We start from the raw sequence: 273199 nt of genomic DNA, 5'->3' as shown, positions 1-273199 counted from the left end.
AGAGCCATAGCAACGCGGGATCCAAGCTGTGTCTGTGACCTACACCACAGCTCACAGCAACGCCAGATCCTGAACCCACTGAGGAAGGCCAGGGATCGAACCCACATCCTCATGGATACTCGTCAGGTTCGTTACTCAGTGAGCCATGACAGGAACTCCCTGGATCAATGATTTCTTCAGGGATCCATTGGTTGTTTAGTAGCATATTATTAAGCCTCCATGTGTTTGTTTCTTGCAGGGTTTTTTTCCGTATAGATTTCTAGTCCCATAACATGGTCAGAACAGATGCCTGATATGATTTCAATTTCCTTAAATCTGTCAAGACTTGTCATCACTATTCGCAACAGCCAAGACACGGAAGCAGCCTAAATGTCCATCAACAGATGAATGGATAAAGATGTGGGGTGTGTGTGTGTGTGTGTACAATACTACTCAGCTGTACAAATAAAATAATGCCATTTGCAGCAACATGGATGGACCTGGAGATTATCTTTTAAGTTAAGTGAGTCAGAAAGAGAAAGGTAAATACCATATGATATCCCTTATGTGTGGAATCTAAAATATGTCACAAATGAACTTATCTACAAAACAGAAACAGATTCACGGACATAAAGAACAGACCTGTGGTTGACAAGGGGGGGATTGGAGAGGGATGGACTGGGAGACTGGGGTTAACGGATGCAGACTAGTGTCTACAGGATGGAGAAACAACAAGGTCCTACCATGCAGCACAGGGGACTCTCTTCACTGTCCTGTGATGAACCATCACGGGAAGGAAATATGTGAAAGAATGTATGTGTGTGTAACTGAATCACTTTGCTTCATAGCAGAAATTCACACAACATTGTCAATCAACTCCAATAAAATAAAGAGTAGTTCATTATTTTTAAAAAATTGAAACTTGTTTTGTGGCCTAGCATATGATCTATCCTGGAGACTGTTCCATGCACAGTTGAAAAGAATGTGTATTTTTCTCTTTTGGGGATGGAGTGTTCTACATAGATCTGTTCAGTTCATCAGGTCAAATTGTCGTGTAGGGCCAGTGTTTCCTCACAGATTTTCTGTCTTGATGACCTGGATGTCTGAACGATCTGACACTGATGTAAGTGTGGTTTTGAAGTCCCTACTGTTACTGTGTTGCTGTCGGTCTCTCCTTTAGTAATTCGTTAACACTTGCCTTATGGATTTAGGTGTGCCCGTGCTCCTATGCAGAGTACATATGTAATTGCAATGGGTATATCTTTTTCTTGGATCGATCCCTTGATCAGCATGTAAAGTCCTTCTTTGTCTCTTATAATAGTCTCTGTTTTAAAGTCTATCTTGTCTGATAGAAATATTGCTAGCTCAGCTTTTTTTCATTTCCATTTTTTTGTTTGTTTGTTTTTGCTACACCCTATGGCATGTGGAAGTTCCTGGATCAGGGATCAAACCCAAGCCACAGCAGTGACAATGTCAGCTCCTTACCTGCTGAGCCAGGGAACCCCTTCATTTTCATTTGTGTGGAATGCCTTTTTCCATCCCCTTTCAGTCAGCGTGTGTCTCTAGATCCGAAATAAATCTCTTACGGGTATCATAGGTATGGGTCATGTTTTTTGTCCATTTGGCCACTCCGTGTCTTTTGATTGGAGCATTTACTGCATTTACATTTAAAGTAACTATTGATAGCTATGTACCTTTTATCATTTTTAATGTTTTGGGCTGTTATTTTAGTTTCTTTTTGTTCTGCTCTTCTTTTGCTCTCTTCCCTTGTGATTTGATGACTAGGTTATGTTTGGATTCCTTTCTCTCTCTCTCTCTCTTTTTTTTTTAATCTTTTTGCTTTTTAGGGCTGCACCCACAGCATGTGGAGGTTCCCAGGCTAGGGGTTGAATCAGAGCTGTAGCCGCCAGCCTACACCACAGCCACAGCAACGCAGGATCTGAGCCATGTCTGTGACCTACACCAGAGCTCACGGCAACACCAGATCCTTAACCCACTGAGTGAGGCCAGGGATCGAACCCGCAACCTCATGGTTCCTCGTCGGATTCACTTCTACTGAGCCACAACGGGAACTCCTCCATATTCCCTCTTTACGTTTGTTTGATCCTTACTGTTTAATTACACCGTGCTGGGGCCTGGTTCTCTTTGGGTTGATTCTGTTTGGGACTCTGTGCTTCATGGACCTGGACATCTATTTCTTTTCCCAGTTTAGGGAAGTTTTCAGCTCTTATGTCTTCAAATTTGTTCTCTGTCCCTTTCTCTCTCTCTCTCTTCTCCTTCTCAACCCCTATAATGTGAATGTTAGTTCACTTGATGCTGTCCCAGAGGTCTCTTAAATTATTCTCATTTCCTTCTTTTGTTTTTTTTTTTAGGGCCACACCCATGGCATATAGAGGTTCTCAGGCTAGTGGTCAAATTGGAGCTACAGCTGCCAGCCTACACCACAGCCATAGCAATGCAGGGTCTGAGCTGTGTCTGCAACCTGCACCATAGCTCACGGCACCAGATCCTTAACCCACTGAGCAAGGCCAGGGATCGAATCTGCAACCTCATGGTTCCTAGTCGGATTCGTTAACCACTGTGCCACGATAGGAACTTCTCATTTCTTTTTATTCTTGTTTCTGTTCGGCTTCAGTGATTTCCACTGTCATCTATCTTTCCACTCTGTTCTTCTGTGTCACCTAACCTGCCGAGTGCTTCCCGTGTACTTTGTATTTCAGTTATTTAGTCTCCATCTCTGGGTCTTTGTTTTTCTAACTCTTGGTTAACAGCGTCTGGCCTCTCCCTCGGCCCCTTTTTCTCCCAGCTTCTCTGAGCACCCTCACAGCCATTCCCTGGACTGTCTCCTGGGTTGCTTACCCCACTCACTTTGCTCTTCCTCTGAGGTGTGATCCTTTGGAGCGTGTCCCTCTGTCGCCTCATTTCACCTCATTTCCTGCTTTTATTGGTATGTATCTGGCAGGCTGGTTGCACTTCCAAACCTTGAAGACATGGCCTTTTTAGAGGCGTCCCACATGCCCGCACGGGCCCCACGTGGGCCTTGTGCTCCTTCCGCTGTGGTGGGCTGACTCCTATACGTGGGTCTCACACATGCGGTTGGCCGCTGGTCTGCTCGCTTGCCAGGCCTGCCTTGTGAGGAGGTTGCTGGGCACTGGTTGGCTGGCGGGATCACTGGGTGGCTGGCTGCAGAGCCCCAGGTGGTCCCAGGGCTAGTGCTGGCCCACCGGTGAGTGGGGCCAGGTTCCAGGGTGGATGGCTGCAGGGCTCTGGGGGTCCTAGAGCTGGCATAAGCTCACTGGTGAGTGGCACTGCTTCCTGACATGGCTGGCTCTGGGGCCTGGGGTGTCCCAAAACAGGGCTGACCTCTTGGTAAGTGAAGCCAGATGCCAGGGCAGGTGGCTGAGGGGCCCCACGTGTCTTGGAACTGATGTTGGCCTGCTGGTGGGTAGGCTGGGTCCTGACATGGCAGGGGCTCTGGTGGTCCTGGGCTGGTGTCAGCCCACTGGTGAGTGGAGTTGAGGCCCAGGCAGTCCTAGGACTAGTGCCAGCCCACTGGCGGGTGAAGCTAGATTCCTGGAATGGGTGTGCCGGCCCACTGGTGGGCAGGGCTGGTGCCAGGGAGTCTGGTGGCTGATGCCTGCCCACCGGTGGGTGAAGCTGGTCCTGGCCCTGGTGTGGGAGGCTGGGTACGGCGCTAACGGGCTCCAGGGAAGATTCCACGGTGGCCCTGCCAGCACCAGTGTCCAGGTGGTGGAACGAGCTCCCAGAACGAGTGTCCCCAGGGTACGCGCCCCGGGAGGCTGTTCGAGGTCAGCAGGTGCATCTGGCCCAGCCCCTGCCGGATGCCCACTGCTGCCCTGGGTCCTGGAGTGTGAGAGTCCGTGTGCCTAACAGTGGCGTCTCCACTTGCCCTAGCCCACTGGCCCGCCCGAGTGAGCCCTGCTGGCCTCAAAGCTGTGTGTTCTAGGGGCTCGTCTAGGGGCGAGCTGGACTCCAGGCTGGAGCCTGATGTGGGCTTCGGACCCCTCGCTCCCTGGGGAGACCCTCTGCCGCTATGACGACCCTCCCAGGGCGAGTTGCCCACCTGGGGCTGGGGTCTTGGCTACACCCCTCCCTCCCTCCCCTGCCTCGTCGTGGGCATTCTTTACATCGTCTGCTGGTCTTTTCTGCCAGGCTCTGTCTTGCTCATCAGTTGCTCTGTACTTGGTGCTGATTCCGGCGGGGGGAGGGGGGCCCGGGTCATCCTGCCCCGCTGTCTTGGCCACATTGTCACTGTTTGTTACTGATTTGGGCTGATCCATTTGGTCAGAGAACAAGCTTTGCAAGATTTTAGTTCTTTGAAATGTATCAGGAGTTCCTCTCATGGCTCAGCGGAAACGAATCTGAGTAGCATCCACGAGGAAGCAGGTTCCATCCCTGGCCTCACTCCATGGGTTAAGGATCCAGCGTTGCCATGAGCTGCGGAGAAGGTTGCAGAAGAAGCTCGGATTTGGTGTGGCTGTGGCTGTGGTGCAGGCCGGCAGCTGTCGCTCCAATTTGACTCCTCGTCTGGGAACCTCCATATGCCACAGGTGCAGCCCTAAAAAGACAAAAGACAGAAGGAAAAAGAAAGAAATGAAACGTGTTGAGTCCTACTTTGGGGCCAGTAGATGGGTTTTATAAATATTCTGCGAGGGGTTTAAAGGTTTACAGCTGCTGTTTATGTTCTAGGTACAGACGGGTTTTCGGGGTTCCGTCTGTGTTGGGCTGCTTACACGAATATGGCACCAGGGTCTGACTCTGTCTGCTTCGCCCTCAGTCCCCGAGGGGCGTGCGCGAGACTTTCCCACCAGGCGCTATGCTTTCGGCTCCTCCTCCCCACTCTGTTCATCTTCGCTTTGTCTGTTCCACGGATTTGATCCTGGTGGACCTTCCTGGGGAGCTGAACCTCTGGTTGTGACACGACCCGCTTCCTGCTGGTACTGCTGTTTGCCCGGAGAACTTTCATGTTTCTAGATACCTCCAGCGGCTTCCTATCTAGGGTTTCTCTACAGTGCGTCCTTTTCTGACTTTTAAAATGCAAGGCTTCTGTACGATGTTGTTTCAGAATTCGTTTTTAAATGTATACGGTTAGATGTTCGTTGTTATTGGTGGTGGTGTTTTGATCTACTTTGATCAGATTCTTTATCACCTAGACCGTGACCTGATTCTTTCTTCCTGTCAATTCTCTAAGGTGCTGAAGACAATGAAAATCCAGTTTTTCTAACTTTTTTGGATAGCCGATTGATTCCCAGCACAGGACTGCCGCCTGCTTCTTGACCAAGTGTCAGCACATCTCTCACCCTGCCTCGCACGCACGTCAGAGGGGGCTCCTGACCGCAGGCCGTGCGGTGTGTGCGGGGCCGGGGCCAGTCACCACTCCCCCTCCTCCCCGCCCGCTTCTGTCCCCTTCACACTGTCGCTTGTCCTACCTGCCTCGTCCTTGCAGACTCCTGTATTTAAAAACCTGAACCCGGAGCTCCTGTCATGGCTCCGTGGTAACAAACCCGACCAGGATCCATGAGGACGTGGGTTTGATCCCTGGCCTCGCTCAGTGGGTTAAGGATCCGGCGTTGCGGTGAGCTGTGGGGTCGGTCACAGACACGGCTTGGATCCCGAGTTGCTGTGGCTGTGGTGTAGGCCAGCAGTTGCAGCCCCGATGAGACTCCTAACCTTCGAACCTCCATATTCCAAGGGTGTGGCCCCAAAAAGACAAAACAAAACAGAAACCCTGAACCCTTGCGATGTCGTTTGAGGTTTTAAAGGGGGTCAGGGGCCACCTGTCTGGAACTGCCAGCTTTCACTGAACAGTCAAAGCGTCTGTGGTTTGATGGAATTGTCTTAGGTGGAGCTGCGTCTGTGATATTGGGCCTCTTACCAGTGTCACCCCCAGGGCATCAATTAAACGTTTGATATGTGATGTGATGAGCACGGGGCAGAACAGGCTGGACCACTTTGCAGGTGTCTTCTGAAGGCCTTTTGCGGGCCAGGGGACAAGTAGCTGTTCTCAAGGGGGAGGAATGCCGTCGGTATTTTTTTTTTTTTTTGTCTTTTTGCTATTTCTTTGGGCCGCTTCCATGGCATATGGAGGTTCCCAGGCTAGGGGTCTAATCGGAGCTGTAGCCACCGGCCTACGCCAGAGCCACAGCAACGCAGGATCCGAGCTGCGTCTGCAACCTACACCACAGCTCACGGCAACGCCGGATCGTTAACCCACTGAGCAAGGGCAGGGATTGAACCCGAGACCTCATGGTTCCTAGTCGGATTCGTTAACCACTGCGCCACGACGGGAACTCCCATGCCGTCGGTATTTTAAAAGATACCTTCGAAGCCAGCCTCTCGGGACTCGAGTGCACAGCTCCTTGCAGCATTAAAAAAATAAATGACTCACATCGACTTATTTACGACTTACTGAGGAAACATCATTAGGCTTTGAAACTATTTCCCAGTGAATCACCCTGGTGCAATCACTCAATTAAACAATGAAAAACTCAGTCTACAGTTTCAGCATCTCGTCCGTCATCGCAACACCAAGACCATGAGCCCCGGTGCCGAGGTCCACACGGCAAGCTCCCGGCATCCTCCCAGAACGCATCGAGGCGCAGTGAGCCTTCTGAAGGGTCTCGGGAACCGTGGCCCTGCATGTTCATGAGGTGGCAGGTGGCGCAAGCCGCTGTAACTGACGCGCTGCAACAAATCAGATGCTCCCTGCATGAGTGTGACAGCCGAGCACACCTGCAGAAGCACCCCCACGAGCAAGACCCGGAGCGGCCCCGCCACCCCTGCCTCCAGCCCGAAGAGCCCCCTGGCCTCCGCCTCGGTCACCACGCGTGCCGCTCCCTGGGCCCGCGTTTCAGGGCGTCACCTTGTGCTCTTTACAGCGCTGGCCTGTCACCTGCTGTCACCGTGGGGACCGTCGGGGGCTTCCGGGCGGGCTGTTCCGTGCGGTGCTGTGAACGGTCCTGTGCGTGTCTTCTCGGGACAGGGGCCTCAGGGGCTTCCGGGCCGCGGCGGGCATGCGGTAGGCACGCGGTGGGCACGCGGTGGCCTCGGGCTTTGGGCTCTTTCAAGAGAAGACGCGTGCGTCTTCTGAGCTGCCGCCGGCGCAGGAGCCTGCGTGAGTCTGAGGGTCCAGCGAGCGGACTGAGGCCCGGGCACCCTGCAACACGATGACCAGCAGCATCGGGTCGCATAATTAAGCATCGTGCTGTCGTCTGGTGGGAATTTTACAACCGGGGTTCCTGGCAGCTCTGAGGTCCGTGACCCCGTGATGCTGCCGCCCTCCCTGGGGGCGCCGGCCCCCCAGCCCAGAGTCGGCTGGGCCGTCGGTGGTAGGACCTAGGGTTTGGCGGCTTTGTTTGGGGGCGTCCTGCGAGGCATGCAGCGGTGCCACCTCGTGACCATGACCTGGTTTCCGAGGCACCGGTGCTGCGGCCCCACATCGCGCTCGGCAGCCGTTTGTCCGTGGCCTTTTGTTGTGTCTGTCCTAAAGTGTTTGTCCCTTTCCAGCCAGGGTTTGGACTTCCTGCCAATACTTAGAATTTCTTTTTGTTCCCTGGGGACAGGGCCTCGGTCCAATAAACACGCTGCAAGTATTTTTGTGTAGTCTGCGGCTTATCTCTTCATTTTCTTAATGTCCTTTTATGAGAGAAATCGTTAATTCTGATGAAATCCAATGTTCCAGTTCTTTGAAAACCTGTCACTTAGGTGTTATAACTCTTTCTGTAGCTGGTTTCCGCCTCCTGGGATGGAGGAAGCCGCCGGCCTGGTCCCTGAGGAGACACTTGTGGACGAAGCCCCCCCCGTGGACGATGGTAACTGATAGAGGCCTTGTCACCAATCACACGTTTCATTCAACAGCAGAGAAGGCAAATGATGTGCTTCCTAGTTGCCCTTTAGTCACCTTTTGTCAGAGAGGCTGCATCTTGGAAACCCCTGTTTTTTCTCAGGAAGGTAGCATCTCTTATCCTGCCTTTAGTGGGACGAGATGTTGCAGCCGAGACGTCTGAGAGTGACAAGTCTGAGGCCGCTTTTGTTTTCTGTTCCTGGAAGCTTTTATTTTATTTTATTTTATTTATTTATTTATTTGCCTTTTCTAGGGCCACTCCCACGGCACATGGAGGTTCCCAGGCTAGGGGTCGAATCGGAGCTGTAGCTGCCTTCCTACACCACAGCCACAGTCACAGCAATGCAGGATCCGAGCCACGTCTGTGACCTACAGCACAGCTCACAGCAACACCGGATCCTTAACCCACTGAGCAAGGGCAGGGACCGAACCTGCAACCTCATGGTTCCTAGTCGGATTCGTTAACCTCTGAGCCACGACAGGAACTCCCATCTTTTCCTGGAAGCTTTTAGATGTTAAAAAAAAAAAAAAACAACGGATGATCTGCCATTTCTGAGATCTGCCCTGATTTGGGCCGGAGCTGGACACCAGGCAGGACGCCAGGCAGGACACCAGGCAGGACACCAGGCTGGACACCAGGTGGGACCCCAGGCAGGATAGTCTGACCTGGAAACGCCTCCTCGCCCCCCGCCCCACCCAAGTGTTCTGCCGAGTCGGCCCCACACGTCTTCTGATGGTAGGTTGACTCCTAGAATTTCGCTTCAGTCATCCCGCTGAGGTTTAATGACAGAGCGAGCAGCCCAAGCCGTGCTGTTTGCCGTGTTTTCCTGCACGTCTGCAGTGAGTTCTAGGACAGTAATTCCCCGACTGTTTTGCCAGGGAACACCTCCTTTTTTTTTTTTTTTTTTGGCCACTCCTGTGACATGCAAAATTCCCCAGCCAGCGATCAAGCCCACATCATAGCAGTGACCTGAGCTACAGCAGTGACGGCACCAGACTCTTTACCTGCTGGGACACCAGGGAGCTCCCCCCTTACATGCCCAAAAAGTACTGACCCAAAGGGCTTTGGTGCTTATATCTTTCAGTGTTGACCATATTAAAGCGAAAGCTGGATCTCTCGTCGTGGTGCAGTGGAACAGAATCCAACTAGTTTCCATGAGGATGCAAGTTCGATCTCTGCCCTCACTCAGTGGGTTAAGGATCCAGCGTTGCCATGAGCTGTGGTGTAGGTTGCAGATGCAGCTCAGATCCCATGTTGCTGTGGCTGTGGGGTAGACTAGCGGCTACAGCTCCGATTCAACCCCTAGCCTGGGAACTTCCATATGCCAAGGGTGTAGCCCCAAAAAGCAAAAAATAAAAAAATAAAACTAAAGCTGAGGAGTTCCCACTGTGGCACAGCAGGTTAGGGATCTGGTATTGTCTCTGCAGGGGCTCAGGTTCAATCCCTGGCCCAGCACAGTGGGTTAAGGATCCAGAATGGCTGCAAACTGTGGCTCAGATTCAATCCCTGGCCAAAAAAAAAAAAAAAAAAAAAAAAACAAAAAAAAAACAAGTAAATTTGAAAAAAAGTTCGTGTTTGTTTACTCGCGACAGCAGTCACGAACCCATATGTGACATAAAGAGCCCGGGCTGAGAGAAGACAGCCAGACTTCACATCTGCACCTGTTGGTCTGTGCCAGTAACAGCTGCCGGGTGCCTCTGGGAGGTGCTATGCACTCGTGAGACAAAGAAGGAAGACGTGCAGTGCTTCACTGTTGTCATGGAGATAGTTTGTCCTTCCGACCCTGTGAAGAGCTTTAGGAGCCCCGCCGGGTGCCCTGGGCCAGGCGCTGAGGGCCACTGCTCCGAGACGCCGGCGCTGCCTGGCCAGCTTGAGCTTGGTCAGGGCTTATCCGAGAACTTCAGACTCGAATGTCTAGATCCGCTTTTAACTTTTAACTCTTTTTTAAATTTTAACTCTTGCTCAATTTCTAGAAAGAGATGAACTGGAGGATCCAGAGTTGGTGGTTGAGTCTCTCCCCGAGGAGGCGGAGAACAGGCCGGGCCCGGGAAGCACCTGGTAATTAACTTGGAGGGGGCTGGGGGGTGGGGGGGCAGAGCCTCAGCATCCTTGTCCTCGGGGGCGACTGGGATGAGGCACCAGCCGGGGCCCTTTCTCCTTCAGTCCAGGGTGGGAGCAGAACGCTGAGAAGAGGAAGCAGAAACCAGCCGCCCAAGACAGGATTCAGGCGTCAAGGCTGCGCAAGAACCTGCACCTCCTGGACAAGCTGCACGAGGAGAAAGACCTTTTCATTCAAAAAACTCGGTGAGCCGGTGGCCAGTGGGCGGCAGCCGAGAGCCCCAGGGGCTGGGTGGCCCCGACGGCTGGGCCTGCTCACGCCTTCTGGGCCTTCGTGGGCGCCCGGCCCTGCGGGGTTTCATCAGCAGTAACACCAGTGGAGCCAGTTCCCAGGCCACTGCCGAGGAGAATTTCAAACAGAAAAGTTGAACCTTGAGAGGAAAATTGCAGACATCGGGAAACTTTACCTTAAAACCTCGGGCTCCCCGGAGGAGCGGCGGCGCTGGGGAGCAGGCGGAGGTGCCGGAGAGGGAGGTGGAGGGCCTGGCTTCAGGGAGCCCCTCACCCCCGTTCTGGCTCCGGCTTTCAGGGAGGAGCTGCGAGCTTGCCGCCGGAGGATGGACCTCCTCACCGAGCAGCGGGAGAGCGTGGCCGCTGAGCTGGCCGCCGAGAGGGAGGCCGGCAATGTGTAGGCCGGGGCCGGGGCACTGGGCGGCCGGGGTGTGCGGCCGGCACGGGAACGGGGGGCACTGCCCACAAATGCTGCCCTGGGCGGGCAAGGAAGAGACCAGCCTCCCTCCGGTGTGGGAGACATACAGGCGAACGGGCACCGAGACCAGGGCCCGAGTCGGGGCGGGCACTTTGAAGCGGGTGGCAGGGGAGGCCTCCCTGAGGAGGTGACCGGCAGGCTGGGGCCTGAGTGACAGGCACGGCCACCACATGGTCATGGGGAAAGGGCAGAGGGAGATGCTCAGGAGGCCTCAGCGTGGGCTCAGCCACGAGGGTCTCTTGGTGGCTTTTCAGTCTCCTGGTGCTTCTAGGCACCAGGTGTGTGTGCCGGGTCCTTCCTGGGCCAAAAGCCCCCTGCCTGCTGTTCTGAGGGGCTGGGAACAGGGGACCAGCTCCCCGTCCCTCCAAGACTGACTGAGAGGCTGTCAGAGAGCAGGCGGGAGGGCGCGTGTGGGGTCAGCATGGGGCGGCCCATCCCAGGCGCCAGTTCAGACGGACCCTCTCTTGATGGAAAGTTAGGCGTGGGCATCGCTGAGCCGAGTGGGCTGTGAGGCGCCTTGGCCTGGAGGCACGCAGGGCTTTGTCCCCGTGCCCCCGAAGCCCTGACCGCCCCTCCCTCTCCAGGGCAGCCATGGGTCGCCTGGAGGCAGCATCCCGACGCCTGTGCCTGGAGCTGGAGAGGGAGAGGGACCTGCTGCCGAAGATCTCGGCTGTGCTGCAGGAGAACGAGTAGGTCTGGGCGGCCGAGCAGGGACGGGTTTGCAGATGCAGGGTTACCTCTGCAAAGGTGGGGAGTTCCCGCTGCAGCACACCAGGCTCGGCGGCCTGGCACAGTGGAGCACAGTGGGTTGAAGGATCCAGAGTTGCGGCAGCTGCAGCATAGGCCGCAACTGTTGAGACCTGATCCCGGGCCCGGGAGCCCCCTGGTGGTGCAGCCAGTGAAGGACTTGGCGTTGTCACTGCTCTGGTCCCGGCCTGGGAGCTTCCGCGTGCCCAGGGCACAGCCAGGGAAAAGAGAAACAACGGTAGCTGAGCTTGCCCCTTTGTAAGTGTTTTCCTCTTTCTCCGTGTTCGGGTTCTTAGGCGTCAGCGTCCTTGGCCTTTCTTCCTGCTCCTCAGTCCCTGTCAAGGGACCAGCAGGATTTCGAAGTGATCTGTACCATTTCTAGGCCGCCCTCTCCGGGCAGAGGTGGCTGCACGCTGTCCAGTGCTTGACACCGTGCTTGTGCCGGCAGCTCTGTCCGCCGCCGACCAGCTCCTGCCCGGGCGGCCGCCCTGCCTCTGGCAGATCACTGCATCCGCCACTGACTTTAAAAAAAGTCTGAATTTTTAAACAATTTCTAGTTCATGGAAGAGTTGCAAAAACAGTGCAAGGAACCCCCGTGTCCCCACGTCCCCATGTCCCCGTCACCCTGGAGCCACCTCACTCCCCGTGGAGTTGTCCAGCCTCGGGTTGGGACGCCCTCAGCCCTCCGCGGCTCTCGTGACCCTGTCTCTGGGGCCAGGAAAGGCCCCTCCCGTGGTGTTTGTGCGCTGCTTCCTCGGGACCGTGGCCTGGACGCCCCCGCCTGGTGCCCCCCAGCGAGGCACTCGGTGGCTGCCGGTCCCCTTTCCAGGGGTGGGGGCTTTGCTGACCCGACTGCGGTGGGGGCCGCGGGTGTCTCTCACACACCCGCATCCCTCTCACACCCCGGCCCCGAATGACTGATGCTCCCGCCTGAATCCGCCGTGGCAACGGCGGCCCAAGGGCGCTCTTCGAATCCGTCGCTCCTAAAACGTCCCACAGGACAGCGCTGTCGTCTATGCGATTGTTTAGGTACCGCGTGGACGCTCCGACTTCCGTCTCGCTCAGTGGGTTGTAACCGACTCCACCGCTGTTTTTCTGATGCTCCCGTCACCCCTAGTTTGGCCAGTGGGACCTCCCTCAGGCTGGGTCCTGCGTGCTTTTGCCACGTCCCTGTCATCGAGCCCATGGGCACAGCAACGTCGTCTGAGCCCGTTTCTTGTCCGCCCCGGCCCCGGAACCAGCCAGCTGTCTGGAGCCTTGGTTTCTTTGGGGGAGGAATGCTGGTTAGGAACATGGGCCGGATGCTCTGTGCACCCGTGGCTACTAGGGCCTTGCTGCTCCAGGCATCACCCAGACAGAGCTGGGACCGGGGGTGCACCCGTCTGTCCTGAAGCCAGAAGTTCACACCTTCTCCTTCCGGCAAAACCTCTCGCTTGTCTGGTTAGGACCTCACCTCTCGGACCGTCAGAAACCTGCTTCTCCTCATCCTCGATGTTTTCACTCATTTCTCCGTCCCTCCACGTACCAGTCTGCTGACGCTGCCAGGCTGCCCACAGCCCAGACCCCTCCCCTCGTGGCCCTGGCCCCACGAGCCCACCCGCCCACCCCTCTTCCTGCAGGTGTGGCTGCTGCCAGACTGCCCATTTCCTTTTTTGCTCGCTTGGCGCTCTCTCTCGCTCTCTGTTTTGGTTTTGGTTTTGGTTTTTTTGTTTTCTTTTTAGGGCCGTATATGCAGCATATGAAGGTTCCTAGGCTAGGGGTCAAATCAGAGCTGCAGCTGCCAGCCTACACCACAGCCACAGCAATGCGGGATATGAGCCCCGTCTGCGACCTACACCACAGCTCACGGCAACACCAGATCCTTAACCCACTGAGCCAGGCCAAGGATCAAACCCGCGTCATCACAGATACTAGTCGGATTCTTAACCCACTGAGCCATAAGGGGAACTTCCCATTTCCTGTTTAACGTGCATTTACATGCAAGAGAATGCACGTCACGTGGTCCCCGTGCGTCTCCTCTGCCAGCAGCCCCGCGTAGAGTGGAGCCTGTTACCCCGTGGGCCCAGCTTCTCCGCTCACACAAGCTTTCTGGCCCCTGGCCGACACTTTCCCCTCCACCCCTGTGGGCTCCCCAGTCCATTTGCTTCACTGCTGGGCAGGGCAGGGTCTCCGCCTGACCTCCCTTCCAAATCGTCCCCCCCCCCCCGGTGGGCGCGGTGACCCCTCTTTTCTCTGGGTCCAGCCATCAGCTTCAGCTCCCAGCTCAGGGGGTCCCTGCCGGGCAGAAAAGGGCCTTCTGCCCCTGCTCCCTTAGGAACAGGGCATCCCCAACAGCAGAGAAGCCACCCCTCCAGGCCTGCTGGTGTCCGCAGAGCTGCCCCTGCCAGCCCTCCCTCGGCCATGCCCACTAGAAGCCCGCCCTTGAAACAGATCCCAGCGGGGACTTGCTGCTCAAGGGCACCCCAGTCCGCAGCGATGTCAGCGGGGACCCCCAAGTGTGGGCTGAGCAGGGCAGGCCGCGCTGCTGGCGCACACTGTCCCCAAGGGCCTCCTCCAGGGGCACCTGGTACTGTTCCCACTGGAGGGCTGCTGGCGAGGCACCTGTGCTGGGGGCTTGGTCATCAGCCAAACAGAAGAAAACCGCCTTGGGAGCTGCTGTCCCGGCGGAAATGAGAGGCTGATGGAAGCAGAGCATGAAGCGTGTGGCGGCCGTCAGGATGGTCACCGCGTCCCAGGGCCAGGGCTTCCATGTCACCGGGAGGCAGCCCAGGCCCAGCAGAGCAGTAGGGACAGAGCGGGGGGGGGGGGGGGGTGCAGGCGCTGGATCCCGGGGTGGACGCGGTGGGGAGGGTGTGCCCCGGCCGCCAAGCCCTTTGCCGACTGAAGCAGAAGCGCCTCCTGTTTGCAAGGAGCACCATGTGGCACCTCGAGACCCAGGAGAGACAGCTGCAGGACGTCTGGAAGTCGGTGCGAGAGGAGGCTGCGGCCGCCAGGAGGTGCCTCCGGGAGCAGACGGCCAAGCAGCTGCGCCAGGAGACAGAGGCCGCGGGGAAGGCAGAGAGGAACCGGCTGCTGCGGGTCCGGTGGGTGCCAGCCCCGCCGCCCCCCAGCCTCGCCACGTCCTCCCCTTGCCCGCCCGCTCCCCAGCTAAACCCGCTCTCGCTGACCTTACTCCCCTGCCCCGGCCGCTCCCTCGGGGCCGGCCCCACCTGCCGAGGCCCGGGGCAGCCCTCCCGAGCACCTACGCTGAGGGTGCTCTCCCTGCTTCGCTCCCGCCGCCCCGCGTCCCGGCAGGAAATCCATGCACCTGCAGAGGGAGCTCGGACTGAGGCACCAGAAGCTGGTGGCGGACGCCCAGCAGAACCACCGCGTGGCCGTGAAGTTCCTCAAGGCCTCCCTGGGAAGGTGCGTCGACTCTCTCTCCTCCTGCCATCTGTGGGGGGCAGACCCGCCAGAGTGGGTCACTTGCCTTGTGTGGAAACCCTCTGGTATTTATCGCCGTGTCGTCCACCAAGGCCAGACGGGCGTCTCTGGTTTTGAGCCACTGCTGCTGCGTTCAGAAGGTGCCTCCGGTCTAGAGAACAGGTTTCGCGGGGTCCTGGCGCCTTCGGGGCCGCGCAGCTCCCTCCCACGCTAACGGCCACGGCTTAGCCATGTCCTTAGCGGGCCGGGCTCCTCCAGCCCCGTGGCTGCCCGTCCGCGTGACCAGGCTGCCCCTCCAGGGTCCGCGAGCGAGAGCGGAAGGCGGAGCTGGCGTCCCGCGAGCACGTGCAGAGGCGCATGGACGCGGTGCTGGCCTTGAAGAACAGCATTGCCGCCAGCCGGGTAGGCGCCCCGCTCGGAAGCCGCCCCGGACCCCTCCTGGCTCCCCACAGCCTCGGGAGCCGGTCCAGGCAGGATATCCATCCAGGCAGGACCCGCAGGCCACTGACCTGCCCTGCCCCGCCCTCTGGATCCCCCGCCCCTGGGCCAGCACTGGGGAGAGGGAGGGTGAGGCCCCAGGACCCGGGCGTGGCGAGGCCGCACGCCTGCGCCCTGGGCCTTCCTGGGCAAGGGACACCAGCTCCCGGCCCCAGGCCCAGGGGGCAGTTAGGCCAGGACTGGACTGGAGACAGCGGGGCTCTGCCCACAGGCGCTTGGGGGCATTAGGGCGGGGCAGGGGGCTCCTGCAGGTGCACTGCAGGCCTCTCCGGTGTGATCCCTCCCCCGCCCCGCAGGCTACAGTGTGGGTGCACCCGCTGATGCTGCAGCCTCCGTGTTCTCTGTGCCCAAGGAAACCCTCCGCCAGTTTCACGCCTGGGGCCGGGCCAAGGCGGAGCTGGCTGAACAGAAGGCCCAGGCCGAGAGGGAGGCCATTCTGGCCCACGGCGGGGACGCTTTCAAGCACCTTTGCCATCAGCGCCGGCGCCAGGAGCTGGAGGCGCAGAACCGGTGAGGGCGGGGCGGCAGCCGGGCGGTGGGAGTGTGTCTGTCGCGATCGGCAAGGCTGCCTCTCCCCGGGCCCCCCCATTCCCACCAAGCGCCCCCTTCACGCCTGCTGTCCAGCCCCGGCCCGCGGGGACCTCTCCCGGCCTCAGCGCCGGCCCTTGGCTCAGCCCCTGTGGGTGTGTGAGTCGTGCCAGTCCCTCCTGACACGCTCCTCCCACCCGGCGGCTGCAGGGGCCTGCGCTCATCCAACACAGCGCCTCGCCGTCTGGTCTCCCCCAAGCTGGAGCTCAGGGCTCAGCCCACAGCACACCCCGTCTTCCCTCAAGGCCCCCGGGCCTGCGAGGTCCCCCACACTGCTTCCCAGGTCCCCCACCGGAGGGGGCTCCCCAAGATGCAGGAGTCAGTTGACGCCTCTCCCGCCTCCCAGCCCCACACACAAGGGGCTTTGTCATCCTGGACCTGTCCCTGCCAAGGTTCCCTGTCATCATTGTTGGGATCTGCCCAGTGTGGCCTCCTGGTCCTGTCGCTGGGGCAGCACACCCATCAGGGGCCACAGTGCCCCAAGAGCACCAGCCCCCTGTGCCATCCCTCACCCTGTGCCATCCCACCCCGTGCCATCCCCCAGCCCCCTGTGCCATCCCCTCACCCTGGCCCCCCACCCTGGGCTGGGGATGGCTCTGCCCACCTCAGGTCCCTTCCTCAGGCCCGGCACACAGGGGCCACCAGCACGGAGCAGCAGGAACGAATGAGAGAATGGAGGATGAATGAGTGGCCAGCCCTGAGGTCACCTTGGTCTGTGCCCTGGCTGAGGTGCCCCCACCGGCCAGTCTGGAACACCCAGCAGGAGACTGACAGCTCATGGGGTCAAGGCTTACTGTAGGCACTGGGCTGGGCTGGGGATTCAAGTCCCTGGGTCTCTGGTCCGGCTGCCCTCCTGGGCCCCCTCTGTCTGCACCCACGTGAGCCCAGGCTCTCCGAGGACCAGCTTGCCCCACAGGAGCCCGGCTGACAGCGAGCCTCGTGCTCCTGGGACAGGGCTGGTGGGCCCAGCCCCGGGGTCCTGGGGGAAGCTGGCTCTCAGCGAGACGGCGTTTTCCCACAGTGCCTTCGAGCAGGAGCAGAAGCTCAGAAAGCAGGAGATCGTGAGCCGGATCTTGAAAGAGGAGGCTGGGGAGCACGCAAGAAAGAAGCAGGCACCCCCCAAAACCACAGGCCGGCCAAGCCTGCGGGACAAGACCTGGAGCCACCTGGCTGAGGTCTGCGACGGAAAGAGCACTGCGCCCCCCTCCTGCCCACCGCTGGTGAGTGAGCTGCTGCTCTAAACACGAGGCCAGGGGGCGGGCAGCCCAGCTAGGGCACAGAATCACCGCAGGCACCCGCCCGCTCCCAGGATGCCCCCTGCCCTGTGCCACGCATTCCTCACGAGTCTAGGAAGTGTGCACAGCCTCCCAGCGCTGTCTTGCCCTGGCCAGGCAACCCCAGCCCTGGTGTGCGTGTTCGAGGCTCGGGGGAAGTTCCCTGAGGGACTCCGGGCAGCCTCAGGCCTCTCCCAGTGACGGTGACGGCTCAGGTGCAAGCAGACAGGACCCGGGTGTCTGGCCCCTCATCCTCCTTGGGAGGCAGCCCCTGGGGTTGCCAGCAGGTGGGGAAGCCCACAGCCACACATCCCCTGGAGCAGGATTGGCTCAGGCCCCCTGACCTGTCCCCAGACATCAGAGCCAGGCGGTCTGGCTGGTCCCCCCTCTTGCCTCTTCACCCAGGAAACAGGCCTCTGTCCTCCTTCACTCACTCATCTCGCCGAGGGCCAGCTCTGTACACATCGCCCACCTAGGTGACCTGCTCACCTGTCCCTGAGGGTGTGGGGTAGAGACGTCGGGGCCTTGTCCCGAGCCCAGGACGCACCCCTTTCTGCCCCTGTGCGCCGGAACCTGAAAGCCCAGGTACTGGCTCTAGCCAAGACCCCAGGCTCCTTCGTTGGGGGCGCCTGCAGGGGCTCCACTCTGCCCGGGGTGCCCCGACCCCTGCTGTGCTGCGCAGATCCCTCACGCTGAGCCTCCGGGCAGCCCGCTTCTGCCACTTCGCCCCTTCCTCCCACTCCCACCTCTGGTCCCCTGCCCGGGGCCTCCCCGCCTCCCCAGGGCACCTGCCTTCTTCTCTCCGTGGGGCCTGCAGCATCGGATGCTCCATCCACGGCCTTCTTCCAGCCTGACCGCCCACAGGGAGGCCCCGTCTGGCCTGAGAGCAGCTCAGGGTCGGCGAAGGGGAGGGGGGCATCCAAGAACTCGAGTAGTTCGTGCACTCCTGGCTTGGGGAGGTCTCATGGTGTGTAAGATGCTTGTTTAAAACAGTGACAAACCATGCACTCTGGTCCCTGAGGGAAGAGCTGGAAGCCTCGGGCGGGCTGTCCGCCGGGCGGGGCCCCAGGCCTGGGCTCTCCTCTTCCCCGCGTGTGTGCCCCGTTTTCTGCATAAGCTGTCGTTCTCCCGTCCTGGCCCCCAGGAGGACAGTCTTCCATCCCCGCGAGCCACCGTGCTGGCGCCGGCCATCTCCAGCGAGTCCGTGCGGGTGGACCCCAGCAGCTCAGGCTGGCAGGAAGAGCCGCTGGTGAGGCCGGAGATCCCAGGGCTCTGGAGCCAAGAGGCCTCCCCGCACCAGGTACCCGCCCGAGGCCTCCGCCTGCCCCCGCCCTGCCCCCCCGCTCTCCAGGTCGCCGAGCTGATCAGGAAGCAGCTTCTTGTCCACTTGAGAAAGTGTTGCTTCCTGTAGAACTTTCCAAACATGTTCTCTTGGCGTGATTTAAAAATCTGGAACGCTCCCTCGGCCGTTCCGTCCCGGGCATCAGCTGGGGCCTGGCCAGCTCCGCCCAGGCCCGCGTTCCTCTTCTGCCAGCCTCGCGGAACCCCGCGGCCCCCGCACATCCTCCATGTGGCCTTGGTGGCTCTGGCTCTGGGCTGTTCTGTGCAGAGAAGGCCTCGCCCGCCTTGGGGGGCTCCGAGCCGCCACTGTCCCCGTGCCACCCCAGGTGCCCCAGGCAGATGCGGGCCGGAAGCCCGTGGGCGGGACGAAGACGGACCAGGACCTGCTGGCGCGCACGATCCGGTGCCTGCGCAGCGGGGCACCCCACAGGCAGGTGGCGTCCGGGCGCGAGTTCAGAGGGAGGCCCTTCAACAGCAAGCCCGAGCTCATCCACTTCAAGGTGGGCCTGGGGCGCAGCCGCCACTCGGGCCTCTGCTGGCCGGGTCTCTCGGGAGGGGCCTTTTAGCAGCCCCGGGGGCCGCCGGGCCGAGAGACGGGTGGCATCTCAGGCTCGTTAACCAGATGGGGTGGGGGCGGCTGGGATGTCGCACCTTCCCCGGCCCTTCAGAGGACCAGCCCCCGGACCTGCGCTGCTGGGGCCTCCCGCCTGCTGGTGCCCGGAGGCCGCTTCCTGCCCTGGGCACAGCAAGGACAAGACTAGAGCGTCCCATCCAGCCATCTCCCAGGCGGGACTGTCAGAGCCGCAAAGCCGCCGCCGGGAACGAAGCAGTAACTTTTCCTCCGGTTTGCGCAGGACTTTGACGTGGGCAGAGAGTACAAGAAGAAAGTCATCTTGACCAATGCCACCTATACCATCAACTACTGCAGGCTGGCGGGCGTGGAGGAGAGCCTGCGGGATTCCGTCCGCATCGAGTAGGCTGGGCCGGGTCGGCCGAGCCCCCTCCTCGGCCTTTTAACTTGAGCCTCACTTTGGGCCTGAAGCCCTCAGCTGGGGTCCTCGGGGAGGGGGGCCTCCCCTTTCCTGCGCTGAGCTTGTTCTGTCTCCCCAGCAAATGGTTTTCCCCACCGGTGTTTGGAGCTTGGCCGCTCTGGGCCTGTTCGGGGTGGAGATTAGCGCCGTCTCTGATCTCGGGCCTGAGGACTTGAACTCTGACTTCATGGTTTGACTCTGCTCCCACTTCCAGTTTCCTTCTCGGAGACACGCTGACGCCTGAGTTGGATCCTCTCGTTCTGTGGCTTCCTCTCTGGTCGCTGTCACCCTTTCTTCTTCCCTATTTTCTGTCTCCCTCGCTGTCTCGCAACAACCTTCACAGCGTCTTCTGCAGGGTCCCTCGCTCCTTCTGCTCCTGGGCATTTGCCTTTGCTGTTAAGACTGTCTTTTCTGGAGCTCCCTGGTGGTGCAGTGGGTTAGGGATCCGGCATTGCCACTGCGGCAGCTCTGGCCGCTGCCGTGGTGCGGGTTCCACCCCAGGGACGCAGCCCAGAAAAAAAAGTCTTTTCTCCTCTGCTGCTTCCTGGTTTCGGTCATCAGTTTGGAGGCCCACGGGGTCTCTGAGTTTCCAGCTCTGGGTGCTGGAGGTGCGTGGGGGCTGCAGCCCCAGGGCCCTGCCCCGTGCGCACAGGGGGACCTCCCTCAGGTGCCACAGCCTGGGCTCGGCCAGTCTCGGGGAGGTCGTGCCATCCCCTTCTCTCTTGCCTCAGAGGCTTGCGTGTTCACGGCCAATTTGTCCCATCTTCTGGGCCCGCAGGCAGTGTGCGGTTTCCTGGTGCTTTGCTAGTTCTTCTGCTGACCTGTCGGCAGAGGCTGGATTCGGGTGGTCCCGTTGCCTCCGGCACCTGAAGCCGGCTCCCCGAGCCGGAACAAGAGTGTCCTGTTGGCAGCATTTCCGCTCAACTCTTGAGGCTGTCACCCTCTGTGCTCTGCTTTCCCCCGCCGGGGCGGATGGGCGGGTAGGCGCTTCTCTGTCCGCCCGCGCTCTGCAGGCCGTCCAGCCCTCCTCGCCCCACTCTTGGGCCCTGCGTCTCCTCCTCAAGGTGTCTGGTGCGGCCTGACCTTCCTTAGACCTGCTCGGAGGTCACTGTGCTTCCCGAGCTGAGGGCTCAGTTTTGTGAGCGACGGTGGACATTTCTCGGCCTTGTCTCCTCAAATGCTGCCTCCCTGCTGGGCGCTCACCTCCTGTGTTGTCCTGCAGCTTCGATCCACCTGGTCCCATGTCTGCCGGCATGTCCTGCGAGGTGCTTGTCACCTTCAAGCCCGTGGTGAGTGTCGGTCTCCAAACCAAGCCGTGGAAGAGGGGTTTGCCTCACTGTCCTGAGAGGGCGGTGGTGGAATTCAGGTCTCTGCTGCCCCCGCAGGGCACCTCAGAAGGGGCCACACCCAGCCCCTGTTTGGCTGTTTTATTTCCAAAATGTATTTGAACCCCACTCAGCGCTGGGCTGAGCTACCCACTAGGAGCCCGCAGCCTGAATGGGGCTCGTGGAGCCTCCTGAGGTGGGCGCGAGACCCCCGCGGTGGCAGGGGTTCAGGCGTGGCCCATGTCACTGTGTCAGGTGTCACCGCGTCAAGTTGCAAACGGGCTGGGGGGTTGCTTTTTATTTTTTAGGTCAACAAAGATCTGGAGGGAAACATCTCATTTCTGGCTCAGACTGGCGGGTTCTCTGTGCCTCTGAAATGCTCCACCAGGAAGTGCTCGGTGAGTCAGGCCTGAGCAGGCCCCGGGGGTGGGTGGCCCGTGCTGAGAGCAGCCCCGATTGTGGGGCCCTCGGTGGGAGGAGACCCAGGGCTCACCTCAGAGGCGCTGGGTCTCCCTGATGCACTCATGGCGTATGGAGTTTCCCAGGCTAGGGGTCTAATGGCCCTGATGACGCCAGATCCGAACCACGTCTATGACCCACACCACAGCTCATGGCAATGCCGGATCCTTAACCCACTGAGGGAGGCCAGGGATCGAACCTGCAACCTCACGGTTCCTAGTCAGACTTGTTTCTGCTGTGCCACAGCAGGAACTCCCCCTCTGTTCTTTAATTTTTCAACCCTCTTCATCCATTTGCCCACCCCCACTTCTGGCATCCACAAATCTGGTTTTTGAATCTGTGAGTTTGGGGTTTTTAGGCTCCATGTATAAAGGTGACCATACAGTGTCTATCTTTTCTCTGCCTTATTCCACTTAGCATAACGTCCTCCACGTTATGGAGGCCAGGTTTCCTTTTCACGGCTGAGTAATATTCCATTCTATATGCACCACATCTTCTTTATCCATTCGTCCGTCAACAGGCACTTAAGCCGCTTCGTGTCTCAGCTGTAGTGAACAGGGGCGTGCGGACAGCTCTTCGGGAGACAGATTTCACGCCTTTGGGAAAATGCCCAGAAGGGGGCGTGCTGGGTCATGTTGTAATTCGGCTTCTGGTTTTTACAGGACTCGCCGTCCTGCTTTCCTTGGTGGCTGTGACAGCAGCATTCCCACCAACGCGGCACAAGAGTTCCCTCTCCTCCCCATCCTACCTGCCAACACCTGTTACTTGTTACTTCTTTTTCCTTCTTTCTTTCTTTCTTTCTTTCTTTTTTTTTTGGCTGGGCCATGGCAAGTGGAAGTTCCTGGGCCAGGGATGGAACCTGAGTCACAGTGATGACAACACCAGATCCTTACCGCTAGGCCACCAGGGACTCCAGCGCTTGTTACTTCTGTCTTCCTGCCAATAGCCATTCCAGCGGTGACAGGGGATCCCTCACGGTAGGTTCGACTGCATCGGCCTGATGACCCGTGGTGTTGAGCATCTTTTCACAAACCTCTTGGCCACCTGGGCGTCTTCTTTGGAAAAACGTCTCTTCAATTCCTCTGCCCATTTTAAAATCAGATTGTTTACTTTTTATTCAGTTGTATGAATTCTTTATATGTTTTGGATATTAACTCCTCATCAGATAGATGATTTGCAAATATTTCCTCCTATTCCATAGGTTGCCTTTTCATTTTGTTGGTAATTTCCTTGGCTGCACAGAATTGATTTTTTTTTTTTAACTTAAGAAAAATTGCAGGAGTTCCCGTTGTGGCTTAGTGGGTTAAGAACCTGACAGCTAGTATCCATGAGGACATGGATTCGATCGCTGTCCTTGCTCAGTGGGTTAAGGAGCCAGCATTACTAGAATCTGCAGTGTAGGTCACAGATGAGGCTGCTGCAGCTCTGATTTGACCCTTGGCCCAGAAACTTCCACATGCTGCAGGTGCAGCCCTAAAAAAAAAAAAAAAAAGAAAGAAAATTTCAAACTCCTGAAAAGCAGGAAGAATAGGACGCGGGTGCCTGTGCAGCCCTCATGGATGTGGTTGTCACCTGCATTTGCACACCTGCTCATCTAGCGTCTGTTTCCGCTGGCTGCTTCTGAGTGAAGGAGCAATACCGTGACACCCCACACCCATCCTTATAAAACTGCACATGTGTCCCAAAGAAATAAGGAAATTCTCCTACGGAAGCCACCCCAGCATCGTCTCTCCTGTCTGTGGTCACCACACGATGCCGTGTAACAAATGGTTCCTAGATTCAGCCGTGACCGCAGCTACACTCGTTTTGTCTCTCGGTCACGCGTGTGCAGCTGAGCGGTGGTTTGGCTGATCCAAGCTGGGCTCCAGCCTCCCCTGGAATCCTCGGGCACGTGTCGGGCCTTCTCTCGTGTCACGTCTGACAGGCCACGGGCAGAGCCCTCCGTCAGTGGGGCAGGGAGAGAGGCTCCCCCGTCTAGTGCAGCACTGACGGCCCGGCCAAAGAGGGGGTGCAGCCTCGAGAACCGCTGGTAACCCCATGCTAGTCGTTGAGCACACTCTCCCTTGTCGCCTGTCACGTGGTCCACACGCCAGTGTCCCCACCACCTTCTTGAGCGGGGATTTCTCCAGCTGGGATGCCGTGGAGCCTCGCATCGCGTTTGATGGTGTTATTATAAGTCTCTCTCTTTTCAGGCTGTAACTGTGGGGAAAACACCCACAGCAGCGAATGAACCAGATGAACCACTTTGAGGTGCACAGCTCAGGGCGTTAAATGCAGTCAGGTGGCTGTGCAGCCACCACCGCATCCATCTCAGGGCTCGTCCTTTTGCAAAACTGAAACGCTGTCCCCATTAAACACGAATTCCCTGCCTCCCCCAGCCCCTGGCAACCCCCTTCTGCTTTCTGTCTCTGCAAATTGGATGACTCTAAGTACCTTATGTAAGTGGGATCGCCCGGATTTTTCCTTTTGTGTCTGGCTCATTTCCCTGAGCACAGCGCCCTCGAGGTCCCCCCGCCTGTGGCCTGTGTCAGAACGTCCTTCCTTTTAAGGCTGATCCACGCAGAGGCGTTGCTGTCGTCTTCATTGCCCTGCAGCGCTTTCGTCTCTTATTTCCTGCACTGACGTCTAATTTTAGTGAGAGGTTTAGCCTCTCCTCTCCTTTTATATGTGTGTTCTTGATATTCCTTGTGGTTTTACCATGGGGCTGCATTTAACATCCTAAGTTGTAACAGGCTGGTTCGGATTCTATCAGCGTAACTTCAGTAGCTTATGAAAACTCTGCTCCTTTATAGCTTCGCCCCCACTTGGCTTAATTGTTGGTGTCACAGAATTACATTTGTTTAACTTCTGTGTCCAATAATAGAAACTAAAAATTTTGAACGCATTAGTCTTTTATGTTACATAAAAAACAAAATATGGAGTTAAAAACCAAAATTACAATAATGCTAGCTTTTAGACTAATAATTGCTTTCTAAAAAAATATATGAGTGTCTCAGAGTTCCCGTCATGGCTCAGCGGTAACGAATCTGACTGGTATTCATGAGGACGTGGGTTTGATCGTTGGCCTCGCTCAGTGAGTTAAGGATCTGGCATTGCTGTGAGCTGTCGTGTAGGTCGCAGACACGGCTTAGATCCCACGTTGCTGAGGCTGTGGTGTAGGCCGGCAGCTGCAGCTCCAATTCAGCCCCTGGTCTGGGCACCTCCATATGTTGCAGGTGCGGCCCTAAAAAGACACACACAAAAAAGTATGGGTGTCTTAAATCCAGCGGGAGGCACAGGATGCTAAAAGTACAGTTGTAACCACCGCTCCTGATAGCCGCTCTCATAACTGCCCGTTTCCCTCTGCTGAGACCTTCGTGTCCCCCTGAAGCTTCCAGTTACCGTCTGTCTGCTGCCCTTCATCTCACCTGCAGGCCACACCTGAGTGTGGCCTGCAGGCACCTCCAGTGCAGATGAAGTCTCGTGGCTCTTATTTATCTGGGAACATCTTGATGTCTTTCTCACTTTTGAGAAGTGCAGGTTTCCTTGTTTTGGGTTTTTTCTTTTCTGCATCGTGCAGCGGCTTGATGTGGCAGCAGCTTGATGCGGGAGCTCAGTTCCCAGACCAGGTGTTGAATATTCTCTCTGCCCTTGGTTCTCCTCCTCCCGGGGCGCCCAGGATGCGTGTATTGGTTCTCAGGGGCTGCGCCGCAGGCCCCAGGTGCTGATCCTGTTTCGTCAGGGCTTTTCCTTGGTTCCTCGGCCTCGATGATTCCCGTCGTTTCATCGTCAGGCTCGCTGACTGTCCCCTGTCCCCTGTCCTCGTGTCAGTTGCTGTACTTTTCTGTCCGGGATATTTTTGGTTTCTTTTCAGGTTTTCTGTCTCTTTGAGGATATTTCCATTTTGTTCACGTGTCATTGTCTAGACTTTCTTTACGTCCTCGTTTAGTTCTTGTGTTAAAGTCTTTGTCAAGTAGACCTGCAGTCAAGTTTCTTTGAGGGACTGTTTCTAGTGGTTTATTTTTTCCCTTCAATGAACGATGCTTTCTGGTTCTTTGTATGACCGTGGAACGCTGGATATTTGAATCTAATAATGTGGTAGCTCTGGAAATCAGATTTTCCCCTTCCCCAGGATTTGCTGTGTTTTGGTATTGTTTCTGTCTGGTTTTGGTTTTGGTTTTTCTTTTTCTTTTTAAAGGGTTGCACCTGTGGCATAGAAAGTTCCCAAACTAGGGGCTGAATCAGAGCTGCATCTGTGACCTGCGCCACAGCTTTCAGCAACACCGGATCCTTAACCCACTGAGAGAGACCAGGAATCAAACCTGCATCCTTGTGAACACTCGCTGGGCTCTTGACCTGCTGAGCCACGTCGGGAGCTCCCTGTTTGTGTTCGTTGTTGCCGTCAGCTCCCTGTGCTGAGCTTCGGCCTCAGATGTGCCCTCACCGCCTTCCCTGGTCTTTTCCGAGCCTTCCCCTGGGCTGCGTGGTCACGTTCTAGTTTTTCTGTATGTTCCTAGCCTTTATGTCTGGCTTATAAATAAGAAAAAGAGAAAGATGAAGGAGGGGAGGAAAAAAGTGTTCTGCTCCCTTCGGTCCCCTGGGGAAGGGGGAGGGGATGTGACAGTGGGGGAGGAGCCCCGATTACAGTAGTTCCGGCTTTAATTTCTTGAGGGACCACCCTGGTGTCTTGCACAGCCGCTGCACCCTTTTACATTCCCACCGACGGGACATGCCCCAGCTTCTCCACATCTTCACCCACTTGTCGCTTTCTGTTTTTTGACGGAAGTCGTCCTGATGGGTATGAGGTGATGTCTCATTGTAGTTTTGTGTTTCCCTAGTGCCTAGTGAGGGGGAGCATCTTTTCATGTGCTTGCTGGCCCTGTGTATGTCTTCTTTAGAGAAATGCCTCTTGAGTTCTTTGCCCATCTTTGTTGTTGTTGTTGTTGTTGTTGTTGCTATTTCTTGGGCCGCTCCCACGACATATGGAGGTTCCCAGGCTAGGGGTCCAATCGGAGCTGTAGCCACCGCCCTACACCAGAGCCATAGCAACGCGGGATCCAAGCCGCGTCTGCAACCTACACCACAGCTCATGGCAACGCCGGATCGTTAACCCACTGAGCAAGGGCAGGGACCAAACCCGCAACCTCATGGTTCCTAGTCGGATTCGTTAACCACTGTGCCACGACGGGAACTCCTCTTTGCCCATCTTGAATTTGGTTGTTGGTTGGGGGGGGTGGTGTGGCTATTGTTGAATTTTAGTAGTTCTCTGTGTATTCTGGATATTAACCCTTTATCAGACATATGATTTACAAATATTTTCTCCCATTTTGTGGGTTGTCATTTTGTTCTATAGAAAATGTCTTTTTTTTTTTTTTCTTTTTTGACTCCACCCGCAGTGCAGAAGTTCCAGGCCAGGGATTGAATCTGTGGCACAGCCATCACCAGAGCCACAGCAGTGACAACACCAGATCCTTAACCCGCTGCATCACAGGAGAATTCCCTCCATGATGTCCTTTGATGTAAAACCCTTTTCAGTTTCCGTGAGGTCCACTTTGTCCATTTTTCTTTTGTTGTCTGTGCCTTTGGTGTCGTATCTCAGAAATCACTGCCAAATCTTCAGTGCCATGAAGATTTTGTCCTTTGTTTTCTTCTAAGGATTTTATTGTTTCAGGTCTTCCATTTAGGTCCTTGACCCATTTTGTGTTAACTTTTGTATATGGTGTGAGGTAAGGGTCCAACTTCATTGTTTTGCATGTGGGTTTCCCAGCACCATTTGTTGAAAAGACTGTCTTTCCCCACATTGAATGGTCTTGTCCCCATTTTCAAAAATTATTTGACCATATATGCGAGGGTTTATTCTGGGCTGTCTACTGTACCCTATTGGTCCATTTGTCTGTTTTTATGCCAACACTACCCTCTTTTAATTACTGTAGCTTTGCAGTAAGTTTTGAAATCACAAAGAGAAATTTCTCCAGTTTTATTCTTCCTTTTCAAAATTGTTTTGGCTATTCTGGGTCCCTTGAGATTCTATATGGATATTAGAATGGATTTTTCTACTTTTGTAAAAAAAAAAAAAGTCATTTGAATTGTGATGGCGATTGCATTGAATCTGTAAATTACTCTGAGTAATTTGATTTCTTAACAATATTACGTCTTCTAATCCATGAATATGGGATATGTTTCCATTTTTTTTATATCATCTTTCAACAATGTTTTGTAGTTTTTAATTGTGCAAGTCTTTTCTCTCCTTGACTGAGATAACTCCAAAGAATTTAATTCTTTTGACGCCATCGTATATGGAACTGTTTTTGTCATTTCCTTTTAGATCCTTCATTGTTCATATACAGAAGTGCAACTGATTTTTATGTGTTGACTTTGTATCTTGCTGCTTCATGGAACTCCTTTGTCAGGTCTCACAGCTTTTTTGTGGCATTCTGAGAATTTTCTACTTGTAAGATTACATCATCTGCAAACAGTGATGATTTTACTTCTTCCTTTCCAATTTGGATGCTTTTTTTTCTTGGCTAGTTGCTCTGGCTAGAATTTCTAGTGCTGTGTTGTCTATAAGTGGTGAAAGCAAGCATCCTTGCCTTTTTCGTAATGACAAAAGCTTTCGGTATTTTACTGCTGAGTACTGTTTGCTGTGGGGTTTTCATATGTGGCTTTTATGATGAAGCGGTAGCATCCTTCTAGTCCTATTTTATTGATTGTTTTCATCATAAAAGGCTATTGAATTTGTCAGATGCTTTTTCTGCATCAATTGAAATAATCATGTGGGTTTTTTCCCCTTTATTTTGCTGATGTGATATATTGCATTGATTGATGTTTCTGCATTCAACCATCCTTGCATTCCAGGAAGAAATCTCAGTTGGTCATCACATATGACCCTTTTAATATGCTGCTAAATTCTGTTTGCTAATATTTTTGCATCAATATTTATAAAGGATATTTGTCTGTAGTTTTCTTTTTCATTTTCTTTTTCTTTAATGCTTGCACCCACAGCATATGGAATTTCCCAGGCTAGGGATGAATCTGGGCCTCAGCTTTGACCCATGCCACAGCTGCAGCAATACCAGACCCTTTAACCCACTGCACTGGGCCAGGGGCCAAACCCGCACCTCCACAGCGACCCAAGCCACTGCAGTCAGATGCTTAACCCACTTCCCCATGGCAGAAACTCCCTGTAATTTCCTTCTCTCTCTCTCTCTTTTTTTTCTCTTTTTTGGCCACCCCGAGGCCTGTGGAGTTCCTAGGCCAGGGATCAGATCCTGTACCGACACTTAACCTGTGGCCTAACATGTAGTCTACCCTGGAAGGTGTCCTGGGTGCACTTGAGAGTAATGCGGGTGCTGCCGATGGGCGGGGGCTCTGTGGACTTTAGGGCGCAGGAGTTAAGTGCACTGCGTCGGTGCCCCGCTTCCTTCTCTTCTGTCTGGTTGGTCTGTGGGTTATCGCCAGAGGAAGGGTGTAGAATCGTCTTTCTCCCTTCAATTCCATCTGTTTTTGCTTCACGGGTGTTGGGGATCTGCCACTGGGTTTATGATTGTTCTACCTTCCGGCTGTGTTGAGTCTTTTGTTAATACATAACCATGGATCTTTCAGTTATCCCTGAGCTGTGCCCTTTCCAGTCAATGAACAGCTCATGGAGCTGGAGTCCTGCAGTTCGCAGCCTTTTCAGACTGGCTCCTTCCCCTTGGCCTTCCGCATCTAAGGTTCCTGCATGTCCTTTGATGGCTTGATAGCTCATTTCTTTTTAGTGGACCTGACTTTTTAAAAACTGGACGCAGCTGCTCCCGAATGGTCGTGATCGATTCACGAACCTCTGATTCCTGGGATGTGATCCTGATTGCACAGAGGCCCTGCCTCTCCCCCGCGGAGCCACACCCTGAGCGCGGGGATGGGGCCAGAGCTCCGGGGCCCCCTCAGGGCTGCAGGGCCAGGGGCGGGGGGAACCTTCGTGCAAGCCTGGCGTGGTCACCCCGTCTCCTCGGGTCTTCCGGCAGCTGTCCCTTGACAAGCAGCTCATCGACTTCGGCAGCTACGTGGTGGGCGAGACTGCGTCCCGGACCATCACACTGACCAACGCCGGGGGGTTGGGCACCAGGTTCAAGTTCCTCCTGGCCTCAGAGTCCTGCGAGATGGACGCCTCCCATTCGATCCTGAAAAGAGTGAGTTGCAGGCTCTGCTCCCGGCAGCGCCCGGGCGTCTCCCACCCAAGACGCCATCCCGCGCGTGGAAATCGGCCACGACTCAGAGGAGCCTGTTGGCAGGGGCAGGGCGTCCTCCGGTCAGTCCCCGGAGAAGAGATGGGTCCCCATGAGGCACACCCAGGGGCCGCAGGACCCTGTCCCTGTCACACATGCGTTGGCCAGGTGCCCAGGCCCTGAACCCCAGCGTGGGGACAGCAAACCTGCCCGCCCTGCTCCATGCCCAGGGCGTGCGTTGGGTCTTCGCAGGAAGTTTGTGCTCCTATGCGGCCAAGCAAATGGGGGCAGCCTCAGAGCGACCTGGGTGGGGCCCATCCTTGGAGACAACCTCCCACACACCCAGGAGACCCTGGCTGGGGGTCACTTGGGGGTGAGGGCAGGAGTCAGAAACTTTGGCTTTTTGTCCAATTAGTTGAATCTTTCCCACGAGGAGCCCGAGTCTGTCTGTCCGCTGCATTAAGGGGTCTCAGCAAAGCCCTGGACAGGTCTCCCTGAGGAGCCTGGGCCGGCTGCTGCCGCAGAACTGGGGGTGGGCTGAGAACCGGCAGCAGAGCCACGGGGATGGCAGGTGAGGAGGGGGCTAGGGGGCTGGCCTTGGGGGGAGGACACGTCCCTCAGGACTGTCCACAGGCACTGGCCCTGTCTCCTGCTGGACGTCTGTCTGGCTGGACGGGCGCTCCATCGGGGCAGTGCCCTGTGTGGCCCCCTATGGCCCCTGCCTTGCACATGGCAAGCACCCGGTTGGTCTGCTGTGAGCTCCGGGAGAGGACAGGGGTCAGAGGCCTCCAGAAAGGGAGCCAGACCCGCAGGGGTCTGGGCTGGGCAAGGAGGGGGCCCGGGCACCCTGGAGGAGCCCCCAGCCCCTGGGGGAGTGGCTGCTGTGGCCTGGCGGCCCCACACAAAGAGATGGGGAGCCCCCAGCCCAAGTCAGGCCGGGCTTTCGTGTAGACCCTGCTGGGATGGGGTCTGGACAGTTGGCGGGAAAGGCAGATGGAAACTTCCAGTAAACGTGTCACCTTTTGTTTTTCAGAGCAGTCTCTTCACTTGCGAAGAGAAAAGGTTTTGTGATAAAGTCGCCACCAGTGTTTCTGAGCAGCGGATGGAAGGCAATGAGTCCTCCCTGCCCGAGGCGCCGAGCCAGAGGGAGTCCCAGGGGCTGGACGCCCGGAAGCAGGGGGAGGGCCGGCCCCCAGGTGAGCTGGGCCCGCCCGGCCCTGTGCCAGTGCCTGGCCGTGTGCCCAACCGTGTGCCTGTGCTGGGCCGGGCTGGGGGCAGGAGGGGGGCCCCCAGGGCCCAGCGACCCAGAGCTGCTCCAGGGCCCGCTGCCTCTGGCGATACTCTGATGCCCACGTGGTGCCAGAGGGCTGGGCAGAGCAGAAGTTGCCAGGGCTCTGGTTTAAGTAAATAAGAAAGTCGTCATACACCCTCATACGTTCAGACACGTCCTGGTTATGGAGCTACTGACGTTGGCGTTCAGTTAAGCTAATGGAAGACTTAAGGGACCGCCCCAGCTGCGGACCACTGGGCTGGCCACGGGGAGTTTGCTCTGGGCCCTTGCTGAGACGTTGAAGGAGCCTGCCCTCGGGATGCAGCTGCCGCTGAGGGAGGGAGAGAGGGAGGGAGAGAGGGAGGGAGGGGTCGGGGGCTCCCCCGATGGGAGGATGGAGGCGACACTCCCAGCTGGCTCATCCTCCGCCTCTCCTTGCCTCCGTGACTGTCCCATCCCCTGCGTCCCTGGAAACGGCTGGAGTCCCCCCCCCCCCTTTCTGTATAAGGTGCATCCCGCAAGGCATTTAGTTGCTCAGCCTCGCTGGCCACGCATGTGGACGGTGGGCGTTCTCCCTTTGTTCCTTTCTGAGCACGGCCAGTCACAAGGGTTTCGTGGCAGCCCTGCAAGATGGTGGTGTTTTAAATCTACAGGACTTTGGAGTTCTCGTCATGGCGCAGTGGTTAATGAATCCAACTAGGAACCATGAGGTCACGGGTTTGATCCCTGGCCTTGCTCAGTGGGTTAAGGATCCAGCGTTGCTGTGGCTATGGTGTAGGCCGGCAGCTACAGCTCCGTTTCGACCCCTAGCCTGGGAATCTCCATGTGCCACGGGAGCGGCCCTAGAAAAGGCAAAAAGACAAATAATAAAATAAAATAAAATAAATCTACAGGACTTAGCAGCCCTCTGGCCATGGCGGGTCCCTAGGAGATGCCTTCCCCCACCCCGCGTTAGGCTCCTGGGGCCTCATGCCAGGAGGTGGCCACAGGGGTGGGGTGGTGGCAGCAGGGCGAGGCACATCCATGGGAGCCCAGGCTGCAGTCCCAGCCTCCTGTGCAGGAGCCGGGCTGTTCGTGCATCAGGCCCACCCCCACCCAGGCCTGGAGCGAGTCCACGCTCTGCTCTGTCCCTCTCGTGCTTCTGGGAGCCTCTCCTTGCAGACCCAGGCCAGAGGCAGGGTGCAGGCCCTGGGGTGCCCTCCGGGGAAGGCCTTCACTGACCAGGAAGGGGTGGGCTGACAGAAGGAGGCGTCGTTGGGGTGAGCCGCACGTGCAGGGGTGCTGCGGTTGGGACCCCGAACAGCACAGGGTCTGGAAGGGAGGGACCCAGATGGCACCCTGGCTTCACGGCTCCTGGAGGACAGGTTGGGGTGTCCGAACCTCCCAGGATCCTGGGCCTGGCAGAGCTGCCCTGCCTGGCAGCCCTCACATCTGGAGCCCCTTCTCTTCCAGAATCGGAGACCGTGACCACACCTCCCAGCAAGGAACAGACGGAGTTCTGTCTGGGAGAGGTCAGCAGGGGCCCACCTTCCCCCGCAGCCTACCTGCCATCTGCCCAGAGCCAGACCACGCTAGCTGAGCTGTCAGCTGGCTCGGCCAGCCCCGTACCAAGCTGAGGCCGACGGGGGGGCCTCCTGAGCCGGGCTGGAGGGCCGAGGGGATGTGCACCTGTGCGCATGTGCTCCTGCAAAGGCCAGGTCATGGAGGAGAGCCAGTGCACACGCCGGTCTCGGGCTGGGCCCCGAGTCCCACCACCACTCACCCTCGCAGCCACCCAGCTGTGCCCCTGGGAGTCACCTTGACAGGAATTCAAGGCTGCCGGGCCCTGCCCGTCTCTCCCGTGCAGATGACAGAGGGGGAGATCGCCCCCTTCGGCTCCATCAGAGTGCCGGTCATCTTCACCCCCCTAGTCCCGGGGACAGCCCACAGCAGGGTTAAGGTCGTGTTTCAGAATCAGCAGTGCCCAACGGTGAGTATCCTGCTCCCTGGGCCCCGGGCCCCCAACTTCCACCTATCTCGCCCATGACGACCACGTGAGGCCACTGCCCCCACTGCCCATGCATGCATGCCTAGTTGGTGGCACACACAGCAGGCACCGTAGCCAACACGTGTGTACATGCACACATGTGTGTGCGCATACATGGGCACACACGTGCACACGATACACGCATGCTTATACATACGTGCTGTGTGTACGTGCTGTACACATATATGCCCGTGTATGCTCCGAGTACACATACATGCACACGCATGTCTGCACACATGGATGCACACTCATATACACACATGCATGAATGGGCACACACATGTATACACGTGCACACATGTACAAAGATACACTGTGTGCATGCTGTACATGTGCACACGTGCTCACGTAACAGATACACGCAGTACAGTCTGCACACATGCACACATTCATGCACATGTATGCACAGGGGCACGTGCACACATGTATACACAGTGTACATGCTGTATGTGTGCTCATTTGTGCACACACGTGTACACACTGCACCCACATGCATGCACACCCACATACACATACGTGCGCACATGGGCACCACGCGCACACAGCCTTTGCCTTTAATCACTAGAAATGTCTTAATTTCCCAGTGGTTAAATTTATCGTTCCTTTTGGCATCTTTATTTGTCAGTTTGTTGGTTGAATTACGCTCAGAGAAGAGGATCTGCAAACTCCTCTTAATCTTTAAAGGTGCCTTTGTGACCACAGGCTAGACGAGTTTTATAATGTAACTGAGTATTTCAGCCAGCCTGCTTACAGCCCTTCAGTACACTTGCTCCATGTTCCCACATCACGTGATTCATGCCCCCTGTGGTTTTTCCAAGTCACTTGCCAGTTCCTATCACACATCCTTTCTTACTGGGATGCTGTGTTCTTTTTTTTTTCAGTTTCGGGTGTTCACCATAATGACTTCAAAATTTCTATAGGTTATACTCCGTTTAAAGTTACTATAAATTAATGGCAGTATCTCCCTGTGCTGTACAGTATCTCCCTGTCACTTATCTATTTTTTTTTTGTCTTTTTGCCATTTCTTGGGCCGCTCCCGCGGCATATGGTTCCCAGGCTAGGGGTCTAATCGGAGCTGTAGCCATCGGCCTATGCCAGAGCCACAGCAGCGCGGGATCCGAGCAGCGTCTGCGACCTACACCACAGCTCACGGCAATGCCGGATCCTTAACCCACTGAGCAAGGCCAGGGATCGAACCCATGACCTCATGGTTCCTAGTTGGATTCGTTTCCACTGCGCCGCGACGGGAACTCCTCACTTATCTATTTTATACGTGAGAGTTTGTACCTCTCCATCCCCTCCCCCATCTGCCCCCCCTTCTCCCCACCAGTAACCACTAGTGTGGTCTGTGAGTCTGCCTCTGTTTCCTTATATACATGCAGTTGTCTTATTTTCTCGATTCTCCATACAAATGATGACATACAGTATTTGTCTTTGTCTGACTTATTTCACTAAGCATGGTACCCTCCAAGTCCATCCATGCTGCTTCGAATGGCAAAATTCCATTCTTTTGGGGTTCCCATCGTGGCTCAGTGGTCATAAACCTGACTAACAACACAAGATCCGAGCCACATCTACCACCTACACCACAGCTTATGGCCATGCCAGATCCTTAACCCACCAAGCGAGGCCAGGGATTGAACCTGCGTCCTCATGGGTGCTAGTCAGGTGGCACTGCGTTTGCACTGAGCCACGATGGAAACTCAAAAACTCCCTATTTATGAGTTTATTAATTATTTAATAACACGAAACAGATTAGTGTCTTTGTTTTCTTTGGATATATACCCAGAAGTGGAATTGCCGGACCGTCTGCTAGCTCTGTTTTTAGTTTTTACGGCATCTCCATACTGTCCCACAGCGGTTGCACCAGTTTGCGGTCCCACAGGCCACACCTGCTTTCCTCTGCTTCGCCTTCGCCTCAGGCCCCGTCCCCCACGCACACCCTTCCTCTGCGGTGACTCTGTGTCTTTTAAGGGGTGAGGCTCTGTCCACCCAGACTGACGCCGTCCGCCCCCAGTGGCGAATCCGCTCCGATCCCACGGCTCAGCATTGGCATACTTCGTTTTACCATTTCCTTTAGTTTTGTCTAGCGTTCGTTGTATGATACTGTTTCCTTTATTTCCTTTTTTATTAATATTAGGACCACACCCACAGCATGTGGAAATTCCCAGGCCAGGGATTGGATCCAAGCCACAGCTGGAACCTACACCACAGCTGCGGCAATGGCAGCTCCTGTGACTCACCGTGCCAGGCTGGGGCTTGAACCCACACCTCCACAGCCACCTGAGCTGCTGCAGTCAGATTCTTGACCCCCTGGCCCATAGCAGGAGCTCCGGTTCGTGGGTTTGATCAAGCTGCTCTTGTTCCTTTGCTCTCTGCTGTTTGGAAAATCTACTTTCCAGTCCATGAACAACGCCCTCCTTCCCACCCCTCGAACCCCACGGGAGTCTCATGTGCAGAGGAGGTACCCCCAGCAGGAGGCCTCGCCGCCAACCCTTCCTCACGGCAGAGCAGAAAGCTGTTGGGCCCTTTAACGTACCCCCTTCTTGGCCCTAACAGCTCGGTTTTCCTCAACTGCCAGTAGCATCACTAGGGCCGCCCGCCCTGCCCCACTCGCTAGGAGGTCTGACCTGACGCCGGGCTGGCGGCTGTCTCTGTCCAGGGGTGACCGTGGCGTGCGTTTGTGCTCCCCACAGCTCCCTCTGGTTGGGACTCTGCTCTGTTGCCCACATAGGAGTGGGTCTGCCAGGGCCGGGGATTCCGGAGGAATCGTCTTTTTTTTTTTTTTTTGGCTTTTTAGGGCCGCACCTGCAGCACATGGAGGTTCCCAGGCTAGGGGTCGAATTGGAGCTGCAGCCGCCGGCCTACACCACAGCCACAGAAATGCCAGATCCTTAACCCACTGAGCAAGGCCAGGGATCAAACCTGCAACCTCAAGGTTCCTAGTCGGATTCGTTTCCGCTGTGCCACGACGGGAACTCCTTGTGGACATATTCATGATGGCCATTCTGACTGGTGTGAGGTGGTATCTCATGGTAGTTTTGACTGCATTTCTCTAATAATCAGTGATGTTGAGCATTTTTTCATGTGCTTGTTGGCCATCTGTGTATCTTCCTTGGAGAAATGTCTATTCAGGTCTTTTGCCCATTTTTCAATTGGTTTGTTGGCTTTTTTGCTGTTGAGTTGTATAAGTTGTTTGTATATTTTAGAGATTAAGTCCTTGTCTGTTGCATCATTTGAAACTATTTTCTCCCATTCTGTAAGTTGTCTTTTTGGTTTTTTCATGGTTTCCTTTGCCATGCAAAAGCTTGTCCGTTTGATGAGGTCCCATTGGCCGTCATTTCTTTACAGCAGAATTCTTAAGGAACAGGCAAGATCCTGTGGTACCCCAGTGTAGTATAACACTCAGAGTGCCCACAACACCTGCGGCATCCCCCAGAGCCCCGTGGGACCTCCTACTGCCCGCAGGGACCCTGCAGCTGACAGACAGAGGGCCAGGACTGGGTGACCAAGAGCCCCTGGAGAGGACAGCCTGGCAGGGGCCGACTCAGGTCAAGGACATGCCAGCCCTGGCAGCCCTGTCAGTGAGTGGGGGCAGGGAGCACCCTTGACGGCCACCCCTTCCTCTGACCTCCCCCGACTGGAGTGGGGGCACAGAGCCCCCTTTATGGCTCTCGGCCTCCTGGGGTGCGAGGGCTCAGGACTCCCTGCCCTGCCTACTCTCCTGAGACCCCCCCCATCCCCCAGTCCAGGGTCTGAGGTGCTGCCCGCTGTCTCCTGGGAGGACACCCTTGGTGTCTGTGCCCTTCTTTCCTGTCCTGGCTGCACCCCCTGCAGAGGGGCCTTCCTTTGCCACCACCCCGTCCATGGCACGGCGGTCCGCCTGCAAGCCCAGATCTGTCTGCCACCGGCTGAGTCGCGCGGCATCCCGTCCGCGCCTCGCCTGGCCGGACAGTGGGGCTGCTGGCCCCGGCCTCCGTGCCCCTCTCGGCAGTGGGGCAGCCTCCGAGTAGGTGGCCGTGCTTCTCAGAGCCTCTCCTGACTCGCCAGCAGCTCCGTTTTGCTGGACAAACTTCCTGGTTTTTCTGTCTTGTCTCCGGCCCCGGAAGTGGGTTGTATGTTTCGTCAACCCCGTGGCCGAGCATCCGGCGGCCAGTGTGCTGTACGGTCACCGTAAGGGAAGCCCCGGCCCTGTCGTGTGGACCAGCAGTCACTGGCCCCGCCTGAGGGGCTGCTGCGCACAAACTCCCCTGCAGGACACCCATGAATCTCAGGGCCCCGGGACCCAGGCCTCAGAATTTGACTGCAGGAAGCCAATGCCAGCATCGGAGGTGGGGAGAAGCACCTCTCTCCTGGGCCTTCAAGAGCCCTGGGCTTGTTTGGATCAGCCGTGAAGATTTATGCCATGTGCACTCTCTGTGTGACACATGATTCTATAGTAAAAGGATTTTCTTAAACTGCTAAAAAATGTTGCTACTTATGACGCTGCACATTGGGTACCTGACAGTCCATTATATCATCCTATCTTTTTATGTTTAAAAATTGTTGGAGTTCCCTGGTGGCTCATGGGGTTAAGGACCTGACATTTTCACTGCTTTGGTTTGGGTTCGATCCCTAGCCCAGGAGCTTCTGCGTGCTCTGGGCATGCCCCCCCACCTCAATTTTCTGAAAGTCAAAAGGATTGCTTATTATCATATGATGTGAGAAGGGCCATGGATCCCCAAAACATGGCTAGTTTAATTATTAACCTTCTAGTACTTTTGAGCGTTATAGAGACCCTGCTACCGGGTTCTGCGTTTGCACTCAGCAGCGTCACCCGCTTCAGCTGGTGGAAGCGTGCTGTCGCATTTACTTGTTCAAGTTCAGTTGCATTTCAGAGTCGTCGGCGTTGCCGTTGACGTGCCCGTCTGGGTGCCGAAGCCCGACGTGGACCTGAAGATCTGCATGTATGACCGGCTGTACCAGGACTCCGTGCTCGTCCACACGCGGTGCGCCCGCTGGGGCCCCGGGGCCGCTGCAGCTGGGGCCGGAGGGTCAGGGTCTGGCAGAGGTGGGCCGACACCGGGCCGCTGGCTCTGAAGATGGAGGCAGGACCGCGGGCGGGCCAGGGGACAGACGCCTCTAAAGGCAGATGCTCCACGGAGCCCCCAGTCCCCAGCCCTGCCCAGAGTGGGGCTTTAGCCAGGAGACCAGGCCAGTTCTGCCCTCCGGAGCCCTGCGTCCGGTTGTCGCCCCTGCGCCCGCGGGGAGCTGTCCTGCAGCCCCGGGAGCCCCACCTGTGGCTGGCCCCCCCCCATTGCCCTGCACACCCAGGGCTCCCCCACCCCACCCCCCACACGCCCAGGCACGTGTGTGCACACGCACACACACGCACACACGTGCCCAGAGCAGAGACTGCAGGCGCGTCCGCTGAGGGACCGTGGCCGGAGCCCTGAGCAGCGTGTCCGTTCAGAGCTGCGCAGGGGCGTCCGGCACCACAGCGGTCATTTCTTTTTCACTCTTGTTAATTTTTCCCCAAGTTCAATTTGACGCAGAAAAGGAGGCAAATCGCGGGGTTGGAGCCTAATGGGTTTTCATTAACCAAACGCAGCCGGGCAGTGCAGGCTGCGACACCCAGGCCCGCTTCCAGCCCGTAGTGGGGGGCACGGCGGCCTGGGTGGGAGCTGGAGGGGCTCCGGCCACTCTACCTCGGGATGGGGGGCAGGGGGGCCTTTCTCAGACCCTCCCCCCAGCCACAGACTTGACGCCACCATCAGTCCCTTGTTTAATTTGCCAGTCTCATGGACACGGCCTAGCAAAGGAGTTAATTCCCAAAGACCTCCAGGGAGGAGCCCAGCTGGCACGGGAACAACACCAGGGCCTGAGGGGCCATCTGAGACCTGCTGGGTGACAGCGGGGGCAGAGGGCAAGTTGAGAGAGGGGAGAGCCCTTCCCGTGAGCCCCTTTCACTCCTCCCCACCCCCACCAAGGCCACCGGGTCCTTAGCGGCTGTGGGTCTCCTTACAGAGGGGCTCAGACTTCAGGGTCAGGCCCCACCGGCCATGAGACAGGCCAGGATCATCCAAGGCAGTTCAGGGGCGTCAGGAGACCCTGGAGGTTCTGGACCAGGGTCCTATGGTCCCCCCATCAGGGGCTGGGGAGGGGAGCGCCCGGGTGCTTGGCTTGGGGGCCGCCTGGGGTCAGGGCTGCCTGGGGGGCACTCTGGCCTCTGGCTGGGCCTGAGTTGAAAACAGGGTCAAAGGGTTGGGAGCTGCCATCAGTGACCAAGGCCAGGCTGTCTGGGCACCGCGCCTTCCACCCCGGGCCAGCGTCCTGCAGGGCTAGTGCTGGCGCGTGGGGTCCTGCCTCTCCTGGGGGGGGGTAGGAGGGCGGGACTCCGGGAGGGCCAGGGCCCACCCCAGGCCCCTGCACCCACGCCTACCCGGCAAGGGTCCTCCTGGAAAACACGTGGGTTTCTGAGAACCGACCGGAGCACGTTCTGCTTGCAGTGGTCTTGTCCGTGAGGGACCCCGTCCAGACCGCATCACCGGGCAGGGCTCCGAGGACCCAGCAGTGGAGGCGAGGGGGGCTCGGTGCGCCCCCAGTCCGCAGGGACTAAATGCATCCCTTGGTGCTGCAGGTCCAAAGCCGCCCTGCGCCTGAAGTTCGAGGTCTGCAAGGAGCTGAGGGGCCACGTGGAGCTCCTGCCCGAGACCGGCTACATCCAGGCCATGTCCTCCTTCTCGGTGCAGCTCAAGTTCCTGCCCAGGTGCGGGCGGGCGGGGCTGCTCCACGGGGTCCTGGGGCTCCTGGTGAGAACTGGGTGTCGGTTCCCGCTTGTCATGGCGCCTGTATTTCTTACACTGTGTGTAACTCGTAGCTCTTGGTGGACTTTTTTTTTTTTTTTTTTTTGCTTTTTGGGGCCACACCCACGGCATATGGAGGTTCCCAGGCTAGGGGTCCAATCGGAGCTTCAGCTGCCGGCCTAAACCACAGCCACAGCCATGCGGGATCCAAGCCTCGTCTGCGACCCACACCACAGCTCACAGCAACGCCAGATCCCTAACCCGCTGAGCCAGGCCAGGGATGGAACCCGCAACCTCATGGTTCCTAGTCGGATTCGTTTCCACTGCACCACAACGGGCACTCCCTTGCAGGATTTAAAGTCACCCTCGCAGTTTGGCTTTTTGTCATTTCGCAAATATCGAGAAGAAGAGGCCTTCAGATGTCTCCGGTCTCTTCCAGACACTCCCTCCCGGAGGACGCAGGGAAGTACTTTGACAAGGAAAGCTGCGTTCTGGAGGCCCCGATGACCATACGGGTGGCCGACCAGGTCTGTGTGGGCACTTCTGGGAACCCCGGGCACCTGGCCCAGGGCAGTGCCGGCAGAGGGCGGAGGGCAGGGCCCAGCCCTTGGAGCTGTCCTGGCTCCCAGTGCAGCAGGTCTGTCCCCTGCCTGAGCAGCCGCTGCACAGGGGAGATGCGGAGAGGATGTTTGGGGGTCAGAGAAAGGCCACTGGGGGCTGTCCCCAGGCACCCAGACCACATGCGTGCAGGGTCTGCCCCCACCCTCAGGCCAGGGCACCAGTGCACACGGCCCCCCCGGGCATGCAGTGCGGCCCCCACCCCCGGCCCCCTCCTGCACCCTGCCCTCGCTGCCCCCTCCAGCAGGGGCTGCAGGGCCGTGGATGTGCTATGACCAGAGGCTCAGGCCCGTGAAAGGTGCCCTGTCAGCCACCTGGTCACCGCAGGGCTGGGGCCTTTCTGGTTTGGGGAACGTTTGCATAAACTGGCTAGTGACCGTGTGCCCTCTGCGCTTCAGATCAGACCCGTGGGCTTTACCCTCCACGCCGTGGTCACCACCTCGGACCTGGAGCTCAGCCCCTCAGTGGTGGACTTTGGCTACTGCACCGTCTCGGAGGCCGTCAGGACCCAAGTCGGCCTCTGCAACCACTCCCTCCTGCCCCAGGGGTTCGGGTTCATCGGGCTCCCCAAGGTGCCTCGTGTGGTCAAGCGGGAGGCGCTGGGCACGGGGCTCACCCACCTCCGGACTCCACGCTCACCTTCAGGCACCTTGACCAGGTCTCCCTCCACTGCCCCGACCACCTCACCCCACCCCTCTCGCCCTCTCTGCCCACTGCACCCACAGGGTCCCTTCCTCCCAGAACCCCACCCGCCTGGCCGCCCCTCCCTCCCCCACCAAAGACCCCACCGAGCACTCGCAGGCACGCAAGCACACTCCCACGCACACGTGCCCACATGCAGACAAACACTTACACACGTGCTTACACACCCAGACATGCCCCACACACACACCCAGGCACACTCCCACACACAGGCTTGCATGCATGCAACATGTGCTCACACACCCAGACACACTCCCATACACACATGCTCACATGCAGGCAGACACACGCTCACACACCCAGACATGCCCACAAACAGATACCCAACTCACAGACATAGAGACCTACACTTTCACACCCAGACATACGTGTGCGCTCACATACACCCAGGCACACATGCACCCACCCCTCCCTCCCACAAGCACACTCAGCTGCTCGCATGATCGCATATGCAGAGACACGGGTTCACACGTGACACATGACATGCCAGCAGCCACACGCGTTTGTGCTTGCTCACGTGCTCTGCCGCACCCCAGCCACACGAACATCCACACCGTCCCCCGGCCCCTCAGCAGGTCAGTGGTTTCACGCCAGCCTCTTCCTCTCCGCCGGCCAGTGTGTGGACGTCCAGCCCAACGATGGGTTTGGGACGATCCTGCCGCTGGAAACCCTGCAGCTCGACGTGATCTTCCAGCCCATCAAGGCCAAGGAGTACAGCTTCGAGCTCGTCTGCAAGTCCGAGATCAACCGGTGAGCCCGGCAGGGCATGGAGCCTCTGTGGCCAGGCTGACCTCAGGGCTGGGCAGCACCGCCGGCCTCAGAAGCTCAGGCCGGTAGAGCTGCCGGGGCGGGGGGGGGGGGCGGGATCCGGCCGCCCTGCAGGCTGGAGCAGCGCACCCCCATGTGTGCACACGTGCCAGTGCACATGGGACAGCACGTGTGTAGTGTGTATGCGAGCGTGCACACCTTGCGTGTGTGAGTACATTGTGCACGTGTGTCTGTGTGCATGAGTGTGTGTATTACCCAGTATGAGTGTGTGTGTGAGTGCAGCGTGCTTGTGTGTCTGAGTGTGTGACCGTGCATGTGAGTGCATGTATGACCATGTATAAGAGTGCGTGTGTGAGTGCATTGTGCACATGTGTCTGCGTGCATGAGGGAGTGTGTGAGCATGTATGTAAGTGCATGTGTGAGCATGTGCACCTGTGTGTGTGTCAGTGCAGCATGCATGTGTGTCTGAGTGTGTGAGTGTGTGTGTGACTGTGTGTATGTGTGTGTGTGTGAGTGCATTGTGCACGCGTGCCTGTGGGCATGTGGGTGAGCATGTCCCTGGGGGGTGAGTATGCAGAGTCCTCTGCTCTCGGGGGAGGGGGCACAAGCCCCACTCAGCCTAACGCGCTGGAGTGTCCAGTCTCTCCCCCACAGCCACCTGAGATCAGGAGACAGAGGCTGGTGCATGGGGCTGGCGTGAGGCCACCCCTGCTGCCTGGGCTGATCAGCCTCCAGTGACAAGGAGCCCAGGCACTGCCCTCCCCCACCCCGTGGAGCCAACCCAGCAGCCCCCGCCCCATGCTTCCCTTCCTCTCCTTTCCTGGCCCCCACCCCACTTCCAGCCAAGTTGCCACTGGGTGCAGGCTTGGGGTCGGGCTGGCGGAGCCCTGGGGGACAGCCCCTTCTCACGCTGACCAAGCCTTCCTCTGGCCTGGGCAGTGGCCGAGGCAGGACCAGCAGGCCTGGGAGCAGCGTTGGCGGGGATGGGGGCAGGAGTGAGTTCATGGGTGGTGATTTGGGGGCTGGGGCAGAGTTAGGGGCCAGGGGGCGCCCTGGGGCACCAGACCCCACCGACCTGCGCAGCCCATCGCCCACACAGCCCGCCCCTCCCTCTGGTTGCTCATGACCCCCCAGTGGGCCAGGGGCCTTTCTGTGCCTTGTTCACAGCTCTCAGCTGCTAGAAATCAAGTCCCACAAGAGGAGGGTTCATATCTGCTAATTTAATCACTGAAGCAACCTCACCGCCCACACGGGCTCTGGCCTGTGATGGAAGCTCCTTAGATGTTCATTAGTTGTGTGTTTAGCCTTTTTCAAAAACTACCTACATATGAATTGAATGCCGTCTTGGAGGAGCAGAAGCAGCTCCAGCCATAAGGCCACGGAGTTAGAGCAGCTGGAGCAGAGCCCAGGGAACCAGCTCCGCTGGAGCCCAGCCCTGTCTCCAGAGCTCCAGCCTGAACCTTGGCCTCATCCTGACACCTCAGCTCCCATCACACAGCTAAGCTGGCTCCACCCTGAAAACAGGCCACCTGTGAGCCAGGGCGCCCACCCCCCACTCCCGCCCCGGCTCACGCTCTTCCCACTTCAGGGACGCCTGCCCTGCAGCCCACCTGCTGGAGGACAGGTCTCGGCATCCTCGAGCGAAGCCGCTCCAACCATTCACGTGCAGGTCTTCATGTGGCCCGAGGTGACATGGCCCCGGGGTGGATATCTGTGAGAGGGACTGCCAGGCAACGCGGAGAGTTTGCTTTGAACTCCCCGTCTCGCCATCCTGTATGTGCATTCCCGCTGCTGCACCCTCACGGGCGCCGGGCGCTGTCAGATTTGTTTCTTCGGGGGATGGAGAGACACCCCAAGGGGTAGGAACAGCCCTGGCTGCGGCGCGATGTGCGTCCCTGACACTGCTTCTCATGAGCCTACTTGCATCCACATTTTTTTTTTTTTTGGTGAAAAAAAGTGTGTTAAGGTCTTTGCCCCCTTTTAAAATTGGACTTCCTGTTGAGGTTTGAGAGCTTTTTCTTTTTTTTTTAATGATTTTTATTTTTTCCATCATAGCTGGTTTACCTTTTTCTTTTTTTTTCTTTTTTTTGGCCACCCCACAGCCTCTGGAGCTTCCAGGCCAGGGATCAGATCCAAGCCACAGTTGCGACCTACACTGCAGCTGCAGCAACACCAGATCCCCTAATCCACGGTGCGGGGCCGGGGATTGAACCTGCGTCCTGGTGCTGCAGCCATGCCGCCGATCCCGTTGTGCTGTAGCGGGAACGATCTTGAAGCTTTCGTATACTCTGATACATCTTTTTCTTGAACGTTTTCGCTAAGGCGTAGCTGATTTACAGTGTCCTGCTAATTCCTTCTGTACAGCAAAGTGGCTTAGACATACACACACAGATGTTCTTTTTTTGACTCTTCCATCATGGTCTTTCCCAGGAGCCGGGCTTTGCAGTTGCCCAGGGTGGACCCCAGGCGCTGCTGCTCATCCACTCTGCCTCCGGAAGTTTTCGGCGACTCCCCCAACTCCCCGCCCCCCCTCCTTGGCGACCACACGTTTGTCCTCCTCGTCCTTGGGTCAGTTTCTGTTTTGAAGGGTCCATTTGGCCGTATTTTAGACTCTGGCTATGAATGATACCCTGGGGCGTTTGTCTCTCTCTGTCCGACTGCTCTCCGTGTGGGAGTCTCTGGTCGCATCCACGTGACTGGCGGGTTGGCCTCCGCGCTGCCGCCCAGAATGAGTGTGTCTGTCCAAGTCCCTCCGGCTGCCGGATGCTCACAAATCTGGTTAAAACCCAGTACTTTCGCAAGAACGCGCTTCGTGTCGGCCGTTGTGGGTTGATTTGCCCGGTGCCTGGTGCCTTTCTCACCTTTTTGTATTTCGGGAACGTTTCCTTGAATTCTCGTCCCTAATATTTGCTTTCTTCGCGTCCTTGAGTTTTCCTCCTTGGAACCTCCTGTTATAAACATGATGGTTCCTCTCTGCTTCCGCATATGCCTCTTTCTCTTGAACCCTTTCCCTCACGATTTTTAGGCATTTCCACTTTATCCCTCTTCCTCAGTAGGACTTGTCTGCCGTGCTCCTTCCTCCGTGGCTCCTCCTGAGTCTTCGTTTCTGCATCTCTTGTATCTGTAATTCTTTCCTGAGTTATGATACCGCACTTCTAACTCCGTGGGAATCCAGCTTGTGTTGTTTTTTCGTATCTTGTACGACTTTCTGCCCTTTTCAGGTGTCTCATGGGCACGTCTCTGGCTCCTTCCGTTGTCTGTACGAATGTGGTGCTGCTCCTTATTTTCTCTTGTCTTTTCACAGCTGTGTTTGTGGTTGGTCTTGGTCCTTTCCCACCAAGCTTTGGGGCCCAGTGCACCTTCTCCCCTAACTTCGCGGCTCTGGAGCGCCCTCCTTAGGGCGGACGAGCTAAAAACAGGGTCGCCGGCTTCGGAAGGTCCACCCTTGCCCAGAACTCAAAGACGCAGCATCCTGTCCGCTCCCCACGGATTAGCGGCTCTTACGTTCTCACCGCGTCCGCCTCGGTCTCCCGTAGGTGCAGGGATAGGCTGTCTGTTGGCAGCAGTAGATGTCATGGTCACCGCCTCCCCAGAGCCACCCCCCGAATCGGCCCGGGTCCCTCCAAGTTGTGAGTGTCTTAGTTTCCCTCCCGCCTGTTGTATCCGTCACAGGTACACCCCTAACTCTACGTAAATGCAGGCGATTGGCCCTGTCGGCGCCCCAGCCTGGCCACTTCTGGGCTGTGGGATTTCAGTGGTAAAACCAGAGGAGCCCCAGGCGGACTGGGGAGCGTGGATGCCCCACATCAGTGGGTCAGACTCCACACTTTTATCTACATTGTGCTTCTGCTTTCCACCCCCAACTCCATGGTGATCCACGTGGATACGGCTGTGGATGTGATTGTGGATTTGTTCAGTGTGAGGGCTTGTCAACCACCAAAAGCGTCGCTGAGTGGGATGTTTCTAGTTCCCATGCATGTAAAGAAGAAAAGAGGAGTTCCCATTGCGCTCAGCAGGTTGAGAACCTGCAGATGCTGCTCAGATCCCATGCTTCTGTGGCCGTGGTAGAGGCCAGCCGCTGCAGCTCCGATCTGACCCCTAATCCAGGAAAGTCATTACGCAGCAGGTGTGGCCCTAAATAAAGGAGAAGAGAAGAGGCTGTAGATTACCCATCATCTAAGTTTCCATCTCAAGAACTGGGAGGAGAGCACAGTACACTAAACCCAAAGAAAGTAGAAGGAAAGAACATTTAAAAATCAGTGGAAATCGGTGAGACAGAAATCTAATATTCAGTGGAGAAAAACAACAAAACTTGAAGTCTTTTTTCTGGAAATTAGTAAATTAATTACTTCTGGCAAGACAAATGAAGATTAAAAAAGAGATAAAACACAAATTGCCAGAGTTCCGGTCGTGGCGCAGTGGTTAACGAATCTGACTAGGAACCATGAGGTTGCGGGTTCGAGCCCTGGCCTTGCTCAGGGAGTGGGTTAAGGATCCGGTGTTGCCATGAGCTGTGGTGTAGGTCGCAGATGCAGCTCAGATCCCAAGTTACTGTGGCTCTGGCGTAGGCCGGTGGCTACAGCTCCGATTGGACCCCTAGCCTGGGAACCTCCATATGCTGCGAGAGCGGCCCAAGAAATGCCAAAAAGACAAAAAAAAAAAAACCCACAAATTGCCAAAAAAAATCTCGGAGGGGAGAAGGGGCCACCCCTCCAGACCCCACCACCATCAGAAAGAGAAGAAAACGTTGTGAACACTTTCATGCCCGTCAGCGTGACGGTTTGCATGAAACAGACACATTCCTCAGAAAACCACAACTTTTACCGCAACAGACACAGAGAAAAACAGGTCGGAATAGTCAAATGACTACTAAGGAAATCAAATCAAAGCTTAAACCTTCCAGTTATAAGATAAACCAGTGCTAGAGGTGCAATGTACAACACAAATACAACTAACCCCACTCTGTGTCACACATGAAAGCTACTAAGATAGTCAAAGAGGTCTCAGCACAAAGAAAAATTTTTTTCTATTCCTTTAATTTTGTGAGATGATGGATGTTCACTAAACTTAGCATCTTTTCATGATGCGTGCGCATCAAATCGTTACGCTATACACCTTGAACTCATAGGTGCTGTTTGCCAATTGTATCTCAATAAAACTGGAAGGATATAAATTAATTAAAATTTAAGCAAAAAAATGTTTAAAATATGACCAAAGAAGAAATTAAAATGGGCACTATATATATATATATATATATATATATATATATATATAGCCGCATCTACAACCTACACCACAGCTCACGGCAACGCCAGATCCTTAACCCACTGAGCAAGGGCAGGGATTAAACCCGCAACCTCATGATTCCTAGTCGGATTCGTCAACCACTGCGCCACGACCAGAACTTCAGGCACTAGATATATTTTAAAAAGCAAAAATAGGAGTTCTTGCTGTGGCTCAGTGGGTTAAGAATCCAACTGCAGAAGTGTGGGTTCAATCCTCCGCCCACCGCAGCGGGTTACAGGATCTGGCACCACTGCAGCTGCAGCTTGGATTCACTCCCTGGCCCGGGAACTGCCACATGCTGTGGGTACAGCCATAAAAAAAATAAAAAATTAAAAAATAAACCAATGTTTAACAGCATATCCCACAACAAAAGATGCAGCCGTGCAGCAGCTCTGGCCCTGAGGCCAGCGGAAGGCATCCCCAGGCACTGAGCCTCAGGGTTTGGGAGGGAGAAATTTTTCCTTTTTTTGCTTTTTTACTTTTTAGGACACATACGGAAGTTCCCAGGCTAGGGGTTGAATCAGAGCTGTAACAGCTGCTGGGCCACACCAACACCACAGCAAGGCGGGATCCAAGCCGCATGACCTACACCACAGCCACAGCAACGCCGGATCCTTAACCCACTGAGCAAGGCCAGGGATCAAACCTGCGTCCTCATGGATGCCAGTCAAGTTCCTTTCCACTGTGCTACAATGGGAACTCCCGGAAGAAACATTTAAAGCCACACAGAGGGAAAAGCATTTTCTCAGCAAATGTGGCGCTGGGTGGCAGGGAACAGGAGGCCCAGCGCTTTCCGTGTCCTGGCTGAACCCACTGCTGTGAGATCCCCAGGTGACAGAGTCTGGCGAGTCTGGGACGTGGCGATGGGGACCCCTTTCCTCGTGGCACAATGGAGCAGGACCTGGTGAGCTGCAGGGGGGGTTCTTCAGAGCGACGTCAGAAGGCACACCGCCATAGGAGTGTTAGGAAGGGATTGGGGGTGCAAGGCGCCCACCCCAACCCCTGTCCGTGGTTCCTGGGTCAGCAGAGTGAGGCCACAGGCCACACAGGGACTACCTCTGATCAGGTCTTGCTTTGGGGTGGTTTTTGTTTTGTTTTGTTTGGGTTTTTTTTTTTTGCTTTTATGTCTTTTCAGGGCCACACCTGCGGCATATGGAGGTTCCCAGGCTAAGGGTCTAATCAGAGCTGTAGCCACCGGCCTACGCCAGAGCCACAGCAACTTGAGATCTGAGCCCTGTCTGCGACCTACTCCACAGCTCACGGTAACGCCAGATCGTTAACCCACTGAGCAAGGGCAGGGACCGAACCCGCAACCTCATGGTTCCTAGTCGGATTAGTTTCTGCTGCGCTACGATGGGAACTCCCTTGCTTTGTTTTTAATTTTTTTGGAATGTGGTTGATTTTCAATGTTGTGTGAGTTTCAGGCGGACAGCGCAGCGAATCGGCCAGGCCTGGGTGCGGATCCGCTCCTTCTCGGGTCCTTTTCCCGCCAATAGCGCCTTGCTGATTATTGGTCTTATGTGTAGTCGTGTGTTTGCGTCAATCCCAAACTCCCAATTTACCGCTTCCCCCGCATTTCCCCTCCGGCACCTGGAAGTGTGACTTTGAGACCTGCCCGTCTGTTTCTGTTCTATGAATACGTTCATTGGAGTCGTTTTCATCAGACTCCACATATGTGCTGCTGTATGGTGTTGGGCTTTGTCTGACTCACTTCACTCAGTGGGATCATCTCCAGGTCCATCCACGTTGCTGCACATGGCATGATTTCGTTCTTTTTATGGTTGAGTAATATCCCCCCCCCCATGGCTTCTTTAGCCAGCCTTCCGTGGTGGCTTCCGAGTCTTGGCTCTTGCAAAGATAGTTGCAGGGAGCACTGGGGTGCATGTATCTTTTTGAATGATGTTTTTCTCTGGATAGACGCCCAGGAGTGGGATTGCTGGGTCATCCTGCACCTCTGTTCTTAGTTTTTTAAGGAGCTTTCCTATTGTTTCTATGGTGGCCGCCCCAGTTTACGTCCCCACCAGCAGCGAAGGAGGGTCCCTTTTCTCCACACCCTCTGCAGCACAGGCTTTTGATGATGGCCACTCTGACTGGTGGGAGAAGATACCTCCTTGGAGTTTTGATTTGCATTTTTTCTAATGATGAGCGATGTTGGGGTCTTACTTTTTCTGTGTAACTGTCGACTGAGAAGAAACACACACAGTGTGAGGGCCGTGGGTTAAGTTTTATTTGGGACAAAATGAGGACTCTAACTTGGGAGGCAGCATTTCACTCTGAAAAACCGCTCCAAAGAGGTGTCGGGAGGAGGTCCCATTGTGGAGGAGCAGGAGCAAATCTGACTAGTATCCATGAGGACGCATGTTCGATCCCTGGCCTCGCTCAGGGGGTTAAGGATCCGGCGTTGCTGTGGCTGTGGTGTAGGCCGGCAGCTGCAGCTCGGATTCAACCCCCAGCCTGGGCACTCCCACAAGCCATGAGTGCAGCCCTAAAAAGCAAAAAAAAAAAAAAAAAAGAGGTGGTGGGGGGGTCAGTTTATATTGGATTTCGGTGAAGGGGGAGGTACTTGCCACCAGGCACTCAGTTTACAGACGATGTCTGCCAGTCACGAGGAGCAGACGTCGCCAGGAAGGATTTTAGTGCTTTTCTAGATAAGAGGAGATACAAGAATCGGACTCATAAAATCTCCTGAAAATATCTAACCCTCTGAAGGCCTGTTCTTCAGTTTTCCCAGAGCCCAGAGCGCCCCACTCCTGATCTCCGCCCTGAGCGCCCGTCGGGGAGAAGGGTTGAGGGTTGGCAGCCGCAGCGGCTCCTGCTTCAGCCCCTGTGGAGGCAGGTGGCCACGGGCGCTTCCACGGGCACCATGATCATGACATTTCGTGCATTTATGCCTTTTCAACCCCAATGACGTCTTCTCCCAGAAGGAATTTTTTTAGCACTCAGAGCCTCTGGTCACAAGACACAAAAGTATACAGGGAAATGTTTCAACATAAGAACACATTTTTGTTCCAGACAGGTCAGGACAGGGTACAGACTCACCTGGTGCAGCGTGGACATGCGTGTGATTAGATGGCGGGAAGGGCAGTGGATGGAGTGGCCAAAGAAGTGCGGCCGGTGACCTGCCGGAGTCTAAATACCAAAGCTCTTCTTTCTTTTTAAAGGGATGGTGGCAGGGATCAATGCACTATAACGTCCCGTGTTTATATTTAAAGGGTAACTTTTTCATTTTATTTATTTTATTTTGCTTTTTAGGGCCGCACCTGTGGCATATGGAGGTTCCCAGGCTAGGGGTCCAATTGGAGCTGCAGCTGCCCGCCTACACCACAGCCACAGCCACAGCAATGTCAGATCTGAGCCATGTCTGCAACCTACACCACAGCTCATGGCAGCGCCGGATCCTTAACCCACTGAGCGAGGCCAGGGATCGAACAAGCATCCTCATGGTTACTAGATGGGTTCATTTCCACTAAGCCACAATGGGAACTCCTAGTTCTATTTTTTGAAACATCAGTAAATATTTAAGGAAATAAGCCAGAAATTACCTCCTTTGCAACTGTTTATGCTTGTGATTAAAATTGTTAACCATTGGAAGTTCCCGTCGTGGCACAGTGGTTAACGAATCCAACTAGGAACCATGAGGTTGCGGGTTTGATCCCTGGCCTCGCTCAGTGGATTAAGGATCCAGCGCTGCCATGAGCTGTGGTGTAGGTCGCAGATGCGGCTCAGATCCCGCGTTACTGTGGCTGTGGTGTAGGCCGGCGGCTACAGCTCCAATTAGACCCCTAGCCTGGGAACCTCCATGTGCCACAGGTGTGGCCCTAAAAAGACCAAAAAAAAAAAAAAATTGTTAACCATCCACTGAAAATGCGCACAGGAGTGCAAGGTAGTTTCAAAATTTATTAAACCTCATTAATGAGGGAGTTCCCCCATGGTGCAATGGGTTAAGGATCTGGCATTGTCAGTGCAGTGGCTCAGGTCGCTGCTGGGACGCAGGTTCAAGCCCTGGCGCAGGAACTTCCGCACACTATGGGCACGGCCAAAAAAAAAATTCATCAGTGGAGTTGTAAGCAAAACCTGTGATGACTGCTGTCCAGGTCCTGGGCACTCTGCACACGGGGCCCCCGCCTCCACCCAGGCTGAGCCGTCCACTCGGGTCACTTCCAGGTGCTTCAAGCTGACGTGCCGGGCCGTGGGTGTCCGTCCGCCCCTGGAGCTGTCCCACCACCAGATCAAGTTCGCCGCCACCTCCTTGTACGACACATCTGTGGCCTCCCTGTATGTCATCAATTCCCACGTGAGCCTGAACTCCCTGACCCACTCGGTGCCACGCATCGGCTCAGAGGACGCCTCCCCGGTGGGGCCCACATCTTTCGAGTTCCTGCTGCCCCCAGATTTGCCCATCACCATCTCTCCCTTGGTGGGGACCGTGTGGCCAGGAAAGGTGGGTGTTGGCCCCTTGGGGGGGCTGGTTCGGGGCTTGGCCCCAGAGGCAAGGGGCCGTGGGCAGCTGACACCCAGGAAGCTGGCTGGGGGCTCAGGCTGTGTCGTGGGAGAGGGCCGTGCAGCCTAGGACCTCACAGCAAAGGGACACAGGGTGCTCACCACTGGTTAGGGGGTAAAGCATCCCCCACCTCGGCTTTTCCTGAGAGAGCAGAAGGAGCCTGGGGCTGGTGGCAGAGAGTGGTTTCAGCGTCCCCAGGGCACCACAGCCCCAAGGGGCCTAAGTCCTTACCTTTAAGAGTTGGTGGTGACAGCCACGGTGAGGCCCGTTGAGGGCACTGAGTGAGAATGGACACGAGAGTCCTGGGCCCTGGCAGGGTTTCAGGAAGTGCGGTTATTTAAAACACTTCGTGCTAAACTGAGCCAGTGTGGCTGAGTAAGTTTATCTGCAAGGGGGTTACTGCTGCCGTTCCCCCCTTCTCCCCGCTCCCCGCCTCTGTGCTCCCCGACCCATCCTCTGCCCCCCCCCCACCCCCGCACCCTGAGCACAGGGGAGACCTTGATGAGGGAGCCCTCTGTGGGACCTGGGTGGCCCCGTGGGATGGACCGTGATATGCAGGTGCTTTGCAGAGGCCGCTGCACCCTCGGTGAGCACAGGTTAGGGTGCAGGAGCTCACCCCGGACCTGAGGGGCTAAAAACCAACTTCTTTCCTCCCTGGAGCCTCCTGGGCAGTGGGCTGGGTCCCGGCCCATCTGGCGTCTCCGTCCCAGGCCGCTACCCCACGTGGGCTCGGTGATCACCCTGCAGCCCCCGCTCCCCGGGGAGTGGTCGGGAAGGGCCTTCCTGGAGATCTCGCTGAGCCGAAATCCCAAAGAACGAAGGGACGTGTCACGCGGGAGGTGTCAGAGGGCAGGCCCTGAAGGAGATCGGGGGTGGGGGCAGCAGGGTGCCCGCGAGCGGAGGGCCCCAGCAGGGTGGGTTCCCACTGTGCTCTGGCTTCTCTCGTCACAGCGGTACCTGATCCAGGTGGCCTTCCGGCCCGTGCTGCCCAGTGAGCTGATCCACCAGGAAGCCTTCCAGGCCCTGATCAAAGAAGCCGAAAGCAAATCCTCCGTACGTGGCGGGGAGCAGGGCCACGGGGCTGCCTGCTGCTTACACAAAGGCTTGGCAACAAACACCACCCGCCTCGAGACTCGGAGGCCAGGGGTGGGCAGCCCACCGCCCGGAGCCCTGGGCAGACTTTTCTGGAGTGCTCTATGCGTCATGCTGTTTCAGGAGCTTAACACTTGCTCTTGGCAGAGCTCCTCCGTCTTCTCTCTAGGCCAGTGGACACCCCTCTGCACACTGCTTAGGGGCGGGGCTTGCACTTACAGGGGCGTGGGGGGTGCTGCGAATCTTAGCAAGTACAGGCCGGACAGGGAGTGTGAACAGAGGTGGGAGGCCCAGGGCCCTGAGCGCTGCCCACCCACGCCTGCTCCCGGGGCCGTCAGGATCCCAGATCACCTCCCCAGTGCCCGGGTCTCTATCTTGAGCACCCGCTGTGGCAGCCCCCGCAGGAGGGAGAGGCACCTGGGGCGCGAGGCACCAGGGAAGAGGCCCCAGCTCTGACCAGCTCCTCGTGCTGGGGTTTCCCCGTGGGCGAAAGCAGACTCCGGAGTGGCCACCAGGCTCCCTGACCCCCGAAACCCACAACCAAGGATCCTGACCTGGGCGGCGCAAAGCCCCGGGTGAGCCCCCCAGCCAGCCTCTCCCCCGTGCAGTTCCGCAGGGACATGGCCACCCAGAAGAAGGACCAGCGGAGGCAGTCTGTCTCCATCCTGCAGCTGCAGAACCGAGATCGGTCATTCCGTTCCTCCTCCTCCCAGCCCCCCGAGCTGCAGAAGCAGGACCTCACATCCAGGTGGGCCCGAGAGAAGGCCGCCCACGGCTTCTAGCCCCACACAGAGACTTCCCCGACTGGAGCAGAGTTGTTCTGAGCCTGTGCCCAGAAGTCCAGGGCTGGTCTGGCTTCAGGCATAGCTGGAATCAGGAGCTACCTAGAGGCCCCTCAGGCTCTGCCTTCCAGGGCATCTGCTCACCTCCTTCCCCCGGACCCAGTGTCCCTGTGAGCAACCCCACTCTAAGGGCCGGGCAGACACTGAGCCCTGAGCCCCATGTTCCCCGCTCGGCAGCCCCAGCCTCCCCCTTGCAGAACGAGCTCTGATGGGCTCTAGTCACTTGCCAGCCCTGGACCCTCGCCTGTGGCCCCAGGAAAAAGGCTCTCTAGTTCAGTGCCTGACCAGGACCCCGGGGTCAGGGGAGGCCCCACGGGAACCCAGGCAGCTGAGAGAAAGCCAGCTGACAGAGGAAACTGGGACAGCCACAGCCTGGCCCGCGGCGCAGCCTCCAGGCCCCCATCCCCGCGCCCTGGCCCTGGGGTTCCCGGGCTGGGCAGGGCGGGCGGGTAAGTGCACTTGGGCCGCTCCTTTGCAGCTCCCAGGAGTACCAGGCTGCGCAGGCCGCCCTGACCAGGTCTTTCCCAGGGAAGTTTGACAAGTTTGTGATCCCCTGTGTTGTTGCCAGTGGTGACACCAAGGACAGGAAGGGGACGGAACCCCTGAGCTTCAGGTGCGGCGTTCTGGGCAGGGTGGGCACGGCCAGCCAAGAAGTCCCAGTCCCTACTCTGTGCCATCCCAGATCTGGGCGGGGCCCCCAAGGGTCCAGCCGGGAGGACAGGGCCACCCAGCCACCCACTCTGCCCTCAGCAGCCCCCCCCCGCCTGCCCCCAGTCCCCATAACACCCTGTACCTGGAGCTGTGGTGTCCGGCGGTGGCGCCATCCATCGTGGTGACGTCCGACAAAGGCAAGACCATCTCCAACTTCGGTGACGTCGCTGTAGGTGTGTCCCCATCGAGCGGGCCCAGCCCCCCACGCGAAACCCCCACCGGCACCAGGTGGGCTCCCACACCCCACCCCCAGGCCTGGGGCCATGACCCAACCCCTTTCAGGACACCACGGCCTAAAGAAGGTCTCCATCCAGAACATCTGCCCCGAGGATCTCCACGTATCCTTGTCCGTAGCTGGCCCGGGCGGCTCGCAGGGACCGCAGGGGTCTGGTGACAGGCTGCGGCCCGCCCTTGCCACCTCTCCTTGACGCCGGGCCCTCAGCTGGAGTACTCCGTGCTGAACCCCAGCGGCCCCTTTGTCCTGCTAAACCCCATCAGCAGGCTGCCCTCTGGCGAGACCCAGGTCCTGGAGCTGTCTTTCTCTCCCCGTGAGAGCTGCGTGGTGAGTGTCCTGCAGCCGTGGGGCTCCCCCAGCCTCCCACCCCGTACACCTGCCAGGCGCTCAGGCCCGTAGCCCAGCCAGCCGGACCCGGGAGCAGCTGGTCCTCCGGGCCCTCGCCTGCTGCTGGAAGGAGGGACCAGGATGCCCAGGCCGTCCCAGCCCCAGCGCAGCCCGACCCAGCGGCTCCCAAGACTGAGTTCCCCCACGTGGGCCTGACAGGTGCCTGCCCCAAGCTCAGGGACGTGGTCTCCACAGGCCCAGGAAACCCTGGACATCGTCACCAAGAGAGGCTCGCTGCACCTGACCCTCACGGGCACGGGCGTGGCGTCCGCGGTCACGTGCTCCATTGAAGGGGACGTGCTGCACATGGGTTACGTGATTGCCGGGGAATCTGTCTCCTCGGTCTTCAAGGTAAAGCACCCGCCGGGCCCAGGGTGCAGGCCGCTCCCCGCACCTCGGCCCCTTCCTGGGCCCCTCGCCGACTCCCTGGCCAGGCGGCCCTGCCCTTCCCTCCACGCCCGGCAGGAAGGCCGGCCTGGCCCTGGGTGCTGCTCTCCCGACAGCCGAGCCCAGGCAGGGTCTCCAGGAATGCCTTGTCCAGGGCAAGGGGTGCTCTCAGGGGGCGAGGGTGAGGGCGAGGTCCCAGTTTGGCTGGAGGCCAGCCTGAGCCTGCCCGGCTGGCCCCGTGACAGCCCTGACCCTTGCAGCTGCAGAACAGCTCCTCGCTGCCCATCAAGTTCTCAGTGCAGCTGGACAGTCTCTCCACCAGGACCAGGAACCAGCACCAGCTGCCGCAGTTCCTGGCCGCCCCGGCCCAGAGGACAGAGGTTGTGGGTGAGTCAGCAGGCAGGTGTGGCACCACTGCGGGGAGGAGCAGGACGAGGTGGGCAGACTGCGCGGGGCACTGCAGGGGCAACTGGACCTGCCAGGCCCGCCCGGCCCCCAGGTACCCAGAACCTCAGTGGCCAGAGCGTGTTCAGCGTGGTCCCAGTCGAGGGCGTCATGGACCCCGGCAGGGCCCAGGACTTCACCGTGACCTTCAGCCCGGACCACGAGAGCCTGTACTTCTCTGACCGGCTGCAGGTTGTGCTCTTCGAAAAGGTGCGGCCCCAGGAGCCCAGCCTGGACCCCCCAGCCCCACGCCCGCCCCCACTCGAGGCCTGGGGTGTCTGGGGGCTCCTCGTCGAGTTGGGGGTCACCGGGTAGAGACACCAGCATCCCGGGTCCCACAGGCCCGCCCCCCCAGCCCTGCCCCCAGCCAGACCCCACTGGCGGGGTCGCAGTCGGAGGCCGCTGTGCTCCCGTCCCCAGAAAATCTCCCGCCAGATCATCCTGAAGGGCGCGGCCCGCGAGCACATGATGTTCGTGGAGGGCGGAGACCCCCTGGACGTGCCCGTGGAGTCCCTGGCCGTGATCCCTGCCTTCGACCAGGAGCGCAGAGAGGGTGAGCCCTCGGAGGGGCTGGGAGACCCAACGGGGCAGGGCCGGCGGTAAGAGGGGCGCCCTTAGCCCCTGTGGGCCTGCAGGTAGGGTGGTATTCCCAGCCCATCTCCCACAGCCGGGTGGGGTGGGGGGAAGGCTGGAGGACGGGCCAGGGGACCAGCTCCACCCACGGTGCCTGCCTGACTCCCTGGGCCATCCGCCCGCCCACCGCTGGCGCCCCAGCCCCCAACCAGGCCCTCCCTCTTCAGAAGCTGAGGAGCTGAAGCCCATCCTGTTGACCCTGGCCTATGTCCAGCAGGACACAGACACACCCGCCCCCCCTGCCACCCGAGAACTGCAGGTGGGCTGCATCCGGACCACCCAGCTGTCCCCAAAGAAGGTGGGGACCTCCCTGGCCGGCCTGGCACCTCCGTATCCACCACTGCCTGGGCAGTCGGAACCCCTCCTGGTCCTGCCCTCAAGAGGTGGGGAGTGGGCAGCCTGCCGGGCAGAGCTGAGAGGGCAGGTGGCGGGGCGCGCTCGTCCCCAGACCACTGCCTTCTGGGAGCCGTGCCCGGCCCGCCAGCCTGCCGACAGCCCCAATGTCCACAGACGGCGGAGTTCAGCCTGGACGGCGTCGCGTCCCTGCAGCACAAGGGCTTCACCATCGAGCCCTCGAAGGGCTTCGTGGAGCGTGGCCAGACCAAGACCATCAGCGTCTCCTGGGTGCCCCCCATCGACTTTGACGTAGGTGCCTGGGCTGGTGGCCAGGGAGCTGTGCGAAGCCAGAGGCCTGGCGGGATGGGCACCGCCCCCCCCAGGGAGGGGTCACCGGGAGGGCCCGGGGCGGGTGAAGCGGGCCATGTAATGGCCAGAAAACGGATCTGCCTGCTGTGCCAGCTGCCTAGGGCACCCCTTCCCTCCTCTTCCTCCAGCCGGACCACCCACTCGTGGCGTCAGCGCTGCTGCAGCTCAGGGGGGACGTGAAGGAGACGCGCAAGATCCTCTTTCTCGCCCACGTGCTGACCGGTCCCTGAGGCCGCAGGAGCCCCTCCACAAAGCCCCCCCGTCCTCCTGCCCCCACCAAGCCTCCCCTGGCCTGTGGGCCCTATGACCCCATGGCCAGGGCACCCCAGCCCCACAAGTCTGGCCGCTTCTTGCTGCCCTGGGGCCAGGGGGCCAGGGGCCAAGAGCTCCCCCTTCCTGAGTGTGGATTTGGAACGAGCAACGCGGCCAGTCCTGAGCACGACCTACCCCTCACCTGAGCCCCTCGGCACCCCCGCCCCTCCCACACCCACCCAGCCTTTAGAGGCTGTGCTGGGGGTGGGGGATCTGCCCCCACAGACCTGTCAATAAAGCCTCTGAATCCAGGCCTGCAGTGTGGGCTGTGGTGAGCCGCGGGAGAGCACAGAGGGAGAGCTGGATGGAGCCCTGTCCCACCAAACAGTGACCTCGGCCTGGAAGATGAGGAGGCACCTCCTGAGCCCTGGGGGGGACAGCTGGCAGGGCCGAGCACTGGGGGTGAGGGCTGGAGTTGAGACTGGCCCACACTGGGAGAGGCCCAGCGAGCAGGGGGAAGGGGGCGGCAAAGCCCCTTAGGCCTCCCTGTAAGTTCCAGGATCCCTGAGAACCCCAAGCCTGCCCAGGTTGGCCCCTGTGTACCGCCCAGCACACCCACCTGCTGGCCCCAACCCCGTGCCAGCCACCGGCAGAGCACCTTGAGCCTTCCCTGGCAGGAGAGGACAAGGTGCGTCTGGGCCTTTCCTGGGCTCGGGCTTCGGGACATCGGCCTGGAGCCGCCTGCCATCATCCCCCTTCCTCAGGGCCCTCGGTGCCGGGAGGTCTATCACTCTCCTAACCTTGAGTCACGGACAGCAGCCACACAGAGCATTTTGCTGGTCCTTTCCTTTCCTAACCCTCACTGGGGGCTCTCTCACCAGAGGAGAAGAGAGGGCAGGGTCCTGCAGCCCGGGATGGGCCCCAGGAGGAAGTCCTGCCTGTGGCCCATGGCCCCTGCCTCCTCAGCAGGCAGGCCCGCAGGAGGGGCAGGCCGCTCTCCTCTAAACCCCAGCCTGGCAGTCACTGGCGGTCTCAGAGTTTTCATCACTGTGGCCCAGGGGGGCAACCCCTGGTCTGGGAACTGAGATCTCACATCAAGCGACTGCACGTACATAGCCCCAAATAAATAAATAAAAATAACCCTGGCCTGGCTCTCCTGCTAGCGCGCCCTGGTACTCCCTGGCCAAGGCCCTGCCATGCTGGCTGGACTTCTGCCCATCCTCCTCCGACCCGCTCCTGAGCTGGGCTCCAAGGCAGGAGGAGGACGAAGGATGGCCAGGAGCCAAGCTCAGCTGGCCTAGCTGAAGCAGGGTGGGCAGAAGGGGCCCTGGGGGCCCTGGCACAGCCCAGAGGTGCAGGACAGCTTCAGGCAGAGACAGGAGCAGGTACCTGGCAGATCCAGGCATGAGAAGAGATCCAGGCATCTCCACTGGGGAGATGAGAGCGCCAAGCAGACAGACACGCCGGGGTAGCTTCTCCCACGCCCCCAGAACAGGCAGACCACTCTGCACCTCCCTCAGCCCGACCACCGGGTGATGGAGAAAAGGGCAGAGGGCGGCGAGCGCCCCAGCGTCTTGACCTCTGTTAGCCTTCACCTGGAACCCTGGGGTGTGGGCCACGTGTGTTCTGCCCCCCAGCCCCCCCCAGCCCCACACCCCGTGCAGACCCGGCCACAAATGTCCGAGGGGCGCCCCGGCCCACCTGGAACCCGATTACCGGATGCCAGGACAAAACTGCCCTCCTCCGCGTGAACCCAGGCTCCAGAGCAGGGCCGAGGCGCGGGGGATTTGGGGGCGGGGGAATCGGGCGTGTCCAGGAGGAAGAGCCCGAGTGGGAGGGGCCTCTAGGGGGCGCGGCTAACCTTGGGCAGAGGGTTGGGGCGGGGCATCTGGGCAAAGCTACGCCGCCATCCCTCCAATGGACGGGTCTCCCGAGGGCGGAGTCTTGCGCTGGGCGTGGCCTGGGGCGGGGCTCCTATAAAGCTGCGAGGCCGCCCTGTTAGCGTTCCCGTCGGCGCCGAGCATGTTCGCTGGGCCGCCGGCTTCCCGAGGGGTCCTGCTGCTGCCGCCGCTCCTGCCGCTGCCGCAGGTGGGTCGCCGGGCGCTCGACTAGGGCACCATGGGGCGGGTCTGCGCTTGGCGCGCCCCGGCCCGGACGCATCCCTGTCCCCACAGGTGGCGCTGAGCTTCGCGGAAGGCAGCTGCGACCCCTCGGACCAGTAAGTTGGGGGATTGGGGTGGAAGGAGGGAGCAGCGTTCCGGCCCCTCCCCGGGCGGGGGTGGGGAGGCTCGAGCCGGACTGTCGGCAGGGCCCCCGCCCCGCCTGCTCCACGTGCTGCCGTCCCGCAGGTGCCCGCCCCAGGCCCGCTGGAGCAGCCTGTGGCACGTGGGGTAAGTGGAGGCCGCGGCGCACACCCAGGTGCGCGGGTTCACCCCGGGCCAAGCCCACCAGACCCCCACCCTGCCTGTCTCTGTCCCCATCCTGGGCCGCTGACGGGAAGGCAGTGGGGCCCTCGGCAGCCTCGCAGGTCCACCCCCCCCCCACCCCACCCCCAGCATCAGGGGTGACCTCCGCTGTGAGTCCTCAGGACTGAAGACAACTCCCGCCTCCCCCACCCCCCATCCCCCACCCTGGGCCCTGGGTGAGCTTCCCTTCCTAACCTGCTGCCCAGCTCCCACTCCCTCACTCCCGGCCCCTGTGGGAGGCCCCTGTGAACACGGTCGTTAGTCTGGGCACAGTATTGTGCAGTCAGCCTGGGACAGGGTGTCCTGGGAGTGAGCCCAAGGCCACTTGTGGCCAGCCTGGAGAGACAGCCAGGGCCGGCCCAGCAGCAGGAGGCCAGGATGGGCCGGCTCCTCGGGCCCAGCTCTGGCCAGGAAGGAGGTCTCTGGCCTGCAGAGACAGTCCCTGGCTTTCTTTTATCCTGCGCATTGCCTTCTCTTGAGCGCCTGGGCCGTGACCCCCTGCCCCAGCCCCAGGAGTGGCCGGGGGTCAGTCCAGCGGTAGGGCCTTGCTCCTCCCTGCCCAGGCTCATCCTGCTCACTGTCCTTCTGCTGCTGCTGTGCGGGGTCACGGCCAGCTGCATCCGGTTCTGCTGTCTCCGGAAGCGGGCGCACACCCAGCCACACCTGCCACCAGCCCCTCAGCCTTGCGACCTGATGGCCATCCGCTTGGACAGTGACAGCCCTGTGCACAGCACTGTGACTTGTGAGTGCCTGCAGACCTGCCCTGGTGGCCCTCCTGCCTGCAGGGGTACTAGGGGGCTGGCGAGGGCCAGACCCAGCCCCACACTGTTCTGGTTCCCTGCAGCCTACAGCTCCGTGCAGTACCCGCTGAGCACACGGCTGCCCCTGCCCTTTGGGGAGTCGGACCTCGACTTCTTGACCCCTCCCGCCTACAGCCCGCACGCCCCCGACCTGCCACCCTCCTACGATGAGGCCATCAGGATGGCCAAGACCAGACAGGAAGAGCCAGCCCCTTCCCTGGGGCCTCATGCCTAGAGACTCCTGCAGGCCCCAGGAACTGGACCACGGTGCCCAGCAACCCTGGCTGTAGCCCTGGTGCCCCCCGGAGGGGGCGGGAAGGCCCCCTGAGCCTCCCCCTGCCACCAGCCTCTGCGCTCACAGGGGACTGTGCCAGGGCTCTTGGAGCTGGGGACCCCCAACCCACCCCCACCATCTCCCCAGGAAGGCCACCGTCCAGCACAGTGCTGCAGCCCTGGCCTCGTTGCTGTGTGACGCTGGGCAGCCGAGCCAGCCAGCCCTGTGTTGGCCACATGCGCGTGCGCGCAGGCTGCTACACTCAGCCCTGGCCCCCGGCCCAGCCTCAGCCCAGAGAAGGCCCCACAGGGCTCAGGGTCTGCTGTGACGTCCACTGCTTTTTGGGGAGAGAATAAAGTTGGTACCTAAGTGGTCTCCACACAGAGGAAGGGGCTCGGGGAGGGGCCCTCGGGCAGCCTCCTCCCGCGGCAGGGAGGCGGGCGGGTGCGTGGTCCTCAGCCCGCACCCAGCCTGGCCCTCCTGCTGCTGTCTGCTGTCCCACAGAAGTGACGGCCTGGCCCTGGGAGACCCTCTCCCGCCTCCAGCCCCACATCTTTGCCGTCCCGACGAGGACACCGAGGCACATGGTCTGGCTGGAGCGTTTATTCGCCCTGGAGCGGGCTGGGGCGGATGCGAGCAGCAGCAGCCTTCCTCCAGGCAGGCCTCCCCCGGCCGCGGCGGCTGCTCCTACTGGACCAGCTTGAAGGACTCCCCCGTCATCATCACCTCGAACTCTGAGAGCAGAGGGACCCGCTCCCAGGGCCCGGCCGCCACTCACCCTTGATGGTCCCGTCCCCGCCCTTGTCCGCCTCCTTCGTCATCTGCTCGGCCTCCACCTCCTTGAGGGGCTCCCTGGCGTTCATGAGCACGGACCTGCCGCAGCCCCGCACTGAGTAGCCGCCAGGGGGCACTCGCCCCCAACCCCTCCCCCCCCACCGCCCCAGACGGCCGGGCCCTACTTGAGCGTCCCAGTCGATGCAGCCCTTGCCTTCCTTGTTGAAGACGCGGAAGGCCAACCTGAGCTCGTGCTCCTGGTTCTGCGCCTTCTCCCGGTACACGCCCATCAGGGCCAGGAAGCTGTCGTAGCTGAAGAAGCCTTTCTCTGCCGGGAGCAGGCAGCAGGGCCTGGGTGAGGGTGGCACAGTACCCCCCCCCCCCCCGCCCAGGGCTGCCCCGGCCGGCCTCACTGTCCCGGTCCATGTCCTTGGCCATGGAGGCCAGCTCACTCTTGGTGGGGTTGATGCCCAGTAGGCCCATGAGCCGCGCCAGCTCTCCCGTCTTCACCTGCCCGTTGCCCTCCTCATCGAACATCTCAAAGACGCCCCTGTAGTCCTTGATCTGCTCCACCGTCAGGCGCTCCATCTGTGGGGACACAGGCCCAAGCTCACCAGGGGCCCTTCTGCCCTCCGGCCAGGGGAGGCGGGAGGCCCCAGGACAAGGGGCACGTGCACTCTGCCCCAGCCCACAGCAGGCTTCAGACCGGGCGGCCCAAGCGTGGCTCTTGAGCACGGAAGGGGCCCGAGATGGGGCCGGGCCAGCAGGAGGGCTGCAGTGGACAGCGAGCCCAGGTGAGGGTCGGCGCGGGCTTCCAGGGCCCCAGCATCCCCGAGGGGCGACCCAGCACCTGGCCACCCCTGCCCGGCCACCTCCAAGGCAGCCTAGGAAAGGGCTGTTCTGCCCCGGCCCCCAGAGCAGGCCCGGCGTCCCTGCTGGCAGGGCTGAGCCGTGGGCCCCCCACCCCGTGCTCTCTGCCCAGCTCCGCTCGGCATCTTCCTCAGGTTCCCAGAGGGACCCTCAGACCGTCAGGCGTGGCCCCAGCTCCTGCTCGACCCCCCGGCCAGCTCCCTAGGGGCTCTGCGGGGCACCAGGAGCAGTCTTACCATGTCTGCGGCCAGCTGAGAGGACACTGCACAGGGCCCCCGGAGGTGCTGTGGGCAGACTACAGGGGCAGCGGGGGCGGCCGAGTTTCAGCCGAGCTGGCGGCCTGGGGTCCCTGGGGTCCAGATTCCAGGAGCCTTGTATGGGCAGGAGCTCCTGTCGGCTCTATTTTGGGAGCTGGCCCTTCCTGCCTTCCTTGGCCTGAGCGGCCCCTCACCCCAGGGCTCCCTCTCCCACCCCGGGTCCCAGCCAAGGCCCTCCTGGGCCGCAGCGAGGAGGGACACCGGGGCCCAGGGTGGGGAAGGGGCTGTTCCCTTTTCGCCACATCAGCCTCCTCCCACCATCCTGCAGTGGGAGCCCCACAGTCTGTAGCCACCTCTGTGAGAGTTCCCATCAAATGGCCCCATGGCCTGGCGACCCCTCACCCCCCAGGGCCCGGCAGGGGGCTGGCACTCTGCAGGCACCCTCTAAAGCCTGTTCATCCAGGCCCCCTCTGCGGCACCCCCACCCCCACCCCCACCCCCGTACAGTCCAAGGAGAAGCCAGCCGGCCATGAGCTGGGGCCGGAGCAGACAGGACCAGAGGGCCGTGCTGACCACAGGGAGGCCATGCCAGGTTCCCCGCGGGTGGTCAGGGGCTATTCTGGGGTTTCTCAGGGAAACCTGGCCTCCTTCCATTCAGAACAGCAAAGCTGGCTTCTCAGGGAGCCCCCTGGGCGGGCTCTTTAGCAACAAGACACTGCAGCAGCACACGCACCCCTGCACGCGTGTGCTCAAACACACACGCACATGCACACACACACACACACACTTGCCCTGTGACCGCCTGATGAGTCTGAGCAGGTGAGGTGGCCCCCGCCTGGCCAGCCCAGCTGCCAGAATATGCAGACGGCGAGGATGCCTCCCCCCCAGGCCTAGGACAGCTGCTGAGGCCGCAGGATTTGTGCTGACGGGGACAGAACGGCTCCAGCGGGCACCAGGCCAGCGCCTGGGACAGAGAAGCAGCTCTGGGAGCCCTGCCTTCATCCTGGCTGCTCCCAGCCTCGGCTTCAGGCTTGTGATGGTGACAAGAGACCGTCCCACCCTTTCCCTCAAAAATCCTCAAACCATTTCAACGGCGCCAGTCACGCCTCTGCACCCAGAGCATGCGGGAAGAGGAGAGCTGGCGGGGGGCCACCCGGAGGCGTGGGGGCCCTGGGGCCACCTTTACCTGGCGTCAGCCAGGCTGCGAGCCAGGCGTGGGCTCAAACGCTCGGCCAGGTGCTGCTGTGAACGTGAACTTTCCCAAACGTGCACGACTGCAGCGCCGAAATTAGCATAAAACTCCTCAGAGAAGGGCACGAACATACGCTGACCATCTATCGTGAACCACACACTCTTTGTTCTGTTCTGACTATTTCTAGGACAGAGCACATCACATAAAATTAGTTATCTTAACTGTTTTAAGTGCAGCAGAACCTCTATGCGCCTTGTCCAAAACTTTCTCACCTTCCCAGACTGAAACTCTTCCCACTAAACACTCACCCCGGCCTGACACCCGCCCCTCTCCCTTCTGTCCATGGATCTGAGGCTTCCAGGGACCTTTTGCTAGTGTCATCGGACAATATTTGTCCGTTTGTGCCCAGCCTGTTTCCCTCAGCCCAGGTCCTCTAGGTCCATCCGGCGGAGCAGGCAGCAGGCGAGGACGGTCTTTCTCTCTTCGGTTGAAAGCGTTTCATTGCGCGGCTAGATCGCATTTTGCGTCCCCATCAATCCGCAGACGTGCAGGCTGCTTCCAGCTCTTGGCTGCCGTGAATGATGCATGGGTGGGTGTGAAGGGTCTTCTAGATGTGATTGGCCTTTAAATCCAGACTCTCGGGAAAGCAGGTGACCCTCGTCATATGGGTGGGTCCCATCTAGGGTGGGGACAGTCCCCAGGAAGACGGGTCCTGCCGGCGAGCCACCCCTGGACCCGAGCTCTTCCTCACATCCCCAGCTGGCTGGACAGCCCCGCCGTCCCGCAACCTTGAGAGACAATTCCTGAAAATAAATCAGTCTTTCTCTCCCTCCCCGCTCGTTCCCTCCCTTCTCCCTCCCCCACCTCCAGAGACCCAGGAAGGTGAGACGTCCTCCAGGCACCTGGGCAGCTGTGCACTGGCCCCAGGGCCGCCGTCCCCACTACAGGGCAGGCGATGTGTTCTCTGGATGGGGCTGTGGGCGCAGAGGATGGCTGAACTTGCAGACTGAAAACCTGGCCAGGGCGAGGTGGGAAGCTGCGTGTATGTTGGATTACCACCAAAGAATAAAACATCGCTGTGCGTTAAAGCACACCATCGACAGAGTGGAGAGGCAACCCACTGGAAGGGAAAAGATGCTTGCCAATTATGTATCTGATACGGCATCGATACCCAGAAAATGTGAAGAAATCCTTCAACTCAACAAAAATAAACAACCTAATTCAAAAATGGCAAAGGAGGAGTTCCCTTGGTGGCACAATGGGTTAAGGATCTGGCGTTGTCACTGCTGTGGCTCTGTTTTCAGCTTTGTCCCCGGACTTTCGCTGGCTGCAGGTGTGGCAAGAAAAAAACAGTGGGTGAAGGAGTTGACGAGACGTTTCTCCAAAGAAGCCCGACAGGTGGCCAGTAAGCACACGACAAGATGCTCAGCACTGCTAACCACGGGGACAGCACAGCGAGAGACCAGAGACCGCCTCACGCCCATCAGGACGGCCGCCACCAAGAACGGAAGACAAGGAGTTCCCTGGTGGCCAGCAGGTTGAGGATTCCACGATGTCGCTGCTGTGGTGTGGGTTCCATGAGCAGCCCAGGAACTTCCACATGCCACAAGTACAGCCAAAAAAAACCCCAAAACAAACCAAAAATCAGAAATAAGAAGTGCTGGAGTTCCCACTGTAGAACAACAGGATAGGTGGCATCTTGGGAGTACTGGGAGGCAGGTTTGATCCCCGGCCTGGCACAGAGGGTGAAGGATCCGGCATTGCCACAGCTGTGGCTTGGGTCCTGACTGGGGCTCAGATCTGATCCCTGACCCGGGAGTTCCATATGCCCCAGAGTAGCCAAAAAAGAAAAAAACAAGAGGTGTTGGTGAGGATGTGGAGAAATTGGAACCTGTGTGCAGCTGCTGGGCACGTCAAATGCAGAAGCTGCTGTGGAAGACAGCGTGGCACTTCCTCACCTCAAAGTAGTAGACCTGGGAGCTCCTGCTGTGGCGCAACGGGATCGGCAGCATCGTGGGAGCGCTGGGTCGCAGGCTTGATTCCCAGCCTGGCACAGCAGGTTAAGGAACAGGTGTTACCACAGTGGCGCGGCTCGGATCTGAGACCTGGCCTGGGAGCTCCACGTGCCAGGGGGCGGCCAAAAAAAAGCAGACCTAGAATTACTATATGACCCAGCCATTCCAATTCCATGTATGTTCCCCAAAGGCTTGAAAGCAGGGACTCAGCAGGTACTGCCCACCGTGTTCACAGGAGCTAAAAGGTCGAAAAAAGCCGAAAGTCCACTGGTGGGTAGATGGACAAACAAAACATGGTGTGTGTGTGTGTGTGTGTGTGTGTGTGTACATGCATGTGTACATGTGTATGTACATGCGTGGGGGGGATATACATTGATATGTATGCATATGTGATGGGTAATATTTCGTGCCTACTGGGCTGGCCTCAGAGCACCCAGCAGCTGGGCGTGTGACTGGGATGGCCTCTCTGGAAGAGGATGGGATGGAGTCTACGGATGAGCATGCGTGAAAACCATGGCCCTTCTCAACACAGGCGGGCACCACCCAGTCTGAGCAGGGCCCAGATGGAACAAAAAGCAGGAGAGGGCGGATCTCCTCTTCACCGGCTCTGGGACACCCACCTGCCCTGCCCTCGGACAGGGGGTCCTGACGTCAGCCTCCAACTCAGACGGAATCATGCCACCTGCTTCCCTGGGCCTCCAGCTGGCAGTCGGCGGGTCTTCTCTGTCCCCATAATCACATGAACCAACGCCTGTAATAAATCTCCCCATCTTATACGTCAGTACACAAATAAAAATTCTTTGGCCACACCCATGGCATATGTAAGTTGCCAGGCCAGGGATAGAATCCACACCATGGCAGCCACCCAAGCCGCTACAGTGACAATAAGTGAATTTTTAAAAGCTCATCGCTATATATTTCACACCTCTCTTTAGATATAGAATCGGTTATTATGTGTACAAAGTTACTCTTTTCTCTGGAGAACCCTAATATAATATACAATGGAATTATCACTATCCAGCCTTAAAAGGAAGGAAACTCTGACCTCCATGACAACATGGATGAAACTTGAGGACATTGCGCTCAGTGAAATAAGCCAGTTATAAAAAGGCAAATACTCAATTTCCATTTAGATGACATCCCTGAAGTCATGACATTAATAAAAACAGAAGGTAGAATGGTTGTTGCCATGGGCTGGCGGAGGGAGGAATGAGGACTTAGTGCTAAGAGGGGACGGAGTTTCAGTTTTACATGCCGAGAAAGTTCTGGAGACAGTGACGATGGTTGTGCAGCAATATGAATGTGCTTAATGCCTCTGAGCTGTGCACTCGGAATGATTAAAATGGGAGAGGCTCAGAGCCAAGGAATCGGACCAGCATCCACGAGGCTGCAGGTTCCGTCCCTGGCCTCGCTCAGTGAGTTAAGCATCCGGCACTGCCGTGACCTTCAGTGTAGGTCACAGACGTGGCTCAGATCTGGCGTTGCTGTGGCTGTGGTGTAGGCCGGTGGCTACAGCTCCGATTGGACCCCTAGCCTGGGAACCTCCGGATGCTGCGGGTGCAGCCCTAAAAAAGACAAAAAATGGGGGGGGGCAGTTCTCTTATGGCTTAGGGGTTAAAGATCTGGTGGTGTCATTGGTGTTGCACGGGTTCAAGCCCTGGCCCAGAAACGTCCGCATGCTGTGCGCACAGCCAAGAACAGAAGAAAAGAAGGTTAAAACGTTAAAATTTTTTTTTTCTTTTTGCCATTTCTTGGGCCACTCCCGCGGCACATGGAGGTTCCCAGGCTAGGGGTCAAATCAGAATTGTAGACGCCAGCCCACGCCAGCGCCACAGCAACGTGGGATGCAAGCCTCATCTGCAACCTAAACCACAGCTCACGGCAACACCGGATCCTTAACCCACTGAGCAAGGCCAGGGATCGAACCCACAACCTCACGGTTCCTAGTTGGATTCGTCAACCACTGAGCTACGACGGGAACTCCTAAACTCTTAACATTTTTGTTATGTGTATTTTGACACCACAATGAAAATAAGTAAATATCCATGAGTTCATTTTGATACAAATGACTGAATAAATCATGTGGAGGAGAAGCGTTAGAGCACCTGCAGAAGAATTCCAAATCATTCATGCAGATGTTCCCCCTCAAAAAAGGGCGCACAGACCCCACTTCTTCATTGCGACTTCCTTCCGAAGAGGATGGAAAGGCCCAGGGAGCAGGGTCAAGGTCACAGCAGTGGGTCCTGTCGAGGGGACGCACCCTCGCCACGATGCCATGAGAAGGACACTCTACCTCTCTGGTCTTCCTTCCAAAACCAACAACCCTAACAGACAGATGCCCCGACTTGCACTCAAAACCAACTGACTAAGTCATTAAAGGCACGGGAGTCTGAGAACCTGCCGCAGCCAATTTAATGCCACCCAGGGCAGAGGAAGAACCGGATGTGGGGTCCTGGAACAGAGTCCGCTAGGTAAAAACCAAGGAAATCCAAACCGAGTGTGGACTTCAGTTAATAATGTGCCTTTCTGGCGTATTAATCATGAACGTGAACTGCGCTAACCTAGAGGAAACCTAGGTGACGCGGGTGGCGCTGTCTGTAGTCTCAGCAAGGTCGCGGCAATTCTAAAACGAGAAATCCAAGATACACCAATCGGTAACATGCTGCCGTTTAAAACAATCGCCACTTAGGGAGTTCCTGCTGCGGTACGGTGGGCTAATGATCCGGCTCGTCTCTGCGGCAACGCCAGTTCGCTCCCCAGCCCGGCACCGTGGGTTAAGGACCCCGCGTTGCTGCAGCTGCCCCTCGGATTCTGTCCCCCATCCGGGAACTTCCATGAGCCGCACTGGGGTGGGGGGAAGAGCCGCCCCTTAAAAGGCGTTAAATGGACTAACTGGATGAAAACAAATTTCAGATGCTCTCTGTCCACAGACACAACCTACAGAGAGAGGCTGGACATGGGATGCGCTGAGCCGAGCCGGAGAGGCTGACTGTCCCCGCCCTCCAGGGCCCAGCATCCCACCCGCCCCTCTGCACCCCGCACCTGGCGCGCTTGCTCACGCTCTTGCTGGGTCTGGGGGCGCAGCCTCAGAACTTCCTTTTCAAGCAACACAGCATTGCCCTAAAAAACGAATCTCAACATTAAACATAGGCCTCAAACTGACCACCTTCTTCGACTCCGGAGATTTCGATTAATGTCGAAATCAAGAGCAGGAGAAACAGCTGAGTTGAAAGGAGTTGATTTCGGAGTTCCCGTCGCGGCTCAGTGGTTAACGAATCCGACTAGGAACCATGGGGTCGCGGGTTGGATCCCTGGTCTCGCTCTGCGGGTTAAGGATCCGGCGTTGCCGTGAGCTGTGGTGTAGGTCGAAGATGCGGCTTGGATCTGGCGTTGCTGTGGCTCTGGCGTAGGCCGGCGGCTTACAGCTCCGATTAGACCTCTAGCCTGGGAACCTCCATATGCCTCAGGTGCGGCCCTAAAAAGGCGAAAGACAAAGAAAAAAGAAAAAAGAAAAGAAAGGAGTTGATTTCGCGAAGAGCGGGAAGGGGGTGCTGCTAGTTACCAGCCCCGAAAACTGTGGACGGTTTTAGGAAACTCAAGCCTCTTTTGGAACTGGGCACCGTGGCCTTCCGGGATCTTCCTGCGGAGGGCCAGACCCCCAGCCCAACCGAGAGGACGCGGTCGGGAGGGCAGCCTCGGCACCCCCCGGCCCCGCCCCAGTCCGGCCCCGCCCAGTGCCCGCCCCAGCTCCCGCTAGGCCCCGCCCCATCCCCGGCCCGGAAGCCGCGCGCCGGGCGTCCACTCCGTGCGGCTGCACCAGGCGGCGCCCGCGGGCCGCGCGGAGCCCAGGCCGGGTGTGCGGCGCGGCGGGCCCTGGCGTTTATGGTCGGCCCTCCAGAGCTCGGAGCAGGGCGGGGTCGCCTTTCCAGGCCTCCTGCTCGGCCATTTTCCAGCCCTCTTTCCAAAAGGCCGCCCTCCGAGCCTCACTAGTGAGCACAAAAATAGGCGCAAGTATTCTTTTCTTTCACCTGTGCAGTGGCTGGTGGGTGGTGGGGCAGGGTGCCCACCGCTGCTCACCTCGGGCTGAAGCCTGAGTGTTCAGACCCCCGGAGAAGCACCCCTGTCCCCAGACGGTCCTTCGCACCAGGCAGACCCCCCACGGCCCCACTTTACACAAGGACAGGAGTAGGCCCTGGTGGGCACAGCCTTGTCATCCTGAGACCCTGGCCGACCTGCTCAAGAGCTGGGGCCCACTGCTCTGCCCAGCTGCCGTGTGACCCAGGGTGGCCCCTGCTCTGCCCAGGCCCCGAGGGCGCACAGCTGACCCTGGCGGCCCTCTGCTCTCTGCCCCCTGCTCCCCTGCAAGGCTCAGGGGTCTCACTGTTCTGAGGGCTCTTCCTTCCTTGTCCCCCTTGGTCCTGCTTGCATGTGACAACAGCAAGGTCATTTTGTCCAAAGGAGAAAAGAGGTTGTGAATGCAGCAAGAGCCTCTGCCTTCTCTGGACCCACTGGGCCCAGCGGCCAGAGGGCAGCAGGAGCCTTGAGGTCTGTCCTGCACAGAAGGGACTGGGGCTGGAGGAGGGGAGCCCCCTTGCTGCCTCTCCACAGAGCCTGGCCTTGAGGGCTGCACCTGCAGACCTCGGCACGCAGGGCCAGCCAGGAGGGGTGGGGCACCCGTGTCCCTGGCCTCAAGAGTGCCCCAGGTGGTGCCCGGTGGGGTTGACCACAGCCCCTCACAAGCATTCTCTGTGGAGACTTCCTCCCCAGGGTCTGTCTCAGAGACCTGGGCACCTCAGTGTCCACCCAAGCAAGACCTGACCCCCGCAGCCACCAGAGGCTGCTGTAGGGCCAATGGGACAGGATAGACAGGTCTTAGAAGTCTGATGCCACAGTCTGAGCCACCCCCAGAGACCCCAGAGCAGGCCTGGGAGGAGCCCCAGGCATCTGCCCAGGGGAATGTGGCGGGGGCCAGCAGGCCCCAGATGGACGTCACAGCAAGAGCTCCAGGGCCCCGGCTCCAGGCAGCACCCCCCTCGTGTGCCCAGCCATGCCTGCCGGTTTCCAAAACACCCAGTGCCCGCCCCAGGAGGGGTAGCCCGGGGTCCTGCTGGTGCTCCATGCTCTGCCTGGCACTCTGCTGCTTGGGGTCCTGGCCCCCCAATTCCTCTTCCCCCTCCTCGGGCCGCACACATCCGGGGCTTCAAGACCACTGCCCTGCGACTCTGCCTGGCTCAGCTCACGGCCTCGGGCCTGCCTCCCATGGCCCCTTGGAGGCACAGCTTGCATCACCTCCCAGGTGGCATGTGGGCTGGGCCTTGGGGACAGGACTCTTGACAAACAGCCCTTAAGCCCTGGAGGCAGTCCCAAGGGAAGGAGAGCTGCGCCCTCAAGACCGAGGTCCCCCAGTGAGGACTGCCAGGCTGAGGCTCTGGCGCTGGGGTTTGGGGGTGCTGCGGGGGGGGCTAGGGCTGGATATCCCTGCAGAAGGGAGATTGCTGTCCCCCCACTACCAGGCCTGCCCCAGGGCAGACACTGGTGCCTGGCCTGAATGTAAAGTGCCCACGTGACTTGGAGCAGAGACTGGGGCAGAGGGCAGGTGGTGGTAGCAGAGCACAGGACCCAGTGACCCCCCCCCCTTGCTCTTCCTGCTGGTCCAGCCCACACTGACCTGCAGACACCCCCAAAACTACCCAGGTGCCACCTCGTTTCAGAAGGCGTCTTGGGGATGTCCCTGGTTCCTAGTCCACTGTCCTTCCACTCACTCCCCAGCTGTTGGGACAGACACCCTGGTGCCACCCCTGACTCCTCTATGCCCCTGCCCCTGAGCCACCACACGCTCCGTCACCCTGGGTACCTAGCCCTGCTCATGCCATTGTGCTGCCCTACATAGGCTTACCTGCCCCAAAGCAGCCAGAGGGGTCACAGTCCTGCTCAGACCCCCCCCCCAGTAGTCCCTGTCACCTCACAGCAGGACCTGCCCTCCTCACTGCCACAGGACCTAAGTAAAGTGACCACTGACTAGGGCGGAAGGACTGAGCCACCAACACAGCCTCTTCCTGGAACTTACACTTTTCTTAAGAAGTAGCTGATAAATGCCATTGCTCTTTGTTGTGGGTTTTTTTTTTTTTTTTTGGTTTGTTTTCAGAGAAATTTTAGCCATTCCTCAAACTCATACAGAATTATAAGGAACCCTGGGTAGCTGAAATAAGCTTTAAAAAGACCAGAGTTGGAGGATTCAAACTTCCCAATTTAAAACCTATTACAAAGCTACAAAGATCAAAAGAGTAGTGCTGATATAAAGACAAACTAAGGCCAATGGAATAGAATAGAGATCCCGGAAATAAACTCTAATGCATATGGTCAAATGATTTTTGACAAGGGTGTCAAGACCATTCAATGGGGAAATGACAGCTTTTTCCATAAATGGTGTTGGGAAAACTGGATATCCACTTTCAAAAGAATAAATATGAACCCCTACCTCACACCATGTACCTACTAAAGTCAACTCAAAATGGAGGGACCTTAATTTAAAGCTTAAAACCATAAAATAAATTCTTAGAAGAAAACACAGGAGTAAATCTTCATCAACTTAGATTTGGCAATGGCTTCTTGTCTCCAACACCAAAAACAAAGCAACAAAAAAAACAAAAGAGGAAAAAGATAAATTGGACTTTATCAAAATTAAGAACTTCTGGAGTTTCCTGGTGGCTTAGCAGGTTAAGGCTCTGGCATCGTCCCTACTGTGGCTCACTGCTATATTGTTCCCTGCTATGGCTCCAGTACAGCCTTGGCCTGGGAACTTCCTCATTCTGTGGACACGGCCAAAAATTAAAAAATAACTTTGTGCATCAAAGGACACTATCAATAGAGTGAAAAAATGATAGAACAGGAAAATATATTTGCAAAATTACATATCTGATAAAGGTCTCAGTTTCAGAATTTGCAAAGAACTCTTATGTCTCAACAACAATCACCACATCAGAAAACAAATTCAAGAAAGGACAAAGGAGGAGTTCCCGTCGTGGCTCAGTGGTTAACCAATCTGACAAGGAACCATGAGGCTGCGGGTTCCATCCCTGGCCCTGCTCAGTGGGTTAAGGATCCGCGTTGCCGTGAGCTGTGGTGTGGGTCGCAGATGTGGCTTGGATCCTGCATTGCTGTGGCTGTGGTGTAGGCCAGCGGCTACAGCTCCTATTGGACCCCTAGCCTGGGAATCTCCATATGCCGCGTGAGCAGCCCAAGAAATGGCAAAAAGCCAAAAAGCCAAAAAAAAAGGGAAGGACAAAGGAGACGTTCCCACCATGGCAAAGTGGGTAAAAGATCCACTGCTACCACAGCTACGGCGTGAGTTGTAGCTGTGGTTCAGATTCTCTCCCCGTCCTGCCCTGGGAACTTCCGTGCGCTGCGGGTGTGGCCTATAAAGAAAAAAGGCGGGGATAGGCAACAGACTTGAGCAGACGTTTCTCCAAAGAAGCCATACACGTGGCCAATCAGCAGATGAAGAGGTGCTCTGGTCCCTAGTCACTAACCAGAGCCAGGCGAAGCAAATGAGAGGCCACTTCCCACTCGCTGGAGCAGCTAGAATCAGAAAGATAGATGGGGCGTTCCCGTTATGGCTCAGTGGTAACAACCCAACTAGGATTTGTGAGGACGCGGGTTCGATCCCTGGCCTCACTCGGTGGGTTAAGGATCCGGCATTGCTGTGAGCTGTGGTGTAGGTTGCAGACGCAGCTCAGATCTGGCGTGGCTACGGCATAGGCTGGCAGTTGCAGCTCCAATTCAACCCATAGCCTGGGAACTTCCCTATGCCTCAGGTGTATTCTCTTTATGCGGCCCCAAAACGAGAAAAGAAAGGAAGGAAGATGGTAACTAGTCTCCATGTGGCTGTGGAGCATTGATGGTGGGAAGGTTAGATAGTTCAGCTGCTGGAGGAAACAGCTTGGCAGGTCTTCAGATTAAACACAGAGTCACCACGTGCCCTAGCCATCCCGCTCCTCGGTAAACATCCAACAGCGTGGAAAACAGATGTTCAAACAAACCCTGTACACTCATGTTCACAGCGGTGCTGTCCACAGCAGCCACAAGGGAGAGCAGCCCGCAGGCCCCTCCGTGGATGAATGATAAACACCCGCGTGCGGGCGCGCCGTGGATCATGCCGACCGAGGTGCTGACACTCGCTCCAACATGGTTGATCCTCGAGAACAAGATGCTCAGTGAGAGAAGCAGCCTCAGAGGGACACAGGTCGTGTTATTCTGCTTGTGTGAAGTACCTGGAACAGCAAATCCATGGGGACAGAGAGCCACCTGGGGGTGACGGCAGGGGAGAGACTGCTCCACGGGGGGGAATTGCCTTTCCAGGTGACGAGAGGTTCCAAGCTGGATGCAGGCGGTGGCTGCACAAAAGTGTGAACACAGCAAATGCCACTGAACTGTATCCTTCCGGAGGGTCAGTGGTAAACTGCACGAGACATGTATTTTCTCAGGAGGTAACACCAAAGTGGGTGATGAGGCAGCAGCTTGTCTGGGGAAGCTCCGAGTCAGCAGGACTGTTCGAGGAGGCCCCCTGTCTGATGAGGGCGGTGGGCTGCCCTGTGGGCAAGGATTTCCTGAGAGAGATCCAGGCCCTGAGGTGAACTGGGGCTGAGTCCCTGCCCCCTCCCAGGTGGGCCAGCATGGTGGGGTCTTTCTGTTGGAACGGACAGTCCCTCCAGGTAGGTCCCTAAAAGGGACCTCGGGGTCATCAGGACAATGACCAGGATGCAGACCCAGGGGAAAGAGCCCTTCCTGCTGAGCACTCCGGGGGCTGGGCTATGCCCCCGTGTCAACACCTGGGTGGCAAGGGGGGGCAGGTGTCCTGCGGCGGTTCACAACACGGTATGGCATGTAATGTGGCCTGGCAGTGGTCCTGAAGCGGGAGGGCAGCTCTGGGCCTGGCGGCCTTGTGGACCCACATCCCTTCCCGTCTGCTCAGTGGCTGCCTGCCTGCAGGAAATGGCCCTGGGAGGCGACTTCGTATCAGGTGACCCCAGGCCAGCTTCCTGGCCTGAGCACCCGGTCAGGCTCTGGGGCCTCCCGGGCGGCCCCTGCTGTCTGGACAGGGCAGTGCGCCACAGGCAGCCCCTGCGCGGTCGCCCGGCTCCCTCCCCGCCGCTGAGGTCACAGGTGCAAGCTCTTTACCTGGCAGGTGCTGGCGGAGCCGAGTCCCAGGGCTCCACCTGCGGGGAGAGGCATCCCCAGAACAGCAGGAGCACCCTCCCCTAAGCAGTGGGAGGTGGGGCTGGGTCCAGCGGCCTGCCAGAAGCGCCCTCCCCTCCCACTGGTTCCTGTAGCCACCCGCCCCAGCCCCCAGCCCCTGCCCCTGTCCCTGTCTCCAGCGGCCCGGGCCTCCCCTACTCTGCCGCTGCAGGTGCAGGCGGAACCCTCTGTCAAGCCAGCCTGCTGCCCGGGTACGCTGGGCCAGCGAGGGTTGGGTTCCAGCTTCCTGGCCCCAGGGACTCCTCCCTGAGTCTGTGCCCAGGCCTCTAGGTGGCACCTGAGGCCGGGCTGGGGAGAAGTGGGTGGGGGCAGAAGGGATGGGGAGGCCCCAGGGCCCGCCCCCCCCGCGGCCCCGCCCCCGCCCCCCCGGGCCCCCTCCCCGCTGCGCTGGCGCGGGGTCTCTGCCTCCCGCCCTCGGTCCTGGTCTCGGCGCTCCGGCCCGGCCCGGGATGTGCGAGGGCGTTTCTGGCGGCTGCGCTCCGGGCTGGGCGGGCGGCGGCGGCCTGGCCTTGTGCAGGCAGCTGGGGGAAGCGCCGGCGCCGAACAATTGTGGCCTCCCTGCCAAGGGCGCCGCCCAGCCCGGGAGAGGAAATGGGGCTGGGGGCTGGGCGGGCGGCCGCGCTGGCTGCCCCTCGGGGCGCCCTCGGTGCCCGCCTGGGAGGCCCTGGAGCCGCTGCGGGGGCGGGCGGAGCAGACCTGCCGCCCTCCGCCCTGCGTGCCGGCTCTGCCCCCAGCATCCGGTTTCAGGCGGAGCTGACCCGCGGCCGGGTCTGCCCAGCCTCGGCGGGGGAGCCAGAACCTGGCCCTGAGGGCCTTGGACCGGCGGCAGCTCGGCCTGGGGGCCGCCCCCCTGCCTTTTCCCTGTCCCGCAGCCTCCCCTGCTGACGGCCAGGTGACAGCCCTTCCTCTGCTCGGTCGTGCCAGCAGGGCCCGTGGGCCCCCAGAGCCTGCCTCCAGGGCCGCGGGAAAGCCGAGCCAGGCCTCTCAGAACTGTGCTGGGGTCTCGGGTGCACGTGGCTTCGAAGCTGGGGGCAGGAGGCTGGCCCAGCAGGAGCCCCAGCGGCCTGGCTGCATCCGGCTGAGCCTGAGGCCCAGGGTCTGCTCATTCCCTGAGCCTGTCATCACCCCCTTACAGATGAGCTGGTTAAGCTGCTACCCTGAGTACTGGCTGCTCCAACGTGTGTGTGTGTGTGTGTGTGTGTGTGTGTGTGGTGTATGGCATGTGGTGTGCAGTGTGGGGTGTGTGTGGTATGGTATGTGGTGTATGTGGGGTGTGTGTATGTGGGTTTTGATGTGTGTTGTGTGGGGGGGGGTATGTGGCATGTGTGGTATGTGGCGTGTGTGGTATGTGGGGGGTGTTGTGGGGGGGGTATGTGGGGGGTGTGGTATGGGGGGTGTGTGGCGTGTGGTAGGTGGTGTGTGTCCAGGCAGGACACTGAAAAGCCCCCGTGGAGGTTTGCTGGAGGCGGGCTTTCCAACCCCGCAGTCTGGGTTCTGCAGCAGAGGGGCTGCTGCTCCTCAGGGACCCCCAGAGCAGAGTGCCCCCCTGTCAGGCCCCCACTGAGGCCACGTGGTCCTGGGTTCCAGCCCACCTAGGACGCCCCCTCTGGGAGTGGCCCGGAGGCTGCTTGGACCTCCCTAGGGTGTCAGCCCCAAATCTGGGGGGGGAACAAGCCGCCCACCCCGGGGCAGCCCCTCCTCCAACCCCACATGGCACTCCCGATGCCCCATGGCCCCCCCACGTTTTGGTGTCCCCCATGAGAGATGACTGGTTCAGGACCAAAGGTGGGTACAGGCTTGAAGGTCAGCATGGTGGGGGGCTTGGGGACAAGGGACATGTCATGCCCTTGGAGAGAGAGGGGCTGCTTCTTCCACTGCCCAGGGGAAGGTGTGCAGAGGTCCTTCTAGGTCGGCTGGCGGCCAGGGGGCCCAGGCCATCCCCCTTCCCAAGGCGGATACAGTGCCCTCTGCCTGCCATACCAGTCCTGGGCTCTGGGGCCCTGACCACCCCGGCCACGCCCACCTCGGCCTGGCCCCTTCCTGGGCTCCGAGGCTGCCTGCCCTGGGGTCTGCTTGACTGTCACCTCCCTGGGCACCCCCCATCGAACTGTGCCCCTGCTCTCCCGTGCCCCCAACAGGCCTGCCCCTGCCAGGGAGCCATGGGTGGGTGCGCCATCCAGTGAGTTGTGCTGAGAGAAGGACCGGGAGCCTCCTGGCTGTGTGGCCCGTTCTACCGGCCAAGCCTGCCTCTGGAGGCCCATGGGAACTCGGGCTCTGATCACCTACCTTCCGCCCAGCCCCCTTCCTTGTCCTTGCCCTCGTCCTCCAGGGCCTGGAGGCGCACTTACTGGAAGCGAGGTTAGGATGGCCCTGGGTGGAGAAGTAGACGCTGCTCAGTGGGACAAGACAGATGCTGTGGGCACCGCCCCTTGCAGCTCTGAGACCCTAAAAGCCAGGCTTGGAGCGTGGCCCCCGGGAGGGGGTCCTGGTCTTGTGCACAGATTGTTTGAATAATTCAGATTTAAGAGACCTACTTTCCCGTCAGAGCTGTTCCTGCTGCAGAGCAGATGGGCCAGGGGCATCTGAATTATGCATTCTGCTCCCCAGGTTTTTAGTGAGGGCTGGGCACCGAGCCAGGCACTGTCCCCTCAGGCCCAGCTGGCCGGGCCCTTGCTGAGTAGGCTGAATGGACCGCAGGCTGGTCTCAGAGCCATTTGTCTAGAGAGCCAGGGTGCTCTGCGGGGGTCAGGAGAAGCCTGGGCTCCTGGCCGGGCACGAGCTCTGCCTGAAAGCGCCCTGACTGACACCCCACTGAGGAGCGGGCTGGGTCACAGGTAGGGGCCAAGAACAGCCAGAGGCCTGGAGGGTGGGGCAGGGAGAGCCGGGGCCCCAGAGCCTCCTCCAGACCCTTGAGGTCATGGGGCCCCAGCCGGCCAGAAACCAGAAGCTGTCATGGGCTCCTGAGAGCTGACCAAGGCCCGGGGCAGGTGTCTAGGGCTCTGCCACCTGGGGACCCTGGCACCTGGGGGCCAGATGCGGATGAGGCCTCAGGCTGCTAGGGAACCGGGAATAAAGGCCCAGGGTCCCCTGTTCCTTCCTGGCTTCCCCTCAACTTTGCCCCTCACACCCAGTCCATAAACACATAAACAGGATTCCAGGCCTTGGCCACAGGGCAAGGCCCTGCCACGCCCTGCAGATTAGCTAGGGGCCACAAGGCTGCACCCCAAGGTCTCAGAGAGCTGGGCAGGCTCCGGCCTGGGGTCCTCGTGCTTGGCCTTGCCCTGCAGCCGTGCTGGAACAGGGAATGGGCCTGGCCAGGCCAGTGGTAGCCTGAGGCATGGGGAGCCCTGGGCCTATGCTGCCAGGCCTCCTGCTGCCAAGTCAGGCCAGCTCTCAGATGGGCATGCAGGGACCCAGGATGGCAGAAGGGTCCTGAGGGCCCCTCAGGTCTCCTGCCACCCCCACAGCCACAGAGCTGCCCCGTAGAGACCGCTTGCCCAGGGCCCTCCTCTGCTCTGCTGCTGGGCCTGCCCCTCCACCTTCACGTCTCTCCTCCTCTTCCCTCTTCTCCCTCCTCCCCCCTTTCTCCTCACTTTCCCTCCCCCCTTCATCTCTACTTTCTCAAGTTCTGGGCTTAGGCGGGCATGGCCAAAGACCTGCTGGATTCTGAGGAATGTCTCTGACCCTCTGACCCTGGAACATTGGGACCACTGTTTCTGGGACCCAACTGCCCATGCCCAGGACACCCATCCTTCAGACTTTGCATCCTCTTGAGCACTGGGCAGTGCTTCCGTCCCTACCCCAGCCCTTGTCCTGGACAGTGACCACTCCCCGCTTCCCACAAACGGTCCACGCTCTAGAACACAGAGTCGTACCCACACCCCTTCGACCCACTCCAAGAACATTCCCTGAGGACCCACTGTGCAGCCTATGCCCTCCTTGGTGGGTGGAGCAGCAGGCAAGGGAGTCAAACCCAGTCTTCAGCAGGGGAGCTGGGCAAGGTGCCAACAACCTGTGTGTGAACCCCATGGGGTCACAGGAGCCAGAGCAGCTCTTCGGGGCAAGGGCAGGTTGGGGAGATGCCCTGTGGAGGCGACTGGAGGTTACGAGGGAGACCCTCCCGGGCAGATGGAGCAGCAAAGACCAAAGGCCAGAGTGTGAAACGTGGTGACTGTGTGTTTAAGGACAGAGAGAAGCCAGACGAATGACAGTGAGGAGGACAGAGCACAGGGACCTGGGGCCACGAGAGTTGTCAATGGTTTTAATCAGAAAAATGGTAAGGCTGACATTCAGTCCTCACTCAGGTGAGCAAGGTGGACCTCTCTCTGAGGTCAGCGCCCAGGTGGGGTGGCAGTGAACATAGTAGGTCTATGTACATATACATGTATGCCTGTCCATGCATGTGCTCCTTCTCTGCCTGCTCACTGGCACTAGAAGCAACGACACTCCAGTAGCAGCAAGCACACCCAGACCCTAGATTTTGGCTTCTAACCACCATTCCCCACTGAAAGGAAACAGGATTCCTTGGAGAAATGGTTGACTTCAGGGCTGGGGCAGGAAGGTCTGAAACAAGCCTGGAGCTTCCTGTGCCAGGAATTGAGGAAGGGCTCCAAGGACGCGGGGACATGTTTCTTTGCTGGTAGGAAGGACCAGGGGAGGGGGAGGGATAGGGAGGAGAGCTCTTGAGTGGGTGGGAAGTTATGGGCTCCATGCTGGAGTGGAGGGCTGCCCTAGACAGACAAGCAGACAGGCCCGCGCGCGCACGCACACACACACACACACATCCATCAGCTGCAGCCTGGAAACAGGCTAGGGAGGAAGAGGGAGACAGGGCCCTTTGAGGTTGTGGCCAGTTTAAGGGCACCACCGCATTGCTAGGGGTGTCCCCGCCTCCTTTTAGCGCAGTCGCACAGGCTTGGAAGAGGAGTGATCCTGGATTTGGTCTGGAAAGGGCAGAACTGGGAGCTGAGGTGGTCGGAAGGGAGTCATGAGGGTTGGGGGCTGCAGGCTCTTGCAGTGAAGTCGTCCGTTAATGGGGTGGGAAACTTGGAATTTGAGAGCCAGAAGTCAGGCGGAAAGGTGGGAGTTTGTGGGCGCCACGAATGGACATTCAGGTTTCTAAGAACGCTGGAAACTTCTGGTTGAAGCCACACTGCTTGCAGGTGCCCAGATCACATGAGCCCCACCGGCACCTGGGAGGATGGGCCCTGTCCCTGGGCTGCAGGGTGTCCACTCTGCGCCGGCAGAAGCGGGGCGTCCCAGAGGCCGACCTGGTCCAGCGCGGGTGTGGGTCAGCCTGGGCTGGGGGTATGCATGCCCGGGGGTCGTTGGTGGGTGTGTGCGGGGTGGAGAGTGCAGATGCAGGGCACGGGGTAGGGTGGCAGGCTCCTGCCCTGCGGCCTACACCCACCTCTGCCTGGGAACCAAGCGGGTCCGTAGCGGGCACGCCCACGCCAGCGCGGAACCCCGCAGCCGGCCCCTGGGACGGGCCAGGCCTCGAGGCTCCGGGAGGTGGCCGTGGTGGTGGTGGTGTGGGGTCCACGACGGCCTGGCGCGGCCCCTTTAAGCGGTTCGCGCACGCGCGCGGGGTCGACGCCGGGGCGAAGCGCGCGGGCGTGCGCGCGCAGGGGCCTCGGCCGAGCCGTGCGTGCGCGCGCGACGTGCGCGGTGACGCGGCCGTGGGGTTTCCCGAGGCTGCGGGCAGGGGCCGCCGCGCCCATCCCGATGGCTGGAGGCGTCTGAGGGGCGGACGGAGGCGGCGGCGGGAGCGGGCGCGGGCGCGGGAGTGGGAGTGGAGCAGCCGCCGCGGGACCGACCGGACCGAGCCTCGCCGGCGCACCTGCCCGCAGCGCCCGCGGAGCGGCCCGAGCGCGACCACCTCCCGGAGCGGCGGCCGAGGCGGCTGAGGCGGCGGGGTGCGGGTGCGGCAGGCGGGACGCGGCGTCGAGGTGAGCGCGGCGGCCCCGGCCCAGACCCCGGACCCCGACCGCGGCCCAGACCCCCGCCCCCGCGTCCGACCCCTCCCCGCCGCCCCCCGGTCGCCCGCCCGCCCCGCCCCCACCCTGCCGGCTCCCACCCTCCCCGCCCCCACCCGGCGGCCGCGCCGAGTCTTCCTACCGCGCCCGGGTGGGGTCCGTGGGGCGGGGGTGGCGGCGACCCCGCGGGCGCGGGCCGGGTTCCGTGCCTGGGGGCCTGGATTCAGGCCTGGGGGCCCGGGCGGGGGTCGGAGGGCCCGGGGGTGTCGGGGCCGCCGTGCGGGCCGGGGAACAAAGGCGGCGGCGGCCCTGCGTCTGCGACGGGCGGTGGGCGGCCGTCCTTGGTCGCGGGAGGACATGGGGCTGGAGGAGCGGCTTCTGGGCGACTCGGGAGGGAGGCCGGCGTCGCCGCGGCCGGGAAGGAGGGAGGCCGGCGTCGCCGCGGCCGGGAAGGAGGAAGCGGCGCTGAGGGCGGCGCGAGGCGGACAAAGCGCCCGCGGTGGCGACCAGGCCCGAGCGGAGGCCGCCCGCCGTCGCCGCGGTGCGCGGCCTGCGGGTGGCGGCCGGGGTCCCCGCGCCCCGCACGGAATGAATGGCTCCGAGGCGGGCCCCCAAGATGGCGCGCCCGCCGCCGGCCTTTGTCAGCCGCCGCCCGCCGCCGCGGGGCTCCGGTGCGCTTTCCGGGGCCGGGGGCGGGGGGCGGTAGCTCGAGGCTTGGGGTCCCCTCCGGCCCGGGTGGGGTGCGGGGGGCGCTGAAGATCGCACCCGGGGCAGGCGGGGCTGCTGGCCTTTGGAAATGCTTTATTTTTCCCGGGCGGTTGGCGTTTGACTCCGATGGTGCCGAAGCGTTTTTGATGTCCTCTAAATTACTTGGTTAGCTCGTGGCAGTGGTGGTGGCTTTACGTGCCCAGATGCTCTTCTGCGGGGTTGTGAGACACGGTGGCTGAAGGAAAACAGCGACGTGGGGGGTTTTATTTGGGGAAGGGAAGTTGGTGGGCGCTTAGAGTTAAAAGAGTACATTCCTCAGTTTATGCACAGATGCCGCATCTGACTTGGTTTTGGTTTGGGGACTGTTAGAGGCCTGTCTGTGTCTTTATTTCGCTGTCGGGTAACGGTGATCTCAAGTAACAGGTAATGATTGAGCAGTTGCTTTTGAGATTATTAGCTAAGAAAACGTGTAGATTATTTTTTCTTGATGACGAGAAAATGGAAGGAAGTATTAGTTTTGTGAGAAGTTCCCATCAACCCCAGATACTGGAGGTCTGAAGACCATTGTCACGGGTGAGATTTCTACCCGAGTTCTTTGTTTTCTAATTTGAATCTGTAGTCTTTTTTTGAGGTGGAGGGGTTCTTTATTTCAAAGAAAGGTTTTAGTTTGCATTCTCTTAAGATAGATAGGGCCTGTTCTGGATTCTTCCGGAAGGTACATATTGCAAAAAGAAAGTGAACGGGCAGTTCCTTTTTTGCTTCCACTAACACTGGGTGTGTGGCTGGGGACAGGACTGGTGCCCCCAACATGGAAAGGGGTCTGAGAACCTCCAGACGGCAGAACCGGGTGGCAGCTTTTGGCTTGATGTAACTTTCTGACAGTTAGAGCGGTCCAGAAATGGGGCGATCCTCTAGGGAAGACTTCCCGCTGCCGAGCGTCTGGACTCAAAGGCGCTCTCCTCCAAGACTCCCTCCATTATCTGCTGCTGGTTTCACAGGCATTGGAAGTGCTACGGGTTTTTCTTAGAAGGTGAGAGCTTCGGAAAGCAAATTTAGGTTTCATGCTTGTGCCCGGGCTCACTCTCGGTTCTCCCTCCTCAGGGGCCAGCGTCAGGGCTACCTCTCCTCTGCTGAAATGGTTGGAGAGGATGCTTATAGAGGAAATTTGTTCAGCTGTGCACTTTTGACTCAGCATTGGCACTTTGTTAAATGAACACACCCACCAGACAAAAATTATTCCTCTTGTATGGTGTCTGAGTTTACAACAGAGCTGTATTTATATCATCAGGCAGGCACCAAGCAGAATGCCCTTTAATGACACCTTAATAAAATTTTCTCTTTGTTTGCTATCTTGAGTTCTGTTTTGGAGGGAGTTGAAATAAATTTCCTCAGATTTCATTTTAATCTTGGAAAAGATTTGAAAGACTTTCTTCAAAAGGCTGTCCAGTCTTTTTCATGCTTAATAACTGATTTCAGAGCTTGAATCACCTAGGTCTTGTAAAGACCGCATGAGAAGTGCACACATTTTATAAGGAGTTAATTTATTTCTCAGGTTTTGTTCTCTTACCTTGTGTTTTGCTAAAAATCTTTTGTTGTTCCTAAGTTTGACTCGAAAAGTTGTTTTTCTGTAAATAGCTTTGAGAAGGGTCCTAAGGTAGCCGTAGACATTTACCTTCAGTTGCCTTTTTAGCAAATGCTCGAATGAATAACACTGATTTTATATTATTTTTTTTTTCTGATTTTGTCTTAGACGTGCAGTATTGGCATTGTAGTTTGTCTTCATTGGATTGTTTTTTTCTGTGCCCAAAAGATTTGGCTCATGTTGGTCTCTAAATTGGATTAAGTTCTTACTGACTACAGACTTTAGCTTTTAGCATTAGCGGATTGGTAATAGATAGTCTCAGTTTTATTATCTGGGCCTGACCATATGGCATCCCATATTTTTTTGAAACCCCTATTGAGTGTAAATCTAGTAAAACATTGAACAGAAAGTTTTAGAACTTTTTAACAGTGGTATAAATTTTGATTTCAGGTTTGCCTCTGTAGGTAAGAGTGGTTAGAGAATTTGTGAGGCAGGCAGTCCAGTTAAATGGTTTAGCAAACATAGAACGAGGAGTTAAAAACAAGTTTAGGGTGGAGTTCCCGTCGTGGCGCAGTGGTTAACGAATCCGACTAGGAACCATGAGATTGCGGGTTCGGTCCCTGCCCTTGCTCAATGGGTTAACGATCCGGCGTTGCAGGTGTAGGTTGCAGACGCGGCTCGGATCCCGCGTTGCTGTGGCTCTGGCGTAGGCCGGTGGCTACAGCTCCGATTCAACCCCTAGCCTGGGAACCTCCATATGCCGTGGGAGCGGCCCAAGAAATAGCAACAACAACAACAAAGACAAAAGACAAAAAAAAAAAAAAAACAAGTTTAGGGGTTCCAGTTGCAGTGCAGCGGAAATTAGTCCAACTGGTATCCATGAGGATGTGGGTTTGAGTCCCTGACCTTGCTCAGTGCCTTAAGGACCCGGCGTTCCCATGAGCTGTGGAGTACATTGTAGATGTGCCTGGGCTCCTGTGTTGGCTGTGGCTGTGGTGTAGGCCAGCGGCTGCAGCTCCGAGTCGACCCCTATCCTGGGAACCTCCATATGCCACAGATGCAGCCCTAAAAAGCAAAAAAATAAAAAATAAAATGAAAACAAGTTTAACTTGAAACTAAGGTCAGAGAAATGTGTAACTTTACTGGAAAAAGGAAATAGCCCAAGTATGTGTGGATAGTGTGGCCATGTGTTGAATAATGCAGCATTGTATTGACTGTTCTGGAAAAAGAATGGCGTGCCACTTCTTTCTAGAGCTGTGAGATTTGTTCTAGAACTCTCCTTTAAGAAGTACAGGCAGTCTGTATAGATTGGTGAATTGGTCAGTGGGTTACTGGAGTGCTAAAAGCTTTTAAAACCTCTCAGTGCGCTTGTTCCTGTGGCAGCACCTGCCATTAGGTGGCACAGTAATCAGTGGAAATTATTGCCGACTTCCAAAGATAGAAAAGCTTCCCATTTTATAGAGCAGTGTTGCTTTTCTTTCTTTTAATTTTTTTTTTTATTTTTGTCTTTTGTTGTTGTTGTTGTTGTTGCTATTTTTTGGGCCGATCCCGCGGCATATGGAGGTTCCCAGGCTAGGGGTTGAATCGGAGCTGTAGCCACCGGCCTACGCCAGAGCCACAGCAACGCGAGATCCGAGCCGCGTCTGCAACCTACACCACAGCTCACGGCAATGCCGGATCGTTAACCCACTGAGCAAGGGCAGGGACCGAACCCGCAATCTCATGGTTCCTAGTCGGATTCGTTAACCACTGCGCCACGACGGGAACTCCGCTTTTCTTTCTTTTTAGAGGAGATTTAAGCGAGTATTCTTTTATTTGACTTGAGTTAAAGTTCTGAGAAAAGAGCTTTTTCTAAAAACTTACTGATTAAAAGATCAAGTCAAGATTAAAGTAATAATTCTGGAGATATTGTTCGGTTGACTATATATTTTTTTTTTTGGTCTTTTTGCCATTTCTTGGGCCATTCCACAGCACATGGAGGTTCCCAAGGCTAGGGGTTGAATTGGAGCTGTACTTGCCGGCCTACAGCACAGCTCACGGCAACGCTGGATCCTTAACCCACTGGGCAAGGCCAGGGATCGAGCCTGCAACCTCAGGGTTCCTAGTTGGATTCGTTGACCACTGTGCCACGACAGGAACTCCGACTATATTGTTGATAAAAGGTTATGGTTTCATAAGCTGCTCCTTATTTTATGCAGGGGGGAGACTCCTTATTCTTTATCCTGTCAGGACCAAGGGGCATTGGTTGAATATATTCTTAGTGACTTGTGGGTAATTGTGTCTTTTTACATGTCTGTATGTCTCCTGACTCAGTGATGTGGCAATTGTAAAATATGTTTCCTGTGAGGATTACAGATTCTTTTGACTATCTACCCTAGAGTTGTGGTTGATAAAGCTTTTTTTTTTTTTCCTCCCTTTTTGGGTCACACCCATGGCATATGGAAGTTCCTGGGCCAGGGATCAAATCAGGGCTGCAGCTGGGGCAACAGTGCCTCCCTTAACCCACTGTGCTGGGCTGGGAATCAAACCCTTGCCACCACAGAGACAAGACTGGATCTTTAACTGTGGCCCAGTGGGAACTGCTGTAGTTGATAAAGCTTTAAAAAATTCTGGGTTCTTTCTCTTTAGACGAGAGAGAGTAAAGTTTCTACAGTAGGTTTCCCCCCAGGTGATCTCAAGAACTTTAAGATAATTCCTGAATTTCAGGGAGGGAAAGAAATTCACTCATTTCTTAAAGGACTGAGGCTGAGTTGGAACCCAGTTCGGTAGCTTCACGTGCTGCTTGTAACTGGATGTGGTTTTTGATTTCTCGGTGTGTGTTTCCTCCTGAGTGGAACGGGCCTCCCAGCACCTCCTTCCTAGGCCAGTTGTGAGGGTCGGTGAGTTAGCATTGGTGGAAACACATGGAGCAGTGCTGGATTTTAACAGCAGTCTTCTTTTTTGTTTTTTTTTTAATTTGTTTTTTTGTTTGTTTGTTTTTCCTTTTTTGGCTGTCCTGCAGCATGTGGAGTTCCTGGGCCAGGAATCAGATCCAAGCCGCAGTCTCAACCTAACGCTGTATTCTTAACCCACTGTGCCAGGCTGGGGATCAAACCCATGTCCCAGCACTCCCAAGACACTCCTGATCCTGTTGTGCCACAGCAGGAGCTCCTGTAATATCTTTTTAACTCTCCCACATCATCTCTGACTTTCTGATTTTGAAAATCAGTCTTTTTAAAAAAGTTAAACTATGGCTGATGTACATCATGTTAGTTTCAGGTGTGCTGCTTAGTGCTTGACGGTGGCGTGCGGATGGAATGAGGAGTCTGGTAAACCTCTGTTGCCTCGCCTTGCAGTGTCGCGACAGCATTATTGACTGTAGTTCTTGGGCTGTGTGTTACATCCTGTGACTTGTGTGTTACGTAACTGAAGGTTGTACCTCCTCACCTCCTTCGCCTGTTTTGCCTCCCTTCCCCTTTCTGGCTACCACCCGTTCTCTGTGAGTGTCTCATGAGTAGCTATGAGTCTGTTTTCTTTTTCTTTTTCGGCTTCGCCCATGACATGTGGAAGTTCCCAGACCAGGGGTCAAATCTGCGGTGACAATGCTGGATCCTTAACTTGCTTCGCCACAAGAGAACTCCTGTTTTCATTTTGTTTGAAAGCTTTTTTTTTTTTTTCTACCTTTATAGGATAATTTTCATCCTATAATTCATTTTTCTTTTTGTAATTCATTTTGAAACTGATAAAATTATTTTTTAAAAATCTCATTCCCTTCCATTAATGATGCTGAGTAATTTTTTTTTTTTTGTCTTTTTAAGGCCACACCTGCAGCATATGGAGATTCCCAGAATAGGGGTCAAATTGGAGCTACAGCTGCTGGCCTACTCCATAGCTCACGGCAACGCCAGATTGTTAACCCCCAAGAGAGGCCAGGGATCGAGCCTGCAACCTCGTGGTTACTAGTTGGATTTGTTTCCACTATGCCACAACGGGAACTCCGATGCTGAGTAATTTTGGATTTCACAAAATTTTTTTGGTCTTTCCTCAATTTGCCAACCAGTGAAATGAGATATTTTTCATGTATTCTCAAAAATGCTATAACTGGAAATGTGTGTAACAAATGCTTATTTAGCACCTTTTCTGCTAGCTGCTGAGTCTGTAAATTGCAGAATGGGTCTAGGGCCTTATGTTGCAGTTTAATAGGAGTCCGATAGGCACGTTGCCGACAAAGGTGAAAAAGCAGGGGTCAAGGGGGCAGCCAGCCTTTGGAGAGCAGTGATGGCTTCCTAAGGAAAGTGCTGTTTTGATAGCCAGCGTTCCCTTGTGGCACAGCAGGTTAAAGATCCGGTGTCGTCACTGCAGTGGCCCAGGTGCTGCGGGTGCGGCCGACAGAAGAAAAGTTGAGACGGGAAGGATCCTCCTGTTGGAGTCCACCTGGCACACAGGTGGCCTGTGGAAGGGAAGGAGGGTTGTGGGCTGAGGAGGGTGTGTGTGTGTGTGTGTGTGTGTGTGTGTGGGTGGGTGTGTGGGTGGGTGTGGGTGTGTGTGGGTGTGTGTGTGCGCTTCGTGCAGCCAGTTTGTGGGCTGAGGAGGGTGTGTGTGTGTGTGTGTGTGTGTGTGTGTGTGTGTGTGTGTGTGTGCGCGCTTCGTGCAGCCAGTTGGCCTCCGTCACCCACTCTCTCCAGCACTGAGAGCAGTGTGGTGCACGATAGGTGCTCATTAATTATTTATCGAGTGAATGGGAGCATGGGTCATCCAGGGACAGAAGTTCCAAAGGGCTGGGGAGTGGTGAGAAATGGACACTGAAAAGTCAGAGCCTTGATAGAAAATTTGCACTCTGACCTCAAGGGCTGTAGGAGCCTTCAGAGGGTTTGAGGAGAAGCATCACTTGGTGCCTGAACTTAGAGATGCTCAGAGGAAGAGGACCCAGGTCATCGGTTCCAGATGGGGTGCTGCAGAGAGGAAGGGAGTCTAGACGGGGGGCGGGGCGGGGGGAGCTGGGAGCTGGTGACTGAGACGCCTCGATGACCGCACGGAAGGTAAGAAAGGAGTAACTGGGCACAGGTTTCTGTCCTGGACATCCGCTGGCTGTTTCGTGTTAACTAAAATGAGCAAACAGTGCGTTTGTCTTTGCACCCTGGGTTTGAGGCCCCCAGGAGGCGTTCCCACTTTCTGCATCCAAACACACCAGCCCTTACGCTTTCTTTTTTTCTGTAATGATCTTTATTTTGTCCGCTATAGCTGGTTTACTGTGTTGTGTCAGTTTTCTCCTGTACAGCGAGGTGACCCAGACACACATACATGTGTCCATTCTTTTTTCTCACATTATCCGGCTCCATCACAAGTGGCCCTTACACCTTCCACTTCTTGCTCTTGCAGAGCTCTTCGCCGGGAGGTTTGTCAGTTCACTCAGGCCTTTGTTCTGACAGCCCTCTCAGAGGGCAAGCTCTGCTCCCACTCACTTCCGTCTTCCCTTGCTCTGTCTCCCTGGCCTTTATGTCGATCGCCCACTGGTTCTACGCTCCCTTGAGCTTTGGAGTTCCTGTTGTGACTCAGCGGGTGAAGAACCCGAACTGATCTCTGTGAGGATGCGGGTTCGATCCCTGGCCTTGCTCAGTGGGTTTAGGATTTCGCGTTGCTGCAAGCAGTGGTGTGGTTACAGATGCCGCTTGGATCTGCCCTGGCTGTGGCTGTTGCCGGCAGCTGCAGCTCCTATTCGACCCCTAGCCTGGAAACTTCCACAGGCTGCGGGTGTGGCCCTAAGAAGGAAAAAAAAAAAGATGGGCACTTGGATTCACTGTGCCGTCACCAGTTGCGAAATAGTGTGTGTTGAAAAACTGACTTTTGTGTAGGTGAGGGTGGCGCTCTGGAGCAGTGGTGGGGATGAGTTAACAGTATTTACATTTTTTTGGCCGTGCCCACAGCATGTGGGAATTCCTGGACCAGGGATCGAACCTGTGTCAAAGCAGTGACCCAATCCCGTGTAGTGACAGCAACAGATCCTTAATCCATTGTGCCACAAGGGAACTCTGAGTTACCCATGTTTAGTGGTTGATGTCTCTGGTGTCACTGTCACAGCGAGGGTCTCAAGAGTATGGTCTGTGGGCCAGTCAGGTCCGAGCTGCTGTCATGATGCCATTCACGTCCCTGGACTTTGTGTGGACGTTCCACCTGATGGTGCAGAAGCAGTGACGGGTGACACTGCTGGCTCTGGGGCACAAAGCAAGGCCGTGGCACCAAGTCAGTTAAGCAGTTATTGCAGGCATAGGATTCTTCACTCCATGAACTTGTGGTTTAAACTGAAGATCTAGTTTAATATCCTTGATGAAGCAATACAAATTAATTTTATTACACTTCGGCCTGGAGCACCCGTCTTTCTACTGGTCTGCGCCACAAGACGGGGAGCAGGCGGGGAGCGCTGATGTGTCCTCATGTGTCAGAGCCGTTGTCTGATGGACGGGCAGCCGTAGTGCGATTGTTGAAAGAACAGCTGACAGAAAATGATGGCTCTTTAGGCAAGGGTGTTTGGCAGATATTTTCTTAAAACAAAGGCAGTGAAACAGATACTACAAGAAAAATAACTGACAGTGTTGTTGGCAGTGATAAAATTTGAGCTTTCAAATGAAAATTAGAATTTTGGAAAGCTTGATTTTGCTACCATGAGCTTGACAGCTTTCAAGTACTTAAAGATTTTTCTTACAAGATGGGTGGTGATGCTAAAGAAATGTTTTTGTCTTTTTTTAATATTACGTAAGAAAGTGTGTCAGCATTTGGAAGGTCTGCTTAAACTCAGTTCAGTATTTTTGGCCTGAACTGGCCTGTGCCTGACGCCGCTAACTCGCAGATGGGTAGATGACACACCCAGCACTGGAGAGTGGAGTAAAAGCTCCTGGCGTTGGATGTAACTAATGAAAAGCTCATTGATACAGTTTGAGATTCCACATCAGAACTACGCTTTAAGAAACTTATCACTTGTCACGGTTTGATGTTCTGTCAAAGAAGGCTGTCCACATTTATTCCAGAATACTGTTAAAATACTCCCCCTTTCCAACTGCATGTCTTTGTGAGGCTGAATTTTCCTCATCTTCAACCCAAACAAGATGCTCCACCAGATTGAGTGCGGAAGCAGCTGCGAGAATCCAGCTCTGTCCGGTTGAGCCAGACTCTAAAGAGATGTGCTGAAACGCTTACCAGTGGCCCTCTTCGCGCCACAGAATTCTTCTAGGTTTTTTCTGTAGTTGTGTTTTTTTGTCTTTTCAGGGCCACATGCAAGGCATATGGAGGTTCCCAGGCTAGGGGTCGAATTGGAGCTGTGGCCGCTGGCCTACACCACAGCCATAGCAACATGGGATCTGAGCCATGTCTGGGACCTACACCACAGCCGGAGCCCCAACCCACTGAGCAAGGCCAGGGATCGAACCTGTGTCCTCATGGATACTAGTCAGGTTTGTTACTGCTGACCATGACAGGAACTGCTGTAGTTATTTTTTGTAAAAATATTTATGGTGGCATTGTAACGGCCTCATGAAATATTTTTTAAAGTCTCTTTTAATTTCTAGCATAGCAAATATCCATTGATAGACTCTGGGATCCTCAGTAATTAAGAATGTAAAGGCAGGGAGTTCTCACGGTGGTGCAGTGGAAACAATCTAACTAGTATTCCTGAGGATGCGGGTTCGGTCCTTGGCCTCGCTCAGTAGGTTGGGGATCTGGCATTGCCGTGAGCTGTGGTGTAGGTTGCAGACGTGGCTCAAATCCTGAGTTGCTGTAGCTGTGGTGTAGGCCAGCAGCTGCAGCTTCAGTTTGACCCCTAGCCTGGGAACCTTCATATGCCACGGGTGCAGCCCAAAAAAAAGAGGGGGGGCAAAGAAAAGAATGTAAAGGCAGCCTGAGACTAAGCCTTCGAGCAGCAGTGCAGTGGTTAAACCAGAGGGGCCACATGAGAGGCCCCCGCTGAGGTCAGGTACCCTGTCCTGGTGTGTCCTTATAGATACAGCGGCATTATAAGTGTGGGCTTGTGCCTTTTCCTGGGGAGAAGAACCACCCAGAGCGTCTCTGAAGGTTGAAGACCCATTGGCATAGCTTGGGTGTTGAGGGCTGGGCAGAGGGAAAAAGCTTGTAAAGGCGTGGTCGGAAGTGGGAAGGACATTGGAGCGGTGTCCGTGTCTAAGAGTCTCTGAGGGGAGAGGGAGTGGTCAGAGCAAATTTGGCTGAGTTTGAGACAGAGACTGGGGGGTCAGTGGTCACCATTCCCTAGGGCTGACGAGTGGCAGGGAGTTTGGGGGAGGCTCTGAAGGAAAGGGGTGGAGAGGCACATGGGGTTGAGGGGCAGCTCTGTGCTGCCTTCATTTAATTTAATTCGTTAATTTTTTTGGCTGTGCCTGAGGCATGTGGAATTTCCCCGGCCAGGGGTTGAACCCATGCCACAACAGCGACCCAAACAGCTGCAGTGACAATGCTGGATCTTTAACCTGCTGTGCCACGCAAAAACTCCTGCTCTGCCTTGTTTTAGATGGAGTAGCTGGAGCCTTGTCAGGTGTTGAGAGCAAGGAGCGCCCGTGGAGGGGAGGGGGAGTGTCAGTAAAACGCTCGTTCCAGGCTGAGTAGTGCCAGGGAGCAGCTGATGGTGGGGCAGTGACGGGAGACAGCAGCCCTCCCCTGGTGAGAGGACTGTCATCGGTCACGTGGTCGGTGGGAAAGCCTGTGCTAAAAAGGTAGTCGGGGCAGGGCCCTGAGGATTGCAAGGATTTCATTTTTTTTTTTTAATTGTTATTTCCCCAATACAGTTTTTTTTCTCCTACTGTACAGCATGGTGACCCAGTTACACATACATGTATACATTTTTTTTTCTCACGTTGTCATGCTCCGTAATAAGTGACTGGACATAGTTCCCAGTGCTACACAGCAGGAGGGATTTCATTTTAAAAAGGCGGTAAGGAGTTCCCGTCGTGGCGCAGTGGTTAACGAATCCGACTAGGAACCATGATGTTGCGGGTTCGGTCCCTGCCCTTGCTCAGTGGGTTAACGATCCGGCATTGCCGTGAGCTGTGGTGTAGGTTGCAGACGCGGCTCGGATCCCTCGTTGCTGTGGCTCTGGCGTAGGCCGGTGGCTACAGCTCCGATTCAACCCCTAGCCTGGGAACCTCCATAAGCTGCGGGAGCGGCCCAAGAAATAGCAACAACAACAACAACAACAACAACAAAGGCAAAAGACAAATAAATAAATAAATAAATAAAAAATAAAAAGGCGGTAAAAACATGGGATGAACCAACCAGGTAGATATCTGGGCAAGAGGAGAAGCCCTAATACAGGATGGTGCTTGGAACTGCAGCGGAGGGCTCAGGGCTCGGGTCCTTGATGAGCACTTCCACGTGGCGTAGACGCGTACGTGTGTAAAGAGCGTGGGGAGAAGTGCTCCAAGATTGCCCTGCTGAAACGCATTCTCCAGGCCATAGCCCTCCTGTCCTCCACTGACAGTTCCCTCGGCAGTCCTTAAACTTGCATTTTGCAAGTTGATGATCGCAAGGGTGCTAGCTCAACGTTTGTGGGGTGCCTCCTAGTCTGGGCACCATGCTGAGAACTTTATTGTTACTGCTGCACCTCACATCAGCTCTGAGCCAGGAACGGTGCATAGCCCCCTTCACAGATGGCTCAGCCCACAGGGAGATGAGGGAATTGGCCATAGTCACAGCTAGGAATCCTTGGAACCCGTGTTCAACCCTGAACCCACGTTCAGACGTCAGTTTGCCGCCAGAGCCCTGTCCTACCTGCCAGCAGGAGCTCTGCTCCCTTAGTCTTCCATCCGGGGAGACGTCTCTGCCTGTGTGTGCCTCTTTCGTTATGTTACTGAAGGGGGAGAGTCTTTCACTTGAAAGCATGCTCACCAAGAGTTTTATCTTTAGTTTCTTCCTCAGGTGCTCCTTCTATCCCACCCTCTAACATGACTGACGAGTCTTATATGACTTAGTCCCTCAGTTAACCTTTATATCTTTTTTTTTTTTTTTTTTTTTTGCCCACACCCGTGGCTTGCAAAAGTTGCTGGGCCAGGGATCAAACTGAGCCACAGAAATAACCTGAGCCATAGCGGTATAGTGCTGAGTCCTTAACCTGCTGAGCCACCAGGGAACTCCAATCTTGGTCTCTTTTTCAGGCACTATTTTAAATTTTCTCCGTTTAAAATTAAACTCCCTGGGAGTTTCCATCATTGACTCAGTGGTTAAGGAACCCAACTATATCCATGAGGACTTGGGTTCCATCTCTGGCTTCGCTCAGTGAGTTAAGAATCTAGCATTGCTATGAGCTGTGGCGTAGGTCCTTTTTATGAAGATGTCTTTTTCAGTAAGTCCATTTTATAATTTCAGTTTTATAACTTTTGTATTTTAATAACAAAAATGTCTAGTTGTAGAAAATTAGGAATATAAGAATGAAGAGGGGTTGAGTTCCTGTTGTGATGTAGTGGAAACGAATCTGACCAGGAATCATGAGGTTGCGGGTTCGATCCCTGACCCTGCTCAGTGGTTAAGGATCTGGCATTACCATAAGCTGTGGTGTAGCTTGCAGACGTGACTCGGATCGGCTGTGGCTGTGGCCGGCAGCTACAGCTCTGATTAGACCCCTAGCCTGGGGACCTCCATATGCCACGAATGTGGCCCTAAAAAGCAAAAAAAAAAAAAAAAAAGTGGGGGGAGATGTGTAATTCCCCTCTCTGTAAGTAACCACAAAGTACTGTTATATTTCCTTCGTCTTTTGTAGTGCCCATGTGCAGGGACTGGAGAACACCGTGTATGTAGGTTTTTTGGCCCCGCCCCCACATTTGGAAGGTCCCAGGCCACAGGTTGAATCCCTGCCACAGCAGTGGCAATGCTGGAGCCTTAACCCCTAGGCCACTAGAGAACTCCTTTGCGTAGATTCTTAAATTCTACTTTTTCTATTTTGTTACTGTCACTATGTGTATTTCCCAGAGGGTCACCTTTGAAATAATTGGGTTCCTTCTCCCTGTGGTTTTTCCGTTCCCACGTGCCAGGCATCCCGGCTCTGCAGAGTCAGAGCTCAGGAGCTGTGAACAAGTTATTTACCTCCTCCCAGTTTTCCTGTCTCCTAGGGTAGCACCCAGGATGAAACAAGACGGTGCAAATAGAATGAGTACCGTGGGGCTTAGCGAGGTGCGGGCGCTGACGTGCCCACTTCCATCACCGCCACTGCCTGTCGCCTCTGCCCTCCTCGCCTGCCGCCTTCTATCCCTCACGGCTTCTCTGTGCAAACCCCGCTCTTTATTCCTATCTCACGGAGGGTTTTCAGGGGTTCTTCTCTTTGGCTCTGAAATGAGACGCTCCGGACGCTCCGTTTCCTGGGTTTGCCATTAACTCCCACCGCAAACTGAGTGGCTTCCAATGACAGAAGTTTATTCTCTCGCCGTTCTTGGAGGCTGAGTCTGAAAGAAAGGTGTTGGCAGGGCAGCTCCCTCTGATGCCTCTTTCTGGCTTCTGGTGGTTGCTGGCAATCCAGTTTCTGGGTATGTCTTTAAGTGGCCTTCTTTATGTGTCTGTCTCTGCGCTTAAAAGGATGCCAGTCATTGATGGGGGCCTAATCCAGTGTAACCTCATTGTGAGTTAAAACTAATTATACCTGGAAAGATCTTTTTTCCAAATAAAGTCACATTTACAGATAGATTTCCAGGTGGACAAGAATATTTGGGGGACACTTTTCAGCCCACTGCAGTTACCTGGAGCTTCCTCCTTGGCCCAGTCCTTGCGTTCCTGATTTCGTATCTCATGTCTTTACCATCAGGTTTGTAAAAAGAAGTCTCAGTTGGAGTTCTCCTGTGGCTCAGTGGGTTGGGGATCCGGTGTTGTCACTGCTGTGATTGGTGACAGCTATGGCGTGGGTGTGGCCAAAAAAGAAAACCAGTCGCATGTTGGAGAAACCAGTAGAAAGAACTTGGGTAGAAAAGGTAAATGTTCCTTCCGGACTCTGGATGTCTCACAGAGCTGAAGTTCAGGAGCGGAGCGGCTTCTTGGTCAGCGTGGAATCAGAGGAGGGAGGAGCCGTTAGAGGGTCTCTGTCCCTCTTTTTTTTTTTTTTTTTTGTCTTTTGTTGTTGTTGTTGTTGTTGCTATTTCTTGGGCCGCTCCCGCGGCATATGGAGGTTCCCACGCTAGGGGTTGAATCGGAGCTGTAGTCACCGGCCTACGCCAGAGCCACAGCAACGAGGGATCCGAGCCGCGTCTGCAACCTACACCACAGCTCACGGCAATGCCGGATCGTTAACCCACTGAGCAAGGGCAGGGACCGAACCCGCAACCTCATGGTTCCTAGTCGGATTCGTTAACCACTGCGCCACGATGGGAACTCCTCTGTCCCTCTTATTTCCATTTTCCTTGGCTGTGAGCTTACAGGGTGGGAAAGCTCCCTGAAGTGGTCATTTTTCTTTGTCTTCAGCATAGTGTGCCTCTCGGCATTGAACTCAAACTCGATCACCACCTTTTTGAAAGGCTCCTGGTTCGCCTTCTGCCGTTTTGTCTGTCTTTGGTTTCCTTCCAGGGTCCTCCTCTGCCTGCCCTGCACGCCCTCGGTTGTCTGGTGTCTTGAGTCCAGGATTCCTCTCTTCTTGGGCTCTCCTTGGGCTCTCCTTGGGTGGTCATGTCTATTTCTATCTGTGTTGTGTTTTTTTTTTTTCTTTTTTCTGCATCTTGCAGCAGCTTAATGTAGGATCTCAGTTCCCAGACCAGGGCTTGAACCCCAGCCACAGTTATGAAAGTGCTATTTCCTAACCACTAGACCACCGGGGAACTCCCTGTTCTTGCCTGTTTTAAATGCTGTTTACCGATTGTTTTGATACCTCACAAGTTTCTGTCTCTGCCTCAGCCTTTCTGACCTGTGGACCCTCCTCCTTGTCCACCTGCCATCTCCTTCCTTTTGCTGTTTTTTACTCCTGAGTCTTTGATCCTCTAGGGCTCAGCTTAAATGTCACCTTCTCAAGAGGCCTTTTCTGGTCACACTGTTGCTCTTCAGGTCGATTGACCTCAGTCGTTGCCTTCGTGGCGGCCACCTCCAGTTGTGGTTACAGAGTTGTGAGGACCTGTCTCTTCCTCGCCCTCACCAGCAGGGTTGGAAGGAGGGGCCACGCCAGTTGGGTTGTTTATGTCGGCAGGGCTAGTTCTTAAACTTGACTGAGTCTGACCCCTTGAAAATGTCCATCAGTCCGTCTGAGCTCCGGACTGGGAGTTGAAAGGAACACCCCAAGTGAGCCTGATGCATAGGCAGGTCTGGGGACGGTGGCCTGTGACACCACTTAATGAGGACCTTAACGTCGTGGTGGTTTTCTTGAGAATGGGTAGAAGGGTCATTGGAAGGACTTGAGATGGCTTCCCCACTGGTGGCGCGTGGGTTTGGAGGTGGCTGCCTTGACCCACAGAGATGAGAAATGAAGGGGGCAGGGAGCTTTTCCTGGGCATGGATGGAATCGGGGAGCAGGGAAGCGTCTTGGTGCCTAGCCCTGAAGGGATGGCATTTAAAAGGTGCTGCTCAAATCAGTGAGGGACCTTCGTGTCCTCCGATCCTGTTCTTAAATATAGGAGCTGACTGCGCACGTTGCCCATAATTTAAAACTTGACATATTCAGGAAAATGCTACGTTGCTGAGCAGCTTTCTGCACTTCAGCTGTGAAAGAAGAGCTTTACAATGGCAGCCTTTCTAGTCTCAACATTTGTTCACAGATTTAGATAATGCTAGCTTAAAAAAAGTAAAAGCTGCTAAAATTGTTGGGAGTGATGTTATAAGTCAGTGGGTAAATGATTCGTTTTAACAGTGGAGCAGCTTTTTAGGAACGCATCTTCTGTTGTTCCTGTGCTGATTGGAACATCTTGGCAATCTGTAGTTATTTAGAGAATAAATACACCTTTGGACTTTTTTTTTTTATGGCCCCCCCGCGGCATATGGAAGTAACCAGACTAGGGGTCGAATCAGAGCTGCAGCTACCCCACAGCCACAGCAGTGCTAAATCCAAGCCGCATCTGTGATCTACACCATAGCTTGTGGCAACACCAAATCCTTAACCCACTAATTGAGGCCAGGAATTGACCTCACATCCTCATGGACACAGTGTCAGATTCTTAACCCACTGAGCCACAGTGGGAGTTCCTGGATACTTTTCAAAAATTTATTTTTTGGCCATGCCCATGGCATGTAGAAGTTCCTGGGCCAGGGATCAAACCTGTGGTACAGCAGTGACGACATCAGATCCTTAACCTCTAGACTACCGGGGAGCTCCTGGACTGATATTTTTGTTATTTATTTATTTATTTTTGCTGCACTTTTGGCCTGTGGAAGTTCCTGGGCCAGGGATTGAATCCAAGCTGCAGCTGCACCAACAGCAGATCCTTTAACCCCCTGTACCTGGTCAGGGATCGAATCTGCACCTCTGCAGCGACCTGAGCCACTGCATTCGGATTCTTAACACACTGCGCCACAGTGGGAACTCCCTTTTTAGTTTTTAAAAATACTTTATTAAAGTATAGTTGATTTACAGTGTTGTGTCCTTTTTGGCTTTAATACAATTAGGTTTTTTGCCTTTTTAGGACCACACCCTTGGTATATGGAAGTTCCCAGGCTAGGGGTCATCAGAGCTACAGCTGCTGGCCTGCACCACAGCTCAGTGCAAGGCCAGATCCTTAATCCACTGATCGAGGCCGGGGATTGAACCTGTATCCTCATGGATACTAATTGGGTTCATTACTGCTGAGCCAGGATGGGACACATTTTAAAAATATGTCTCTTTTAAAAAAAAATGGACGTAGCTAAGAGCAGCCCTGTTGGATAGCATGGTCCTATAGAGATTTGGGAGGTGTGGAGAGAAGACTTCAGGGAGTTCCTGTTGTGGGTCAGTGGATTAAGGAGCCAACTAGTATCCATGAGGATGTGGGTTTGATCCCCGGCCATGCTCAGTGGGGTAACACAGGCAACGCAGATTGCATATGCGGCTGGGATCTGGCATTGCTGTGGCTGTGGTGTAGGCAGGTCGCTACAGCTCTGATTTGACCACCTAGCCCAGGAACCTCCATATGCCACCGGTATGGCCCTAAAAAGACAAAAAAGAAGAAAAACCAGAAGAAAAGTCTTCATATAAGGGAAGTAAGAATTCAGAAAATTTAAGTCTTTTCAGGAGTTCTCTGGTGGCTCATCAGGCTAAGGGTCTGATGTTGTCACTGCCGTGACTTGGGTTTGATTCCCTGGCCTGGGGACTTCCACATGTCATGGGGGCAGCCAAAACAAAATAAGCAAAAATAAAAAAACAAAAACAAAATCGGTTCAGAACTTTTAGTGGCCTTTGTATATCTGAGGTTAGGAACCTTTTGTGGGGGGGGTTAGGGCGGCACCTGTGACATATGGAGGTTCCCAGGCTAGTGGTAGAATAGGAGCTGCAGTTGCTGGCCTACACCACAGCCACAGCAACGCAGGATCCGAGGCTCATCTGCAACCTACACGTGGTTTACAGCAGTGCTGGATCCTTAACCCACTGAGCAAGGGATCGAACCCATGTCCTCATGGATACTAGTTGGTTTTGTTACTGCTGAACCACAATGGAAGCTCCAGGAACCTATATGATATTATGTAAATCTTGGAGTGTTTGTCAAGCATGATCGAGAAATGTATATTTTAGAGGATAGTTTTTGTATGTAATTGGAATTTTTCTAGTCAAATTTACTTTTAAATATTTTACTTCTTTGAAAAAAACATATACATGCTTCCTAAAATTGCTGGACTTAAAGAATCTCAGTTTTGGTTATTTTTAGCCCTCTCTGTCTTTCTGTGGTCTTTGGCACCCACTCAGACGCTGGGGTGTGAGTGTCTGGGGAGCAGGATAGGGCTTGTACTGGAAGGGTCCTCAAGGCAGTTTCTGTTCTTTGCAGTTGTCTGGTTTCTTTTGTGGGAACAGGACCGTGACATCCTCAAGGGTTATTTTCATGGGACTAGGGAGAGGCTCCTGCCAGTCCATCCCACTAACCGTGCCTTGGGGCCTGAGGAGGAGGCAGAGGACATGCGTATCAACCCAGATCTTGAGAAGACGACAGAAAGTGCCCCCAAAGCAGTGACTCCTTCCTTCCCTTATGGAAGCACCAACCTCCTAGAGGCGCAGCCGTGTGCTTTTGCTCTCGATGTTGCTCTCCACGGTTGCTTGTCCAGAGATAACTGTAGTTAGTTGTCGAATCGGAACTCCAGCTGCTGGCCTATGGCACAGCCACAGCAACACCAGATCCGAGCCACCTCTGTGACCTACACCACAGCTCGTGGCACCGCTGGATCCTTAACCCACTGAGCGAGGCCAGGGATGGAACCTGCATCCTCATGGATCCTAGTCAGATTCATTTCCGCTGAGCCACGATGGGAACTCTCCCTTTGAGCAGTTTTAAGCAGGATGTGACAGGATGTGAGGTTTTCAAGATTATTCAGCTTGCTGAATGAAGAACGGGTTGTTGGGCAAATAGAAACAAACATCATTCTTAGGAGACCATTGATGAGCAGTAAAGTGGCTTGGCCAAGGGTGGGGGCCGAGAACATGGAAGGACACGTCTAGGCTAGGCTCACCAGGCTCACATCTGCTCCAGGGGCAGAGCCAGCCACGGCGCCGACGGACACAGCAAAGGAAGGCATCTCGGATGATTTTTCAGGGCTTGCTTTGCAGACTTAGGGCTGGTGACCTCAGGCACTGTGATGAGACCTGATGGGTGGTGCAGGTTGCTGGCTGTCCAGTGGGGACAAGAACTACGCTTGGAGTGTTTGAGGTTCAGAGTGGATGTGGAAAACCATGAGCACGTCGGCCTGGGGTTGGGTCAGAAAGCTGTAGGTGGAGTTTGAGTTCTTGTGAGTGGATGCCGTCCCCTGCGCGCGGAGGATGCTGGGGTATTGCCGCGCAGAGTGCTTTGGAGGTTAGGTGAAAGGGGTCCTTTGGATGTGGGGACTCGGGACTAGGTGGTTGGCAGGGAAGGCCAGATTGCAGTGAGTTGGAAGCTGGGAGCTGAGGAGGGGAGACTGGGGGGATGTGGCTTCGAGAAGGTGTGCTCTGCACGGCGGGGCAGGGAAGGGGCTTCGTAGTTGGTGGGTGACATGGGAACAGCAGAGAGTTCTGTTTTTAAATAGGCAGAGCCTAAGCCACGTGTTTTTTTGGGTGCATCTCAGAACTTGACTCTGTGATGGGTCCCCTGGGATCTTGTTAGCTACAGCTCCTGATTCAGTCAGTGGGGCTGAGTGAGCTTTCCTAACAAGCTCCCAGGCGCCTCTGGTGTTGCTGGTCCCTGGACCCCACACAGAGAAGCGAGCACAATTGATGTTGATAGAAATGGTGGGAGCTGGTAGGGGAAATTGAGGCAGGAACAGAAGGCTAAACCCCTTAAGAAAGGCTGGCAGGCAGGCTCCTGTCTGACTCTACCCCCAGGCCTGTCTCACAGCTGGTGCCAGCTCTTTGGAGGGGCCTTCGCCTCGGCTGGGCTCAGGACTTCACAGCATGTCCTGGTCAGTGTGCTTCTTCCTCCAGTTGAGAGGCTGGGGCGTGGCACCTGTGACCGGTCTGCAGTAAGCCTCGTGAGGTTAAATAGCAGTTTGAATTAACGTCAAGTTTAATGTGTTTTCAATTTGAAAAATGGGTTGAAGGAGTTAGCTGTCAGCCAACGATCCCTCCTGTCGTTTGAGCTACCCTTCCATGCTTAACAGTTTGCGTAAAGTGCCTGCTAAGCTCAGAATTTCAAGCTGTGAAAGAGACAAGGTGAGATTAGCTGATTTGATTGGGAGGGGGAGGAATTACATTTCAAACAAAAAAGATTTTAAATCTAAGACATAATGACATAGCATTACAAGTCGGTGCAGGCTCAGGTACGCATTCCCTTTTAAACTGAATGTAAGCCCTGAAGCTGTGTACATCCTCGCCTGTTGCAGAATTGACATGTCCTTGGGGAGAGTGCCAGAGGGACCCGGGTCCCCTGCAGGAAGAGGCAGGAAGGAGGAGCCAGGCACTTGATGAGTAGCTGCAGTTAGACAAACAGGTTCCTTTCACTGCCATCCCTTTGTCTTTCTCACTTATTATTCCTGTGACTGAGATGCTGTGATTCCCGGGGGAGCGAGCAGGGGCATGGGAAGGCTCCAGCTGCAGGTGCACCTGTGCTGCTGCTCCTCCCCCTCCTGCGGCCTCATCCTCTCAGAGGTGCCTCAAGGGAGAGAGGCCAGGGACACACAATCCATCCTGCAGTTAAGCTCTTTGTCCTGAACGCTTAGTTGAAATAGACTTTAGGGTGCTTTACAGTGAAATTCTGTCTTTAGTGGTATTATTGAAGTCACTGCTTTGAGGCACAAGAGTTAAATAATGAATAGTCAGAAAAGGCGAAGGAAAGTGGTTCATCCCGAGAGCCGCGGGTCTGGCAACAGGCTTTCTTTTTTGGTAAATAACCTATTGCTTCATAGAAACTAACTTTAGAAATAACTTTTTTGAGTTCTTGGGCAAATTGACCCATTCCGCTTTAAAAATGAATGGTAAAGGTAAAACTTTCCCTTTTTTTAGAAAGGGAAAAACATGTTTATATGAAGGGAGTTCCCTGGTGGCTCAGCAGTCTAAGGATCTGGTGGTGTTACTGCTGTGGTTTGGACCACTGCTGTGGCCAGGGTTCAGTCTCTGGCCCGGGAACTTCAGCCTGCTGCGGGCACGGCCAATTTTCTGTATGCAAGTGCTATCCCCCCCCAGCCTGTGCCCAGGGGGTGTGGAAGTTCCTTGGGCCAGGGATTGAACCCACGCCATAGCAGCAACCCACAACAGTGGCAAAGCCAGATCCTTAACCCACAGGACCACAGAAGAACTCCTAGTGTGATATTTTACATGGGTTGTGAATGGATGATTTGTAATGTACGAAGATGTTACATCAACTGGCAGTGTGTCTTTTGGGAAAAATAAAGTAGAAAATTGTACGTTCCACAGCACATAGAGATTCTGGGTGGATTAAAGATTTAACTGTAAAAATCAAACGCAGAAGCACTAGAAAATTATTACAAGAAATATTTTATAACCTTTGGGTGGGTTGTTTGCAGAAAGGGCTTCTTGATGTGACACTAGGGCTATAAGCCATAGAAAGATTATTTGCTTGAATACTCAGAACACGCCTATAGCAAAAATACCTGGTAGCAGCAATTTGAGCTATAGTTCAGAGACAGGCAAATGGGAGAAAATATTAGAAATACATGTTTGGTGAGGGTTAGTGTCTTAGTGCAAAGGAACATTTCCAAACTAAATTGCTTAGCAAGTTTATTGTTTGGAAATTTATTCATGGGAGAATCTTTATTATAGTATAAAAACAAAATAGTAACAGTTAGAAACCCTCACCTAGAATTTTGGTAAAAAAGCAAAAAATTGGAGTTCCTGTCATGGCTCAGCAGAAACGAATCTGACTAGTGTCCATGAACACAGGTTCAATCCCCGGCCTTGCCCAGTGGATTTAAGGATCTAGCATTGCGAGGAGCTGTGATGTAGGTCCCAGATGCAGCTTGGGTCCCGCATTGCTGTGGTGTAGTCGGTGGCTACAGCTCCGATTCGACCCCTACTCTGGGAACCTCCATATGACGTGGGTGCGGCCCTAAAAAGACCAAAAAAAAAAAAAGACCAAAAAAAAGGAAAGAAAAAAGAAAAAGAAATATTTGTGGAACGAGTGAATGGATAAATCTGAATGCCCACCTGTAGGGATTGGTTAAACTAAGGCACACTTGGAATACTACACAGCTGTAAAGTTTTTTAAGGTGGTCCTTCTTCATCGTTGTAAGGGATGACCACAGTGCAGTGGATAAGGTTGGGGAGAAGTACATTCTTTTGTTCGTCCCTGGAAAGTGGAGATGTCATTTCTTGGTGGTAAACGGGGACAGAGAGTGTGCTGTACAGTAAGTTAATGCTTATCTGGTTTTTTAAGAAAATTTAGCAAGATCATGAAAATTAGGGGAAAGATGTTTTCATTTTAGAGGAGGAAATACAAAAGCAAATTAGTTATGTTGGAAAATGTTAGAAGCTCTCTCAAAGTTAGCATGATTGAAATGAGTGTATTATAGAAATTTCATTTTAGTTTGCTTGCCTTTATTTTTATTTTTTTGCCACCCTGTGGCATTTGGAGTTCCTGGGCCAGAGATCAGATCCAAGCCGTAGTTGTAGCCTACACCACAGCTGCTGCAGTACTGGATTCTTTAACTCACTATCCTGGGCTAGGGATGAATCTGCATCCTGGTACTGCAGAGACACTGCCAGTCCTGTTGCACCATAGCGGGAGCTCCAGGCCTTTATTATTTCTTTAATTGAGATGTAATTGGCTAAGTTTGCCTTTGAGGTAAAATATTTTATTTATTTGTTTATTTTCATTAAAGTATAGTTGGTCCACGGTGTTATGCCAGTTTCTCCTGTACAGCAAAGTGACCCAGTCATACATATGTATATTCTTTTTCTGTTATTATTTTCCATCATACCTGAGAGGGTGGATATAGTTCCCTGTGCTATACAGTAGAGGATCTCATTGCTCATCCATTATAAATGTAACAGTTTGGATCTACTAACCCTGAACTCCCAGTTTACCCCACTTTGAGGTAAAAGGTTTTTTTTTTTTTTTTAATTTGTTTTTTGTCTTTTTAGAGCTGCATCTGTGGCATACAGAAGTTCCCAGGCTAGGGGTCGAATTGGAGTTGTAACTGCCGGCCAACGCCACAGCCACAGCAACACCAGATCCTTAACCCACTGAGTGAGGCCAGGGATCGAACCTGCAACCTCATGGTTCCTAGTCACATTTGTTTCCGATGAGCCACGATGGGAACTCCTGAGGTAAAAGATTTTTATTGATGTTGTAGTCTGCTCCTTCATAGCATCTTTTTTTTTTTTTTTTCAATCATCTTTTTGGCTGCATCCTTGGCATATGGAAGTTCCTGGACCAGGGATTGAACCCTTACTGCTGCAGCAACAATGCCAGATCCTTAACCTGTTTGGCCAGAGTGGGAATGCCTCATAGCATGTTTTATTTATCTATTTATTTATTTATTTTTGTCTTTTTTGTCTTTTCTATGGCCTCTCCTGTGGCACATGGAGGTTTCCCAGGCTAGGGGTCGAATCAGAGCTGTAGCCGCCGTCCTACACCAGAGCCACAGCAACGCCAGATCCCAGCATGTCTGTGACCTATACCACAGCTCATGGCAACATCAGATCCTTAACCCACTGAGCAAGGCCAGGGATTGAACCCACAACCTCATGGTTCCTAGTCGGGAGTCGTTAACCACTGAGCCATGACGGGAACGCCTTAAAATTATTTTTAATTAAAGTATAGTTGATTTATATCCTCATAGCATCTTATAGTAGTGGGTTTTTTCCCCCTGCATCTTCCTACTCGTTTTTGTGTAAGTCTGGATGCTGTGGATGCTGTTACCTCTGACATGCTCAGGGTTTTAGTGACGGGACTCGTCAGTAGCGTTGGTGTCACTCTTTGGCAAGTCGGCCCCAGGCGGCCCAGCGGAACCGGCCAGGTGCAGTCGAGTTGGTCGGGCTCCTTGCAGCTGGGAAGGCTTAGAGCCGCGTGGAAGAGGAGAGGTGCCCGGCGTCCGTCAGTGAGTCTCCAGGATGCGGGGAGACCTCCAGCCGGAGCGGAACCTCTTGGCCAAGAACGTGAATCGTAAGAGGCAGCATTCTCCTGAAGGCACGCATTTGTGGGGGGAACATCTTTTGTATAATGAATTTGTATAATCTTTTGTATAATCTTGCCAATGGATTGGCAAGATTACATAGTGTGATTCAACGATTCAAAAGCTTGCTTCCTGGAGAGCAGGGTGCCAGGTACCTCTGAAGTGTACATACCCTCTTGAGGGCAAGAGGCCGCTGCACAGCAGAGTCAGGAACAGCCTTGGTGGGCAAGAGAAAGCAGCTCTTGATCCTGGTGGGGTCAGCTGTTGGGTCCAAGACAGAGATTGACAGGCTCTTTTCAAGGTAATAGTTGCAGCTATTCATTGACTGCCTACTGGGTGCCAGGCCCTGTGCTGTGAGCCAGAGGTTGGCAGATGTCGGCTCGTCCTCCCTTTTTGTGTGTGGCCCATGAGCTAAGCCTGGTTTTTATATTTTCATGGTTGAAAAATCAGAAGCATTTTTTGTGGCCTGAGAGAGGGAGAAGACATGCAGGTTTGTGTCTGTAGACAGTTTTACTGACATGTCCACATCAGTTCCTCTGCAGCGACCGGGGCCGCTTTTGTGGCAGCAGAATCAGCCCTGGGATGGAGAGTGTTGCTGTTGGGCCTCTGCGGGGAAGCTTTGCCCCCCGCCCCTGCCTCGCTGAGCTCTCGAGCAGCAGCGTAGCTGGCCTGCGTAGTTTACCTGAGCTCACAGAACTGGGACCCAAACCCGTCTTTCATTCTTCTTTTTTTTTTGTCTTTTTGCCTTTTCTAGGGCCATTCCCACAGCGTATGGAGGAGGGTCCCAGGCTAGGGGCTAATCGGAGCTATAGCCGCCAGCCTACGCCAGAGCCACAGCAATAGGAACTCCAGAACCCATCTTTCTAATCCCAAATCCTTTGGTTTAATCACGGCCTCTGAAGAAAAAATGTTCTTTGTCTTGTTTTCCTTTAAGATTTTTCTATTATCAGTGAGGAGCTCCTTCCTGTCACGGCGCAGTGGTTAACGAGTCTGACTAGGAACCATGAGGTTGCGGGTTCGGTCCCTGGCCTCACTCAGTGGGTTAAGGATCCAGCGTTGCCATGAGCTGCGGTGTAGGTCGCAGACGTGGCTCGGATCCTGAGTTGCTGTGGCTGTGGTGTGGGCCGGGGCTTACGGCTCCAATTAGACCCCTTGCCTGGGAACCTCCATATGCCGCGGGTGCAGCCCTAAAAAGACAAAAAAAAAAAAACCAAACAAACCAAAAAAAGGATTTTTCTGTTACCAATTATGTGTTGACATATACCGATAAGCTAATGGGACATTCTATTAGAGAATGGTTTTCTCCTTTTTCCAAATTGAATTCCCTTTGGAATCTTACTGTGACACGAAGTTCGTGTGTTCATGTTCCGGAGGCAGAGGGAGACTTCCTCTGTGGGATTGCTGGGGGAGGTCTAAGCGTGAGCTCTTTGAGGCGAAAGGAGGGCGTTCTTTGGGTTGGTGAGGCCACAGGATCGCAGTGTGTGGGAGACACTGAGGCTCGGGCTCTGGGATCTGGTCGTAAAAAGGCATTCCGGTCTCGGCAGTAGGCACTGCAGTGAAGGTTTTGGTTCAGTCTGTCAAGGGTCCGTAGTGTGTTTGCTCCAGGTGGTCAGCGTCCCCTCACCTTCATGCTGGGGCAGCAGCCGCTCGGCGGCATTAAGTGGTCTAGTAGAGTCGGCCCCTGTGCTTTCATGGGGCTGTGGCTGTAACGCCAGTCACATGACCTCGAAGGTGGCTCCTGGCCCCGGGGCCCTGCTTCCAGGCTGCCCACAGCTGCGCCAGGGGCTGCATTCCCAGAGGGACATTTGGGCTTGTTACAGCTTGGAGAAGTGCCCCACGTTGTGTCCGGGGCCTGGCACCAGGCTCGTGGGGGCAGGACTGAGTGGGCTCAGGTTTGCGCTTGGTGGTGGGAGGCTCTTTGCGTGGCCTTGGTTGGGCCTTCCCTCCCTGCGGCGTTTCCACGAATCTTTGAGCGGTGATTCCTCTTCCTCCCCTGAGCTTTTCTTTCCTCCTTCAGCTTTCTGCTGGGCTTTGCGGTCTACTTCCAGAAAAACGAAGTGCTTTGCTCAGAGCGTGGGGAGCCGCCTCCCACCCAGGCTGCTCTTGGGCTCCTTATTGCCGCCTGGCCCCTCAAGCTTCCGGCAGCTCCTGGGGGGAGCCCTGCGCCCAAACCGCAGAGCCAGCCCCCAGCCGAGGTCACCCTCCCTGCTGCAGAGGGGCCTCCAAAGGTGGGGTGAGGGATCCCTTCAGTTGGGGAGAACGCACCCACGCTGCCAGTCTGGCCTGGGTGAGCACAGGCCGCTTTCCCAGGCTCGCGCCGCCTGTGTCTAACAGATGTGAGGGTATCAGGAGGCAGAGCACGTGCGGAATTGACCCCAGTTTTCCCTCAGCACCGCTGAATACATAAGTGTGGGTATTTTGAGAACATAGACATGTTTTTATTTTTAAATTTTTATTTCATTGGAATTTTTTTGGCCATTCCCTGAGGCATGTCTGAGTTCCCAGGCCTAGGTTCTAACCCACGCCACAGCAATGACCCGGGTTGCTGCCTTGACAATGCTGGGTCCTTCACTGGCTGCCCCGCAGCGGAAGCTCCGTGGACACGTTTTTATGTGACCACAGTTCGGTCATTACCATCAGTGAACGTAACTCCGATGCCTGTCCACTTCGTGTTCCTGTCCTCATCCCGTCTCTTACAGCTGTCGCCGCCCGTGGTTGGGATCTGGGCAGTCCAGCAGCACGTGTTGCATTTTGAGGTCGTGTCTGTCCTTTCGTGTGGAACAGCCCGTCGTCGTTGTTCTTGCTCTTGACAGTTTAAAGAGTGCAGGCTGGTTGTCCTAGAGAATGAATGGCCCTTGCTTGGGGTCTCTCTGGGGACCTCTGCCTTGTGGGGAGATTCAGGTTTTGCGTTTTGGGCAGAATACCACAGAAATGTTCTGTCCAGAGCTTTCTGCACCGTTTGGAGGGTCCGGCCTGAGCGCCTCAAGGCTTTGGCCTCGTCTCCTGGGCCCCCAGCACCAGCTCCCACCTTGGGCTGGCCTGCCTCCCCCTCCAGGGATGGAAGGTCTCCACAAACACCTGTCCCCAAGGCCCCATTGCATATCCCACCTTTGGTTACTGAGTTCTGGGAGCACAAAGGTTAGGAAGTCAATTCTTGATGAATTCCCGTTTTTGATGAACTTATACTTGTTGTCCAGCTTTACAGCCCACACCTAAAGCGGGGGTGGGGTGGGGGGGCAGAGAGATGGGTGAGGCCCTGGTGGAGCTGGAGCCCAGTGAGGTGGTGGGCTGTGAGGCACCGCTTGGCTGCCTCTCTTCCTCCTCTTCCCTTCTCTCCCTCTACCCCCTCTGACGCTGGGATTCGAGTCTTCATGCACACATCCCCGAATTCATGGCACCTTTAGTGTCCCTAGGATTTTCCCAGTGACCCAGGCCAAAATGAACACCTGAAGTTTCCCTTTATTGAATCCTTACATCCAAACAGTTTAAGTATTAATGTCCTGAGATCTTGGTAGCCATTGGAAAAAGTAATACTCATAAATTGAAGGGAACGTTTCTATTTTATTAACAAACCACTGTTGTTAACTAATGGGCAGTACAGCTTCTCACACTTGAGAATCACACTAGACACAGCCGTCTTCATTTCCTGTTCCCTGTTGATTTTCGAGCAGCGCTTGCTTGCATTTTTATTGAAGCAGCCACTGAAAACCCAGCTCGCAAGGATGTGACGTCATTGGAAAGGGTGCAGCGCCACCTGCTGTTGGAACTGTGAACCATCCCGAGCTCCGTGGCTCCCATGGTGTCTGTTCTCTGCTTGTCTCAACATCATCGTGTCACCTGCAGGTTTGCTGCATCTTGCCATGGAGTTTTAATGGCTCAGCATCTGCCTGAACTCGTCCCTGCAGCCTTGGGGCTGGAGGTGCCCAGGTGAGGGTGGAAGGTGGGATCTTTCCCCTTCCAGGAATCAGAGCCAAGTCTTTCTGGTCTGTCAGCACCAAAGGGCTGTCTGTTGGAGGACACGCAAGAAAACCAATGGTGTTGATTAAAGGTGTCTTGCGTTCATAATGTGCCTTTTATGGAAAAATAAAATTTATCATCTGGGGAACTACTTAAAAACGGACTTTTGGAATGTAGCCTGTAGTTTTTCTGGACAGTTGTGACAGATCAACTGAAAAGATGATTGATTTATCAAAATAAGAAGTGACTGTCTTTGTTAGGTGCCTCCGATTCTGGCCATGGCCCTTTCTCCTTTTTTTTTTTTTCCTTGTCTTTTTGGGGCCGCTCCCGCGGCATATGGAGGTTCCCAGGCTAGGGGTCCAATCGGTGCTGTAGCCGCCGGCCTACACCACAGCCACAGCAACGCAGGATCCAAGCTGCGTCTGCCACCTACACCACAGCTCATGGCAACGCCGGATCCTTAACCCACTGAGCAAGGCCAGGGACGAACCCGCAACCTCATGGTTCCTAGTCAGATTCGTTAACCACTGAGCCACGACAGGAACTCCAACCGTGAGTACTTTTTAAAGAAAAAAAAAAAATTAAAGAGATTTTTTCAGGGGTGTTTTTTGTCTTGTAGGCCACATGTATGTTTTTGGAAAGTGAATTACTACTTGCTGCATGTCTTTGGGTTCTTGTAGGAGACTTCACGACTCCTGTTTGCCAACAGTTAAGTGGTGCCGGCCAAAGAGAGGGAGCGATGCTTATGCAACTTAAAGGAAGGCATTTGTTACTGTATTAACAGCTGTCCTGGGCCGTGTGGAAATGAAGAGAGAGGGTGCAGGATAGAGAGAGTGCACCCAGCAAAACCCAAGGCTCACCAAGAGCCGGCCCAGACCGAGCTCTGGTTCTCGTTTCTGCTTTCTCGTTTCCAGCTCCGTTCTCCAGGGCCTGCTCTGCCTCCTGGCCTTGCGACCGTCGCGTCTCTCTCCACTTCCCAGGGGGAGTTTTCTCTTCTCGGCAAATAGAAGATCTGTGACTCGACCAGTCAGACTTTCTTGAGGGTTGATGGTAGGGGAATTGACCCATTTTTAACTTTTCATTTCCAGAATTAACCATTTCCCAAAAAATGTAGTTCTCAATATTAAATTTTTTCCTTTAAGGCTTTTTGTTTGCAAATGGGATAGGTAACTGGACAATGAACTTACGTATCCAGTGAAAACATGCGAGTGATTAAAAGTCAGAAAATGCAGTCCCCGTGAGCTGCTTTTCTTGAGTGTCTTCACTGTGTCACTGTTTCCTGTGATACTTGCCTAAGGAGACTCAACAGCATGTAAACCTCTTCCTGTTCTTTCTGAATTAATAATTTTGGCTTTAAAAGGAGAGTCAACTGTTGTCAGAATTTATATTCTCGATGGTCCCATGCATCTCACCACGTGACAGTTCCTGTGTCGCGTGTGATCGGGAAGAGGTGATTCCGCTAGAACAGCTAGGACAACGAGCCAGCAGTCAAGGGACAGTCAAGGGACCTGTAGGAGGCCCCTTGACGCCAGACTCTGGGCACTGGGGAGGGGGAACGGCAGGCGCCGTGTCCTGTCTGAGCTCCGCCTTGAGACGCTGCCCTGTCTCTGCAGTCCCCTGTTCTCGCTTAACGCCTGCTAGGAAGCCCTAGAAGCCCACTCGGCCGGTTCTGTGCAGACACTGCCGCTCCCGCCCTTGCCTCCCTTGCCTCATGGCGCGGAAACAGCGGGTGCTTTCCTTACCCGGGACTTGAGCAGAATGAATGAGTGTTTTCCTAAGGGGGGGGGGTGTCTGTTTACATCATTGAGTTTTTAATCTTTCCAAATTATTGAATAACTTGGGTGAAGCTTTGGTTCTTATAGCCTGGTTTTCTTGTATTCAGTAAGCTTCTTGGTACATCCCTACGACCAGTGATTCTTTGCTCAAGGCGTTTCATCTTGAGGTTTTGCCTGCGTAAAGCTTAATTAAGTAGGGAGGAAAGTCGGGGGTGAAAGAAATGTACAGATCCTCCTTGAAACAGATTTTTGCTGCCTGTTTCAGCTCTTCTACTGTGGCCCCCCCTTCTCCCCCAGTTTTTGACGGCTGAACTTTTTTTTTTTTTTTTTTGTCTTTTTGCCATTTCTAGGGCTGCTCCCGTGGCATATGGAGGTTCCCAGGCTAGGGGTCGAATCGGAGCTGTAGCCGCTGGCCTACACTATAGCCACAGCAACGCGGGATCCGAGCCATGTCTGTGACCTACACCACAGCTCATGACAACACTGGATCCTTAACCCACTGAGCAAGGCCAGGGATCGAACCTGCAACCTCATGGTTCCTAGTCGGACTCTTTAACCAGTGCGCCATAACGGGAACTCCGGCTGAGCTTTTTTTTATACTAACAAGTTTTCACTTAAGAGAAGGGTAGCAATTGGAGTAAATATCCAGGAGTGGAGGCAATAAAGTTAATTTGTCAACTTCCTGTCACATCCAGAGGTGAGAAGCGGCAGGGTTTGTCAGTGCTTATTTATTTATGTATTTTTTTGTCTTTCGAGAGCCACACCCGTGGCATATGGAGGTTCCCAGGCTTGGGGTTGAATCAGAGCTGTAGCCACTGGCCTACACCACAGCCACAGCAACGCCGAATCCTCAACCCACTGAGTGAGGCCAGGGATCGAACCCTCATCCTCATGGATACTAGTCAGGTTTGTTAACCACTGAGCCACGACAGGAGCTCCCTATCAGTGTTTATTGTAAGCAGGTGAGACTTGAGTAGGAAAAGCAAGTCAATGTGGGACCCTGTGCCTTGGTCCCTGGCACAGGATAGCGTTGTGGTGAACACCTGCGCAGTGGGTGCCCAGAGGCTCACAGCTAAGCCATGTGTCAAGGCCACTTTATTGTTAAATGTTCTGTCAGCAGTTTAAAATTCGTCCTGCTTTGGTGCCGTTGCGCGTCTGGCTGCGTGTTCTCCAGCTGGGAGCATAGGCGTGTTTGGAGACACGCGGGGCGCTCTGGACCCCCCGAGTCAAGCGAGTATTGCGGTAAAACAAGGCCCACAGTTTTTTGGTTGTTTCCGGTGCGTTCAGAAGCGCAATGTCTGAAAACTCTCCGTGCCTTACATACGGACAACTTCCTTGCTAGAGAATGCCAGCCGGCGACTGAGCCTCCATTGAGTCACATGGAAACATCAGAGATCACTGGGAGTTTCCACTGTGGCAGATCCGACCACAGCGGCTCAGGTCCCTGCGGAGACACGGGTTCAATTCCCAGCCTGGCACAGAGGGTTAAAGGATCTGGCCTTGCTGCATCTGCAACGTAGGTTCCACCTTTTTGGATTCACTCCCTGGTCCAGGAACTTCCATATGCTGTGGGTACGACCATTAGAGAAAGAAACAAGTCACTGATCCCAGGTCATCATAACAAATATAATAACGAAGACGTTTGAGATGCTGCGAGACTTAGCCAAGTGGGACTCTGAGCCGTGAAGTAGCAGATGCTGTTGAACCGTGGCCCTGATGGGCTTGTCTAACACAGGGATGCTAGAGATGGACAGTTTTTAAAAACTCGGTATCTGCAAAGTGTGCTCAAATGAAGTGTGCCCATCAGTAGCCCTGCGTGCTTTCATCTGGCCTGAACTGTGCATCCGGCACAAGAATAGGGTCACGAAATGCTTCCCTAATGAGGACCGCAGACATCGACTGAGCTTTCCAGCCCGGAGCAGGGCCAGATGCTAGAGAGTCTGCAGGCGTAGACTCTGCTATCCTTGCTCCGAACCAGTCCCCCTCCTAAGGCACAAGAGGTTTAGGCCGTGAGTTACAGAAGCACCTCAGTTCGCCGTGCCGTCCGTCTGCCTGGCAGTTTCTGTGGGAGATACGATGTTCATGTGCTGCGCCTGTAAAAAGCTTTGAAAGCACGTCCCCTTCTTGATGGGGGGTGGAGGGGGTGGCATTTGCCTTATTCAGATTGCCTCTGAGTCTTCAAGGTCAGAGTGCTCTCACACCTCAGGGGTTGTGGGTAAGAGACTAGTGACCTGGCTGCTGTCCGGGTCTGGCCGAGCGCGCGAGCGCCGTGCACGTCTGGGGCTGTCCTCAGACTCAGTGAGTCAGAGCCCTGGAGGAGGGTGCCTGGAAGGACGGCGGTGAGGCTCGAGGGCTCTGAACGAGGCCAGGCTGAGAAGCTTGCCTTTGTTCCACAGGAGGAGTTGGAAGACTTGAGCGGGGGAGTCAGATGTCAGAGCTGTCCCTGAGAAGCCGTGTCAGGCGGGGACGGGGAAATGAGGTGGTTGGAGAGGAGAAGTGATGGCTGGGGGAGCAGGTTCACAGCAGGCTGGGCAAGGGGAGGAGTCTGAAGGAGGCCCGGGCTGGGGGAGGGCTGCGAAGCCGGTTTGGAAAGGAAAGCCTGCTGCTACTGTAGGGGATCGAGCCCTCAAACCCCTGCACTGTTAGATTCTAGGAATTGGGGTTTTATCAGGGAAAGGGAATAGCAAGGAGATGGGGGACTGCCCAAGAATGGGGGCCCTCAACCAGGATGTCTTCCAGGAGGAGGAAGCCATGGGTGTGTCAGATGGTCTGATGCAGAGTCAGGCAGGAGGAAGGCTGGGTGCTGCTGTCACCATGGTTCAGGTGGGAGGTGTGCCATTCAGGCTTGCAGGGGGAGAGGTGGCAGTTGGAGAGTCCCCTCGCAGAGGCTGTTGGTCAAGCCATGAAATGCGGCGGTCATGTACTTATTTGCTGGTGCTTAGGGAATGGATGTAGGAAACAAACCAGCTGAGGTTCCAGATTATGAAAAAACAAGAATGATAAGACTGTGCTGCACAGAATAAAATTGACAGAACACTGTAAACCAGCTATAATGAAAAAAAATTAAACATTATATAAGACTGGAATGCAGAGACCCTGGAAGGGGCAGGAATAGCAGGCATTGTGCCCCTGTTGTGCGCCTGTGTTGCTCTTCTTTCTGCTGCTCAGTCTGAGTTGTGGAGGGTAGCCTGCCTCAGCTTCCAAGTTCACGTCCCACCTCCAGACCTAGAGAGTCCGCCCTGCGCACCAGCCGCAGTCCCACAGTATTGAGGGATAGAGCGTGCTTGAGCTGGGGACCTGTCCTTGGTGTGGTCAGCTGTGATTGTGGCGAGTGGGAGACTGGTGTGTTCTATCAATACGCCGCCAGGAGCCAGGGGACCAAGACCAGAGTTTGCAGAGCAGCCGTGGGGGCTGCTCTTGGAAAAGGTGGTCTCTAAGCTGACAGACCCCTCCCCGCCAAAACGAAGCGTCCAAAGCAGCGACGAAGGAAGTTCCTGTGCCAGGGTCGACCACATACCATAGCAGCGCTCCAAGCCACTGTGTGACAACGCCAGGTCCTTAACCCACTGAGCCCCAAGGGAACTCTTAAAGGCACAAGTTTAATTTATGTGTCTGGGATTTCTTTTAAAAAAAAATGTTCATAGGAGTTCCGGCCGTGGTGCAGGATTGGTGGTGTTTCTGGAGTCTTGGGACCCAGGTTTGATCCTCAGCCTGGTGCAGTGGGTTAAGGATCTGGTGTTACTGCAGCTGGGGTGTGGGTCACAACTGCGGCTCTGATCTGATCCCTCGTCTGGGACACCCTGGTCTGGCAGGGTGGCCAAAAGAGGGGAGGGAAATATATATATATATATGTATGTGTGTGTGCGTGTCTTTGTTATAAAATGACAGTGTCCTATCAGTGTAAGCCCTGGGCTCGAGTCCACTTGTTAGATGTACTACAAACTCGGCCCCTCACCCTTTGTGCCGCTTGGAGCCAGTTAGTGACCTTTCTTTGCCTCAAGTATTTGATGTAATTTTATGGAATGGAACTGATAATAACAGTACATGTTCATGGGGTCTCTGAGGGCTTAATCAGGTGATGTGCGCACAGTTCTTAGCAGCATAACATTGGGGAGGTGGTAAGTACTTGCTGAGTTTTATGCTGAAGAAAAGTAACTTGACCTGTATCTTTTTTTTCAGCTGTACTTTATTTATTTTGAAATGATTTTTGTTCTTTCTGTTATAGCTGTCTTAAAAGTGTTGCGTCACATTTTCTACTGTACAGCAAAGTGACCCAGTCACACATACGTATACATTTTTCTTCTCACATTATCCTCCATCGTGCTCCACCCAAGTGGCCAGATACAGTTCCCAGGGCTGCACAGTTTGTTTCAGATATAGTTTGAAAATCCATTTCGGGGCCTTAGAATATCCGTTTTGTTATCTGTAACAGAGCGGGTGTGCTCACAAGGCTTGTTCGCTCAGTTGTTGTGAGACTTCGAAGGACAGTAGGCGCAGAGCCCGATCGCCGTGCAGGTGTGAGTCGGGCCTGCCTGGCGGGGCCGCTGCATCAGGATATTACTGTATCAGGGCTCATGGACCACCAGGCCGAGGTCTGGAAAAAAGGAGAGCCTGGATCCTGGATCCTGACTTCCAGATGTGATGTTTCTTTCCTTTTCCCTTCTTGGGGGAGAATACCCTCTGGTAGCTTCCTAGACTTTATCCGTCTGTATTCGGACCTTAGACTTGATAATTTCAAGTATGCAATTCTAGTTTGGAGTTAGTTCAAGGCATCGCTCTGTTTTCTTCCAGTTTCCAGTGTTGCTGTTGAAAAATCAGATTCCGTTGATTCTTGATCCTTTGTGTATCACCAGGTTTTTTCATCAGGAAATTCAGGATTTGACCTTTGCCTCTGGTGCTCTGAAGTACAGTACATCTTCACACAAGTCTCTGCATTTGTCATGCCAGGGCCTTGGTGCATCCTTTCAGTCTGGGAGCTTAGCTACTTCTAGGAGGAAATTACCAATGCTATAAGGAGGCGGTGTTTTAGCTATGCCTCCTTATTGCTGTGTTGAATTTTAACGGGCTCTGAGCATAGTACTGTTTTTATTCATTTTTCCGTGTTGATGTATACCTGGCTTTATTTCCCTAGTTCTTCCTCCAAAACCATATGAAATGTTCACTAGTTACCACTGTGCTTGATGGTAGTGGGGTTTTTTTGTTTGTTTGTTTGTTTGTTTGTTTTAAATTTGAGCTACTCACCTAGCCAAACCTAAGTTGGGAGAAAATTGGAGATCTTTTCAGGTCCTCTTGAGTAGTTAACCTTCCTTCTGCGAAAAATAAGGAATTTCCCCCAACATTGAAGTTTTTGTTTTTGTTTTTTTTTTTAAACCTTTTAATAAACCCAAGAAAATACAGGATAATTAAGAAATACAGGAGTTCCTGCTGTGGTGCGGTGGGTTAAAGATCCGGCATTGCTGCAGCCGTGGCTCAAATTTTTTTGTGTTTTTTTTTTAGGGCCATGCCTGTGGCGTGTGGAAGTTCCCAGGCTAGGGGTTGAATCGGAGTTGTGGCTGCTGCCCTGTGCCACAGCCACAACACAGGACCTGAGCCACATCTGTGACCTACAGCACAGCTCACAGCAATGCTGGATCTTTAACCCACTGAGTGAGGCTAGGGATTGAACCCGTGTTCTTATGGATACTAGTCAGGTTCATTACTGCTGAGCCACGACGGGAACTCCATGTGGCTCAGATTTGATCCCTGACTCAGGAACCTCCATATGCCTCGAGTGTGGCCAATGAAAAAAAGAAAAAAAGAAAAGCAACTGAACGTAGTTAGAAATGTACTCTTCAGCGCCCGGGGTTAGCCCAGACTGTCCAGTGTGGGAGCTGTCATGAGAGCTCACCCGTGCCTCTCTTGTCCCTGGCAGACCTTGCTGTGGAGCTGGGCTCAGCCATACTTGGATGGTCGAAACTGCAACCCCAGAATGTTCTTTGTTTTTTCTTTTCTTTTGTGGCCATATCTGCGGCATGCAGATCTTCTGGGGCCAGGGCTCGAACTCACGCCACTGCAATGACACTGAGCCACAGCAGTGACAATGCCGTATCCTTAATCTGCTGAACCACCAGGAAGCTCCGCCATTGTCATGATACTTGAGAAAGAAATGGTGCAAATGTGAGATTTTTGATGCATCCGTGTGAGGTCATTGCGTGGTGTGACGCTGGAAGTCTGGCTGGCAGTGTTCCACAGCAAATGCAAGTTTTGTACAGAACATCCAGTGTAGCACCTGCAGTTATTCCTTGAGGAACCTCTGGACACACAGTGGAAGTGAGGCCTTCTGGGAAATGGGTGCGGAGCCTCTGCGGCTCTGGGGCAAGGTGTGCCTTCGGGTTAAGATCCGTGCGCACGTGTGCAGCAGAACATCCTCTCTGGGGGAGTCCTTCGTGTGTCCTATTGCAGTAGGTTGGCTCTTTTCAGTTTAACAAACATCTCCCTTTCTGCCCAAATAAAGTAAAGGCTCATCCTCAAGCTGAGGCAGCCTGCAAATTTGTTTTCATTTTCCTGAGTCTGAATTTTGAGTAGAAGTGGGATGGCTTGCTTTTCTGCTTTGATTCTGGCTTGCAGCAGGTTTGAGGGGAGTACACTTCTTTGGCCAGTAATTTTTGAGCAAAGTATCTTGGTATTGTGAAGGTTACAGGGGTTTACCATTAAAAATATTCAAAGCCTGTGGCTGAAGATTACAAAACCCACGTGGAATTCGACTAAAGATTGGCTTAACTTTGCATACTTTCTCTAGCCAGAGATACTGTTTCTGTTGTCCTTGTCTGGTCAACAGTGAAAAATCATGAGATACACAAAAAGTGGTCTGTTGTTAAGAGATAAGGAATTAGGAGTTCTCTTGTGGTGCAGTGGGTTAGGAATCTGATGTCGACACTTCTGTGGTTTAGATCACTGCTCTGGCCAGGGTTTGATCCCTGGCCCGAGAAGTCACACATGCAGATGCAGGGGAACAAAAACAAGGAAGGAGTCAGTGGAAGCCGACTCGAAGATGACCCAGAAGTTGGAACGGTTAGGGCGTCACTGTAGCTGTGATTGCAGCCGAGGTAAATTGGAAGAGAACACTCTCTGGAAAGCCCCCAAATATTTGAAAATTGAACAAAGATGACAACATAAAGGAAAAGAAAACAAGATTTTGTTTTGTTTTGTTTTGTTTTTGCCATAGCAGTGACCCAAGCTGATGCAGTGACAGGGCTGCCAGATCCTTAGGCACTAGGCCCACTAGGGAACTCTGAAAATATTTTAACTTGAATGAAAGTGAAAGCAAAGCATATCAACATTTGTGGGGCGTAATCAAAGTCATGCTTATAGAGAAGTTAATAGAATTAAATGCTTGCTACAGAAAACAAAAGAGATCTCAACAATCTAAGCTTCTGCCTTAAGAAACTTTTAAAAGAAGATTGATTTCGAAACAAGCAGAAAGAAGAAAATAATGAAAATAAGGGCAGAATTTCACGGAATTGAAAACAAACACAGTAAAGAAAATCAGTGAAACTGAAAGTTGGTCTTTTGAAAAAATCAAATTGATAAACCTCTAACCAGCCTGAGAAAAATGAAACACTTAAAATGAATAAAAATTAATTAAATATGAAAGTTAAAAATTCATCAGTTTTGGAGTTCCCCTCATGGCTCAGCGGAAACGAACCTGCCTTGTATCCATGAGGACACGGTTCAGTCAGTCACTGGCCTCGCTCCGTGTGTTAAGGATCCAGTGTTGCTATGAGCTGTGGTATAGCCTGCAGACACGGCTGGTGTCCCAAGTTGCTGTGGCTGGGGTGTAGGCTGGCAGCTACAGCTCAGATTTGACCCCTAGCTTGGGAACTTCCATATGCTGTGGGTGTGGCCCTAAAAAATAAACAAATTTAAAAATTCACCTGTTTTTAAAAGTACACTCTTTTTTTTTTTTTTTTTGTCTTTTTAGCTATTTCTTGGGCCGCTCCCGCAGCACATGGAGGTTCCCAGGCTAAGGGTCGAATTGGAGCTGCAGCCACCGGCCTACGCCAGAGCCACAGCAACGCGGGCCGAGCCGTGTCTGCAACCTACACCACAGCTCACGGCAACGCTGGATTGTTAACCCACTGAGCAAGGGCAGGGATTGAACCCGCGACCTCATGGTTCCTAGTCGGATTCGTTAACCACTGCGCCACGACGGGAACTCCTAAAAGTACACTCTTAAAAAGCAGGGGTTCCAGGAGTTTCTGTCGTGGCTCCACAGTAACAAACTCGACTCGTTTCTTTGAGGGCACAGATGGGATCCCTGGCCTGGTCTTGCTCAGGGGGTTAAGGATCCCGTGTTGCCGTGAGCTCTTGTGTAGGTTTGCAGATATGGCTTGGATCCCTCATTGCTGTGGCTGTGGTGGAGGCGGCTGCTCCAATTCGACTCCTAGCTGGAAACTTCCATGGCCGTGGGTGTGGCCTTAAAAAGAAAAAGCAGGAGTTCCCGTCGTGGCGCAGTGGTTAACGAATCCGACTAGGAACCGTGAGGTTGCGGGTTGGATCCCTGGCCTTGCTCAGTGGGTTAAGGGTCCGGCGTTGCCGTGAGCTGCGGTGTAGGTCGCAGATTCGGCTCAGATCCCGTGTTGCTGTGGCTCTGGCGTAGGCCGGTGGCTACAGCTCCAATTCGACCCCTGGCCTGGTAACCTCCATATGCCGCGGGAGCGGCCCAAGAAAATGGCAAAAAGACCAAAAAAAGAAGCAAATCCTTCCATATGTAATAATTTTCGAAGCCACAGGCGGCTGAGAGTATATCGGGGAACGTTCTGTGCCTTCCACCAGGGTCAGCCCTTTGCAGCCTCCTTGGGCCACGCTCTCCCTCTGCGTGTGCTTCTGGGTCCGTCCCTGGATTGTGGTAGGTCTCCTGACACGTTGCTCCTGCAGCGCCAGCTGCGCTCGGGAACCAGGACCTTCCGGACCCGCACAGGCACAGGCGCCTCATTGTCCCCGGACCTTAGCAGTGATTCCGTGGGGCCTGAGCCAAGTCCTCATTTGCATTCCTTCAGTTTTCTTCAGAATGTCCTCATGCCCTTTTCTTGTTTCTATCGCTTACTTTTTTCTTTAAGAGTTTTATTTTGAAATGATTTTATTTTTTTCTATTTTTAAAGTTTCATTGAAGTATAGGTGATTTACACGTTGGTTAGTTTCTGCTGTATAACGTGCCCCTTGTTCAGAGCCAGGGTGTAATTGAGCTCATGTGTGTTTCGTTGTCGTGTCTCCGGAGGGTCCCTTGTGTCTTGAGCAGTCTTCCTGCCTTCGTTGTCCTCACGTTGCCACCTCACACCATCCCACATTCTGCACTTTGAAAGATTTCCTCGTGATTGGATGCAGGCAATACTCCAGGGTGACCTGTACTGCCCATTTCATCATATCATGAGGTACCCAGCACTGGTTTGTTCCTTGTTTTTTGTCTTTTTAGGGCCGCTCCCACAGCATATGGAGGTTCCCGGGCTAGGAGTCTAATCAGAGCTGTAGCCGCCGGCCTACACCAGAGCCACAGCAACGCGGGATCCGAGCTGTGTCTGCGACCTACACCACAGCTCATGACAATGCCGGATCCTTAACCCACTGAGCAAGGCCAGGGATCGAACCCGCAACCTCATGGTTCTTAGTCGGATTCGTTTCCGCTGCACTGTGACAGGAACTCCAGTTTGTTCCATTATTGATAATACTACATTTCATCACTTGATTTAAGTGGTGTCCACCAGATCTTTCTTTTTCTTTTTGGCCATGCCCCTTGCATCTGGAAGTTGCCAGGCCGGGATTCAAACCTACACAGCCACATCAGTGACAGCACCAGACCCTTCACCCACTGTGCTGCCGGGAAACTCCCAGATCTCTTCATTGTAATACATTTTCCTTTTTTGGCCACACCTGCGCCCTATGGAAGTTCCCTGGCCAGGGATTGAAGCCGAGCTGCAGCTGCGACATCCACCAGATCCTTAACCCACTGCACCACAGCAGGAACTCCCAAATTTTCCTTTTTATAAATAAGTGATCTGTGTGTGATGCTTTCAGCCTCTCATCACGTCACACGCTTGCTCCCGTTGATTTCGGCACTGGTGGGTGGGCTTCGCCTGGTCTGTGACTCCTCTAGAGGCCCCCACACAGCGGTGTTCGGAGGTGGTCATTCCTTCTACGTTTGCTCGCATTCCTCTGCAAAGAAAAGCTTTCCTTTTCCTCTTGGTTTCTGTCGTCTGTATTTATTACTTGAATGCTACTGTATACTTGTGTGTTCCTTTTTTTTTTTTTTTTTACCAACAAGATATATCCTAGTTATCATTCCTTTTTTTTCTTTTTGGGGGCCACACCTACGTCATGCGGAAGTCCTCCAGCCAGGGGTCAGAACGGTGCCACAGCGGTGACCCGAGCTGCTTCAGTGACAACACTGGACCCTAACCTGCTGAGGCAATCATTACTCCTTTTACCCTCAGATTTACTAACCTTGGTGAGGGGACCCCCCCCCCTTGCCATTCCACACGCCACCTCTTCGGCACCTGCCCGCACTGGCGAGTTGCTTGGAAGCGAGTTTCCTTTGTCTCTTAGAAGACCCCCGTCTTCTTGCACGACTCTTAGGATGGGATGTGCTCTGGAATTCAGCTCTTTTCAGGGTGTTGAAAGATAAAGTGGTGCCTGTGTCACACACGTGTAGCACCCCCAGGAGGACTTGTCATCACACGGCTTCAAGCTTGTGACACAAAGTGTGACTCGTTACACTGAGCGGGGTCTTGGGTTATGTGGCTGTAGGGGTCTTTCCCGAAGTGAACTTTCCCTCGATGTGAAATTTTAATGCCACCAGGAAAGGAATTCGCTAGGGATTTCTCCAGAGGATTCACTTTTATTTTTATTTTTTATCTTTTTTTTTTTTGGTCTTTTTGTCGTTTCTAGGGCTGCTCCTGCGGCATGTGGAGGTTCCCAGGCTAGGGGTCTAATTGGAGCTGTAGCCGCCGGCCTACACCACAGCCACAGCAACACAGGATCCTTAACCCACTGAGTGAGGCCAGGGATGGAACCCGCAACCTCCTGGTTCCTAGTCGGATTCATTGACCACTGCGCCACGACGGGAACTCCAGATGATTCGCTTTTTAGATTTTGAAAAATACTGGAGAGACACTGTTCATAGAAATACTAGTATTTGATCCTTGAAGCTGCGTGACGTGCTAGGATGTGCCTGTGGACAAAGCAGCTCATCACCGCCATCTGGACTGCTGCTAAGTTAACAACTGTGCGGGGTCCCAACAGGCTCACTGCATCGCACAGGAGCCTCAAGTGCCTGATCTTGGACAGGATGGTAGCAGTCGCATCTTTGGAAATCTGCTCGAAGGATTTTAGCCTCACGGAACCATGGGCATGGAACCACCTGGCTCTTGGGCACCTTGGCAGGGGATGCGTGGTGCCCACAGGCACCAAGAAAGGCTTCGTTGCACCACAGCGTGGCCTCTGTGCTCTGGACTGGGAGGTGGGGCGGGAGGCTGGCGGGGGTCCTCGCCTTTCCCTCTCAGGCCCTGCCTCAGCCCCTCCTCCCTGAGCCCCAGAGTCCCGTCCTGCGTATGTTTCCAGGACCCGGCCTGTATCCCGCAGGCCTCTGCGAAGCCCGCCCTCTTTTTTAAGTGCCTTGGGCGGCCACTGTTGCTAGTTTCGGGTGTTGGTGTCGTGAGGCCGCTTGCATCATGGGTTAGGAACTGATCCCAGTGACTGAGGTGCTCAGGGCCACATTCCTTGTGCTGGGTGTCACTTCCCCACGCCTTACTCAGTTTGTAGCTGGAGGGTTAGAGAAACTAGCCCTTCTTTTCTTTTTTCTTTTTATTTTCTTTTCTTGTCTTTTTTTTTTTTTTTTTTTTGGCCACACCTGTGGCATGTAGAAGTTCCGGGACCAGCAGTCAGATTCGAGCCATAGCGGTGACAGTGCTGCTAGAGCTTTAACCTGCTGAGCCATCAGGGAACTCCTTTTTTTTTTTTTTTTTTTTGGGAAACCAGCTCTCCTTTTATTTATTTATTTATTTGACCTCACTCCTGGCATGTGGAAGTTTCTGGGCCAGGGATAGAACCTGCGCCACAACAGCAACCCAGGCCACTGCAGTGACAGTGCCTCATCCTTAACTCACTGTGCCACAAGGGAACTCCTGAAACCAGCCCTTCTCAATTTTCACTATTAGTTTGTATTAGTGCAGCCCTTTCTCTTTCCCTCTGTACCTCACAGAATAATCTTTCATGCTTTCTCCGCAGGACTGTAAGACCCATGTGGGCGACTCGCCGTACCTGCTGTGTTCACTTGCGTTTTAGCATCCAGCAGACGGTCTCATTACAGGCAGGAAGTGTACGTGTTAAGGGAATGGATGTTGAGGGGTTCGACCCCACATGACTTCAGATCAGCCGGGGTTATCGAGTGGCCTTGGAAGACCTGTGCAGTGTGGCCAGAGGCAGCCTGAGGCAGTGCCGGGGACGGCGGGCCTCACTGTGGGGGAACGGTCTGGAAGCTTTGAGTACACCTGGGTAGCGCCGTCCGTTCCGGGGCGGGAGCAGGGCTCACACCCTCCCTCCCAGGGCTGCCCGTGTTGGGGGATCTGAGCTGTGTCTGCCACCTACACACAGGTCACGACAACGCCAGCTCCTTAACCCACTGAGCAAGGCCAGGGATCAAACCTGCATCCTCAGCTAACCTCTGAGCCACGAAGGGAACAAGCCATTTTAAAGTGAATAATTCAGTGGCATTTTAGTACATTCCCAGTGTTGTGCACTCACCACCTCTACCTCATTCTAGAACATTCTCATCACCCGAGAAGGACCATGTACCCACTGAGCAGCTGTTCATTGCATACAGAGCCCCTGACAACCACTGCGTTCTGTCTCTGGATTTGCCTGTTCTGGATATTTCACGTAAATAAAATCGTATGACACGTGGCCTTGCCATCCGGCGTCTTCACGTTGTGTATGATGTTTTCAGTGTGTCAGGACTTCGTTCTCTTTTGTGGACGGATAATATTCCCTTGTGTGGAAGTGCCACTTTTTGTCCATTCGTCTGTTGATGGACCTTTGGGCTGTTGTGCGTAGCGCTGCTGTGAACGTGCCTGTATTGAGGACCTGGTTTTGCTTCCTGTGGGTGTATGTACCTATGAGGGGAATTGCAGGATCATATGGTGCTTCTGCGTGATAGCTTTTTGAGGAACCACCAAACCATTGTCCTTCCACTCGCAGTTTTACTGCCAGAAAGGTATGTGCTTGCTTATAACCTGAGCAGCATAATTCCCAAGTGAAACTATTTTGTTAAAGAAATGCCTTAAGAGTTCACAGTTCAATTGGGGGGCATTTCAGCTTGTTGATGCCTCTCTTGACCCCCAGATCCAGGTGCGTGCACATGAGTTTGTAAACAGAACAGATAGTGAATTAATCACTAGACAGGTGGGCACCTGTGAAACATCCAGAAGTGGTGTAATTTGGAGAGGTTACCAACATGTCTTTAAATGCATTGAAACAGTTTTTGGGAAAGAACAAGCAGGTATTTCAGAAGAAATTCAGAATTGAGTCTGTCTCTGTGCTGGCTGCAGTGTGACGAGAGGCAGGCACAGAGGCTTGGTTGTGGCGTCTGCTGCTCTGGCTTTCTGGACACAAGGGGGCTTTGGGCAGCCCCGTGGCACCTGGAGTGGGCCAGAGGGATGTGTGGGAAGTGTGCCCAGTTGGGCTTGCCTGCACTTCAGAAACAGCCAGTGGCTTTTTTGAGATTCAGATGAGATCCTCTTGGGGCCAAGTGGGAAAGTCTGGGTGAAGTTACTCTTAGCAGTGTCTTGAATTGGCAGTAGTTTTTCTGTTGCTGCTGTAATTTTTCTCATAACAGCTTTCTAAATACCCCTTCCCCTGGAAACTTTACATTTTAATTCAAGGTATTTTTCCTGCGGCACCTCAAAGGATTTTTTGAAAAGTAACTGTGATCAGATTCCTTCTTTTCCACACTGAAAAATTTAATACTAGGTTAACACGCAGGGTATGAAAGTGATTTGGGGGCAAGAAGTAGACGGGGGAGTGGGGGCGTTTACGCACTTTGAAAACGTGCAACGATGTGCCCCACGACCTGAGTCGACACAAACACAGCTTTTTCTCTGTCCAGACAGTTGTACGTGTTTTGGAGACCAGACCAGAAGCGCTTCTGAATTAAGGTAATTTTGACGTCATTGACTCATCAGTTTTTAAAGTACAGTGTTTAGATTTCTTCAGGGTTTCTTTTTTTAATTACCTGGTTTTTGTTGAAGTTTTGCCCATCTGTCTCTTTTAAGCCCAGAGGTGGTTTTCAGAACAGATTGAGCCAGGGAAGGCTTCATCTAGCATTGGGCCTGAAGGGCGAGAGGCCCAGAGTCGCTGTCCACACTCTGAGCAGAAGCAGTGTTTCTCTGGCCTCCTATAGCAGAAGGCAGGGGAGCCCTTGCATATCAGGTCTTAGTTGGATACCAGCAGACGGCACAGGTACAGGTTGAGACCACACAATTCAGAGAAAATTCTGGTGTGTTTGTATGGCGTGGGGGCAGTGAAGTCCGTGTGTCCCAGTGCTAGTGGTGCGTCTAGAGAAGGTATAGTTCCTCGTTTATTCTGCAACTCTTTCTAGGTTGAAATAATTTTAAATGAAAAAGCAAAACTAAACTGAAGGAATGAGGGACTTGAACGCTTGATGCAAAAGGTGAACTGGACTCCGTAGACAGAAAGTAATTTGAAAGGAACCATGGACCTACATAGACAGCCTCACACTAGAAAACCTCTAAGAGAAAACAGAAAACCGTTGTGGCCCGGCATTGGGTAAGGCTTTCCTAATGACGTCAAAGACACAGTCCGTTAAGGAGAACTTGTGAGTTGGACTCCATCACATTTAAAACTGTCTGCTTTTCAGACCGCTGCTTGGGTCCCGTGTTGCTGCGGCCGTGGTGTAGGCCGGCGGCTACAGCTCCCATTTGACCCCTAGCCTGGGACTCTCCATATGCCATGGGAATGGCCCTAGAAAAGGCAAAAAGACAAAGAAAAAAAAAAAGATACTTAAGAGAATGACAAGACGGGCCACAGACTAGAAGAAAATATTAGCAGATCACATGTCTTTTAGATAACTTGTGTCCAGAATAAGTACTCTCAAAATTAGATATTAAGAAAACAAACCTAATAAAGAAGCAAATGATTTGAGCAGGCACGTCACCAGAAAATATATAGAGGAGAGCAGACGAGCACATGAGAAGGTGGTCGGAATCATTAGCCATCAGGAAAATGCACATTAAAACCACGAGACACCACGAAATACCTGTCACGGTGGCTGAAATGAAAAGGGCTGACCTTACCAAGTGCAGGCAGGAGTGCGAGGGGCTGGGCTCTCGGGCGCTGAAGGGCTCGGGGAAGGCGGTGCGGCAGTGTCCAAATGGTTGGGCAGTTTCTTAACATGTTAAACATGTGCTTACCATGTATGATGCGACCAATCCACTCCCAGGTGTTTACCCAAGAGAAAGGAGACGGCCTGTTCATTCAGTTTTAAAAATACTTTACAGGGAGTTCCCTTGTGGCACAGCAGTTAAGGGTCCACCATTGTCACTGCAGCAGCTTGGGTCACCGCCATGGTGCAGGTTTGATCCTGGCCCGGGAACTTCCGCATATCACAGGAATGGCCTAAAAACAGACAGACATAGAAACCTGAATGAGCAGTTCTGTGAGTGGGTCCCACCGCTCCCTGAAGCGCGCCTGCAACACACTGGTTGCCACTGTTGCGTGTGTCCTTGGTTTGTGCAAGGGGCTTGGTTAGGAGATGGGGCAGGTGAAGGAGGAGGTTTTCTGTAACTTAAATCATTTTAGGTTGAAAATTCTTTTAATGCTTTTATAACAACTTCTCTTTAGTGGGCACTTGCTGTGGTTCAGTCATGATTTAAGGACCTGCTGTGGGTTCTCATCGAGTCCTCCTGCGCTTGAGGTCGGTATGGTCACTCTCTCCACATCCAGATCGAAAATGGGAGGCAGAGAGAGCTTTGCAGTTCAGTGGAAGCCACCGATGATGAGAGTCAGGACCGGCAGCCCGGCTGTACTCCCTGAGCCGCGTGCAGCCACACTGCCTCCACCAGCAGGTCCTGCTCCGGCTGCTGGACTCGCAGAGGCACCTGGGAAACCCAGGAGTGTTCATCATAGTTTGCAGGAAGCGAGTGTATAGAGATTGTCTCTGCATAATGGAGAGCAGGGTCCCCCCCAGACCTGAGGGGGCGTAGCCTCCTAGGTGCCTGGCGGTTGCCACCTCCTTCGCGTGTGGGTGATTCCAGTAGCTGCCACCTTTCCCGTTGAGACCTTTCTCCTGGGTGTGTGCCACCGGATTCTAGACAGCGTCATTATATGTGTCGTTTGGTTGCGAAGTGATTAGAGTGGAACTTGCGTTTGGCCTCAGCAAGTTTGAAAGGTCAGCTAATATGCACTAGGTTCTTTGCTCAACCTGGGAGCAAGAGGGGGCTGCAGGTTAGACTGAAAGGTGAGCTGGAGAGAGAGCAGAACAGAGGAGCCGGTGGCTGTTCACGGTGCACCGGGCAGAAGGACTCGGGAGGAGCGGTCACTGGCCATTTCCTGGGGTTCAGAGCGAAAGTCGACCAGGGACCTGCTCTCCGGCCCCGGGTCAGCCCCGTCTTTCCCTCCATTCCCTGAGCCACCGCTTTGCAGGTCCCTCCTGACCTCCCGCTGTAATGACTGCCAGCCTCTGGTTGGAAAGTGGCGGGGGTGGGGACTAGGGTCAGTTTGGGGCGGGGAGAGCCTCGCTCCTGTTCCGAGGCAGACGCCGACGTGGATCAGCCTCGCGTTGAGGATCTGTCGAGAGTGAGGAGATGAAGGGGGCTCCGTGCTGTACTGGCCACTGGCCTGGGGGCTGTTGAGTACCCGAAATCAGGCTTTCGCCCAATCCGAACTATCAGATACACACGCCCTGGATTGCTCAGTGGTTAAGAACCCGACTGGCATCCATGAGGACGCAGGTTTGATCCTTGGCCTTGCTCAGTGGGTTAAGGACCTGGCATTGCCGTGAGCTGTGGTGTAGGTCGCAGACGAGGCTCGAATCCAGTGTTGCTGTGGCTGTGGTGTCGGCCAGCGGCTACAGCTCCTATCGGACCCCTAGCCTGGGAACTTGCATGTGTCTCAGGTGCAGCTCTAAAAAGACAAAAAATAAAAATAAAAAAATGAAGTACACACATCCTGAGGGGGTTAGAAAAATCTAGGATGATGGGTGAATGCGAAATACCTCACTTTCTTCGTGTTGAAAGGATATTTTTGGCATATTGTATTAAATAAATACATTATAAAAATTAATGTTAACTGTCTTTTTGCCTTTTTAACGTGGCCAATGGAAAATTAACATATGTGGGCGCTCAGATGAGTTAATAAGCACGGGGCCCTGTGTTTGCGATGCACAGACACTCTGTGTGGGAAGTTCTGGGGCCAGTGACCTGCCCACAGCAGTGATGATGAGGTGTCCTTAACCTGCTGAGCCACCAAGGACCTCGGTCTCCCGATGCTCGTAACGCTCAATGGCAGGCTCACCTGGGCTGATGGCATTTAGTTGGGTGGCCGTTGCAATTGTTTTTCTTTTTGGGCTACACCCGTGGCATCAGGAGGTTCCTGAGCCAGAGATCAAATCTGAGCTGCAGCTTTGACCTATACCACAGCTGCAGAAGCACCACATCCTTAACTCCCTGTGCCACAGCAGGAACTCCTAATTTCTTTTTCTTAATTGATGTATAGTTAATACCGTGTTGTGTTAGTTTATGGTGTATATAAAGCCTCTTTTTCGTGTTCTTTCCTTTATGCTTTTTTACTGGACGTTGGACGTGGCGTATAGTCAGCTGTGCCGTACAGTAGGGCCTTACTCTCCCTCCGTTTGTACCTGCTAGTTTGTATCTGCTCACCCCAAACACCTGCTTTATCCCTCCCACCCTTTCTCCCTTTGGTTCGTTCTCTACATCTGTGAGTTTGTTTCTGCTTGGTAAAGAAGTTCATTTGTGTTGTGTTTCAGACTCCACCTATAAGTGACATTGTATGGTATTTGTCTGACTTACTTCACTTAGTGTGATCATTCTGGGTCCATCCATGTTGCTACAAATGGCATGATTTTGCTCTTTTTTAAGGCTGAGTAATGTTCCATTGGAAACATGCACCACGTCTCCATTCATCTGTTGGTGGACACGTAGTGGTTTCCACCTCGTGGCAATTGTAGACCCTGCTGCAGTGAAAACGGGGGTCCACATATCTTTTCAAATTAGAGTTTTCTCTGGATAGATGCCCAGGAGTGAGATTGCTGGGTCTTGTGGTAGTTCAATTTTTAGTTTTGTAAGGAACCTCCTTACTTACTGGTTTCCTTAGTGGCTGTACCAATTTATATTTTTATTTCTGGAAGCAGTTTTAAGATGCTCCTTCTAGAAGTGGAGAAAGAAACTAGATCTCTTGCCTCTGATGGAACAGCTGCAATAGGCGGAGAAACGTCCTCCCCTCGGGCCAGGTCGGAGGCTGTGTACAGGTGGCGTCTTCCGTGGCACGGCTGTGAGAAGGCTGTCCTGATGGCGTGACCTGTGAGAGCAATTGGTTAAGGAAGTGAAGTTTCTTTTTGTGGAGTTAGGGATTGCTCGGAAGCCTGCTTGCTTCACTCTGCCGGGGGCCTGAACCAGAACCATGGCCTTGGCATTCGTGACTCCATTTCCTCATGTTTCCTACTGCGTAGACAGTTGGTTGGATTTCCTCCTGGGGTGGTGAGGACACTTGTGACTTCATACAGCAAGCGGTCCTTGTTAGCTACAACCCAGGGGTAAATTTAGAGTCACCTTCTATATAATTTTGAGGCACTTAGGGAGCCAAGGGGTGAAATCCTAGGGATTTTTGAGCCGGCTCTTGAGATCAACACCATGCGTCCTCCGTGAGACTCTGGTCTCTGAGCACGGGGACCCCAGCATCTTCTGCCCGTAGCAGATGCTCAGTAAACAGCTGTGAGTGAAACGAATAAAGGGTTTCCCATTGTGGCGCAGTGGTCAACGAATCCAACTGGGAACCATGAGCTTGCGGGTTCGCTCCCTGCCCTTGCTCAGTGGGTTAAGGACCCAGCATTGCCGTGAGCTGTGGTGTAGGTCACAGGTGCAGCTCAGATCTGACGTTGCTGTGGCTGTGGTGTAGGCCAGCAGCTACAGCTCTGATTTGACCCCCTAGCCTGGGAACCTCCATATGCCGCGGGAAGCAGCCCTAAAAAGACCAAAAAGACAAAAAAAAAAACAGAAAACAAAAAATGTTATGGTTACTGGGCTCAACCTGGATTCCAGGCCTGGTCGGAACACAGCCAGGCTGCCCTCTTTGCCACCACAGACCGCTTGGGGGTATGTTGGGTCTAGAAGAATCACAGGGCTGTTTGTGAAAGTCAAGGTAGAACTCAGAAGAATTTAGCATATGTTGATGAGCACGAGTGATGCCTCAATTTTCTGTAGCTTTGGGGAGACGCAAGCGGCAGGCTGTCTGTAGTTAGTCAGTTTTCAGAGAAATAGCTTGGGACAGCTGTGCTCACTGGGTGTCAGGCCTCGGCCCCTGGGACCTCTTTCCCCACTGTCCCCAAGGGTGTGTGTACCTATGGGTCTCTGCTCTTGGGCCCACTTTTCAAATCACGGACCTTGGCCTTTACCTTGCTGGGGTGGGGCACCTGCACAGGGCGGCGTTTCCCCTGCTCACCAGGGAGGGCCAGGTCCAGGGTGCCACATATTCAGAGTAGGAGGGGCTGGTGGAAGGCGTGGGCCTTTGACCAGGAGGAGGGGAGACTGAAGAGGCAGATCCAGGGCCCGTAGGTGGGGCGCTGTGTAGCATAGGCCCTGGCTTTCACTCCCTGTTGGGGAGCAGCCGCCTGGAGCTGGGAAGCAGGCTCTGCTTCCTCCCTGAACCACCCCCCGGTCCCCAGCCCTGCCTGCCTTGGGCTTCCTTTGCCCTCGAGGTCCAGTGCTGAGAGCCCCGGCAGCTCTCCTAGATCTGCTTTGGTGCTGTTTGCTAGAAATGTGAGGTGGACTGAATTTCAGGTTCCCTTCTAGTTCAAGTGTCTTTCTTAACAGGTGCAAGACGTACTCGTATCCTCATATCGTTAAGGTGTTCCAAAATGTAAATTTTTTTTTTTTGTTAGCTTTCTTGGCTGCACCTGCAGCACCTGGAGATTGCCAGGTTAGGGGCTGAATGGGAGCTGCAGCTGCCGGCCCACACTTGCAGCTTGTGACGACGCTGGATCCTTAACCCACGGATGAGGCCAGGGGTCGAACCTGCATCCTCATGGATACTGGTTGGGTTCATTACTGCTGAACCATAATGGGAACTCCTAAAATGTAAATTCTTTATAGTAACTTTCCAACGTGACATTGGATAGCAGCCATTAATACCTTACATATGAGGGTAAAACCAAACGGCGCCTTCGGAGGGATGGGTTTAAGTAGATCAGGTCTGGAACGTGCCCGTGGCTGTGGCTGGCTGCTTGGTCAGCTGCGTCTCCATGTAGGGAGCACAGAGCGGTCGTCGTCTCTCTTGGGCGCCCCGCAGTCCAGGAGGTGGAGTGCTCGCCGCGCACGCCTGACTCTTCTCAGGGCAGCCCTTGAGGTGCATGTGCGGTAGGGCTAGCAGGGCAGTTCACTTGGTGCATCAGTTGTATCTTGTATCCCCCCCTTTTTTTTCTATTTGCAGAACTAACATGATCATTGTATAAAATTACTTCTGGTTTGGATGATTAAAGGTTTTAGTTGTCCTAATGCCTGAGGGGATGTGTTTAAATTGGGGCTAAACAGTAAATTGAGAAGATTGCACTGCCTGCTGACGGAGGTAAACTGTGAGGCGTCCGTCTCCTGTGTGCTTCATTTAACAGTGAACTGCTAAATTGAGGGCCCTGCGTGTTCTTCTCAAATGCGCTTCAGTGAGTTCCAGTCGTGGTGCAGCGGAAACGAATCCGACTGGGAACCATGTGGCTGCGGGTTCGATCCCTGGCCTAGCTGTGGTGTAGGCCGCAGACACGGCTCAGATCTGGCGTGGCTGTGGCTGTGGTGTAAGCCAGCGGCTACAGCTCTGATTTGACCCCTAGCCAGGGAACCTCCATATGCTGAGGGTGCAGCCCTAAAAAAGACAGAAAGACAAAAAAATTTTAAAAAAATGAGAAACAGGAAAATCTCATGAGATGTCTTAGATGTTGGGGGCAGACTATTTTAAATCACTGCATCCTAGGAATTCCCTGGTGGCTCAGTGGGTTAAGGATCCAGTGTTGTCTCTGCTGTGGCACAGGTTCAATCCCTGGCACAGGAACTTCTGCGTGCCACAGGCCTGACCAAAAGAAAAAAGAAAAAAAAACTTTCTGCGTTTTTCAAATAATATGCAAAAATGTGCTGGCTACTTTAACCAGAGCCACCTGAGAGTTGTGTTTGTATCTAGTTTCCTATCTTAGTTTCCATTACCATCTGGTTGCATGTACAAAAACTAGTTAGAGGAGTTCCCACTGTGGCACAGCCGGTTAAGGATCTGGCTTGTCTCTGGTAGTATGGGTTCGATCCCTGGCCCAACAGAGTAGGTTAAGGATCTGGCGATGCCGCAGGTGTCACATCGGTTGTAGCCATGCCTGGGGTTTGATACCTGGTCTGGGAACTTCCATATGCCATAGGTGTGGCCAAAAACCCAAAAATACCCCAAAACTAGTTATATTCGATTTCCCTGGTGGCTCATTGGGGTAAGGATCTGGTGTTGTCACTGCTGTGGCTTGGTCACTGCTGTAGCACGGGTTCGATCCCTGGCCCAGGAACTTCCGCGTGCTGCAGGTGTGACCAGCACCCCCACCCCAACACTAGTTACATTTCATTGAATATTCCGAAAGCTGCTGCTGCTTAGAAGCTGATGTAATGTTTCATCAAAACTTAATGTCGATTTTTTTTTTTTTTTGCTTTTTAGGGCTGCACCTGCAGCATATGGAGGTTCCCAGGCTAGGTGTTGAATCAGAGCTACAGCTGCTGGCCTAGACCACAGCAGTTCAGGATCTGAGCTGCATCTTCGACCTACACCACAGCTCATGGCAACGCCAGATCCTTAACCCACTGAGTCGGGCCAAGGGTCGAACTGCAGCCTCATGGTTCCTAGTCGGCTTCGTTTCCCCTGCGCCACCACGGGAACTCCTGATTTTTATCACTTTTTTTTCATGTAAGCCTCTAAGGTTAACCATTCCAGTAGTTCAGACAGATTTGGGAGTTTTCTTACAGACAGCCGGCTGAGGGGGTGGTGTGCTGCGTGTCAGAACACAGCCTGATCTGCTGTGGGGTGCAGACCTGTGCTCCCAAGTCTGGAAACCAAGGGATAGGACAGGGTATCTATCTATGTACTGGTAATGTGGTCGAGCAAGACCAAGAAGTAATGACTTCCAGAAACATTTATGAGGAGAATGTTGAAACATAAAGCAGAGTGTTATGTAATCATCAGCCCGAATAACATTTATAGGATTCTGCTAGGTTTGTGTAATCTCCTTCCTTCCTATCAGAGTGTTTATTTATTTACTTATTTTTTGTCTTTGTAGGGCAGCACCCGTGGCCTATGGAGGTTCCTAGGTTAGGGGTAGAATCAGAGCTGCAGTTGCCGGCCTACGCCACAGCCACAGCCACGCTGGATCCTTAACTCACTGAGCGAGGCCAGGGATTGAACCTGCGTCCTCATGGATACTAGTCGGGTTCCTAACCCACTGAGCCACAGTGGGAACTCCCTCAGATACTTCCTTTTATTAAATGTGTCCGCCTGTGCCTTTAAGCCGCGGGGCCTGTGGGGACATGTTGGGTGTAGGGCCCTGTGCTGCCCCTGGTGCTGCTGAAGTGGTGAGTTGTGGGGCAAGGGCTAGACTGCTTTACTTCGCCCTTTGGATTTTCGAGGTTAACGTGGGCTTGGGAGCAAGAGAAAAAAATAGAAATGCTGGTGAAATTGGTTTAAATTCGTTAGGCAGCCTCTCTTCTCTAACTGCTCCCTCCTCCTGGAGGGGAGGTGGTGGGTGTTGGTGTGGCTGAGCAGGTGGGCAGATCTCCTCCCCACCCCACAGTGTGGTGCCAGGTGCTCCATGGGGCCGCTTGTGACCTTGGGTGCTCTGGCAGTTGGCGCTCCAGGGCTGCCTCCTGTGGCCTTGTGTGCACGTGTGTGTGGCCAATGCTCTGTGGAGGGTGCACTTCATGCAGTCTGTGCCCTGAGAGGCTTCCAGCGCCCTTCCCGCTGTCTCCGTGTTGCAGCCCCGCGGCGTAGCCAGCACCGGGCCCTCATGCAGGAAGCAGACCAGAGTGACGGTGATGATAGCCACGTTCCTTGCCTGCGGCGGAACCAGAGCCTGAAATGCCGTTTTGCTGCAGTCACTCCACTCTTGACACTGAGACTTGAGCCTGTGTGGGTGGTGGTGGCTGGGTGATAACTGGGGTGCTTGGGGCCTAGATTCTCCAGGGATCCTGATTACAGGGCCCTGCGTGGTGCTGTGTTCATCAGAAAGTGAAAGGAGAGTGCCTTCTATTGCAGATGGGAACTTTGCAAGTGAAAAGGTGGTGGTAACATCAGGGTGTAATTAGAGTAGGAGCAGGTCACATTCTTGCTTTAAAAAGTTCCTGTTCCGAGACAGAAGTTCTAAATACACGCTGGTGGCAGATGTGGGTCATAAAGCAGAGAAGTGAGACTCTCAGCAGGCCCTGTCTTAGCGGCTTAGACTGGCCGGTGCGCTGAGTCAGCATGGCCAGAGCTTAGCCCTGGCTTTGGCCCCGGAGGAGAGAAGGCGCCCAGGCCACACAAGCCTGATGGTGGGCTTCCTTCAGGCTCTGGGGACTGAGGATAGCGAAGAGTGAACGTAAGTAAGACCTTTAAAACGCACACGCCGTTTCTATTATCCAGCACTGGAAACTACATGTCCATTCTTTCGAAAATGAAGAGAAATGTTTGACCAGCAGTTCTTGCAAAAATTCTGGTAGGCTTATTAATGTCTTTTTTAGACTTAGGTATGTTTTTGTTTTTCTAAAATAGCAAAATCCTGTACACAGATTTGTGTTTCATTTAATATATGAGGACCATTTTTCTAGGATTTTATACTGTCTCCATCATTGTCCTTATTTATCCAGTAATAGGTTTTTATTGTCATTAACTGAAAAATGTGGGGGGAGAATTGTGATTGCTTCTTGATTCAGGCACCCAGGTAACTGGTTAACTTTTCGAAAATAGAAAAATTATATACATATTTAATAATTATATATGATAATGTGAAAAATCTTAACTGTCCCACTATTCCTGTGTGTTTCTCCAAAAATAACCGTTAACATTTTCTCGTGCATGTAGAAGAAAGATCGCAGGAAGTTCCCCAGTGGCACAGCCGGTTAAGGATAGGGTGTGGCCGCTGCAGTTGTGGTGCAGGCTGCAGCTGCAGTGCGGGTTCCATCCCTGGCCCGGAACGTCCACATGCCGCAGGTGTGGCCAAAGGAAAAAAAAGGATTGCTTATATTAGCATAGGTGTGCATTCTCTTTATATTCACAAGAGTGTCATCTTTTTATTACTCAATAAATTGTACTACATTTATAGTTGTACAGTGATCATCACGACCCAATTTTATAGCATTTGAGTGTCATTTACATGTGTCTCTGTACCTTGTTTATTTCATTTGCTGTATCTTCACAGAAGAACATTTGGGGTGAACTCTCAGTTTGTGGGAATTAGGGATTTTTTTGCCTCCCCAGGCCCACTCTGCATCCGGAGGTGCAGGCTGCGTTCTGTCTGCGGGATGCTGGTTTCGCTTTGGGGGCAGGGGAGGGGGCTGACCGCCGGGTCTCCTGGGTGTGCCGGCTCCTCCACACTCATCCTGGGAGGCCAGTTTGGTGTCCACTGGCTCAGGGCAAAGGAGCCTGTCCTTCGTGGATGTGTGCAGCCACATCAGTGTGAGCCACAGTGCCCGCTGGGTGCAGAGGGGGTGTCTGGACCCTGGGCATCCCTTTTGTCAGTGAAAGTCTATCTGCAGACACAGCTTCATCTCCAGATTGGAATTTGTTTATATTTCTTTTTTGGCCACACCACAGCATATGGAAGTTCCCAGACCAGAGATTGCATCCAAACCACCAGATCCTTAATCCACTGTGCCAGGCAGGGATTGAACTGGCACTGCCACAGAGAAAATGCCATGTTGTTAGCCCAGTGGAAACTCCAAATAGGGGCTTTCAGGACAGTTTTTTTTGGTAGCAGATAGGAATACTCTTTTTCTTAAAAGTCAACAAATACGAATTTTGAGTCTCCTAATTGAGACTTTAATGCAGGCACTGGTTATAGAGTTATAATCCAAAAACAGTTATGCTAGGAGTTCCTGCTGTGCACAGCAGGTTAAGGATCCTGTGTTGTCTCTGCAGTGGTACGGCTTCAATCACCAGCCTGGAGCAGTGGGTTAAAGATCTGGTGTTGCCGCAGCTGTGGTATAGATTGCAGCTGCGGTTCGGATTTGATCCCTGGTCCAGGAACTTCTGTATGCCGTGGGTGCAGCCAAAAAAAGAAAAGAACTTGGAGTTCCTGTTGTGGCACAGTGGTTTAACGAATCCGACTAGGAACCATGAGGTCGCAGGTTCGACCCCTGGCCTTGCTCAGTGGGTTAAGGATCCGGTGTTGCCGTGAGCTGTGGTGTAGGTCGCAGACGCGGCTCGGATCCCACGTTGCTGTGGCTCTGGTGTAGGCCGGAGGCTACAACTCCGATTCGACCCCTAGCCTGGGAACCTCCATGTGCCATGGGAAGCAGCCCTAGAAAAGGAAAAAAGACAAAAAAGAAAAAAAAATGTATGCTTTTTAATGATGAAAGAAATAGATCTGGCTGAAAAAGGTGAAAGTCAGGAGTTCCTGTGGTGGCCCAGCAGAAACAAATCCCACTAGGATCCATGAAGGATGTGGGTTTGATCCCTGGCCTCGCTCGGTGAATTAGAATCCAGTGTTGCCCTGAGCTGTGGTGTAGGTCACAGACACAGCCCTGATCCTGTGGTGGCTGTGGCTGTGGCATAGGCCAACGGCTGTATCTCCAATTTGACCTCTAGGCTGGGAACCTCCATATGCTGCAGGTATGGCCCTAAAAAAGCAAAAAAAAAAAAAAAAAAGAAAGAAAGAAAAGAAAAAATAAATATTTAAGATCTCAAAAGCTATTCCATCAAATATTAGAATTTGAGTCTTTACCTAAAGACCCCCCCCCCAACATCTCACAAAGTATTACCTATTTATCTAAATGCTAGGAGTTTTTTGATTTTTGTCCTTACTTTTAAAAACCAGCTGAGTTTTTTTAGTGTTTAAATCAGAATCAGTCTGTTGGTTGATCAGACTTAGCCACCTAATTCAGTATGCCTTCTGAAGACACTTATTTTTCTTCACATTGATTTTTGGAAGGATTGAATAAAGTAGCTTCTTGACAGACAAAGGACTGGTCTTTGGCGTGGGAACAGAGAGTACACCTGCCCCCAGCTCTGCAGAATTGTCCACTGTCTAATTGGTCACATGTGAAAGGCACCTGAGTGGTAGTAGGATGCCTGGGCTGGCAGAAAAAAATGCAAGGCCATCCATAAGCTCAGGGAACACATAGCCTCAGCTTTCTGGGTTTTTTTGTCTTTTTGCCTTTTCTAGGGCCACTCCCGCAGCATATGGAGATTCCCAGGCCAGGGGTCTAATCGGAGCTGTAGTCGCCAGCTTACGCCAGAGGCACAGGATCTGCGTCTGCGACCTACACCACAGCTCAGGGCAATGCTGGATCCTTAACCCACTGAGCAAGGCCAGGGATCGAACCCGCAACCTCATGGTTCCTAGTTGGATTCGTTGACCACTGCGCCACGACGGGAACTCCTCAGCTTTCTGTTTAAAGTTGTTTTGTGTTCTCTTGGCACTGTTGCTATTTCATACATTACTATTCATCAGCTGTAGTCCTTAGAGTTTATATGTGAAAACACAAGAGGATGAGCCCATGGTACCACATAGGGTAGCTGGCAATGCTGCATTTGCCCAGGGAGGCCTGAGGGGCTCTGTGTTAGCAAAGCTCTCCTCTGCTCAGGGGGCCCCTCCTCTGCTCAGGGGGCCCTTTGTCAGAAGTGTCTCTAAAATGATGCCGTTGCGATTGCCTCCCCAGAGAGCCGGGGCAGCAGACCCCGCCCCAGCTGTCCCCCCACCCCTGTTAGGCCTTTCCTGGCAATTCTGCAAACTTAGATTTAGGGTTAGTGCTGCAGACTTGAGGTGACTCTAGAAGCCCAACACTTCCACTCTCGCCCCCTTCTGCTTCCTGCCTGGCACAGGTGAGAGTTAGAACCAAGAACTTAAGCTTGAAAGGTGCTTTATATTGGGAAGGGTATTTTTGTTTTCTCATAGACATCAAGCTTCTGTAATTAATATAGACCATATAACAATTATTTTGGATGCTTTAGTGCAGAAAAGGAAAGTTTATCTAACTAGGCACTCCAACAACTTTGTTTTCTCGGGTCATCCAGATGATTTTCCCCAGAAGTGTTTTGATCTCAAGAAGATAACAACTACAATTAATAAAATAATCCGAGGTATATTATAAAAAATCCTTTGACACTCAAAGTCTGTGATGGAAAATTCCCCCTCTCTATTTGCATAGGAAATCGAGGCCCTTGCACAAGCTGTGTTTGCGTGTGGGAGCGAATTGCATTCTTAAGTGATTAAAAGATGTTGATAATTATATCTTCAGCTTTGTGATTCGTTGGTCATATGTGTGACTGACTGAACAGCTGTGTTCTTGGTCAGAAATGCAACCCCTGGTTCTGAGATTTCCCTTGAGAAAGTAAGTCTCCTGGTAACGGGATAGTTTGGTTTTGGCCCTGATTTCAGGAGTGCTGTCTAATGAGTCTGGAGCTGGGCCGGGTCCAGAGTGGGCAGCAGGGCTGCTTGTCCTCACCCTAACTTGGCCTGTACTCCAAGGATGGAGGTTTGTCTGCGGCTTCTGGGGCCCCATGGCCCATTTTAGTGGGAGAGTGAGTTGTCCCTGAATCAGATGCCTGCTGGACCCCAGACCTGGGTCCCTCCAGGATGGTCGTGTGAACATTCTGGCATCTTCTGGGCAGTCATGGTTCACAGTCAGCGACCTGGCTTTGAGGTCCTTGGATGGCAGGTTGTCAACCCCGTTTCCTGAACTAACTACCCTTGGTTTTCACGTGAGAACTAGGCTCAGTGTCCGTCTTAGATTCTCGAGTCTGTAGTGAGACCCAGATCCTACGTGAAAACCGCTTCGAAACAGATTTGTGCCCTTCACCCCACCATGCTCTGAGTGGTCGATGAGACGTTGTCATCGTATGAAGCTGGCGCGTGATAGTAATTTTGTTTTGTTAACCCAGCCCTGGGATGCATTTTGTGTGTTCTGATGAATGGTGAAGGGAAGTGCTGTGATTTCTGATGAAACCATGGCTCTTACAGTTTCAGTTTCCTTTCCTCACCTGCTTCATTCAGTTACTCAGTCATTGTGTATTAATTTTTTTGTGCTTGTGTTTCTCTTTCAGATCTGTTTCTTTGAGGTGGCATTGAAGAGCGCTAAGATCAGAAGATGAGTGAACTTGACCAGTTACGGCAGGAGGCCGAACAACTTAAAAACCAAATTAGAGTATGTAGCCACCCATGTGTTTGGTTTTGTTAGCCATTTTGATCTCAGTGATGAGGTGACCAGATTAGGAAAGATGGGTTACAGAATGACTCTTGGTTGTTTTGGATTGAAATTGGGTCTTTTTTTTTTTGTCTTTTGTCTTTTGTCTTTTATCTTTTTAGGGCCACACCCACGGCGTATGGAGGTTCCCAGGCTTGGTGTCCAATTGGAGCTACAACTGTCAGCCTACACCACAGCCACAGCAATGCCAGATCCGAGCCGCGTCTGCAACCTACACCACAGCTCACGGCAACGCCGGATCCTTAACCCACTGAGCGAGGGCCAGGGATCAAACCCAAAACCTCATGGTTCCTAGTCGGATGCGTTTCCACTGCGCCACGACGGGAACTCCTGAAATTGAGTCTTAATTGGCCCGAGATAAAAAATGACAGATCCAGGTATTTGGCCTCGTACATTATTTCCGGGATTTCATTTTCTGTATTGTTATTTGGATATACTTTAAGTGTCTCCATAGAATTTGTAGAGCTCTTTCTTCTTTGTTTAACCTTGGGCCTTAGCTTGGTGACCTTCTTTTGGTCACTGTAGAGAATGTGATGTCCACTCCCTCCACTGGGACTGTGGGGTCGAGGGCAGGAAACTTCTTTAAAAATAGGAGTATTGGAGTTCCCATCGTGGCTCAGCAGAATCGAATCTGACTAGCATCCATGAAGATGCAGGTTCGATCCCTGGCGTCACTCAGTGGGTTAAGGATCCGGCGTTGCCGTGAGCTGTGCTGTAGGTCACAGATGCGGCTTGGATCCCGCGTTTGCTGTGGCTCTGGCGTAGGCCAACAGCTGCAGCTCCTAGCCTGGGAACCTCCATGTGCTGAGGGGCAGCTCTAAAAAGATAAAAAAATAAAAATAAGAGTATTAATAACAGCAATAAAAACTATTTTAGGTGTGCCTGATTCATTCCTAGTTTTGAAAAGAATTTTCTTCGGGATGGATACGGCTGCTATGGATGGAGCATGTCTGTCTGGTCAAAGGTCGGAACAGCTGTGGGTCATTATTCGGTTGCCCCGTAGAAGGGCGGGCATTTGCAGAGCTCACAAGCGTCCCTCCTGGTCTGTCACTGATGTTTGTAACGGTGCCTTGCAGAGCCCCTGAAGTTTTAAAATGGATGCGGAGTCGGTCTGGAAGGCATTAATTCTACTCTACTCCAGTTTCGTGAGGCAGCGCTTTTAATGAATTTCTCTAGGGAAACCTTTAGTACAAGTAGAGGTTTCTGTTGCCAAACCATTGGTATGAAGAATGAGAGAAAAAAAGGTGGACTTACGAGGGGAGAAAAAGTGCCCTCTGTTTATTTAGAGGACATTTTTATTTATTTTTATTTATGTATTTATTTTATGGCTGCACCTGCAGCATACGGAAGTTCCCCAGCTGGGGGTTGAATTGGAGCTGCAGCTGTTGGCCTGCACTGCAGCTTGCGGCCCCACCGGATCCTTAACCCACTGAGCGAGGCCAGGGATCAAACCCGCATCCTCAGGGAACAAGGTCGGGTTCTTAACCTGCCGAGCCACAATGGGAACTCCCTCAGTATATTTAGGTAAATTTGTGTCTGTTGGATGGAGGAGGTTTTTCCCTGACTTTCTTGTTTTGTCCATAAAGCTTTTGCCACCCTTCAGAGCATCACTTTTCAGTAGCACGTGTCTGAACAATGTCTGTTTTTCTGAGTTCACTGTAAGGGTGGAGCCTAATTATGTCCTTTTAAGTGACCAGTTTTATGTTCAGAAAGCCCAGTGGCAGGCGGAGAAATTTTTATTGGACTCGAGAAGAGAAAATGGAATTGAGATCTATGGCCAAAAGGGAAAAAGAAAATATCCTTTTACTGTAAGAATTTCAAAGCTTAACATTCGAAAGATATAATACAGGATTTCCCCTCGTGGCTCAGCGGGTCAAGAACCTGACTAGTATCCATGAGGACACAAGCTCCATCCCTGGCCTAACTCAGTGGGCTAAAGGGTCTGGTGTTGCCCTGAGCTGTGGTATAGGTCGCAGGCGTGGCTCAGATCAGGTGTTGCTGTCAATGTGGGGTCGGCCGGCATCTGCAGCTCCAATTCAGCCCTTAGCCTGGGAACTTTAATGTGTTGCAGGTGTGGCCTTCAAAATTTTTTTTTTAATTTAAAAAGTAAAAGGTATGATAGAGCTCAATAAAAATAAGACATAGTAGTGTATTTAATGTTTTTTTGTTCAGATCAGATTTAATATGTCCAGAATGCAGAGATTAGAATGTTCTCTAACAACAATAAATTGTTGTTTATAAGTTGTTCATAAATAGTAGATTCAGATCTATTCGTAGGAAATAGTGTGTGTGGCATGAGTAAAAAAATCCAAATTTGGAAAAGACTGAAAACTGAAGGTCAGTGCTGCACCTCCTTCCCTTTTTTAGACCCTTTTCTGGGGGGCCGTGCCTCTGGCATGCAGAAATTGCCGGGAATCGAACCCCTGCCACAACTGTAACCAGAGCCACAGCAGTGCTAGGCCCTGCCAGGCCCTTAATCTGCTGTGCCACAGGGGAACTCCTAGACCCCCCCCCCCTTTTTTTTGGCCGCCCTGTGGCTGTAGTGACACTGGGCCCTTAACCCACTGTGCAGTGTGTGGGGAGTCAAACTTGCATCTCAGTGCTCCCAAGATGCTGCTGTTCCTGTGGTGCCACAGTGGGAACTCCCTTAGACCCATTTTTTGTAAAGCACATACAGTCCCCTTCCTTGGGGATGGGCCTGGACTGTAGGGTGAGCCAGGTGTGGAAGTTAAAAATGTGAAAAGAGGAAAAAAAATGTAAAAAGAAACAGAATAAATTTATTTATTTATTTATTTTTAAGGGTCACACCTGTGGCATATGGAAGTTCCCAGGCCAGGAGTCGAATCAGTGCTATAGCTGCCGGGCTGCGCCACAGCCACAGCAATGCGGGATCTGAGCCTGCGACCTACACCACGGCTCACGGCAACACTAGGTCCTTAACCCACTGAGCGAGGTTGGGGATCAAACCGGTGTCCTCATGGATGCTAGTCAGATTCATTTCCTCTAGAATTAATTTTTTAGCAACCATATCTAAACCAGCACATCTAAAACATCATCATTACAGTGTGTAGTAATAAGTATAGTTATTATTTTATACCTCCTTTGGTACGAAGCCTTATACCGGGGCCACACCAGATCCTTAACCAGCAAGGCCAGCAGGGAATTCCCTTAGCTTAGTTTTTAACCTGCAAGCCCCCGAAGGACTGTGTCCTGCTGCTTCTATCGTGTTTGTCAGGGGACTTGGGCTCGCAGAGGGGTGCCCACTGAAATTCGACAAGACCTAAACACGCAGGCTGTGACAGATAAAGTAAAACTCCACAGCCTGTGCAGGTGCAGTGTCTCAGCGTGCCTGCCAGCCCTGCAATTAGCAAGACAAGCCAGGTGACGCTGGCCAGCAACCGCCGAGCCAGGGCTGCCACTGCAGTGTCCAGACGGAAGAAGGAACGGACTGACTGCAGGTCAGCTCAGGCTCCTCTGGGTCAAAGGACCCAAAAGGGACCTGTGGTCTTCAGTGACTTTTCTCAGCACAGAAGCACGGAAGCCTGGGCACTAAATAAGAAGCCATCATGGCGGCCTCACCCGTCCGTCATGTTGGAAATGTGTCTAAGAGGTGTTGACGACTCGGTCTTCATTAAGCAGCTACAGGGACGGCTTCCGTGAGACGGCTTCTTCCTGCAGTGCTGGAGGTGGACCGCGTTCATTTGCATGAGCAGCGGGTAGCTGAAATCCGACTGGATTAGGGTTCCCTGTGTTTTTCAGTGTTTCACGGTGGTTTCCTCTCCGTTGTCTGTCAGGTCTCACCACCGTCTGCTGTGGACACCATGAAATCCATTTTAATTTCTAGACTCTAACCAGGGTGAAACTGCTTAGTACCCGTGGTTTACTTTTCCCATTTAAAAAATTCTTGAGTTCCTGTCGTGGCGCAGCGGAAACGCATCCGACTAGGAACCATGAGGTTGCAGGTTCCATCCCTGGCCTCGCTCAGTGGGTTAAGGATCCGGCATTGCCATGAGCTGTGGTGTAGGTGGCAGATGTGGCTCGGATCCCAAGTTGCTGTGGCTCTGGTGTAGGCCGGCGGCTACAGCTCCGATTGGACCCCTGGCCTGGGAACCTCCACATGCTGCAGGTGCGGCCCTAAAAAGACAAAGAGACAAATAGATAAATAAATAAACAAATAAAAAATTTTTGAGATTCTTTGTTACAGTGAAGAGCCTTCTATAATATCCATAAGAACAGTGTTCAGACACAAATGTTGACCAGATAGGATCTCTGGTGGGAAACCTGCTCTTCTGGGCTCCCCTTCACCTGGCCTTGACCCCAGGTTTAGGTGCTGGCATGGAAATAGTGATTATATAATTTTTCACGTTTTAATTATATAATTAATTAAGTAGAATGCTTCTAATAGGACAATGAAAGTTGAAGTCTAGATTTTTGGTACATATGATAACAGTTTCTTTGATATGTTTCCATGTGCTCTGTTGGTAACTGTTCCCACCAGCTTCATGAAATAAAATAATTGGCAGGAGTTCCTGTCGTGGCTCAGTGGTAACGAACCCAGGAATTATCCATGACGCAGGATCGCTCCCTGGCACTGCTCAGTGGGTTAAGGATCCTGCTTTGCCATGAGCTGTGGTGCAGGCCGGCAGCTGCAGCTCCAAGTCAGCCTCTAGTCCGGGAACTTGCACTTGCCGCAGGCGCAGTATTAGCAGTGTTAACGATGATGATAATTAGCAGGGAGGCGGGTCTGCCCTAGAGATCGGTCTCTCGCCCACCTCCCACATGCACCTTCAGGTGTGCGGGAGTGCCCTGTGCGGCCACTTGCCGTTTTGAAAGCATGGGTCAGATGGCTGCTTTATGGCAACAGCAGGTTAAGGATCCTCGGTTATCACTGCATTGGGTGGGGTTTCATCCTTGGCCAGGGAGCTTCCACCTGCCTCAGGCACGGCCAATAAAAAAAAAAGACAAAGAAAAAGAGAAAGTGTCATAATTCCTTTGAGTTTATTCCTCCACTCAAAATTGACCCTTTTTTTTCGTAATGTATGGCTTTCTATTTGTAAAAACATACATGCTAATTTGAAGTTTCAAGATTCATTTTCTAGTAACTTGGATCACTTAGGAGCAATGTGGTCTGTTATCACTGAGCTACAGTGGGTACTCCCCACAGCGAGACCATTTTAATTAGCTTTAGTATGTCCCTTTATTGTTCTTACCTGCTTCACAGGTCATTTTATAGGTAAGAAAACAGGAGTTCCCATTGTGGCGCAGCAGAAACAAATCCAACTAGGAACCATGAGGTTGCAGGTTCAACCCTGACCTCACTCAGTGGGTTAAGCATCTGGTGTTGCCATGAGCTGTGGTGCAGGTCGAAGGCGTGGCTCGGATCTGGCATTGCTGTGGCTGTGGTGTAGGCCGGCAGCTGTAGCTCCAGTGGGACCCCTAGCCTGGGAACCTCCCTATGCTGCGGGTGCGGCCCTAAAAAAAAAAAAAAAAATGAATTTGGTTGTCCTGATTCCGGACCTGGAGGTTAGCACTAGGAATTGTTTGGCTTGAAAACAGAGTATATGTTTAGCACTCTCTAGAAGAAAAATTTGCTGGGCTCACCATTTGGTGCTTTCTAGGCATTTCTTTCTGCTGGCCCTGCTCCTCCTAGGCTATTAGAAAGACAGAGCAAGCTGCATGTGCCAGTGTGGGAAGGTGCCAGAGCCTGGCTGCGCCTGGTTCTGGGGGTCTTGGGGCGCCGTGCTGGAATGGTTAGGTAGGACCGTCTGCAGGCCTGGGGCATGTGTGGGTTTGGGCTCTCTGTTCCGTGTGCCCTGGGCCACAGAGTGGAAGGTTGCCTGGACAGTCCACATGGACCTGGACTCGGGGGCGGCGGGGGGGGGGGGGGGGGGAGAGACGAGAGCTCCATCCTCTCACTGTCTGCTTTTGCCTCTGCCAGCCGAGCGAGGCTCCTGAAGCTGTGGCCTGCGGGACTGGGAGGGGGTGTACCTGCTGCACACTGACTGCCCTCTCTCCCCCTCTCTGCTAGGACGCTCGGAAAGCATGTGCGGATGCAACTCTCTCTCAGGTAAGCCCCATTGGCACTGTCGCCCGCCTGGCGTAGAGCGTGGGGGCCCAAGCTGCCTACCCAGGGCAGCTCTAGAATGACCTGTGCAAAACCTCCCCTCGAAGGGTCCCCTTCACGAGGCCTTAGCACATTAGGCAGAGCAAGCCGTGGCCTGTTAGGCGCCAGTCTCTCTCAAGCCTTAATTGATGACGCACCGTCACAGAAGACAGGGTTGGAGGTACCGTTGCAGTCGGTACAGGTATCTTGAAGTTTCTCTTAACACGGTTGGCCTCAGAACCTGAGTTTTTCACGTCCAGTCTGGCAGATCCTCAAAAAGGTAAACGTGAGTGAAGAGCCGGCCATGCCACTCCTGGATTCACGCCCAGAGGCGTCGATGGCGGAAGCACACGTAGGCGCTCGCTCCTGCAGCGCAGGCGGGTGGGTGCGCGGCTGTGGTGAGTCCGCTCAGCCGTAGGGGGACCAGCCTGGATGTGGCGCCCCGTGAAGGGCAGTTCCCCGTGTGATGCCGTGTGCGGCGGGGGGTGGGGGGGTGGCTGAGCGTCCAGAGACACAAAGCAGATGCCTGGGGAGGGGACCAGGGAGTGCCCACCCAGCGGGTGTGGGGTCTCCTCTTGGGGCGACGGCAGGGTGTTGCAACTGGATACAGGTGACAGTTGCACAGCATTGCTGACCTGTGTACTTTAAAATGGTGATTTTCACCCCATTGGAGAAACATTTTTTGTCCGAAGAAATGAACAGAAGTGGGAAAGAAAAGTTCTACTCCCACTTCTATTGGGGATGATTACGTTCTTTATGTTGTCTTACTGCCTCAGGAGATATGATTTAATTAGGGTTAAACACTAAGTTAAAGAGAAATTACACTGCATTGAACCACCTCAGTTCGAATTCTCAGATGTGCTTTGGACTGTACCTTTTAAAAAACCATTATTGGGATACACCTATTCTGTGTGTCAGCCCAGGAGGGAACAGCAGGTGCGCCTATAGTTTTGTGTCACAGGCAGCACAGAGCGGAGGCCGCCGTCCTCCAGCTCGGCGCACAGCCTGTGCCAGGGGATGTGGGCCCATGCGGCTCTAACTTGGAGGCAGAGCGGCCCTGCCAGGACTAACTGAGGTGGGAGCAGCGGTTAGGGAGGCGGAGGATGGAGCCCCTGTGGGCTGCCCCGGGGCCTGCTGCTCTGAGGCTGGGGGTCCTGGGGGCCTGGCAAGGCAGCAGGCTTCACGGGGACCTTGAGAGGAAGGCATTCCCTGGCAAAATGGAGCAGAGCGGGCACAGCCAGGCCAGGGCAGCGGTGCCACCCAGTGGGGAGAGGGGGCCTCAGGGAGGGTGTGGCATCACGGAATGTTAACTTGCAGTCACTTTCACTTTAAGATCACAAACAACATCGACCCAGTGGGAAGAATCCAGATGCGCACCAGGAGAACGCTGCGGGGGCACCTGGCCAAGATCTATGCCATGCACTGGGGCACGGATTCCAGGTGCGTGGGCTGGGGCAGAGCGCCTGACACGCTCAAGAATTGTTCTGTTTTCCTAGGGGGATGCTTACCTGAACCCACTTGCCGTGATTTGTAAAGAAAAGCTTGGGCTGGAGTTCCCATCGTGGCACAATGGTTAACGAATCCGACTAGGAACCCTGAAGTTGCGGGTTCGATCCCTGGCCTTGCTCAGTGGGTTAAGGATCCGGCGTGGCCCTGAGCTGTGGTGTAGGTCGCAGATGCGGCTCGTATCCCACGTTGCTGTGGCTCTGGTGTAGGCCGGCAGCTACAGCGCCGATTAGACCCCTAACCTGGGAACCTCCATATGCTGAGGCAAGTGACCCTAGACAGAAAAAAAAACAAGAAGAGAAAAGCTTGGGCAGACGGTCAGGTGTCTGCGCAGGCCAAGCACAGCATTCTCTGCCGGACTTGCGCTTACCAGTCTCGCTGGGACTCCCTATCCACCGTCCATCCACAGGCCTCTCAAGCTCCCGTCAGCTCTGCTCCCTCCCCCACCTGGTCCTGCCAGCTCCACTGCTCAGGCCCCTGTCACCCTGACCTCTCTCTGCCACGGCTCCTCCTCCTTCCAGCCTGTTCCTGTGGTTCTTGGTCCACAACCCATGTCTCCTGGTGCAGGGATCGGCAGCCCTGCTCCATGCCTTGGGGAGGCGTAGAGCAGCGTACCAGGGCAGGCCCAGTCTGCCAGCTGCTGTCCCCAGCTCTCCCCCAGCTGCCTGCCCCAGCCCTTCGCCTTTCTTGCCTTTCTCGCCTCCCTCCTCTCCCCTCCCTCCCTCCTTCTCCCCTCCCCTCCCTCCTCTCTCCTTCACTCCCTTCCTCTCCCCTCCCCTCCCCTCCCTCCTCTGGGTGGCTGTCTCCATCTCTCGCTCACTCACCCCATTGCTCACCAGTCTCCCCTTCTCTGCCCTCCCCATTCTGCACCCATTCCCCTAACCTGCGGCATCACTGAGATGAAATCCATTCAGCTGTGTTCTATTTCTTTCAGGGACTCCTCCGAAGTCTTTTTCTTCCACTTTCCCACCCAAATAAGTAAAATGCTGTGTGACTTTGTGACTGTAACATGTTCTTTCAAATACATGATTCTTCAGATGCCTTTTCTTTTTTTTTATTTCTTTTTTATTTTTTGGTCATGCCTGCATGACCATGTGTAAGCATGTGTAAGTTCTTGGGCCAGGGATTGAATCTGTGCCATAGCAGCGACCCAGGCTGCTGCGTGGCGAAGCCAGATCTTAACCCGCTGTGTGCCACAGGAGAACCCCTCGGTGCCTGCCTTTGAATAGCATTGCTTTCCTGTTTAATTGTCAGAGAGGAATTTTCTGCTTGGTGTTTTCTCTTTGTTCATGAAATTGCCTGCTTTAGAGTGTAAACAGCCAGAGAACAAAAGATTCTATCTTTAGATTGTTCTATACAGTATTCCTTGTAATTCCAAATGCAAATGAGTGCGAACGGAGATCATTCCAACGATGGCAGTCAGCAGAACAAAAGAGGGAAAAAGAAACAAAATGCCTTTACGCCTCAGTCCCCTGGTGAGCAGATAGAGGCTTACCTCTGGGGTTTTTCTCCCTCTGTGGGAACACGGGTGTCCTGGTTAGACAGGGTGGCAGGCAGACAGGGCTGCAGCCAGGTCACCCATGGAGCCCTGTGGCTGTCCTGGCCCCTAAGCAGTGTGCTCTCCTGCAGTAGCTCTAGCCTGGGGAGCAGGGAAGGCTTCCCACGGAGGTGACACACCACCGGTGCCCTGAAAGGGGACCGAAAGCTGCACCCAGGGAACTGAGGCAGGTGTCTGGTCAGAGCTGGCAGAAGGGCTGGCGGCCCCAGGCCACCCAAGTGGCCTGGCCACCACTGCAGGCTGTCTGTTCCATGTGGTTCAGACATGAATTGTGCCTTGAAAGCCCCCTGGTCAGAGGAGCAAACGAAAGGGCATAAACAAGCAGCACCAAGTTCAGGGTGGTGGTCACCATGCACTGAGGGACTCGGGAGACCCTCGGGAGGCAGCGGGGCGGGGCCGGGGGGCCGGGTAGTGGGTGTCTGGTTACTTGGTTGCTGCTCTCCAAAGGCGGCAGTTGTGCCGCCTTTGTAGGAGGGCTCTATTTGAGAATCCCCAACAAGGAACACACAGACCGATACCGGGAAGCACTTCTGTTATCCAGAGGCCATCAGAGACTTGTTTTGTCTAAATAGCCGTGGCTTTCCAGGGAGGTAAATTTTTGCCTCCTTAAAGCCCCAAAAAAGCTTTACAATTTTTGGACGTCCATTTGCTTAAGGCATCTTCATAAACAACCTCTTTTTCATGACTGAAGGGTGTAATGTATGAACGCCAGTTATTTTATCACATGGTGTAATTCGTGGACACTTCAGACTGTTGCGCTGACGAGCAGTCTGTTTCTCAGGACCCTCGGAGACACCGAAGCGGGTCTGTGTCTGCGCCTCGTCAGTGTGTACTGTGTGTACACTTCGTTACCTCCACCCATATGCTGCTGTAACACTCTCGTACTCGTTTTTTTTTCTTTTTGCCTTTTCTAGGGCTGCTCCCACGGCATAGGCATATGGAGGCTCCCAGGCTAGGGGTCGAGTCGGAGCTGTAGCCGCCGGCCTTCACCAGAGCCACAGCAGTGCAGGACCCGAGCCATGTCTGCCACCTACACCGCAGCTCACGGCAACGCCTGGATCCTTAACCCACTGAGCAAGGGTAGGGAGCGAACCCACAACCTCATGGTTCCTAGTTGGATTCGTTAACCACTGCGCCACGATGGGAACTCCCACACTCTCGTACTCTTAAAGTCTCCTTTGTATGGCATTCGAGAGTCTCTCTCGGGTATGTGAGTTCATGTTAAACTTTGTCTCCCCTGTTAATTTTTTTTGAATTTTAATTCTTCTGTTTTGGCTGCTCCTCAGCATATGGAGCTCCCAGGCCAGGGATCAGATCCAGGCCTCAGTTGCAACCTAAGGCACAGCTGTGGCAACACCAGATCCTTCACCCACTCACTATACCAGGCTGGGGATGGAGCCGGCATCCCAGCGCTCCCAAGGGGAACTCCATGTCTCCCCTTTTTAAAGTCTTACTGGAGTCTTATAATCGAGAGCAAATCACAGCTAACCCAGGAGCTTGAAAGCCTCCGTCCTCTGGGCGAGTGAGGGACTTGAAGCCTTCTCACCTGGACCTCTGCTCAAGGCGCCCGGGAGCCCAGGGCTTCGTTCCTGGCTCTCGGCACTGGGTTCGGATGGCGGTAGGTGCTTCGGGATAGCCGAAGGCCCTGGGAAGCAGAAGGAACCCAGTTCTCCCAACGTCGCCCTGCCTGGGATTAAGCGGTGTGTCTTCTCTCACCTTCTGGAGGATCAAGGGGGGCTGCTTAACGCCCTCTAGCCCCTGGTCGAGTCAGCAGATATTAAGCTTTCTGCCCAGGCGATCCCGCAGAGGTGACCCTCCCGAGGATGAGCTTCTCCATGGGGCTCTGACGTGCCGCTGCAGCCACGCCGAGCAGTGCAGAGCCGCAAAGTGAGCCCGATGCCAGGCCGCAGGCACCTTCGACATGCCGGATGTGTTTACAACTGAACCTCGACGCGAGAATCCGCATCCAAAAGCAGCAGGATTGGAGCCGTCCCTTAGTTCTGTGACGAGTTTCAGAACAGGCCGCGCTGAAGCATTTTCAGCCCTAAGCAGCCTCCATGCTGCAAGCGGCAGAACCGAGTAGAGGAAAGGTGGGGGTTGCCAGAGAGTCAGGTGATTTTCCTCCAGGTCTCCATCGGTTCGGGACGCCAGATGTGCTCGTGGCCGAGAGGGCTGACACCGGTGTGTGGGTGGGTGAGCTCTCCGAAGCCAACGCTTTCTGTCTTGTTTACTGTGCTGACCCCTCTGCCTGGGGTCACAGGGAGCCTTCCTGCGGGTCCTCGCCAACTGCGGTCTGGAGAACAGAGGTTCTTGGGCTGTCCTATGAGTAGCTGTGCTCCTCAGGATGTACTCCCACTTGAAATTCCTTTGCCCGTTTGTCAGGCTTTCCTTTGGCGGTTTCCTGCTTAATCCTGTAAATCCGGACGGCACCTTTTCAACACACAGATCTCAAACGTAGGACCGTTGACCAGAGCAAGAAAATGGCATGAGAAACCCAATAGTTCCTGGTCTCTCTGGACCCGGCACAGTCGCGCTTCAGTTTGTCATCTCTGGAAAGCTTTAGGTGGAGAGGGTGCCTCCTTGCTGTTTCTAGTGGGCCTGGGTCCCAGGTTCACTTCAGTTTGGGACACTGTCCTGGGTTGTTGTTTTGCGCATGTGTGTGAGGATTGTCGCAAGGTTTGAGTATCTGAAAACATATTAGTCCTTTTTCTTTAGGCTTTCTGTGTGTCAGAATGGGACAGAAAGCTATAGACTAAGTCTTTTATACCACCACTGGCTCATGAAAGACCTCTGGGGCTCAGACCTGATTGATGGTGAAGAGAAACGGAACGGAAGCAGGTGCGGGAAGTCAGCCTGTCTTTTCTGAGCAAGGAGGGCCTGCGTCCTGGGCGCTGCCAGCAGAGAAGCAGGCTTGAATCTCACTAGGGTTGGTGGGCACATTTGCTTCTAAATGCTTTCGACGTTGGCCTGACAACTGTACCTTCTTTCCCTTACAACTAAGCGTGCTCTGTCTCGAGCAGCTGTCCAGGTGACACGCGTGTCAGTCGCCCCATGTTCAGTCTCCCCTTGGCTCTGTGTGGCTTCCGTGCTGCGGTGCTGACACGCGTGCTCTCTTCTCTCTCCCACAGACTTCTCGTCAGTGCCTCGCAGGACGGGAAGCTGATCATCTGGGACAGCTACACCACCAACAAGGTAGGCCGGCCGCACCCCTGCCCGCAGAGGCAGCCCGGGCTCGCTGCGCAGGACGCGGCGGGCCCGCCAGTGCCGCTGTGGTGTTGAGTCCCAAAGGTCCTGTGGCAGCCGCACGGGGCAGGTGGAGGGAGCCTGGATTCCAGTTTTAGCTCAAGCTGGGAAGGTCTGCGTTTTAGTTGGACATACAAAACGGAGCTTTGCCTCTGGTTACCAGTGTTTCAGGAAGTAACCTAAAAGACATTTCGACGTGTAAATTAAATTCTTTAAAAGAATTAGCCCAAGATTGTATCACACTGAGCGAAAAAAGGACCGCCGTTGGTCTAAACATGTGTAACAGATACAATGCGGTGGTATCTTACTGGAGGATACCCGAGGAGATTCCAGCACTTGCAGCACCTGTCTTAAACACAGGATCGATTACAATAACATCTAGCTCGATTACTTCAGTACAAAAGACTTCATTTTGTAAGTGAATTTTGCGACAGTTTGACAGGCCCGTGAAATGTTTTCCGTTTACTCTGGAGTTTTGATTTGGAGGCTGTGCCACTCTTACTTAAGAGCCTGCTGAATTGTATGCTGTGACTTTCACAAAACGGTAAACGGAAGTGGTGCTCACTGCATTTCTGCTTCAGTTACTACGTTATCTGACTGGCCACACGTATAAATTAGTCTCAGAATAATTTTGGCCAGTTTTGCTGGGTCACCTTCTATGCGATGACAGTTGAAGACCAGCAGCAGAGTCCTAGTGTCAGCCGTGAATGACTGGGGGTGTGTGACCGTGCGCGTGCCCGCATCGTGTGTCTTCTGTCATCTAGGTCCACGCCATCCCTCTGCGCTCCTCATGGGTCATGACATGCGCATATGCGCCTTCTGGGAACTACGTGGCCTGCGGTGGCCTGGATAACATCTGCTCCATTTACAATCTGAAAACTCGCGAAGGGAATGTGCGTGTGAGTCGGGAGCTGGCCGGACACACAGGTGCGTGTGCTCATCCCCAGCCTCCAGGCTGTGGACACGGGGTACGCGGCGTGGTCAGGCACCTCAGGCACTCGCCTCTTCTCGCCAAGCGTTCAGTGAGGTTGGTCCCAGTAACGGCCAGAAACAGTGTGAAAGAGGGAGTCCAAGGCAGGCCTCTGTGCACCTTGACCTGTAAGAAGCCTTTGGATTGAAGTGGCCGTAGCATGTGCTTTCCAAGGATCCCTCGGGCGCTGGGAGCCCCCTGTCTCCCTGCTCACAAAGTGTAGTTCCCCCTGTCCTCTTATCCTAAACCGGCTCGCATCTTGAGTCCCGTTCCACGAGAATTTCCTAACCTAAACACACATGTACACACATGCACGCATCTATCCACAAACATCCTGATTTTTTTTTTTGGTCTTTTTTTTTTTTTTTTTTTTTTGGTCTTTTTGCCTTTTCTAGGGCCGCTCCCGCGGCATATGGAGGTTCCCAGGCTAGGGGTCAAATCGGAGCTGTAGCCGCTGGCCTTCACCAGAGCCTCAGCAGTGCAGGATCCGAGCCGCGTCTGCGACCTACACCACGGCTCATGGCAGCGCCGGATCCTTAACCCACTGAGCAAGGCCAGGGACCGAACCCGCAACCTCATGGTTCCTAGTCGGATTTGTTAACCACTGCACCACGATGGGAACTCGTGGTCTTTTTTTTGAAGGGCCACACCCTCGGCATATGGAGGTTCCCAGGCTAGGGGTCTCCGCCACAGCCACAGCCATGCAGGATCCCAGCCACATCTGCGACCTACCTCACAGCTCACGGCAGCAGGGACGGGGATCTCACTGAGCAGGGACAGGGATGAAACCTGCGTCCTCATGGAGACCAGTCGCATTCTTCCTGCTGAGCCGTGACGGAGCTTCCGCCCTTGTGATCATGTGAGACCTCCTCCCCCCAAGGACTCAGGAGAGAGCCCGGGACTGACGCCTGTAGACAGCGTCAGCTCGGCCCGGGGCTGTCATTCCACCGGGCGTCCCTGTGGTAGTTACTGTCAGTCACAAAAGACGTAGGCTTTCTGAAGAAAACAGGTCTCCTCTGATGCTTTGCTTCTGTGGCTTTGCTCTCAGTTCAGATTATTACCCCTGCTGGGCTCCTGCGCGCCGCACGCTCCTGAGGGGTCATCTCGTTAGCAGTGCTTTTGGCCCCGACAGGTGGTCTCTTCAGCTCGTCTTCGCCAGTGAAAGAGTCTGCCCTGGAGGTCCTGCTGCAGCGCAGCGGGATCGCTGGGACGCGGCCTTGACCCCTGGCCAGCGTGGCTGCAGCTGCAGCTGCAGTGTGGGTCACGGCTGTGGCTTGGATCTGATCCCTAGCCCAGGAACTCCACATGCTGCAAGTGTGGCCAAAAAAAAGGAGGGGAAAAAAGTCTAGGCATTCCCGTCGCAGCTCAACGGTAACAAACCTGAGTAGTGTCCATGAGGACATGAGTTCAGTCCCTGGCCTCGCTCAGAGGGTTAAGGATCTGGCATTGCCGGGAGCTGTGGTGCAGCTCACAGATGCAGCTTGGATCCCTCGTTGCTGTGGCTCTGGTGTAGGCTGGCAGCTACAGGGCCAATTCAACCCCTAGCCCGGGAACCTCCGTATGCTGCAGGTGTGGCCCCTAAAAAAAAAAATCTGTCCTTTGTCCTTTTAAAGGTAGACTCTGTATTTCATGACTTCTGTCCCACATTATTTCCTGCCTTCTGCTTACTCTAGGGTCACTTCCTTGTAATTTTCTAGGTTTTTAGAAGGCCTTGGGCCATCCTTCTTTTTCAGATGCATGTGCTCAAAGCTATAAATTGCCCTCCAAGTGTGGCTTTAGCCATGTTATTATCACTCAGTGTGAAACATTCCTAATCCCTTTTGGTCATTTAAGCGTTGCTTAATTTTCAGGTAGCTGAAGTTTTCATAGGTAACTTGCTACTGATTTCTAACTAAGTGCCGTCCTGTTCAGAGCACGTGTCTTTAACCTACCTGGGGACTTCCTTTCGGGGGAGCAAGTGGTCCAACAGCCACAGGCTGCGTGCAGGAGCCAGGCTGCCGGGCAGGTTCTCAGCGTGGTCGTCAGGATTTGCCGCTGGGGTCTTCTTTGGCTTCGTTTTATTTCTGTCCGTTGCTGAGGCGGGGCGGTTAAGGTCCCTGAGGATATGGCGTTCTCCCTTTCTCCCTCAGTTCTGGGAATCCGTGCCTCGTGTGTTTTGAGCTCTGTGAGCGCACGCGTGTGTGCGCGTGGCTGTCCTGTCTTCCGGAGGTGCTGACCCTTTCTTCGCAGTGCGGAACCTCTGCTGGAAGCTGGCTTTACCTGATGTTCTTGCGGCCGCTGCAGCCTTCTTATGCTTAGTGCCTGCATAGTTTCCTCTTTCCCGTCCGTTTCCTTTCAACTTAACTGTAGTTAGAAGTAGCGTCCCTTAGAGACAGCATACAGTTGGCTCCTGCTGTTTATCCATTCTCAGTGTCTCTGCCCTGCAAGTGTGTGGGTTCATTTCTGCTCCCCGCCGTGTGGGGACAGTGGGTTTAGCTCCCTCACCTGTGACGTGCTCTCCTTTCCTGCCGCCTCTCGGGTTGCCTGATGGTGTAGAATTTTAGTTTTCTCTCTTGGATTGTTTGGGTTACCTTCTGGCAGTGGTTTTTCGTGGCTTATGTGAGGATTGCCCTGTACATCCGTACCCTTCTCACGGTGCACTTGGAGGTAATATCGTATCTATTTACATAAGATGCAACCCCTGTGCAGCCGTAAATGCCCATTTTCTGCCCTTCCTCATTCTTGACGAGGTTTTCATAGCTCTTGCATCTGTGTGTGTTTAAAGCTCTCACAACATACTGTTATTTTCTGAAAGCGTCTCAGATCCTGAAGAAATGTGCCCAGGCTTTTGCACTTCCTCGGACCTCGAGCACCCCTCGTGCGCACCCTTCTCCTCCCAAAGACACGAGCTTTCCTTTGGGGCCTCCCAGTCCTCATCGTGGCTGCACGTCTGCTTGCAGTGGGCCCTCTGTCCCCTTTATCTGGAAAGGTCGATTCTTCTTCCTTTTTTTTTTGTCTTTTCCAGGGCTGCTCCCGTGGTATATGCAGGTTCCCAGGCTAGGGGTCGAATTGGAGCTGTAGCCACCGGCAACGCGGGATCCGAGCGCATCTGCAACCTACAGCACAGCTCACGGCAACGCCGGATCGTTAACCCACTGAGCGAGGCCAGGGATCGAACCCGCAACCTCATGGTTCCTAGTCGGATTTGTTAACCACTGCGCCACGACGGGAACTCCGACGTCTAGGACTTTGGAATGGGAATCCTGGACTTGGTGAGCCAGGTGCTGGGCAGGCTCCTGAAGAAGCGGCGCTTTGTCCCGCCAGGCAGCCAGGCCAGTGGCCCTGCTGTCTTGACCGCGTGCTTTAGACAGATACATGGGCAGTCGGCTGTGTGGTTTTTAGGGCCTCCTGTGGCTTTCGCCTTTCGAGGTTTCTTCTTTCACTTTCTCGCTGTGCTTGCCCAGAGGCCTCTTTCCTGGCTCTTCAAGAAGCTGGGGCCACAGACCTGACTTGTGAGTGTGGCCCTGTGGTGGCCGGTTGCCACGGGCGGGCCCTGCCCCAGAAAAAGACCCCCCGAGCACCTTTCTTGGCTTCCGCGTACAGGCTCCTTCCAGGCTGTCTGCTTCCAGCACTTTGGCATTTGGCCTCGAGTTGGTGCCCAGCTTATGGTTGTTGCTGTGAGAAGGTTGCTTCCCGGGGCAGGACGTGCTGCCCCCTGTGGGAACCCAGCTGGGAGCCGACCTCATGACCCCGGGGGTTTCAGGAACCACCGAATGTAGCATCAGTGAATTATTTACCACCAGAGACTGTGTATGGGCTTCCTTTTTTTTTTTTTTTTTGGTCTTTCTGCCTTTTCTAGGGCCCCTTCCTCGGCATATGAAAGTTCCCAGGCTAGGGGTCTAATTGGAACTGTGGCCGCCGGTCTACACCACAGCCGTGGCAACGAGGGATCCGAGCCGCATCTGCAACCCAAACCACAGCTCACGGCAACGCCCGATCCTTAACCCACTGAGTGAGGCCAGGGACCGAACCCGCAACCTCATGGTTCCTAGTTGGATCTGTTAACTGCTGAGCCATGACGGGGACTCCTGGGCTTCCTTTTTTTTTTTTTTGTCTTTTGTCTTTTGTCTTTTTTGTTGTTGTTGTTATTTCTTGGGCCGCTCCCACGGCATATGGAGGTTCCCAGGCTAGGGGTTGAATCGGAGCTGTAGCCACCGGCCTATGCCAGAGCCACAGCAAGGCGGGATCCGAGCCGCGTCTGCAACCTACACCACAGCTCACGGCAACGCCGGATCGTTAACCCACTGAACAAGGGCAGGGACCGAACCCGCAACCTCATGGTTCCTAGTCGGATTCGTTAACCACTGCGCCACGACGGGAACTCCCTGGGCTTCCATTTTTAATTGAAATTTTTAAAATTTTACTTCCTTCGCGTATCAGGAGATTTAACTTCTTGGGAGTTAAGAGATGGTGTTTTTGTTAAACATGTGGCCTAGCAGAACTATTTGTGCCTTTCTTTGTATATGGCACATGATTTTTAGCTTCAGGTCAGCAAGAGGTCAAATCTGATCTGCTCACAGTAGCCTCACAATAGTCAGGAATAAAGGCGTGAACGCGGAGTGGGTCCCGCAGACCTGAGGAGCCGCCGTCTGCCGCTCGTCGCAGGCCTCACAGGCGTCGCCGTGAGCTGTGGTGTGGGTCGCAGACACGGCTCAGATCTGGCATTTGCTGTGGCTGTGGTGTAGGCAGGTGGCTGCAGCTCTGATTGGACCCCTAGCCTGGAAACCTCCACATGCCGTGGGTGTAGCCCCAGTAAGAAGAATAAAAAAGTAGTGTAGTGTTTGGGGAGTTCCTGTGGTGGCACAGCGGAAGTGAGTCCGACTAGTATCCGTGGGGATGCGATTTCCATCCCTGGCCTCACCCAGGGGGTTAAGGATCTGGTGTCGCCGTGAGCTGTGGCGTAGGTCGCAGGCGTGGCTCAGATCTGGCGTTACTGCAGCAGCTATGGCTCCGGTTGAACCCCTGGCCTGGGAACCTCCATATGCCTCGGGCGCGGCCCTAAAAAAAAAAGTAGTGTTTGGATACAGTTGCCCCCTCAACCATCGGAGATTTGACCGGATCGATGCACTTCCTTGTGGGTTTTTGTCAATAAATGTAATAGTCCAGGAACCGTGCTTGTGGGGCATCAGCACCTCTGCCCACCCCCAGCATTGCTGGTTTTGAATGCGCCCGGCTCGGGTTCCCGGGAGGCAGCCTTGAGCAATGCTGAGAGCCGGCGCACGGGGCACAGGCTCGCCCACATGTCCCTTGAGTCCTGTGGCCTCGACACGGCCTCCAGGAAGCGCTTGGCCCCATGTCCTCTTCTAGGCACGAGTGGGTGTTTAGAAACGGTCGTCTCTCCGTGTTTTCTGTGGGAGACACAGTAGAGTGACGAGCGCGACAGATGCCTTTTTCTCCTGTGTCCTTACGTTTTCCACGTCAGCACCCTTTCCCGGGTGTCCTCTGTGTGTGCGTTTTATTTGGATTCACACAGTGTCGCACGCGGCTCAGGTGTGGCCTGGAAAGAGAGGTTTCTTAGCAGACCTGGCAGGTGTGCCTTTCCCTGGCAGGAGCCCGGCCAGCAGAGGTCAGGGGCTGCTTTGCCACTGTCACCCACCTCCTGGGGACAAGTTTGCTTGCCTCGCATTTGGAGCTGTCAGGGTCCCTCAGACTGGGGCAGAAGCTGCCGGCTGATTAAGTAGCAGTCACGTGTAGGCAGTGCAGAGTGTGGCCCTTCCTGATTCCAGAGGCTGACCAGGCTGGGCATCCTGCCCTCAGGGCCTCCCTCGTTCTCAGTGGGCTGGGTGGGGGCGCTCAGGCCACCAGCCTATGTCCTTGCTGACTCCTTCGCCTCAGTGCTGCCCATGGAAAACAACCCAGTGGGTCTCTGGCTCTGGCTGTGCCTTCCTGGAGGTTGAGGCCCCTGCAGCCCCGTCTCTGTGCCTCCCGGACGCAGACAGGCCTGCTCCCCATTCTCACCCTCCCCCATTGGAGGGGTCCAGGAGGCGGAGGTGCCCCTTCCGCCCACATGTCCAAGGGGTCAGAGTGCTGCCCCATTGGGGCGCGAGGGTGGAGGACAGGAGGGCGGGGGCTTGCTGCCCGCACCTGTGCACTGAGCTGTGTAGTGCTGTGCCAGGGCTGCGCTCACGGTCTCCCCCTCCAGCCGGAGGTCCAGTCCTCAGATGGGGGTGCACCTGCCTCTCCAGGCTCTGACTCTTACCTCGCATTGTGTATTGACTCTGCTCCTCTGTTACTCTTCTCTGTGCAGGGCCAGGGCCAGGCAGCGGCTGACCAGGCATTTGTCATCCCCTGGCCGTGAGGCTTCTAGCACATGCTCTCTGCCAACTTATTTCCTTTTTTCTTTTTATTTTTCAGGGCCGCACCCGCAGCATATGGAGGTTCCCTGGCTAGGGGTTGAATCAGAGCTACAGCTGTCGGCCTACACCACAGCCACAGCCACATGGAATCCGAGCTGCTTCTGTGACCTACACCACAGCTCACAGCACCGCTGGATCCTTAACGCACTGAGCAAGGCCAGGGATTAAATCTGTGTCTTTATGGATCCTAGTCGGGTTCCTTACCCCTGAGCTACAAGCGTCGCGGGCTGGCAGGCTGGGTCGTCACGTGGATCTCTTTTCCAGGTTACCTGTCCTGTTGCCGTTTCCTGGATGACAATCAGATTGTCACCAGCTCTGGAGACACCACCTGGTGAGTACATGGGCACCTTCTCTGCCTCCCCCGTAGCTCCAGGAGACTCAGACACGGGTGGCAGTGAGTGTCGGGTGAGTTTCTGATGCTCTGTGTAGATCCTCAAGTCGAAGGTCTGTTCTCAAGAGCAGAGGACTGATTTGTGGTGGATGTGGCGCCGTGAGCTTTGTTTCCTCCCGCATGTTTTACTGTGGAGGCAAAACGCTCAGGAGCCCACCTGGAGTGGGGGTGCTGTCCTCCTCGCTGGGGACTCAGCGCACAGCTTAAAAATAACAGGTGTGGAATGCCCAGCGTGGCGCAGTGGTTGGCGAACCCGACTAGGAACCATGGGGTTGCAGGTTCCATCCCTGGCCTCGCTCAGTGGGTTAAGGATCTGGCGTTGCCGTGAGCTGTGGTGTAGGGCAAAGATGCGGCTTGGATCCCACTTTTCTGTGGCTGTGGTGTAGGCCGGCAGCTGGGGCTCCGATTCGATCCCCAGCCTGGGAACCTCCATGTGCCATGGGTACGGCCCTAAAAAGACAAAAAAAAAGGAACAGGTGTCACAATTTCTAGTGAATTCCATCAGACTTCTTAAGTTTTAGAGTTCCACCTTTGTTGATAAAAGACCACTAAATAAACTCAGTACTGGAGTTCCCTTGTGGCACAGCAGGTTAAGGATCTGGTAGTGTCACTGCAGCGGCTCGGGTCACTGCTGTGGCGTGTGTTGGATCCCTGGTCCAGGAACCTCTAACACGCCAAGGGCGTGGCCAAAAGTAAATAAATTCAGTACTGTTTTCACTTGTGGCACCAGAGTATCTCATTTTAAATGATCATATGGTTGAGCCACTTTAGGCTTAAACTGTCCTTGTGGGGTTTTCTGGTCTTGAGGCCTGATGTGGTGGCCAGGAGCCAGGAGGCCACATGGGGACGGATAGTCCCCAGCCCAGGCCCTGTCGCCCTTCTCCAGGTGGTCCTGTCTTGTAAGGTGTCCTCTCTCTGTGTGTGCTTCGGTTCACAGAAGATTTATAATCTACCTGGACTGTCAGTTGGGGAAGGATTTCTTTATTAGCAGATATTTCTAAAAGCCTTTTCCTTCATGAGTGATGGTTTCCAGGCCCTGGGGAGAGGATCCTGGCACCCTTGCATCTGGATTGCCAGGCTGCGGCTCGCTTTCTGCCTCTGCTCCCGGCAGTGCCGCTCTTTGCAAGTTGAAGCGCAGTGTCAGCGCACCGCACCCCCGCTGCTGCCTCCTGTCACCTCTCACGCCCCAGTGGCTGCACATGCTGAGGCCACGGGCTACCAGCCTTGCTCTGAACTCTTGTTTACCGGGCACGTCTGCATGTCCTAGCCTGTGGGACCCAGAGGGCACAGAGCTGGCAGCAGCACATAGAACCCGTTTTCTGCCCAGCCTGGGGCGCTAGCTCCTCGCGGCCCCTTGCCAGCCCCTCCTTTGTTGGTGGTGCAGCGGGCGTAGACCTCACCACGACGGTAAAGCTGTGGCTGTGCCCTGGTTGGTGCTGTGTGCGCTTGCGTTGCAATAACCCTGCCAAACAAAGTCCAGTTACCGAATGTCCCTCTGCCTGAAGGAAATTGCAGAGGCCGGCTGGGGTCCTGGGAGTTGGAGGGCAGTGTGCGGGCGGCCGGGCTGAGGAAGTGGGGTGACTGCTGTCATTGCTGTCCCCAGCGCTCTGTGGGATATCGAGACTGGCCAGCAGACGACCACATTCACTGGACACACCGGGGATGTCATGAGCCTTTCTCTCGCTCCGGACACCAGGCTGTTCGTCTCTGGTGCTTGTGACGCTTCAGCCAAACTCTGGGACGTGCGAGAAGGGATGTGCCGGCAGACCTTCACCGGCCACGAGTCCGACATCAACGCCATCTGCGTGAGTCCGGGTCCACGGTGAGGGCCGGGGCCCCCGCCAGCTCGTAGCAAGTTCGAGGGCTCCTTGTGAGCCGCAGGACGCGCCGCCAGACTGTCAGGTGCTTCCGGGGTTAGAGGGGCTCCTTTTCTCAGCAAACATGTCTACTTTCCAAAAACTCCCTGTGGCCAACTTAGACATGACCGGATCTGTCCTGCCACGCTGTGCCCGTGCATGGACGGCTCCCCTCCCCGGCCTGGACAGTGCATCTGCTGCGCGGCCTCTCCTGGCCTCGAGGGGAGCCAGGCCTGTGGGCACAGCGCTGTCAGCAGCCCTCGTTGCGCGGTGGCGGTTGGGGCGTCGCCGTCAAAGGAGCCTCCCTCCTGGCCCCTAACCGAGGGGCCTGGTGGTCGGCCTTCCTCCCTGAGGTCAGACAGCCCGCCTGTGGTGCCCGCGGAGGCCCGGCCCTCAGGGACAAGTGCAGTCTTCCTGTGCCCTCCGAGAAAACGAGGGATGGTGGGCGGTGGGCTTGGGGAGGGAGGCACACCTGCCCACCTCTCTGTGCAGGTCCCTGCCCTGGGCCTGCCTGCCCGCGGGACCCAGCCCTGCCTCCGGGCTCGCCCGGCGTGCGCGTGACCACTGTCGGTGTGTGCGTTCTCCGCAGTTCTTTCCCAACGGCAACGCCTTTGCCACTGGCTCGGACGACGCCACCTGCAGGCTGTTCGACCTCCGCGCGGATCAGGAGCTCATGACCTACTCCCACGACAACATCATCTGCGGGATCACCTCCGTCTCCTTCTCCAAGAGCGGGCGCCTCCTCCTCGCCGGGTACGACGACTTCAACTGCAACGTCTGGGATGCCCTCAAGGCCGACAGGGCAGGTAGGTGGCTGCTGGGGCCTCCCCGGCCTCCGGGGCACTCAGGCGGGGTCTCCCGGAGGCACAGGACCTCCTGACACGTGGCCGGCAGAGGGGTGGTGGCAAGGCCAGCCTTGCTCCCTCCCTCCCGTCGTTCATGTTGGGGCACGAATCCAGGCAGGCTTCCCCCGCCGTGCCCGCCAAGCAGAGCCCAGGAGAGGCAGGCGGGGGGCCGTTGAGGCGTGTATTCGGGGGCAGGTTGTGCGGAAGGTGGTCCCAGGGCTGAGGAGGGACCCTGGGGCCGGAAGTCGAATGGCGGCTCTTAGCTGGCAGTGCTTGCAAGGGTGGAGGGCCAGAGCGGGGCTCCCACCTGTGGCTGCCCCTCTGTGTCGAGCCCCCACCAGTCCCCCAGCCCCTGCACCGACACTGGTGAGTGTGCGAGGTGGGCAGAGCCCCCTGAGGTTCCAGGCCTCAGGTCCCCTGCCCAGGTGAGTACCCACCAGGCCGCCGCGCGCTCGACTGCTGGCCCGTCTCACGTTGGGGTTGCCGTGGGCATCACTCTCGCCTGATGCTCCCCCGAGATGGGGCGGTGTGGATTTTTTCTCTTGTGCTTCTGCTGTTTTTATTGAAGCTGTTGACTGCTGTGAGTGCTCAGGAGTCCGCGCAGGAGGCCCTGGGCTCTGGGACTGTCTGTGCCTTTCAGTCGTGTGGTCACACACACACTCCCAGCCGCTCTGCCCTGTCTTCTCCCTTCTGTCTGAGGGCTTCCCCGGCCCTGGGCGCGTCCCCCCCCCCTCCCCCCGTGCGAGAGGAGCACAGCGCCGGCCTCGCTGGCCTTGGCGGGAGCTGCAGGGGGTGCCCTGTCCCTCCCCACCCGCCTCACCAGGCTTTCTCCGTCCTCATGTCCTTGCCCGGCCACTGCGCACTGCAGACTGGCCCTGGGGGCTCTGGGGCTGCCACCCCGGGCCCTCGGGCGACTGCTGGGGTTTGCTCTCAGGTGTCTTGGCTGGGCATGACAACCGCGTCAGCTGCCTGGGGGTGACGGACGACGGGATGGCCGTGGCGACGGGATCCTGGGACAGCTTCCTCAAGATCTGGAACTAACGCCAGCAGGTACCACGCGGCCAGGCGCTCTCTGCACACGGCTCTTTGTTTCTCGTGAGCCGGTGCAGTCGGGGTTCAGGGTTCCTCGATGAGCTCTGATGTGGGGGTTTTGGAATCCGATGCGGGGTGAGGGCAGCATTCAGAGCTGTGGTGAGGACAGAGCTGCAAGTGGGGGTCTGTTTCTTTTCACATCTCTAACTCTGTTTAAAGCAGCAGGTGGACGCCGCGGGGACTGGGAGGCCCTTCCAGCCTGGGAGCGTCACGGTGATAGCATTTCCCACCCACCCACTAACGCGGACGCCCTGCACCCCCTCCGGACTTCCAAAGGGCAAGATCTTCTCCCTTCACTATTGCCGAAACCAAGAGCACAATTCCCACTGAGAGCAGAGCCTCCGTGCTGTAAACTAAGCAAATCGTGTGCATTCCTGCGGGACCACTGTTCTTGTTTCTTCTTGTTCCTTTGTTTTTTTTTTTGTCCTGAATGAATTGAAAAGGAAATACAATAATAAAAACGTTAACCAGAAGGTAAACTTGAGTGTAATTGTGAGACAGACACACCTTTTCACTCATTTCTTTGGAGTCAAGATGAGTGACCCTGTTTGGTGATGTTTAGGCAGAACCGGCTGGGGCTGCATCTTGTCATGGACTCTGAACTGCAGATGGTGTTTGTAACAGGATTTTGCAAACCTTCGCATTTCTTTCTTAACATGTATTCCTTTCTGTTCCGTAGTTAAACAGAGAAAGAGGGTCTAGTGCAGCCTCTCTGCTGTTGTTAACGATGTACATTTAGTCCCTAGATTTTTTACTTGGCGTCTAGTGTCACGTGATGGTTGCGCACGAACACGGCCGAGGAGGAGGAGGAGGATGCTGAGAAGCCGAGGCTCTCACGCTCTGCGGACGCCCGTCAGGCACCTCTTCGTCCCGCCCAGCCGGCCCGGCCCTCTCTGCCCTCTAGCTCAGCTTTTAGTCTCACCTGGGGTCTCCTGGCGACAGTGGGGGCGTCGAACAGGAGCGCATCATGACCCCGAGTCCCACCGCAGCCATCAGGAGTCTGCCAGAGAGGTGCCCGTCTGTGCTTGGATAGTCGGTCCGTTATCTGTGTATGAAGCAGTGTACAAATTAATGTTTTGAAAATAATGATCTCAAACTTTCTAAGTTAAATTTTAAAAAAGTTGATCGTTTGCCATATTGGGTGGGTTTACTCTTAGAATCGCATGCTGTAGAAATGCTCAAAAGTGCATACAGGACTCAGTCCTTAGATGTTCCTTTTCTTTTAAGAAATAACCTCTTGAAAATTGTAACCGTTGCAGCTCTGTCCACTTAGCGCTGCTCCTCTGTGCACACGCATCGCATCGGAAGCCGTGCAGTTAGCGGCTCCACACGCTCGAGCAGCGGGATAAGTCACTGTTTTCTTTCTTTCTTTAAAAATCAAGTCCTGTTCCAAGCGATTGCTGTCGGATTGGGGCGGAGGGTGCGGGGATCGAGACCTCAGCCTCGCGCTGTGAGTTCTGCACGGCCTGGCTCTCCCTGGGAACCAGCCTCTGGCATCTGAGGCCAACCCTTTCTAACAAGCGGACCTCCCTGGTTTGGGGTCGGGCCCAGGGTTGAGCAGCAGCGTCTGGACAGCGGCCGGCCTCCCCCTGCACCCGAGCGCTCCCGCAGCAGCAGCAGCAGCGGCTTCTCCATCCTGTGTTTGCAACATCCTGTGCAAACTGCTGGCGCGGTTGGCCTGGGCCTGCGGCGGGTGGGACGCGCCCCTCCCCTCTCGGCGCCTCCGTAGAGCTCTCTGCACCCTGCCCTTCTCCTTTTGTATTTAATTTTTAAGTCCGTGTACTGCCAGGAAGCTGGATGCGAGATAGATCCTATATCCAACTGTACTGTTATTTAAGATGTAATAAAGCAGTTTGACATGAGGGACTTTGCTGTGGCTGCTCGTTTGTGGGGCCACTTCGGTTCCTGGAGGTTGTCGCCCTCCCCCGGTGGCCCCGTCCAATCGCGCGGCAGTGCCTCGGCCAGCCCTCCTCTCATCCCACCTCCCTGGCCGTGCCCAGGGCAGTGAAGTCTCCCCCGTGTCCCACCTACCTTCCCCTCCCTGAGCCTGCGCCCCCACTGGTGGCGTGTCCTTCCTCTTCCGCCCTGAGACGCTGCAGCCGTTCCTCCAGGGACAGGCGTCCCGCCCTGTGCCAGGGCCATGTCTTGGTCTCCAAAGAAGAACTGTACAGGCTTGTAAGAGGAAGAGCATCTGCCAGCACGCGTGAGAAACAAAAACTTCAGTGTGTGTGACAAGGGCCCCGTGCCCCCTCTTCATGATCCCAGGGAGTGGGGGAAGCGAGGGTCCTCCTGGCTCTGCCCGCAGGGGAGGGCCAGCGGGGTCAGCACGTCTGCAGGGGTCTCCTGGGTGCTCCTGCCAGGACCCACAGCCTCTACAGTGGGCTCGCCTGGCTTCAGCCTCTTCCCCCACTTGCCTCTGGAACCGTCCTGTTCCTTGCAAGTTTTGGCACTGCCGGCTGTCTTACAAAATGCCAGAGGCCGTGCAAGGTGCTCCCTGGGCCGGAGCCTCGGTCCTTGGGAGGGAGGGTCTCCTGGGGTTGGGAAGCAAGCAGTTATCCTGCCGCTGGCCGCCCACAGCAGAGCCCAGGCTGCACAGCCTCGGCAAGGGCTGGCTACCCTCGAGTGGCCCCTGTTCCCTTCAGTGCCCCAGCCTGGCACCCTGCGTGTCCCCTGCTCCCCGAGCCTGGGACAGGAAAGCTCTGGGGCCTCAAGGCTGCTGCCCACTTTCTCATGAGCGTCACAGAAAGCAGGCATGGTTGTGGGGCACCTGGAGGCGGGCCAGCCAGTGGCGCCAGGTAGCAGAACCCTCCAGCGGTGGCCTCCATGGCCTGGACACGCCTGGCAAGGGGCCCCTCCTCGATCCCCTCCACTCCCTCCTCCAGCATGGCCTCCAGCCTCTGCTGCCTCCTGAGTCCCCCACTGGCCCCGGTGGGCACAGCTGTTGCAGATGTGATGTTCACACAGCATCCTGAGCCCTCGGCAGCTGGACAAGAACCAGGGCCCAGCAGTGACCTCTGGGAGCTCGGACCTGGCACCTGCACTGGCTCTGACGCCAGTCCCACCACCACGCCCAGCACCCAGCATTCAGTTCCTCGCCACGTCCACCTCACCCAGGCTCCCGCAACGCCTGGCCAGCCAGAGGGAGCACACAGCGGGCTCCTCGCCCCCCACACTGCTCCCACCACTCTTGCTACCAGATCCCTTGGCCCCACCACCCAGCCCTGGCTCCCCCACCGTTCCCCACTCCTGGGTCCAGCCCAGTCCTGCCCCTTCGTCCCTGCTGTGTGATCTCCAGCATGTTACTTGGCTGCTCTGTGCCTTGGACTCTCCGTGTGAAAATTTCGACAGCAAAAGCGCCTGCACCCAGAGGCCTTGTTAAGAGTTCAGCGAGTGCCACATGCTGGAGCAGGGGCTGCTCGTTGGCTTCACCACCAAAGACCCCCACCCACCCCAGGCCTGTGCCGCCTCCTGGGTCCCATGCCCAGGTCCCCTCCACCAGCACTCTTCCCGGCTCTCGTGCCCCTCCCCCCTACCTGGGGACAACTAGTGGCCACATCAAGTACTGTGTGCCTGGCACTTAGCAGGCTGGCAGCAAGAGGGGCTGCCCCCTCCCCACCCCAAAGCCAGCCCAACCAGGAGCGCTGGCCCCAGGGGAGAGCTAGGTAAGGCTGGACAGGAGGGACCAGGCTCATCTAAGACATGCTGGCTGCAGGCCAGAAGCTGGGTGATGGAGGCAGTGGCCTCTGGACAGCCCGCGTCACTCACCTCCCCAGGGAGCCTCAGTGCCTCCCGGCCAGGCCTGTCACCCAGGCTCCTAGCCGCTTCCCCGTCTGGGTCCTGGGCAGCCTCCCTTCACCCCATTCCCGAGAGCTGGCAGGAGGAGCCCCTCCACACCCTGCCGCTCCCAATTCAGGACCATCCCCCTGCCTGCCTAAGTCCAGCTCTGGGCAGGCAGCCCTACCCACTGCACCCTCTATGGCCCTGCACCCCAACCCCCGCTCGCCCCCATCTTTTGACCCTCAGAAGAGGATGGGTTCAGGTTTTGGGGGGCTAAAGCTCAAGCAGCAGGGGAGCCGTGTTTAGGAAAAAGCACAAAGAAACAAACACCAACTTAAGAGCGTCTACAGCTCTGGCACTGGGAGAGGTGGCACCCATGGCCTTTCCCAAACCCCGAGTCCCTCTGTGGCAGATCCCCTATCCTCTGCCCTGCCTGCACTGGCCTAACCACATGCAGCCCTACCCTCAAGCCGGCCGCTGGCCCCACTGCTGGCCTTTCCCTCTCTCCACTCAGCCTGGCTCTTTCCAGCCCTGCCCTGGCGTCACCCCAAGCAAAACCTACTCTAGGAAGCTTCTGGAGGGCCTAAAGCGCCCCTCCCAGCACTGGCCTTCCTGATTGTAGGGTGTGAGCTGGTGGCTTGGAATCCCCGGGTGGGACCCAGGGCCTGCTGGGAGAAATTGCACAATTACACTCAGCTGAAGGAAGCCCGCACGCAGCCCCTGTTTTCTTACTTCTGAAATGGGGAAGCACTGTGGCCTGAAGCCTATGGCCAAAGCCCAGGCGGCACATTTCCGTGAGTAAGACGCACCTGTACAAGCTCCCTTTAGGGAGGGGTACACAGGATGCGTGCCTGCTGTGTGCCGTGGCTGGCGACAAGGATGGAACTCCTGCCTTGCAGCCTTCTGTGCAGAGTGCCCCCCTGCTCTAGAAGGTTCCCAGTAGGCCTAGCCTAGCATTAGTACTGTTAAGTTGACAATCATACTCCAACCCGCAGCTCAAAAGGCTTTGCTTTTCTCAGGGTGTGGCTAATGGTCACTTTGGGGAAGTGGTTGAGTTTACAAAAGAGCCCGATGGGGAAGTTACAGAACTTGAGAAACCCCCTCCAGTTCCCACCATCTGCCTCCCTCTCCACTCACCCTCGGTGACCCCACTGACCAGGGGTCCTAGGACAGCAGTGAGAGGTGTGTTCCAGGTCTCCAGACACAGGCCCAGGAGTCCTGGCTAGAGAAGACTCGCCCTCAGGTATGGGGGCGGGAAGGTAGAGGCCAGGCTGCTCAGAGGACTCTAGTCTACACATGGCCTCGGTCAGGTGTTCTTGTCCCGGGAGCAGGGCTCTAGGAAGGAATAACGGCAGGCCCTGAAAGCCAGGCGATTACAAAGCCTGGTGCCTGGCCAGCCTCATCTACAGTGACCCTGCATCTGTTTGTTCCCAGACACGTCCCCGGAGAGAGACACAGCTGGGATCCCTGACGTCCGGCACCCAGGTGGTGGGTAACCAGTCAGTTCGGCGAGCCTTGGGGGAAAGGGCTTGGGGGCGAGGGGTGTGCAACGTCGCCTTGGTCCCCCTCCTCTCTAGGTCCTCCATTACGGGGATCGCGGGTTAGGGAGAACAGTGTCGGCAGGTCCCTTGAAACCCCAAGCCCAGGTCTAGGTATGCAGGGACCCGCCAAGCCGCTCGGGGTGGGCAAGCGCGGGCGGCCCAGGGGCACAGCTCTGTTGCTGCTGCGCATACCGACTGCTGCTTCCCAAAACACGCTCCTGTTAGGCAGAACCACGCCCTGGCAGTTACAGGGTCTGTGGCGGGGGTGTCGCCACTCGCGGGGCCTGCAGTCAGCTCACCGGGCCCGCGGGGCAGAGAAGCGGGGGGCCGAATGGGGGGCGGAGCAGGAGGACCGAGAACGCGCTTCCGACGCGGCGCGGGGAGTGGGCACCAGGGTCCTCCCGGGGCCGCTGCGGAGGTGGTGGCAGCCGGGGTCCCGCCCTCAGGCCGGGGCGGACGCCTAGGCCCGGGCGGACGCCCATGCGGGCGGCCGCGGCGCGCGCTGGGCGGGGCGGGGCGCGTGCGTAGACGCGGGGGGCGGGGCGGTCTCCTACGCAGGCGCGCGGGTCCGCGCGGGGGTCAGCCGGGGCGCGCGTGCGCACTGGCGGCGCGGCGGCATCGCTACTCCGCGGGCCGGCGCCGCGGGCCGGGCGGCCGTGGGGCGGGGGGCGGCCATGGGGCGGGAGTCGGCCGCGGCGCCGGGAGCCGGCTAGCGACGGCGAGCGGCGGCGGGGCTGCGGAACCCGCGGGCGCATCCCAGCGAGACGACGGCCCCGCAGGCGCCCGGGGAAGCGAACGGTGAGCGCGCGTCCCCTCGGCCCAGCCCGCCGCCCAGGGTCATGGGAGCGAGGGCTGGGGTCGCAGGGCCAAGGCGTCCCTGCCCACCGCCCGGGTGTGGAGCCGGGAGGCGCTGGCCGGCCGCCCCTGCCTCAGGCTCGGCGCAGGTGTCGGGGCGGCCGGACGGAGTCCGCGCTGTGGGGACAGCTTGGAGGGTCCGGTCCTCAGGCGAGGCGGTCACTTAGGGGGTTACGTCGCGGTATGACTCCTGGGAAGGCGCGTCTGAGCTCGCTGCCCAGCGCCTCCCCGACGACCCGGCGGCTGGCCCGCTGGGTCCCGGCTGAGTCCCTGTTCCCTTTGCCTTCCTGTCCGGCGCGCGGACACGTGCGGGAGCGCCTCGCCCTGCTGGGTGCGCCCCACTCTGGCCTCCCCCCCGAGCCTCCCGGCCGTGACCTCTGCTCTTGCCGCAAGGACTTGAGGGCAGGGACACGGGGGCGGGCAGCTCCGGGCGGCACGGACACGGGCTCCCCAGAAGAGGCCCCGGTGCTCTGGTCTCCGCTGAACTTGCGAGTGGGCTTGGTCCCGGTGCATAACTCGCTCACCGCCTCGAGGGTTTTCGGGGAGGTACCAGGAGCAAGCGGTGCCCCGGTAAGAAAGACGGGAACCCCGCGAAGGTCCGTTTAAGCTGCAGAATCAAGAGGCAGGTAGTTCTTCCCGCGGGTTGCTGCCCTCGCACCTTCTTGGCCTCAAGTTGGGGCTTCTCTCTGGACGCGGATGTTCTAGCGTCGGAGGGGGCATTGGCGGGGTTGGGGGGCGCTCTTCTCCCTGCAGGGCCTCCCTGAAGGCTTGCCCTCCCCTGCTGACCGGCACTGGCCCTCAAGGGGGTCGGGGGTGACTCCGGGATTCCTTTCTCTGGCTCACGCTCTGCTGTGTCTCCCAGACTCGCAGTTTCTCAGCCTGGGTACAGGCAGATAGGTGTTCAGACAGTTGGAGAGAAGCTGGGTGAGGGCGGCCTGGAGGGATGTGAAGCTCTGCCACAGGTGGCATGGTACCCGCTTCCTTCCGAGCTAAGCAGCCACCCCTGTAACCCCGCCCCAGGTCTCTTATTTTGCTCCTTTGCGTGGCCCCCGTAGGCTCTTCCGTCACCTTTTGTGCTGAGCTTTCCAAAAGGCCTTTCTGGGTTCAGACCCCCTGGGTGACTGCCCAGTTTGATCAAGTCCTTGCCAGCACTTTGCTTTTTAGGGCTGCACCCACAGCATATGGAGGTTCCCAGGCAAGGGGCCCAATCCGAGCTGCAGCTGCTGGCCTACACCACAGCCACAGCAATGCCAGAGCCGAGCCGTGTCTTCGACCTATGGTAATACCGAATCCTTAACCCACTGAGCGAGGCCAGGGATCAAATCCACAACCTCACGGTTCCTCGTCGGATTCCTTTCCACTGCGCCACAATGGGAACTCCCCTGATGGAGAAGTTTTTAAATAGTAGATTTGTGCTGTCAGGAACTTAATGAAACTTGTATGGAGTTAAAATTTCATCCTTTTAAAATAGTTAAGGCATTCCCGTCATAGCTCAATGGTTAACGAATCCAACCAGGAATCATGAGGTTTCGGGTTCTATCCCTGGCCTTGCTCAGTGGGTTAAGGATCCGGCGTTGCCGTGAGCTGTGGTGTGGGTCGCAGATGTGCCTTGGATCCCAAGTTGCTGTGGCTGTGGTGTAGGCCAGTGGCTACAGCTCCGATTAGACCCCTGGCCTGGGAACTTCCATATGCCGCGGGAACAGCCCTAGAAAAGGCAAAAAGACCCCCCCCCCAAAAAAAAAAAAAACAACCCACAGTTAAAATAGGAAGTTCATGTTGTGGCAGAGCAGAAACAAATCCATCTAGTATTGTTGAGGATGTGGGTTCAATCCCTGGCCTTGCTCAGTGGGTTGGGGTCTGATGTTACCGTGAGCTGTGGAGTAGGTTGCAGAAGCAGCTCAGGTCCAGTGTCCACTCGCTCTCAGTGCAGTTTGGCTCCTGCAGAGAGAGCTGCAGTGAGTGTCCATGGGCAGGTTGTTGTGTGGACATCAGGTGTGTTGCTGGGACGAATGCCCCAGTGTAGTTGCTGGGCTGTGGGTTTAGTTTTGACACTGTCAGACTTTTCCAGAGTCTGTCCCTTTTCTGTTCCCATAGCAGCCTGGGAGGGGCATTTCTCTGTAGCCTTTCCAGCTTTCCTCCTTTGAGCCTTTCAGAGGGATGTGGAGTGGCAGGCAGTGCGGGTTACTTCCTAATAGCTGGCAAGGAGTGGCTTGTCACCTGCTGGGGGCTGTAGGCACACCCTCTTGTGGTCTTTTTTCGCTTGCCCATTTTCTGGTTGGTTTGTTTGGTTTTGTGGGCTTGTGTCTTGAGAGTTCTTTATATGTTATAGATACAAATTCTCTCTTGGACACGCAGTTTGCAGTCCCTCCCAATCCGTCGCTTTTTTTTTTTTTTAACTTTCTTAACAGGCTCTGCCACACAGCAAGTTTTTAATTTTAATGAAGCCCAGTTTATTGATTTTTTTTTTTTACCTTTTATGAACTATGCTTTTTATGTCACGTATAAGAAATTCACTTTATTCCCTAGGTCCCCAAAACTTTGTTCTCTCTTTTTTTTTTTTCTTTCATTTGGGTTATACCCACAGTGTGTGGAAGTTCCTGGGCTAGGGGTCGAACCCGAGCCACTACAGTGACAATTCTGGATTCTTAACCCCTGAGCCACCAAGGAACTCCTGCTCTGAGAGATTTATTCCTTTTTGCTTTTGAGGGCCACACCTGAGGCATACGGAGGTTCCCAGGCTAAGGGTCAAATGGGAGCTACAGCTACCGGCCTACGCCACAGCCACAGCAACACAGGATCCTTAACCCACTGAGCGAGGCCAGGGATGGAACCCGCAACCTCCTGGTTCCTAGTCAGATTCGTTTCCACTGCGCCACGACGGGAACTCCGAGAGATTCATTCCTTTGGATGTTACCCGTAATATAGAATATGTAAAAATCCAGCGGTTATAAAATTAATTATAAACCTTCTGAAAACTTGAGCATCATAGGATGTAATTAATTCCTTTTCTTTGTCTTCTCAGGGTTAGGGTACTCCTACTAGAGAGTTATTTCTGTACCCCGTGGAATGATGGCATTCCTGCACCTTCTAGGGGTCCAGCCTCCCCTGCCCAGCTCAGTGTGCTGTCCAGACAGGCCTTCCTTGCTGGCCGTCCAGCTTCTTCCAGCCTGTGCAGCGCCTGGCAAGGGGTCTTCAGGTTTTGTTTGGCCAGAGTGTTGGCATCCCTTTCTATAATTGTTATTATTGTCGTTAATTTGGGGGTCATTTTCGGCCCTCTGCTTGCTACCACCCCTTGGTCTCTAGTAATGGTGCGTGTTCCGTGGGGCTCCCCTCAAGCGCTGACCTCTCTGAGCCTTGCAGTTTCGGACCAAGAGAGACACAAGTGAGAGGGTCACTTCAGGGCAGGCAGAGGTCGCGCCCCGGGGAAGAGGAGCCCCTGCCTGCGGGAATAAGGAATGGAAGCAAAGGGGTGTCCTCCAGGAGGTGAATTTTGAGCAAAGAGTTGAATGAATCACAGAGTTTCGTGGCTACGTCTTGGTGTGGATACATGCTTTCTTTTCTGTTGGGTAAACATCTGAGATGGAAACACACAGAGGATGAACCTGGATTTAACGTTTTAAGAAAACACTGCCAAACTATTTTCCAAACTGGTTACACCATTTTCATTTCCACCAGTGGTGCATGAGGGTTCCAATGCCTTCCTGGCCTGGGGACACTTGGTGTGGTCAGTTTTCTGACCTTTTTGGCATTCTCCATGCATGGGAGCCGTATCTCATTGTGGTTTTAATTCGCTTCTGATGACTAAAGACGCTGGGCATCTTTTCATGTGCTTGTTCGCAGTCAGTATATCTTTGGGGAAGTTGCCCAAAGTTGGGATCTTTTGCCCAGTGGTTTTTTGGGGGGGAGGGCAGGGTGTGCCCGTGGTCACCAGCAAATTCCTGGGGTTTTTCCACTGCTGCATCACCAGGGAGTTTCTGGAGTTCTTCTAGAAGTATTTGGAAAGAAGATTTCGTCTCCCTGTGGAATCCCCTCTGTTGAAAATCCGTTTGTTTGTTGACTGTCTTTTTGGTCCCTTGAGCTCTGTGTTCTAACCCTTCCCACATTATCAGATCCTTAAGCTGCAGAGCCACCAGAGAACTCCTAGAATTACCTTGGGAGCCTTTAATGCTGCTGATGCCCTTGGTCTGGCTCAGGTGCAGGAGACTCCTTAGTGGACTGTGAAGTGCCAGGTGGGTGAGGGCTCAGGGGACTTGCTACCTTTGACCTTATTCTAGAGGCCCCAGGCTGTTCTGTGGCTCCAGCACGTTCCTTCTGCCTCCTTGCAGGAACCCCACGTTGTCCCTTCCGGGGCTGGCATCTGTGTCGTGTGCGTTGTGGGCTCTTCTGGGCTTGTCTTTGTGCTTGTTCACGACTGGAGTGAGCTCAGGCCCGGCTGGGCCTTCCAGGAGGAGGGTCTGGGCCCCCGTGGGTCCTCCGTGGCGCGTGGCACTGCCACGCCTCTCTTGGGAACTGGCAGCTTTCTGAGAAAATCACCACCTTTTGGTCCAGGATTTTCGGTGAGTGTAGTTCTTTCCGTCCCTCAGTCTAAACTGGTTGATGTCCTTATCTCTAAGCTCTGCTGCTTTTCTCCTTGTCATTGTAATGCTTTCTGCCTGTGTTTTGTCCCCTTTTCTGCCTTCCTTAGGTTTGTTTTATTCATCTTCTGGCTTTGTTGACTTTAGCTCATTGCTCTTAATTCTCGAGGATCCCAGCACAGCTTGACGGTGGGGGGTGGTCCTGGGCTTGGGGGTCCCAGCTCGTCTGGTCCGAGTGCTGTCTCGTCGGTTGGGTGCCAGTTTTGAGCCCGGGTCGGCTGGGACAGAGTTCAGACGCTCCCAGGTGCCCTTGGTTCCTCAGGATTGTTCTGTTTCGGCTTCTTTCGTTTCCTGCTTTGCCATGTTCTAGTTGGAAGATGAGAGTCTCCACTGACTTTCGGAAGGTGAAGTTTTCTTTGATGACCAAATAGATCACTTTAAAAGTGTAAGCTCAGGAGTTCTCGGGTGGTGCAGCAGGTTAAGATCTGGCATTGTCGCTGCAGAGGCTTTGGTCCCTGGCCCAGGTTCTTCCAGGTGCCACGAGTGCATCAAAAAATACATACAATAGGGAGTTCCCGTCGTGGCGCAGTGGTTAACGAATCCGACTAGGAACCATGAGGTTGCAGGTTCGGTCCCTGCCCTTGCTCAGTGGGTTAACGATCCGGCGTTGCCGTGAGCTGTGGTGTAGGTTGCAGACGCGGCTCAGATCCCGCTTTGCTGTGGCTCTGGCGTAGGCCGGTGGCTACAGCTCCGATTCAACCCCTAGCCTGGGAACCTCCATATGCCGCAGGAGTGGCCCAAGAAATAGCAACAACAACAACAACAAAAAAGACAAAAAAAAAATACATACAGTAGGGGTTCCCATCGTGGCTCAGCAGGAAATCTGACTAGTATCCGTGAGGACGCAGGTTCGACCCCTGGCCCCGCTTAGTGGGTTGAGGATCCAGCGTTGCCTTGAGCTGTGGCGTAGGTCACAGACGCGGCTCGGATCCCGTGTCGCTGTGGCTGTGGCTCAGGCCAACAGCTGTACCTCCAATTCGACCCCTGGCCTGGGAACCTCCATATGCCGTAGATGTGGCCCTAGAAAGACAAAAAATAAATGAACGAATGAAATAAATGACATAAAACTGCAGCCTCTGTTTGCAGGACTTGGCCTTCTTGGTCTTGTCAGTGATAATCACCCACGTGTTCTGGCTGAGAGGCGTTTACAACTGCGCCGCGAGTGGGATTTACCTCTCAAAGGGCCACGCGTCCCCTGGTGTGTGGCCACGTTCTCGCTTGGTAATTTTTTCTTACTCGTGGACTTAGCTCTTCCAGATTAATTAAAAACCAGAGGTAGGAGTTCCCGTCGTGGCGCAGTGGTTAACGAATCCGTGTGGGTCGCAGACGCAGCTCGGATCCCGCGTTGCTGTGGCTCTGGCATAGGCTGGCAGCTACAGCTCAGATTAGACCCCTAGCCTGGGAACCTCCATATGCCGCGGGAGCTGCCCAAGAAATGGCAAAAAGGAAAAAAAAAAAAAAACCAGAGGTAGATTTCTGAGCTGGAAGTATCTTTGGGTTGGAAGCAGCCCGGGTGAAGTCCTTTGATAACTGGATTTCCGTGCTTTTTCCCCTGATAGGTACGTGTGTGTTCGCTGTTTTTACGTAGGTCTTTCTTTCCTTTATTTTATGACACCAAGGCGTCCGGCGTTTCCAGGCCCACGTGCTCCTTGGGCAACAGCTGCGGAAATGGAGCAGGAAAAAGTCAACGGGAGTAAGGAGCTGAGCGCAGACGCCGCCTCCTACCGCTGCTCCGCCTGCTATGGGGACGAGGACTGGGCTCTCGGCCACCCCATCCGGGGGCGGGCCAAGTCCCGCAGCCTGTCAGCCTCCCCCGCCCTGGCAAGCACCAGGGAGTTCAGGTACGAGGCCTCCTCTGGGCCCGGGCGGCGCTCGCTCAGACACCCGGGAGGTGGGCACAGCCTCCCAGGGGGCTCATCCCTAAAGGCCACCTCCCGCCCCCCAGAGGGCACCCCACCTTGTTCCCTTCCTTCCTCCCTCACCCTGGTGCCCACATTCACTTTGGGGGTGAGGAGTGGGGGTGGCTCCTGCAGTGCCGTCAGCCGGTTTGCCCAGTGAGAGGCTGGCCTTGGGCTGAGCGTGGCCCCTGGGTGTTGGGCAGGGGGCCCCTGCTCTTGCACAAGAACGGGAGCAGCTGTGCAGAGCTGGCGGGGAGGGCCTGCCCGGCAGAGCCTGTAATGGCCCCTGTGGAGGGGGCTCCGGCCCCGGGAGCCATGCGGGCTGGGAGTTTGAGGGGAGCTGCCAGCGCCAACATGGCCTCAGGCACAGGAGCCCCGTGTGACGGGCGAGGGTCTTGGGGAGCAGCACATAGAGGTCTGTGCCCGGGCTTGCCGGGCACTGGGCAGATGAGGTGCCAGCAGAAGCTTCCAGGTGGACAGCTGTGACCCACGTGCGTGGCTGCAGCTGCCTTCGGGGTCATTGGTCCCCGTAGGCCACTGCGCTGCCGTGAGGTGAGTGCCTGTCCTGGCGGGCAGCCTTGGCTGCAGCTCCGCGGGGCTTGGCAGTCACGCCCTTTAATTTCAGGGGACTTTGAGCCTGTGCAATGGCAGCAGGTCAAAGGCAGCCTCTGGGTCGGGGTGCCTCCCAGGTTGGGGGGCACACCCACAGCCGGCTCGGGTCAGAAACCCTCTCTAAACAGTTCATCCAGTGCCTGAAGGCCCCAGGGCCATGGCCCGTGGCTGCTCTTTACAAGACAATAGAAAATCTCTTTTGTCTGCATTGGGATTTGAAGATTCTGTTGACCCATGCATGAGGTGGGCAGTTAAAGACTTGGAAGTTTGCCAGCCGTGTTTGGCATCTCTGTGCCAGTGTTTTTGGTGCAGAAAGAGACCATGAGGCCATTGGTGCTGGCATTCTGGGCGAGGTGAACACGGTCCCCCGGCTGTCACTGTGGGGTGTCCAGGTGGCTCCCACCACCCCTGGCACCCCAAGGAGAGGACAGGGAGGGCCGCCAAGTGGTGTGCTGCCCAGGATGTGGGCCAGCCACAGTGCCCTGTGGTTCTGTTGGGGCGGAGTCGCTGTCCTGCTGTCGGACACGGCTGCCCGCTGGAGCAGATCTTTCCGGATGGTGCAGCTCAGAGTGGGCCTTTCTGTTGGAATTTCCGTCTGGATGACTTGGGGGTGGTTCCCAGCTGCGCACCCAGGGACTATCCTCGGAGATACTAGCTGAGATGAGAATTCAGATTCCCAGGCCTGGCCCCAAGGGCCTACGCCCTTGTCCTGGGGTGGGGCTCAGGGCCTTGTTCCAAGGAGCACCTCCAGACGTGCTGCCCTGAGTGCTGCACGGACAGCGTTGGCGCTCCAGGGCGGCTCTGGGGTCAGCGGAATCTGTGGGTCCTCTCCTGGGTACTGGGCAGGTGGCGGGGTTCGTGTCACTCTTGGCCACATGTGTCTTTCAGCTGACGGCAGCTCACTGCCCTGTGCCCTCTCCCCACAGGAGGACCCGCTCTCTGCACGGGCCCTGCCCGGTGACCACTTTTGGACCAAAGGCCTGCGTGCTGCAGAACCCGCAGAGCATCATGTGAGTCTCTGGGGGAGGGGGCGCCGCCCTGGGGTGGCCGCGCTGGGGAAGTTCCCCCCCCTCCCGGGGAGGAGCGTGCATGTCGGGCGCTTCCAGGCCCACAAGGCACCTTCTGTGACGCCGCTGCCTTTGGGGCAGTGGATGGGGGCCTGGGCCGGAGGGGCTCCAACTCAGATCTAGCGTGACCTTTGCTCTTCACGGTGAGAACACTGGAAAGATAGTGCCCTTCTCAAGCTGACGCCGCTGCCGACACGGTTCCCTGATTATTACAGGGAGGCCCGAGTGTTAATTGGCATTTCTGAAAATCTGGGTTAATTTGGTTGAGCGAATCCCCCACCTCGTGGTAACAAGCTCCACATTTTGGCTGTAGCGCAAGGGCAGCACAGCCTGGGGGTCCCTGGGCCTGCGATGACAGATGGGAAGCTCTTTAGAGACGAGGCAGGTGGGGTTATTTCACTGGACGCTTGAACACAGACCCCTTCTCTGCCGTCCCGGGTCTGCTGTTGAGAACAGACGCTTCCAAAGAGATTAGTTTGCTGTGTGGGCTGGCCATGCTGGGTCTCTTTGGGGACAGCACAGCACCCGAGTGGCTTCGCTGCCCCCATGCTTGATGCTGAAACAGCACAGTCCCAGCACAGCCTTGGGCCCAGCGGAGCCCCCGGCAAGGGTCCTTGTTCCCTGCAGCCCCTCCCCCGGGGCTGCTGGGCAGACGCTCAGGTGTGCTGTGTGGGCAGCCCGTGGATGTTCCTGTGAACACGGGCGGGGCCTGTCCTTCTGTGGATCCTGCCTCAGGCCCTCTGGCACCAGGCGCTGGCTGCTGCCCTGTGCCCCACTGTGCGCTCTGGCCCAGCCTGGCCCTGCCCTGGCCTTTCACCAGCTGCCTGGGGCCCCTCCCACGTTCCCTGATCCTGGTGGTGCTGCTCCCTCCTTGTCACTCACACCTCAGCTTAAGGGCCGCCCTGGGTGGCCTCCCGCCTTCTGGCCTTAATTAGCTGTCGCCCAGCCCAGGTCTGGGGCGGGGGGGTGGCCTCGTGAGCTCTGGGTGGGGTCTCGTCGCCTGCTCCCCGTCTGGCCTTAATTAGCTGTCGCCTGCTCCCGGCCCAGGTCTCGGGGGTGGGGGGGGTTGGCCTCGTGAGCTCCGGGTGGGGTCTCAGGGCGGCATTGGGCTACTCCTCAGGGTCCCCTGGGGCCATGTGGGCGGAGGGCTCCGAGCAGAGGCTCGCGTGTCTCCAGGGCCAGGAGCCAGCAGCTCCCTCCATGGCCTCCCCCGGGCACTGTGGGGACTGTGGTGCCCGTCCTGGCCCTGCCCGCTCCCCAGCGCCAGGCCAGCGGGGCAGGGCTTACCTGCATGAAGCGAACTTTCCCCTGAGGTTGGAAAGGGAGAGACTGCAGAGGAGTCAACAGAGGAGGTGACAAACCAGCGTCGAACCAGCGTCGTCTTTCCGCGCCCCCCCCCCCCCGCACGCATCTTTTCTGCTGCGTGGGAGCAGCAGGCGCCTCTTGACATTGGAGACTGTGGCTCAGTGGTTCCCCAGCTGCGCTATCGGCTGACCCTGCCCCGGGGCCCGGAGAGGGGTCGGCACCCCTCTTTGCAGTGACCCCTCGGCACTCAGGACCGAGTGGTGGCTCTGGCGGGTGAGGCTGGGTCTTGGGCTGGAGGGGCCCAGAGCCCTGGCCGCCTGCTCAGTGGGGAGGGGGCCCGTCAGACTCACACAGACCCAGGCGGAGGGCCACGCGTGCACGCCAAGCAGACGACCAGTGCCCACCCCTCTGCCTGCCCGCGGACTCCTGCCACGGGCCTGGCTGGTTCCACAGCCCAACTCCGCCCTGCGCAGCCCAACGGGATGGACTGTCCAGGAATGGACCGCCCGGGGCGGCAGAGCTCGGGCGTGGTGTTTGTTTTCAGTGGCGATTCGCCAGGAGGGTCCCCCCGCAGTAGGAGGAGAGAAGGCAGTTTGATTGGTGTACATTTAGGTCAGGAGGCGCCTGACACTGCTCCGGACACGGCCTTTCGCAAGGCGCTGTGTTAGCAGGTCAGAAAGAAGGTGTTTGGAGCCAGGGTGCAGGTGGGGAGTTGGGGCACTGCTTTGCCTTCCTCTCCTGCCGTTCACGAAGCATGGCCGAGATGCTGCGCACAGAGCCCCAGCCCCCCGGGGCCCCGCTTGAGACCCGGGCAGAGGAGGTAACGGGTGACCTTCCCCTGGCAGAAATGCCTGGAAAGGGTGAGTGATGGGTGGTCGGAGCACGGGACCAGGGACCCACCCCTCCCTTTAGGGGTTCGCATCACGATTTTGAAAGTTGCTGGCGAGGCCATCAGGTGCTGAGGGAGGCGCTGTCCCTCGAGGCACGGTTTGGAGCAGGTCTTGGGGACTTGGCGTCAGAGGGCAGGTCTTTTGCTGCCACGCACGTCTCAGGGCTGTTTCCCAACAGTCTGGCGGGCATTTCCAGGGTACACACGGCAGTCAGCCCCCACTGGGGGGCTCAGCCTCAGGACACCCCTGCCCCCAAGGAGACTTGCTGCCCAGGGATCTTGCCAGTGCAGGGACCAAGGTGCAGGGACTTGTTTTTTAACTATTTGAGCAGTTTTAGGTTTGTGCAAAAGCGAGGGGAAGGGAGCGGTCCCGCATCCCCGCCCCCCCAGCCTCCCCCACCCTCAGCATCCCCGCAGAGGGGGCGCTGGTTACAAGCGGTGAGCCTGTGCAGACCTCGGCCCACCCCGAGTCCCTAGTTCCTTCCGGGACCTCATGCTGCGTGTCCTGAGCTGTGGACAAACGTGCGATGACTCGTACCCATGGAGATGGCGCAGAGCCGCCTCCCTGCCCCAAATCCTGCCTTTGACTTTGAAACAGGGTGGGTTTTGACTGTGAAGGTTAAGGGTCAGCCGAGCGGCTCATCCCCACCTCTGAGTCCTGCCCCGGCCCATCCTTGTCAGGCCGGTTCAGGCACCTGCGCTGTGTCTCGGGGGCAGGTCCCGCTGCACCTTGCGGAGGAGCCGAGGGCAGGGGTGCTGGGGGGGCGACGCTGCCCGGGATTCAGCAGCCTCATGGTCGTGTCAGGACAGCTCTCAGTGCGGCCGTGGCGCTGGTGTGAATGCTCCCCTCCCCTCCCAGGCACATCCAGGACCCTGCCAGCCAGCGGTTGACGTGGAACAAGTCCCCCAAGAGTGTCCTCGTCATCAAGAAGGTCCGGGATGCCAGCCTGCTCCAGCCCTTCAGGGAGCTCTGCACATACCTGATGGAGGTGAGCGCCGGGCGGCCAGCTCCCCGTACCCCCGCGCTCGCACAGGCCTTGCCTCAGACCCACGGCTCCTCGGGACCGCGGTGCCCTGACCCCCGCTCCGACCCCAGCTGCAGGAACAGGAGCGTTCCCGCCTCCTGCCGGTGCAGCGGGGCTGCGCGGGGGCAGGCGGTTTGGGGAGCATCCTCCCCTTGCCGGCAGAGCCGAGGCGCCGAGCGGGCTTCTCAAGGACAGCCCGGGCCGCGCCGTGTCTTGCCGACGGGCTGACGGGTGGCATCTTCCAGCAGAACAACATGATCGTGTACGTGGAGAAGAAAGTCCTGGAGGACCCCGCCCTCGTGAGTGACGACCACTTCGGGCCGATGAAGAGGAGGTTCTGCACCTTCCGAGAAGGCGAGTTGCCCCCGGGCCCCGCCCCACCGGGCGGCCGCCCACCGCCGCCACCGCCACCCGGCCGCTTGACGGCTGCTCTGGCGTCTGCTGTTCTGCTTCCAGATTACGACGACATCTCGAACCAGATCGACCTCATCATCTGCCTGGGCGGCGACGGGACGCTGCTCTACGCCTCCTCGCTCTTCCAGGTGCGGCGCCGGCGCCGCGCGGGCCGGGTCCTGCTCCAGTGGGGCTGCGGTATCTCTTCAGTTCATTATTTGGCGATGGGGTCTGCAGGCGTGGGCAGCTGTGCTAGGCCCCTGACGGTCCCCTGGGCTGGGCTGGGAGGAGGCCCCAGGCCTGGCCCCTTGCTGGGCGATGGGCCAGCGCTGGGGAGGAGCTGCAGGCCGACCGTCAGGGCCCAGCGGGGAGCCAGCCCCGGTGCCGAAGGCTCGGTCGCGGGCTGGGGCACCACGTGCTGCGAGCCACCGGGCTGGACCGCGCACGGCCCCCACTGGGCAGAGGAGAGCGAGGGTCCTGGCAGGTGTCCCACCCCCTCAGAGCTGCCCAGCCGTCGTTTCTCAGCTCCCACAACAGGTGCCCTCCCCACTCCCCCGCCCCCACCCCCGCCCCGCCTGCTCCTCCCTCCTCTGCGGGAGCAGCTCTCAAGGGGCTGCGGAACTGCCTTTGGGGCAGCCCTTCCACCCCCGGCCCCTGCGCTCCTCCCCGTTGTCTCTTGCGGTCTCTCCACACTCCCGAAACCTGCCCCGGGGTCCCCGCTCTCCGTCACTGTTCCCCTGGCCTCCCTGACCCTTGGCTGACCTCGTTCGTGCACCACCCCCTTTGAGTCCGCCCCCTCCCCGCAGCGGCACCGACATGCACCTAGCGCGTGTCCCTCCCGGGCTTAGGCGGGCGAGGGTCCGTCAGGGCTGGGGTGGCTCCGGGGCTTCTGAGTGACCCGCCTCGTCGGCTCACAGGGCAGCGTGCCTCCGGTCATGGCGTTCCACTTGGGCTCCCTGGGCTTCCTGACTCCCTTCAACTTTGAGAACTTTCAGTCCCAAGTTACTCAGGTGATACAGGGTGAGTCGGAATGTTCCAGAACCCTCGAGCAGTCCCCGAGGCGAGATTGTCTTCTTACCTGGCGTGGGCTTTTTCTAACGATGCGTAGGACCACATTTGAGTGTTTCAGGACTCAGAGACTTCTGAGTTTGGGGTGGTTCAAGCGTTTTTCCCTGACGTGAGACGTTGGAGCGCTCGCAGGATCAGGCCTCTGTACGTGCCCGGGGGCAGTGAGCTGAGCTCCACAGGCAGCAGGGCGGCGCTCCGTTTGGGAGCAGAAAGGGCAGGGGGGGCGGTCTCTGGCTGGGGGGGCTCTCTTCCTATGAGCGCCACGGCCTCCTTCCCTGCTGACCGGCCTGGGCGTGACCCCTGCCGGCCCCCAGGCAACGCGGCTATTGTTCTGCGGAGCCGCCTGAAGGTCAGGGTCGTGAAAGAGCTCAGCGGGAAGAAGCTGGCCGTCCCCAACGGGGTCAGCGAGCACGGGGTGCTGGCCGCAGCCCTGGACGCGGAGCTCGGGAAGCAGGTCATGCAGTACCAGGTCTGTCTGGGTCCCCCCCCCACCCCCCGGGCTGTGGGCCCCCCCCGCCCGCCCCGCCCTCGGGACCTTGCCAGCGCCCAGGGCCGCCCGGCACTGCAGCCCCTGAGTGCGCCGGCCTCGCCCCCAGGTGCTGAACGAGGTGGTGATCGACAGAGGCCCCTCCTCGTACCTGTCCAACGTGGACGTCTACCTGGACGGGCACCTCATCACCACGGTGCAGGGCGATGGTAGGTGGGCGCCCGGCCTGCCTGGGGCTCCACGCGGGCGGGGGCCGTGCGCACCAGCGCCACCCTGCGCCTCTTCTCCAGGCGTCATCGTCTCCACCCCGACGGGCAGCACGGCATACGCAGCTGCCGCCGGGGCCTCCATGATTCACCCCAACGTGCCGGCCATCATGGTCACACCCATCTGCCCCCACTCGCTGTCCTTCCGGCCTATTGTGGTCCCTGCAGGGGTCGAGCTTAAGGTCAGAGCCTCCCACCCTCTGGTTGGGGCCCCGGTGGGGCCTGGTCCCTGGGGTCTGGTTGGCGGGGCCAGCGCCGAGAGCTGGGCCAGCCCCACAGGCAGGATCTCCACCTGAGTGGTGGGGGTGGAGTGAGGGCGGCAGGTGAGGAAGGACCCTGCCCTCTTGTCCCCCAGGGCCTCTGTCCTTCTACGTCCACCCCTTCTCTGTGCTCTGCTCCCCACTGCAGGCCACCCCGGGCCAGCCTGTCCTGGTCTGGGCCCTGACATGCGGGCTGGGTCTGCAGGGCGCAGAGAGGAGGGGCCGGAGCCAGGCACCTGGCCCTGACGGACACCCGCCTTCCGTTCCCGGGGTCGTGTCCACAGGACACAAGTTACCTCACCCGGGCACGTAGTGGGCACTGTGTGGGTGCCTGTGAGTCCCCTGGGCGGTGCCACCCCAGGCGGGGTTCACGCTCCTGGCCTCACTCTCATAGGGTACCCCTGTCCTGCTTTTGACTCTTTAGATCATGCTGTCACCAGAAGCAAGGAACACCGCGTGGGTGTCCTTCGATGGACGAAAGAGACAGGAGATCCGCCACGGAGACAGGTGTGTGGCCGCGGGCCAGAACAGGGCAGGTGGAGCTGGTGGGCTGAGAGCCCTACGGGCCTGTCCCCGGTTCTGGCACGATCACGTCGCAGACCTGTGCCTGGGTGACAGCGCCCTGCCAGCTGCACCTGCCCCTGGGGGTCCAGGAGCACCCCTCTGCCTCCAGGGCACCAGAGGCCCTGGGGCCAGGCCTCGGGCAGGGGGCGTGGGCAGAGCTGAGCCAGCCCAGCCCGTGGGGAGGGTGGCGTCTCGCTGGGAAGGTCTCACGGGAGGGCGACGCTGCCTCTCTCCCGCTGCAGCATCAGCATCACCACCTCCTGCTACCCGCTCCCCTCCGTCTGCGTCCGAGACCCCGTGAGCGACTGGTTTGAGAGCCTGGCACAGTGTCTGCACTGGAACCTGCGGAAGAAGCAGGCCCGCTTCCCGGAGGACGAGGGGGGCGACGAGGCGGGGGACGGGGACGAGGAGGGCGGCTCGGGGAGCTAGGCCTATCGGCCCAAACGCACACTGTGAGTCTCACAGGCCCGGCATAGGTGGCAGGCGCTGCGTCAGTCTGTGGCCAGAGGGAGGGCCTGAAATTGGCTTTTTTGTCGACCAGATCAGCTCTTTTTAACGTTTCAAATCTGAGTTTTTTCTGCATTTCTAAACAAGCGAGCGTGATGGCTGGGAGCTTGGAGGCCAGCTCGGGCACAGTCACCCAGCGTCTCCGGAGCCCAGGCCCGGCAGGGTCCCCAGCTTAATGAGCCCTTTAATTCCCCATCTGGAAACCTCCGTGAATCAGTTGATTGATGCTGGGGCGGGGGAGAGCAGCGTGGACAGAGCTATCCTTTGCTATTGAAAAATAAATGTCTCACCGCAAAAATCTTCCTTCAGCCACCACCACCTTCCCCTGATGCCACTTGGGACGCTTCTGCCAAGAGCAGGCGGCATTTGGTTGGCAGGCAGACGGGTCCCCTCCCGCTCCGGCTCAGGGTCAGCCTGAGTTGCCTGGTTGCTCCTGCCTTGGTTCCAAAGCCCCGGTCCCCTCACCCCCCGCCCCCCGCCGTTGGAGCACCAGCCCGGCCACGGCGGGGTCGGGGGGTCGACTCTACACATTCCTCATGGAGCAGGTGTTTCAATCCCGAGTCTCCTTTGTAGAGATTGTCGCACTTCCTCAAAGTGCTGCCTGCAGACCGCGGCGCACACTGTGAGCTTTCAGGGCGGGGCCGGGTTGCGTCTCACTCAGAGCTCATTCCAGTGTTCGCCCCATGTCCTGTGCTCTGGGACCACTCTGCAGCCCCCGCGGCTGACAGACACGCGCGCGGGGGGCCCCACGGTTTTGACGGGGTAGGGGTGTCGCATGTCAACACGGCTCTGCTCCCTGTGGGCTCGGGAGGGACCCTCACATTCAGCCCTCTTGCGCCATCACCAGCTGCCGGATGCCAGAGCTGTGTGGCACCTGGTGGGAGCCTGGCCCCAACCCGCTGGGCATCTTGAATGTGGCGTCTGTGTCTGAGAACTGCTTTCTCTCAATCGTGTTTCTTGCAGAAGCAGAACGGACAGGTGCCTGTCCTTTCTTGGACCTGCTTCTGGAATGACGGGCCGGGGGGACTGTGCTTTGCCCACCTGGGGGTTCACAGGCTGAGGAAAAGGCACCCGGGGCACACGTGTGGCCACTGTGGCCAGAGGTCTCTGGAGCTGGCTCTGCAGCCTGGGCGCTGTGGCCGCTGTCTGCCTCCATTGCACCTGCCTGGGCGCCCGGCCGCGCTGGGAGGGGATCGCTTCTCGCCACCTGCCTGCAAGCCCCCGGCACAGCCAGTGGCCTGAGGAAGCCCCACTGGCAGCGTTAGGCTCAGCACTCAGGTCACTCATTCAGACAGCAGGTGTTGACCAAGTCCTAAAGCATGACGCACAGTGACCTGCGGAACTTTGGGTTTTTTGAAGTAAATTCTTAATGTTTCATATTGTTAATATCTGGGAAATTTGTTAAATGTTGAAAGCCTTATTACTATTTTCGGATCCTTTCAATAAACAGACTTGTTTTAAAAGTTGGGTTGAATGATAACTTTATTTGGTTCTTCGTAACCAACCCCAGGATGCTGAGGCGAATGGGCCAGGGCCTCGGGTCCCAGCTGGCGGAGCCTGCCCTGGGCACATGTCCTGGGGCAGGGGTCCTGCTCCACCAGGGACATGGCCCAGCCTGGAGCTCCTGCCTCCCCCTCCTGGTTCCCGGGACTCCTTGCTCAGGCCTGGGTGGACGTGACGAAGGCTCTGCTGGGAGCCAGACCAGGTGCTGTGGACACAGCCCTTTGGGCAAGAGCCCGGGAGAAACGGCGACCAGCCCGTGCACACTGCTGAGAGGCCACCCATAGCTCAGACGTAAGTGGCCGTCTGGGGCTGGCGGGGGCTGAGTGCAGGCCCTGCCCCTGCGGAAGGCAGCCGTGCCTGACGAGCCCTTCACATCCAGGCATCTGGGGGGGACTTCCTGCCAGGCGTCTCAGTGGCCATGAGTGCTGTCCCCTCCGCTGTGGGCCTTGGTGGCCGGCAGGTCTGCTAGGAAGCAGGGTGTCTGCGGTCATTGCCCGGGCAGGTGGCAGAAGGCACTTGGGCCTGAGGCTCTCCGCACACAAGCCGGCTGTGTGCCATCCCAGGCTGGCTGGGCCTCCTTGCGTCCAGCAACAGTGCCTACTTAATGGCTGGGTCCGGCCGGCCAGCTGGTCTCCAGTCCACAGGGAACAGGCATTGCCCAACCTCGCCCCTCCGGGCTTTGGGAGTGTGTCAGAGGGGACAGAGAGCTGGGGCACAGAGGCCATAGCACAGGCCCCAAGATGTTGCCCGACCAGGCCAGCAGGACATTTCTGTGGACTGCAGCTGTAGGCCCCTCAAAGCTTCTAGTCTTCAAGGCAGTGGCCTTAGAAGCCTCTTCTGGCCTTGCCTGGTTGTGTGTGAGCAGCCCCGGGGCCAGACCACATCCTGGGCCTTCCCCTGCTGGCCTCCCTTCTCTCAGGCCAGGCTCCACATACAGCAGTTCCTGCCCTGAAGTTCCTGCACCAGGAGCCACTGGGTGCCAGGAACTGGGCAGTCTGCCTCGGGTGGGGAGGGAAACCGCCCTAATTAGGGGAGGCAGCAAAGGCACCAGAGCCCTCGGGGTACGAGGCATGGCGACTGTTCAAAAGAAGGAAGCCAGGAGTTCCCATTGTGGCTCAGTGGTTAACGAGTCCGACTAGGAACCATGAGGTTGCAGGTTCGATCCCTGGCCTTGCTCAGTGGTTTAAGGATCCAGCGTTGCCATGAGCTGTGGTGTAGGTCGCAGATGCGGCTCGGATCCTGCGTTGCTGTGGCTCTGGTGTAGGCCGGCGGCTACAGCTCCGATTCAACCCCTAGCCTGGGAACTTCCATATGTGGCAGAAGCGGCCCAAGAAATGGCAAAAAGACAAAAAAAAAAAAAAAAAAGGCTTGGCGCGGAGCAAGCTGAACGTGGCTGGGCTCACGGAGGGGCTGCGTCTGGAGGCTAGGACCAGGCACCCAGGCCCAGGAGGCGACAGCAGGCTGCTCAGTGCCTCCTGGCCATGTTGGTGGGGGTACAGAGGTATCAGGCAGCCCACCTCCACCCTTCTCCCCACCCACAGGGTCACGACCTGTTCCTGGGCTGCGTGGGCTCCCGGGCCCATGTCCACACATCCCTGCCGTCTTTGCTGTCCCCTGGGCCCCGCAGGTCCCACCATCCCTCCTGGCTGCAGCTTTCAGACCAAGGCCCAGGCATAGATGGAGCCTGTGCGAGGAGAGTAGGGTGGCCTGGGGGCCCCAGAAGGTGGCAGAGCAGAAGCTGCCATGGATTCTCTGCCTTCCTGCCTTGTGGAAAGTCACCCATTGTCATCCAAACACTGAAGGAGAGAGCTTTTGGGAAGGGGGCCTGGCACCAGTCAGGCCATGGAGGTCAGAGGATGCCAGGGCCGTGGAGAGAGACACACTGAGAGGATGCCGTGCTGGAGGCTTCGGAGGTCCTGGGGCGGGGGGGGCTTCCTTCACAAGAACTGCTTCCTATAGGATTTGTGTCTAATGTGCAAATTAGCAAAGAAGCTTAAACAGCATGTGTGAAGCTGATGAGGGTGTGAGGAACCCTGGCCAGACTAGTCTTTGACTCCCAAGTTCTGCTTCTTGGAATCCAGTGAAAAGAAGCTAAAACTCCAGCAAATTTGCATAAAACTGCACCGATGCTTTGTTGTGGCTTCCCTGAGACCCAGGGTGAAATTACTCCTGCTGCCTTCATAGGCAACAAAGCCACGTCTCCTGCAAGAACTTAGACAAGAACTGTGTGGAAACTAATAGAGGGAAACCTCAATTCTAGTAGCGTCAGGGGGGTAGCTCTCAGGCTCACACCCCTCAGCCTCGATATAGAACCGATAGCAGCAGTGTCTCTTCCATCTGTGACAAGAAGCAAGCTACTTTTTTTTTTTTTTTGCCTTTTTAGGGCCACATCCGTGCCACATGGAGGTTCCCAGGCCAGAGTCGAATGGAGCTGTAGCCACTGGCCTACACAACAGCCACAGCAAGACCAGATCCAAGCCACATCTGGGACCTACATCACAGCTCATGGCAACACCGGATCCTTAACCCATTAAGTGAGGCCAGGGATGGAACCCGCAACCTTGTGGATACTAGTTGGATTCGCTTCCACTGTGCCATGACGGGACCTCCTGGACTTTTTGTTTATAACAACTTCCCCTTTCTCCTCTTTATAAGTTTCCTCTCCTCTGTTTTACCAGACTTGTGAGAGGGTCACCACAGTTGGGTGTCCAAAGTCACAACGCGTTGCTGCTGCCAAACTCATTTCACCAGTAAAATAACTGACTGTTTTGTTGTTTTAGGTGACCAGCCATTAGCAGGACAAAGAGAAAGGGGCAGGACCCAAACTCTGGAAATGTGACCACAGAGCAGGGGCTTCCTTGGCAGTGGCTGGAGGCCTGGGCAGCACTGCCCAAGGGCTAGCTGGAAGCCCAGGAGGCAGGGAGCACTGTCCTGTGTGCCGGGAGCCCAGCCCAGGACAGGAGGGGCCCAGGCTCCTCTGACATCATTTCAAAATTATTAAATGGCACTGTCCCAGATAAAATGTAAGAAAGATCTCAAAACAAATTTTTTTTTTGTCTTTTTCCAGGGCCACACCCACAGCATATAGAGCTTCCCAGGCTAGGGGTTGAATCGGAGCTGTAGCCAACAGCCTATGCCAGAGCCACAGCAACGCAGGATGCAAGCTGTGTCTGGGATCTACAGCACAGCTCACGGCGACACTGGATCCTTAGCTCCTTAACCCACTGAGCAAGGCCAGGGATCCAACCCGCAACCTCATGGTTCCTAGTCAGAGTCGTTAACCACTGAGCCATGACGGGAACTCTGCAAAAAAATGTTGATACTTTCTGTAAGTTTGCTTTTGAAACTATTTGTTTCCAAGTAACTCACTGACCATCAACAATCCAGCACAGCTGGGCAGTCATCAAGCATCTCAGTTGGAGTTCCCTGGCACTGTCACCGCTGTGGCGCTGGTCACCGTTGTGGTGTGGGGTTGGCCTGGGAACTTCTGAATGTCACAGGTGTGGCCCCTCAGAAAATCCCGTCATCTCAGGGTTTTGTGCAAAGTAGGAAAACCCGCCCCATAAACTTGTTGAGGGTCCTGCACACTCAATTTAGAGATGATGAAAATGGTACCATATAATGTTCAGAGGTAAGTACACATGAATTTCATTTTTTTGCTGTTTTTTTTTTGTTTTTGTTTTGTCTTTTTCTAGGGCTGCATCCGTGGCATATGGAGGTTCCCAGGTTCACAGAAATGCCAGATCTGAGCCGCATCTGCAACCTACACCAGGGCTCACGGCAATGCCAGATCCTTAACCCACTGAGCAGGGCCAGGGATCTAACCCCCAACCTCATGGTTCCTAGTCAGATTCGTTGACCATTGAGCCATGACGGGAACTCCGATGCTTTCTTTTATTTTGCATTTTCAGGGCCAGGCCCTTGACCAGCCCCTGGGGCTCCCCTGACGCTCCTCCAGTTACAGTCTCTGAAGAATCTCACGGAAAGCCCTGCCTGTGGGTGCCTATGGATGGGCAGATACCACCCTCCATTAACTGACCCTCTGGCCAGGACCTAAAGGAGAAATTTTATTCATTTGTTTTTGTGCGTGCCCACAGCATTTGGAAGTTCGGGCTAGGGATCGAAACCGCTCCAAAGCAGTGACCAGAGCCACTGCAGTGACAACCACAGGATCCTTAACCTGCTGTGCCACAGGGAATTCTGAAACTTTAATTTTAAAACAATATGGAAAAAATGTAAAAGTTTGGCCAAAAAGCAGTCGTTAGGAAGAGCCCATTAGCTGTACCCTTGCTCCTAAAACTTAAGTTAAAAAGTAAGCAGGGGAGGAAAACCGGACAAGAGACACTCTAGGCCAGCAGCAGGTGCAACCTGCCAGGCGGAGCCTGGCACCCAAGCGGGCCGAGGCCACGCCCCTGGGCGGGGCTCCCCACCGCTCCTCCAATCACCGCAGCGCCAGGGGGCGTGGCCTCGGAATCCAGCTGCTCCTAGAGCTCCTGCTCTGGTCGCCTCAGCCCATCTCTCCTTCCCTAAAGTAGGTTTGTTGCGGCTGGAGTTTCGTCCCTTGAAACCCAAACCCGGAGAGCGGCCCCTTAGGGGCTTGTAGGTCTTCGCCTCCACGGACTGGCCGCCTCTCCAGGGCCCCGGTGGCCCGACCCCGAGGGGGCCAAGGGGGCAAATGCCGAGCGCGCTGTTGCCCAGCAGCACCTCCCCCTCCTGAGCCCCGGTCGTACAGCCTGGAGGGTGACAAGGGAAGTACAGAGCGGGGAACTGCCCAGCAGCGCGTCTCCGGCCCCGGCTACACAGCAGCGGCGGCGAAGGCGGGACACTCGCAGCGAGCGGGAGCGAGTCCCTCCGGACTGCGAGGAGGCGCCGCGGGCTTCTGATACGTCACTTCCGGAGCCCGGCTTCCGGGTCGACAGCCTCACTTCCGTTCCGGCTTGCCCCGCCCCCGGCCCCGCCCCGCCGCCGGAGGGACCCGCGGGTCCGCTCGCGGCCCGCCCACCTCACCTGGGCCGGGCCTGCTGCCGTTCGCTCCCGGAGCCACCGTCGCCGGGAGGTGGGCGGGGCCCTGTGTGTGGGCGGGGCGGCGGGGCGGCGGGGCGGCGGGGCGGCGGGGCGGCGGGGCGGCGGGGCGGCGGGGCGGCGGGGCGGCGGGGCGGCGGGCGGCGGGCGGCGGGGCGGCGGGGCGGCGGGGCGGCGGGGCGGCGGGGCGGCGGGGCGGCGGGGGCGGCGGGGCGGGGCGGCGGGGCGGCGGCGTCCCGAGGCTACGTGGTCCGCGCGCCGTCTGGCCGCGGGCTTCCTTGGTGGGTGACGTCCTGAATAAAGCTGGCCGGGCGGGTCGCCAACGGGGGTCGCCCCTCTCTCCGGCCTCCTCCCTCCCCCGGCCCGCGGACCCCCTTGCGGGCGCGGCCATTCGGCACCCCAGAGCCTCGGCCCGCGCGTGGCCCAGTCGTCCGGGGCCGTCCATCCTCCCGAGGCCCGGCAACCGCAGGGTGATTGTCCCTCGCGTCCACCACATGAAGCCCCCAGGCCGCCTCGCAGGGTGGATGGCGCGGCCGCGGGGCGCTGTCTCGCTCGACACAAGGCCCCCGGGGCGGGCCCCGCGTTCCCGCCCCGCGTCCGCTCAGGTCCTGAAGCGGAGCTGGGGCTGGGGGCCTCCAGGTCCGGTGGAGGCCCAGGAGGGGCGGGGGCTGGGCGCCCTGCACGCTGGGAGGGATCAGAGGCCGGGCAGGGACACAGCGTCCGGGGTCTTTGCGTTTTCTACCGTCGACCGTGGCGCCCCCCGAGGTGGGATAAACCGTCCCCTCCAGAGCTAAAAGGGGTGATAGCCTGCAAATTCGTTGCAGTTGGTATTTTTCTGCCCCAAGTCATAGAAGATTGGAAATTATATGTATAATGGCTGACTCCTGCAGGGCGCTGATTCTAGCTAGCTGTCATTTGCAAATGGCTTGGGAAACTCAGAGCTATGCCTTCATTCTAGTCCTCAGGTGATTTTTCTGTACCCGGTTTTGGAGGCCTGTGGAGGTCCAGGCAGTTCCCCCTGTGCTCATGTTCCGAAGCCTTGCTTACCCACTGCTGCTATAAAAGAAAGAAAACAACTCTCTTTAGAGGCAGATTTTGTGTTCAGTGGCTTAAAGTTTTTTTGTGTTTTAATATGTCCTTTACCAAAAATCTTTCAACTTGCAAGTAGTGTTTTTAAAGTAGAATGAAACTGTATTAATCAGCATGAAAAGGAGCATTAAGAAAGGGAATTGGGGAGTTCCCATCGTGGCGCAGTGGTTAACGAATCCGACTAGGAACCATGAGGTTGCGGGTTCGGTCCCTGCCCTTGCTCAGTGGGTTAACGATCCGGCGTTGCCGTGAGCTGTGGTGTAGGTTGCAGGTGCGGCTCGGATCCCGCGTTGCTGTGGCTCTGGCGTAGGCCTGTGGCTACAGCTCCGATTCAACCCCTGGCCTGGGAACCTCCATATGCCGAGGGAGCGGCCCAAGAAATAGCAACTACAACAACAACAACAAAAAAGACAAAAGACAAAAAAAAAAGGAAAGGGAATTGGAAAGTTTTTACATTAAAGAAATCTGTTTTCTTTGAAAAAATTTTTCTTCATTGAAGTATAGTGATTTACAAGGTCGTTTTAGTTTCAGGTGGACAGCAAAGTGATGCAGTCATACAGAGATACCTACTCTTTTTAGACTATTTTCCCCGATAGCTTATTACAAGATATTGAATGCAGTTCCCTGTGCCTTACATTTGGTCATTGTTAAGAAATCCATTTTCAATGAGCAGACCAGTGAGAAAATAGAAGCCAAAACACAAGAAAAATCAGGAGGGTCTGAGATTGTGCCTCCCAGAGCTGACCGTGCTTGGCGACCGGACCTGTGTTCTTCTGAATCATTCATACTTTTTAAACCAGAATGTGTTGTACAGAGGTCTTGTAATTCTGCTCTCACATAGTCTATGACAAATATATTTTTGTCAAAACTTGTTGGGCTGCACTGTGTCCTCTTCATGCACAGTGTGTCATTATGTGACAGAGTGTGTTACACATTCCTTATTTGACACTTGGCTCGTGTTAGTTTCTCAATTTTAAAAACAAAGCTTTTGACCATCCTTGTATGTACAATATGGGCCTTTGTTGGATTGTTTCTTTTCTTTTTTTTTTTTTTTTTTTTTTTTCTGTCTTTGCCATTTCTTGGGCCACTTCTGCAGCACATGGAGGTTCCTAGGCTCAGGGTCTAATCGGAGCTGTAGCCGCTGGCCTACACCAGAGCCACAGCAATGTGGGATCCAAGCCGAGTCTGCAACCTACACCACAGCTCACAGCAACGCCGGATCGTTAACCCACTGAGCAAGGCCAGGGATCGAACCTGCAACCTCATGGTTCCTAGTCGGATTCGTTAACCACTGAGCTACGATGGGAACTCCTGGATTGTTTCTTTATTATTATTATTTTTTCTTTTTGTCTGTACCTGGGGCCTGCAGAAGTTCCCAGCCAGGGCCTGTTCCCTAGCAGCAGAGACACTTCAGTGACAATGCCAGGTCCTTAATCCGCTGAGCCACAAGCCGACTCCTGTTGGATTGCTTCTTTAGGGTCAATCTCCGGAGGTGGAATTTCTGAAGTAGTGTATAAAATTTGTACACCTTCAGTACTTCTTTCTTCTTTGTCTTTTTTTTTTTTTTAATTGTTTTTTGGCCGCCCTGAGATATATCGAGTTCCTGGACTAGGGATCAGATCCTAGCTGCAGCAGCAGCCTATGCCACACCTGCAGCAGCACTGGATCCTTTGACCCACTGTGCCAGGCCGGGTATGAAACTGCCTCCTGGTGCTGCAGAGATGCCACCAACCCTGGTGCACCGCAGCAGGAATCCTTACACATTTTATCCAAAAGGCCCTGCTGACCATTTGAACCAACCTAGATCTGCTCCTCCTCAGGTATTTGAACCTCTGAGTTGTTTGTTCCAGAACTGGATGGGCTGCAGAACTGGACAGGGGCAGTTGGTATCTTTATTTTCACTAACCTCCACCCGAACTTCCCTTCAGTGGTGAATCTGCTCCAGTGGTCCTGGCAGCCCGCGTCTCAGAACCAGGTACCCTCCCAGCTGGTCTTGAGCCCTCACTGCAGCCGCGGACAAGGCTGGGCCTGTCTGGGTCCCTGGCTCTGGGACCGCTGACACCTGGTAACGGCATCACAGATATGTTTTTGGGTTTTGTTTTTTGGTTTTTTTTTTTTGTATTTTTGGGGCCGCACCTGCAGCATGAGGAAGTTCCCAGACTAGGGGTTGAATTGGAGCTACAGCTGCTGGCCTACGCCACAGCCACAGCAATGCAGGATCCGAGCCACATCTGTGACCTACAACCACAGCTCATGGAAGTGCTGGATCCTTAACCCGCTGAGTGAGGCCAGGGATCGAACCCACAATCTCATGGTTCCTCATCAGATTCATTTCCTCTGCACCATGACGGGAACTCCACAGATGTGTTTCTTGAGCATGTCACTGACCTGGCTTCTGATTAGCCCTGCATGTGCTGCACCCTCTGCTGAGGACAGCTTGGAGCAGGAGGCGAAGGTCCATGCTGGCTTCGTGAGCTGCCTCCTCCGCTGGGCGGGAAAGGCTGCATTTCAGTTCTTGTTATTTGTGCTGTGATCTGAGAGGGGATCTCACTCAGACCTTGTCCCCAGTTATCTGGGGGGAGCAGTGCTCCCCAGGCCCTGCATTCAGCCTGTTCTGCCCCGTTGCAGGCGAACATAGAAAGGTTAGAGCTGCTGCCCATCAGTCTCTTTTGGTTTTGTTTTCTTTTCTGATTTGGCCTGAAGCATGCAGAAGTTCCCAGGCCAGGAATCAAACCCATGCCTTGGCAGTGATAACACCAAATCCTCAACCTGCTGAGCCACCAGGGAACTCCCTGACTCCCAGTCTTTTGCAGGAGAATCATTGCTGCTCTTGAGATCAGCTTGAGTCAGGGGGCTAAGAAACACCAGGCAGTGGGAACCCCAGAGCCGGAGTCAGGGGGTGGGGGCAGGGGCGGCTGTGATCTTGGCAGGGCCCGGCTGAGCAGGATGTCCTGAGCTCTGGGCCGCTGAGCCCCAGCTCCTCCTGGCCTGGGTGGTGCTCAGCAGAGCCTCTAAGGGTCTTCATTGCACCTTCTCTTTAGACCTGAGGGAGCTGATGGCCGGTGGGAAGTGCCCTTTACACAGAGTGGCCTGTCACTCTTGTGGAGGACTGGCCCGGCAGAGCCGTGGGCGTCGCTGGATGTCTCTCATTTCTGCTGCTGCCCCGCACTGCATCCTGGGCGACGCCCACAGCTTACGTTCGTCCGCTGACCGTGAACGGTGCCGAGCCCAGCAGTGGTGGTGAGCACTCTGGACGCTCTAGCCTGCGTCTTGTGCGTCCTGCAGGACTTCTCTGGGCAGCTCGAGGATTGACGTGCTGGTCTGTAGGGTGTGCAGGGTGTTTGCCTCTCAAGATGGGGCCGCATTACTTCCCCAAGTGCTTGTGCCAGCCTGCACTCTGCTCCACTGGGAAGGTCTGAGTCCCTCTGGAGCCACCTGTCTGCAGCCCTGGGTATCACCACACCTGTTCGTCTTTGCCAGTGCGGCTGGCATGTCTACCTCCCTGGTTGCTGATGAGGTTCACTGCCTGTGGTCCTGCAGCCTGGTATCCACACCCTCTGTGCCATCCCCTGGATGGCAGGTGTCTGCCGGATGCTGAGCAGCAAACTGGACGGTGATGGGGTTGCGTAGAAATCCAGTCACCTCCTTGGGTGCCTTTCTCTCACCCCAGTGGACGGTTCCCCTGAAAGCCACTGCCAGGTGTGGGCCCCCTGCTGGGGGCGAGCAAGGCGCTAGGCTTAGAAGCAGGTGCTCCAGTCCCCACGTGACACCACAGCCACTCGGCCGCACCTGTGATGGCAAACCGCCTGGCACAGTTGCTCCCAGAGTCTGTGGGGTTTTTTGTTTTTAGTTTTTGTCTTTTTAGGGCCGCATCCATGCCATATGCAAGTTGCCAGGCTAGGGGTGCAATCAGAACTGCAGCTGCCGGCCTACACCACAACCACGACCACCCCGGATCCTTAACCCACTGAGCGAGGCCAGGGATCGAACCCTCATCCTCACAGGTACTAGTTGGGTTCATTACCGTTGAACCACAACGGGAACTCCATTTTTGTTTGTTTTTCTGTTTTTGGCCACACCCATGGCATATGGAAATTCCCAGGCCAGGGATGGATCGAATCAGAGCCACCCCTGTGGCAACACCAGATCCTTAATGCGTCACAGCGGGAACCTCACACGTGTGTGTTTACTTCCTAAGTGGCCAATGTGGAGGGTTTGCCACCCGGCTTGGTGCTGACCTGGCCTCTCGGACCCACTGGCCACTTGGAAAACCTCTTCTGCACTCGTGTTTCTCTCCACGCTTCCTGTTGGCTTGGAGGAATTCTTCATGTTTCCTGCTTGTTTGCCCTTTGTCATCTTTTAACCGTCTCCCCTCAGGTTGTCCCTTATCATTTCACTCCAGAGTATATTTTGATGACATAGAAGCTCTTAATTTAGCCAATTTAGTCTGTTTTATTTAAAAGTTCTTTTTTGGGTAATGCCATTTGGGATCTTTTTTTTTTTTTTTCCTTTGTTGGCCGGGGGCAGCACATGGGGCTCCTGGGACAGGAATCAGATCCGAGCTGCAGTTGCCACCTGGGCGGAAGCGACGGCAATGCTGGATCCTTATCCTGCTGTGCTGGGCCAAGGATCGAACCTGAGTCCCAGCACCACTGATCTCATGCCACTGAGGGAACTCCCTGGGATTGGCTTTAAGACATTTTGTTCCCACTCCAAGATCAGAAAGAGATTCTTACATTTTCCTCTAAACATGAAGTTTCACACGACTGTTTCACAGCCCTGCTGCCCAGGTTCAAACCCTGGAGCCTGTTGCCAGAGGCTGCTCCCCCACCGCTGGCATCTCACGGTCACCAACAGACCCGTGTCTCACCAGACCTCCCCAGGGGCATGTGCAGTGCCAGGCAAACCCTGCCTGGCTCCTGGCTCCTGGATCCAAACGAGTGCCCTCTGGCTGTTGAGCATTATTTTTTGTCTGGACTTTCAAGATGAAGGCCGGCTGCCTTTTTCTGGGGGTGTAGAGTGTCTGTCCCGGGGCCAGAGGACAGCCAGGCCTCCCTTCTCGGATGGCCCACCCTTCCGCTGGGTCAGAGGCCCGCCTGTGCTGTCTCGGGGCCGTGGCTTCCCTCCTTTGCTATCTGTCTGGCCGGCCTCCCATCCCCACGTTCGCCTTCCAGGAAGTGACCTGGTCTCTTGCTGTTTGTGCTCAGGGATGTGCTTTGAGACTGAGTGTCCTGGTGTTTCTGACCTTCGACCCGTGCTTCAGCTCCGCTGGCACGTCTCTCCTGGGTGCAGTGTTGGAGGCGAGGTGGCCCCTGTCTCATCCCATCCTTCCTGACATCTGGCCGTTGCCTGAACGGCAGGAAGAGCTCTCTCTTTTCCCATGTTGCTCTGCCGCGGTGGGTGCGTGGGGTCTAACCCTTCATTCCCATGACTCACTTTCTCTCTCAAACCGCCTGGACGGCGCTGCAGGGGGTTCCATCCCGCTGGCTCCTGGGTCCCTTGGACCTGGAACCTCCCTCTTTCTGGCCCAGCTAATGCCCGGCCCCAGATTCAGCCATTTGTCCAAGGAGGGTGGTGAGGGTCAGTGGAGAATGAGGCTCAGAAACCAGAGGAGACCCCCTCTGCCTCCAGGACTGGGTGGAGCTGCACGGAAGCAAGGGCCATGTCCTGTGTCCCCTGGCCCTGGGCTTCCAGCCCTCTGCAGTCTCGGCTCCCGCTCAAAGCGAGAGCTCGGCGTCTGCTTTATGTCAGCAGCTATACGTCTCATCTCTAGATGAGACGTTCCGTTTTTTCATCCTGGATCATTTCTTTGGCTGTTTGTCTGCAGGACTGCGTCCTGTTTGAGAGCCACCCCGCCCCCTCTGGCCTCCTCCCCGCCCGGTGACCTTTGATCCCCACCTGCTAAGGTCCCCAGGCCCAGTCCCGGAAGCTTTTCTCTGCCTCTCCTTTGGGTGGGCAGGGCCTGCGGCTGGGACCACATCGAGCACTGTGGGCTGTGTCCAGAAGCAGGATCCCAGGTCAGTTGGTGGCAGCGGTCCTGCCACCCGGGCTGCTCAGGGTGCTGTTGGGACCTTGGAGCCCCTGGGAGCCCGCCTGCCTACACCTCCCGCCCTGCTCCCGACTGCCTGGGCCCTTTTCTGGTGCTTTTCAGAGCAGGCCCTGCTGCTCCGTGGTGGGTGCTCAGCACCCTGTCCTGCCTCCTGCCTCATCTTAGCTCTGCAGGCCCAAAGCGTGCCTAGAAGCTCGGGGCTGCTCCGCTGCTCTCTCTGTTGAGGCCTCAAGGTCTGTCCTTTTGAATTCCCCGGAGAAGGCGCTCTGGCCTCCTGCCTGGTATCTGTGCCCCTACCAGCCTCGGCCCATGCCCGGGTCTCCGCATTTCCCTGCAGCCCCACCCCACCCCCTCCAGGCCTCAGACGCCCCACTGCCTGACATAGCCAGACGCGGGGGCCCATGTGGCTAAGGGAAGCCTGTCGGGGCGAGCAAAGCAGGGCCGTCCTGCCCGAGTCCATTTCACTTGTAAGATTTTCCAAGCCCTCGTCTGACATCAGAGGCCTTTGGACTCACACGGAAACACGCGCACCTGGAGGGCACGACCCTCCTGCCCCCAGGGGAGGGCGGTGGCCTCGGCTGGACCTGGAGGGAGGGGGTGTGCCCTGTCCCTCAGCCGTCACGCCTCTGGTCTCTGGCGGGTGGACTTTTGTGGAGAGGGCGAAGGTCGGGGAAGGTGGTGCCCTGGGGGAGCCGAGCGTCCCTGGGCTCCAGGGCCTGTTCTGGCCGCAGGTGGACCATCGAGTCGGGCTGTGACGAGCCCCTGCTGCCGTCCCGCCTGGAGGCAGCCCACACTTTGGTCACGAGGGCGGACGGTCAGGGAGGCTGGGGTCTGACAGGCGTCGTGTCCCCTGGCGCTGGCGTGTTTCCGGCACCGGCAGCCCTGGTGGCGGCCGGGCTCCTGCACTGCACATCAGTCCCGGGCTGGTGGCCGGCGTGGGACACGCAATGCCCGCGCCACATCCGCCTGCAGCCTGCGTGCCCCGTTCTTCGCTCCGTGTCAGCGCCTTTTATGCTTTCATTTCTAAGGACGGGTAGTTCATCTACCTCTTCTGGGGGCGCCGTGTCGTGTCCCTTCCCGTGACCCGCCCATGATGCGCTGGCTGTGAGCCCGGCCTGTCGTCCCGGGCAGCTGCGCTCCGCCCGCTGTGGACGTCACCATGGTGGACGTCGCGTCCCTGTCGACAGGCACGTGGGGTCTGTTTGCTGCTCGGAGCAAGGGTGCTGCGATAGGCCTTTTCTGGCCGAGGCATTCTGCGAGAACTGGAAGGTGGCTCTGTCCTGGCCGGTGTCCTGCTGACGCTTTCTGTTTTTGTTCCCTGTCACTTGAGGGGAACTCTTGAGAGGTCCCGTTTTGGGTCTGAGTCTATTTGCACTTGTGCCTCCGCCGTGTGCTTTCAACTTGGGACAGTGGGTGGTGCCAGGAGAATCGTGGGCCCCTCGGGGGCGGGGGGGGGGGGGTACAGCCCAGGCGGGGGCCCCTGGAGGATCAGCCAAGGAGCTAAAACAGCCTGACACCATGGCTTCGCCTGCCATCCCTGTCCTCCCGGGTCTGGGCTCCAGTTCACAGGAGCCTGGGCGCGGGTCTCCGGCGGGAGGGTGGCGGGGTTCCTCCTGCCCTGCGGCCCTGCCTGTGGTGAGGACAGGTCACAACAGGGACACCCTCCAGGAGCTCCGGGTCCACCCTCATGAGGGGGAACAGTGTGGAGCCAGCCCGAGCCAGTGATGAGTCCTGAGGTCGCGCGGGTAGCCCAGGCCCAGCAGAATTGCAGGAAAAGATGGGACAGGATGGCCATAGCAGACGGGGGCTGGATGAGTTCATGAATTCGTGGTGGTTCCCTTACCCAGGGCAGCGTGAGCCAGTCAGATGGGACTTCTGGGGCCTGGTCTCTGAGCAAGTGCCCGGGTCACCAGGTTTCTTGATGGTACTCCTGGGTTTTGAAGAGAAGGAGGCAGAGACGCCGTGGCCGCAGCAGGTTTGCTGGGAAAGCCGTGCACGGCCCCGGTGGAAGCCGGGTGGAGCTGAGCATGCAGGCAGCTGGGTGGGGACAGCGGGCTGGCCACCAGAGAGGAGCCACCCCTGGTCAGGCTGCAGCACAACCAGATGGACCCCAGTGCTTCCTGCTATGCACGCTGGATGTTGGGTGTCCCCAGAGTGTCAGCACGCAGGGAGCGGCACGTGGGGCCGGTAGCTCAGGTTGCTGAGTCGGGTGAGCAGCCTGGGGACTCCTGCTTGAGGCCACTGGGATCCTCGGGCCCGCCCTCCTGAGCTGCTCAAAGCCAGAACTTGAAGCTCTCACCCACCAGCACATAGGAGAACCCGGTCTGACTTGGTCTGTGACCTTAGCGGAGGAGAGGGGTCTGGCCCAAGAAGTTGAAGCCACAGGCCTGGGGACTGAGCAGGGGTGGGTCCATCTGGAGACAGCACACTTCGCTGGACACCTGGCAGAGCCGCCCCAGGGTCTGCCCAAGGGGTGCCCAAGTGGAAGAGAGGGTACAGAGAGTGGGGTGAAGGCGTGAAGCAGGCCGCTTTGCAGTGGCAACAAATAGAAGTGTGATCAGAGCCCGATGAGGGACAGAACTGTGTCTGACGGGGAGGCCAGCCCTCCCTCGGAGGGCCCTCCGAGCACCGGCTGAAGTGCTAGGAAGTCCGCAAGGGCCATGGAGAGCCAACCCATGGGGAGCACGGAGCCGCCGGCTTTCCCGCCGCCAGGGTGGGTGGGCAGGTGCTCCTGACAGCTTCAGCTTCGGGGCGGGGGAGGGAAGGCAGCCCGCGGGGTGGGGCTCGGCCCGTGGCGTCTGCTGGGGGGCGGGGGGCGCGGTAAGGACTTGGGTCCTGTGGCCTCCGTGGAAGAGAAGGCAGGGTTGTCGTTGTGGCGCCTGTGCCTTCGGGGCACGAACGGGACACAAGTCCTGCGCTTTAAAGTTACTTAAATGGGTGATTCAACCTTTGAAGGACGTCAGGTGCTCATGGTCTGCCCTTTCCCTCCCACGCTAGCCTGCACCCGCCCAGTGCCACCTGCATGGCCGCCGCCTCTGTCCCCCGCTCCCTGCCGCAAGGTGCCAGCCGTCCCTGAGACAACGCCTCCTGGCCTGGCCTCATGTCGGCGTCGGCAAAACCTGCGGCCCCAGCAGAGCCGGCCCCCGTTCCCCGAGAGAAGCCTGGGGGGCAGCCGCTCCTGGCCTGGGGCCCTGTGTTTGGCCCCCCGGGTGAGAAGGTCGCGCTGGGCCAGAGCGACGGCGCTGCTGAGCGGGTGCTCACGGTCACCGTGACGGAGACCACCGTCCTCGAGTCGGACCTGGGCGCGTGGGGTGCCCGGGCACTGCTCTACCTCTCGCTCTGGTTCTTCTTCAGCTTCTGCACCCTGTTTCTCAACAAGCACATCCTCTCCCTGCTGGAGGGGGAGCCCAGCACGCTAGGTAACCCCCCTCCCGGGGCGGGGGAGGGCTGGTCCCTCTGCTCAGCTGACGCCCGTCTCCCGCCACCCAGGGGCTGTGCAGATGTTGTCAACCACGCTTATCGGGTGTGTTAAAATAGTTGTTCCCTGCTGTTTATATCAGCACAAAACGCGGCTTTCTTACCCACCCAACTTCATCGTGACCATGCTCTTCGTGGGTCTGATGAGGTAAGCGCCCGGCGTCTTCGGTGAGTGTCTCTTTGTCATCTGCCTTTCCCCTCGGGAAGTGGGCTCATCGGGGGCCCCCCCGAAAGGGAGCCAGGAGGAGGGCGGGGTCAGAGGTGCCTGCCCTCCGCGCCCACCCCTTGGAGGGCACAGTGCTCTGACTCATCTGCATCATGGTCTTGCCTCATGTTCAGGTTTGCGACTGTGGTTTTGGGTCTGGTCAGTTTAAAAAACGTGGCGGTTTCGTTTGCTGAGACAGTGAAGAGCTCGGCCCCCATTTTCACTGTGATCCTGTCCCGGATGGTCCTGGGGGAGCACACAGGTGAGCAGCCCCCCAGTCTCCCAACCCTGTACCAGCCGCCTCCTGGGGGGCGGGGCCCACCAGCCGCAGCCACTTCCCTGAGATGGGGGCAGTAGGAGCTGGATGAAGAGGGGACAAGCAGGTGGTTCTGCGCACCCCTCCCCTGTGTGCCCCTCCTCTGGGCCCCCCTCCCCCGTATGTACTCTACCCCTTGTGCCCCCCCGTGCACCCCTCCTCTGTGTGCCCCTCCCCCATGCTCCTTCCTCATGCACCCCCGCCCCCGTGCATCCCCCCCTTGCACCTCCTCCCTGTGCACCCCCTCCTCTGGACCCCCCTCCCCCATGTCCCCCCCGTGCACCCCTGCACCCCTCCCCCATGTCCCCTCCCTTCCTGTGCACCCCCTCCTCTAGGACCCCCCCCATGTCACCCCCCCATTCATCCCCTCCTCTGGACACCCCCTCCCACATGCAACCCCACCCCCGCTCTGGGCACCCCCTCCTCCATGTCCCCCCTCCCCCATGCAATCCCTCCTCTGGGCGCCCCCTCCATGTCCCCGCCCCCCACCCTGTGCCCCTCTCCTCTGGGCACCCCCTCCCTCATGCCACCCCTCCTCTGGGCCTGCCCTCTCCTGCTCTCAGCAAATGGGAGTTAGTTACAGATCTCCAGCCTGGGACGGGGGGGTGGGGGCAGGGGGCAGGCCTTCCAGCCACGCACACATCCCTGTTTCCCGCCAGCCTTTTCGAAAGTGTCACTGGAGACTAGCCAAGTGTGCACCGTGTCCCACGTCTTTCCCAGAGCAGGGGTCCCAGACGTGAGCACATGTCTGCTTCCCGCAGAAAAGGATGCCAACAAGGCAGCGCCACCTTGGGCGGGCAGGGCTCAGGCGGGCACCCCGGCAGCGGCTGGAATCTGGGCAGAGCAGCCTTGCGGGGGTTGCGGGGGTCGCAGGGGTCGTGGGATGAGGGGGAAAGGCCCCAGCAGAGCCTGGACTTTGATTCAGGACCCCGAACCCACCAGCGCCCCGGGCAAAGGCGTCTCCACAAGCCCTGAATGGTTCACGTCCACCCGCAACCTCCAGGCAGACCCAGGACTGGCCTCCTTTTGTAGCTGAGCTCCTGGCCTTGAGGCCACCCCAGCGGGTTTGCTGTGTGGACCGCACTGGCCTGTGCGGGGCAGTGGCCGCGGGCGCCTGGGGTCACCGGGCTCTCCCGAGGGCTGTGCTCCGTTTCGCTCAACACCAGAGCTTGGTCCCTGGTCTGCTTCAAATTTCAAAAGGAATGAGTGTTTCCGTTGTGGCTCAGCGGGCTGAGGACCCAACATAGTGTGAGGGTGCGGGTTCAATCCCAGCCTCCTCAGTGAGGGAAGGATCTGTGTTGCCACAGGCTGCTGCGTGGGCCACAGAGGCGGCTCCCATCGGTGTTACTGTGGCTGTGGCTGGCAGCTGCAGCTCCCTAGCCTGGGAACTTGCCTGTGCAGCCATAAAAAAAAAAAGAAAAAAAAAAGAAGCAAGATGCTGTGTCTGAAACCAAAGCAGAGGCAGAGCAGGGTCTGGACGCCCTGCATGAAAGCAGATGTGCCCTCTGCAGCCCTGCACGCAGTGGCCGCAGATTAGACTTGAGAAGGCAGGCAGGCGGGCCAGAGCCAGGGTGGCAGGGATGCTGCCTTCCCAGCGAGCTGCCCGGAGCCCGACCTCCCCTCCTGGCCTCGCAGGTGAAGGCGGCGGCTGCAGGGCTGCGGGGCTCCAGGGCCGGCCGGCCTGGTGGTCCTGGGGGCAGGCGGGGGGGACATCCCGGCCGGTTTCCTAAGCGCCCCTCCCCCGCAGGGCTGCTGGTCAACCTGTCGCTCCTCCCGGTCATGGGCGGGCTGGCGCTGTGCACGGCCACTGAGATGAGCTTCAACTTCCTGGGGTTTTCGGCCGCCTTGTCCACCAACGTCATGGATTGGTGAGTCCTGAGGCACAGGGACTTGCTGGGCCCGTCTGGGTCTCCCCTGTCTGGGTCACGGCAGCGTCTGAGAGCTCGTCCCTCACCACTGTCCCCTCCAGAGACAGGCCCTCCAGGGTTGGCTGATACAGCTCAGAAGGAGCAAAAGTCATCTTTCGTTTCACCGCTGACGTGGCTGTATTGCCCTCAGCCCGACCCCCCTGGTGCGCACTTCCCAGAAACACAGCCAGCTTGCCGGCCGCTGCCCCCCGCCACCCCCGTCTCCAGGAGCACCCCCAGAAGCCCTCTAGGCCCTGACCCCTCGTTGCGTCAGCACCGCACCGGCCTCCCTGGGAGTTTCTGGCTGGCCTCGGACGTCCCCAGGAGGGCTGAGGCCTGTGGACCTGCTCCCCCGTCTGGTGCTGGCCAGGCCCCCAGGGCGCAGGGAGCAGTATCATCCAAGGGCCCACCCCTCTGGCCCCGGGGAGCCGGACGCTGCCCAGTATACCCTTGGCCACTGCAGATCTTCCCACCCAGCGGCTCTGACCCCGCTCTCCCTGGGCACACATCTGTCCTGTGGCTGCTGCTGCTGTGCAGAGCTGGTAACCTCGGCTGTCCTCAGCCTCCGAGACTGTGCCCAGGAGCGGCACGTGCGAGGTGCCACCCGACTCCTCCTGAGCTCATCTTTTTCTTTCTTTTTTTTAGGGCTGCACCACGGCACATGGCGGTTCCCAGGCTAGGGGTGCAATCGGAGCTGTAGTTGCCGGCCTACACCACAGCCACAGCCACGCGGGATCCAAGCTGTGTCTGCGACCTACACCATGACTCACGGCAGTGCCAGCCAGATCCTGAGCCCGCTGAGCAAGGCCAGGGATCGAACCTGTGTCCTCATGGATACGAGTCAGGTTCGTCTCCACTGAGCCATGACAGGACCTCCATCTTTTCTTTACTCCAGTTTGCAGAACGTTTTCTCCAAAAAGCTTCTCAGCGGGGACAAATACAGGTTCTCGTAAGTGTCGACGACATGGGCAACCCCCGTCCCCAGGCACCTTCCCTTCCAAGCCCTCCCGGTCCCTGGGTGCCCTGTTGAGACCCACCTGGTCCCCACCGTCCCTGGGGTCTGTGGCCACTTGTCCTGGTCCAGGGGGTGGGCTGGGCCGCGTGGGGAGTGACAGGTGCAAGGGAGGGACAGGAGGCCTGTCGCCTGCAGGGCGGCGGAGCTCCAGTTCTACACCAGCGCAGCGGCCGTGGCCATGCTCATCCCAGCCTGGGCCTTCTTCATGGTGAGTCCTCCGGGCCCGAGAGCCTGGCCGCCCGCGTGTGGGGGTTGCCGCTTGCTTGGCGTTTGGTGCTGCTCCTCTTTCAGGATATCACGGGCCCCGCGCAGCACAGTTAACTGGGCAGAACTCTGTGAACAAGCGAGAGAAGTCTCTCGCAGGCCCTGGCCCCGCTCTCCCCGACAGGCCTGCGAAGCCAGGACCTGTGCACACACTCACGCAGTGGAGGCCCCGCGGGCCTGGGAAGGCATGCTGCACGTCCGCGTGGACCAATTTTATCCACAAGTGCAACTGGGCTGTCCTGTCCCACAGCCCAGCTCCGGCTCATGCCTCCACCCTGGCCCATCAAGGCCCTGTGACCAACGCTGTTGCCTGGCGCTGCCACTGCTGTGTACACACGAGTGACAGGGAGCTGCACGCGTTGTGTTCCAGGCAGCAGAGGGTGGCCCTCTGCTTCACATGGGTTTGTTTTTGTATTTTTAGGGCCGCACTCGCGGCACATGGAGGTTCCCAGGCTAGGGGTCCAATCGGAGCTGTAGCCGCTGGCCTGCACCACAGCCACAGCAACGCGGGATCCGAGCCAGGTCTGCCACCTACACCACGGATGTGGCAATGCCAGATCCGCAACCCACTGAGTGAGGCCAGGGATCGAACCCGCAGCCTCTTGGATTCTAGTCGGGTTCGTTACCGCTGAGCCACAACAGGAACTCCTGGGTTACAATCTTGGAGGAGAAGCGGTTGGTGGAAAGAATAAGCTCATCCGAGGGTATTTTTATTGTGATAAATTATGCATAAAATGGGACTTCCCGTTGTGGCTCAGCACCTTATGAATCTGACTAGCATCCATGAGGATGCGGGTTCAATCTCTGGCCTCGCTCGGTGGATTAAGGATCCCGCGTGGCTGTGGCTGTGCCGTAGGCCGGCAGCTGCAGCTCCGCTTCAACCCCAAGCCCGGGAACCTCCATACGCCGCAGGCGTGGCCCTAAAAAGACCAAAGACAGGCGTAAAATGCGCCGCTCTGAGGGTCTTGACGTGTCCATCACGTGCCTTCAGGTTGGGCAACCGCAACTTTTCTGCCGTCGTCTCGAACCGAAGTGGGGTCACACAGGCCTGGTCCCTCCTTGCCTGCCAACCCCCCCCCCCCCCGCGTGACATCCTCAGGGCTCGTCCCCGGGCGGTGTCTCTGCTGGGCACTCCCCTTGTGGCTCTCGGGAGCGATGCCGCTGTGAAGCCGGGTGTGCGTGTGCTCCTTCAGTCTCTGCTCTCGGGCCTTCAGGGTACCAACCCAGACGTGGGGTTGCTGATCACACGGGGATTCTCGGGGTACCTTTCCAAGGAGCGGCTGGCCTGGCTTCCACGGCAGCGCCCCAGTTTCCCTCCCGCCCACAGCGCACAGGGCTCCCAGTCCCCACACACTCCCCAACAGTGGTTATTTTCTGGTGCGTTGTCTGGGTTTGGTTTGGGGTTTTTGTTTTGGCCTCACAGCTTGATGTGGGATCTCAGTTTCCGACCAGGGCTTGAACCCGGGCCACAGCCGTGAAAGCACCAAGTCCTAGCCGCTGACCAGCAGGGAGCCCCCTGGGTTTTTTGACACTGGCCGTTCTGATGGGTGCGAGCTGGTACCTCGTAGCTTTGACGGGCGTTTCCCTGACGTTAGTGATGCTGGGCGCCCTGTCACGTGCTTGTTGGCCCCGGCGTTTGTCTGCGTGAAGCTTTGACCAGCACGGTTCAGAAGCGCCCCGGGAGGCTGTCTGCAGAGCTCTTGGCAGAGTCAGCTCCTTCCCTGGGCTGGTCTGGGGGCGGGGGGTCTGAGGAAGCGGGCACAGCAGCACGTGGCTCTCACCCCGGACAGGACCTGCCAGTAATCGGGAGGAGCGGGAGGAGCTTCCGCTACAGCCAGGACGTGGTGCTGCTGCTGCTGGCAGATGGCCTCCTTTTCCACTTGCAGAGTGTCACGGCCTACGCCCTCATGGGCAGGATCTCCCCCGTGACCTTCAGGTATGGATAGAACCTTCCAGGAGACGAACATCCAGGTTATTGCAAAGGGGGCGCTCGGAGCCTAGACACTTTCAGGGAAGTTACTCCGCAGAGTCATGGGTACAGCGATAGTGTAGCTTCCAGGTCCTTTGTGTGTGTGTGTGTGTGTGTGTGTGTGTGTGTGTGTGTGTGTCTTTTTGCCATTTCTTGGGCTGCTCCCGCGGCATATGGAGGTTCCTAGGCTAAGGGTTGAATCAGAGCTGTAGCCATCGGCCTTCACCACAGCCACAGCAACGCAGGATCCGAGCCAGGTCTGCCACTTACACCACGGATCGTGGCAACGCCAGATCCGCAACCCACTGAGTGAGGCCAGGGATCGAACCCACAACCTCATGGTTCCTAGTCAGATTCGTTAACCACTGAGCCATGACGGGAACTCCAGCTTCCAGGTCCTTTTGTGTCAGTGCCATTTGAAACACACAGTAATGCAGGTGCAACAGTTTTCGGGGAAAGCCCATGGAGTCTGTGCACAGAAGAGAGATGTGCGGAGTCCCCTTTGCGGCACAGTGGTAGCAACCCAACCAGCATCCGTGAGGACTCGGGTTCAATCCCTGGCCTTGCTCAGTGGGTTAAAGATCCAGCGTTGCCGTGAGCTGTGGCGTAGGCTGGTGGCCACAGCTCCGATTCAACCCCTAGCCTGGGAACCTCCATGTGCCGAGGGAGCAGCCCAAGAAATGGCAAAAAGACAAAAACAACAACAACAGCAAAAAAACCAAAAACAAACAAAGAAAAAAAGGATGGAGCAAAATAGGGCCAAGTGACAAGCCTGAAGCCTGGACGTGGGACTGGGCTGTTGGCTGCGAGGCCCCGGCTTCCCTGCGACCCTTCTTCTGGTGGAAGGTGCCGACCCCGGAGGGGAGTCAATAGAGGAGCCTGTAGACTGGCCGCCTGGCTCCCAAGCCACCCAACCCGCCCTCTTTCCTCCCTTGCAGTGTCGCCAGCACCGTCAAGCATGCCTTGTCTATCTGGCTCAGTGTCATAGTTTTCGGCAACAGAGTCACCAGCCTGTCAGCTGTTGGTACCGTCCTGGTGACAGCCGGTGTCCTGCTTTACAACAAGGCCAAGCAGCAGCAGCACGAGGCCATGCAGTCTTTGGCCATGGCTGCCGGCCGGATGCCAGACGATAGCTCTGAGCCACTGCTGCCCGTGGACCCCAGGCCGCACCACTGAGCCCCACCCACTGCCCGTGGGGACCCCTCGCCTCTCCTGCTCCCTAGGTAGAGGCAGGCGTGGGCACCCAGCCTCCACAGCCGCAGGAGGCCATGGGTGTGCAGCCTTTCCTGCTCTTTTCTGGGGTTTTTGGTCAGAAGCAGCAGGAACTCGAACCGGGGTCCCCATTGTCAGCCACTGAGCCATCGCTGAGTCGTGTGAAAACCTCCCGCCAGCCTCTGCACACCTGCTGCCGGGCACCTGGGTCCAGCTGCAGCCAGGCCAGCCCGATTCCTCTGGCTGACAATCACCCAGGACTGTGAAGCCAGAGCTGTGTCCAGGTGCTACTGTGCCCTGCCCCACGCAGGGCACCAGCCATCAGAGGCCATCGGAGGTACCCCTGCTCCTCAGCTCCTCTGTCTACTGTGCTAGGACAGAAGGCGACGCCCACACTGCCTGGGCACAGAGGCCACAGCAACAGGGCAGGGAAGGGGGGGACAGATGGGGGCAGAAGCCAGGTTTCCGCTCCTGAGGATTGGGTGGTGGGCCCTGGCCTCCCTGAGCTCCAGCTCCTGATGCGGGGAAGGTCACTCCCGGACGGAGGGGGCCCCACCCCTTCAGAGTCTGCGTGCGCGGAGCCCCTGCCCCAAGTACCTAAGCTGGGGTCCTGGAGACCCGGACGTGATCTCTGGCCTGGGGGTCAGGACAGATGCCTGAGGCGTTTAACACGAGTCAGGGAGGCGCTGACACTCCCCTGGACTCCGCGTGACGGGGCTGTTCTGAAGGCCCCTGGGGCACCTGTCTTCACTCGCTGGGGGGAGCCATGCCCGGCTTCGTCTCGTCGACAGGGCTGTTAGGATCCTCCCTCCTGAATGGTCCGTTTACAGTTTCTGTTATGCTGCCTTTCAATGACAGGATAGTTTTTAAAAGGAAAGACAGGCCCAGGTGGCTCCCAGAATGCATGACACTAGCCAGGTAAGCCAGGTAGAACCCCTGGCCCGGCCCTCCTGCCCCTGGGGCCGGCGGAGAGCCTGACAGGTGTCCGAGGCAAGTGCCAGGCTGAGCCATCCCTTCTCCAAAGCCCTGGCCTCACGCCCTGGGGCATTTCTGAGGGGGCACCCCCCCGCCCCCGCCAGCTCCCACGCTGGGGCTTGTCAGGTGCAGCCACGGGGCACCTAAAGCCTGCGAGGAAGCTGAGGCTCTAACCCTTCCTGAGGCTCACTTCCCTCCCTGCTGTTCAGGGCGGGCTTCCCCAACTTCTCTGGCCTGTCACATGGGGGATAGGAACAAGCCCCGCCCAGAGAGCAGATCTCTTGGGGACAAAGAGCAATAACTATGCCTTCTCAAGTTCCGCCTACTTCTAACAGTTTGCTGGCGATGGATTAAAAGGAGGCCTTTGACACCACGGACAGCGCTGGACGAGGCTGACTGCCGGGCAGGTGCAGGGCGAGCTCACCTTGGCAGCGCGGGCGTCCCTCGTGACCTTCCCGGGCTCTAGCCCTTCTTCTTTTCCTGCTTCCCCCAAGACAGATCTAAAGAGGATTCTTTGGAGGTGGCTGGGGGTGGGGGGCAGTTGGTGGGCAGATCTGCGAGGACCAGAGTGGAAGCCCCACTTCCCTGGGGCTCCTGCCCTGCCCCCACTGCAGAAGGTGGGCGCTACGCCAGCTGCTGCTGGTGCGACGTGAACAGAGCAGGGGCCCATCTGGGGTCGCCTGCTGCAGCCTTGGTCATCTGGGTGGTGTCAGATGTGCAGCCCCTGCATCCAGGGTCCCCACCTCCTGTGGACCTGCCCCTCCTCCATTCTCACAAGTGGCATTCAGCCTGTTTGCATTTTCTAAATTTTTGGACCAGAAACAAAATGAAGATTTTCCTAAATTATTTGTACGTGAGGCAGTTTCTAGCAAAGCTGCCTTTGAGCTTTCTCTGCGGCTGCGTTCCGTCCGCCTCCCCTTCCCCGGGTTGTCCACGTGTTGGGCGTTTCCGGGACAGCCCTGCACCGAGTCAAAGCCTGTGGCCTGGCTTGGCCTTTTGTCTAATGACTGTACAGACATGCCGTGTTTTTCAGTTAGCTTTGACTGGTAGTTTTATAAGATGTTCTTTTCACTGAACCATTGCATACACGCGTGTACCAGCATTGACGCTGGGTGTCACCTGCTGTTTTGGGTCAGTTCCTCCTGTGTCTGTGGTCATTGTCTGTGCCTTTGTGAATGAGCTCTGATCCAGGCTTCCACGTCTGGTTACCTGCTTACTTATATGAGTACAGAGACGTAGAGAGCTCTAGCTTTCAAGGAAATTTCCACTACTGAGTGGCATAAAAAGCTTTTTTGAAAAAAATTTCAACAGTCATAATTTCCTGCACATCAGCATTAATATAATCTGCCTTGGAAAGCTGATCATACTCTTGCAAAATCCAAAATGTGTCTTTAATTTGGGAAAAATAAACATGACGAATCAAACAAAAAGTGCTGCACAAAGACCATCAGCTGAATGCAGCTGTGCGGGAAGTGCTCTTCCCCAACCTAGTGAGTGGGCTTTGCTTCCCGGCGTGGCGCCTGGTCAGTGACGGCCAGTGACTGTCAGAGAAACACAACATGTCTCTTGAGGCCCATCCGAGTGATGTGCCTGAAATATCTTTGCTCTTTCCCTGGGTCGGGAAAGTGAAGTGAAGGTCCCGTCACAGTTGGAGTCCTCTTCCATTTGTTTTTGACCAGTGTTGTCACTAAAGGCTCCGTTCTTTTCCAAAATGTGTACGTGCCCCGGTCAGGACCTCCGCCTCCTCCTCCTCCTGCTTCTCTTCTTCCTCGTCCTCTTCTTCTTCTTTTTGGCCACGCCCAACAGCATGGGGAAATTCCTGGGTCGGGAATTGAACCCGTGCCACAGCAGGGACCCAAGCTGCTGCAGTGACAACGCCAGATCCTTCACCCTCTGCACCACAAGGGAGCTCTGGGACCTCTTCCTTTTCTGAGTTTAACCTCACAGCAACCCTGGTGGATCTGCCTGTTTCTCTGCCTCTGCTGAGGCGCCAAGAGCAGTCGGGAGGTTGTGCTGACCAAGGGTTGGCTATTCCCCGGGCAGCTTGGGGTGTAAAACCCTCCAGCTTGCTGCCTCTGAAGTACTTCTTCCTATTCTGCCGAGGGCTCCAATTTGGAGTTTGATGGCCATTGAATCCATACCTATATGTCCAAACTGAGGTGGAAACTATTCTTATTAGCCAAGTCTTTGTGTGTTTTTCAGTTTCTATTTGAGGAAAACTGGCATTCCAACCCATGTGCTGTTTGTAGACTGCAGATGTACGAGTTGAGTCTGGACCTGCCAGGGTGTGTTGTGGGCGCCCTGCTGTGGAGGCCACAGTGAGGGTGACTCCCACACTGAGAAACTTGAAAATTGTACCAATAATTGTCTGTATCAGAACCAAATTATATTTGCTTTATACCAAACAAAACTGTGGAGAACTAAAAGTACATTGTACAGGATGTCTGTGGTTTATATTTCACCTGTTTCAGTATTTATGTGATTAGATCAATTCTTTCCAGAAAGTAGTTGTTAAGTAACTCAAGTCACTGCAAATTCTGCCATAGTAATACCTCGATGCTCTGTAATTAATCCTGTGGATGCCTCCTGGCTATTTTTGTCTGAAGTAAGCCACTAAATTAAGCAACTATCTAAGGCTCTTGGTCTGCAAAAGTAAAATAAATGTTAAATGTGTACTTCTTTTCTTTGTGTAATTCTCAAATGCTTGCCCTACTGAAATGAACAAGGGGGCTTCCTTACTGCCCTCACCCCTTTTCAGCATGAAAGGAGTGAAAAAAGTGAAGGTTTGTTCCCCTGTCTGCAGAAACTCAGGAAACCAAGCAAACACCCCCTCCCAGAGGGGAGAGAATTCAAGCCCATGAGCCCTTTTTGGGCCTGAATCCCTCGTCACAGTCTACATTGCCCGCGCCGAGACAGTGAATGTGAATGTTTTTCATTCCCTTTCTTGAGATCTGAGATCCAAAATGTCGAGCTACCATTTCTCCGTGACCACAAAAGTCTGCAGAGTAACGAGCTGGGCAAGAGGACGGCATTCTACGAGCTTCAGCTGGTCAGAGGAGGAGCTTTAAAAACCTTCTCAAGCCGATCTGAGTAAGAGGTCTGAGGACCCCCCAGCCCCAGCCTGCAGCACGTGGACATTCCCCGCTGGGGTCCAACCGGCAGCTACACCGGCGACAACGCCGGATCCTTAACCCGCTGCGTCACCGGGAAACTCCTCGCCCCGGTTTTGCGCGAGGTCGAGCAGGACTTCTGTCTCCATATCGGAAAACTCGGAGTCCGCTACAGCAGCACTCAGGGTCCTTCCCGGGCGCCGCGCTCGCCCAGGATCAGGGCGGGACGAGCCGCCGCAGCCGCGCCGGGCCGGGCCAGGGCCCGGGTGTCGTCACCGGTGGGCGTCGACGCGGGCCGTGACGCGCAGGCGCGCGCTGGGCACCCCGCTGGGTCCTGAGCCGGCGGCGGGGGCCTGCTCTTCTACGTCATCATTCCCGCGCCGAAACAGGAAGTGACGACCCTCCTGGCGCGCGCCGGGCGCTGTTTCTTCTCAGGCTCCGGGATCGGCGGCGGCGGCGGCGGCGGCGGCGGGTGAGTGGCGGGGCGGGGCGGGCAGGGGGGCGCGGCGCGGCCAGCTCACCCGAGCTCTCGGGTCCCGGTGGGCCTGGGGCGCGTGACCGGGGCGGGCTACATGCCGCGCTTCCTCGTCCCGTCGTGCCGCGGGCGGAACTCGGGGTTGAGGAGGCGGCGGGCCAAGACGCTCCCTGAGCCCACCCCTGCCGTGTCGAACCCCGGGTTAACGCGACTGAACCGCAGAAGCCAGGACCCCGCCGCCCGGTCTGCGAGCGCGCCTTCGGAGCCCCCCATCCCCAGCCTCCCGTGTCCTGTGATGGGGCAGCAGCCGTCAAGTCGGCCAGAGGCTCGCGCAGCCCAGGTGGCCTGTTTTGTTTTTGTTTTTGTTTTCACAATGAGTATAAAGCCACTTATTTTTAAATTAGCAATGAAAGTATCAAGTTTACTTTAAAAAAATGCAAACGACAAAAAATCCTTCACTGATTGTATTCCAAACTGTAAGCCCGGGGCCTCAATCTCAGGAGAGCAAAGGTCTGTGAATAGAGCTTGTCTGCATCTTTCCTGGAGCCAGGCCCCTGTCGGACATCATAGCCATGTGCCAGAGGGAGATCCCCCTTGGCTCTTTCTGAATGCTGGGCAATGACTGGGGGCCAGGAGCTTTTGCAAAGGAAGCCCAGGGCCCCATTCTAGGAAGTGTTAAAGTCAAAGCTGAGATGCAAATCAGAGAGGTTGGCTGAGACTGGGAATCTAAGGGGTTCACCACTGGCTTAGCACAGTCACTACCCTTGAAAGTGCCCTGGCTGTTTCTTCTGTGACAAGGGGGTGCGGGATGGGGATGGTGACAAAGAGTCTGCCAAACTCCTCATCCTGGGAGCAGGCAGAGCTGCTGAGTCCTTGGCCTTCCCCAGGTGACTCAGTCCTGGAGACCTGGAGACAGGATACTCTAAAGGTCACGGGAATGATAGCAAATTGTTGTGGGATGTTCTCAGGATAAGCCGAGCCTCTGGGGAGACTGTCAAGCTGGTCACACCTTCTGTTGTCTAAGCAGAAAAACCTAATGGGGGTTAGCTGAGTCCTAACCCCAGCCCAGGTGGTCTAATAACAGTCTCCTGAGGGCAAAAACAGTGCATGGGGAAGGCCATGTGCTGAGCTGTAAGCTTCACCTGGATGGTCCCATTTCATCCCCGGATGATGCTGTCTTGCAGGTGGTTTTCTTACCGTTTATTGAATGATAAACTGATGTGAAGTAACTGGCCCTAGACATACAGCTATGTAGCTATGAGAGAAAAATGACTGGAATCCAGGCAGTCATTCTCCACGGCCAATCACGTTTTTTTTTTTTTGTTTGTTTGTTTTTGCTTTTTATGGCCAAACCCGCTGCATATGGAAGTTCCCAGGCTAGGAGTCGACTGGAGTCGCAGCTGCCGGCCTACACCACAGCCACCGCAACGCAGGATCCGAGCCACGTCTGCGACCTACACCACAACTCCTGGCAACACCAGATCCTTAACCCAGTGAGCAAGGCCAGGGCTCCAACCCGCTTCCTCATGGATACTAGTTGGATTCTTAACCCGCTGAGCCACAGCGGGAACTCTGTAGGGCCCATCACTCTTAGCGAACATGTGTACTGAGGGCTCAGAAGGCACGGGCGCAAGTGTTCCGCTTCTCATTGAACCACAGCTGGCTGTGTCCTGACACCAATTGAGTTCTTTTTCTTCCCGCAGTGTTTTAAGTCAAATGGGTGATGAAAAGGACTCTTGGAAAGTGAAAACTTTAGATGAAATTCTTCAGGAAAAGAAACGACGGAAAGAACAAGAGGAAAAAGCAGAGATAAAACGCTTAAAAAATGTAAGCTATGTTTTATAAGTTAAGTTTTTTAAAAGAAGATTTAATTTCTTTGCCCTCATTTTTCCATTAGAACAACGCTTCTTCGGTGAAGTTCTTTTGTACTTCCAAATGTCACAGGTGAGCCCAAAGTCTCCTCTAAAAATTAACGAAACATTCAAATGCTCAGTTTACCTTGAAGACGGATTGATAACATACTAAAACTGCGTGTAGACGACCATATCTCCGCGGAGAATAAAGAAAGTATTTTGACTCTAAAATCATTAGTGCATTTGGACTAATTTTTCACATTTCATTACTCTGTTCATGATATTATTTCCAAGTGTTTTTAGTATAGTAGGAAATTGCCTTGAAATTACTATTAATGTTTTACACCTTTCTTGGTTTTTCCAGTAACATGAGAAAACTTTTTTTTGGGGGGGGGGTCTTTTTACCTTTTTCTAGGGCTGTTCCCACGGCATATGGAGGGTCCCAGGCTAGGGGTTGAATAGGAGCCATAGCCACTGGCCTACACCAGAGCCACAGCAACTCGGGATCCGAGCCGCATCTGCAACCTACACCACAGCTCACGGTAACGCCAGATCCTTAACCCACTGAGCAAGGCCAGGGAACTAACCTGCAACCTCATGGTTCCTAGTCGGATTCATTAACCACTGCATCATGACAGGAACTCCAAGAAAACTTTGTGTAATTCAATAAGGGGCATTCAAAGAAATACCTCTTCTGATGAGATTACCAGTGGACCTATCTTAAGTATTTATGAGTATTTTTTGAGACACTCTAAAATGCTTGATGTATAAAATATGCTTTAAGGCTCAGTTTTGGCTCCTATAAACAACTGACATATCTTGCATAGAGTCTGAAGTCCCCTGTCACATGCTGGCTTCAAATTTTTCAGGTTCTGGGTTAGAGTTATGCATAATTCTAATGTCATGGAATTTGAATGGAAAAATTTTATAACATTAGTCCATTCGATGTGAACACGAACGTTTGTCTGGGATGTTGGCGGGGCTTCCGTCTTACTGAAAGTATGCTTATTGGGGAGGAAAATTACTCTCTCCTTGCTTCATAGTCTGATGACCGGGATTCCAAGCGGGATTCCCTTGAGGAGGGGGAGCTGAGGGACCACCGCATGGAGATAACAATCAGGAACTCGCCGTACAGAAGAGAGGACTCCATGGAAGACAGGTGAGGACAGCTGTGGCCCTGGGGAGCTGGAGGCTGAGCCACATGCATCTAAGAGACGGATGGGGCCCTGCTGCAGGGCCGTGGTCCCAGCCGGCCCTTCTCAGTGCTCCCGACCCAAGGTTTTGGTCACCATTGAGATGGCACACGTGGTGTCAGTTGTCACCCCTCCCCTTTATGTGAGAAGACCGTGTGTGTGTTGCTTACTCATGCTTTGGCTCTTCATCAAAGGCAGCACCGTTTCTGTGGGCATTTAAGTAAACTGCTTCGTGTCTGTGCTGCCTGGCGTGATCGCTTCCTACGCTGCGTACAGACACATCCAAGCGGCTGCAGAAAGGTCCCTGAGCAAGGCCTTGGAGCAGAAATGGTTGTGCCTGAGTCTGGGTTCTGATGTTTCTTCCTGTGCCAGGGCTTTCCTCACTTGCTTCCTTTTTTTTCTGTCTTTTTGGGGCTGCGCCTGCGGCATATGGAAGTTCCCAAGCTAAGAGTCCAGTTGGAACCGCAGCTGCCAGCCTACTCCACAGCCACATCTGCAGCCCACACCACAGCCCATGGCAGTGCTGAATCCTTAACCCACTGAGCGAGGCCAGGGATGGATACCAATCAATTTGTTACTGCTGAGCCACAAGGGGAATCCTCTCGTTTCCTTTTTGTGTCCGTCATCAAACAGTTAAACGCGATGTAACCAGAGCTTAAGACCCAAAGGCATGTGGGGTGAATTCTCTTAGGATTTTGGTTATGTAATTAGTTGAAAATATTGTTAAATGGTCTTTCGAGATCATTAAGTTTGATTAAAATTGTGGGACCTTCTTTTTTCACAGTTTCATTGCGTTATTTTTATTTTTATTGTTTTGGACTGCAGCTGCACCACATGAAATTTCCCAGGCTAGGGGTTGAATTGGAGCTACAGCTGCTGGCACACGCCACAGTGATGTAGGATCCAAGCCGTGTCTGCAGCCATGACCACAGCTCACAGAAGTACCAGATCCCTGACCCACTAAGTGAGGCCGGGGATCGGACCTGCATCCTCGTGGATACTAGTCGGATTCATTTCCACTGCGCCACAACAGGAACTCCCAAACCACTGAGGCAGTTCCCATTGTGGCTCAGCAGTTAAGAACCCAGCTAGTATTCATGCGGATGCAGGTTCAATTCCTGGCCTTGTTCGGTGGGTTAAGGAGTCCGTGTTGCCGTTGCTGTGAGCTGAGGTGTAAGCCACAAACTCAGCTCGGATCTGCTGTTGTGGCTGTGGTGTAGACCAGCAGCTGCAGCTCCGATTCGACCTCTAGCCTGGGAACCTCCTTGGGTTGCAGGTGTGGCCCCAGAAATAAGTAAAGTGTGGGAGTTCCCGTCGTGCCTGTTGAGGTTCCCCTTTCTTCGTGTCTTGAGCCCTTCACTTCCCCGGTTTGGAGAAACTCTGGGCTACCCTGAGGCTCCTCGCCGTTCTCTCAAGCGGGATGTAACGCTGCCGTGTCTTCTTTCAGAGGAGAGGAAGACGATTCCTTGGCCATCAAACCGCCCCAACAAATGTCTCGGAAAGAAAAGGCTCATCACAGGAAAGATGAAAAGAGAAAAGAGAAGCGTAGGCATCGCAGTCATTCAGCCGAAGGGGGTACAGCGCGTTTGTTTTCTTCTGTGTTGTGCTGAGATTCCGCCTGTTTCCTCTTCCGTGGTCTTCCGCCTTCCGCAGCGCCCAGCAGAAAGACGGGAGGCCAGGGTTTAGCTAAAAGCTCCAGTTTATTGTAGATCGTTCTGAATAGATGCTTCTTTTTCCTTCTGCTGTGTTTTCTCTTCATTGCATTGTTTTGAGGCAGTTTATCTCCCTATAAAATTGTCTTAATTCACCAAGGGAGGAGGTTCCCTGGTGGTTAATGATGAATGGTTAGGACTTGGCGCTTGCACCGCTGCCTCCTGGGTTCAGTCCCTGGTCTGGGATCCGCGGTCCTGTATCAAGCCGCTGCAGCTAAAAATAAATGAAATAAAGTAACTTTAAAAGGGGGAAAAACGTGGCTTTCATTGCTTTAACGAAGCAACAGATCCTTAAAGATGACCAGTTGATGGGTTAGATTTCGTACTAGTACCAAGAGCTGCTCAGGGTGGTGGTGAAACTGGCCCGAGGCCTGATGTAATCTCACCATTAAACGCACTTGCTTGAGGGGGTCTGTGACACGATGCAGAAACCGGCTAGAGAGCTAAGCTTCGACCTGTATTTTTAACAAATGCTGATCTTTTAAAATCATGGAACATATATAATCTGATCACAGTTTATTCAGTACAGAAAATTTTAAAAAGATAAAAACGGTAGTTCTAGGGGGTTCCCGTCGTGGCACAGTGGAAATGAATCCGACTAGGAACCTTGAGGTTGCAGGTTCGATCCCTGGCCTCGCTCAGTGGGTTAGGGATCTGGCGTTGCTGTGAACTGTGGTGTAGGTCGCAGGCCCGGCTTGAATCTGCCGTGGCTGTGGCTGTGGTGCAGGCCGGCAGCTACAGCTCCGATTAGTCCCCTAGCCTGGGAACCTCCATGTGCCTCGGGTGCGGCCCTAAAACAAAAACAAAAAAAGGAAAAAGGAAAAAAAGTTTTGTTCAGTGAGGATTATTTTGTATTTTCTTACCTGAAGGTTGACTGCGTAGTTGTAGGTCTTCGTCCTTCTTCTTCCCCGAAAGTCATGACTGTTTCTCCAAGCCATGGACTCGATGTTTTCTCGTTCCGTTTCTGGGCACTTTCAAGTTTCTTCATGTGACGGACCCCGTCTTTCCGCAGGGAAGCACGCCCGAGTGAAGGAGAAGGAGAGGGAGCACGAGCGGCGGAAGCGCCACCGGGAGGAGCAGGACAAAGCCCGCCGGGAGTGGGAGAGACAGAAGCGCAGGGAGATGGCCCGGGAGCACTCGCGGCGGGAGAGGTAGGCCTCCCCGGCCTTGGGACCCAGCGCCGTGGGCGGGCCGGGCACGGCGCCCCGCAGGCAGGGACTTGGCGGGGCACGGCCTGAACCCGAGTCCTGGTCCTGGTGTGGCCATGGCTGAGCAGCCCGTCCCTTGGAGCCGAGGCTCCGCTGTGCCTGGGACAGACGTCACGCAGTGAGGTGAACTGCTGGAGAGGAGTGAATGGCTTCCCCTGGAGGCCAGTCGGGGTGGCGTCCCGTTGCTGGATGCAGCAGGGTCCTGGCTCAGGGCAGAGCCGCTGAGTCTGTGGGGAGGGAGCTGGCATCCAAAAGGAGCAGAGGTGTGAGCGTGAAGGCTTGGGCAGGAGAGTGCGGGGCGAGGAATGACGCCCACGCGGGGGGCGGGTGACAGGAGGGGTAGGGATGTCGAGTCACGGCCAGGGGCGTGCTGTTCTCCAGCGCAGTGAGGTGGGGCTGTCTTGGCACAGCCAGTTCGCGAGTGTAAACTCCGCAGAATCAGTGCTCCAGGGTCGGTGGTGTGCGTGCCGCGTGCTCTGTTCACCCAGTAGGTGTGGGCTGAGCTCCACACAGACTGTTCTAGAGGGTCTGACAAGGTGTGTTGTTTAGGGTCTTCTGGGGTCAGAGCAGAAATGTTCAAACAAACGAAGGAAAAGGTAGCAGGAAATCCCAAAGCCCTGAAAGGGTCTAGGAGCTGGGAGACCACTCTCGGGCCTCAGGGTCCCACCAGATGGCACCTGTTTAGCTTAGGGTCTGTCCTCCATGGCCCAGGTGTGAATCCTGGGCCACCTCTGCGTCCTGAGGTCCCTTCTAGAGAAAGCTTGAAGCCAGGCAACTATGAGGAAAGGACGTAGAACAGAAGCTGTTGGCACTTCTAGCAGCCAACCTCATAGATGGCAGGTCACGAAGGTGTCAGAAGAGCCTTCGCTCTCCAGACACGGGGCTGTGCGCCCCGAGGCTGTGGCTGTGTCTAGGATGCAGGTGCTGCGGGCGTGTTCGCCAGCCCCCATGCTGTCCTCCGTCCAGTTTGCTCTGATCCGACACCTGTGCAGACACGGTGGGGACCCAAAGCAGCCAAGCTTGGGAATAAAAAGAAGCACGTGGAGGGAGTTCCCGTCATGGCCCAGTGGAAACGAACCCAACTAGGAACCATGAGGCTGCCTGTTCAATCCCTGGCCTCGCTCAGGGGTTTGAGGATCTGGTGTTGCCATGAGCTGTGGTGAGGTCTCAGATGCAGCACGGATCCTCCACTGCTGTGGCTGTGGTGTAGGCCGGGGCAACAGCTCCGATTGGACCCCTAGCCTGGGAACCTCCACCTGCCGCGGGTGTGGCCCTAAAAAGACAAAAAGACCCCCCCAAAAATAACTAGAACGTCTAGTTTTCTGCCAAAGGTTTTGAGACGCAGAAAAAAATGAGGTTTCACCCCGAGTTGAGGAGGAAGAGTTTCAGCAGAAACCGTGTGCTCCAGGTTTGGCCAAGACTTGGAAGCAGACGGAGCCGTGGACACCAGGCCTTCTGAGGCGCAGGAAGCAGAAGCTCGGGGGAGACGGACAGAGCCTCGGAGGCCCGTGGGACAGCGTCCACTGTTCCGGCAGATGGTCAGTGGCAGGCCCAGGACGGGAAGGGCACAGAGACGTGTTTATAAGAGAATTGCCCCAAACTTCCTCAATTTTTTATTTGACCACAGCCACGGCCTGCAGAAATTCCCGGGCTGGGGATCAAACCCAAGTCACAGCAGTGACCTGAGCCTTAGCAGTGACAACGCTGGATCCTTAACTGCTAGGCCACCAGGGAACTCTAAAAACTGCCCAAATTTGATGAAAAACATTTATCTGTACATCTGAGAAACTCAGTGAAGCCCAAGTCGGATAAGTAGAGAGACACGTTCCAGTCACATGGGCAAAGCAATGAGAAGTTCGTGAAGGGCAGCAGCGAGGGGCCTGCGAGGGGCTCCGTGCTGTCCGTAGGGGCTTCTCAGAAGCAGCGGGGCCAGGAATGCCCACTGTGGCACAGCGGGTTAAGGTCTGGTGTTTTCTCTGCTGCGGCTCGGGTTCAGTCTCTGGCCCAGGAACTTTCATATGCCGTGGGTATGGCGAAAAAGAAACAGAGGGGCCAGGAGGCAGGAAACCCTCCAGCCAGGAATTCTGTATCCAGCAAAACCAGAAATCAGAAGTGAGGGGCAGATGCAGTTCCAGCTGAGCTCCGATGGGACGTCTTCACGGCCAGCAGAGCCAGCCTGACGGCGACCTTCGGGCTGAACGGCAGTGCCCCGAGGCAAAGGCAGGTGCTGCAGGAGGTGCCGCGCAACGGAAAAGCGTCTGGAAACGTGTTTCTTCTCCCCTCTTGCCTTAACTGCTGCGAAAGACACGGTCACGTAAAACAACAGTGGCGAAACACGGTGTGATCACCTAACACACAGCACGGATAAACTGCACAGGGAGGGGCTGTGTCAGCTGGTCCCGCATTTTCTCACAGTCTCTAGAGCAGCCGCTAGCAAAACAATGTCTTAAAAATTACTAACCCGGGGGAGTTCCTGTTGTGGTGCAGCGGAACTGAATCTGACTAGTATCCATGAGGATGTGGGTTCGATCCCTGGCCTCTCTCAGTGGGTTAAGGATCCGGTGTTGCTGTGAGCTGTGGTGTAGGCCGGTGGCTACAGCTCCGATTGGACCCCTAGCCTGGGAACCCCTATATGCTGCACGTGTGGCCCTAAAAATAAAAAAGAATTGAGGCCGAACAAAGTCTGCCTCTGACCACAAAAGAAGTAAATTAGAAGTCAGCAGCAGAAAGAAACTCAGGGGAACCTTCAAATGTTTGGAATCTAACAAATTTCTGAATAACCCATGGCCCAAAAAATAAGTTATCATGAAAAATAGAAAATATTTTGAACTAGGGAGTTTCCATCATGGCTCCATGGAAACGATTCCGACTAGCATCCAGGAGGACTCAGGTTCAATCCCTGGCCTTGCTCAGTGGGTTAAGGATCTGGCGTTGCCGTGAGCTGTGGTGAGCGTCCCAGGCTCAACTCAGATCCTGCGTGGCTGTGGCTGTGGTGTAGGCCAGCAGCTACAGCTCCGATTCGACCTCTAGCCTGGGAACCTCGTATGCCGCGGGATGCGGCCCTAAAAAGGCAAAAACAGTATTTTGAACTAAATGGACAGTGTGTGTCAGAACCACGGGCTGTGACCACGGCTGCGCTGGGAGTGAAGCACTTGGCTTTAAGCACCTAAACCACAGAAGGACGTCGTCAGACCCCAAACCTCCCTTTCTACCCAGAGAAAGCAGAGCAGGGGGAAAGCGAGTCGGGGCTGGCCGGCGCGGTGGCTGCTGGAGGCCCGGGTGGGTGCGTGCGGGCCGCCAGGCGGCAGGGACACGGGAGAACCGAGCGCACAGGTTGCACGTTCTGTGGAAGGTGAACACGGGGCCAGGCCTGACTCACCCCTCAGGGAGACCGGGCGAGGGTCCCTGAGCCTGGGCCCACCCCCCTGAGGTGACAGCTGCACGGTCCCCTCACGGTGTTTTGTTTGCTTCCATCTGAAGACGCCTCCGTTTTAATAGGTCAGCGTCTCCAGTTGTGCTTGGACTTAACTCAGCAGACGCGAGAGTTCAGGATGACGGGTCCCTTTTCGGCCCTTGGCCACCTTACAGTGCCACCAACCACGTGTACTTCGCACTGTCATTGCCCGCGGGACCTCCGTGAGGGCGCGGACCAGGCTCTGGCCCAAGGCTGTGCTCCCCCCGCCCTGGGCTTGAACCGGCTCTGTGGCCCAGGGAGCCCCATGGCCGGGGGACGTGGACCTGAGCTGAGCTGCCAGCTTGGCGTGTCTTGGTCGGCCCACCCTGCGAAGCGTTCTGGCCAGCGGGCTCTTGTCTCCGTGCACAGCGGTTCCCTTCCTCGGGGGACTCCGAGGACCGGGGTTCCTGGGCGGGAGCAAGAGGCACCAGGGGTGGGAAAGAGCTGAGCTGTTTCTGGAAAAGCGTTGCTGTGCGCTCGTTCCAGGGACCGCCTGGAGCAGCTGGAAAGGAAGCGGGAGCGCGAACGCAAGATGCGCGAGCAGCAGAAGGAGCAGCGGGAGCAGAAGGAGCGCGAGCGGCGGGCCGAGGAGCGGCGCAAGGAGCGGGAGGCGCGGCGGGAAGGTGCGGGTGCGGCTGGGCAGCCCCGGGGCAGGGATGGTCCAGCCTGGTGCCACAGGCTGTGCCTGGCATCCTCGCGGGCGAGCCAGCCTCCTGGCCTCTGTCCGGAGCTGCGGCTCATGTGTCAGGGGCTGCGGGTGACACCGCCTGTCCTGCCCTGCGCGCAGTATCTGCACATCACCGGACCGTGAGGGAGGACTACGGCGACAAGGTCAAAGCCAGCCACTGGAGTCGGAGCCCGCTTCGGCCACCTCGAGAGCGGTTCGAGCTGGGAGATGGCCGGAAGCCAGGTGAGGTTGCGGGGCTCGGGCGGGGAGGGCGGGGGAGGCGGTCCTTGGGGTCCGAGCACAGACACTGGCTGCTTTTCACACCGTCAGCATGTGCCGAAGCCCTCCCACCTCGTGCGGCCAGGGCCGTTGGCAGGAAGTAAGTTGTCGGCGAACCCTTTGCTCCTGGTCCTGGGAGGGCTCCCCCCCCCCCGCCCCAGGATTCGGAGGAGCAGCCGCTTCCCTGCGGCTGGGCTTCGTCTCTCTGGGAGGAGCACCGTCCCGTCCTGTTACCCCAGAGCATCCAGGACTTCCTGCTGGTCCGCGGGTTGAGGGTCCGGTGCTGTCACCGCCGTGGCTTGGCTTCGGTTCTGGCCCGGGACGTTCTGCGTGCCCTGGGAGAGAGAACGAAACGTCTCCTCCCGTTGACCTCAGGTGTTCTCTTCTTCAGTAAAAGAGGAGAAGGTGGAGGAGAGAGACCTGCTCTCCGACCTGCAGGACGTCAGCGACAGCGAGCGGAAGACCAGCTCAGCCGAATCCTCCTCGGGTAGGCGGCGCGGCCCGGCCTGGCCTGGTCCGGCCCCTGGGCCAGAGGGGCCCCGCACTCACGGCCAGCGCTTGCCTTCCTGCAGCGGAGTCTGGGTCCGGCTCGGAGGAGGAGGAGGAGGAGGAGGAGGAGGAGGGGAGCAGCAGTGACGAGTCTGAGGAGGAGGAGGAGGAGGAGGAGGAGGAGGAGGAGGAGACAGGCAGCAACTCGGAGGACGCGTCCGGACAGTCAGCGGGTGAGCCGCCGGCGGTCTGGTTTGACAGGAGCCTGGACTCTACAGCAAAGCCTGTCCGGCTCAGAGGAGGACACAGCCGAGCGGAGACGCCCCGTCTCTGGGGCTTCGAAGACCCGCTGGGTCTGTGATGAGGCTTCCGGCCCGGGGCGCCTGAGCCGAGCCTGTTTCTCTTGCAGAAGAAGTGAGCGAGGAGGACGTGAGCGAAGAGGAGGAGCGAGAGGATGACAACCACGTCCTGGTCGGTAAGCCCGTGCGCCGCCGCCGCCGCGTGATGGGGGCTGGCTGCCGGGGCCAGGGCCGGGCGCCCCTGCCACTGACCCATTGCCATCCTGGGGCGGCGGCGGGGCACGGACAAGGAAGCCTGGGGGTTGCCAGACTTGCTCCAACCGCAAGGCTGGGGCCGGCCCAGGGCTACTCGGCGTCTTGTCTCTGCCTCTCAGGGGTCCCAGCCCAGCCAGTGGTGGCCTCTGTGCCGGGCAGAGGTGTGGCCTGTGCAGGGCCCCAGGGCTGCTCCCGCTATTTTCACTGTGTGCCTGCTTAGCCCTCAGGGCGGGCTGGGCTTGTTGCGCGTGCTTGCTCCCAGCTCTGTAACTGGGCCCAACTTCTGAAGTTCCAGAGTCACGGTTTGACCGGGATTCCGGAGAGAGTGAAGAGGGGGAGGAGGAGGCAGGCGAGGGCACCCCCCAGAGCAGCGCCCTCACCGAAGGAGACTTCGTGCCCGACTCCCCGGCCCTGTCGCCCATCGAGCTCAAGCAGGAGCTGCCCAAATACCTGCCCGCCCTGCAGGTCAGGCTCCCTCCCGGCCGTGGGCCTGGCTTCGCGCTGCTGCTCCTGAATGGGGCCTGGGGCTGCAGCCGGGTTCCCGCTGTGCTGTGAGCATCATTGGCCAGGCCCCCTGGTGTCCCTTGTGTCCGCAGTCACAGTCTGGCCTCTTGTCCAGCAGCCCCCATCAGAGAACAGCCCCTGCGGGCCCTCCTCCCTCGCCCTGTCGCCGTGCAGGGGTGGTAGGGCAGTGGTGCGAGTCAGCCCACGTTTTCTAACAAGAAGGCCATAGGAAGGACTTGGGAAAGGGCAGGTCCCCAGGGGGTGAGCGGCCTGAGGTGCGCCTCGCCAGCCGGGGGTGCAGTGCAGCAGGCCGTCTTGGCTGGGCAGGGACAGGGAGCCTGGGGGCGGCGGCGGGGCAGTGCATGCACAGGCACCTGACCCCACTGGGTCTAGTTCGGGTTCAAGGGCACGTTCTCACACAAGAGGCCGGGGGAGCCGCTCCCCGGGCCCTCCTGGGATCTCTCAGCGCGGTTCCCGTGGGCTGTGGCTCCAGGCGCCCGCCCTCATGGTGCTGCCTCCCAGGGCTGCCGGAGCGTGGAGGAGTTCCAGTGCCTGAACAGGATCGAGGAGGGTACCTACGGGGTGGTGTACAGAGCGAAGGACAAGAAGACAGGTAGGCTGCGTCCCCGGGTGGCCTCCTAAGGCAAGGGGGAGGCGTGGGGCCTGGACCTGGCGCCTCAGCCCCCACCCCGGCCTGCAGAGTGTCCAGGGGTGGGGCTGAGACCTCGGCAGTCCTGAGGGCCGCCCTCCCCTGGCGCCCAGCCTCAGCCTGGCCTTATCTGGCCAGGGCACACCTGAGCAACGGGCCCCCTTGGCCCCCTGCTCCCAGAGGCAGAGGTCAGCCTGACCATGAGGCTGGGAGCTGCTGGCATCCAAGCAGGTGCGAGCTGCACACTTGTGGCTCCCGAGCACTGGCGAGGGACACGCGGCGGTGGCGGAGGGTGCGGGAGGGGGCTGCTCAGCCTCGGCCCCCCCCCCCCAGACGAGATCGTGGCTCTGAAGCGGCTGAAGATGGAGAAGGAGAAGGAGGGCTTCCCCATCACGTCGCTGAGGGAGATCAACACCATCCTCAAGGCGCAGCACCCCAACATCGTCACCGTCAGGGTGAGGCGCTGCCCGAGGCGGGGCGGGGGGGAGGGCAGGGCGGGCGGGGTGCCCAGGCGCCGACCCGCCGCATCTCGCAGGAGATCGTGGTGGGCAGCAACATGGACAAGATCTACATCGTGATGAACTACGTGGAGCACGACCTCAAGAGCCTCATGGAGACCATGAAGCAGCCCTTCCTGCCAGGTAGCGACCCCACGGCCCGCAGCCCTGGCCCCGCCGCGGCACCGGGCCAGGCGCACGCGAAACCAGCCCCGTGCCCGCCTGTCACGTCCAGGGGAGGTGAAGACCCTGATGATCCAGCTGCTGCGTGGCGTGAAGCACCTGCACGACAACTGGATCCTGCACCGAGACCTCAAGACATCCAACCTGCTGCTGAGCCACGCAGGCATCCTCAAGGTGCGCCTCGCCGGCGTCTTCACGGGGAGCCCCGTGTGCTGCCGCGGAGGCACCCACAGCCCAGCCTCTGTCCTTGCAGGTGGGGGACTTTGGGCTGGCACGGGAATACGGGTCCCCCCTGAAGGCCTACACCCCGGTCGTGGTGACCCTGTGGTACCGCGCCCCGGAGCTGCTGCTCGGGGCCAAGGTGAGTGTGGGCGTGCGGGAGCCCGCCCCTGGGCTCGGCGGCCCGCCAGCCCCCTGAGCGCCCCCTTGTCCCCCAGGAGTACTCCACGGCCGTGGACATGTGGTCGGTGGGCTGCATCTTCGGGGAGCTGCTCACCCAGAAGCCGCTGTTCCCGGGCAAGTCGGACATCGACCAGATCAACAAAGTGTTCAAGGTGGGACAGGCGGGGCGGGGCGGAGCGAGCCCCCCCTCCCGGCGCCGCGCAGGCCCGACCGCCCTCCCTGGCAGGGCCTGGCTGTTGGCAACCTCCCCTCCCTTAGGACCTGGGCACCCCCAGCGAGAAGATCTGGCCGGGGTACAATGACCTCCCCGCGGTCAAGAAGATGACCTTCACCGAGTACCCTTATAACAACCTCCGCAAGCGCTTCGGGGCTCTGCTCTCGGACCAGGGCTTCGACCTCATGAACAAGTGCGTCGGCCCCCGCCCCGCCCCGGGTCCCGCCCACACCCCGCCCCGGGCCACGCCACGCCCCCGCCCCCGCCCCCGTGCTCCCCGGTGGCGCCAGTGCCCTGTTCTCCCAGGTTCCTGACCTACTTCCCCGGGCGGAGGGTTAGTGCCGAGGACGGCCTGAAGCACGAGTATTTCCGCGAGACGCCCCTCCCCATCGACCCCTCCATGTTCCCCACGTGGCCCGCCAAGAGCGAGCAGCAGAGGGTGAAGCGAGGCACCAGCCCGCGACCCCCCGAGGGAGGCCTGGGCTACAGCCAGCTGGTGAGCCGAGGGCGGGGCCGCGGTGGGCGGGCAGGGGTCCCTGAGTCGGGGCTGGCCTGGAGGGGGACCCACGCTGCCGCTGTGCCCGCAGGGCGACGACGACCTGAAGGAGACGGGTTTCCACCTCACCACCACCAACCAGGGCGCCTCGGCCGCAGGCCCGGGCTTCAGCCTCAAGTTCTGAGGTTCGGCCCGCCCGGAGCCCGCCCTGGAGCTGTCGACCTTGGGGGCTTGGGGGCTCCTGGGTCTGGACCCAGGTCCCACTCTGGAGAGGCGCGGCGGCCGGGGACCCACCTCCAGTCTCGGACTGCTAGTCTTGGGGAGTTTTCCACGTTTTGGTTTTATTTTATCTTGTATATTTGTAGAATTAAATCACATTTTCCTTGTCGGGGGAGGTCAGCTGTATGTTTTCGAGCGTATCAGCCTTGCTCTGCTCTCTGTCCACACCCCACACCCCCTTCACCGCCATGACCACGTGGGCTGGGCCTGTAGGGCACTGGCGATGATGGGGCGCAGAGCTGTGGGGTGGGTTTACTTTGCAACCTTCAGGCCGATGCTTCAGCGCCTTCCTGCCCTGGCCTCAGGGCGCTCCACCCCCAGACCCCCAGAGCCAGCCGCAAGCCGGGCCCCAGGCCGTCTTTGTACCAGGAGGCTGGGTGGTTTAAGACCTGGTGAAACATTCTTGGAGGGAAGGTCTGGTCAGTCCTTCCTGCAGCTGGCCCTGAGCTGGGTCCTGGGCTGCCTGCGGGGGCAGCCTCGGCCCCCACACTCTGGGAGGAGCAGGGGTGCAGGGTGGCCTCCGAGCCCACAGGGGCCTAGGCCTGCCTGGCCCGTGGGACCTCAGCTCCTGGTCTGGCTGGACGGCGTTGCTCAGGCGGAGGGGTGCTTCCCGCTGCCGGGCCCCCCCTACTCCCCCCCGCCTGCACCCAGCCAGCCCCGTGCCGGCCCCCTCGGGGAGGCCTTGCAGCCGCGGCGGCCCCGCCCCCAGCACAGGAGACCCCCTTCCAGCCGGAGAGGCCCCGGCCTGTCCCTGCGCAGCCGGCCGCCGCAAGGGCTGGGCCGCAGGCTCCCCGCCCACTGGGTGCCAGGCTGCCGCCCGCCCTCCCAAGAACGGGCAAGGAGACTTGAGAGAGAAAGTGCTTTATCAGCGCCTCAGCCCCGGCGCTCAGCTCCGCACGCGGACTCGCCAGGAGTAGGTGCTGAGCACGCGCTGCCGCCGGCGCACCACGCAGGTGTAGGTGCCCTCGTTGATGGCGTTGGCGATGATGCTCAGGTGCGCCTCGCCCAGCGCCAGGTAGCCGGGGTAGGAGAACTCCAGGGGCTCCTGGTCCTTGTACCAGCTGCGGGGAGGGCGGAGGGCTGGCCAGGGTCCCAAGGCCGCCGCCGCCGCCGCCGCCCCCGCCCCGAGGCGCCCGGGCGGGGTCACTCACTACACTTTGCCCTTCTTGTGGAGGATCTTCTGGCCGCAGCGGAAGGTCACGTTCCGGCCCTCGGGCACCAGCCTGGTTTTGGTCCTGGGGGGCGGCGCCGTGGCGGCCACCGTGGGAAAGGGGAACTCTGCTCGGGGCGGGGAGGCCGCGTCAGCGCCGGCCCCGCGCCCGCATCCGGCCCCGCACCGGCACCCGACGACCTCACCGTAGCAGAAGTCACAGCTGCTGGGGCACAGCCTCTTCATGAGCCTCCGGCGGGCGTCACAGAAGCCCCTCCGCGCCCAGGACGCGCACACGAACAGTCGGTCCAGGCAGCCTGCGGGAGGACAGCCCGGCCCTAAGGCTCCGGCCCGGCGCCCGCCCCGCCCCCGCCCCCGCCCCGCCCCCACTCACCGTAGAGCCGGTGCAGCCCCCACAGCTCGTCCTGCGACAGCGCCTTCCAGCCGCGCAGTGTGGCGTTGAGGTGCATGAGCGCCCGGCCGTGCTGGGAGTGCATCAGGCCCAGCGCGTGGCCGATCTCGTGGGCCGCCACGTGCACCAGGTCGGTGAGCCACACGCCTGCGGGCCCCTGCAGGTCAGCGCCTCGGACCCCGGCCCAGCCCTCCACCCCCCGCCCGCCGCGCAGCTCCCTGCAGCCCACATAGCTGCGGCAGTGCAGGGAGCCTCCCTCCGCGCAGCCATGGGCAGATAAGAATGTTCCGAGCCAGCGAGGCGGTGAGCTGGCCCCCAGGAATGCGGCTCCGGCTCCGGCTCCAGTGGCGTGGGGTGTGGGGGGAGGGTCGGGGCTCCCGGAACCCAGGCCTACGGCCTTTCGAAGCCTCCCCTCCCGGCCTGCTTGACCCCAGACCCCAGCCACGACCCCCCAAAGCCCTCCCGCTGTGCCCACCGTGGTGCGAGGGCCCCACTGTGGCCAGGCCGGCCGTCACCTTTCTTCCAGCTGTAGCGCGTGGGGCCCAGAACCCAGTACTCGCTGTCGTCGAAGTGGATGCCGCCGTGCGGAGGGAAGAAGGCGTGGGCCAGCTCGCCCGTGGGGCCGTCGAAGCAGTGGTGCAGCGGGGAGACCAGGCAGTCGGTGTGGTTGACGGGGTAGAAGCCTAGGGAAGCACAGGGCTGAGAGGCGGCCCCGGGGCGGGGCAGGGGCGCAGTGCCCACCTCTGCGGAGGTCGCCCACCTATGCGGAGGTCGCTGGGCTGCTCGGGGGCCACCTCGCGGAAGCTGAAGGGGGACACGTCGCTCCACATGCGAAAGGCGGCGGCCAGGCCCCGCCGGGTTTCGCTGGGGCTCAGCAGGTTCCTCGGGAAGGAGAGGATCCTGGGGGGCGGGGGGGCTGGTCAAGGTCAGGGCTGGCGGCCAGGCGGCCCCGCACTGCTCCCCAGGGCCAGGGTCGCACCTGTACGTGAGGTTAAAGTGGTCCCAACGCAGCCTGGCGGGGGTCAGCGTGTAGCGGCGTCTTCGAGGCGCCTGGGGGTGCAGGGGGCCGAGGCTCGGGGTGGTCGGGGCGCCCATGGGGTGGGGCGCGGCCTCTCCCTTCAAGGGAAGCAAGTGGTCCGTGGGGAGGCAGCAGGAGCTGTCCCTAAGCCCAGGACGCGGAGGGAAAAGGGCCTGGAAGGAAACGAAGGCGCCGCCTCCGGCGAGCGCTTTCGGTGCCGCTCTTTGCCTTTCTGCGTCCGAAGGTTCTCCACCCCGGGCGAGGGTTAACAGCCAAAAAGAGAAAGGTTACCAAAACCCAGCTAGGTCGGAGGCGGAGCTGGCGACAGATGCTCCCCCCCACCCCCACCGGCGGACGCACGGACTCGCGGACACAGGGACTCACACCCGGACCGCCGGCGGCCCCGACCCGCCCGCTTCCCGCTCCCCCTCTCACTTGCGCTGCGCTCGCCGCGAGCCGGGCCGCCGGGGCCCCGAGCCGGGCCAAGAGCAGGAGCGCGGGAAGCAGGCACAGCGCGCCCAGCACAGCTCCGAGCCGGCGGGCTTGGTCGCGGGCCCCCGACGCCGCCGAGGGGACGCAGGCGCGGCGGCCCATGGCGCCTGCGGACTCGCTGTCGGGGCTCATCGGGGCGGCGGGGAGGCGCGGCAGCGGCTCGGGTTACAGCCCTGCGGGGAGGGGGGCGCGGCCGCCCCTGAAGGGAACCAGCTGGCCGCCCGCTGTCGGGAGCAACCCCGCCGCCTCCAGCCTGGGACGCGGGGACCTGGGCTTGTGGGTTGGTGGCAGTGGCCTGGGCAGGGCCCGCTGGGCGGGGTCATGGGGGGGGGAGTAAGACAAGAAGGGCCCCCGGACGCCAGAGAAGGGACAGCTCAGGCTTAGGCAGGGCTGGTCGCCTGGGGTCCCCAACTCGCTGGGGGGATTGAGTGACTTGGCAGCTTTTTTCCTAAACCGAGCCCCCGCCCCAGCCCGCTGGACACTGAATGAGACCCGGGAGCGTGGCCAGCTCTGGACACGTCTCCCCACTCCATCCCCGCAGGCGCAGGCCTCACAGGGACCCCACGAGAGGGGAGGGACGCAACGGGAGGGGACGTGGCAAGTGGGTACGGTGCTGAGGAGAAAGAGGGAGAGGGGCAGCGCCCGCAGAGCGAGGCTTGGGGGACCAGGCAGGAAGGGGACCTGCCTGGGGGCGAGAGGGGACGCGCACAAGGGGCGGGGGTGAGGGCGCAGGAGCCGGGAATCCCCACTAGGCGCCCCCAAGGGGCGGCTGCACGGCCCAGATCTCCAAGGTCCCGGGTAGGGGCTGGGCGACTGGCTGTCTTGGGGGCAGGAGACTCGACAGGACTCCTTCAGGCAGCGCCTGGCAGAGGAGCCGGGCCAGACGGGATGCTGGCGAGGGCGCTCTGGGCTGGGGGAACCGGGATCCAGGGCTGGGAGGCCCGCGGGGCGGAGCCGACTGAGGGGAGGGAAGATGAGGTGGGGGCGGGGGCTGGGGCTGGGGCTGGGGCTGGGGGCGGAATCGGGCGAGTGGCAAGGCGCCGAGCCGGACGAAGCCGGGGGTGCTGGCCCTCCCCGTTCTCCATCCAGGCCTGGAGCCCAGAGTGACAGTGGCGCGCCGGGCCAGTGGGGTCAGCGCCAAGTGTCTGGCGAGCAGCCGTGAGGCTCCGGGGGAGCTTTTCGGGTGGTTCTTGGAAAGCGCCCGGCCGCTGGGCCCAGACGAGGGCAGCGCCCCCCTCTGTGAGTAAACATCTGTGCCAATAAACCAACACCCCGCCCTGTGCCCTGCCCTCTCCCCAGGTCCGTGTTCCGCCCCCCAGGCTCAGCGGTCCTGAGACAGACGCCTGGCCCTCTCCCGTCTAGCCAAGACCCCACAGGCCCGCCGTGAGATCGGGTCTGGCCAGAGCCTGTGTCCACGGCCCGCCCCAGGCGCAGGGAGGCGGCGCTGCGGGGGCTTCGGCCCACCCACTGCTCCTGGACGACACTGCGGGCCTGTGCCCCATCCCTTCTGGCCGAGGCCGGGCGGGACCTCCGGCCAAAGCGCAGAGCCCCAGAGCTGGATCAGCGGCAGAAATGGGGCGGGGGCGGGGGCGGGGGGGGGGAGGCCGCGCGGCCCCGCCGCAGGCAGGCAAACAGATGCGAAGAGTCCGTACATCTTTTTATAAAACACAGGGTAGGGGCCTGCGAAGGCGGTCGCGGGGCGTGGCGCCGGAACCAGGCGGGCGCGGCCGGGACGCGGGGTCGAGGGGGAGGCGCGAGCTAGACGAAGATCTGGATGCGGTCGCGGATGGGCTGGCGGCAGATGGGGCAGGCGCTGAGCGCGGCTCCGCAGGGCGCGCACGCGCCGTGGCCGCACTGGAACACGAGGCGGATGTGGCTGTCGATGCAGATGGGGCAGGTGATGCGCTCCTCCATCTGCCGGTAGCGGCTCTGCAGCTCCTCCACCAGCTGCCGCGGCGGACCAGGTGCGGGGCCCGCGCTGAGCACCTCCGTGCCGTCTGCGGGAAGGGGTCTCCGTCAGGGCCGGGGGGCCGTGGGGAGCAGGGCCCTGGGGGAGAACCGCCGGGAGGGCGAGGGTTGGACGTGCGCCCCCACCCGGGGGCGGGGCCGGGGGAGCGGGCGGGGCCGAGGCCGGGGGGCGGGGCCGGGCCGAGCCCCCACCTGGACGCAGCTTCTTGCCGATGACCACCTGGCATCTGATGCACTTCTTCATCCTGCGCGCACACTCTGCAGGGGGGCGCATGCGCGTAAGCGGGCCCTGCCGCCCGGCCCCGCCCCCGCCCCGCCCCCCGCCCCGCCCCGCACTCACCCTCGCACACGGTGCGGTGCTGGCACGGCGAGAACAGCACCAGCAGCGCCAGCTCAGAGCACACCAGGCACTCCGCGGCCTCGGGCCCCGACGGCGCGGCCACGTGCACGTTGGTCACCGCGTTGGGGGCGCTGAGCACCAGCCTTGGGCCCTGGGCCGTGCCGCCGCCAGCCTGGCGCTCCCTGCGGTGGGAGGAGAAGGCTTGAAGGGGCCCGGGGCATTGGGTCGACCCCCACCCTGCCCCGCTGGGCTCACCGGAAGCGCTGGGCACAGCCCTGCAGGGCTTTGAGCAAGCGGCCCTCGGTGGCCAGGTCCAGCGGGCTCCGGCCCCGGTGGTTGGAGTAGCTCAGGTCGGCGCCCTCCAGCGCCAAGAAGCAGGCCACCGCTGCGCCTGCCGTCAGCTCTGCGCTGCCCGGAAGGCCCGAGGCCTGTAGCTGGGTGGCAGGACAGACACTGGTGAGCGGGGGTGTGGGGGGGAATCCGAGCTGCCAAGACCTGGGCACGTGCTCCCTGCCTGAGGTGGGGTGGGGGAGGGACCGAGTTCTGACACCAGCCCCACACACACCACACTCTGTACCCATCTGGCCCCGCCCTCTCTTCCAGGCACACTGGCCACAGGGTGGTGGCTGGGGTCATAGAAGATGCCTCCTGCAGACCACCGTGGCCAGAGCCACCCCATCCTGAGAAGGCCTGCCAGCCCCAAAGGTGGAGGTGGGCAGAGGTCAGGCCAGTCCTGGAGACTTCGGCCAGGTGCCCACCTCTCTGGCACCCAGAGTCACACTTCCTCACCCGCGACAGCAGCTGCAAGGGCCTCGGGTCCCCCCCGGCCCCATCAGCTGCCATGGGAAGCAGTTGGTGACGCTGCAGTGCCACATGCAGGGCCGTGTCCCCCTCCTCATCCTCGGCGTTGACGCTACAGCCAGAGTCCACCAGCAGCGGCACCAGCCCCACGTGGGCCTGCTGCACGGCCAGGTGCAGCGGGGACTGGAGCTTACGGTTGCGGACGTTCACATCACAGCGGCCCTGGGGAGGGGGTGGCACAGGCTCAGCCCAGGACCTGAAGGGACTGGACTCCCCAGCCCCTGGGCCAGCCCAGGCCCCTGTCCACACCTCTCGGATGAGAACCTGGGCCACTTCCCAGTGGTTGTTGAGAGCGGCCAGGTGCAAGGCCGTGAATCCGTCCTCCTTCTGGGCATCCACCAGCTGCCGGGCCCGGGCCAGAATCCTCCTGACGGCCCTGGGGGAGCAGGGTGACTTGGCTGGGGTCGGGGGCGGCCCCAGGGTGGCCCAGGAGTGTAGCCAGAGCCTGGCCGCTGGCCATGGGCCCAGCCCAAACTCACAGTGTGTGGCCCTTCAGGGACGCGTGGTGCAGCAGGGTGAAGCCTTGGCTGTTGGTGGCAGTAACGTCAATGCCGGGAACCTCAGTGAGGACCTCCACAATGCCAGTGGCACCAGTGCCCGCCGAGATGGCGCAGTGCAGGGGTGTGTCAGCGTGAGCATCCTGCCGGTGGGGAACCGGCAGTTACTTGGCAGGGAGGTCAAGGGCCTTAACCCTTAACCTCCTTAACCCCAGGGTCAGGGCCAGGAGACCCAGCACTCACGGGGAGGTTGACGTCACAGCCGCGCTCACAGAGAACCCGAACCACCTCCAGGAACCCCCTCTGCACGGCCACATGCAGCGCGGAACTCCGAGCGCTGTTAAGGGCGTTGGCGGCGCAACCCGAGCTCAGAAGCACCCGGGCGGCCTCGGGCTGGTTCCTGGTGGGAGAGGAAGCGGGAGGGGCGCTGTGCTCACCAGCTGGACCTGCAGGCCCAGTGCCCACTGCACTCCAGCCCGGGCCTCACCCCAGGGCTGCGTAGTGTAGTGCCGTGTTGCCCTCGTCATCCGCCAGGTCCACGCCTGCCCGCGCCTGCAGCAACAGCCGCACCAGCTCCACCTGGCCGAGGTAGGCAGCCACCTGCAGGGCGGTCCTGCCCTGGTTCTTGGTGTCCACCTGCCAGGAGAGGCAGCAGCTCAGTCCCTGGCCTTCACCATCTCACTGGCGCTGGCTGGGGTGGGGTGGGGGTGGGGGGCGCGGGTCTCGGGCTCGCCTGCTCCGGGTGCCGCCGCAGCAGGTCCAGGGCCCGGGCCATGTTGCCTAGGGCCACCTCCACCACCAGCCTCCCTGGGTGCTCCAGGTCACTCTTCTGGGCTCGAAGCTTGTCCAGGATGATGCTCAGGGAGCCTGGGGCGGGCAGGCCTGAGGTCAAGTGGTGGCCTGGGCAGCCCCGCCGCCCGCCAGCCCCTGAAGCGGGTGCCTCACTTTTGTTCTCTCTGGCGCGCTCAGCCACATCCAGGTTGGCATCTTCCTCGGGTCGGTAGGCCACCAGGCAGGAGGGGCTGAAGGTCCACAGCTGCCCACTGACCGCCACACGCAGGTTCCCGTCTCCAAAAACCTTCACCACTTTCCCAACGCGGCCCAGAGCCTGCCCGGGGAGTGGGTAGGGTCACAGGCAGCCTCCCGGCGGGGGCAGGGGGGGGAAGGGGGGACTCACCGGGGCCATGTCATCGGTCCACTCGCCGTGCCCAGCCTGCAGCCGCTTCACCGTGTCAAGGTCGTCGATGACCCGCACCACGTCCCCCACCCAGAAGGAGTTGTGCTGAGGGACAGAAAGGCACGTGAGGGTCCCCGGGCAGGTGTTGCTGCCCAGCGTCGAAGAGCAGGAGAGGACCCCCTTCCACCTCCCCACACAGGCTGGCCCGAACGTGCCCCCAGGCCCTGCCTGAGCCGTCAAAGGGTCTGGCTGGATGAGGGTGAGCAGGGCCACCCTGGTGGCCTAGCCTCAGAGCCGTGGGGGTGACAGCAGAGAGAAGCTGACAGAAGCCAATTCAGGGCTGTCCCTGCACACTGATGGGGGAGCAGGCCGCAGGCCAAGACCAGGCCAGCCTGGCCCAGGGAAGGGGTGCCCCCAGAATCATGCGGGCGGGGCCAGATAGCTTTGGGGGGAGTCGGGCACTGCTCCCCTCCACTCTCAAACTTTCCTGGCAACTTCCTCCACACCTGTGCCCTCACCTGTACAGGACTGGCTCTATAAGCCACCAGTCCTGTGACCCCACCACACCCCCTCCCTGAAGGCAGATGCGGCCCAGGCGGCCCGACTGCAGCTCCAGAGCCCAGAGCTGGCCCTGCTCTCTGCCCAGGGGTCCAGCAGGGGCTACTCTGCTGCCCACATCCCCACTCCTCCACCCCTCATCCCTCGGGGAAAGACACTACCCACCCTAAGGGCCTTCCCACCTTTCTTGCCCCACCCACAGGGAGCCTTCTAGAAGGCAAGGCCAGCCTTGCCAGCTCCTGCCTGTGAGGCTGCGGTGGCTCCCTGCGGCCCTCGGAACAGACGCCAGCGCCTCACCCAGCGGGTCCCTTCACCCCTGGATCTCCTGCATGGAACTAACCCTTCTGGAACCCCAGCCTCCCCTCTTCCTTCAGGGCTGGAGGCAGGAAGGTTAAAGGGGGTGCAGATGTGATCAGGAGGGGCTCAGCCCAGCACCCCAGGCACCTTGGTGAGAGCCCCCGGGTGGAAGGTCCAGCGGATCTTGTGGCTGAACTGCACACGCACGTCCCCACGGTCTGTGATGCGGTGCACGGTGCCCGGCTGTCCGATAAACTGTGGCGGGTCATGGAGGCTGTGGCTGATGGAGCAGGAGGGCAGGGGCGGGGGTCCAGAGGATGTGGGGAGGGAGGGCACGGGCTCAGCGGGGTGGGCAGCTCACCTCTGCCATCCTGGGGTTCCATCCACCGTGACCTTCCTGCATCTCCCTCAAGATGTCCGTGTCCAGCAGGCACTTAACCTTGTCCCCAGGCTGGAAGGGCTGGCCGTCCGCACTCACCCTGCGCTGCAACTCCGCTGGCTTGCCTGGGGGCAAGGCAGCGAGCCCGGCTCAGGTGGCCTCCCACCCGCCCGCCCCAGTGACAGCCCAGCCCATCCCATGCCCTGCCCAGCGCCACTGCCTAGGTTCAGCCAGGGCAGAGGGCAGCTGGGTGGGTCTCGGTGGCACCTCGTACCAAGCCTCGGGAGATGCTCCCTGTAGTAGAAGCCGCCAGCCGCCTCGCCCACACACTTGAGGTCCACCTTGCCCTTGTGGCCCACACGGTACACGTTGGTGGTGCCGTCGGCCCACGTCACGCTGGCCACGCTCCGGCCCGTCTCCACGTCCCAGCCACGGATGTCCACCACTCGGCCAGGCTTCCCTTCCCCTCCTGGGAGACAGTGGCCCACTAGCCAGCTCAACCCGGGTGTCGAGGCTGACCCAGAGCCGGCAGCAGCCCAGCCCCCACCTCCCCAGCCTGTAGCCCACTCACCGTCCTGCGACCCCCACTCCCAGTCGGGGCCCCGAACCACCTTCGCCCCCTGGAAGATGCCCCTTAACGGGATCCTCGGGAGGCCCTGGCGTGGACTCAGCGTGACCCTACGAGAGAAAGAGAGAGAGAGAGACAGACAGAGAGAGAGAGAGCGCGAGCGAGCGAGCGAGCACGGGTCCCATGCCCTGAGGCACAGCAGTGCAGGGGAGCGGGCCTGCTGCCCTGCTGGCCTCACTCCTCTATTCCCAGCCCCGCTGGACTGGCCCCCGCTCCCAGGCTCAGCTCTGCCCCCCAAAACGGCTGGCCCAGGGGGTCAGCGTCCTCCACACTCTGGTCTGCTGACCGCGTCCTTCCAGGGAACACTTCCCAGTGCCAGGTTGGAAGGGCACCCCAGGCCCAGCCCTGCTGCCCCCAGTGAGCTGGGCACCCTCTGTCAGAACCAGGGGAGGGATCAGCACACTGCAAGGAGAGGAGTGAGGCACCCAGCCAGCTGACCTGGGCCCCCAGTCTGGCCAGGGGGCAGCTGAAGGTCGGGCACATCCCTCCCCTCCACCAGCAGGGCGTGTCCAACAGCGCAGGGGACGGGGTGTGCCTCGGGGTGCCCACCCCATGGCGGCTGACTCCCGGGCCTGACCCCGCGGCCGCAGCACCTCCACGGGGAATGCAGGCGGCTCTCAGAACCTGAGCCACGGCGGCACCGGGGGCCACTGGGAGCCAGGGTCTAGAAGGGGCCGAGCCGGAGGAGGCCCCCTCCGCAGACCTGCAGGCTGGACACGGCTGCCTTCTGCAGGGGCTGCGCACTGGAGTCCGTGCCCAGGCCCTGGCCACTCTTCCAGAAAAAGGCTCAGGAAGGACTCAACGTGCACCCTGGGGGGTGGCCAGCAGGAGGCAGCGCCAGCCCCCGGGGACCAGGCCCTGGGGTGAGCGGGCAGGGCCGGGGCGGCGGGTGGGACTCACGGGCGCGAGTGGGCCGTCTCATAGCGCTCGAAGGCGTGCGCCAGGTCGTGTTTGTTGTGCATGTAGCACTGCGTGCACAGGTCGTAGTCGAAGCAGACGCGGCACTTCCAGCGCATGCCCCGCAGCCCGTGCTTCCTGCAGCAGTCGCAGATGATGTTGGGGTGGCGGACGCCTGCGGGCGGGGGCGGTGTCAGGGGCGGCCCCGCCCCAGCCCGGCCCCGTCCCCCTGCGGGCCCCGCCCCCACGGCCACGCACCGATCTGGGCGTTGTCGTAGAGCAGCAGGTCGTGCGCGCCCTGGTAGCCGGCGCGGTAGTTGGTGCGGGTGCCGTGGTCCCACTGCACGACCACCGTGCGGTCGGGGGTGGAGGGGCTGCCGTGGCGGCCGAGCTCCACCACCGTGCCCACGCCGCCCTCGCCGCCGTCCTGCTGGCCCCACTTCCAGTCCACGCCGCGCACCACACGCATGCCCACCTGTACGCCCGCCTGAGGGTCTGGGTCCATGGTGGGCGGCACCGCTCGCTCAGGGACCTGCGGGCAGAGGGCCCCCTGAGGGCACGTCAGGAAGGCCGGCGCGGGTAAATTAGGAGCTGGGATTAACGTGGACGCGCGACTTTATAGAAAACAGATAACCAGCAAGGCTCGAGTGGCTGTGGCACTGGGAACTCTACTCAGTATTTGGAAGTAACTTCAAAGGGAAAAGAACTTGAAAAATAACACATACACGGGGATGTAACTGAATCACTTTGCAGATACAAAACTGTAAATCAACTATACTTAAAAAAAAAAAACCAAAAAACCACCAAGAAAGATAGGCAGCACAGGGTCTCAGCAGCTCCAGGAGGACTGCCAGAGAGACAGAGGGGAACTAGCCCAGGAGAGGGTGGCAGGGAGGGGGTACGAGGGCATGTGCCAATGTCTTGGGCCATGGGGTGGGGGAGGGGATGTGTGTGGCCACTGGCCAGCCACTGGGAAGATGGGCTCCCACAGCAGAGGTGGCCCTGTCCTGGAGAGAGGCGGGGACACCTCTCTGGAAAGGCCCCTCCAGCCACTAGGAGACTCTGCCCTGTGGTGAGCTGGATCAGAAGTGTGGGTGCAGGCCTGGTGACAGTGCTGCACAGTGACAGACAGCGGGTCCCCAGAGCACCAGGGGATAAGACCCGGCCTGAAGGTTACCCTCGGCGAACCACCTGGCACTGGCAGATTAGGCTCTGGGTGGCTGGCACACGATGGACCACCTGAGTGGCTGTGGAGTGCAGGTGTCAGTATGAAAGGCGAGCCAAGGCCCTATCCTGAGTATGGAGCGTGCCTGCAGATCTCATGCGCAGCCCAACAGAAAACAGGAACGTGCTGGAACAGGAGCCCCCAACGGCTCCTACACCAGCCACAGCCCGCAGGTCAGTGAACGGTGCTGTGAGGTCACTCCAGGCCCCACCACCAGGCCTTTGCTGGAGAACCCTGGCCCCTGACGGACAGAGGTGGCACTGTGCGCAGAGCCTCCCCCTGCTCTGGGGGAGCCAGGTCGTGACTTACCCCCCAGAGAGCAGGACCACTGCACTGTACACGGCAAAGCTCACAAACAGATGCTGATGGAAAGGAGCCTATGCTACTCGATCCCATTTAGAGAACGTCCGCCAACAGGACAAGCAAAGCCAGGGCACCAGAGGCAGGGACACAGCAGTGGAGGTGGCCCTGCGCCCGGCCCGGGGACACGCTACCTCCTAACCTGGGCCGGCTGCACCCAGTTCGCGTTCCCGGCTTGGGTCGTTTGTGACCTGCGCCTCTGTGTGAGTGCGATTCCTCAGTAAAGTGTGTTTAACGACAAGAATGGATCTGAAAGACAGCTGGGAGAGTCGACAGGACTTGGACCTGGAGGTGGGTAGCACGGGGGCTCCAGCAGTGGCAGCCCAGTCTCTGGAGCCTGAGCCGCTGTAGCGGAGCGTCAGGAGGAGAAGCTGGCCCCGGGCACTGCCGGAGGCAGGGCTGGGTGTGAACCTGGCAGTCTGGCTGCACAGCTCCTGGGAGGCCAGAGGGAGACCCTGAGAATGGCTGGGGTGCAGCCAGTGCCTGTTCGCCTCAGGGGCCCGGTGCAGCCACAAGACACTAACTAGGCCACAGCGAGGAAGGAAACCCACGTCACCCCTCATCAAGGCCCTGCCGCAGCCCGACACTCAGGATGCCAGGCCTGCCAGCTCAGGAAACACCTCGGCCCAGCAGAAGCTGCAGGTGAGCCGTAGCCAGGCCCTCCCTCCGGCTCCTGCTCTGGCCAGCGACCACAGGCTATCTGATGGCCACCCTTGCCCAGCCCTACTGAGAAGCTACACTGTGAAGCTCCCCCCTGCCACTGCTCAGGCACCTGGACGGCCACACTGCCCAGCACGGCCACAGGGCCAGGCTCCTGCCCCAGGCCCGGCCTGAGTGTCCGAGTGCGTGACCCCCACAGACTCTCGGTGGTAGGACCTTCTGCAGGCCCCTCCCCCGAGACAGGTGCCTGTGACAGCACCTTCCTCACCCAGCCCAGGGCCCCCAGAGCTTCCCGATGAGGTGGACGTCCCAAAAGGGTGAGGGCCAGTCCCTCCGAGAAACAGCCCCTGTTCAGGCACCCGGATGGCCACACCTGTGGGCCGTGCTGCCTCCCTCTACTGACACTCGAGAGTGCCTGTGGCTCTTCAGTGCCAGCGAGCCCCAGACAAGGGCAGTTGGGCACACTGGGCCATCCACACGTGGCCTCGGCCTCCTGTATAGGGCGTCTCTGTCAGCGGCTGCCGCACGTCTGACACAGGGAGCGGCAAGCCTAAGCCTGCGGCCTGGTGGCAGAATAGTGGCATCACACCAGCCCTTGACCTGAGCCAGATACACAGCCCTCCTCCCATGGGAGCCCACGGGAACTGGGCATGGTGCGTGGGCAATACTGGGCTGCCCTCGTCCTTCCCGAGAGCTCACCCCCAGCGGGCCTCTTTCCAGGCAACCACTGAGCCAAACAAGTGTGAGCTGACAGGCCCCACGGGAGTCCACGCCGGCCGGAGCACCCCATCTGCAGAGCCCAGAAACGCCCCAGGCCAGAATGAGGCCCTGGCCCATAAGCTGGCACTATGGTCACTCTGCAGCCAGGGTGGCAGGCACTCCGCCTCTGAGCTCGCTGGCCTAGAGAGCCACTGTCCACAGGCTGCAGGTCCATCTGCAACAAGACATGGTGGGTGGGGGGACCCTAAGCGGGAGCGCGAGCACGGCAGTGCCTGGCTCTGCTCTCGGGGGAATAGACAGGGATTGGCTGGGGGCTGGAGGGCGCCCGGCAGGGCATGTAGGAAATCCGGACCAAGTCTCAGCCAGCAAGGGCTCCACGTGGACCAGCCAGGCAAGGTCACCATGGAAGTCCAGCCTGGCACGACAGCACCTCTGACCAGCACCTGTTGCATTCACATCGCTATTTTTAGCGCAGCCAGCCGGCTCTCCCCCAGCGCTGGACAGCGACCTGCCGCCTCCCCTGGGCTGTCCTTCCCAGGAGCACGTTAGTCCACCCTCTAGGGGACAGCGGAGGACAGAGGAACACCGCACCCTGGCAGGACCCACAGCCTGGGGAGCTTCCTTTTCACCTCCCCCCACACCCCATCCCTGGGGGCCCTGGGGTCTGCCCTCTGCTGCAGCACCTCCATCCAGCAAGGATCACGCAAGCCGTGGCCTGCGCAGGGCCTCCGGCAATGCCGTCCTGTGCGCAGGCCGCAGGACGTGGCTCCCAGCTCCCGGGCCTCTGTGCTTGGGCGCAGCATCGTAGGACCCCGGTGAGGCCGGCCGGGGACCTTCCCAAACCTCTCGGCAACCTGCCTCCACCGCCCCCGCTGGTCTTTGTCATTGTGGTCAGCAGGGCGCAGGCTGACAGAGCACCACAGGACCTCGGGGCCCCACCCCTCCTGGGAGGGTGGGGAGGTGACGGCAAAGGGCAGGGGCAGGGAGTCAGGGACGCCACCCTGAGGGGCTAGGGAGGAAGGGGACCCCCGTTTCAGGGTGAAAGTCACTTGGAGAGCTTTTCCTTTTCCTTCTGACTCTAATGTCTTCCTCAGAGCTACCAGGCCAGGCACCCAGCTGGCACTGAGGCGCCCAGAGGCTGTCACTATGAAGGTTTCAAATGACCGCGGTGCTCAGGGTCTGAGCAGTAGGCACTTACCTTAGAGCACACACTGGCCTCCCTTCAGCATCCCTGACACTTAGCTGCTAAATCCTGGCTCGGCAATCTGCTCAGCCACCAAGACTTCCCATTGGAAACTGGCTGCCATTGCTGACACAGAACCCAGCAAAGGAAACGGGCGGGCAGCCACCAAGTCTGGGGAAAAACGGTTTTATACTTTCAGCATTCACCGTCTCAGCCCAAAAGACAGATATCTAGATCTGCTGCTGGTTTTCCAGTTTTTTCCTTATTTTCTTTCTTCCTTTGGTTTTTTTTTTTTTTGGCTGTGCCCATGGCAGATGGAAATTCCTGGGCCAGGGATCACACCCACGCAACAGCAGTGACCTGAGGTGCTACAGCGAGAACACCAGATCCTTAACCTGCTGCACCACAAGGGAACTCCTACTAGTTTTTCTTAAGAAACTTCTAGCTTCTGAAAAGCACAACTATTTCTCTCTTTTTTTGCATCCTTTAGAGCCCCACCCATGGCATATGGAGGTTCCCAGGATAGGGGCTGAATCAGAACTGTAGCTGCCAGCCTACACCACAGCCACAGCAATACCAGATTCAAGCCACATCTGTGACCTACACCACAGCTGCTGGCAACCCCAGATCCTTAACCCACTGAGCGAGGCCAGGAGTCAAACCCATGTCGTCATGGATACGAGTCGGGTTTGTTACCACCGAGCTATGACGAGAACTCCCCAGAACTATTTCTAAAGCACTTGTTGAGACAGTATAGAAATAAAGGGTTGGCCTTATTTTGACTATTTTATCAGAAAAAAAACTTTAAAAAGCTGCAGAGATTAAGTCATATTGAGCCAGGAAGTTGGCAAATTGCCTTTACTGAGCAAAATAAAGTTGCATGGAACTGAGACTGCTCTCAACAAAAGGCTGCCACTTCTCTCCTTGCACCTACAGCTGAGCTGATGATGCTGTTTAAATCGACACCATATGTGGCACAGTCAACTGGCAAAACCTGGTGAATCACAGGCTCCTGTCCCATGGCAGCTCTGGCTAAGGCTGGGGAGAAAATCCTGGGTGCCCAGGGAGTCTGGCCCATTAAGAGCGAGTAAAGCCCTGAGACCTTACGTGGATAGTATGAGCACACCGGCTGAGGGAGACCCCCAGGAAATACAGGGTGGGCATCACCTGAATTCTGGCCACCCAGATGGGAGCCCTCAGGCACCCAAGCACCGCACAGGACCTACCCTGGGCGGGAGCATGGCATTCAGATACTTGTTGCACCTGGAGCAACAGGCCAGAGGGAAATGGCCAGAGGAGGGGACCTGCCAGGAAGGGCCAGGTTTGCCAGGACTCCCGCTACCAGACTGCCTCATCCCCAGCCTGGCGGGTGCCCCCCGGGAGCCTATCTGGCACCTTTGCCTGCTTCAATTGGTTCTGAGCTCAGAGAGAGGATTATTTACTTACACACATACACGCTCAAAAACAAGCCCAAGCCCCTCTAACATGGCATCAGAAGGAATCCAAGCTCGTCAACAGCTCACCTGTCTGGCTGTCCGGTCGCTCCCCCCCCACCCCCGCCTTGAAACTAGTGCGCTACAGCCCTGATGCCTGGAGACGTGAGGAAGGGCCTCTAGCCCTGCTGAACTTCAGCGAAAGCCCTAAGCCATCTGACCCTGCGAGGCCGGGGGGGAGAGGCCAAGACGCAATTAGTACCCCGCTATCTACGTGCCCATTCCCTGGAGCTGCCCCAGGGGGCTGCCTCCGGCCCTGCAGGGCTCCCTGGGGTCTGGGGCCGCCGGGAGTGGGGCCTGAAGGTTGACTCGGCTCTGCAGACGTCAGGGCCCCGCGCTGCACCCTGGGGGGCGCGGCCGGACAGGCCAGGCCGGTCGCCCACCCCTAACTGACCCTCCCTCACTCGCTCGGGTGCGCCCCGCCCCTGTCATTCGTCCCCCTTCTTTGAGAAGCCGCCCTCGCCGCTGCCGGACCATGGCCCCAGTCCCAATGCCCCAGTCGACCCCTCCACTTGCCCGGAAGTTTGCGTCCCGCCCGCTCCGCGCAGGGGCTCCGGGGGCCTGAGGATCGCCGAGTCTGTCAGCCGGCCAGCTTCGACCTCAGTGTGTGTGACGCCTGGCCGGCGGGCTTCGACTGCTCAGAACCCGCCACCAGCCAGGCCGCCGCGCCACGCCGCGCCGAGCCCAAGCCCGAGCCCCCCGGCCGAAGCCACCCGAAGCCCCGGGCGCTTCAGGGTCTGGGGCCGCCGCGAGCACTGCCGGGACTTGTAGTCCGCAGCTCCGAGACAGCGGCGGGGGGGGGGGGGGGGGGGGCTGGCCTGAACCACAACTCCCAGGAGGCCACGCGGCGCCGTGACGTAGTCCGTGACGTAGGATCTACGGACCCAGCCCCGCCCCGACAGCCTGAGAGGCCTCCATCCTTGCTTCCGCGGGAAAGATTCGGTGGGCTCTGCACCGCCCCAGACAGGGGACGCGACCACGTCCGCCGGCGCGCGCGCACGTCGGAGAGGGGGGCGGACTGCGGGCTGCGGCGCCTCTCCGGGCTGTCACCACCGTGGCGCCCGTGCCCGGGAGGGCCTGCGAACACTACGGCCCCAGGCACCCCCAGCTACCGAAGACGCGCACGCGCGGGCCCGGACGCGCGGACCAGGCGGCCAAGACCTCGCCGCGAAGGGGCGTGGCCTGAACTGGGAGTGCGTCGCCCTTGCCGGCCTTACGTGGCGCCCGCACCAGGTTCGGAAACGCGTTCGGTTGCGGTGGAGAAATGATTGGTTCCGAGATGAATCTTAGTCACAGCCGTGGAGACGGAAGGGTTCAGAGATGAGTCGTCGTCACAGCCAACACTTTTGATTTGAGTTACTTTAACATAAGAGTAAGGCCAGTGCATTTTTTTTTCTCGGCCGTACGCGTGGCTTATGGAAGTTCCTGAGCCAGGAATGGAAACCGAGCCTCAGCGGCGACCTACTCCACAGCTGCAGCAGTGGGATCTTTAATCCACTCCTCCTGGCAGGGATCAAACAAACCCCAGTGCATGGTTTTAATTGACCCAGAACTGAAGACTTAGGGAAAAACATTGGTCCTACGCCATTCTGCCCAGAGGCGAATATTTCCAACCCTGATATCTTTTCCTGGACAGAAACCTCTTTCTAAACCTCGGAGCAGAGAGTGCTGGGGGTGGGGGAGGGAGTGTGGTTTGGCTGCACCTGCAGCATATGGAAGTTCCTGGGCCAAGGAATGAACCCGGGTGACCCGAGCCGCTGTAGTGTCAATGCTGGGTCGTTAACCCTCTGTGCCACAAGATAACTCCTGGAAGTGCTGGTTTCCCCCACCCAAGGGCAGTTCTCACACCTCCACCAGCCGAGAGCCTGCCTTGTGCTGCCGGCTTTCCCGAGCAGTTTATTAACTTACAGGGATCTCTCAGCGTCCCCTAGTTCCCCCCTCCACCTGTGACCCTCTGCGGGACTTCCGCAACCTGTCACCCGATGCCAGCCCTGTCACTCTGACCCTTCCCTCCCTCTGTGTTGTTCCCACCATGAGTTCCCACCACGAACGCCATCCAGCAGCAGATTCCTGCCACAGACCCTCCCCGTCAGGGCTGGCACCATCCTGAGCTCAGCCCGTGCCCCTTGGACGCCTTAGTAAATCTCTAGCTTTACCTGCTTGGCCGTGCGTGTTCCTCCCTCAGCCAACCTAACACGAAGTTCTTGTGCCTGCTGCACAGTGAGGCCAAAACCCCCAAAACCTTGGCGTTTGGAGCAGAGAAAGGTTCATTGCAGGCCAGACAAGAACAGGTGGCGCAGGCTCAAAATCCCAAACTCCCCAGTGGTTAGAGGGGAAAGTTGTTATAAACAAGATTTGGGATGGGGGGGTTCCCAGTGTGGCTCAGCAGTAACGAACCCAACTGGTATTCCTGACGACAGTGGGTTAAGGATCCGGCATTGCCATGAGCTTCAGTGTAGGTCGCAGATGCGGCTCGGATCCCGCATTGCTGTGGGAACTCTAGCCTGGGAAATTCCATATGCTATGGGTGAGGCCTTAAAAAGACCAAAAAAGGGAAAAAAATTGGGGATGATGGTGCGAGGGTATGTGGCTTTCTTCTGATTGGTTGGTGGTGCGGTCGCAGGGCGGGGCTCCAGCCTGAAGGTAGCATCCTCCACTGGGCCGAGATGAGCTCCCAGACTGATGTGCGGGCGGAGGAAGGGCGCTGGCCTGGGGCTGCCCCGCCATCCCCTGACCGCTGCGCCCAGTCTCGGCAGCCCCTCCCTTCCCGGATCAGCACCTGTTTGAACTCAGGGACAGTCATGGAGGCTGAATGAGGCCTGTTTCCTGTAGGAAAGAAAGGGGGATACCTCGAGTTCCCTTGTGGCTCAGCAGGTTAAGGATTTGGTGGTGTCACTGCTGCGGCACGGGTTTGATCCCAGGCCTGGAGACTTCCCCATGCTGAAGTGGAGGGCCCCCCCCTCCCCCGGGCAAAAAAAAGAAAAGAGGAAAGAACAGAAGTGGCCTGAGGGACAGAAAGACCAATGGTGCAACCGCAGAAGGACTCCCCGTGGGTGCAAACCAGAGCGGGCAGTCCTGTGTGACAAGACCAGCCCTCCCCTTTGAAGGAGTGGTGTGGCCAGAATGCCGTGGTGTTTCAAGGGCACTTTGTAACTGTGGAGGTGAAACTCGTTCTTTAAAAATCTGCAGGAGTTCCCGACGTGGCGCAGCGGGAACGAATCTGACTGGTATCCATGAGGTTGCCAGTTTGATCCCTGGCCCCGCTCAGTGGCTTAGGGATCCAGCGTTCTCGTGGCTGTGTTGTAAGTGGCAGAGCCAGCTCGGGCCTGGCGTTGTGGCTGTAGTGTAGGCCGGCCGCTGTAGCTCTGATTTGACCCCTAGCCTAGGAACCTCCCTGTGCTGCAGAGGCAGCCCTAAAAGACAAAACCAAAAACAAAACAAAACACCCAACCAACTTAAGCTGTAGGATGGTTCGGCGTCCAGGGAGCCGGGGGAGCGCTGGGCAGTGTGGAAGCAGCTCAAAAGGTCTCTGCCTCTCGAGGTCATGTTTGTTTCTTCCTCACTCCTTCTGGTTGGTAACGTGCTCTCCAGGCACCTCTGTCTCATTTCAGCTCGGCTGTGATTCTGAAGGCCTCCCTTCTGCTGCCGCCCAGGCGCCTCTGCTCCATCGACCTGGGTCTCTGTGCTGCAGTGGGCTCAGCCTTTGGGTTCTGGTCAAGTGCGAGCAGGGGACAGTGTACTGGAGGGGACCCAGCTCCCCGGAGCTGCCGGAAAGTCTCCAGAAAGACAGAGGATGGGCCCCTCTTTCATGGAGGTGGCTTAGAGCGGAGGCGAGGGGGCCCCAGGACTCAGGGCCCCAGCAGCTGCCAGCGCCGTGGCCAGGACTCGTCTGGCCCACCCGGCCGCCAGGGAGGCCTGTCCCCAGGTAAGCCGGGGGTGGGGTTCCCAAGACGAAAGGAAGACCGGGCGCGCCGGAGAACCAGCACCTCCGGCCTCCACGCCTAGCCAGTCGCCCCACCCGGCCCCTCCCGAGCCACCCCGGCCAGCTGCCAGCTGGCGAGGCCCACCGCCTGGGGCTGAATAGCCTTTCTGTTCCTGCGGCCACTGTTCCATTTCTCCCGCTGAGGGCAAGCCTGGCCATCTTCCTTCTGGAAGCAGAGTGGGGTGGGGTGGGGACCGCTGCCTACCAGGGAGGGCGGCCGGGGCGGGAGGTGCCAGGTGGCTGCCAGCAGAGGCCGGGTGCCATCCCCAGTCGCTGACCCCACTCTCCCCGGGTTCTCTCTCGGGGCCCCGACCCCTGCGCCCCGGCCCCGCAGAGAGATCCACCCGCCACTCTGATCCTCTGACGCCTGCGCCCAACCTGGAGCGACCAACCTGCAGAGATCTAGTCGGGGGAGGGGGGGGGGGCACAGCCTGGGTGATTCAATAGGAGGCACAATACACAGACAACACACTCAGCAAACACCCCCGTAATCAATGATTGCATAATATGTAAAACACAAGTTGTTACTTCACATAAAATATGAAAAACAAGAGTTTGTTCTGTATTGTTTACTTTTCCGTTACATAAATGGTAATTTTTGTCTTTTTGGGCCACCCTGCAGCAAATGGAGTTCCCAGGCGAGGGGTCAGATCCGCTGTGGCAAAGCAGGAGCCTGAACCCGCTATGCTGGGCCAGGGTTCAAACCTGCTTCGGCTCCCTTTGCTCCATAGTGGGAAATCCACATAAATACTATTTTAAACAAAACAATGGCTAACTAATATGGCATTAGTAATAATTAATAGTAGGACAAATTAAGCAAACAATATGTATGCTAAACACACAATAGTTTTGTTCTTTGGTTTTTTTTTTTTGGCCATTCCCACAGCATGTGGAAATTCCTGGGCCAGGGATCAAACCCAAGCCACATCAGTGACAACGCCAGGTCCTTAACCTGCTAAACCACCAGGGAACTCCCAACAATACATACACATTCCTTTTTTTTTTTTTTTTTTGGCTTTTTAGGGCCGCACACGGGGCATATGGAGGTTCCCAGGCTAGGGGTCTAATCGGAGCTGTAGCTGCCAGCCTAGGCCAGAGCCACAGAGACGCGGGATCCCAGACGTGTCTACGACCTACACCACAGCTCACGGCAACAACCGGATCGTTAACCAACTGGGCAAGGGCAGGGATCGAACCCGCAACCTCATGGTTCCTAGTTGGATTCGTCAACCACTGAGCCAGACGGGAACTCCACATACACATTCTTAACGCCCTGAACCACCATGGGAACTCCCTTCTAACAATATTTTTATGGTATTTCTTTTGTTCTGTGATGCAGTGATTTGTCTTTTATTTTAACTCTTTATAGCTAAAATTTAATGGAGGAATACTCATCCTTTCTTTAATTTTAAAATTGCTGTTGAGTTCCCGTCGTGGCGCAGTGGTTAACGAATCTGACTAGGAACCATGAGGTTTCGGGTTCGATCCCTGCCCTTGCTCAGTGGGTTGACGATCCGGCGTTGCTGTGAGCTGTGGTGTAGGTTGCAGACGCGGCTTGGATCCCGCGTTGCTGTGGCTCTGGTGTAGGCCGGTGGCTACAGCTCTGATTTGGCCCCTGGCCTGGGAACCTCCATATGCCGTGGGAGCGGCCCAAGAAATGGCAAAAAGACAAAAAATAAAAATTAAAAAATAAAATAAAATAGATCAACAGCCTAAATCAAAGACCAAACACTATAAAATTTCTCCAAGATAATGTAGGGTAAGTCTTCATGACCGTGACTTTAGCAATGGGTTCGTAAATATGATAGCAAAAGAACGATCAATAAAAGAGAAAAGTAGGCAAACTGGACTTGATCAAAATGTAAAGCTTCGTGTATTAAAGGACGTCATCAAAAAAGTAAAGAGGCGGCCCATGGAGTAGGAGGGGTACTTACAAATCATACGTCTGATAAGGGCCCAGTCGTCAGAATGTACAAAGACCTCTTGCCAAACAACAGAAAGACAAGCAACCCAACTAGAAAAAAATGGACAAAGGACTACATGCCGTGACTGGACATTGCTCCAAAGAAGACACACGGATGGCCGCAGCAGGTGAAAAACCCTCAACGTCATTAGTAATTGCAGGAGTGCTACGCGAAACTGCGGAAAGGCACCACCTCCCACCAGGAGAACTATAATAACTTTTCTCTTTTTAGGGCCACACCCCTGGCATATGGACGTTGAAATCAGCTAGGGGTTGAAATCAGCTGCAGATGCCACCCTCGCCTCAGTCACGGCAACACTGGATCCTCACCCCGTTGATGGGGGCGAGGGATCGAACCCGCATCCTCACGGACACCATGTCAGGTTCCTAACCCACTGAGCCCCAGCAGGAGCTCCCTAACTCATAAGAACAAGTATTGGTGAGGATCTGCAGAAGCTGGAACCTTTGCACACTGCCGGTAGGAACGTAAAATCGTGCAGCCGATGTGGTGAACGGTTTGACTCTTGCTCAAATAGAGAATGACCATAGGACCTAACAGTCCCGCTCCTTGGTAAATACTCAAAAGACTTGAAAACAGGGACTCCGTCAAATGCTTGTCCACACGTATTCACAACAGAGCCACGAGCTGGAAGCAACCCAAACGTCCATCACGGGTGCGGGATGACCAAAGCGTGGTCCATCCATGCAGCAGAATATTCTTCAGCCCCAAAGGGAGGCAGAGCGGAGGGGGAGCCTCTAACATGATTCTCTGTGAAAGAGCCGAGACAAAACAGACTGCATCCATGATTCCATCTATATGAAAGGAAACATCTAGAACAGGAAAATCCGCAGAGACAAAAAGACTGGCGTGGCCAGGGGCCGGAGACCAAGGGAAATGGTAAGGGGTGCGGGGTCTCCTTGTGCGGGTGATGGCATCTGGGGACTAGACAGGGTGTCGCGCCCCTTCATGAATGTGGACCCGCCACCGAAGTACAGGTGGAAATGGGTCGTAGGCTGTGTGAGTTTCACCTGAATGAAAAATGAATGATGGCAGAATCTGTTGAGCTGATTTAAATACTTCCCAAAGGCCGTAGCTCGGACAGTTTGAGCCACAAAATGAATCGTGATGGTGTAGGACTGACTCCCAGGATAAGTTACATAGCTGAGACCCTCCACTGACGCAAACCACTGAGCCAATCAATACATGGAGGAGAAGGCACGGCTCCGCCTGAACTGAAAAACTGATTCGTAAAGAGGAAGGAAGGCGAGACATAAAAACACCATTAGACAAACACTGCATCAGCAGTGACTGTAGGCAAGACCCAGAGTGGGTGCTGGAAGCACCGATGAGGCCGTGAGAGGAGAAAGAGAAGGCGTGAGAGTCTGTTTCTCCCCATCAGATACGTACTGACGACAAAGAGAACGGTGACTGTACAGCCCAGAAATGCAGCAGAGGGCACCTCCCGCTAGGAGTCAAGGTCACCGGCCAGGACGGATGCCATGTGTCCCTGTGAAGATGCCCGGAGGACACATTACTTCTTGCCAAAAAGGGACATATGCCCACATTCTAATCCAGAGAAACCGTCAGTTGCTGGGGGCTTTCCGCAAAAGGCCTGACCCCTCTCAGCGAAGAGGTTGTGGTCACAGGAAACAGGCAAATGCTGAAGATCCAGCACTGACGGGAGGGGCCGGAGGAGCCGGGACGCCCAGAGGCCGCGTGGGTCCCCGAGAGCTGGCCCCAGCCACGGTCACTAGTGTTGCATCTGTCAGTGCCTGTGCTTCAGAGCTGTGCTGAGGCTGCGTTAGTTAGTTGTGAACATGTAGACGGATCTGGGTGGAAGGTCTGGGAATGCTCTCTGCTCATTTTTCAACTTTTCTGAAAACATTTTTTTTCTTTTTAGGACTGCACCTGTGGCATATGGAAGTGCCCAGGCCAGGGGTCCAGTAGGAGCTGCAGCGGCTGGCGTGCACCGCAGCCACAGCAACACTAGATCTGAGCGGCATCTGTGACTTATGCCACAGCTTGTGGCAACGCTGAATCCTTAACCCACTGAGCAAGGCCAGGGATCAAACCCGAATCCTCAGAGACTCAAAAACATGTCCTTAACTCGTGAGCCACAACGGGAACTCCTTGAAAAAATTTTAAATGTAGTCCCCTGTTTATTTTTTATTTATTTGCCACACCCAAGGCACGTGGAAGTTCCCAGGCCAGGGATTGAACCGCGACACGCCTGTGGCAATGCTGGATTCTTAACCCGCTGAACCACAAGGAAACTTCCTGAAATTCTAAATTATGTCAAAATAGAAAGCCACACACCCAGTGAGATATCAGGACATATCCGCTGGCTTTTTTTTGGCCATGCCTGTAGCATGTGGAAGTTCTTGGGCTAGGGGCTGAAACTGCGCCACGGCGGTAACAGTTCCAGGTCCCTAACCTGCAGAACCACCAGGGAACTCCACACCGCTAGTTTTAAAAAGACCAAGGAAGTTCCCACTGTGGCTCAGCAATAACGAGCCCGATTAGTACCCATAAGGATGTGGGTTTGATCCCCAGCCTCGCTCAGTGGGTTAAGGATCTGGCCTTGCCGTGAGCTGTGGTGTAGGTCACAGACACCGCTCAGATCTCGCGTTGCTGTGGCTGTGGCATAGGCCGGCTACAGTTCCAATTCAACCCTAGGGAATTTCCATATGTCTCAGGTGTGGCCCTAAAACAAGCAAAATTAATTAATTAAATTCAAAACAAAAAACAAAAAAACCCTGGTGTCGGCCAGAATATGGAGCAACTGGAGGTTTCATACCTCGCTGGTAGAAATAGAAAGTGTCAGAGCCATTTAGAAAAATGACCTGGCAGACAGCGACAGTGTCCACATGGTGTGTCCCCTAAACGCCACCGTACCCCAGCATTCATCTAAAATCACTGACAGCAGAGCCACACAAAACCTGCACACAGACGTTCAGAGCAGCTAGTCCGTGGCTGCAGCTAATGAACGGTGGCCAACCCCCCAGTGTCCACTTGCAAGTTGCATTTGCAAGTTGGTGGAATGGGCTTGGCATGAAAGGCCGGGAACTGCAGCTCCGTGGAAGGATCTGGACACCATTATGCTGCGTGAAAGAAGCCAGACAGAGAAGAGAATGGACGGTACCCTTCCATCTGCACGAAGTCCAAGAACAGGCAAGACTCTAGCGAGGAGGCCGCCGCAGGAGGGAGGGAGCGGGGACCAGCTTTGTGGAGAGAGGTGAGGTGTAGGGGTGACTATACAGATATCCGCACTTGTCACAATTCATCCAGTTGAAATCTAAACGTTCCCACGTGGCTCAGTGGGTGAAAGATCGGCCTTTGCCACAGCTGTGGCACAGGTCCCGACTGCAGTGTGATTTCAATCCCTGGCCTGGGAACTCCCACACACCACGGGGTGAGGCCAAAAAAATTTTCTTAAATAAAGAGGATGCATTTTACTTAAAAATTACACCTCGATCAAATTTATTTCTTTAAAGGTGGATACAAGTCGTACATTATAAAGGCAAGGATACCCTAACACTTTTGGAAAGTAAAAGTGGTAAAGGGTACCAGCCTGACCACGTGGTAGAGCACATTCAGACCCCGGTAATTAGAAGGGGGCGGGACAGAGCCACACCCTGGGAACTCACTGGGCAGCTCCTAAATCCCAAGGGGAGGGGGGCCCACTTCGTAAATGCGGCTGAGTTGGAGCCAGGGCAAGTCCCAATTTGATCAAAATTAGACAGAATAAACAAAACAGTGCAAGTCCTGGGGGAACCGAAGGAGACCCTCTTCTTAACCTCAGGCCTGGGAAGCCTTCTGCAAACATGACCCCGTATCCAGAAGTGATGAATCAAGGGTGCTACATTTTTCCAGGTACAAATGAAGCATTATCGTCTGGCGAGTCGTCACAAGGCCGAAAGGCCAAAAACTGGGAGAGCTATTTGCCACTTACAGACAAAAGGCTGCGCGACACAAGCTGGTAAGAAGGAGACAGTATGGGCCCAGGACCCAAAAGGCACAGAAAAAGAAAAGGTTACAAAAGGGACAGTCCGCCGAATTTTCAGGGCAAGAACGCCGACACTTCCGCAGTTCACCGCGCAGCCAGCAGGTGGCGGTGCCCGCCGAGCCGCAGCCGCGCGCCCCCTGCCGGACACGCCCGCCGGCGCTCAGGGCGCAGCACCGCGGCTCCGGCAGGCGCCTTGTCCCGTCTCTCCGCGGGCGCACGAGGTGCCTTCCTGGGCGACGCTGCGGCGTTGCCGTTGGCCTCAGAAGACGAAAGCGAGCCTGGTCTTTCGCCTCAGGGTGCTGCCTCCCCGCCTCCACGTGCAACCCTCAGGCAAGAGGGGAGAGCATTTACTACGCTGCGACTGTGTACGCAGGGGACCTGCCGGCCACGGCGGGGCCTGGCCAGGGTCACCTAACACACGTATGTGTCATAAGCCAGGTGAGCCCCTCCAAAAAGTAAACCAACGATTAGGAAAGAAGAGTCCCATTTTCAGCAACGAGGTGGTTTTATCACCTGCAAGGCCTTGTAGATGAAAGGATGGAAAATCTGTATAAAAGAGGGTCATTTAATTTAATTTATTTATTTGTGGGTTTTGGCTGTGCCCATGGGGTGTGGAAGTTCAGGGATCCTACCTGTACCGTGGAAGCAACACGGGGCCACTTCAGAGACGACGCTGGATTCTTAACCTACACCGTCACAAGGGAACTTCAGACAGCATTGTTTTACATGCAGGAGCTGAGAGAAAGGCCAGGGAGTAAACCGCAGCCCCAAAGGCAGTAAAACCGGGACTCTGCAGGGGAGGTGGTGTGAGTGAGGAGAGGGCGGGGTGGGCTGCAAGTCTGGGGGTGGGGGCTGAGGCTTCACATGAGGGTTCTGGGCTCTTTCCAAGTTCTCCCCGCCCAGAAGGGCCCGACCTTTTAAAGTAACTGCCCAGTTCCCCTGGAGGCACAGTGGAAACAAATCTGACTAGGAACTACGAGGTTGTGGGTTCGATCCCTGGCCTCGCTCAGTGGGTTAAGGCTCTGGCGTTGCTGTGAGCTGTGGTGTAGGTCACAGACGCGGCTCGGATCCCGAGTTGCTGTGGCTGTGGTGTAGGCTGGCGGCTACAGCTCTGATTCAACCCCTAGCCTGGGAACTTCCATATGTCTCAGGAGCAGCTCTAGAAAAAGGCAAAAAGACAAAATAATAAATAAATAAATGAAAAACAAAGTAACTGTGTGACAAGTGAGTGGATTCTGCCTGTTTAGCCTGGCGTGGTGTGCGGACTGCAGCTTTGCAGGGAAAGGAGCTGGCTGTAGAGCGTGAAGGGAACAGACTGCCACCAAGCTGCCACCCAGTGTCTCCTGGGAGAGTAATGCCAATAACAAGGCTTTTGAGAAAAAATAGAGCACATGGATGTGAAAGGAGATCAGACTCTCGACTCCAAGTAAGGAAACCAACAAAATTATGAGATTTAGTGTAACTTTTTTTTTTGGCTGCACCTGAGATATTTGGACGTTCATGGGCGAGACAGTGAACCCCCGCCACAGCAGTGACAAGGCTGGATCCTTAGCCTGCTGCACGGCCGAAGAACTCCCTCGTGTAAGTTTTTGCACAAAGGGAGGAGGAATTCCAGAGCTTTCTTCCAGTTTCACAAAGAAATTGCACAGCTGCCCTTGAGAAAAGAAAGATGTCTATTATTTCATTTTGTTTTTTATCTTTTAAAAAATTATTATGGCCACGCCGGTGGCATACGGATGTTTCCGGGCCAGGGATTGACTCCAGGCCACAGCTGTGGCAACACTGGATCCTTTAACCCACTACATGGGCCAGTACTGACCCCCATGCCTCTGCAGCAACCCCCGGCCACTGCAGTCAGAATCTTTTTTTTCCTTTTGTCTTTTTGGGGCTGCACCCTTGGCATATGGAAGTTCCCAGCCTGGGGATCGAATTGGAGCTGCAGCTGCCGGCCACAGCCACAGCCACAGCCACTTGGGATCTGAGCCTCATCTGCAACCTACAGCACAGCTCGTGGCAACGCCAGATCCTTAACCGACTGAGCGGGGCCAGGGATTGAACGTTCGTCCTCATGGATAAAAGTTGGGTTTGTTTCCCACGATGGGAACTCCTGCAGTCAGATTCGTAACCCGCTTTACCACAGTGGGAACTCCCACTTTCCTTCCTTTTAAAAGAATGAAGGCAGGAGTTCCTGTCGTGGCGCAGTGGTTAACGAATCCGACTAGGAACCATGAGGTTGCGGGTTCGGTCCCTGCCCTTGCTCAGTGGGTTAACGATCCGGTGTTGCCATGAGCTGTGGTGTAGTTCGCAGACGCGGCTCAGATCCTGCGTTGCTGTGGCTCTGGCATAGGCTGGTGGCTACAGCTCCGATTCGACCCCTAGCCTGGGAACCTCCATATGCCGCGGGAGCGGCCCAATAAATAGCAAAAAGACAAAAATAAAAAAATAAAATAAAAAAAAGAATGAAGGCAATTCCACCGCATTTACTGTCACCTGGTGGTGACCTAAGGATGATGGAAACAATGGGAATAAATGTTTCAAACCCGGAGTTCCCGCCGTGGTGCGATGGGAGGACCTTGGGAGTGCTGGGATGCAGGTTCAATCCCCGGCCTGGGATAGCGGGTTAAGGATTTGGCATTGCTGCAGCTGTGGCTTAGGTCGCAGCTACAGCTTGGATCTGATCCCTGGCCCAGGAATTCCGTATGCTGCTGGGGGGCCAAAAGAAAAAAAGTTTCCAAACTAAGTCTACTAAGGGATGAATATACGAAGGTGTGGTACATATACGGTGGGGCGCCGCTCAGCCATAAAAAGACAAATTCTGCTGTTTGCAACAACATGGATGGACCTAGAGATTATCAGCTTAGTGAATGAAATAAGAGACAAAGAAAAAGACAAGCACTGTATGTTATTACTTACATGTGGAATCTAAAAAATAAAAGAAAATAGTGAACATAGGAGCTCCTGTTGTGGTTCAGCGGTTAACGAACCCAGCTAGCACCCGTGAGGATGCAGGTTCTAGCCCTGGACTCGCTCAGTGGGTTAAGGATCCGGCGTTGCCATGAGCTGTGGTGTCGGTTGCAGACGCGGCTCGGATCCTGTGTTGCTGTGGCTGTGGTGTAGGCCAGTGGCTGTAGCTCCGATACGATTCAACCCCTAGCCTGGGAGCCTCCATGTGCCACCAGTGTGGCCCTAAAAAGACAAACAAAAAAAAGTGAACGTTACACAGCAGAATCAGGAGTTCCAGTTCGGTGCAGCAGGGTTAGGTTCTGAGGTCGTCAGCCAGCGCTCAGGTCACTGCTTTGTTTCGGGTTTGATCCCTGGCCGGAGAACTTTCGAGTGCTGCTAGTTCAGCCAGAAAAATAAACAGAGACAGAATAAAGCAAAACCAGAATCAGAACAAACTCCTGGCTACCGGTGGGGGGATGGGAGAGGGAGGGAGGGGCACGATAGCAGGGGAGTGAGAGGACCAAAGGACAAGGGGTGGGATAGATAAGCAACAGCGACAAAGGACAAAGACCTACTGTACAGCACGGGGAGAGAGAGCCATTATTAGGTGATTTGGGTTTTTGTTTTTGTTTTCTTTGCTTTTGAGGGCCGCACCCTCCGCATATGGAAGTTCCCAGGCTAGGGGTTGATGCAGAGCTGCAGCTGCTGGCCTACACCACAGCCGCAGCAACGTGGGATCTGAGCCACATCTGCAGCCTACACCACAGTGCACAGCAGTGCCAGATCCTTAAACTGCTGAGCGAGGCCAGGGATCCAACCCGAATCCTCATACGAGTTGGGTTTGTTTCCACTGAGCCACCACGGGAGCTCCTACTGGGTGATAACTTTAAATGGAGTCTGATCGATACACATATTGAATCGCAATGTTGTACATCTGAAGCTAACGTATAATGTTGTGCAGCAATAAAATGAACAATATGAATAACTGTTTCAGCATCACATCGACAGCAAAGGACGCCTATAAAAACAAACTGTTGCCTTCCCAACAATTGCTCACTGCTTTGATGATTTCTAGTTGGAGGTACTCTGGGACAGAATAGTATCTCCTAGCATGACTCAACCCACGTGTTTCCTCCCTCCATTTCAGAATGCATCTCTTCCCTGTCACCTAATAGGCTTTTGTTTGTTTCATTTCTTTGTCTTTTGTCTTTTGAGGGCCACATCCGCGGCACATGGAGGTTCCCAGGCCAGAGGTCGAATCAGAGCTGCACTTGCCAGCCTACGCCAGAGCCACAGCAACACCAGATTCGAGCCGCGTCTGTGACCTACACCACAGCTCACAGCAACGCCGGATCCTTATCCCACTGAGCGAAGCCAGGGATCGAACCAGCAACCTCATGGTTCCTAGTCTGCTTGTTTCTGCTGTGCCATGACGGGAACTCCTAATGCAGGGTTCTTATGCTCATCAAAACCAATGAGACTGCCCTCAGTCTGCCTTTGCTCTGAAAGCCACTCCTGAATCTGAAATCTATCTTGCGAGAGTCTGAAGCCGGGGCAGAGGGCCATGCTGTCAGCTTCTCGGCCTTGGCCATGTAGCGCCCAGCAGACACCCAACAAGCCCTCGCTGACCGGCCGAGAGATTTCGGCGTGGTGTTGTCAGGACAGGACCCAGTCGGGTGCTGGATGTAGGGGGGGCAGGTGGTGGAGGAGGCCCTGGCACGGTTTCCTCCATCTCCTCACTGACGGCAGAGAAGAGGCACTGACTTCTCAGAGTTTCTGAGGACGCAGCGAAGCAGAGCTTGGCTCCCTCTCCCCCTCCATCTGGCAGCTGGGACTCAGCGGGGTTGGGGCCTGGAACCTTCCAGAAAGACTGGCCTGCAGAGCCCAAACTCTGGCAGATCAACGTCCTAATGGGGGAGCGGTGCATCTTTCTCCACGGTAGGGTTGAGAAAGAACGAGATTACATTTGCCGTGGGAATGAAAACACTGGACGTTTCTACGCGAGCGTCTGAAAACATAAGTGAGATAGACAACTGCCTGCGCATTTGAGCAGGTCGAGGTCAGTTAAGTGGCCTGAGAGGAGGTGGGCAGGGCCAGCTGATCAGGGCCAGCAGAGTTGCCGCTGCCCGGGCCCCACGCTGACCTGCCGGGCCGGCCCTTGTCAGCCTTCCCGAAGCCGCGGACCGCCGGCTCCACGAAGGTCTTTGCACAGAAGCAGAAACGGGCCAGACGGAACCAGAGGGACCGCGCACACGTCCCGTCTCGCTGGTCCTTGGAAAGCACCACGGCGCATCTCACTCCTTTTGCTCCATTTAATGCATTTTTGGCAAAAGCCGCAGTGTGGCCATGCCTCCACTAGTCCGCACTGGGAGGAGGGCAGGGAGCCCCCCTCCCCTGGGGGGATCCCGCGCCCTGTCCTGGGGGGACTCACCTGGACGTGAACTCTCCCTGCAGAGGGGTGGGCGCTAAGGGGCCGCTGTGGGTGGCCAGCCACCTGGGGGCCCTGGGCAGGCCTGGGAACTCTTGGGCCACAGTCAGGGTGCCGAGGATGAAGGCTTCCAGGAACCCCCTTTTTAGGTTCAGTCTGTCTGACACCCCCAAGCAGGACAAGAAGCCAAGTCAGCCTGACATTTATCTTCCTTCTGCTTGGGGTTGTGATAGGACGTCTCCTGCATGGGGCCTAAGAAAACATCCAGTAAATGAGCATTCGCTGCGAACAGACCCCTGCTTCAGATACGGAGCTGCGTGCGTGGGAAGCATGGTAAAGCTGAATGGGGTCCTCTCCCCGCCTGGCCCCTGCTCCGGGCCAGCCCGGCCGGACCTCCCAATTGGAGACCTGGAAGCCTCGTGCACCCAACAGGAGGCCTGGGAAACCACGTGTCGCCGTGCTCTCGCTCACGGCCACGGGCCGTGGTCTCCAATGCGCCTTGCTGGCCCCTTGCAGGGAGCGCGGCCCGGGGGCTCGATCTGTGGCCATGGTCCATAGCTGGAAAGAAGGGACGGGGGCCTTCTCTACCCCATCCAGGGTGTGGGCAGGCAGGGCTGGGGGAAGACGCTCTGCCCTTCGGAAAGGGGCTCTCAGGGGCCGGGGGTTCTAGAGAAGGGAGGGGTCAGGGAGAGGGGAAGGAGGTGAGGTTGGCGGCGTCCGCGGGGCCCGAGGGCGACTCATTTGGTGGGACTCTGGGTCAGAAAGCTGGTGTTCCAGCGTTTACACAAAGGAGCTTTCCTGGCCTCTGTGGTTTTGAAGTCTGGGGGATGTTCTTGCTTCAGGTGAGGCTGGATCCAGATGCTTGGTGCAAATGGTCTGGAAGATTTCTTGCCTCTCTCAGAGGATGGCTTCACTCTCAGATAGCTCTTCTCGTGAGCTATCGTTGGATCAGCAGCTCCAAGTCCACCCAGCTAGTGGAGGAATCACCCTTTCCCGTGAGCCTCAGCAAAGGCCCTGAGGCCAAGGGGACAGGTCTGGCTGCGCAGAGCAGGGTGAACCCCAGCCAAAGCCCCACGGCCTGAGAACAGAGAAGGAGCTCCAAGCGGCACGGAGGTGCCAGCCCTGGGAGCGACAACAACTGTGCCCTGATGGTTGCCACCTGCCCATGGTGCAGTGGGGGAGGGATCCAATCTGGGTCTGGCTTCAGCCCACTTGCTCTCCCTCCTCTGGCTTTGGCTTCAGTCTGGCTGTGCCCAGCAGATGGGGGGCTGGGGGATGCATAGCCCAGGCGCCTCCTCTGGTTCCCCTTGGGGATGCTCCAGCCAGAAGTAGGGTCTCTGTGCAGGGAGGGGCTGCCCTGAGGGTGGGCAGCGGCTTAGAGGTGGGCCGTCTGGTCTTTGCAGTCCTGCCCACGTGCTCTTCCAGTGCCCTGCTCAGCTACCTGGGGAAGGTGGGCTCTGACCTCAACTTCCTCCCACTGCCCTTAATAGGGCAGGAGTCTATGGCCCCAGGTGCTCCTGCAAACCCCATTGGCCCTCCCACTTCCGGGCAGGTGGCTGTTGGGGTGGGGAGGGGAGGGGGAGGCTCTGGCTGGGGGATGCAGGATCAGTGGTGGGCTGTCTCTGAGGGGCCCCAGGAGGGGGCGCAGAATCCATCCACTTTCCGAATAGACTGGCTGGGGGCAAAGGATTCCAGCCCCTCTGCAGAGCTAAGGCCTGTGACTGGGTCTTTGTGGGACTAAAGACGACAACGCTGATGCCCCCGGCAGGGCAGCTGCCCAGAAGGCTGGGGGGGGGGGCTGATGCAGGGTGAAGGGTGAGGGGAATCCCTCATGGTCTCTGGGGACTGTTCATTTGCTCCTCAGCTGGGAAGCAGACTCTCACATCTGCCCTCCCCGGCCCTACTGCAGCTCCGGGCAGCCCTGCACAGCCCCCTGCCATCTGCCTTTTGCGGAGAGACACCCTGGACAGAGTAAATGCCAGGTGGGGGCACAACAGGGCCTGTAGCCTGGCAGCTGCCCTTCTGCCTGGCCAAGAGCTGCCCGACTGGAGAAAGCTCAGCACTAGTGAGCCTGTAGCCCCAAAGCAGGCTCAGGACATGGGCAGCAGACTCCCAAGGGAGACCTCAGACTGGACCTTCCTGGATCCCCCACTCCCCACCCACTAGCAGCTACGAAAAGCTCCTAACAGTCCTGCCTCTGCCCGACTCCCCCCTGGAGGGGGCGGAGTGTGGGGAGGCGTCACTCAGCTGCTCTCTGGCCCAGAGGACCTGGCAGTGGAGATCTGGGCACCCCCTGCCCAGGGCGTCTCTCCCTACTCCTCAGGCAGAGCGGCTGCAGTGGCTTCAGCTTCCACTGGAAACCAGTGTGAGCAAGCTGGTCGAGACCCCAGGGAGCTTAGAGGGAGGACACCGGGGTCCCTCTATCACTGTCTGTCCCTCTCTGCCTCCTGGGGGGAACTCCTGAGTCCCCCACCATGCTAGGCAGGAGCTTGAGCCCAGGGCCCTCCTGACCTGAGGAGCAGGTGAGCCTGGGCCAGGAGCGCAGAGGCCTGGGAGACCGTGCTGTGGGGGGTGGTCTCCAGGAGCTGGAGAGCCTGAGGTTGAGATGCAGGGTTTCCCAGGCCACATGTGCAGGGGAGGGGGCCGCTGACCCTTGGCTTCAGGCCCTGGCAGAGATCTTGAAATCTGGTGCTAACCCAGAGCTTGGGGGGTCACTGGGAATCAGTGAGGCGGGGCGGGGAAGTGGTGCCCCATGGGTGGGCGTATGGGAACCACAGGCTCAGGGAGCCCCTGCAGCCTTTCTGGCCTCTCCTCTCAGCCCAAGTGAGACAAGCACCTGGAAGGGGCTGCCCGAGACTTGAGACTTGGGTCCACGCAACAGCTGCCCACAAGCCCTGCCCCACTCCCGGCCCAGGGCGCCACGGCCTTTCAGCGCGAGGAGGTATGCTCCCTGCTGTGAAGCAAGCCAGCTTCATTGCTGGTCAAGTCAAGCAGGTGTCCCCCGGCCCTGGAAAGGTGTTCTGAGTGCTGGACCGGTAGGCAGGAGGGCCACGGTCTCGGCCTGCCCTGAAGCCAAGAGTGGGGGAGGGGGTTATGCCCACCCACTTCACGGGTGGGTTTGTGGGGGGCTGTGCCCTTCGTCCAGCCCGGCCGCTTCCCTGGCGACCTCGACGGCTACCCTAGGGCTCCCTCCGCGGAGAAGATTAGTCAGAGCAGAGAGTGGTCCACCAGCAGCTGCCTCTTTTCTGCGGAGTGAATTAAGTTTCCAGCCAAGGATGCCGCACCTCCCTGGCGCAGCTCCCAGGTCGGCGCTGTCCGCCTGGAAAGAAGCAGAAATCCTAGGGAAGAAGACCTTTCCGTCCTCACCTCCTCCAGCTCAGGGCAGATGGGACCCTTTCCTGGCCGGTCCCTCTCACGGGTCTGGGATGGGGCAGCCGGCGTAGAGCGGCTGCTCGCCCCCATCCGAAAGCACGGCATCCCCGCCTGGCACGGCCAAGGAGAAGTGCGGGGCTGCCCTGGGGAACCCACGGGAAAGCCCAGCCGGGCGGGGCAGGGGCAGCACTGCGAAGGGCGCTCAAAGGGGGAGGCGCCGAGGGACCCAGCGGCCCCCGTGTGGGGGCGGCGCCCTCGCCTCCGAGATGCGCCCTCCGGGGGCCGCGGCCCGGCGAGGGTTAAGGGGGGCGGGTCGTGGAGCGGCCCCGCCTCCGCCGCCGCGCCGGGTCCAAGCGCGCACGAGGCGCGGGGGCGGGTCGGAGCGGGCGGCGGCGGAGGGCGCGGCGCGCCGGGCGAGTGCGGGGAGCGGCGGCGCGGCCCGCGTGACCCACTGCCCGCGCTCGCGAGCCCGCGCCCCGCCGCCGCCGCCGCCGCCGCCGCCGCCCGGCCCAGCCGCAGGATGCGCGCCCCGCCGCTGCTGCTGTTGCTGGCCGCCTGCACGCCGCCGCCCTGCGCCGCGGCCGCCCCGACGCCGCCGGGCTGGGAGCCGGCGGCCGACGCGCCCTGGTGCCCTTACAAGGTGCTGCCCGAGGGCCCCGAGGCGGGCGGCGGGCGTCTGTGCTTCCGCAGCCCCGCGCGGGGCTTCCGCTGCCAGGCGCCCGGCTGCGCGGCGCACGCCTCGGCCGGCCGCTCGCTGCGCGCCAGCGTCCTGCGCAACCGCAGCGTCCTGCTGCAGTGGCGCCTGGCGCCGGCCGAGGCGCGCCGCGTGCGCGCCTTCGCGCTCAACTGCTCGTGGCGCGGCGCCTACACGCGCTTCCCGTGCGAGCGCGTGCTGCTCGGCGCCTCCTGCCGCGACTACCTGCTGCCCGACGTGCACGACGGCGTGCGCTACCGCCTGTGCCTGCAGCCGTTGCCGCTGCGCGCCGAAGCCGCCGCCTCCCCGGAGCCCGCCGAGTGCGTGGAGTTCGCGGCCGAGCCGGCCGGCATGCGGGAGATCGTGGTGGCCATGACGGCGGTGGGCGGCTCCATCTGCGTCATGCTCGTGGTCATCTGCCTGCTGGTGGCCTACATCACCGAGAATCTCATGCACCCGGCCTTCGCGCGCCCGGGCCTGCGCAGGCAGCCCTGAAGCGCGAGGCGCCTGACCGCTCGCCCGGGCTCCGGCCGCCCGACTAGTGCGCGGGAGGCCCCGGGCCCTCGGCCCGCTCTCCCCTCCTCGCTCCTGCTCCCTCCTTAGGATCTCCATGCTGGGCCTGCTGGAGTTGGATGGGGCACCGGCCGGCCCTCGCAGGGGCCTCGGAGTCATCGCACGACCTTCCCGGCCGAGCATCCTCCTCCCAGACTCCAGCTGGGGGCCGGCCCTGGGGCCTGAGCAGGGTTATCTCCGCTCTCCGGAGGCCTTTGGGGGAGCCATCAGAACCTGGAGCCCCTTCCAGCAAGAGCCATTGGCATCCCGGGCCGTCCCTCTGCACCTGCAGCCTGTGCCGAGTTAGAAGAGTCAGGCCTGTCGTCACGGCTTGGTCACCGTGTGCTTTGCCGAGGGTGTCCTTTGGAGACTGTCCTCTCCCTGCCCCCCCACCCCACCCCCGACGGCGGGCTTAGGTAGCTTCGTGCCTTAGTATCCCGGGCCCACTGCACGAGCCAGCTTTCCGTCCAGCGCTGTCCGAGGGGCCGTGGCCGTGATACTGGCGGCGTGTGCCAGCTTCTGGCGGAGCAACCTGGGCCCCTCTCTCCATGCTTTGCGGGAGCGTCTGGTTTGGGTGTCTGACGAGCTGGGAGTCATCATTCAGCTCAGGAGGCGGCCCAGCATCCAGCTGCTGTGTCCAGGGGTGAGTGCTCCCTGACTTTGGGGGAGCTGAGCGGTTCACCAGGACCAGGCTCCCTCCCCTTCCTTTTGTATGTCTGGGGAGGACTTCCCTCGGTGACTCAGGGCACCTGGTCTGAAAGGTCAGTGTTGTATCCAGGGGGTGAAGGATAGAGGTGGCCCCCTGCCCAGCTGGACCTTCCACCGGGGCCTGGATCCCAAGCCTCAACCACAGCACGACGGGCAGCGCCACCCCACCCCTCCTCAAGCTGGTGGCCAGGAGCTCAGCATTTGCCCCTCTGCCCACTCTGCGTGGCCTGAAAGCGGCCCTTGCCCCTCTCCAGGCAGACCTTCCTACGTCAGCCTCCTGGTGATGCTGGGCCTCGGGGGAGGGGTGCAGGCCTGGCTCTCCTCGAACCCCTGACTGACGGTCCTGGACCTGACACTTCTGGAGTCGCTGTGGCTAACTCCTCCCCACCCCCACTCCAGCAGCGACCAGCAACCTGGCTGGTTGCCTCCGCAGCACCCGCTCCCTACCTCTGTCTTTGCTCTGCCTTCCCCTGGCGTGGCACTGGTCAGGGGTGAGCCTGGCACCAGTGTCTAAATGTCCATCGTTCTTAGACCAAAACCACTGTCTTGTGTACTTATTTGGGAGGGGGAGGGAAGGGGAAGCGTTGAACCCCTTTTTCCCAGGTTCTCAAGCGTTTGCCTGGTGGCTGGCCCTGGGCCCTTTGCTCGGCCATGTGGGACCAGCCCCAGGCCGGGAGCTCAGATGGCTTGCCCTTGCGGCTTGTGGCAGTGATGGGCGGGCGGGCTGTCTCACTGCTGGCCCGTCCACATCCACCCTCAGTTTTGGGGAAACGTCTTCTTCTGGGTCTGCTCTGTGGGGTGGGGGTGGGGCAGCAGCTGTTGCATTTAGAAATAGCCCAGTCTCAGAGGTGACCCACTTGAGCTGTGACAACCTGCAATTAGGTGGCTCTAGAAGGGTCCCCTCCCCGGCCAGGGCCTCCCCTTGCAGGGCTAGAGCTGGGGGGTGGCGGCACAGCCCCCCTACCCTCCCTTGCTTCCTCCTCAGAGGCTGACCTTGAGATCCTGGAGCTGGTTGTGACCCTGAGGAGCAAACAGCTGGGGGCGGGCCAGGCTGGGAGGAGTGACTCATCGCCCTCCACCCCAGGGCACGGGGGTGCTGTGAAGTGTCTAGACAGTTAAGGCCTGAGCGAGAGGGGTTCCGCCTCCTGCAGTCTCCAGCCAGGCCCCTGGGCCCACGCCACCTGTGATGGGTGCCAGGGTGGAACTGGCTGCCCAGGTCTGAGGACCCGGGGAGCGTCCTCCAGCTCCTGGTGCGGTTGGGTTCAGAGCTGGAGCTACCGGCCCTGGACCCCTCACTCCCACCTCTGCCCAATTTGATTTGGGGCCTATAGCTGGTTCTCCAGACTGTCAGCCCTGCCCTGCAGCTCCCGCTCCACAGAAGCTTGTCTCAGGCTCTGTTCAGGGGCTTCTTGGAGGCCCGGGGTCCTGGGAGGTGGCGGGGCGCCCAGGAAGAGCACTTCCTGAACGTGCTGTCATCCCCACCAACTGCTCCTGCCCCAGGTGGCCCCCATCCTCCCAGGGATGCAGGGACACTCAGGGCCCCGGAGGACAACCCCCCCACCCCCCACCCCCCGCTCTTAGACTCTCTGATCTGTGGCTGGTTCCTGGACCGTGGTCTCCAGGTGCCTCAGTCCTCATCCGTGGAGTGGAAATGGCCATAAGCCTGACTCCCAGGCTTGTTTCGAGGCTCCCAGGGGACTGCCAGGCAGAGAGCAGTGAGTGGTGGGTCTTCTTCATTCCTGGCCCTGCTGTGATTTGCCGTGCATCCGTCCAAGACCCCCAGCGCCCCCATCCCTGGCCTGAACCTGCTCTGAATCCTGTGGGCCTTGAAATCCCGCTACCAAACCCACTCCCTGCTCGCCCCCCAGCCATGGTCTACTGTCAGCAGGAGGGCTCCCCCACACTCATTCTGTGATCTTGGAGTCCAGTGCTGGCAGGGATGGGGGGATTCTGTGGCCCCCGCAGTGACGCCGGGATGCAGGATGGGGGCCCCCAGGCAGCTGCTGCGCCTCCAGAGCAGCCGGCCTCAGGCCTGGGGGGGGGGGTGGGTGTTGGGATGGGGACTCGCAGTCAGAACTGCTTCTTCCCGGGGGTAGACTTTGGGGCTGGTGTCTCCCGGGTGATCTCAGGACAGGCGTCCAGGCCCGTCCTCAAGGGCAGTGGGGGGAGGGGGCTGCTGGAGACCCGGCCCAGGGCATGAGCAGTGTGGCCACATCAGCCTGCGTCTAGAGTCCTGGGTCCCTCCCACCCAGCGCCTGCTCCAGCCTTGCCACGTCTCTTGCGAGAACTGAGAAGCGGGCCTCAGCGAGTGCGGGCTGCTGGCTGAGGGGCAGCAGCCCCCTTCTGGATTGGGGGGTCGGGCTGCCTTTCCGAAGGCAGGCATATAAGGGCCACACTCAGCTCCACTTTCTTTCCTTTTTTCGCCTTTTAGGGCCACACCCAAGACATATGGAAGTTCCCAGACTAGGGGTAGTCGAAGCTCCACTGCACCTGCTAGCCTGCACCACAGCCACAGCAACGTCAGATCTGAGCTGCATCTTTAACCTACACCACAGCTCACGGCAATGCTGGATCCCCGACCCACTGAACAAGGCCAGGGATTGAACCTGAGTCCTCATGGATACTAGTTGGATTTGTTTCCATTGCACCACGATGGGAACTCCCCCCTTTCTTTCAAAGTCCCAGCTTTCCCCTCTGTCAGAAATCTGCTGTTTCATTTCTAAGTTGTATCAACTTTCTTTTCTTTCTTTTTAGGGCCGTACCCGTGGCACACGGAGGTTCCCAGACTAGGGGTCTAATCAGAGCTGTAGCGCTGGCCTACGCCACAGCTCACGGAAACACCGGATCCTTAACCCACTGATCGAGGCCAGGGATCAAACCCACAACATCATGGTTCCTTGTTGGATTTGTTAACCACTGAGCCATGATGGGAACTCCAGATTTTCCCGTTTCTGATGCAGGGCATTCTTCTAATAACTTTTTTTTTTTTTAATCATTTTCCAAACTCTGTTTAGCTTATGATGAGGCATTCAGGTAAGAGGTGTACCTGCCTGTTTCCTGGGCATGTCTCTACCTGGCAGATGTCAGCATCCTTCTTATTCTCTTTCCGTTTTTTCTGGCCTTGCCTGTGGCACATGAAAGTGCCCGGGCCCGGAGATTGAACCCACAGCACAGCAATGACAACACCAGCTGCTAACCTGCTGCCCACAAGGGGCTCCCCATATGTTCTTTTTTTTCTTACAGTCTGTGTGGGTGGGATTCAATCGCTGCTCTGTTCTCTTGGTCACATATAATGGAGCCAAGCTTCCCTTGCCCTTCGGCGGGGAGCAGGTAGGCTGGGACACTGTCCCCAACTTGCCAGCTCTGCTGTTAACCTAACCACGGTGTTAATTACGTGGCTCACGTGTCTGGATCTGCCTTCCTTCCCTCCCAACTCCTGAATCTGGACTCTTGTCTTCTTCCCCCCCCCCCCCCGCCCGTGTCCAGGCCAGGGATCAAACCTGCACCACAGCGGTAACCTGAGCCACAGCAGTGACAATGCCAGACCCTTAACTGGATGAGCCACCAGGGAGCGCCTGGACTTTTTTTTTTCCTTTGCACTGGGGTCTCTTATCCTGCTCTTTTTTTTTTTTTTTAAAAACGTATGAAGTTTTATTCTGTGACTTCAGAGCAGAGTCCTTGTAAAGCATTTTTAAAAATCCAGAAACCATAAAAGAAATGAATTATGATTCACTGACCACAAGTTGATCTTTTGTCTTTTGTCTTCTAGAGCCACACCTGTGGCACATGGAGGTTCCCCCGCTAGGGGTCTAATCAGAGCTATGGCCGCCGGCCCATGCCAGAGCCACAGAAATGCCAGATCCAAGCCGCGTCTGCAACCTACACCACAGCTCATGGCAACGCCGGATCCTGCATAAAGACGTGGGTTGGATCCCTGGCCTCACTCAGTGGGTTAAGGATCCGCATTGCCATGGGCTGTGGTGTAGGTCTCAGACACGGCTTGGATCTCGGCTTGCTGTGGCTGTGGTGTAGGCCAGGAGCTATAGCTCCAATTTGATTACTAGCCTGGGAACCTCCATATGCCATGATTGCAGCCCTAAAAAGATGAAAAAAAAAAAAAACACAAAAAATAAAAACTGACTGTGTGAGATTTCTAGTTACTGCTTAACAAGGACTAGAATTATCCTTTCATCTGAAACAATTAAAAAAATTGTAGCTGTTACATGAAACAACAGTTCGAAATATATCAGGCGCAATGCGATGGAGGCCAGGACCGCTGAGAGAAAGGAAGTGAACTGAGTTCTGTGATTTTTCCAGCTTGTTGTCTGGAGAGGTTTCAGGATGCAGACGGGGGGTCAGGGAGAGTTCAGAACTCTCCTGAGTTGAGGGTCTGGGGCCAAGACAGCTGCAGTTTGCACGGAAGAACACTGACGCAGAGACAGAAAGAAGTGCAGCTTAGGACGGAGCAGCGAGTGTGTGAGGCCATCACCAGGCCAAGAAAAGACCGGGCAAAAAGGATTAGAGGCACCACTAATCCTGAGTTCAAGCCTGGCCAGGAGCAGTGTCTCTAGCAACAAGCCAGAGCGCACGCTCACCCTCTGGGACGCGATGACACACATATCAGTTGCTGGAGGTTGTCCCGCAGCTCACTGGTGCTGTTCACTTTGTTTCACTTTTACTTTTTTGTCTGCTTTTTCGGCTGCACCCACAGCATAAGGAAGTTCCCGGGCCAGGGGTGGAATCCGAGCTGTTGCTGCAATCTATGCCACAGCTGTGGCAACACTGGATCCTTAGCCCACAGTGCTGTGCTGGGGATTGAACCAGAAACGCCACAGACACAAGCCAGATCATGAACTCACTGCACCACAGCAGGAACTCTGGAGACATGGCCATGTGTAATCATTGTCTTATTTATTTTGTCTTTTTGCCTTGTCTACGGCCACTCCTGCAGCATACGGAGATTCCCAGGCTAGGGGTCTAATCGGAGCTGCAAGCCACTGACCTATGCCAGAGCCACAGCAACGCAGGATCCGAACCGAGTCTGCAACCTACACCACTGCTCACGGCAAAGCCAGATCCTTAACCCACTGAGCAAGGTCAGGGATCAAACCCGCAACCTCATGGTTCCTAGTCGGATTCATTAGCCTCTGAACCATGACAGGAAGTCCCCATTGTCTTCTTATAAATGACTGTTAAGAATAAACTGAAGTTGGAGATAACAAATATTTCATGAAAATTAGCTAAAGGCTGAAATAAAGTACCTGTTTCATAGCTAATGTCTAATAGCTCCTATTTGATAGGACAGTTTTGAGAAACATTTCTTTTTTTCTAGGCTTATTTAAATATTTTATCATGCTCAGATACATAAGTTTCTTTTATTTTAGAATATCTTCATGGAGTTCCCATCTTGGCTCAGCGGAAATGAATCTGACTCGTATCCATGAGGATGCAGGTTTGATCCCTGGCCTTGCTCAGTGGATTAAGGATCCAGTGTTGCCATGAGCTGTGGTGTAGGTCGAAGACTCGGCTTGGATCCTGCATTGCTGTGGCTGTGGTATAGGCCAGCAGCTACAGCTCTGATTCGACCCCTAGCCTGGGAACCTCCGTATGCCACAGGTGCAGCCCTAAAAAGACAAACAAAAATATTTTTAAAAACTCTTCAGGAGAAACATTTCAAATTTAAAGGCCACATCTGACTAAAACAATTAGAGTTACTGACTTGCCATGACGGGAACTTCTACCTCTGAATACTTAATGACGCTTTTTACAAATCAGACAAGTCGTTTTTCTCGATGCAAATAAGTGAGGTTTTCTCAATGCTGACATGTGAGCTCTACTTAAATTGTCCTCCACACCGGGCGTTCGGTGGTCCAGGAGCAGGTCGTGTATAGAATGTCTGTGCGGCAACTAAAGCAGTTTCTGTGGTGGCCTTTTCACACTTGCCCAAATTCAGACACTTCTCTTCCATTTTTCATTTTCCTTGCCCACTTATCTTGCCCCACCCCCACCGCCCAGCACCCTGCTTATTTCTTGAGTCCCCCATGGCATTCACTAAATGTTACTTAGGACCGATGAATTACCAATCTTTTCAGATCCTTCCCAAGACACCATGGTTAAGACCCATTTTTAATTTTCTTTTTTCAGGGTCGCACTGTGGCATATGGAACTTCCCAGGCCAGGGTTCGAATCGGAACTACAGCTGCTGGCAATGCCAGATCCTTAACCTACCAGTTGGGGCCTGGGATGAAACCGGAAACCTCAGGGATAATAGTCAGGTTTGTACTGCTGAGACACACCAGGAACGTCAAAATGCTATTTTTTAATACCTTTTTACTCGTTTCTGCCCCTAAAAGTTGGTGGGTCTATGGTCTATGGGTTTTATTCTGCAAATCACTGATACTCATGTAAACCAATAATTATATTTTTATTATGTTATCAAGGACACATCATGTGAAAGAAAGATCAACTGTTTAAGTATGTTCTCAGATCTGTTACCGCATCTCTGTGTGTGATGCAATGGGATGCTTGCCTGTTTTTTTTTTGTCTTTTGTCTTTTGTCTTTTTAGGGCTGCACCCTCGGCATATGGTTCCCAGGCTAGGGGTCTAATCGGAACTGTTGCTGCTGGCCTACGCCAGGGCAACACAGCTCAGGGCAACGCTGGATCCTCAACCCACTGAGCGAGGCCAGCGATTGAACCTGCAACCTCGTGGTTTCTAGTCGGATTCATTTCCGCTGCGCCACAACGGGAACTCCCCATACTTACGTGTTTTAAAAGAGCCAAGAGCAAATGTGTGTTTTTGTTGGTGGTGGTGGTGAGCATGTCTACAGATTTGGCAGTAATGCATAAATTTGTCAAACAGCCTTTCCAAAATTATACTTGTGAAATACACACACATACACACACACACAAATTGATCTTAAAAAATTTAAAACTAAAAAGACTAATCACATCAAGTGCCATCAAGGATGTAGAGAAAGTGGGACACTGCACACAGGAATGTGAGATAGTACATTTGCTTTGAAAACAATTTGGCAGTTTCTTAGAAAGTTAAAAGTACACCTAAACATATGCTCTAATCACCCTACTCCTGGGCATTAAGCCAAGTGGGTCCTTAATCCACTCAGGAACTCCTGAGACGTTTCTCAATGCACTGGACATAAGGCAACAAAACCATCTCGCCTGGGAATGGGGCCTGAGCCCTTCTGAGCTCAGAGTCTGTGCATGCAGTGGGGCAGAGGAGCACAGAGCGCCAGAGAGAAGGTCCCCAGCCAGGACAGAAAGGCCAGTGCGGGCAGAGGAGGACATGGGTGAGCTTTCTTGAAGTGGGCGGCATCTATCCAATGTCAGTACTTGGACTGACTTGAGGTCTGGGGGGCACACACAGAGGTAAGGCACCGACAAGCAATTTTCAGTTGGCGGACGTTAAGTTCTACACAGGAGGTAGGGAGAGGTGAGGTAGGACAGCTACTGTATTGGTATTGGAATGGTCAGTACTGGTCAGTACTGGTGTGGTGAGGCCATAATGTCTTTGAATTCAGGTTATGCCTTCTGAGCACACTGGGGAGGCCATGGAGGCGTCTTGTTTTCCAAATGTAAACACCTCTATTGCTTGTTGTTGTTGTTGTTGTTAGAGAAAATACACGTCCATCATAACATAACATACAAAGTCAAGGAATTCAAAAAGGTATAAAAGGCATTCTTTGTAAGTATAAAGCACCCTTAACGCTGCGCCATTAGGGTTGCGGTCCCACTGCCACATTCCAGGGTAGGTCCCTCTGGACGTGCGTTCTGCGTGTATTTAAATACAGAGAGTGGGAGGGGAGAACGCCCTCATTCGTCCTCACTCATCCCTCAAACCCCCAAATCCTTCCAAGTAAACACTTCCTTGCTGTAATCCTGCACCGGCCTCCCTCACACCAGGCCCAAGGGTCCTGACTTAAACAGTCTGAGTGCCTGGTCCTCAGCCTTTCTCTCCATGAAAACATCCGGAGCAATGTTAGGACAACCGACTATCAGTGAAGATGGTCCTTCACTGCCCTGGCTTCAGAGCTTTCTCCTCTCCAACAGCGAGACGGTCTGCTACCACCGGTGCCTACGGTCACGCCTAGCCTCCAGGCATTCGGAAGGCAGCTCCCTCTACACCCAGTTTCAAGCATCCCGCTCTACCACCCTCTGGCCCCAGCGACATTTCTTCCACTCCACTGGGATCTCCAGTTCAGCGCACACGGTACCTTTCCACTGCCACCGTCCCTTCGTGTCCTCACTTCTCAGCCAGCCTGGATCCACGTCGGAGCACCGCCATTCCCTCGCCCCCTCCTTTTGCTGCACATACCAGAAGACCAACTCATTGGCCACTCCAAGTGGCTGGAGAACAAAACCGGGTTGCCTAGTTTCTCGGTCAAATCACAACCCCGTATCTCAAACCCGCAGGGCCTCCAAACAAGCCCCAGGATTTCAATCGACTTGCTCTCCTAACC

At 56.7% G+C, this 273199-nt stretch overlaps 11 protein-coding genes and 2 long non-coding RNA genes across 40 annotated transcripts in view; 9 read left to right on the top strand and 4 right to left on the bottom strand.

Moving 5' to 3' along the window:
* Positions 1–57496, top strand: part of CFAP74 (cilia and flagella associated protein 74) — a 62485-nt gene extending 4989 nt beyond the window's left edge. Inside the window, exons 3-40 of one of the 2 annotated variants that reach the window (XM_047791177.1) lie at positions 7726–7811; positions 9818–9902; positions 10008–10148; positions 10492–10590; positions 11256–11360; positions 14328–14501; positions 14713–14823; positions 15141–15243; positions 15692–15849; positions 16949–17147; positions 18346–18501; positions 18869–19042; positions 19397–19515; positions 20796–20862; positions 21207–21296; positions 29340–29504; positions 30574–30736; positions 32263–32321; positions 32657–32779; positions 37703–37824; positions 39456–39584; positions 40061–40148; positions 40638–40811; positions 41558–41691; positions 51160–51436; positions 52448–52549; positions 53197–53336; positions 53909–54043; positions 54205–54314; positions 54424–54479; positions 54584–54703; positions 54959–55114; positions 55411–55537; positions 55650–55804; positions 56015–56147; positions 56445–56525; positions 56738–56872; positions 57061–57496. In XM_047791177.1, the coding sequence (XP_047647133.1) occupies positions 7745–7811; positions 9818–9902; positions 10008–10148; positions 10492–10590; positions 11256–11360; positions 14328–14501; positions 14713–14823; positions 15141–15243; positions 15692–15849; positions 16949–17147; positions 18346–18501; positions 18869–19042; positions 19397–19515; positions 20796–20862; positions 21207–21296; positions 29340–29504; positions 30574–30736; positions 32263–32321; positions 32657–32779; positions 37703–37824; positions 39456–39584; positions 40061–40148; positions 40638–40811; positions 41558–41691; positions 51160–51436; positions 52448–52549; positions 53197–53336; positions 53909–54043; positions 54205–54314; positions 54424–54479; positions 54584–54703; positions 54959–55114; positions 55411–55537; positions 55650–55804; positions 56015–56147; positions 56445–56525; positions 56738–56871 (4731 nt within the window). In that variant the 5' untranslated portion in view covers positions 7726–7744 and the 3' untranslated portion in view covers position 56872; positions 57061–57496. Of the gene's footprint in view, positions 1–7725; positions 7812–9817; positions 9903–10007; positions 10149–10491; positions 10591–11255; positions 11361–14327; positions 14502–14712; positions 14824–15140; positions 15244–15691; positions 15850–16948; positions 17148–18345; positions 18502–18868; positions 19043–19396; positions 19516–20795; positions 20863–21206; positions 21297–29339; positions 29505–30573; positions 30737–32262; positions 32322–32656; positions 32780–37702; positions 37825–39455; positions 39585–40060; positions 40149–40637; positions 40812–41557; positions 41692–51159; positions 51437–52447; positions 52550–53196; positions 53337–53908; positions 54044–54204; positions 54315–54423; positions 54480–54583; positions 54704–54958; positions 55115–55410; positions 55538–55649; positions 55805–56014; positions 56148–56394; positions 56526–56737; positions 56873–57060 lie in introns of both variants that reach the window. The other variant, XM_047791176.1, reaches the window with a different exon arrangement.
* A 1691-nt stretch (positions 57497–59187) lies between these two features.
* Positions 59188–61092, top strand: TMEM52 (transmembrane protein 52). 3 transcript variants are annotated; one of them, XM_047792269.1, is made up of 5 exons: positions 59188–59272; positions 59359–59402; positions 59533–59574; positions 60264–60391; positions 60494–61092. In XM_047792269.1, exons 1-5 carry the CDS (start codon positions 59207–59209, stop codon positions 60682–60684), a joined length of 471 nt encoding a protein of 156 aa, XP_047648225.1. In that variant the 5' UTR covers positions 59188–59206; the 3' UTR covers positions 60685–61092. The 3 variants fall into 3 exon arrangements, with proteins under 3 accessions (XP_047648225.1, XP_047648223.1, XP_047648224.1); XM_047792267.1 differs by having other exon boundaries at positions 60213–60391; XM_047792268.1 differs by lacking the exon at positions 59533–59574 and having other exon boundaries at positions 60213–60391.
* Positions 61093–61410: 318 nt separating this feature from the next.
* On the bottom strand, positions 61411–62146 carry CALML6 (calmodulin like 6). The gene is made up of 4 exons (XM_047791422.1): positions 61911–62146; positions 61660–61825; positions 61502–61596; positions 61411–61457 (listed from the first exon to the last, which is right to left on the bottom strand). The coding sequence occupies exons 1-4, from the start codon at positions 62083–62085 to the stop codon at positions 61411–61413; spliced, it is 483 nt and encodes a 160-aa protein (XP_047647378.1). The 5' UTR covers positions 62086–62146.
* An 18727-nt stretch (positions 62147–80873) lies between these two features.
* On the top strand, positions 80874–165249 carry GNB1 (G protein subunit beta 1). Of its 3 annotated transcripts, none has more exons than XM_047791112.1 (11): positions 80874–81034; positions 139268–139368; positions 145457–145495; positions 146865–146971; positions 151724–151787; positions 152603–152765; positions 159468–159534; positions 161198–161399; positions 162040–162256; positions 163230–163345; positions 163547–165249. In XM_047791112.1, exons 2-10 carry the CDS (start codon positions 139312–139314, stop codon positions 163334–163336), a joined length of 1023 nt encoding a protein of 340 aa, XP_047647068.1. In that variant the 5' UTR covers positions 80874–81034; positions 139268–139311; the 3' UTR covers positions 163337–163345; positions 163547–165249. The 3 variants fall into 3 exon arrangements, with proteins under 3 accessions (XP_047647068.1, XP_047647067.1, XP_047647070.1); XM_047791111.1 differs by having other exon boundaries at positions 80876–81034; positions 163550–165249; XM_047791114.1 differs by lacking the exon at positions 80874–81034 and adding an exon at positions 124904–124923 and having other exon boundaries at positions 163550–165249.
* A 160-nt stretch (positions 165250–165409) lies between these two features.
* On the bottom strand, positions 165410–169193 carry LOC125133089 (uncharacterized). Its single transcript, XR_007136414.1, has 3 exons — positions 169005–169193; positions 168302–168499; positions 165410–165578 (listed from the first exon to the last, which is right to left on the bottom strand). It is a non-coding gene; the product is annotated as an uncharacterized LOC125133089 (long non-coding RNA).
* On the top strand, positions 168249–185998 carry NADK (NAD kinase). 6 transcript variants are annotated; one of them, XM_047791107.1, is made up of 15 exons: positions 168249–168407; positions 168599–168652; positions 173670–173789; positions 173886–174116; positions 175814–176035; positions 177631–177714; positions 180825–180954; positions 181236–181344; positions 181447–181532; positions 182301–182403; positions 182766–182920; positions 183048–183147; positions 183229–183386; positions 183889–183971; positions 184271–185998. In XM_047791107.1, exons 5-15 carry the CDS (start codon positions 175863–175865, stop codon positions 184455–184457), a joined length of 1368 nt encoding a protein of 455 aa, XP_047647063.1. In that variant the 5' UTR covers positions 168249–168407; positions 168599–168652; positions 173670–173789; positions 173886–174116; positions 175814–175862; the 3' UTR covers positions 184458–185998. The 6 variants fall into 6 exon arrangements, with proteins under 6 accessions (XP_047647063.1, XP_047647066.1, XP_047647061.1 ...); XM_047791110.1 differs by lacking the exons at positions 173670–173789; positions 173886–174116 and having other exon boundaries at positions 181239–181344; XM_047791105.1 differs by lacking the exons at positions 173670–173789; positions 173886–174116.
* A 4548-nt stretch (positions 185999–190546) lies between these two features.
* Positions 190547–212213, top strand: SLC35E2B (solute carrier family 35 member E2B). 5 transcript variants are annotated; one of them, XR_007136412.1, is made up of 10 exons: positions 190973–191094; positions 201196–201617; positions 201688–201823; positions 202015–202142; positions 203944–204064; positions 204999–205052; positions 205254–205326; positions 207173–207318; positions 208290–208900; positions 209874–212213. XR_007136412.1 is itself a non-coding variant. In XM_047791098.1 (9 exons), the coding sequence occupies exons 2-9, from the start codon at positions 201299–201301 to the stop codon at positions 208525–208527; spliced, it is 1215 nt and encodes a 404-aa protein (XP_047647054.1). In that variant the 5' UTR covers positions 190547–190569; positions 201196–201298; the 3' UTR covers positions 208528–212213. The 5 variants fall into 5 exon arrangements, 4 of the variants coding, with proteins under 4 accessions (XP_047647054.1, XP_047647055.1, XP_047647053.1 ...); XM_047791098.1 differs by lacking the exon at positions 190973–191094 and adding an exon at positions 190547–190569 and having other exon boundaries at positions 208290–212213; XM_047791099.1 differs by lacking the exon at positions 208290–208900 and having other exon boundaries at positions 190972–191094.
* An 808-nt stretch (positions 212214–213021) lies between these two features.
* On the top strand, positions 213022–227882 carry LOC125133080 (cyclin-dependent kinase 11B). Of its 3 annotated transcripts, none has more exons than XM_047791092.1 (20): positions 213022–213120; positions 214827–214950; positions 216020–216135; positions 217617–217744; positions 218894–219032; positions 223030–223166; positions 223331–223453; positions 223881–223976; positions 224062–224211; positions 224388–224453; positions 224822–224997; positions 225559–225649; positions 226019–226140; positions 226221–226326; positions 226418–226539; positions 226619–226726; positions 226803–226919; positions 227026–227174; positions 227288–227477; positions 227569–227882. In XM_047791092.1, exons 2-20 carry the CDS (start codon positions 214840–214842, stop codon positions 227659–227661), a joined length of 2340 nt encoding a protein of 779 aa, XP_047647048.1. In that variant the 5' UTR covers positions 213022–213120; positions 214827–214839; the 3' UTR covers positions 227662–227882. The 3 variants fall into 3 exon arrangements, with proteins under 3 accessions (XP_047647048.1, XP_047647050.1, XP_047647051.1); XM_047791094.1 differs by lacking the exon at positions 213022–213120 and adding an exon at positions 213381–213463; XM_047791095.1 differs by lacking the exon at positions 213022–213120 and having other exon boundaries at positions 214932–215067.
* A 719-nt stretch (positions 227883–228601) lies between these two features.
* MMP23B (matrix metallopeptidase 23B) lies at positions 228602–231107 on the bottom strand. The gene is made up of 8 exons (XM_047791096.1): positions 230772–231107; positions 230298–230434; positions 230079–230218; positions 229834–230001; positions 229301–229465; positions 229113–229223; positions 228908–229034; positions 228602–228817 (listed from the first exon to the last, which is right to left on the bottom strand). The coding sequence occupies exons 1-8, from the start codon at positions 230958–230960 to the stop codon at positions 228643–228645; spliced, it is 1212 nt and encodes a 403-aa protein (XP_047647052.1). The 5' UTR covers positions 230961–231107; the 3' UTR covers positions 228602–228642.
* Positions 231108–232472: 1365 nt separating this feature from the next.
* On the bottom strand, positions 232473–245493 carry MIB2 (MIB E3 ubiquitin protein ligase 2). 11 transcript variants are annotated; one of them, XM_047791087.1, is made up of 19 exons: positions 242594–242749; positions 238689–238980; positions 238434–238605; positions 237477–237583; positions 237180–237374; positions 236888–237030; positions 236674–236781; positions 235672–235776; positions 235440–235602; positions 235228–235361; positions 234982–235130; positions 234738–234894; positions 234477–234637; positions 234247–234373; positions 233926–234159; positions 233392–233570; positions 233137–233318; positions 232989–233054; positions 232473–232825 (listed from the first exon to the last, which is right to left on the bottom strand). In XM_047791087.1, the coding sequence occupies exons 2-19, from the start codon at positions 238933–238935 to the stop codon at positions 232587–232589; spliced, it is 2868 nt and encodes a 955-aa protein (XP_047647043.1). In that variant the 5' UTR covers positions 238936–238980; positions 242594–242749; the 3' UTR covers positions 232473–232586. The 11 variants fall into 11 exon arrangements, 5 of the variants coding, with proteins under 5 accessions (XP_047647043.1, XP_047647044.1, XP_047647046.1 ...); XM_047791088.1 differs by having other exon boundaries at positions 236674–236769; XM_047791090.1 differs by lacking the exon at positions 232989–233054.
* LOC125133079 (uncharacterized) lies at positions 235527–236796 on the top strand. The gene is made up of 2 exons (XR_007136411.1): positions 235527–235930; positions 236432–236796. It is a non-coding gene; the product is annotated as an uncharacterized LOC125133079 (long non-coding RNA).
* LOC125133312 (translation initiation factor IF-2-like) lies at positions 240259–248606 on the top strand. The gene is made up of 6 exons (XM_047791420.1): positions 240259–240306; positions 240919–240992; positions 242148–242210; positions 244595–244838; positions 244945–245304; positions 247683–248606. The coding sequence occupies exons 1-6, from the start codon at positions 240259–240261 to the stop codon at positions 247998–248000; spliced, it is 1107 nt and encodes a 368-aa protein (XP_047647376.1). The 3' UTR covers positions 248001–248606.
* A 14680-nt stretch (positions 248607–263286) lies between these two features.
* FNDC10 (fibronectin type III domain containing 10) lies at positions 263287–265258 on the top strand. Of its 2 annotated transcripts, none has more exons than XM_047790457.1 (2): positions 263287–264655; positions 264975–265258. In XM_047790457.1, exon 1 carries the CDS (start codon positions 263287–263289, stop codon positions 263953–263955), a length of 669 nt encoding a protein of 222 aa, XP_047646413.1. In that variant the 3' UTR covers positions 263956–264655; positions 264975–265258. The 2 variants fall into 2 exon arrangements, with proteins under 2 accessions (XP_047646413.1, XP_047646412.1); XM_047790456.1 differs by having other exon boundaries at positions 264791–265258.
* Positions 265259–273199: the final 7941 nt, after the last annotated feature.

The sequence above is a fragment of the Phacochoerus africanus genome, chromosome 8, assembly GCF_016906955.1.
Source record: "Phacochoerus africanus isolate WHEZ1 chromosome 8, ROS_Pafr_v1, whole genome shotgun sequence".
Classification (NCBI taxonomy): Eukaryota; Metazoa; Chordata; class Mammalia; order Artiodactyla; family Suidae; genus Phacochoerus; species Phacochoerus africanus.
Note: the sequence above shows the minus strand (reverse complement) of the source record. Positions and strands in the feature narration are given on the sequence as shown.

Bases quoted from the DNA above. Each gene is read 5' to 3' on its own strand.
- TMEM52 (XM_047792267.1), top strand. From the start codon at position 59,207: ATGTTCGCTGGGCCGCCGGCTTCCCGAGGGGTCCTGCTGCTGCCGCCG. The intron at 59,575-60,212 runs GTAAGTGGAGGC...CTCCCTGCCCAG, and splicing joins AGCAGCCTGTGGCACGTGGG to GCTCATCCTGCTCACTGTCC. The intron at 60,392-60,493 runs GTGAGTGCCTGC...GGTTCCCTGCAG, and splicing joins TGTGCACAGCACTGTGACTT to CCTACAGCTCCGTGCAGTAC.
- CALML6 (XM_047791422.1), bottom strand. From the start codon at position 62,085: ATGGAGCGCCTGACGGTGGAGCAGATCAAGGACTACAGGGGCGTCTTT. The intron at 61,826-61,910 runs GTGAGGCCGGCC...TGCTCCCGGCAG, and splicing joins CAAGGACATGGACCGGGACA to AGAAAGGCTTCTTCAGCTAC. The intron at 61,597-61,659 runs GTGGGGGGGGAG...GGGCTGCGGCAG, and splicing joins GGGCCCGGCCGTCTGGGGCG to GTCCGTGCTCATGAACGCCA.
- GNB1 (XM_047791112.1), top strand. From the start codon at position 139,312: ATGAGTGAACTTGACCAGTTACGGCAGGAGGCCGAACAACTTAAAAAC. The intron at 145,496-146,864 runs GTAAGCCCCATT...TTTCACTTTAAG, and splicing joins CGGATGCAACTCTCTCTCAG to ATCACAAACAACATCGACCC. The intron at 152,766-159,467 runs GTGCGTGTGCTC...TCTCTTTTCCAG, and splicing joins GGAGCTGGCCGGACACACAG to GTTACCTGTCCTGTTGCCGT.
- NADK (XM_047791105.1), top strand. From the start codon at position 175,863: ATGGAGCAGGAAAAAGTCAACGGGAGTAAGGAGCTGAGCGCAGACGCC. The intron at 181,345-181,446 runs GCGAGTTGCCCC...TTCTGCTTCCAG, and splicing joins GTTCTGCACCTTCCGAGAAG to ATTACGACGACATCTCGAAC. The intron at 183,148-183,228 runs GTAGGTGGGCGC...CCTCTTCTCCAG, and splicing joins CACCACGGTGCAGGGCGATG to GCGTCATCGTCTCCACCCCG.
- SLC35E2B (XM_047791098.1), top strand. From the start codon at position 201,299: ATGTCGGCGTCGGCAAAACCTGCGGCCCCAGCAGAGCCGGCCCCCGTT. The intron at 201,618-201,687 runs GTAACCCCCCTC...CCCGCCACCCAG, and splicing joins GGGGGAGCCCAGCACGCTAG to GGGCTGTGCAGATGTTGTCA. The intron at 205,327-207,172 runs GTGAGTCCTCCG...CACCCCGGACAG, and splicing joins CAGCCTGGGCCTTCTTCATG to GACCTGCCAGTAATCGGGAG.
- LOC125133080 (XM_047791092.1), top strand. From the start codon at position 214,840: ATGGGTGATGAAAAGGACTCTTGGAAAGTGAAAACTTTAGATGAAATT. The intron at 216,136-217,616 runs GTGAGGACAGCT...GTCTTCTTTCAG, and splicing joins GAGGACTCCATGGAAGACAG to AGGAGAGGAAGACGATTCCT. The intron at 226,540-226,618 runs GTGCGCCTCGCC...CTGTCCTTGCAG, and splicing joins GCCACGCAGGCATCCTCAAG to GTGGGGGACTTTGGGCTGGC.
- MMP23B (XM_047791096.1), bottom strand. From the start codon at position 230,960: ATGAGCCCCGACAGCGAGTCCGCAGGCGCCATGGGCCGCCGCGCCTGC. The intron at 230,435-230,771 runs GTGAGAGGGGGA...CTTCCCTTGAAG, and splicing joins TCGCGGCGAGCGCAGCGCAA to GGAGAGGCCGCGCCCCACCC. The intron at 230,002-230,078 runs GTGGGCGACCTC...GTGCTTCCCTAG, and splicing joins GCCCAGCGACCTCCGCATAG to GCTTCTACCCCGTCAACCAC.
- MIB2 (XM_047791087.1), bottom strand. From the start codon at position 238,935: ATGGACCCAGACCCTCAGGCGGGCGTACAGGTGGGCATGCGTGTGGTG. The intron at 237,031-237,179 runs GTACGAGGTGCC...CCTTGCCCCCAG, and splicing joins GGAGCATCTCCCGAGGCTTG to GCAAGCCAGCGGAGTTGCAG. The intron at 235,362-235,439 runs GTGAGGCACCCG...TGCCCGCCCCAG, and splicing joins GCGCGCCAGAGAGAACAAAA to GCTCCCTGAGCATCATCCTG.
- LOC125133312 (XM_047791420.1), top strand. From the start codon at position 240,259: ATGGATCTGAAAGACAGCTGGGAGAGTCGACAGGACTTGGACCTGGAG. The intron at 240,993-242,147 runs GTGAGGGCCAGT...TCCTGTGCGCAG, and splicing joins GAGGTGGACGTCCCAAAAGG to GCCGCAGGACGTGGCTCCCA. The intron at 245,305-247,682 runs GTTCGGAAACGC...GTCTCATTTCAG, and splicing joins TTACGTGGCGCCCGCACCAG to CTCGGCTGTGATTCTGAAGG.
- FNDC10 (XM_047790457.1), top strand. From the start codon at position 263,287: ATGCGCGCCCCGCCGCTGCTGCTGTTGCTGGCCGCCTGCACGCCGCCG.